The 288358-nt window shown below is 45.6% G+C and overlaps 1 protein-coding gene across 1 annotated transcript; it reads right to left on the minus strand.

Annotated features, from left to right (window-relative positions):
* Positions 1–8875: 8875 nt before the first annotated feature.
* LOC137437988 (disco-interacting protein 2 homolog C) lies at positions 8876–161976 on the minus strand. Its single transcript, XM_078766702.1, has 34 exons — positions 161748–161976; positions 149197–149322; positions 148965–149084; positions 125985–126182; positions 108665–108756; positions 97010–97120; positions 96767–96890; positions 91905–92014; positions 91617–91719; positions 90915–90979; positions 90667–90760; positions 90179–90316; positions 71527–71641; positions 71126–71268; positions 68932–69068; positions 68334–68414; positions 49645–49772; positions 45470–45584; positions 45129–45330; positions 44267–44376; positions 42651–42731; positions 41032–41155; positions 38008–38129; positions 37658–37760; positions 36972–37081; positions 35546–35676; positions 34821–34989; positions 15610–15780; positions 15289–15408; positions 14297–14371; positions 13911–14085; positions 10496–10619; positions 10081–10373; positions 8876–9965 (listed from the first exon to the last, which is right to left on the minus strand). Exons 1-33 carry the CDS (start codon positions 161869–161871, stop codon positions 10121–10123), a joined length of 4194 nt encoding a protein of 1397 aa, XP_078622828.1. The 5' UTR covers positions 161872–161976; the 3' UTR covers positions 8876–9965; positions 10081–10120.
* Between the last annotated feature and the right edge of the window lie 126382 nt (positions 161977–288358).

A 288358-nucleotide genomic window follows, 5' to 3' on the forward strand; every position in this document is an offset into this window, starting at 1 on the left:
TCGTTTGCCGCCGGGAGGGCGCATGCTAGCTCGGTCAGCGCGGAGCTGCTCAACGTGCATGCCAGGGAGCTGAAGGTCTCGGCGTTGACGAGGCGACGCCGTTTGACGTCAACCAGCAGCCCGTGTGCGCAGAGGAAGTCGGCGCCCAGCAAAGCCATGGGCACGCTTGCGGTCACAAAAGTCCAATGAAAGCGCTGGCTGCCGAAGCAGAGGGTGATGTTGCGCGGGCCGAAGGTGCGGATGGCCGATCCGTTGGCCGCCACCAAGGAGGGGCCGCAAACCGCAGACTGCCTGTCCCGATCGGAGGCGGGTATGACGCTCAGTTGGGCGCCGGTGTCACACAGGAAGCGCCGTCTGGACGCTTTGTCCCTGATAAAAAAGTAAGTTGCCCGTGTGGCCGGCGCTCATGGCTGGTAATGAACGCCGGCCCGGCCGTTTCCCGACTTGCCGAAAGTGTACGGGGGTCGGCATGTCCGGGCCTTTTGTCCGAACCTGGCATGGTAGTAACACCACGCCTGGTCAGGTGTAGGGCCCGGTCGTCGTGTTGGAGGCGGTCGGCGCGGCGTAGCGGCCGCCAATCGCGCCGGCAGTTCGGCCGCCGACCGTGCCGGGTGCTCGGGCGCCATGGGCATTGCTTCGGACGGCTGCGGGCTCCAGGTCGCTGCCCCGATGCGTTGGCCTGCCGAGGAGATCTTGTCGGCTTCCCTGGCGAGGGCGCGGGGATCCGTGATCTGCGTGCTTGCCAGGGCGAGGCGTACCCGGCTAGGCAGCTGACGGAGGAACAGGTCTTGAAAAAGAAAATCCGGGGCGTGCTCCCCGAGCAACGAGAGCATGTAATCCATTTGCTCGGACAGGCGCGTGTCGCCGAGCTCGGGCAGGTCGAGCAGGCGCCGTGCGCGTTCCGCCGATGAGAGGGCGAAAGCGTCGAGGAGGAGCTTCTTGATCGCGCCGTACTTGTCAACGGCTGGCGGGTGCTGGAGGAGGCTGAGGGCTCGGGCCACGGTGGCTGAGCCGAGTGCTGCTACCACATGATGGAAGCGGGTGTCGTCGGCGGTGATGCCTCGCAGGGCGAACTGGGAGTCCGCCTGGGTGAACCAAACCGCCACGTGAGCCTCCCAGAAGGTAGGCAGTTTGAGGGCAACTTCCATGTCCATGTCGGTCGGTCACCAATGAAGGAGCTGTGCTCCAACTCGAATCGAAAGAATGGACGCGACAAAAAGCTGGAATTCGTCCGAGTTTCTTTATTGCATCAAATCAACTCGGGTACTCTGAAAAGCCCGTTTATCGGGCAGCATTCTCTACAAGCACTCGAATATCTCATGCCGGAGCGTTTGCCCTTAAAAGGCATGACTGGGCGTGTCCGGGAGACCTGGGCGAGTCTGGACATGCCCGGGAACGGCGAGACTGGGTGTCGCCGGACGGGCCGGGCGAGTCTGGACATGCCCGGGAACGGCGAGACTGGGTGTCGCCGGACGGGCCGGGCGTGCCTGGACATGCCCGGGAACGGCGAGACTGGGTGTCGCCGAACGGGCCGGGCGAGCCCGGGAAAGGCGAGTCCGGGCATGCCCGGGAAAGGCGAGACTGAGCGTCTCCGGGCGGTCTGGGCGAGCCCGGCACAGCAATCGCTCCGTGGTTGCGTCCTCGGCAGGTGTAAAGTGATTGTGTATGTTCAGCGGCAACCGCTACAAGCTCATGATTTGATCAAGGTCTGCAGAAAAGATAGAGGCTATCTGAAGGATGAGGGATGTTACAGTGGGGGGGGGGGGGGGGGATGGTGGGGGGGGGGGGGGGGGGTTTAAGCCATCAGTAAAGATAAAGAAGATTTTCCAGGGAAAGAGAGAGATCATTGATGAATGAATATGACTGGGCCTAAAATTCTGCCCTGGGGCACTGCAGCCTTGACAGGGAGAGGAGGATTCGGTTCAGTTGAGCCATGCGTTGGCCACAATAGTAGAGTAAATCAGTAAGCCATATGAAGTGGCGGCCTTAGATGCCATCTAAAGTTTGGAGAGCAAGGCATGGTTCTTGACTGCATTGAATGCTCAATATATGTCTAGACTCCAGAGAGAAGGCCATGATCTCGTGTCTGACATTGAGGGCCTCCATCCATTGTTGGGAGAGTAGAAGCAGGATGTACAGGGTAGAGTGATGGGGTCTAAATCCAAAATGATGTACGAGATCAGGCCATTGGAGAAAAGGAAGGATTTGATGTCGACTGCATTGATGGATTCCACGACCTTGCTAATGACGGAAGTAAGCTGACAGGTTTGTAGTTGAGGAGATCGGTTTTTGCAACATTTTTATATAATGCAGGATTTATATAATGTTGGCTAACTTCCAAGCAATGGAAGATGACTTAGGACAAATGATAGGGTGAACAGAACAGAAAGAGGATGTGCAAGAGCTGCAGAGCAGGGTTTAGGGAAATTGTATTGATGGTGTCCAGGCTAGTTGCAGAATCAGTCAATGTTTGCCAAAAACTTCAATATCTCCAAAAACGCCAAAAACGACAGTCTCGTAGCAGTTGTGTGTGACTAACGTTACTTTGGGCACAGTTACCTTCCAGGAAGAGAAAGCAACTTGCTTCAAGGCAACTGCCTCACCAAAGGTTTCACTGCACCATGGGCAGGAGGAAGGGTATGATAACTGAAGATGAGATTGGATGAATCTGTGAATATGGGAGAGCAGGTTTCTATGGAAGAATTCCCAGGCTTAGTCAATATCAAGGCAGCAGATATAAGAGACCAGTCCAGAAGTAAGATGGCGGCTTGCATTCCCTGCCAGTCAGCCTGATCAATGAACTGTCAGACTTGCATTCTGAGGCGGCTCTCTTGTAATAGCCAGAGAGAAGGTGACAATTACAAGAGGATGATCAGACCAACTAATTGGGGCAGAGGAACAACAGGAGACATTAACAGCAACGTTGGTTATCACCAAGACCAGAAGGGAAGATTTGCCATTGGTAGAAAATCTGGGACTGAATGTTCACAGATTAAGTCAGGCCCCTGGAGTCAAAGAAGCCCTTTGCTACAGTGCCATGGCTGGTGGGTGGTACCACCACCCAGCCAATTGGCATAGTGACGGATGAAATGATCACATATGAAGAAGAGAGAGTTGGTCCATGTTGGCTGAGAGAGATGTAAAATGGTGTCGTCACCATGAAGAGGATGGTGTAACACAGACAAACAATAGTTAAGAGAGGAGGGGAAGTTGCGTAAAGGTACTCCTGGTGGTTTGGAGGTGCAAGAGCAGAACGCAGACAGTGAGAAATGGAGTTCTTGATATAAAGTGCAACTCCGCAACTGGGATAGGGTTCAGGACTAGCAAACCAGAGGAGGCAATAGCCAGGCAGAGACACTAAGGAGTCAGGAACATGCTCTGCTGGAAGGATTCTGTTTAGCAGTTGTGTCGGGTTTATCAGCTGCGGCCTGGATTGAGAGAGTTCTCAGGTTGTAGCGGAGGCCTCATATATTTGAGATACACACAGTAAGGGACAGGAGAGGTATAATAAAGTATTGTAGCGGCTACCGCTGGGTTTTCACAATCGCCTTGCACCTATCAAGGACGCGGAGCGATCACCATGCCGGGCACGTCCAGGACGCCCGGGCAGGCCCGCGCTCAACTTGCCAGGCCTCGGTCGGGACGCCCGGGCATGCCCGGGCATGCCCGGGCAGGCTCGCCCTCAACTTGCCAGGCCGCAGCCAGGACGCTGGGCCACGCCCCCTCTCGCCTTTCCTGGGCAAACGCTCCGGGATAATATGTATATATATTGCTGCCCGATAAACGGGCTTTTGAGAGTGCCTGAGTGTTTGGTTTGATTAAAGCAACTCGGATGAATTCCAGCTTTTTGTCGCGGCCATTCTTCCGATCGACGTGGGAGCCCCAGCTCCTTCATTGGTGACCTACCGACATGGACACGGCAGTCGCCCTTAAACTGCCTACCTTCTGGGAGGCTCACGCGGCGGTTTGGTTCGCACAGGCGGATTCCCTGTTCGCCCTGCGAGGCATCACGGCCGACGACACCCGCTTCCACCATGTGGTAGCAGCGCTCGGTTCGGCCACCGCGGCCCGCGCCCTGAGCCTCCTCGAGAGCCCGCCAGCCGCTGACAAATACGGCGCGATTAAGAAGCTTCTCCTCGACGCTTTCGCCCTCCCATCGGCGGAACGCACACGGCGCCTGCTCGACCTGCCCGAGCTCGGCGACACGCGCCCTTCCGAGCGAATGGACTACATGCTTTCACTGCTTGGCGAGCACTCTCCGGCATTCCTGTTCCGGGAGCTGTTCCTCCGTCAGCTGCCTAACCCGGTACGCCTCGCCCTGGCAAGCACGACGATCACAGATCCCCAGGCCCTTGCCAGAGAAGCCGACAAGATCTCCGCCGCAGGACAGCGCATCGCAGCGGCGACATGGGACCCACCGCCGTCCGACGCAACACCCATGGCGCCCGAGCACCCGGCACGGTCGACGACCGAACTGCCGACGCAATTGGCGGCCGCTACACCGAGCCGACCACCTCCAGCACGACGACCGGGGCCTCCACCTGACCAAGCGTGGTGTTACTATCATGCCAGGTTCGGACAGAAGGCCCGGACATGCCGACCCCCGTGCACCTTCGGCAGGCCGGGAAACGGCCGGGCCGGCGTTCATTACCAGCCATGAGCGCCGGCCACACGGGCAACTTACTGTTCATCACGGATAAAGCGTCCGGACGGCGCTTCCTGTGCGACACCGGCGCCCAACTGAGCGTCATACCCGCCTCTGACCAGGACAGGCAATCCGCGGTTTGCGGCCCCTCCTTGGTTGCGGCCAACGGATCGACCATCCGCACCTTCGGCCCGCGCAACGTCACCCTCTGCTTCGGCGGCCAACGCTTTGCTTGGACGTTTGTAACCGCAAACGTGCCCATGGCTCTGCTAGGCGCCGACTTCCTCTGCGCACACGGACTGCTGGTGGACGTCCAACGGCGTCGTTTAATCAACGCCGAAACCTTCAGCTCCCTGGTATGCACATTGAGCAGCTCCGCGCCGACCGAGCTGGCATGCGCCGTCCCGGCGGCGAACGAGTTTGCTCGCCTGCTCACGGAGTTCCCGGCCCTCACGCGGCCAACGTTTTCGGCCGTCGCAGTACAGCATGGGATCGAGCACCACATACCAACCACGGGCCCGCCGGTCTACGCCAGGGCCCGCCGCCTCGACCCAGCCAAGCTCGCCGTGGCGAAGGCCGAATTCGACGCGTTGGAGCACCTCGGCATCGTGCGGCGCTCCGATAGCGCGTGGGCCTCGCCACTGCACATCGTGCCAAAGCCGGGGGGTGGATGGCGCCCGTGTGGCGACTACCGCCGTCTCCATGACGCTACCACCCCCGACAGGTACCCGATCCCGCATATCCAAGACTTCTCCTCCCGTTTGGCGGGACGGGTCATTTTTTCGAAAATTGTTCTCATACGGGGATATCACCAGGTACCTGTCAGGGCGGCCGACGTCCCTAAAACGGCAGTCATCACGCCGTTCGGCTTATTCGAATTCTTGCGGATGCCGTTTGGTCTCAAGAACACGGCTCAGGCGTTCCAGCGCTTGATGGACGGCGTGCTGCGTGACCTGCCGTTCCTTTTCGTTTACCTGGACGACATCCTCGTCGCCAGCACGTCCCGGGCTGAGCACCTCCTCCACCTCCGAACACTGTTCGGGGCGCCTCAGCGAGCACGGCCTCATCGTCAACCCGGCCAAATGCCACTTCGGCACGACGGCCGTTGATTTTTTGGGCCACCACATCACCAAGAACGGGGCCGTGCCGCTGCCAACCAAGGTCGAGGCCATCACCACGTTCCCGCGTCCCCGCACCATACAGGCCCTGCAGGAATTCCTGGGAATGGTGAATTTTTATCACCGCTTCGTGCCCCGCGCTGCTCAACTCATGCGGCCCCTCTACAAAGCCCTCTGGGGCAAGCCGGCCAAGCACGACATCGCCTGGTCCGCAGCAATGGATGCGGCCTTCCAAAGCTCAAAGCGGGCCCTCGCCGACGCAACACTGCTCGCTCACCCGGTGCTCAACGCTCCCATCGCACTCACCACGGATGCCTCCGACTACGCGGTGGGCGCCGTACATGAGCAATGGGTGAATGGGGTTTGGCAGCCACTCGCTTTTTTCAGCCGGCAGCTCCGGCCGAACAAGCTCAAATACAGCACGTTTGACCGGGAGCTCCTCGGTCTACACCTGGCCGTCCGCCATTTCCGCCACCTCCTGGAGGGCCGACCTTTCACGGCGTTCGTCGACCACAAGTCGTTGGTTTACGCCATGGCCAAGGTCACGGAGCCGTGGTCGGCCCGCCAACAGCGCCACCTCTCCGCCGTGTCGGAGTTTACCACGGACATCCGGCACGTCGCCGGCAAAAACAACGCCGTGGCCGACTGTCTTTCCCGGGCCAGCGCGAACGCGGTCCACCTGGGCGTGGACTTTGCGCTTATGGCGGCGGACCAAACCACCGACACCACGGTGCAAGCCCTCCGGGCGGCGGACACGGGCCTCCGCCTGGCCGACATCCCCTTCGCGGACACTGTCCTGCTCTGCGACGTCTCCCAAGGCCAGCCTCGCCCCATCGTGCCCGTCACCTGGCAACGCCGCATCTTCGCCTCCCTCCACGGCCTTTCCCACCCGGGCCGGAAAGCTTCCCAAAAGCTGGTGTCGGCGCGATTCGTCTGGCACGGCCTTCGTCGGGACGTCCGCGATTGGACCAGCACCTGCACGGCCTGCCAACGGGCCAAGGTCCACCGACACACCCAGGCCCCGCTGGCACCTTTCACCGTGCCCGAACGACGTTTCGACCACGTCAACGTGGATCTGGTGGGCCCCCTCCCCCCGTCACGGGGGTTCACACACCTGCTCACCATGGTGGACAGGACCACCAGGTGGCCGGAGGCCGTTCCCCTCGTCTCCACCACCACCGCCGACGTGGCGCAGGTTTTCATCGACAACTGGGTCGCCCGCTTCGGCGCACCGGCGGACATCTCGTCAGACCGCGGACCACAGTTCACCTCCAAGCTGTGGGGCGCGGTCGCCCGCAACCTGGGGGTCAAGCTCCACCGTACTACGGCCTACCACCCCCAAGCAAACGGGTTGTGCGAGCGATTCCACCGCTCCATGAAGGCCGCGCTCATGGCCGGCCTTCAAGACGGCGGTTGGGCCGACCGGCTGCCGTGGGTCCTTTTGGGCCTCCGCACGGCCCCCAAGGAGGACCTCCAGGCATCCACCGCCGAGCTTGTCTATGGCCAGGCGCTACGCGTCCCGGGCGAATTCGTGCCCGACGCTACCAGTCCCTGGTCCGCAGTTCACCAGCGCTCGGACCTCCAGGAGGCCGCCCGACGGTTTGCCCCCGTGCCAACATCCCACCACGGTGACCCCCAGTCCTACGTCCCCCCAGCACGTCGCACAGCGGAGTATGTTTTTGTGCGTCACGACGCACATCGGGGGCCACTCCGGCCGCCGTACGACGGGCCCTTCCGGGTGCTGCGACGGGACGACAAGTCGTTCGTCATCGACATCGGCGGCAGGTCGGACCGGATTGCGGTGGACCGCCTCAAGCCGGCGCACGTGGACGTCGACCACCCACCACGGGTGGCCCTTCCGCCGCGGCGAGGCCGCCCCCCGTCCACGGTGCCCCCCACTCGACCGCCCACCACCACACCGGACCCCCTCCCACGACCCACCAGGGGTCACTTCGGCCGGGTCATCAGGACCCCCCTCAAATTGACCCTGCCGGTGCAAGTCGATTCTGGGGGGACGTGTGTAGCGGCTACCGCTGGGTTTTCACAATCGCCTTGCACCTATCAAGGACGCGGAGCGATCACCATGCCGGGCTCATCCAGGACGCCCGGGCAGGCCCGCGCTCAACTTGCCAGGCCTCGGTCGGGACGCTGGGCCACGCCCCCTCTCGCCTTTCCTGGGCAAACGCTCCGGGATAATATGTATATATATTGCTGCCCGATAAACGGGCTTTTGAGAGTGCCTGAGTGTTTGGTTTGATTAAAGCAACTCGGATGAATTCCAGCTTTTTGTCGCGTCCATTCTTCCGATCGACGTGGGAGCCCCAGCTCCTTCAGTATAAAGAAAATGGAATGAGGCATGCAGCATCAGAGCAAAGATACAATTGACACACCCATTAGCTGAGGCCTTGGCGAGTAAGCCAGACACTCACAGCGACACTAACTCAACCACACATCACAACAAGGTATGGGTAAACACAGAAAATTGGATAAAAACACAAACAACAACATAAACGAAACGCCAACAGAAAGGGAAGACATATCTGGTCTGAAAAACAATTTGATGAACTGGATGGAAGCATTGCACGAGCAAATATGATCAATATATAAAATATGATTCAATGATCTTTCGGACTCTCTGGAAAATCCTCTCTATCTCTTTGCTGATGACTCAACTCTTTGCCGCTCCATTCCTCATCCCTCAGATCGGCAGTCTGCAGCCTCCTCACTCTCTGCAGACCTGGACAAAATCACAGACCTGTCAAAGTGGAACATGTCTTTCAATCCTGACAAATCTCATACTCTCACTTTGTCTCTCAGAAAAGACCGACTGGAAAACTCTCCCATCTACAGCCCTCTCCCTTCGAACAGATCTCCCGATGTCCCTGTTCTCTACTGTTGTGCTTGTGTGCTTCCCTCTCTCTCCCCATTTTGTCTTCCCCTCCCTTTATTGTTTTATGTGTCTGTTTATGTTTTTTGTGTTTTATGTGCTAATGTGTGTCTGATGTGCTAGCTCTTAAACGAGCCTTGATCTTGTATAAAAAAAAAAATACTCAAGACCCGGAACGGGAAGTGAATGAAACATCATGGTTCAAGCCATAAAACAACACTAATCTGATCAGACAAACATTTATTTCCACCCAACAGTTCGCAATAGTTCATAGTTCATAGTTGATACCATGGACCGAGGACCAACACTCCTTGCAAACGGTGTGTCTATATGACATGACTTTCCACATTATGTCATCAAAGATGAAGGAGCAGAGAGAAACGAGAATGGGGCTGTTCCTGAAGGATCAACTAAGTTGACAGGCAGACCACGTGACTCTCTGGGTCCATTCTCGAGTGAAAATTCCCTGCTTGTCCAGAGCGGTCTCAAAGGGAAGGCAGCTGAGCAAATATGATACTGCCGAATATCTGGGGCTGTAAGAAACCATGAATCGGATGAGGCCTATCCTTCAAAATGTACAAGCAGATGCATCACATGACCACACTTTTGGTTTAAATTAAAATTGCACAGAAGTTTTGAATGAGCATCATTGTTCATATAAAAACAGTTATTGTGCATCTTATTGCATACACCCGGCCCGTGGTACTCCATGTATGCAATAATAAATAAATAAAAACAGAATTCAACGAAATTCTGACTTTTGATTTGTATAGCAAGTTTCAACAATTAAAAAGAATCTTACTTCTACACCAATGCACACCAATAAGTTTTCCCACCAGGAAACTTCACAACAGCCAGCACGAGGCAATCGGTTCGCCCAAAGTCAGGATGAACCTATCATGCAATTGCAATAATAAATAACACGAAAACATATTGGGTTTTTTTTCTACCTTGTGCCTTTATCAAAGTCCATTTTAAAGTGCTTCAAAAATTACAACAAAAATATTGTCCGAGTTGAGAAATGTTCAGGTTTTCCTTTTTGGGGAAAAGGGAACTTCAGAAAGTTTCTCCATCCACAAGAACAAGACCTTTACCAAAATTGACTCTTGAGTGTATCGATCGTCTGCAATCAAACAGCTGCAATGAATAAGCAAGTGAACTCATCCATGGTCATTCATTCCGCTAGGTAAAATTGTTCCGATTGCATGATCTGTGCCGTCGATGCACCTGGGATGGTGAAAATCACTTCGCAGTGCGAAGCATTGACGATGAGCAAGACTCCAGTATGTCTGTGGAGCAGATGGATGGATTTGTCCTTCAGAACAATAAACAACAAAAATTCCGCATCTCAAAGCCATGCTGTATGAATAGAAATAACTATATGAATGAACAAAATAAATAAATAATGATAATACACACAAAGTCCTCACGTTTGGAGCTCGGAGAGATCAGAAACTTCAACGGAGTCCATCACATGTTGTAAGCAACAAAGATGGGATCCAGTCGGTCAGCAAAGAAGCCATCACGCAGATGAAGTCGCTGCTTCTCTCCACGCGAGTTCACAGGAATGATCCCAAGATCTACGACGACCACGACTCCAACCACCAAATAATGCTCTTCCAGTACTGCTGTGGTGACCTGGGGCACCAAGTCCAGGGCCTGTTGTTCTGAGCCATCCAGCTCTACCACCACAACCAGAAGGTTTGTCCAAGTAAACACAGCACTGGGAGTGAGAAAGAAAAGTAGAACATTGAGAAAGATGTCGTACAGGGAACTCCATCACACAAAGTTATTCCAATTCTACATATATATTCCATAGGTTAACCTGCACAAGCGACTGCTCACCACTCGGCAATGCTCTTGTGCGCACGCAATACAGAGGTCTCAATGTCGATGGGATGGTACCGCAAACCCCTCAGGTCCAAAGCTTCTTCCAGTGCTCCCACAATATAGAGTGCATCATGAGGTTCTGCGGCAGATAGGAGGTGCCCTTATTTCCTTCATTCAGAAAAATTTACTATTGGCTACGGTACTTTCTTATCCAAATAAAATTCACAAGTGGAGTTTATCACCATCTTAAGATAAAAAGTCATTTGGGAGAATCTTCATCGCTGCCTGAGAGTCAGTCTTGTGTGAGATAATGGCTGCAATTAAAATAGTCATAGCCTGATGCTCTTCGCACTACTTGACTTTTTATTTCCAACATGCATTGGTGAACAACATTGAAAAGATAAAATACCATACACCTGTAACATTGGGAATAACGACAAGATATATATGTAATTAGAAGGTTGGAGGTGGGGTGGAGGGGAGGTCACATGTATATGGGATCCTTACTATAATTCACAGGCCGGTGTTTGTTTGTTTGTTTGTCACGCTACTCCTCCTACATGTTTGGGCCATTTACATCCAAACTTGCTACATAGGATAACCATGACCCCAATTAGTGTATAAGGGTGTTTTTGTCTTTTCCGGAGGTCTTGGTGAGTGGGACGAGGGACGCAAACTCTCTATGTAAATGTGTACTGTGTAGCGCCACCTCCAGGTTAGAGAGGGTATTACAAGTCCTACCCTTTACAATACAGTGATCCCGTTGCCATGTTTTCCAGTGCAGTGAGGTGTTTTGAATTATAAGCAGTAGGCATGTTTTTGCTTCATGCATGTAATCCGGGTTATTATTTTTTGGGGAGAGATTGAGGGAGCTGTCAGTTGCCTATGCACTGTACAAATAAAGGTATAAGTCAGAAATACATGTTGCATGCTCAGAAAAATAAATAAATCAATAAAATCGCCCATAGGGGGAGTACTCTGCTAATATGTAAAACAAACACTAACAACACCAGTTTCAGATAAACTGAGTGTTTTGCCTTTTCCTTCCCAGCAGTAGTTAGGGCAGGAATTTATCATTTGTTCAGCATGCAGATGATAACTCACACACTCCTCGTGAAGGACACAGTGGTATCTGCAACGTCCACCAACTAATACTAGCAGACAGGAGTGCGGGCCACTCAGTTTGAAACACCAGAATGGCAATTTATAGCTTGGCCGGGATTTGAACTTAGGCTATATGGTTCAAAGGTAAATGCGCTAGCTCAGCAGCATCATGCTAAACATCGGTCCACAATAGGCAGAAGAATCCTACAAAGGAGGACATTGTTCCATAATAGGTGGGGAAAAATCCCAAAAAATTACACAGCATTCAACCTCCTCACACCACAATGCCAATCACGCAGTGAAGACTGATCTTTCATCAAACTCTTCATTGATCACTCTTTCCCCATTTGCTTTATCATATTTGTGAGTGATCATCTCCCTTAGCACACACATCGAGCTAATGATGGATAATGCATTCACCTTAGCTGATTCTTCCTATTTTTCATTCTTCAAGTTAAATACACATGCTTAAATGACACCTGATTTTTAAAAAGCTTCCCACTTTATAATCACAGATGATATATTTGTTGGAGTCTGACTTGAACATCAAACTTTAACAATGTTATAATAAAAGGTTAACCTTAAGCTTATGACGATATTCCTCTTGATAAAAAAAATTGACAAAACTATGAGTGAGGTGAGTCCATTAATTTAGCAAAACTCGTTCGTAGCACTTCTTCATGAAAGTAGAGCCTTTGAAGGAAGAACACTTCTGAGATGGTTCTGTGGTTTAAACGAATGATGCGATGGTTCATCCGTTTCACAAAGAACCAGACGCAGCAGTCTGTCAGACTCGATTGATATTGAACCAAACCATGGAGACTCTCAGAGATTAATTGTACAATACCTTCAACAACAAGGATGAGGGAGTAGAGTGGACAGAGGTGAAAATATATATATACAGCGTGAGTCAAAAGTAGCGCCCGATTTCTGTTTATATATATAATATATATTTCTGTCAGTTGATTGTTTGTTTGCCATTTGTATTAGTGTACAAGAAGGTAGAAATAAATGATTTCACTAAATGATTCCAGGTAAATTTCTGCAGTGACAGATCCCTCAAAGAAAAAGGGTCCAATTATCCCTAATTGAGATATGGCTGCCCAAACTGTCACGCCAGGTAAATTTACCTCCTTCTCAACTGTCACTCTTGGGTTCTCCGCAAGCCAAGTAGACACAATTGTGTCTGTTAATTGTGCCGTTAAGCTTGTGTCCTCTTCGTCAAGTTTAGCTCAGAACTCTTCGCAAAATTGAAGACGGCGGTCGTCATCTCCATCATGAAGGGCATGCAGTAAGCGTGGAATGTAAGGTTTCCATTTTTTCTGGTGAAGGATACGGATAACACTTGATTGGCTCACTTCCAACTCTGCAGATAAACGGCGAGTTGACTTTTGCGGACTTTGTTCCAGTCTCCTGATGGCTTCTTCAGCCTTAGCTACATTCGTTGCCGTTTTCGGACGACCGGACTTCTTTGCAGTGGCTACCGACCCTGTTGCTTCAAATTTCTCGACAATCAATCGTATGTTTCTTCCCTGGGGTGGGTTAATATCGAATTCCTGTGCCAAACGGCGTGCCGCCATCGTTGGTTGTTCATTACATTTGTAGTAATGGTTCACGGCCGCAATGCGTTGATTCATTGAAAGGTAATTCATGGTTCAATTTGGTGCAAATTCAGTAACTTTCCAAACTCTCAGCAATAACCTGCAAAACAAAAACAAAAATAAATAAACTAAGAAAATTAATAATCTACAAGACAATTATTAACAACATGACATCCCAGAAAGAATCTGGTAGCGGAAAAAACAGAAATCGGGCGCGGGCGCTACTTTTGATTCACCCTGTGCGTGCGCACACACACACACACACACACACACACACACACACACACACACACACACACACACACACACACACACACACACACGTATTGTGTCGCAGGTTGTAATCACAGTGCGGTCATTCTTGTAATTTTCACAATTAGAAGATTCGCAGAGACTTCTTGATAAATTGGTGTAAATACTAATTAATTTTAATAAGATAAATTGACCTTTTTAACCGATGTTAAAAATAGTGTCAGTGGCACCGTGGACGACAATCATGGAGCCACCACAGGGCAGGAGGGTGAAGAAAGGATCATATTTAGCTCAAACTTCCTGGTTAACAATGTAGCTTGGTAACCCTTGCAATATGAAAGTCTTCTAAAGTAAAAATGGAACAATAATAAAATAATATATTACAATGTGTGAGACATTTTATCCCCAGGTGTGTACAAAAAGGTAGAAAGCTGAAATTTACACCAAGAAACAAAGTGATGACAGGGACAAACCTCCACTCGCATCGGTGAGGTGTGTGCGGCGCAGAAAGCCCAAGTAACCAGTCCGTGCCCACACCGACTGAGTGTCCCCAAAACTTAGTCGCGCACAAAAGTGGTCATCGCATGGTGCAGGCTCGCCGTGCACGCTGAAATAGCCACTTGCGTTGTGCACACTCTGCACCCAGATCTGATGAGGTAGGATAGAAAGAAGCCGATGAATGAATGATGAAAGAGAGAAAGGATGAGCCCTGAAGGATTAACCAGAGGTTGCTTTGTTGAGACACTTCTCACAATGCTAATGCCAAAGTGTACAGTTTCCACTTGTCGTGGTATCGAGAGAAATATTTAAAATGAGAATGGTAATCAAGTTGGGCCTAAAAGCACAGGTCTGCTCCTACCTCGCCTAGATCTGAATCTCCAAGTGGACCATGATGCTCAGGACTCGCGATGATCACACGTGCACCGGGTAGGATCTGTTTGCAACACACATGGCAGGGGTGCAACCAGGATTTTCCTTAAGGGGAGGGCTAAGGTTACCTGATAAATGAGTCCCCAAAATATTAGAGTAGAAAAATCAAGGTGACGGGGTGAGAGTGCAAGAGTGTCAATCGCAGTCTCCACCGAGATGCACCTGCTGTGATGCACCGCTAGAAGTGCTAATCCAGTCAAAACAATTTTTTCCCATACTTGAGCCAAGGAGGGGGCTCGAGCCCCATGAGTCCTACTCTCCCCCCTTTCTGATCAAAGTACTGTGCTTTGCACGGCTTGGCAAGAAGTAGTCTCGAGACGCTGGTGATTTGGTGTGCCAGGTAGGCGCGCAGTGATTGGCTCCTGGCAAGTGACATCAGTACAGTCTGTCGTGTCAGCTTTCCCGTTCTTACAATTTCAAAATTGAAAGGTTTGAGCTACTAACAATGCAACGATAAGTGGGGCTGGGCCCAGGGGTTTGCTAAGTGAATAGTGAGTTGCATACTCCCAGTACTCATAGTTGGCCCTGCTGCAAGATCAAGCACACTGGTGCTGTGGGCTGCCCAAAATCAATTGTTCAACACGAGTTACATTTCCTGGAATCACACGACTTGTCAGCAGCAAGTATGTTGATGACCCATTACCGATTAATGTCCTCTTTTAAGATTCTGCTTGGTGCCATCTTGGAAATACCCAGAATATTTAGTGCAGCTGGAGACATTTCTTCACCCAGGAAATGACAGAGGTCATTATTTTACAATAACCTAGGACAAAGGAGGCAGATAAACTATGAAACATCCTCATAATGACAATATTATGATCTGTGATGTCCAGCTTCTTCACACTCAGTTCAGGATGAAAAATTATCACAAGAGGCAAATATTGGGTTGAGGAAGTGAGTCATCATGGGTTGAATGTTTACCTTCCCAGATTCCATGAGAGGCACACTGTGTGGGACTCCCTTCTCCACAATCCGCACCCTGTCATGCCACAATGCCCTCAGGTCGACGTACACTGTGGTAGGATCAGGTCCTGCTGTGCCCTGGAACCATTAAGATCTCACTTATGGCTGTAGTGGTGTTGGGTTCACGTACGTCGTTCAGATGGCATCGCAAAAGTCGATATCAATAATTGGGCATAGACAGTTATTTTTGCCTTAGGTCCTCTCAAGCAGGATAAAATAAGTCCAACACCTGGACGAACAATAAAAATAGAGACAGGAATGTGAAACGACCACACGAACCTGGAGGCAAACCGCAGGATTAACTCTACAGCTGAAGGCTGCACTCACAGCACGTGCACTCAAGCCAAGGTCACGGAAGAGCTTGGTGAAGGAATGAGTCAGAGGGATTCGTGGACGCTCCTCGGCAAGCACCGCACACGTCCGTACACGTGACAGTTCCACACCACGACTCTGGAGGCACAAAGATGGAAAAGGGGGCAGATACACGAGGTAAACTGAAGGCGAGGGATTGGCATTCTTTTCCAAAGCTGCAATGCTAATGCAACTGCAAGGAAGCTTTGGCACAGGAACATATTATTTGACCTATCACAGTATCACATCAATGTTGTTTCCATGTTTCATTGGATGGAAACGAAACCCAAACATCACTAGAGCAATGCAACTGTATCACCAATATGCCTCCGCATCGTCGCACAACGGATAGTTGCCATTACTCTGCATATGTATGGGTAGGGGATCACGTTTGTGAAGTTTCGTGTTGATCGGATGAGGTTCGTTTTCTATCCAAGATGGCTGCCAAACCACGTGACATATGACATCATTATTTTCAAACTATATGCAACAGTGCTGTTAGATATTTGTAAAATTTCGCATCGATAGGGTGATTGGTTTCAGAGATATAATTACCTTCGCAAAAGCGGAAGGTTATGTTTTGATCGCTGTGTATTTATTTGTATGTCTGTGTGTGTGTGTGTATGTTATTCGCATAACTCAAAAAGTATTCAACCGAATTGCATGAAATTTGGTGGGATGATTGGTTATTATACGGGACACATTTGATTAGATTTTGGGAGCAATCGGGTCAAAGGTCAAGGTCAAGGTCACGAAAAGGTCAAAATCGTATTTTTACCAAGTACAGAACAGTAGCTGCGGCGAAGGTATGCGCTCTACCGAGTGCCCGTTCTAGTTATTTAATATTTCCCTTCAATCCAAAATGGCTACCAACCCATGTGACCTATGATGTCATAAATTTAATATGTCAATATACAAATGGGTCATAGATCATGTGCATGCAATTTCAGATTTTTAGGATAAGGAATTCAATTAAAACATTTTTGGCTGGTATACCACTTCACCTACGATATCATTATCATGCTTATGTTCCCCATTGGGAGTACTTGACAATGTGACAAGTTTCAAATTTTTCCATTCAGCGGTTTCCGAGAAATAATCTTTTAATTATTTGCTTTTAATCCAAGATGGCTGCCATACCACGTGACCTATGATGTCACAATTCACATAAAACATTCTGCATGGGCGTCGCGCCGTCGCTCCTATTCTGAAAGCTTCGTCTCAATCGGAAATGTGGTTGCTGAGAAAAACGAGGTTCAACCTGTAAGGACAGACGGACGGACAACTCGAAAACATAATGCCTCCGGCCACCTTGGGGGGGGGGGGGGGGGGGGAGCCAATAAAAAACGGCATGTGAAGTGCTGTATATATATATTTTTTTTTTTCTAATAAAAGTAAAAATGACTCCTCCATTTTAACGTATGTCGGCTGGTATTCTTAAAGATTTTGAATTACATGCACCAAAGACAACTTCGTGCAATTCGAAACACATCATTGAATTTGGCATTTTATCCTATTGGAGTAACTATGGTCATATTGGAGACGTGCAGATGTAATTTTCACTGTGCATATCTACATGTGCGTTTTGCTAAAAGAGCCATATGTTAATTTATTTAAACTAAGTGAATTTAGCCAGAAATGTCAGTGAAGTGGGTGAAGTGAACTGTAAATTGAACAGGTCAGCACTTCTCTTGTGATGATTTAGTGTGTATGAAATGGAAGTTACAGTAAGAGTATGAAATCAAGTGTAATGTGTCAAGCTCGGTCTTTTGGGACTGGGTTACCTGCGCTACCTGCTGGTGGGGAGGGTGACTGACACCCTGCCAGGACTAAAAGCAACACCTGACAAAGGGCGGATGAGCTCCTGAAGGGAGCCAATGGCCATCCAGTAATGTGGATGTAATCCATCCAGTAACAATGGCCATCCAATGGCCATCACGGTCTGCTCATTGATCTCGCGAGATCTCGAGACGACGTCACGAATTTTCGAAGCTCCACACGGTCTCCACGTTTTCAAAGTTAAGTCTGCACACAATTGTATTTTGTCGTAACTGTATTTTATCTTTCGGCGTGTGAACTTGTAGTGTGTCCCTTGGATGTTTCTCGGTGTTTATCTCGGTGTTTATCATAAATTAATCGTTTGTTTGCCGCGCGGCATGTGAGGCCTTGCAGCCTCAGGCTTCCCCCGTCGGGTGTTTGTTTCTTCCTTCGCTGGTTTTGCGAGGTTTTTTATTTTCCCTTCTCCCCCAAACTTCACCGAACATCTACTATTTGTCTAACGTTGTAACCCCCATACCCCCCCCCCCCCCACAAAAAAAAAAAAACAAAAAAAAAAACTTTTATTTCCCTTTCTCCTCGTGTGCTTTTGTCCCATCGTATGCTTTTGCCTCTGCTCACGTGCGCTGTCTCGCCCCGCCACCATTTTCCCCTTACCTTCCACCTTTTGCCCTGTTCAAGTGACTCGTGGTCGTCCATCTAGGCTCCCTCTCCCCATTGGTATTTTTGTGAATATAAGATTGTTCTTCACGGTTCTGTTTAAATATGTTTAAATTTTCCCCTGCAATGTTTTATTCAGTCATATATTACAACACGCTGTTTTTCTTCCGATTTAAAAGGCTCCTTTCAATTTCCTCTTCAACTCATTCCATTTCAAAAAAATATTCAATCTCTTATGATTCCAAATCACTCCATGCTCTAAATTCTCATTCATTCCACCCCTCCTCTATCGTTCCTAAACGGATCGCTAACTTGAAAATCACAACAAACCCAATTTGTTATAAATGTTCATCTTTCATTAATCATCCACTTTCTAAACTCCACCCTTGCCCCTCCCCACCAAATCTCCCCACTTGCCCCTCCCCTCCTACACTCCCCCCTTGCCCCTCCCCTCCTAAACTCCCCCCTTGCCCCTCCCCTCCAAATCTCCCCCCTTGCCTCTCCCCTCCAAATCTCCCCCCTTGCCCCTCCCCTCCTAAACTCCCCCCTTGCCCCTCCCCTCCTAAACTCCCCCCTTGCCCTTCCCCTCCTAAACTCCCCCCTTTCCCCTCCCATTCAACTCTCTCCCCAACCCCTCCCCTTCAAATCTCCCCCCCAACCATCCCTCCCAAATTCTCCCTCCTCCCACCTCCTTCTCAAAGCTGCCTCCTCCCCACTTCGTCTCCCTTCTATCTTATACCTCCACCTCCCCCAACCTTCTACTTTCCTCTGCCCCCCCTCAAACAACTCCTCACTGTGCCTCATCCCATCACCATCAAACCTTTCATCCTCCTCATCCTTCCCTTTCTTGTAACTCTTCTGTAATCTCTGACACACTATCAACTGCTCTTCCTACCTCCCCCTCTCACCCTTCATCTGACCCTACCCCTCCCCTCCCCTGTCCTGCACCCGATGGTCCCCTCTCTCCTCATTAACGGTATGGACCTCAAACATCCGGGGCCTTCGCTCAAACCTGATTGATCTCTCCATTCAGGTTGCTTCTGACAATCCAGACTTGATCTGCTTAACAGAAAGTTTCCTCCTTCAAGATGTCTCTGATTCCTTAATATCTCTTCCTGGTTACTCCCTCCTCCAGTATGATAGACCTGAGCCTCGTCCTGGTGGTGGGGTGGCTATCTTTATCAAAAACTCTCTTCCTCACTCTCCCTGCACTGCCCTCTCTCCACCCCACCCCCAGGAGTACCTCTGGCTACGGCTTCCTCTCCGCTCCCACCTTTTGTTCATATGTGTTCTGTACCATCCTCCAAACAGTGATGACTCCATTTACATTTCGCTGTCGGACAACATGGACCAACTTCTATCAACTCACCCAAACTCTCTCTTCCTCATATGTGGCGACTTCAACTGTCATCATGCCAGATGGCTGGGTGTGGGTTCATCTCTCACCAGCCATGGCACCTCAGCAAAGGACTTCTGCGACTCATTGGGACTGACACAATCTGTCAATTTCCCGACCCGGATCTCAGTCAATGGAGTATCTTCTCTTCTGGACTTGGTTATGACTAATTTCCCTGCAAATGTCTGCTGCTCTTCTTCTGCTCCAATCGGCTCATCTGATCATGTGCTTGTTAAAGTGGACATCTCTCTGGCCATTCTCAGAGAGCCTCCTCAGAGCAGACGAGTCTGGCATTTCACTCAGGCCGACTGGCACGGTCTGCAAGCAGCCATCAATCATCTGGACTGGTCTCCCATCTCTACTGCCTCTGACATCAATTCTTCCTGGGAATTCTTCCAAAGCAAACTGCTCTCTCTCATGCACAGATTTATCCCATCTCGTCTTCAGTTGTCTTACCCTTCCTCCCGTCCATGGTACACTGAATCTTGTGGTGAGGCAGTTGCCCTGAAACAACTTGCCTTTGCCTCTTGGAAGGCAAATCAAACTGAAGGCAATCTCAGTTCCTTCCACCAAGCTCGAAACAAGTGTGTGTCTACCCTCAGGAGTGCCAGGAAGCACTATCTCTCCACACTGAAGATTGAACTCTCAAACCTGTCTCCTTCCTCCAAATCCTGGTGGCATCTGGTCAAATCTGTTTCTGGTGTTTGTTCCCCCTCCATCCCCTCCCTTACCTCAAATGGCTACACAGTTGACACCGCACGTGACAAAGCCGAATGCCTCAACTCTGTGTTTTCCTCAAAATCTTGTGTCCCAATCCCATCTCTCTCTGTTCCCACCTTTCTCAGTCGAACCCAACTGCTCCAGGACTCTGTGTCCTTCTCTCCTGACAAGGTGGAGAAGTTTTTTTTAATCAAACCTCGACTCTGATTCTGCAACTGGACCAGACGGCATCAGCCCACGGGTCCTAAAATCCTGCTCTGCCGCACTATCTCACCCTCTCTCTGTTCTTTTCACCCTCTGTTTTGCTCAAGGTCATCTGCCAGCATCTTGGAAATCAGCAAACATTACCGCTTTACACAAAAAGGTGCAAAAACGGATCCTTGCAACTACAGACCAATCCGCCTGCTTCCAATTATCAGCAAAGTCATGGAATCCATCATTGCTTCGGATATCAAATTCTTCCTCTTCTCCAATGGCTTGATCTCTGATCATCAATTTGGATTCAGACCAGGTCATTCTACTCTGGACATGCTGCTTCTGCTGTCTCAACAATGGATGGAGGTCCTCAATGCCAAACAGGAAATCAGAGCTGTCTCACTTGACATATCACATGCCTTCGATACGGTCTGGCACCCAGCTCTGCTCACCAAACTCTCCTCCTATGGTATCCATGGAAATCTCGACTCATGGCTTGCGGACTTCCTCTCTGGTCGTAGGCAACGTGTGGCCCTGAATAGATTTGTCTCATCTCCCCTTCCTGTTCTGGCTGGAGTTCCCCAAGTTAGTGTTCTGGGCCCTGTGCTATTTCTGGTCTTCATCAATGATCTCTCCGACTCTCTGGAAAATTCTCTCTATCTCTTTGCTGATGACTCCACTATCTGCCGCTCCATTCCTCATCCCTCAGATCGGCAGTCTGCAGCCTCCTCACTCTCTGCAGACCTGGACAAAATCACAGACTGGTCAAACAAGTAGAACATGTCTTTCAATCCTGACAAATCTCACACTCTTACAATGTCTCTCCGAAAGGACCGACTGGAAAACCCTCCCATCTACTTTCTCAACAATCCTCTCCAAGGAGTTCTGTCGCTCAAGCTTTTGGGTCTCACTATCTGCCATGATCTTTCTTGGGAAAACCACATTTCCAAGCTGGCCTCCAAAGCCAGTCGCCGACTGGGCATCCTCCGTCGTGCGAAGTCCTTCCTAGGCACACCTGAGCTCCTCACCACATACAAGGCTTTCATCCGCAGCTCAATGGAATACTGTTCCCCCCCTCTGGGCTGGTGCTCCTGCCTCACACCTAGCTCGGCTTCACGCTGTTGAGGCCAAAGCTTTCAGAATCATTGGAATCTCCTGCGATGAAGTTAACTCCGAGGGCCTTTCACTCACTCACCGGAAGGCAGGTTGGTGGTCTTTTTTTCTTCTACCGCCTCCTCTCCGGCCTTGCTCCCCCAGCTCTCTCTGTGCTCTGTCCCCCCAATATCTATCTATAATTCCAGTAATCTCTGTGTGTGTGTGTGTGTGTATGTGTGTATGTCTGTGTGTTTGTCTGTGACCGCTGTTTCTCGACAACCACGGGTCCGATATACTTGAAACTTGCCAGGTATATTGCTGGGGACCCGAGGATGTGCCTTTTCAAGGTTTCATATTAATCGGACAAGTAGTTACCGAGCTATGTCCAAAAAACGATTCAACCAATCAGAGAGCAGCGAGTTATCACGTGTGCCGAACGTGGCGAACAGACTCTGCCTCGGACGGCACATTTGAGAGCGTATTCATTTATTTCACGTTGGCAAACTATTGTTGCGAATATGGAATTTGGCCTCCATATCCGCTTGTAAATATTCCCCTATCTTCTCCGATACTCCCCAACTCTCCCCTTACCCCATTCCCTAGTCCCATTGTCTGTAAACAACACCCATTAGAGCCGATCTTCCCCTTCATTCCCCCATTAAATGTCGTGCCCAGGTCCCCCGCACCACACGTAGACAATTATAGGACATCTTGCTAGTTATTCTTAATCTATGTCAGTTAAGGACTTGTTTCCATTAATTATGACTCTTCGTTGCACCAGAATGTGATGATATGGCACCAGTAGGAGTTTAGGACCTTCCCATACCTCCCCGCATCTCTTCCCATCATCTCAAGCTCCAACAACAACCACAACAACAGCGGCTTTGCGTCCTCACTCCGGCTCGGTTGGCCGCCATTGAACATGTGCTCGACGGGGTTACCCAGAAGGGGGCTCCCTGTCGGCCCCTCGTCAAGGGCGGAGCCGGTAACCCCCGCACCCAATGAGAAGCCATGGGCCGATGCCATATGGGGCGGAGCTAACGAGCGAGGGCGTGACTCCCCGCCGGATATACGCGGCCCCGCGCCGGACGTGAAGAAAGATGCGCCCCGAGCTTGGAAGGAAAAGACGCCACCCTCCCGAGCGCTGAGCGACCTCCCCAGCTTGAGACCAAAGTCGCGACCCACAAGCGCTGTGATACCTTCACGCATCTCTGGACACCACCGTACGTGATCCTGCCCTGAGCACAGGTGCACCTGGAGCGATCGCTACCCGCTTTCCTGGCCATCAAACCCCGTGTGAGTGAGCCTTGTCCCGCGTTTACCTGTCGTCTGTCCGGGGATAATATAAGTGTGTTTAAGTGCCCACCTTCCTATGTTTCCCTCTTGTCCCTGTAATCTAAACCTTCCGCAATTGTAATAACAACCTTTGAGAACCGTATCCCTGGTGTCGTATTGTGTGATTGTAATCCAGCCGGGTGTCTTCTTTTTCTCATTGAGCCAGCATAGCGCGATTAGTCAACCCCGGGTGCAATCGGGGTAACTTGTACGGATACGGCGGCCATCCCGCTCGGCCCACCATACCATCAAAGTCGTATCTGTAACAATTGGTGTCGAGGAGTGGAATTCGAACCCGGGACTAAATTAGTTAGGCCCAAATTTTGGGAGGGAAAATCGATTCGGAGCGCGTTTCCCGCGCGAAATTATAACGGCGAAATTTCAATTTGTTTTACGAAAATAAAAAAAATAAAAACCGAGTTTTGCAAGTCGCGCTATGGCGGATCAAGACGGCTGGGGTCCGGTAGGGGAGAGTGAAGCAGGGTCGGTCCAGGACCAAATTGAGGGACATGAGGAGAGCGAAGCAGTGAGGGCGGCAGGTTCGCAAAATAGCGCCGTCACGCACGAAGTAGCGGGCGCGCAAAATGGCGCGCTCGCTCACGTGGTTGAAGGGTCCCAAAATAGCGGCGCCGCGGAGGGCGAGCCTGCGGTGGCGGCTGGGGACGCTGGGCAAACCGGGTTTGACCTCAGATTATTCTTGACCCAACTGAATGCAAAAATGGATAGGATGGAGGGCCAAATGAGGGTTGATAGTGGGCGATTAGAGGGCCAAATGGGGGTAATGAGGGACGAAGCGAGGGCTCAGAGTGAGCAAATGGGGGTAATGAGGGACGAAGCGAGGGGTACCAGTGAGGGATTAGACAATAATTTTAAGGGATTAGACAATAATTTTAAGGGATTAGACATGAAATTTGGGAAATTAGACGAGAGATTAGGGGAAATACAGGAGGGGTTAACGGGGGTAGAAAACAGAATGGCCGCTCAAGAGAATCAAATGGAAGGGATGCAAAAAGGGTTAGAGGGGTTAGAAAACAGTATGGAAGGCAAATTGAGGGACATGAGGGACCAAGCGGAAAGGGAAGTTAAACAAATGGAGCAGCAGATAGAGGGGGTCAGAATGGGGGTAGAAACCAAACTGGATGCTCACAGGGAGGAAATGGAGCAGATGAGGGTGGCATCTGGGCAGGAGATGCAAGTGATGGGAGAGGAGATCAGAAGAGGAGTGAGTGAGGAGGTCGGAGGAGTGCGCGAGGAGGTGAGGCACTGTAAGGAGCGCATGGAGAAAGAGGTGAGAAAGGGGACTGTAAAATTGCAAGGGGGCATAGAGGACCTGACGCAGGAGGTGGAGCAGCTGACGGTGGGACAGACGGAGTTAGTGGAGCAGGTTCAAAGGAACACTGCGGTATTAGGAGGTTTAAAGGCGACACAGAAAGAACTAAAAGATGACTTGGTAGCGACGAAGAGGGAATGTCAGATGGTACGTGAGGGACTGACAACGAGGTTGGACGAAGTGATAGAGGTTATGGAGACGAAGGACCGGCAGGTGAGGACGCACATGGAAACGGTCAAGGTAGCCTTAGAGGATGAGCTTGAGGAGACGTACCGGGGAATAAAAGAGGTGAGGCACAAATTAGAAGAAGTGGAAGAAGGGGTGAGCGAAATTAAGAAGCGACGGAGAGGGGATAACAAAGAGATAAAAGAGGAGGTAAAAGAATTGGTCCAGAGTCTGTGTTCGGATCGTGATGATGTGCTCATTAACCGGATGAGGGATTCGCAGGTGATGGAGGAGAAGCGAAGAGGAAGAGGACCCGGTGTAAGTGGTGACCAATATGGTCGTGCGTATGATGCGCCAGGTGATTTAAGAGGCTTGGGGGTCGAGATAGACCCGGGTGTTCGTGAGAGGCCGTTGGTGAAGTGTGCGACAGGTCTGGTGTGCGAAAAAGGAGGTGTGCGAGAAAGTCCGACTCTGGGGTGTGTGAGGAAAAAGTGCGTGCCAAGGAGTGAGGGTGCTGGCGAGAGTGAGTCGGTCGTAGCGCGTGTGCGAGGGGGCACATGGAAGCGCGGTGTGGTGAGTGTTACAGAGGGTGTAACGGGAGAGTGTGCGCGAGGAAGGTGTGTGACGGACAGGTGCATGAGGAAAGAGTGCGCTGTCAGAAGTAAGGAAGAGTGTCCACCTGTGGTGAGTGTTACAGAGGGTGTAACGGGAGAGTGTGCGCGAGAAAGGTGTGTGACGGACAGGTGCATGAGGAAAGAGTGCGCTGTCAAGAATGGAGGTGAAAGTAGTGAGAGTGACAAGGAGCGTGAGTTAGTTGTGACAGGTGAGCGAGGATGTACACCTGGGATGGAAGGATGCACACCTGGAATGGTAGAGCGTGAGTGGGAATGCACGCTGGAATTGGTAGTGAGGCACGTGGTTGGGTGTGCGAATGAGAGCACACCTGTGATTGTCACAGAGGAGGTGACTGAGGAGGGGGCGCGAAGAGGTGTTTTGGTGAGGTGTGCGACCAACGAATGTGTGCCAAAGTGTTCGGTGGTCAGGTGTGTGACCAAGGCTGTGAGTGGAATGAGGGTACCTGGGTGTGTAAGGAAAGGTACGACGAGGAGCATGGAGACGGCTGGATGTGTGAGCAAGGAACGGGCTGCGGGATGTAAGCATGCAGGTGAAGCATCGACGTTAGACGGGGTAGAGTTTAGAACGACTTATAGCCGAGTCAGGCCCTCGGTGCGTGCTGGGCCTCGCTTTGAACGGCCGCGTCCGTGCTCCACTAGGCGGAGCTGGCAGCCCGATAGGAAGGGTCGTTATGGCGACCGCGTTTTGTTGAGACGTGCCGGCAGGTCGAGATCGGGACATTGGATGGCTCCACGCCGAGGTGGTGTGTGGGATCTCGGCACGGGTAAGCCCCCGTCCCTGCACCGAGTGCCGGACGCATCCAGCCGCTGGCACAAAACAACCAGCAGTCATGGCTTGGCTTTACGAAGCCGGGCTTTGGACAGGAATTGGCGCACCGAGAGGTATTAGTGAGTAGACTGGGTGATGAGGTTAGTGTTTTGGACCCAAAATTAGAGAAAAACAAAATTTGATGATTGGCAAAGGATTGGCAGTAGTGATTGGCAGATGATGGGTAGTGATTGGCAAATTTTTGATTTGTTGAAATTTGATGTGCAAAATTGGTAGTGAGAGACCCCCGATGTGGTGGGATGGCAAATCCACCATCCTTCCCATGCGGGGGGGGCAAAGGAGCAATAGCTTATGGGGTGTATGGCAGTGAAAACTAGCCCGGGTGGGTTAGGATATTGTGTGTAGGGATCTAGAGAAGATGACCTTAGGTAACGTTAAGATTAGTTAGTGACTGATACCTGTAGTGGGGACGCAGGTAGATTAGTATGGATGATAATGACGAGGGAGCGCAATAGTTTAAAGGGACGACTGGGAAGCGCAAGTTTCAGAAGGGAGTAGTTAGCTGAGATGATGCTGTGTGTGTGAGAATTGAACAGGTGGGATTGCACAGGTGTGCAACTGGACAGGTGTGTGGAGCAGTGTATGAGTAGTGAGTGTGTGGATCAGCGCGAATGCGCTTGGGGAGAGAAGGGTGCAGGTGGCACCAGGTGTGAGAGCACAGGTGTGCAGGTACAGGTGTGTGGAGAGAGTTGGAGTGAGTGGTACGGAGTGGTGTGCATGGTGCGAAGGTGTGGATGGGGGAAGAGTGGACCCCTTTCACGAGCACCCGGGGCGGGTAGTGTAAGTGTTAGGTAGAGGGTGCAGGTAAATTGTGGTTGGATATTGGCATTTGTGGTGCGGTTGCAGAATGGTGTTGTGAATGGGTGCATTAGTGTTGTGGAAATGGCTGGGCGTGTAGCCTGTTAGTGTGTGTAGTTGGTTGGGCACTCCACCACTGTGAGGATGTCGGCCAGGTGAGGCCGCAGGTGGGCTCTGGGAGCCGGTAGTTGTGAGTGGGTGCCTGAGGATCCCGGGTGTGGATCGGGCAGCCCAGTGCCAGAGAGGGCACGGAGTGGGGAGAGAGCCAGAGGGCCTTCCCCAGGTAGTTAGGTTAGGGTAAGGAGCAGGTAAGCTCGGAGGCAACTGCAGTGGTGGAGGTGTGCAGGTGGGTAGACCCACTGGGAGAGGTACACGCCGCAGCCCAGAAATTGTGCGAGGGCACCGGGAGATGAATCGGGGGAGTGAGACCCCAAATTGAAGAGCACCACAGTTTGGCCAATGGGAATTGGTTTTTAGAACCCATAGTGTAAGAGGGCCAATGGTTTGGCCGGAGAGAGACCCCGGGTAGTGTAAAGTTGTTAAAGTCATTGAGGAGATAGTTAGGATTGATGAACCTGTCGCACCATACGCAGCCACTTACCTGTGGTGATGATGATGACTCCACACCTGTGTTTTCTTTGGTTGTGTTGCAGAAATGAGAATTGCTGTGAGGATTTGTGAGACGCATCACGACGTGGATGAGACATTGGGGTGATTCCATCTCTCCCTCCCTAGGAGGGACTGATGATGAATTGGTAATGGCAAATTTTGATGTTGAGTTGAAAATGGCAAATTTTGATGAGAGTTGAAAATGGCAAATTTGATTGGTTAGGAGGGAGAGAAGACGAATTTGGTATATGGGAGGAACGGGGAAGACAGTAGGGATGTTTGTGGATTTGTAAAGTAGATGTTTATGGGTAGTGTTGTGTTTTGTTGATACAGTAAGGGGTAAGGGAGGGGCCATGTAGGTTACCTGGTGGGGGGGGGCGTACGGTAGGAACGTACCTGTCTCACCTGGTTCCCATGTGCCCCCAGTGTGCATCACCTTGCATTGCGTGCACTTTTGCGCCCTTACCACCTTGCTCACTTGTCTTGTTTTTGTCTCCCACCTCCGAGGATCTGGCTTTGGGGTAGAGAGAGAGGAGAGAGAGGTGCTGGCGACGCAGTTGTGGGCCTGCACTTTCGCTGCTTGCTGCCGGGATCGATACACCATATGGACCGCAATGTTTGTGGCCACCCACGATGGACCGCAGTTCGTTTGCGGCCAAGCACCACCCGTGGAAGGACCTATGGGTCAACGTGGCACCTATGCCATACAGGTGAACCACTTTTAGTTGACACCAAGTGCACCACAAGAAGAGCAAGAGACACCTGCAGGGTTAGGGGTTGTCGCATTTATTTTTAATCATTGAACAATGGTGACTGCACCGATTGGTGGTGGGGTGGTGCTGTTGATGCTCGGAAAGGGTGCTCTGCACGTTATTAAAGGCCGTCGGCCACAGAGCACTCGTGGGTTGGTGTATCGATGTTGGCAAGCGCGCTCTCTCTATGCATAACATCTGCATGTGTTCCTCCAAAAACAGGTCCTGGATCGTAGTGTAAATAGCAGCGTAGTCTTGTAAATAATGCTCCCTACCGGCTGTATGTTTAGTTTGAGAATTCTTTCCGGATTCGGTTATCCTGTGGGTGTGTTTCTGTGAGGAGAAGGGTGCAACGTCGCAGGGGGACATATTTACTCATTTGTGAATATCTGTAAAACTGTCGCACTCAGGGTAGAGTTAATAGTAGAGGGAACTACATTGCGTGCCACACTAAAGTAGGTAAAAATTTATCGGGTCGGGACGCCCCGAGGGTAGAGAAGGGTGCAATGTTGCGAATATGGAATTTGGCCTCCATATCCGCTTGTAAATATTCCCCTATCTTCTCCGATACTCCCCAACTCTCCCCTTACCCCATTCCCTAGTCCCATTGTCTGTAAACAACACCCATTAGAGCCGATCTTCCCCTTCATTCCCCCATTAAATGTCGTGCCCAGGTCCCCCGCACCACACGTAGACAATTATAGGACATCTTGCTAGTTATTCTTAATCTATGTCAGTTAAGGACTTGTTTCCATTAATTATGACTCTTCGTTGCACCAGAATGTGATGATATGGCACCAGTAGGAGTTTAGGACCTTCCCATACCTCCCCGCATCTCTTCCCATCATCTCAAGCTCCAACAACAACCACAACAACAGCGGCTTTGCGTCCTCACTCCGGCTCGGTTGGCCGCCATTGAACATGTGCTCGACGGGGTTACCCAGAAGGGGGCTCCCTGTCGGCCCCTCGTCAAGGGCGGAGCCGGTAACCCCCGCACCCAATGAGAAGCCATGGGCCGATGCCATATGGGGCGGAGCTAACGAGCGAGGGCGTGACTCCCCGCCGGATATACGCGGCCCCGCGCCGGACGTGAAGAAAGATGCGCCCCGAGCTTGGAAGGAAAAGACGCCACCCTCCCGAGCGCTGAGCGACCTCCCCAGCTTGAGACCAAAGTCGCGACCCACAAGCGCTGTGATACCTTCACGCATCTCTGGACACCACCGTACGTGATCCTGCCCTGAGCACAGGTGCACCTGGAGCGATCGCTACCCGCTTTCCTGGCCATCAAACCCCGTGTGAGTGAGCCTTGTCCCGCGTTTACCTGTCGTCTGTCCGGGGATAATATAAGTGTGTTTAAGTGCCCACCTTCCTATGTTTCCCTCTTGTCCCTGTAATCTAAACCTTCCGCAATTGTAATAACAACCTTTGAGAACCGTATCTCTGGTGTCGTATTGTGTGATTGTAATCCAGCCGGGTGTCTTCTTTTTCTCATTGAGCCAGCATAGCGCGATTAGTCAACCCCGGGTGCAATCGGGGTAACTTGTACGGATACGGCGGCCATCCCGCTCGGCCCACCATACCATCAAAGTCGTATCTGTAACACTATGTTGGCGGACGCTCACTTTCCGGTCCGGTCTGGAGAGGACGCTGGCGTTACTTGTTCGCCGCTTCTCCGACTGGGCCATTGTACATAGTTTGCTTTTCTGGTGGTCGTGGCGGATTTTTGACCGTTGGGTCTGCCCTCTGCTCCTGGCTTCGCCTGCCCGGCTCCTCCACTGTTTCCTCAGGCCCGCTCCCGTTGTTTGCGGCGGTGGCTGTTTGCCGCTGTGGTCTTGATTAGCGGCTGCAGTCGTTTGCCGCTGCGTTTGCCGCTTTGCCTCCTCGACCTTGGCCTCGTACTCGTCCCTTCGCTCCTGCCTGGCATGGCTCTGAGGTACTCCGCCGCAGGGCTTCTTCTGCTCGGTACCCGCTCCACCCCATCATGCATCTCTGCCATCAAATCAAATGGACTCCTCCGACGACCCAGGTACATTCACCGTGGCTCCGGTCGTAAGTTTGTTTATTTGCAATCAGGTCACTCCATCCCCGTCCTCTGGTCGGCTCAGCGCACTCTCACTCTTCGTCCCAGCGCACCTGGTCACAGCAACGCACACGATCGCACGTCCTGCCGACGAACCCTGGCTAAATCACCTGAATTCATCCCTGCTGTTCAAAACAACATCAAGCTCACCCTGTTCAACACCCGGTCCCTCAACAACAAATGCCTCATCCTGAACGAATACATCCTGGATAACAAACTGGACTTTCTCTGTCTCACCGAAACCTGGCAACAACCTCTGGACTACTACACACTTAACCTCACCACACCCAATGGATATTCCTACGTCAATAAACCACGCTCGGAGGGCCGAGGTGGTGGAATTGCCGTTATCCACCGTCAAGACATCAAGACCAACCTCATCTCCATCTCATCTGCTCCATCATTTGAACACCTGGCTTTAAAACTCTCTGGTCGTACGCAGTCAGTCATGGCTGTCGTCTACCGCCCTCCCAAACCACACCCATCATTCCTGTCTGACTTCTCCTACTTTCTGACCCAGCTATGTTCCCTCTCCCCCTCAATCCTCCTCCTTGGTGATTTTAATATCCACATGGACTCCACTGACTCCACAATAACCACTGACTTCACTGATTTACTCACCTGCTTTAACCTCACTCAACATGTCGACTTTCCTACCCATATCCGTGGTCACATTTTGGATCTTGTCTGCTCCACTGGATTAAATTTGCACCATCTCTATGGCTCCGACCTCACCCTCTCTGACCACTTAGCCATCACTCTGACCATCAACATCCCCGCCCCAACACCAAGGCATTATCGCACAATCAACTTCCGTAAGCTAAACGCTCTTTCACCTACCTCATTCTCATCCACCCTCTCTGAAAATATGTCCACTTCTCCCTTCATTGACCTCCACACCCCTTCCGACCTCACTGACTACTACAACCACACTCTCTCCTCCTGCCTTGACCAGCTTGCGCCTGTAAAAACCAAAACAGTTTCTTTCACCCATTCTGCTCCCTGGTTTACCCCTGAACTCCACCTGATGAAAACTCGTGCTCGCCAACTTGAAAGACTCCGCAATAAAACAGGTCTCACAGTTCACTCCCAAGCCTACAAGGACCACCTACAACACTACAAAGATGCCCTCTCCCGCGCCCGCTCTGCCTACTACTCTCAAATTATCCACTCTGGCTCCGGAAACCCAAAAGCACTCTTCTCGACAATAAACAAACTCCTCCGCCCCCTGAACACCACCACCCAGTCATTCACAGTGGACAACTGCATCTCCTTCCTCTCTTTCTTCCAACGCAAAATTGACAACATCTACAACAGCTTAACCACCGCCGCACCCGCTCCCCCTCCAACCACCTGCCCCCCCTTGTCCTGCCATCCCCTGTCTCGGTTCTCCCCAATCTCCCCTACTGACCTCTCTGAACTCCTCATAGGAATGAAAACTGCCACCTGCACTCTTGACCCCATCCCCTCCAGCTTTGTCAAAGCCTCCCTCCCTGCTCTCTCTCCACTTATCATTGCAACAATAAACTCCTCCCTGTCTACAGGCATCGTCCCACCTTCCCTCAAAATTGCTGCTGTTACCCCCATTCTAAAAAAACCTGGTCTAAACCCTGACACCCTAAACAACTTCAGACCCATCTCCAACCTACCCTTTCTGTCAAAAGTTTTGGAACGCGCTGTAGCCACTCAACTCAAACATCATCTCTCTGCCAATAACCTGTATGAAACATTCCAATCCGGATTCCGGTCCAACCACAGTACTGAAACTGCTCTCCTCAAAATCACCAACGACCTTCTCCTCTCCTCTGATGCTGGCAACCTCAACATTCTCGTCCTCCTCGACCTCAGCGCCGCCTTTGACACCATCGATCACACTATCCTCCTCACCCGACTTGAATCCACCTTTAACGTTACCGGCACTGCCCTCTCTTGGATTAAATCATACCTCTCTGACAGATGCCAGTTCATCTCCATCAATAACTGCAAATCCCCCACTGCTCCCCTCCCCCAAGGTGTCCCCCAAGGTTCAGTTCTTGGCCCCCTCCTCTTCATCCTTTACCTGTCCCCGCTCGGTCACTTAATCCGCCGTCATGGTCTCCAATTCCACTGCTTCGCCGATGACATCCAGCTTTTCATCTCCACCAAGTCCGTCTCCACCGACACCCACTCTATCCTGACAAACTGCATCACTGAAATAAAATCCTGGCTTCAAATCAACTTCCTCAAGCTTAACTGTGATAAATCTGAAATAATCATCATTGGCCCAAAAACGCTCACAAAATCCACCCATAACTTTGCCCTCAACATCGACGGTATCCCAGTATCCACCTCCCCTCACATCCGGAATCTTGGCGTCATCTTTGACCAAACCCTTTCCTTCGACAAATACACTAAACAGATCACAAAGTCAGCCTTCTTTCACCTGAAAAACATCGCCCGTCTCCGCTCATCCCTCTCCTCCACGGCTGCAGAAACCCTCATCCACGCCTTCATCACCTCCCGTCTGGACTACTGCAATAGCCTCCTCTATGGTTCACCCTCAAAAATCACCAATAAACTCCAATACATTCAGAACTCCGCTGCCCGTCTACTCACCCATTCCCGGACCCGTGACCACATCACCCCCGTCCTTTACAAGCTTCACTGGCTCCCCATCCCCCAGAGAATCCAGTACAAAATCCTCCTCTTGACATACAAAGCCCTCCATAACCTGGCCCCATCCTACCTGGCTGACCTCCTCTCCAGACACACTCCCACCCGCAACCTCCGCTCTGCTGGTACCAACCTCCTGACCCCCTCCATCCGGACCAAATTCAGATCCTGGGGGGACAGGGCCTTCTCCATCGCTGCTCCCACCCTCTGGAACTCACTACCTCACACCATCAGAGACTCCTCCTCACTCACCACATTCAAAACATCACTCAAGACCCACCTGTTCAACACTGCATTCAACATTCAACCCACAGCATTTAACCGCTGACTATCTCTTCTCCTTCTCCCTCCTTTTGCTTTAAATATTTCCCTATTGATTCTTGTCTTTTTGCAATTGTTGTTTTCATGTATTGTTATGCATTATGTTTGCCACTCTGTCAAAGCGCCTTTGGGCTTCTGGAAAAGCGCTATACAAAATAAATGAATTATTATTATTATTATTATTATAATTTGCGATTCTTTCGCTTTCCTGCGCGTTTGTGCACGCTATGGCGATTTCTTTACCAAACTCCGCAAGCCGTTCGCTTTGGACCAAACCATTTCATGTAAATAGAGGGGGGGGATTGTCACCGTACTCGCAAGCCGTTCGCTTTGGACCAAACCATTCCATGTAAATAGAGGGGGGGGATTGTCACCGTACTCGCAAGCCGTTCGCTTTGGACCAAACCATTTCATGTAAATAGAGGGGGGGGGATATAATTGTAGATATATATATAGTACGGGCATGCCCTCGTTCCTTCAGGTCGCACAAGATCTGCGTGCAACCCTCTTATGGTTAAACTGCCAAAATCTAGGCTCTCTGCTCACCTTCACTCTTTCATTTCCCTTTTCTCCCGCCTCTGGAACAAACTTCAATCCCACTCCTCCCTCCAGGTCTTTAAAACAGCTGTTCACCACCATCTCTTATCTTCCCCCATCCAAAACCTTGATCTTTTCTACCCCCGCCAATTTACCCCAGAGTCCTTGCAGTGTTCATATGTTTTATACCTCTCCCACCTCCCCCAAGTCCTCCCGATGTCGCTGGTCTCAAATGTTGTGTTTGTGTCCTTCCCCCTCTCTCCCCATCTTGTCTGCCGCTCCCCTTGTTTTTTGTGTTTTGTCTGTCGGTTTGACTTTTTGTGTGATTAATGTTAGCTCTTTCACGAGCCTCGATCTTGTATACAAAAAAACAAACAAAAAAAAAAAAACCTGATGGTTTCTCCAGAAAAACACCGATCTGGATTGGACTGGTTTGAGTCATACTAAAGACCTTTAAAACGGCACGTGCTGCTTCCTCGCTAGAAAATAATAGAGCACGGACAATCCCCATCGATCGACCATTATGTGGAGGAGGAAATTCCTCTTGAGGAAATGCCCTGCTGAGTATGGTGAGAAAAGCGGCGCCATTGCTATGAGTTCGCTCGTACCCAGAGTATCCCAGGAAGTGATGGCATTGATGGCACTTGCCCCAAGCTATATATGCAAAAGTGAGGATATTACCTTGGCTTAGTAGTACACGGAATAAGAGGGTGAGTACACAACACAACTTCTGCGACGTCAACTTTTCACACGGATTTTGAATTTGTTTTGATAGAACAAAATTAGTATCCATCATGTCCACCCTGCGTCCACCTCAAATGTCAATTTGTATATACTACTACGTATCATGTACAATGGTTGGTATTTCTGGGGTGGTGTGAGGTACCAACTCGTAGCTAGATGGGCTTTAAGGGAGGAGTCTAAAGAACACGCATGGGGTTTAATGGGTCCACCGCAACCTTGCATTTCTGAGTTATGTTGAGTTATCCAGTGACAGAGTGGGGCCTCCATGTCATTAAATTCTGACTGAATTGGAGGAATGCAAGGGTCCGTATTTTGATGGTGGGGTATACTTTTAATGATGCACGAGTGTTATCCATCTTCAAGCTATTCACAGCTGCCATTGTCAGACAAGGTTATTTTTCAAGGTCTCAGCAAAATTATTGGATCTACGGAATCGTCCAATCACTCTCCTGGCATCAAGCATACCATTTCATGAATCATTTTGCCCAAGTTCCACAGGACGATGCTTACCCTGAGTATGTCGGTGTGTGCTCCGAGACCACGGGTGCACAGCTCCATGGCGGAGTACGAGCAGAAAGTGTCCCGGACTCGGTGCTGGCTGACCGCATTCAGCCACAATGCTGGATCGGTCTCCAGTTCCACGGGCGGCACCAGGATTGACTGGTGACCACAGTAAACGCTGCGACAGCATGTCAAGCGATACAAAACCAACAATAGACTATACTTCTGTTCATGTGCTTATGTAATTAAATTTAAAAAATGTAAAAATAAATATGTAAAAAAAAAAAAAGAAGTAAAATATGTAAAATAAAATATGTTTAAAAATATGTAAATTATGTAAAATATGTAAAAAAAATATGTAAAAATATGAATAAAATATGTAAAATATGTGAAAATATGTAATAAAAATATGTAAAAACATGTAAAATATGTGAAAATATGTAATAAAAATATGTAAAATATGTAAAAAAATGGGGAAAAAATTAAGTAAATCACATAAAAAATACGTACAAAAATTTACATATTTACATAAATAGTTACATTAAAAATATGTAAATAAAAATATTTAAAAATAAAATGTGTAAGAAAAAATATGTAAAAAATATTTTTTTAAATGTAAATATGTAAAATAAATATGTAAAAATATGTATAAAAAAAATTAAAAATATGAATAGTAAAAAACATGTATGTGATATGTGCTCTGGCATCACCAACGAACAATGAACATGTCAAACCTGGTGAGGCACCAAAGTACGAATCCCAGTCCACAGTATGGATCGAGGCACAACACAACATCCCGTGATGGGTAGAACTCGCACTGCAGTTTGATAGCACGACACAAGGCACCGGTGGCACCATGGGTCATCTGCACAGCAAGTACATATAACATTACTAGCAGAAGTACCCGGCATTGCCGGGCGGGGGAGGGGAGGGGGAGGGGGAGGGGAGGGGAACGGGGGGCGAGCGAGCCCCTTGGTAAAGCGAGCGATTTTTTTTTCCATAGCGTCATAGCGTCATAGCGTTCATAGCGTTTCATAGCGTCATAGCGATTTTTTTTCTCATAGCGTCATAGCGTTCATGGCGTTCATATCGTTCATAGCGTTTCATAGCGTCATAGCGATTTTATTTTTTCATAGCGTCATAGCGTCATAGCGTCATAGCGTTCATATCGTTCATAGCGTTTCATTGCGTTTCATAGCGTCACAGCGATTTTTTTTTTCATAGCGTCATAGCGTCATATCGTCATATCGTTCATAGCGTTCATAGCGTCATCGCGTCATCGCGTTCATAGCGTTTCATAGCGATTATTTTTTCATAGCGTCAAAGCGTCATATCGTTCATAGCTTCGTAGCGTTTCATAGCGTCATAGCGTTCATAGCGTTCATAGCGTCATCACGTGATCGCTCTGAGCGAATCAGCGCCCACCTGCTTTGATTCCGTTGATTCCGTGCGCTGAAATGCGCTGAGGTAAATATGAATAAAAAATATGGATCGGTCATGTCTATGCCACAAATCACGGGCGCACTGAATTGAAAATACGTATATAGAACGCTCATACTCCGTGAAAAGTGAAGCCGCCGTGTCGCCATCTTGGTCAGCACGACTCGACCAACTCGCTTCGCGGATCTCGTTTTGTGCGGCAATAAACTGCTCCAATCGGTTACGGAAGGGTTGTGGAAAGACGTTTCACAGCTGTTTCAAAGACGTTGAATTCATATCACACAAAATCGATACAAAACACGATCGCATAAAAGGTGAAAAAACGTGTGACGTGTGATGGGATGGAACATCATGTGATCGCTCTGAGCGAATCAGCGAGCTGCTCTGGAACCGGCTGAGATTAGCGGGTACTTCGCTGAAATGCGCTGAGGTAAATATGAATAAAAAATATGGATCGTCAAATATTTTGAGTTCGGCCATGTTCGTCCCACGCTCAATGGCCATGTCTATGTCAAATATCAAGCACGTAAGCCTCTCCGTTTAGGAGTCTATCGGTAACATCACACACACACACACACACACACACACACACACACACACACACACACACAAACTGTGTTTTATATATTTAGATGATAATAACACAACCAAATCATACCAACACCTAGACAGGAGAGATACGGAAGACTTGGGCAAAAGGGTCTTGACAATGGAGCTGACCTTGACTCCAGTGAGAGTGCCTTTTGTGGAAACACTGTAGTCAAGGTAAGCTAGAGCATCTGGTCCAGTTGGTATGCAAATCGGGCATGGGCGTTTCTTGGGCAGGTCGTCTGAAAGGTACGAATCTTGGTCATTCACTTTTTTTTTATATACAAGATCGAGGCTCATGTAAGAGCCAACATTAATGACAAAAAAAAAACGGACACATAAGACATGATAAAGGGAGCGGGAGACAAGATGGGGAAGCACACAAATACAACATTTGAGAGCAGGGACATCGGGAGATCTGTGGGAGGGTGAGGGCTTGGGGAGAGGAGGCGTGGGAAGGGATGTGGGGGGGGGGGGGGTGGGGGTGAGAGGTCAAAAAAAAAAAACACATGGACACTGCTCGGACTTCCAGGAAAAGTCGGAATTTCAGAAATGTGGATCTGGGGTGAATTAACGGAAGTAGAAAAGATCAAGGTTTTGGATGGGGGAAGATTTAACACTTGTGAGTTTGTGAGTGAGTGAGTGTGAGTTTGTGAGTTTTGCACTTGTGAGTTTAAAAAGGCTAGAAATAAGGTCAATAAGAGAAAGCCGGAATCAAGAATTGAATGAAGGAAGGGAAGGAGGTAATAAACGACTTTAGTCAGACTGAATGGTGCAAGAAAGTAAGATCAGCGAAGGGATAGGTCGAACGAGCAGACCGGTATCAATAATAGGTGGCCATTCATGCTTGTCCCCTCCCTCGTGGCGTCGCAGCAGTTTGTTGATCGATGCAGTAGTCAGCACACAAACAGCTTGGCTAACCTGGTGAGGGAAAATGGAATTTCAATGTTGGTCCACCATAAGCTAAAGATGTAGAGGATGAAGGAAGTTTTAGACAAAAGATAAATAATTTGGGAAAGCAAGTGTCCATAGTTCCCACTGTATATCAGCGTTGAATGGAGTGGGCAAGTGGAGAATCCCCATGCAATTCCAAGGTTATAGATGAAGGGCCTTGTTAAAAGGCAACATAAATAACCTGAACTATCCGGGATGCCGAGCTCCATCCTACCTGAATGACCATGTGCACAGTGGGCAACATGCTGGATACGTGCTGGGGGTGCGGAGGGCGGACTGTGATGGGTACACAGCCTGTGTACAGGCATCCGTAGAAGGCCACAATCAGATTAATCCCTGCACACCGGATACATTACTTCAAGAGTGCTTTAAAATTGAAGATCGAGAGTGCATTGCAAGGTACAAGTTCATAATGGGGTACGACACTTGGCTGTGATTGCGTCAGCACAAGTGTCTACATTTCATGGCAGGGAGCACAGCATAATTATATTGTTATGTCGGTGGGGTATTGATATGTAGTCAGGTAGATTTGTGTCGGTAACATGCTCTGACTGTCGTGAAGAAGAAGAACCACCACCATGTAATAAGTAGAGGATCCGTTTAGCCCGGATGTCGGATTAAGGTGTATCTTCGTCCCCATTACGAGGAATGGGGCATGTTAACTAGTTATAGGGATTATGTTAACTACTACCTTGTTCGTCATACCTCAGTAATTTACATCCCTTGTCCCTTATGGCACCGCAATAGACACTAGCAGGAAAATGCCCATTAAAGCACATTAAATAATAATAATAAAACCAACCGGAAGCCAGTTCTGAGCACCGCCGATGGGATACCACCAGCTACATCACCACGAAGGTCAGGCAGGCCGAAAGCCATGCCCAGAAGGGCAGTGATTGTGTGAGAGTTGACCAACAGGAAGGCCGGAGCAAGAAGCAACTCGCTGATTGGAAGAGAAGCGCCAATGATGTCAGAGGTGGGACGCAAAAACCGTGTCCGGCGAGGATTCTCGCTCTTTTCCCTCTTATCTTCGGCCTTCTTGTGCTTCTTGTGCTGGATGTGAAAAGACACGGCTGAGCGCTGACGATTCTCCCCCCCTTGTCTTCACGTTCTGGACCTCAGTGCAGGTGGTAGTGTGCCGAGACCTTGCTGGGGATTGTGAGGAGGCCGAGTTGCAAACGACGAGCTGGGGACGAGGAACGACGCATGGACATATGTTCAGGCCTGCGCACTTGAGGCCTGGTTCTGCGCACGGACTTCGCGCCAAGGCGTGTTCGCGTGCACGGACCCCTGGGGCCGTTCGCGGACTGATGAGACCAGCCAATTGAGTTAAGTGCATAATAAGTCACACATCTTTATTTTCATTCCAGTTCTTCCATCCATTTTGTCTGTGTTTGGTTCTGTGTGTGGGAGCGCTCCATATAGGAAATGTATTTAGCGTCGCGCTTTTCTTTGTCCCGGCTTTCTTTTAATAAATCCTTTTGTTATTTTCCTTGTACATTTTAAACCTGTTTTTCGTTTGAGTTATTTTCTTTGCAGGATTTGGGACTGCCAGCAGACAACAGGTAAGACCCTTCATCTTCCCCTCCCCTTTCCTCCTCCTTTCTTTCGGATATATATATATATATATATATATATATATATATATATATATATATATTTCTTTCGGATATATATTTCGGATGTATATAAAATCCGCTGTTTGAACTGAACGCCCAGGAGTAACGCTCGATTGCCTTCCGTGACTCTCCCGGTGTTAACTGAGAGCAGTCACACGACAATATTGATGTAGAAATAGAAACTAGAGAAGAACGGCACTCGGTGGAGTGCATACCTCCGCCAGGCTGAGCAGTTTATGGTTTGTATCCACCGATAGGCCGGATCTGGATTCGGACCTGAACCTAAATCTAATCGGCTTGTTCTTGTCGACTAACCAACTTGTCCTCCAAGTTTTGTCATAAGTTGTCCATCACTTTTTGAAATATCGTGCTACATATTGTTTTTGGCCATATTACTCAATAGTGACAAATCACCTGAAAAAATTAAAATTCTCAAATTAGGATCCAGATTAGAATCTTCACCAAAATCGAATCGATTTGTCCTTGTTACACACACAGCTTGGTGTTGGCTTAGCGGTTCGGGTGCCGGCTTGGGATCCTAGGTTCCTGGGTTTGAATCCTGGTCGATCGCTGAATTAACGCCAGGGGGGTTGACTCAGCCTGTCATCCTTCCGAGGTCGGCAAATTGAGTACCAGCTCACTGGTAATTCCCCGTGTCGCAAGGGGCGACTAACAGGGTTGGTGGCAGGAAGGGCATCCGGCCATAAAATATTGCTTCAAAAAGGGGACCACGGTGCCCCAAAAAGGCAGTGAAAAATGGCCTCTAAAGGTGGTTCCACACACAACCTGTCCACCAAGTTTCGTCTGAATACGTTCACAACCTTTTGAGATATCATGCAACAGATCGGTGTTTTTCCCCTATCTCTCAATGGTGAAGAATTCCTTTAAACATTCTCCATACAAGGTCGGCGATCCGAATCTTCGCCACAAGCTAATCATTTCGTCCTCGTCGCACACCCGACCTCTCCACCAAAATTCTGCCAAATTCGTCCACAACGTTTTGAGAAATCCTGTCCACAAACTGCCAAACAGACAGGGGTGAAAACATAACCTCCATCTACCTTCGGTGGCGGAGATAATAAATCTTAAGAAATAGGTTAAGGTTCGGGTTAGAGTTAGACATAAAGGTCACAAAATCATAACCAATCTGGCAAATCCACAATTACATCTTAGCATCTTGTAAACATTGGTTCAAGGTGAATGTATTCAAGATTAAATGGTCATTGTTTTGGTGTCCCGTGTTAATCCAGACGGGTCACCACTCCGATACAGGATACTCAACTGAGTGCAGGAATATGTAATTGGTTCAGGGTGCTGGAGATAACTCTCCAACTTTTCGTGAAGGACATTTAATATCCATCAACTAATGTCCACCAACCTATCTGCCAAGATTCAAACCCAGGTTAGACAACTCAGATGCCAGTGTGCATGCCTCTAAGCCCCATTGCCAAATCAAAAGGGAAAGCACGAATCTGTATAACATGTCTGCTCTTCTTCAAATGCTGCAAGAGCTTGGACTGCAGAATACAGATATGATGCGATTCAAGGAAATGGTGGGCCAGATGACCTTTTCCTCGAATTTTCCTTGCACCTTTTAAAGATGAAACATGAACACAGACCTGGTGGGAAGAGCAAAGCCACATGATCCCCAGGATGAGGAGCACTTCGTTCAGCCAGAACCGAGGCCACTCGCTCGGCCCGCCTCTGGAGCTGCGCACAAGTGGCTGAACCAGCCACTCCACCCTGCCATGCACACATGAACAGCACATGAACATGAACACATGAAGGATTTCTTTGTTTGAATGGAGTTATAAAATTTCATACAATTAATTACTTATGATCAGGCATGCAATTTTGATAATTGGATAGACCATGCAGTTTGTAAGGAAAACAATTAAACAGTGAATTCACTCACGATGGAAAAAGCTAAAGAGGTAAACAGGAAGACACACGTACATACAAGGTCGGTGTACCAATGTGAAGTCAACATGTACAAGATCATGCGTTGGTATTTGGGACCACAAGAGGTGATGGGGTACCAAATTGAAAGACGAAAGGAAAGTGCACATTAACAAACTTAAATAGGCTATTATACTACAATGCTGAAAGGAAAGGGGGAAACAATGGAGTGGAGGTGAAAGAAAAGCTTGAGCTGGGGTAGAATAACAAAATAATGGGTTACTAGCTGAATCTATCTGACCCAGTGGGGCTGGAGACATATACTTTTTTTTTTTTTTGTATACAAGATCGAGGCTCGTGAAAGAGCTAACATTAATCACACAAAAACTCAAACCGACACATAAAACACAAAAAATAAGGGGAGCGGCAGACAAGATGGGAAGAGAGGGGGAAGGACACAAACACAACATTTGAGAGCAGGGACATCGGGAGGCCTTGGGGGGAGGTGGGAGAGGTATAAAACATATGAACACTGCAAGGACTCTGGGGTGAATTACCGGGGGTAGAAAAGATCAAGGTTTTGGATGGGGGAAGATAAGAGATGGTGGAAGATAAGATATGAAGGGCTGAAAGGGGGAAAGGCCAGATAAGCCGCAGAAGAGGCCTGGGCGGCTTTTATCCTGCAATTTGGTGAGGGAGGAGAAAACCATGTGTGCCAAACACCTGACCAGCAAAATAAACTGACAAGGCCTCGGATTTTCGTGGATATTGCAAGAAATTGGGTCGACTCACTTGCGCAAACCTATTTGGGTGACATACTTTCAATACTAGGACCCTATACATCTCAAAGAGGTAATTATTACATACAAAACACATTACACATACATGACAATGACCAGACTAAACAGTTTATGTTTTGTATTCCACCGATAGGCCCAATCTGGATTCGGACCATAACCAAAATCGAATCGGCTTGTTCCCGTCGCCTAACCAACTCATCCAGCTAGTTTTGTCATAATCAGTCCACAACTTTTTGCCATATCATGCTAACCTCTTGGTTGTTTGTTTTTGGTCCTATCTCTCAATGGTGAAGAATCACTTTTTAAAGAATCTCAGATACAGATTCGAATATCCACCAAAATCTAATCATTTTGTCCTCGTCATACACCTCTCCACCATATTTCGTCTGAATCCGTCCACAACTTTTTGAGATATCCTGTTCACAGACAGACAGACAACAAACAAACAGACAGACAGGGGTGAAAATATAACCTCCGTCCACATTCGGTGGCGGAGGTAACGGACAAAGACGAGACAGATCAGATACAGACAAATTTACTCGTCCATTTAGCAGCAGAAACAGCATGTGGTCAGGTGTAGTTTGTGAACGCCACTGCAAGATGTCCGAGAGATATAGACTCTGAGGATACAAGGATGTGGGAATAGATGGGTAAAGAGAGGTGGTATGAATCGTCAAACAAAGTAAACAACATGGCTCAAGGTGTGCACGTAAGATCACAGGGTTAGACAAACCGACAAAACAGAAGAAAAGCCGATTATATTGCTGAAATTGTTGTACAAGCAGTTACTGCTGACATGAACAGGCCGAGTGTGGAGCTCAAACAAGAAAGTTCCAGTAGTCATGGCCCGAGATTAAACTCCCAAAATCCAGGCCTTACCATGCACCTCCACTATTTTCTCTTGTATGTGGAAGTGCCTTCAATCGGTTGAATTGCATTCTTTCCTACGGGGCTTAAATTTCTCGGACATGCAATTACCGATCTTATTCAATCTTGGCACACAGATAATAAACTAGAACACCACTCAGTAGAGCGCATACTCCCGCCGTGGGTGGCCGCTGCTGAGCCCAATCTTCCAATGGTAAAAAATCCTTCAAAAAATTCCTGGATCCGGAATAATATCCTGAGTTTCACCAAAAACTAATTAATTCTTCCTTATCCCAAGGGCAATCATCCCACCAACTTTCATCCAAATCCGTTCAGAACTTTTCCAGATATCTTGTTCACAAACACACAAACACACGGACATACGAACACACATACGCACGCACGCACACACACACACACACACACACACACACACACACACACACACACACACACACACACACACACACACATTACTCTCTGGCGGGAGTAATGACGGCTTACATATGCACGTCATTTTCTTTCGAGATCAGATCCAATATGGCTGACTGGCGGCCATTTTGTTACTTAAAAGTGTCCCCAATCATTTATTGAACATGCATGGTCCTATTTTGTTCAAACTTGGCACAAGCACAGCACATGATGGCACACACGTGCACTACTTCACTTTATTTTGTGATATGATCAAAGATGGCTGACTGGTAGAAAGGCGGCCATTTTAGTTGGAAAGAAAAAACTGATATCGACCACGTCCTCAACCATTTCTCGGACATGCATTTACCGATCACGTTCAAACTTGGCACGCAGATAACGAATGACGGGTTACATATGCACTTCATTTTTTTTCCGAGATCAGAACGAAGATGGCCGACTGGTGGCTATTTTGTTACTTAAACGTTTCCCCATCCATTTATTGGACATGCGTTTCCCCATAGACCGATTTTCTTCAAACTTGGCACAAAGACAATACATCACGAGTATAAATATGAAGAAGATTTTGTTTTGTCATCTGACGAAAGATGGCCGACTGCAGCCTTTATCTCCATACAGCAAAATTACTCAAACCATGGCGAGGGCTTTGTGACATTTTATGTCTTTTTCTTCTTGTTCCACAATGTAAAAGTCCACAATGTAAAAGTTCACAATGTAAAGACCATGAATGAATGTGGTTAGGAAAATGGATCATTGCTGTGTCATGGTACAAATCAAAATTACGACATATTGAAATGGAAAATAAACAAAACTGTGCTCCTCAAGCAAACAGCAGGTTATGGGTGAAGAAAATGACCTTCTTGTTTGGGTCGTCGTCTAGGTGACCGAGGTCTCGCCCACTGGCTTGGGCAACACGTTTACCTGCCACCAGGTTACCCAGCATGACAGAGGCCGGTCCGATTTCCACTGAAACGGACGGTGAGAGGTGCAGATGCATGAAAGAGGAAGACAATTAGAACATTAGCAAAATAAAGAACAGACCTTTGAATGAAGAATAGAGTGGGAAGGAATAATGGTTTCTTCATTTTTAGCATTCAAAACTCAAAAGGAAAATCCCTGATTTCACCCCTGATTTCACCCCTGATTTCACCCCTGATTTCACCCCTGTTTATCCATCCACATTTGCATTCCAGGAAATTTCACCGCAGTTCTGTTCATATTGTTCAAGCTTTTTAAACCTGTCGTGTGGCACAACCGAGCAACATGGTGTTCAATATATCATTCAGAATGAACATCCTGGTATCTCATACATCATTCAGAATGAACAACATGCTTGAAGATGAGCAGATTCAGAAACGTGTGGATGGTTCATCACGAAGAAGAATTATATTTGTTCATCTTGAAATACCGACAACTACAATGCTTACGATTACACCAACTTACAAAGGTTATAAAGTAGTTGTTCATCTTGTGTTCATGACGCAAATTTGGGATTTTCCAAGTTTTTGAGGTTTCCAATACATTCAATATTGATAGATGGATTGATCGATGACCCAAAGGTACATTCTGATCTCAACTGTAAAATTATCAGTTCAAAGACAATTACACACCAAATATAATTGCCCATGTATAGCTGACAAAAGTTTGCTCTCAAAAGTATAATTTCAGTTCTCCAGCACTTATAAGTCAGGTGAAAAACGTTCAAGAGCATGGCTCACCTGGCTGCCTCTGCCTCGGCTTGGGTAGGTTCGTGATGCTCGAGTAAGGACACATGAGCAGATTACAAGGATGCAGGGTGCCTTCGAGGAAACGCCGTCGGGCCTCGGGTGCACTGACCCCACCCAGCAGAGAACGAGGAAGGCCATTTGAGGGCAACAGCGCAATACAGTACAATCCGACCTGGTGGATGCTGTCAACTACCTGCAAGAATTGTTTCGTAAAAGGGAAGAAAAAAAACACGGAAAGGCAATGATTAAATCTGACATGGAGCTCAAAAAACACAGAGAGAAAATAGAATAAGCAATGAACGAGACGAGGCCATGTTGGAAATTGAAAAGACCTGAAGGGTACGAGTCATCCAGGCAAAGCTGTCCTCTTCTGAGACCTCGGCTTTCTGCTCTGCCACGACAACCAACCGCTGGTCGTGCAACACCGTAACTGAAAATACCGACAGTCTGCCAAGAAAGAAAAGACTTTGAACAAGAGGAGAGCAAGTTTAAAGAGTCAGAGGTAGAACAGCACACGGCAAGACTCTAGTGATCATATTGTTTAATTTACCTGATGCTGTAAGCAGAAAGCAAGTCAAGGCGAATACCTACAAAAATGCATTTATCTAAATATATATCTGTTATAGTTTGTAAAAAAAGAGGAGTCCATTTATGGAAACCCAGAAGTTTACACATTTATGGAAACCCAGAAGTTTACACATTGATGGAAACCCATCAGAAACCCAGCAGTTTACACATTGATGGAAACCCAGCAGAAACCCAGCAGTTTACACATTGATGGAAACCCAGCAGAAACCCAGCAGTTTACACATTCATGGAAACACACCAGAAACCCACCAGTTTACACATTTATGGAAACACAGCAGAAACCCATCAGAAACCCAGCAGTTTACACATTTATGGAAACCCATCAGAAACCCAGCAGTTTACACATTTATGGAAACCAAGCAGAAACCCAGCAGTTTACACATTTATGGAAACACAGCAGAAACCCAGCAGAAACCCAGCAGTTTACACATTTATGGAAACACAGCAGAAACCCAGCAGTTTACACATTTATGGAAACCCATCAGAAACCCAGCAGTTTACACATTTATGGAAACCCATCAGAAACCAAGCAGTTTACACATTTATGGAAACCCATCAGAAACCCAGCAGTTTACACATTTATGGAAACCCATCAGAAACCCAGCAGTTTACACATTTATGGAAACACAGCAGAAACCCAGCAGTTTACACATTTATGGAAACCCATCAGAAACCCAGCAGTTTACACATTTATGGAAACCCATCAGAAACCCAGCAGTTTACACATTTATGGAAACCAGGCAGAAACCCAGCAGTTTACACATTTATGGATACCCAGCCGAACAAACAGCAGTTTACACATTTATGGAAACTCAGCAGAAACCCAGCAGTTTACACATTCATGGAAACCTAGCAGAAACCCAGCAGTTTACACATTTATAGAAATCCAGCAGAAACACCGCAGTTTACACATTTATGGAAACCCAGCAGTTTACACATTTATGGAAACCCAGCAGAAACCCAGCAGTTTACACATTTATGGAAACCCAGCAGAAACCCAGCAATTTACACATTTATGGAAACTCAGCAGAAACTCAGCAGAAACCCAGCAGATTACACATTGAAGGAAACCCAGCAGAAACCCAGCAGAAACCCAGCAGTTTACACATTTATGGAAACCCAGCAGAAACCCAGCAGTTTACACATTTATGGAAACCAAGCAGAAACCCAGCAGTTTACACATTTATGGAAACACAGCAGAAACCCATCAGAAACCCAGCAGTTTACACATTTATGGAAACACAGCAGAAACCCAGCAGTTTACACATTTATGGAAACCCATCAGAAACCCAGCAGTTTACACATTTATGGAAACCCATCAGAAACCCAGCAGTTTACACATTTATGGAAACCAGGCAGAAACCCAGCAGTTTACACATTTATGGATACCCAGCCGAACAAACAGCAGTTTACACATTTATGGAAACTCAGCAGAAACCCAGCAGTTTACACATTCATGGAAACCTAGCAGAAACCCAGCAGTTTACACATTTATAGAAATCCAGCAGAAACACCGCAGTTTACACATTTATGGAAACCCAGCAGTTTACACATTTATGGAAACCCAGCAGAAACCCAGCAGTTTACACATTTATGGAAACCCAGCAGAAACCCAGCAATTTACACATTTATGGAAACTCAGCAGAAACTCAGCAGAAACCCAGCAGATTACACATTGAAGGAAACCCAGCAGAAACCCAGCAGAAACCCAGCAGTTTACACATTTATGGAAACCCAGCAGAAACCCAGCAGTTTACACATTTATGGAAACCAAGCAGAAACCCAGCAGTTTACACATTTATGGAAACACAGCAGAAACCCAGCAGAAACCCAGCAGTTTACACATTTATGGAAACACAGCAGAAACCCACCAGTTTACACATTTATGGAAACACAGCAGAAACCCAGCAGTTTACACATTTATGAAAACCCATCAGAAACCCAGCAGTTTACACATTTATGGAAACCCATCAGAAACCAAGCAGTTTACACATTTATGGAAACCCATCAGAAACCCAGCAGTTTATACATTTATGGAAACCCATCAGAAACCCAGCAGTTTACACATTTATGGAAACACAGCAGAAACCCAGCAGTTTACACATTTATGGAAACCCATCAGAAACCCAGCAGTTTACACATTTATGGAAACCCATCAGAAACCCAGCAGTTTACACATTTATGGAAGCCCATCAGAAACCCAGCAGTTTACACATTTATGGAAACTCAGCAGAAACCCAGCAGTTTACACATTCATGGAAACCTAGCAGAAACCCAGCAGTTTACACATTTATAGAAACCCAGCAGAAATCCAGCAGAAACACCGCAGTTTACACATTTATGGAAACCCAGCAGTTTACACATTTATGGAAACCCAGCAGAAACCCAGCAGTTTACACATTTATGGAAACCCAGCAGAAACCCAGCAATTTACACATTATGGAAACTCAGCAGAAACTCAGCAGAAACCCAGCAGATTACACATTGAAGGAAACCCAGCAGAAACCCAGCAGAAACCCAGCAGTTTACACATTTATGGAAACCCAGCAGAAACCCAGCAGTTACATTGGCATCAAAGAAAAGACCGACAAAGCAATCGCATTATCAACGATGATTACCTTCGCCATCAAAGAAAGTGGTTATGTTTCCCCCCCTGTCTGTCTCTCTGTCTGTCTGTCTGTCTGTCTGTCTGTCTGTGAACAGGATATCTCAAAAAGTTGTGGACAGATTCAGGTGAAATTTGGTGGAGAGGTTGCGAATGTGACAAGCACGAAATGACTAGATTTTGGTGAAGATCCGGATCTGGATACAAGAATTTTTAAAGTGATTCTTCACCATTGAGTGATAGGGCAAAAAACGATATTTAGTATGATATGTCTATAAAGTTTTAGACGGATTCGGCCGAAACCTGGTGGACTGGTTGGGTGTGCGACCAGGACGAATTCCGGCCACAAAACATTGCTTCAAAAAGGGGACCACTGTGCCCAAAAAAGCTTCAAAAAGGGGACCACGGTGCCCAAAAAAGCTTCAAAAAGGGGGCCACGGTGCCCAAAAAAGCTTCAAAAAGGGGACCACGGTGCCCAAAAAAGCTTCAAAAAGGGGACCACGGTCCCCAAAAAAGCTTCGAAAAGGGGACCACGGTGCCCAAAAAAGCTTCAAGAAGGGGACCACGGTGCCCAAAAAAGCTTCAAAAAGGGGACCACGGTGCCCAAAAAAGCTTCAAAAAGGGGACCACGGTGCCCAAAAAAGCTTCAAAAAGGGGACCACGGTCCCCAAAAAAGCTTCGAAAAGGGGACCACAGTGCCCAAAAAAGCTTCAAGAAGGGGACCACGGTGCCCAAAAAAGCTTCAAAAAGGGGACCACGGTGCCCAAAAAAGCTTCAAAAAGGGGACCACGGTGTCCAAAAAAGCTTCAAAAAGGGGACCACGGTGTCCAAAAAAGCTTCAAAAAGGGGACCACGGTGCCCAAAAAAGCTTCAAAAAGGGGACCACGGTGCCCAAAAAGCTTCAAAAAGGGGACCACGGTGCCCAAAAAAGCTTCAAAAAGTGGACCACGGTGCCCAAAAAAGCTTCAAAAAGGGGACCACGGTGCCCCCAAAAAGCTTCAAAAAGGGGACCACGGTGCCCAAAAAAAGCTTCAAAAAGGGGACCACGGTGCCCAAAAAAAGCTTCAAAAAGGGGACCACGGTGCCCAACAAAAGCTTCAAAAAGGGGACCACAGTGCCCAAAAAAGGCTAACCCCTACTCGGCGGGGAAAATGGTTTCTAAAGGTGGTTCTGGTGAATAGAGGGCACAATCACTACATGCATTCATGATGAGATAACCAAAGACAGCATGGGGCATCATCACTGTTCAAATTGATGGCATTACAATCACTCATCAACACGCACCAAAGAGCTGCAACCGTTTTCTAAACCTACCGACCATGGAAGACAAACTTCGCCGGTTCCATTGCGAGCACGGTCGCAATGATGTCATCGATGCTGTGTCGGCGACCTCCGACTCCCACTGTACCTTCTGTCCGAGCAACCACGTGAACCAGGCTTCCCTGAAAAAGAAAAAGAAAATGGCTGAAGTTTTCTGAGGGCAACAACACTCAGCACTTGCGTGCTGCCTCGGCCCAGTCCCACAGCACCCGACGGTAGTACGCTTCAAAACCTCCATGGATAGGAGCGCAAACTTCCCTCATTCACCTACCGAGTGTGAGAAAGCACTGAACGTTATGTGTACGAGTACAAACACTGGGGAAAGTGTTATTGGAATCTCCTTGTGTGTTCTTGCTGGGTGCATGAATTATTAGCTCACCTGGAACGAAGTTCAGGGGCCGAAACCTGGTGGACAGGTTGGGTGTGTCACCAGGACGAATTGATTTGATTTTGGTGAAGATCCCAATACATATCCAGATACGAGAATTTTATTAATTTTCAATGTGTTTTTTCACTATTGAGTGATTGGGCCTAAAACGATATATAGCACGATATTTCATGGTCGGTTGGACCTTCCATGGTCCTTGCAGCACGATAAGACCTTCCGTGGTCGGTAGGTCCGTAAACACTTGAAACTTCTTCTCCGAAACCGCTGATGGGATTGCGACCAAATTTGGCACAAATGATATTTGTTGTGTTGTGACTAAAGTTTGTTTACGGCATTAAAAAAATCGGGGTCTAAGGGGGTTTACAGGGGGTCAAACGTGGATCCAGGTATGACCCCCCAAAATAGGTATTTTCTTTTTTCTCAGAACCTACACTCACGATTTCGGTGAAACTTTACCACAACCTTCACCACCCGTGATCTACCAATGTTTGTTTATGGCATTAAAAAAATCTGCCCCTATTGGGGTATACGGGGGGCGGGGGGGTTGCCCCCTAAAATCAGTGTTTGCTTTCTTCTCAGAAACTACACATGCAATTCCGATGAAACTTAACCACAACCTTAATCACCCATGATGTACCAACGTTTGTTCACGACATTTAAAAAAAACTGCCCCTTTGGGGATCTATGGGGGAGGGGGAGGGTTGCCCCCCAAAGTATGTATTTGCTTTCTTCTCAGAAAGTATATATGCAATTTTGATGACACGTCACCACAACCTTCATCATCCGTGATGTACCTGTTTGTTCAGGGCATTGGAAAAATTTGGGGTCTGAGGAGGTAAACACGGTGGAAGTGGGGGAGGTTGGGGGGAGGGGATTGCCCCCCCCCCAAAAGTTTTTTTATTTATTGTTTATTTAAAGCCTAAAGGTGTTTTTTTTTTTGTTTTTTTTTAGTCTTACGATTATGTTGGTATGATTCGACATGCTGCCCTGTCTTCTAGCAACCATTGAAATTGGTTTAAAATACCTTTAGTCAGTGCAGTATACTGTTTATTCTACCAGGTGAGCGCCACGGGTATTGCACCTATGTTTTGTTTTTGTATACAGAATCCTAGGCTCACGGAGGAGTTAAAACGAATTTTTTAAGGTTCATAATATTAAAGGAGATTTTCTCATCAGTATACAGTAAGGAGTAAACCCTCGTCCAACAAGGGGGTGAGGTTCCTGGAAAATTGTGCGTTCGGCAAAACTGTGTTGCAAAAGCTTAAGAACTTACGGGATAAATGTGGAAAAAGAACGCGGCCACGGAATGTAACGCACAGACAAATATTATATACGTTTTTATTTATTTATGAAAACCTCAGAGGGAATACCTGTACATATACTGCATATAAATTTGTAGGGTTTGGGGTTAGGTTTGTAGGATAAATTTGTAGGGGGGGGCGGGGGGGGGGGAACACGGCGGGAGACATCATCTATGCGCATAGTGCGGTCACGGTGACACGTTCAAACCCACGTGCAATCAAGTGTTATGTGTGTTCGGGAAATAAGCTTCGCACCAATTCCCACATGGATAAGCGAGTCCGTGGCGGATGAGGGTTTACTGTATGTTGATGCACATCAGCTCTGTGTCATGATGTTTTCCATACGTATGTTTCATTATCACATTGTGCGATACATTATCGTGTGATAATTAATATACTTCATGAATTCAAAGTAAAAAAAATTTTTAAATCACATAATGTAGCTTTATGCAATACTATTAAGGGCCTTGTCAAGCTATTCTACTCCACCCTATTGTCAAGCTTCCACCATCTGTTATTCAACTATTTTGCGAGTCTAGGCCTCATCTATCTATAATTCCATTAATCTCTGTGTGTATGTGTGTATGTGTGTATGTGTGTATGTGTGTATGTGTGTATGTTTGTCTGTGACCGCTGTTTCTCGACAACCACGGGTCCGATATACTTTAAACTTGCCAGGTATATTGCTGGGGACCCGAGGATGTGCCTTTTCAAGGTTTCATATTAATCGGACAAGTACTTACCGAGCTATGTCCAAAAAACGATTCAACCAATCAGAGAGCAGCGAGTTATCGCGTGTGCCGAACGTGGCGAACACACTCTGCCTCGGACGGCACATTTGAGAGCGTATTCATTTATTTCACGTTGGCAAACTATGTTGCCGCTATGTTGGCGTTAAACTATGTTTTAAAACTACTTAAAACTAATTTGCGATTCATCGTAATTGCGAATTGCGAATTGCGATAGATGGCGAATAATCGTAAAGACTGCACTTCCGGCAGCCAATCACAGAACCCGTTGTTGCGTAGCCTATTAATGCTTTTCCTTTTCATTTTTTAAATTGAATTGCTTGATTCCTTGCGATTAAATTGCAAAAAGCCAAAATACGTTGGCGCTAATTGAATTAACACTAAATGGCGAATAATCGTAACTGCGACATGCGAACTTCCGGACAGTGAGGACTTCACTTCCGGCCTTACGAAAGTGCCGACTTACTGTCTCGATTGTATCTTCCCACTGTCTTATTGTTAGATCTATCTATTCTATCATATCTATATTATACTTACCGTCTATATACTTACTGTCTATCTTATAGATAGATTGTAGATAAAGACAATGCCCCAATCGAGTCGTCGTTTACGAGAACGAAGGAACGAAGCTGCACGGCGTGCACGCGCAATGGAATCTGTCGAAGAACGAGCTGCTCGCCTGACACGCGACGTTACGCGCGTGACAAGTCGTCGTGCAGCTGAAACGGATGAAGAACGGACTGCTCGCTTGGCAGACAACACTCGACGCATAACAAGTCGTCGTGCAGAAGAAACGGATGAGGTACGGACTGCTCGCTTGGCAGACAACACTCGACGCATAACAAGTCGTCGTGCAGAAGAAACGGATGAAGAACGGACTGCTCGCTTGGCAGACAACACTGGACGCGAGACAAGGCGTCGTGCAGAAGAAACGGATGAAGAACGGACTGCTCGCTTGGCAGACAACACTGGACGCGAGACAAGGCGTCGTGCAGAAGAAACGGATGAAGAACGGACTGCTCGCTTGGCAGACAACACTCGACGCATAACAAGTCGTCGTGCAGAAGAAACGGATGAAGAACGGACTGCTCGCTTGGCAGACAACACTGGACGCGAGACAAGGCGTCGTGCAGAAGAAACGGATGAAGAACGGACTGCTCGCTTGGCAGACAACACTCGACGCATAACAAGTCGTCGTGCAGAAGAAACGGATGAAGAACGGACTGCTCGCTTGGCAGACAACACTGGACGCGAGACAAGGCGTCGTGCAGAAGAAACGGATGAAGAACGGACTGCTCGCTTGGCAGACAACACTCGACGCATAACAAGTCGTCGTGCAGAAGAAACGGATGAGGAACGGACTGCTCGCTTGGCAGACAACACTGGACGCGAGACAAGGCGTCGTGCAGAAGAAACGGATGAAGAACGGACTGCTCGCTTGGCAGACAACAGTCGACGCATAACAAGTCGTCGTGCAGAAGAAACGGATGAGGAACGGACTGCTCGCTTGGCAGACAACACTGGACGCGAGACAAGGCGTCGTGCAGAAGAAATCCCTCACCAGCGAGAAGACCGGCAAGTAAGGGATGCCCTGCGCCATCAGGATGTACACCGTGTGAGACTAGAGCAGGCTCACCATGACAATCGCAACCTTGCTCGATACGATGATACCGATTTCTTCCGAGAGGTACTTCATGGTGAGTACAGGCACGCGCTGAGCAGGACCTCAATATTTCAATGCACTAAATGCTCGCATTGTGCTGCTTTGGTGTGGAATGAGGAGAGAAGAGGATTTTGCTGCAACCACGGCAAGGTCGATCTTATGCATGATCCTACGAATCCAAAACCCGGTTCAATTCCATCACAACCTCCAGATGCTATTAAAAACCTTTTCCTTAACCAGGCCTTTGTGAAGCACGCGAAACAGTACAACAACGCGCTGGCAATGGCAAGTATCGGTGTCCGAGAGATACGTATGCCTGGCTTCAATCCTGGAGTGCGCATACAAGGTAAGGTTTACCATTACATTGGTGCTCCTCTTGCCGATCTGGGTTGTACCCCACGCTTTGCTCAGATCTACTTTCACGATCCAGCCCATGAGCTGGATTATCCTACCCTGTCCTACCCTGTCGCCTCACCGTGGCGTAGGAGTGGCAATGGTCAATGGCATCGAATGTCATGGCTAGCAAAGACAGGGAGGTAAACTTGATTTTAATTTGGGACTAATCTAATGGTGGTGGATGAGGTTTCAATGATGGATCGTCGAGCATTGGAGGCAGCAGATCGAACATTCCAGTGGCTTCGGGGCTCAGAGGAACCATTTGGCGGCATTACAATGCTTTTCAGTGGTGACTGGAGGCAGATCCTTACTGTTGTGCCACACGGTAGCCGTATTGACATAGTTGGAAGGTGCTTCAAGAGCTCATACCTGTGGAGAAAAGTGCAGATACTTCGTCTCAGAGTAAACATGAGGATCATGCAGGGTGCTGGAGAACAACAGGACGAATCTGCTTTTGCAAAATTCCTGCTGGATCTGGGTGAAGGGAAGATTCCTGTCCATCCAGCAGAGGGTGAATTTGCTATTGAGCTCAGGGAACCGCTCATTCTTCCAGGTGAAAAACTTCAGGATATTGTCACTTGGGTGTACGAAGACTTGCATAACAACATTAGCAACCCCAAGTGGCTATGCGAGCGTGTTATACTATGTCCGACCAATTCCGAAGTCGATCAGGTAAATGCCTACATGACGACCATATTTCCAGGGGAGGAACATGTTTGCTGTAGCGTCGATACAGCGGAATCTGAGGGTGATCATTTGTATCCGCCTGAGTTCCTGAACACCCTCTGTCCATCTGGTATGCCGCCACATCGAATCTCTCTCAAGGTGGGTATGGTAATCATGCTGCTGCGAAACTTCGACCAGCAAAGCGGGCACTGCAATGGCTCAAGGTACATCATACTTCAGATCCTTCCAAATCTGTTGGTTGCACAATCTGTGATGGGTGTCAATTCTGGACGCACATTGCTCATTCCACGCATAACCTTGAGTCCATCTGACAACATGTTCCCGTTCACTCTGCGGCGTCGGCAGTTTCCGGTACGACCCTGCTTTGCCATGACTGTGAATAAATCCCAAGGACAGTCGCTACACCATGTTGGGATCTTCTGCACACGAGACTTCTTCAGCCATGGTCAGTTCTACGTGGCGGCCAGTAGGGTTGGCAGATCCAGCAGCCTCCGCATTCTTGCCCTGGACGAGGAAACAAAGAAGAAGCGCCGTTTCCTCAGCAACGTTGTTTATGAAGAGGTGCTAACGACATAAAGGTGTGTACAATGTACATGTAGACAATTTTTATTATTATTTATTTATTGAAGAACAATTGTTTCGAAAAGAATTCATCAAAAAAAATGCACAACTTTTCTTGGCAGTCGTACACCATGTTAGGATCTCCTGGAGAAGTGCCGTTTCCTCAGCAATGTTGTTTATGAAGAGCTGCTAACGACATACAGGTGTGTACATGTGGACAATTCTTATTATTTATTTATTGATTGAAGAAACATTGTTTCGAAAAGAATTCATCAAAATAAGTGCACAACTTCTTTTGGCAGTCGCTACACCATGTTGGGATCTTCTGCCCAAGACTTCTTCAGCCATTGTCAGTTCTACGTGGCGGCCTGTAGGGTTGGCAGATCCAGCAGCCTCCGCATTCTTGCCCAGGACGAGGAAACAAAGAAGAAGCGCCGTTTCCTCTGCAATGCTGTTTATGAAGAGGTGCTAACGACATAAAGGTGTGTACAATGTACATGTAGACAATTTTTATTATTCTTTGTTTGGGAGGGAGATGGGAGGGTGATGGGGCAGGGTGATGGGGCAGGGTGATGGGGCAGGGTGATGGGAGGGTGATGGCAGAGGGTGATGGCAGAGGGTGATGGCAGAGGGTGATGGCAGAGGGTGATGGTAGAGGGTGATGGTAGAGGGTGATGGCAGAGGGTGATGGCAGGGTGATGGCAGAGGGTGATGGCAGAGGGTGATGGCAGAGGGTGATGGCAGAGGGTGGTGGGAGGGTGATGGGAGGGTGATGGGAGGGTGATGGGGCAGGGTGATGGGAGGGTGATGGCAGGGTGATGGCAGAGGGTGATGGCAGAGGGTGATGGCAGAGGGTGATGGCAGAGGGTGATGGCAGAGGGTGATGGCAGAGGGTGATGGCAGAGGGTGATGGCAGAGGGTGATGGCAGAGGGTGATGGGAGGGTGATGGCAGAGGGTGATGGCAGAGGGTGATGGCAGAGGGTGATGGCAGAGGGTGATGGGAGGGTGATGGGGCAGGGTGATGGCAGGGTGATGGCAGGGTGATGGCAGGGTGATGGCAGAGGGTGATGGCAGGGAATTAACATTAACGAATAAAATTTGTAATGTAATAATTTGTAATAATTTGTTGTAATATAATAATAATAACGAATTTGTAATAATTTGTAGTAATATAATAATAATAACGAATTCTGCTCTGTTTCAATTCTGTTTCAATTTGTTGATATGCTTTGCAAACCTTCTTTTTTTTTTAACTATTTTAAAACTAAAACAATTCGAACATGGAATACATACTGACACTGCACTTTCAGGTCTCCTACAAATCCCACGTCCAAAAAACGATTCAACCAATCAGAGAGCAGCGAGTTATCGCGTGTGCCGAACGTGGCGAACACACTCTGCCTCGGACGGCACATTTGAGAGCGTATTCATTTATTTCACGTTGGCAAACTATGTTGCCGCTATGTTGGCGTTAAACTACGTTTTAAAACTACTTAAAACTAATTTGCGATTCATCGTAATTGCGAATTGCGAATTGCGATAGATGGCGAATAATCGTAAAGACTGCACTTCCGGCAGCCAATCACAGAACCCGTTGTTGCATAGCCTATTAATGCTTTTCCTTTTCATTTTTTAAATTGAATTGCTTGATTCCTTGCGATTAAATTGCAAAAAGCCAAAATACGTTGGCGCTAATTGAATTAACACTAAATGGCGAATAATCGTAACTGCGACATGCGAACTTCCGGACAGTGAGGACTTCACTTCCGGCCTTACGAAAGTGCCGACTTACTGTCTCGATTGTATCTTCCCACTGTCTTATTGTTAGATCTATCTATTCTATCATATCTATATTATACTTACCGTCTATATACTTACTGTCTATCTTATAGATAGATTGTAGATAAAGACAATGCCCCAATCGAGTCGTCGTTTACGAGAACGAAGGAACGAAGCTGCACGGCGTGCACGCGCAATGGAATCTGTCGAAGAACGAGCTGCTCGCCTGACACGCGACGTTACGCGCGTGACAAGTCGTCGTGCAGCTGAAACGGATGAAGAACGGACTTCTCGCTTAGCAGACAACACTCGACGCATAACAAGTCGTCGTGCAGAAGAAACGGATGAGGTACGGACTGCTCGCTTGGCAGACAACACTCGACGCATAACAAGTCGTCGTGCAGAAGAAACGGATGAAGAACGGACTGCTCGCTTGGCAGACAACACTGGACGCGAGACAAGGCGTCGTGCAGAAGAAACGGATGAAGAACGGACTGCTCGCTTGGCAGACAACACTCGACGCATAACAAGTCGTCGTGCAGAAGAAACGGATGAAGAACGGACTGCTCGCTTGGCAGACAACACTGGACGCGAGACAAGGCGTCGTGCAGAAGAAACGGATGAAGAACGGACTGCTCGCTTGGCAGACAACACTCGACGCATAACAAGTCGTCGTGCAGAAGAAACGGATGAAGAACGGACTGCTCGCTTGGCAGACAACACTGGACGCGAGACAAGGCGTCGTGCAGAAGAAACGGATGAAGAACGGACTGCTCGCTTGGCAGACAACACTCGACGCATAACAAGTCGTCGTGCAGAAGAAACGGATGAAGAACGGACTGCTCGCTTGGCAGACAACACTGGACGCGAGACAAGGCGTCGTGCAGAAGAAACGGATGAAGAACGGACTGCTCGCTTGGCAGACAACACTCGACGCATAACAAGTCGTCGTGCAGAAGAAACGGATGAGGAACGGACTGCTCGCTTGGCAGACAACACTGGACGCGAGACAAGGCGTCGTGCAGAAGAAACGGATGAAGAACGGACTGCTCGCTTGGCAGACAACACTCGACGCATAACAAGTCGTCGTGCAGAAGAAACGGATGAGGAACGGACTGCTCGCTTGGCAGACAACACTGGACGCGAGACAAGGCGTCGTGCAGAAGAAATCCCTCACCAGCGAGAAGACCGGCAAGTAAGGGATGCCCTGCGCCATCAGGATGTACACCGTGTGAGACTAGAGCAGGCTCACCATGACAATCGCAACCTTGCTCGATACGATGATACCGATTTCTTCCGAGAGGTACTTCATGGTGAGTACAGGCACGCGCTGAGCAGGACCTCAATATTTCAATGCACTAAATGCTCGCATTGTGCTGCTTTGGTGTGGAATGAGGAGAGAAGAGGATTTTGCTGCAACCACGGCAAGGTCGATCTTATGCATGATCCTACGAATCCAAAACCCGGTTCAATTCCATCACAACCTCCAGATGCTATTAAAAACCTTTTCCTTAACCAGGCCTTTGTGAAGCACGCGAAACAGTACAACAACGCGCTGGCAATGGCAAGTATCGGTGTCCGAGAGATACGTATGCCTGGCTTCAATCCTGGAGTGCGCATACAAGGTAAGGTTTACCATTACATTGGTGCTCCTCTTGCCGATCTGGGTTGTACCCCACGCTTTGCTCAGATCTACTTTCACGATCCAGCCCATGAGCTGGATTATCCTACCCTGTCCTACCCTGTCGCCTCACCGTGGCGTAGGAGTGGCAATGGTCAATGGCATCGAATGTCATGGCTAGCAAAGACAGGGAGGTAAACTTGATTTTAATTTGGGACTAATCTAATGGTGGTGGATGAGGTTTCAATGATGGATCGTCGAGCATTGGAGGCAGCAGATCGAACATTCCAGTGGCTTCGGGGCTCAGAGGAACCATTTGGCGGCATTACAATGCTTTTCAGTGGTGACTGGAGGCAGATCCTTACTGTTGTGCCACACGGTAGCCGTATTGACATAGTTGGAAGGTGCTTCAAGAGCTCATACCTGTGGAGAAAAGTGCAGATACTTCGTCTCAGAGTAAACATGAGGATCATGCAGGGTGCTGGAGAACAACAGGACGAATCTGCTTTTGCAAAATTCCTGCTGGATCTGGGTGAAGGGAAGATTCCTGTCCATCCAGCAGAGGGTGAATTTGCTATTGAGCTCAGGGAACCGCTCATTCTTCCAGGTGAAAAACTTCAGGATATTGTCACTTGGGTGTACGAAGACTTGCATAACAACATTAGCAACCCCAAGTGGCTATGCGAGCGTGTTATACTATGTCCGACCAATTCCGAAGTCGATCAGGTAAATGCCTACATGACGACCATATTTCCAGGGGAGGAACATGTTTGCTGTAGCGTCGATACAGCGGAATCTGAGGGTGATCATTTGTATCCGCCTGAGTTCCTGAACACCCTCTGTCCATCTGGTATGCCGCCACATCGAATCTCTCTCAAGGTGGGTATGGTAATCATGCTGCTGCGAAACTTCGACCAGCAAAGCGGGCACTGCAATGGCTCAAGGTACATCATACTTCAGATCCTTCCAAATCTGTTGGTTGCACAATCTGTGATGGGTGTCAATTCTGGACGCACATTGCTCATTCCACGCATAACCTTGAGTCCATCTGACAACATGTTCCCGTTCACTCTGCGGCGTCGGCAGTTTCCGGTACGACCCTGCTTTGCCATGACTGTGAATAAATCCCAAGGACAGTCGCTACACCATGTTGGGATCTTCTGCACACGAGACTTCTTCAGCCATGGTCAGTTCTACGTGGCGGCCAGTAGGGTTGGCAGATCCAGCAGCCTCCGCATTCTTGCCCTGGACGAGGAAACAAAGAAGAAGCGCCGTTTCCTCAGCAACGTTGTTTATGAAGAGGTGCTAACGACATAAAGGTGTGTACAATGTACATGTAGACAATTTTTATTATTATTTATTTATTGAAGAACAATTGTTTCGAAAAGAATTCATCAAAAAAAATGCACAACTTTTCTTGGCAGTCGTACACCATGTTAGGATCTCCTGGAGAAGTGCCGTTTCCTCAGCAATGTTGTTTATGAAGAGCTGCTAACGACATACAGGTGTGTACATGTGGACAATTCTTATTATTTATTTATTGATTGAAGAAACATTGTTTCGAAAAGAATTCATCAAAATAAGTGCACAACTTCTTTTGGCAGTCGCTACACCATGTTGGGATCTTCTGCCCAAGAGACTTCTTCAGCCATTGTCAGTTCTACGTGGCGGCCTGTAGGGTTGGCAGATCCAGCAGCCTCCGCATTCTTGCCCAGGACGAGGAAACAAAGAAGAAGCGCCGTTTCCTCTGCAATGCTGTTTATGAAGAGGTGCTAACGACATAAAGGTGTGTACAATGTACATGTAGACAATTTTTATTATTCTTTGTTTGGGAGGGAGATGGGAGGGTGATGGGGCAGGGTGATGGGGCAGGGTGATGGGGCAGGGTGATGGGAGGGTGATGGCAGAGGGTGATGGCAGAGGGTGATGGCAGAGGGTGATGGCAGAGGGTGATGGCAGAGGGTGATGGTAGAGGGTGATGGTAGAGGGTGATGGCAGAGGGTGATGGCAGGGTGATGGCAGAGGGTGATGGCAGAGGGTGATGGCAGAGGGTGATGGCAGAGGGTGGTGGGAGGGTGATGGGAGGGTGATGGGAGGGTGATGGGGCAGGGTGATGGGAGGGTGATGGCAGGGTGATGGCAGAGGGTGATGGCAGAGGGTGATGGCAGAGGGTGATGGCAGAGGGTGATGGCAGAGGGTGATGGCAGAGGGTGATGGCAGAGGGTGATGGCAGAGGGTGATGGCAGAGGGTGATGGGAGGGTGATGGCAGAGGGTGATGGCAGAGGGTGATGGCAGAGGGTGATGGCAGAGGGTGATGGGAGGGTGATGGGGCAGGGTGATGGCAGGGTGATGGCAGGGTGATGGCAGGGTGATGGGAGGGTGATGGCAGAGGGTGATGGCAGGGAATTAACATTAACGAATAAAATTTGTAATGTAATAATTTGTAATAATTTGTTGTAATATAATAATAATAACGAATTTGTAATAATTTGTAGTAATATAATAATAATAACGAATTCTGCTCTGTTTCAATTCTGTTTCAATTTGTTGATATGCTTTGCAAACCTTCTTTTTTTTTTAACTATTTTAAAACTAAAACAATTCGAACATGGAATACATACTGACACTGCACTTTCAGGTCTCCTACAAATCCCACGTCCAAAAAACGATTCAACCAATCAGAGAGCAGCGAGTTATCGCGTGTGCCGAACGTGGCGAACACACTCTGCCTCGGACGGCACATTTGAGAGCGTATTCATTTATTTCACGTTGGCAAACTATGTTGCCGCTATGTTGGCGTTAAACTACGTTTTAAAACTACTTAAAACTAATTTGCGATTCATCGTAATTGCGAATTGCGAATTGCGATAGATGGCGAATAATCGTAAAGACTGCACTTCCGGCAGCCAATCACAGAACCCGTTGTTGCATAGCCTATTAATGCTTTTCCTTTTCATTTTTTAAATTGAATTGCTTGATTCCTTGCGATTAAATTGCAAAAAGCCAAAATACGTTGGCGCTAATTGAATTAACACTAAATGGCGAATAATCGTAACTGCGACATGCGAACTTCCGGACAGTGAGGACTTCACTTCCGGCCTTACGAAAGTGCCGACTTACTGTCTCGATTGTATCTTCCCACTGTCTTATTGTTAGATCTATCTATTCTATCATATCTATATTATACTTACCGTCTATATACTTACTGTCTATCTTATAGATAGATTGTAGATAAAGACAATGCCCCAATCGAGTCGTCGTTTACGAGAACGAAGGAACGAAGCTGCACGGCGTGCACGCGCAATGGAATCTGTCGAAGAACGAGCTGCTCGCCTGACACGCGACGTTACGCGCGTGACAAGTCGTCGTGCAGCTGAAACGGATGAAGAACGGACTTCTCGCTTAGCAGACAACACTCGACGCATAACAAGTCGTCGTGCAGAAGAAACGGATGAGGTACGGACTGCTCGCTTGGCAGACAACACTCGACGCATAACAAGTCGTCGTGCAGAAGAAACGGATGAAGAACGGACTGCTCGCTTGGCAGACAACACTGGACGCGAGACAAGGCGTCGTGCAGAAGAAACGGATGAAGAACGGACTGCTCGCTTGGCAGACAACACTCGACGCATAACAAGTCGTCGTGCAGAAGAAACGGATGAAGAACGGACTGCTCGCTTGGCAGACAACACTGGACGCGAGACAAGGCGTCGTGCAGAAGAAACGGATGAAGAACGGACTGCTCGCTTGGCAGACAACACTCGACGCATAACAAGTCGTCGTGCAGAAGAAACGGATGAAGAACGGACTGCTCGCTTGGCAGACAACACTGGACGCGAGACAAGGCGTCGTGCAGAAGAAACGGATGAAGAACGGACTGCTCGCTTGGCAGACAACACTCGACGCATAACAAGTCGTCGTGCAGAAGAAACGGATGAAGAACGGACTGCTCGCTTGGCAGACAACACTGGACGCGAGACAAGGCGTCGTGCAGAAGAAACGGATGAAGAACGGACTGCTCGCTTGGCAGACAACACTCGACGCATAACAAGTCGTCGTGCAGAAGAAACGGATGAGGAACGGACTGCTCGCTTGGCAGACAACACTGGACGCGAGACAAGGCGTCGTGCAGAAGAAACGGATGAAGAACGGACTGCTCGCTTGGCAGACAACACTCGACGCATAACAAGTCGTCGTGCAGAAGAAACGGATGAGGAACGGACTGCTCGCTTGGCAGACAACACTGGACGCGAGACAAGGCGTCGTGCAGAAGAAATCCCTCACCAGCGAGAAGACCGGCAAGTAAGGGATGCCCTGCGCCATCAGGATGTACACCGTGTGAGACTAGAGCAGGCTCACCATGACAATCGCAACCTTGCTCGATACGATGATACCGATTTCTTCCGAGAGGTACTTCATGGTGAGTACAGGCACGCGCTGAGCAGGACCTCAATATTTCAATGCACTAAATGCTCGCATTGTGCTGCTTTGGTGTGGAATGAGGAGAGAAGAGGATTTTGCTGCAACCACGGCAAGGTCGATCTTATGCATGATCCTACGAATCCAAAACCCGGTTCAATTCCATCACAACCTCCAGATGCTATTAAAAACCTTTTCCTTAACCAGGCCTTTGTGAAGCACGCGAAACAGTACAACAACGCGCTGGCAATGGCAAGTATCGGTGTCCGAGAGATACGTATGCCTGGCTTCAATCCTGGAGTGCGCATACAAGGTAAGGTTTACCATTACATTGGTGCTCCTCTTGCCGATCTGGGTTGTACCCCACGCTTTGCTCAGATCTACTTTCACGATCCAGCCCATGAGCTGGATTATCCTACCCTGTCCTACCCTGTCGCCTCACCGTGGCGTAGGAGTGGCAATGGTCAATGGCATCGAATGTCATGGCTAGCAAAGACAGGGAGGTAAACTTGATTTTAATTTGGGACTAATCTAATGGTGGTGGATGAGGTTTCAATGATGGATCGTCGAGCATTGGAGGCAGCAGATCGAACATTCCAGTGGCTTCGGGGCTCAGAGGAACCATTTGGCGGCATTACAATGCTTTTCAGTGGTGACTGGAGGCAGATCCTTACTGTTGTGCCACACGGTAGCCGTATTGACATAGTTGGAAGGTGCTTCAAGAGCTCATACCTGTGGAGAAAAGTGCAGATACTTCGTCTCAGAGTAAACATGAGGATCATGCAGGGTGCTGGAGAACAACAGGACGAATCTGCTTTTGCAAAATTCCTGCTGGATCTGGGTGAAGGGAAGATTCCTGTCCATCCAGCAGAGGGTGAATTTGCTATTGAGCTCAGGGAACCGCTCATTCTTCCAGGTGAAAAACTTCAGGATATTGTCACTTGGGTGTACGAAGACTTGCATAACAACATTAGCAACCCCAAGTGGCTATGCGAGCGTGTTATACTATGTCCGACCAATTCCGAAGTCGATCAGGTAAATGCCTACATGACGACCATATTTCCAGGGGAGGAACATGTTTGCTGTAGCGTCGATACAGCGGAATCTGAGGGTGATCATTTGTATCCGCCTGAGTTCCTGAACACCCTCTGTCCATCTGGTATGCCGCCACATCGAATCTCTCTCAAGGTGGGTATGGTAATCATGCTGCTGCGAAACTTCGACCAGCAAAGCGGGCACTGCAATGGCTCAAGGTACATCATACTTCAGATCCTTCCAAATCTGTTGGTTGCACAATCTGTGATGGGTGTCAATTCTGGACGCACATTGCTCATTCCACGCATAACCTTGAGTCCATCTGACAACATGTTCCCGTTCACTCTGCGGCGTCGGCAGTTTCCGGTACGACCCTGCTTTGCCATGACTGTGAATAAATCCCAAGGACAGTCGCTACACCATGTTGGGATCTTCTGCACACGAGACTTCTTCAGCCATGGTCAGTTCTACGTGGCGGCCAGTAGGGTTGGCAGATCCAGCAGCCTCCGCATTCTTGCCCTGGACGAGGAAACAAAGAAGAAGCGCCGTTTCCTCAGCAACGTTGTTTATGAAGAGGTGCTAACGACATAAAGGTGTGTACAATGTACATGTAGACAATTTTTATTATTATTTATTTATTGAAGAACAATTGTTTCGAAAAGAATTCATCAAAAAAAATGCACAACTTTTCTTGGCAGTCGTACACCATGTTAGGATCTCCTGGAGAAGTGCCGTTTCCTCAGCAATGTTGTTTATGAAGAGCTGCTAACGACATACAGGTGTGTACATGTGGACAATTCTTATTATTTATTTATTGATTGAAGAAACATTGTTTCGAAAAGAATTCATCAAAATAAGTGCACAACTTCTTTTGGCAGTCGCTACACCATGTTGGGATCTTCTGCCCAAGAGACTTCTTCAGCCATTGTCAGTTCTACGTGGCGGCCTGTAGGGTTGGCAGATCCAGCAGCCTCCGCATTCTTGCCCAGGACGAGGAAACAAAGAAGAAGCGCCGTTTCCTCTGCAATGCTGTTTATGAAGAGGTGCTAACGACATAAAGGTGTGTACAATGTACATGTAGACAATTTTTATTATTCTTTGTTTGGGAGGGAGATGGGAGGGTGATGGGGCAGGGTGATGGGGCAGGGTGATGGGGCAGGGTGATGGGAGGGTGATGGCAGGGTGATGGGAGGGTGATGGCAGAGGGTGATGGCAGAGGGTGATGGCAGAGGGTGATGGCAGAGGGTGATGGCAGAGGGTGATGGCAGAGGGTGATGGTAGAGGGTGATGGTAGAGGGTGATGGCAGAGGGTGATGGCAGGGTGATGGCAGAGGGTGATGGCAGAGGGTGATGGCAGAGGGTGGTGGGAGGGTGATGGGAGGGTGATGGGAGGGTGATGGGGCAGGGTGATGGGGCAGGGTGATGGGAGGGTGATGGGAGGGTGATGGCAGGGTGATGGCAGGGTGATGGCAGAGGGTGATGGCAGAGGGTGATGGCAGAGGGTGATGGCAGAGGGTGATGGCAGAGGGTGATGGCAGAGGGTGATGGGAGGGTGATGGCAGAGGGTGATGGCAGAGGGTGATGGCAGAGGGTGATGGCAGAGGGTGATGGCAGAGGGTGATGGGAGGGTGATGGCAGAGTGATGGGAGGGTGATGGCAGGGTGATGGCAGAGGGTGATGGCAGGGAATTAACATTAACGAATAAAATTTGTAATGTAATAATTTGTAATAATTTGTAGTAATATAATAATAATAACGAATTTGTAATAATTTGTAGTAATATAATAATAATAACGAATTCTGCTCTGTTTCAATTCTGTTTCAATTTGTTGATATGCTTTGCAAACCTTTTTTTTTTTTAACTATTTTAAAACTAAAACAATTCGAACATGGAATACATACTGACACTGCACTTTCAGGTCTCCTACAAATCCTACCCTGTCGCCTCACCGTGGCGTAGGAGTGGCAATGGTCAATGGCATCGAATGTCATGGCTAGCAAAGACAGGGAGGTAAACTTGATTTTAATTTGGGAAAAATTTTTTTTATTTTTTTTTGCCAAGGAACGGGCACCCACGTACGGGCACGTCCTAGTCCTTTAAAACATGTAACATTTCGAGTCCATCATTTACGTAATATCATTTCAGAAACTTGGGTGAGTCTCATATGTGTCTAAAAACAAAGGGGCAATACCCCTGGGCGTTCACCTGGTAGAATAAACAGTATATTGCACTGACTATAGGGTTTTTAAACCAATTTCAAAGGTTGCTAGAAGACAGGGCAGCATGTAGAATCACACTAACACAATCACAAGACTTTAAACAAACAAACGAACGAAATACCTATTTTGGGGTACAACCCACCCCGTAGACCCCCTCAGGGCCCAATTTTGTTTTATGCCATAAACAAACTTTGCTACATCATGGGTGGTGAAAGTTGTGGTCAAGTTACATCGAAATTGTGTGCGTAGTTTCAGAGAAGAAAGCAAATATCTATTTTGAGGGGTCAAACCTGGATCCCCGTTGACCCCCAGTAAACCCCCTTCGACCCTGATTTTTTTTAATGCCGTGAACAAACTTTAGTCACAGCACAACAAATATCTTTTCTGCCAAATTTGGTCGCAATCCCATCAGCGGTTTCGGAGAAGATGTTGCAAGTGTTTACGGACTGACGGACCAACGACGCGCCATTGCATAAGCTACCCTGAACTTCGTTCCAGGTGAGCTAGAAAAGGAAAGCTTTACAGGAGATGTTGGATTTAGAGGATGAAGAGAAGATATTTGCCTTCAGTAACTACACACATCATAACACACAGGAATTAATATATCTAAAGAAATAAAATTGATTTCATGTTATTCACTTCCCCCCTTAACCAAAAACTGGGGAAAAAACTTTTTCCGCCACATCGGCAGGACATGACGTCATCAGTCTCTGCATCGCAAATAACAGAAACAAGCGTTTTGCCTAGGTCCCCCATCGTTGAAGTGATGCGAGTTGACAAAGTGGAAGACGCAAGGCGGCCATCTTGGATTTTGACGTGGCGACCCAATTTTCAATAGCGTTCTTCCTTATGCGTAGATACACCCACACACCAGATTAGAAGTTGGTACTTCGCTTATTTTTCAAGATATTCCGCTCAGAAGGTTCAGACGTACATGGCGGTGGCCATCTTGGATTTTGACGTGACGACCCAATTTTCAATAGCGTTCTTCCTTATGCCTGGATACACCCACACACCAGATTAGAAGTTGGTACTTCGCTTATTTTTCAAGATATTCCGCTCAGAAGGTTCAGACTTACATGGCGGTGGCCATCTTGGATTTTGACGTGACGACCCAATTTTCAATAAGGTTCTTCCTTATGTGTAGATACACCTACACACCAGATTAGAAGTTAGTAGTTCGTTTATTTTTCAACATATTTCGCTCACAGGGTTCAGACATATATATATGGTGGCGGCCATCTTGGATTTTGACGTGGCGACCCAATTTTCAATAGGGTTCTTCCATATGCCTAGTTGCACCTACACAGCAGATTAGAAGTTGGTACTTCGCTTATTTTTCAAGACATTCCGCTCACAAGATTCAGACATACATGGCGTCAGACATACATGGCGGCGGCCATCTTGGATTTTGCCGTGGCGACCTAATTTTCAATAGGGTTCTTCCATATGCCTAGTTGCACCCACACACCAAATTAGAATTCGGTCCTTCGCTTACGCACGCACGCACGCACGTCCGCACGGGAAAACCATAGTCCCCCTTTCGCTCTGCGGTGCGACGGGGGACAAAAAGATAGCTATTTTTGGGTACAAAACTTCATAGATTGTCGGAAGCTTGTTCAAGCTTCTTTTAAGCATTAAAAACATTGTTATGGTCAGTTTGGTGTTCAATTTCACTTTTTACCATTATCGTGTCAAACAAGCAAACTGAAGTGGGCCAGGCCTCGTCAGCACGGGGTGACATTTGTTTCACTAAACTCTAGGAAGTTTCATTCATATCTCCAAGACAATTTGATAACCGTGCTCTTTGACTAATAAATGCAGATCTTTAAAACAATCAGGCCATGGCCTACTCGACTTGCATTTGAGATGAAGCCGAGGAGGCCACTTCGTACAAAGGGTCGGTCACACGCTGGCTTGCCCGACTGTGTCAGGGGAAATACCTGCAGCAGCAACAAATCAAAACACTTTTGATGTTCACACTGTTATCTTAGGATTCATTTACAGTACTACGAGCTCAAAATATTATATTATCATCATTTAAAATAAAAAGGTCAAAAAACAAGAATATTACAAAAAAAAAAGTCAATGCCCTGAAATCCATCGTCGTTTTTCACTGAATTCCTTCAAATGCAGTCTGGTCCTTCCTCAAATATGGCGACCAAAACTGAATAAAACTATAGCGGCACTCGGTAGAGCGCATACCTCCACCAGGCCGCGTACTTTACATTTTGTATCACACTGATAGGCCAGAACCAGGTATTCACGAAAATCTAATTACCTCGTCCTTGTCACACACCCAACCTGTCCACCAAGTTTTGTCCCAATCCATCCATAACATTTTTTAAATCTCACCAACAGACAAACACACAGACAGACAGACAGACAGACAGACAGGGGTAAAAACATAACCTCCGTCCACGTTTGGTGGCAGAGGTAACAAGAACTACTTGTAAATACCTCAAACGTGCTCTTTGTCAAGCCTTGCAGGCCATAATAGGAGAGACCAGCGACGTCAGAGAAGACACAAATCTCACCAACCTCATCTTCCCGGCAAAGCTGAGCAACACCATCCGGCCGCACCACACACAACAACGCTGCATACCCAGAAAGAGCACCACTCAAACAAGCAATCGGTGCATGGCAAGCTAGCTCTCCAATCACACGCAATGTACGGCATCGCAAGTTTAAAGCGGGCATACACTGGTCAAAAACTGTATAAAGCATGTCATTTGAGGCTGGGTACAACCTTTGATACAATGGCAAGATACGTCATGGAGAAAATGAGCATTTAAAATTTCACCATGGCACACAACACATGATACATGACATTTTGGGAGATGCCATCAGGCCTGTAACTCAAGTCAGAGACCTGGACTTTAACTCTTATTATTTTATTTTTTTCAAATCACTCACAACACAATTCATATCTAAAGAGAGACGAAATACATTTTATCACTAAAAGAGGGAGAGAGAGACAGAGACGATGAAAAAAAAATCATGATTCACAGCTAAAAGTGTCGATGGCTATTGAGAAGTGAGGGACACGGAGCGCGTAGCGCAAAGGCAATACGCCATGGGCTCCGAGGCCCACCCAAGAGCCAAGGAAAATTTACGATTCCACACGCTCTATAAGTGCATCGGCCTCTTGGCTACGTTTTCTTGCAAAACATGTTGAAGTGGCTATAAGATTTATTTATTTTTGCCATTTTAATTTAAAAAAAATAAATTTGTATGCAATGCCAAAGCTTGTGGAGGACCAAGAAAATAGAATTGATCAGGATATAACAGAACAAAATGAACAGTAGACAAGGGGGGGGGAGCACACCAATAGCTTGGAGGAGGGCGATTTGGGGAATAATCTGATATGGACGTGAAGAGCTGTCTTGAAGACCTGGAGAGAAGAATGAAAGTGAAGAGACTATGGAAATTGGTTCAACATGTTGAAAAAAAATTAAAAGGAACGAATGAGATTGTCCACCAAGTTTCATAGAGTGACCTGGCCTGATGGTCCACCAAGTCCACCAAGCTCATCGGATGACCGAGATTCTGGCTTTTTGGGGTTTCACCAGAAGGGGACTACTGGCAAACCATGTGTGCCCTGCAGGAACTTGGGGAGTAGGGGGGGGGGCGGTAGAGCATGGACATGGGAGAAGGTGAGTTGAGAGGGAAGATGGAAGGAGGTGGGAGGAAGAGGAAGATGGGAGGGGTGAGGTGAGGAGAAAGCTTTCAGGGGGTAATGTGAAGGGTTTCAGAAAAGGGTGTCATGAAGTGGAGAGATGCAGAAGAGGGCGAACACGGGTAAAGTGTGGGGTTGGGAAGACCCAGGCATGTAGGCGATGGATAAAGTGTGGGAGGACACCAACATGGAGGCCTTCAACACCATGGATGTGAAAGGGAATTGATGGTCGTGTGCAGACAGCTTCTGCAAAATGGACTTCTCAAGTTTGTCAATCTGAATATACAGAGACAGAGATCACGAGTGGGATGTAATGAATGGTTGTTGAAGTTACAGAGGAATGTGGTGCTGTCGGTATGAGAGAAGGGTTCATGGACCAATCATTTAAAAGTAAGACAGGTTTGGGAAATAAGTTTTGTGAATAAGAAGAAGAGGAATAGATCATGAAGAAGAAAAGTTACACCTGCGGTGTTCCTGATGGAGAATTAAGGGAAGTGAAGCATTTTAAGATGTTATTAAAAGTTTTTAATGGAAGAAGCAATTCATTCAATGAAGATTCAGTTTTTGGGTATTGAGGAGAAGAAGGGATAAAGAATGACGAAGGAAGGAAATACAGGCAGAACGAGTTAGTGATTTTTTTTTTTGGAGTGAAAAAAAGAAATCTTTTTATTATTATTTGGCGAGTAGAGCAGAACAAGATTTGGTTGAGGAAAGTGAGAATGAGGCACGCGGCGTCAGACCAGAGACAGGACATGCACGTCGACTCGTTGAGGCCTTGGAGAATAGGCCCGACACTCACAGGGACACAAACTCAACAATACACCACGACAATACAATAAATCATAATTTTTATTTATATGCCCAAAATGTGAGGGTGGGGAAGGGAGGGACAATAGATATGCTGTCATCCTCTCGCTAATAGGTGGGATGCCCCTACCTCCCTCTCCTCCCCCACCGATCGACGCCCATACTCACAGCCCGGAAGTGGTGAACCAAGATCTTGCAGATTGATCTGGGCTTGGCCTGGTGCTGTATTTGTACAAACAACACGGTAGCTGAGGTCGTGCAAGGAAAGAGAAAACGGTCCTCCACTTGTAACCACACTGTCTTCCAATGGCCTGATGAAAAGATTGAGATTTTCAATGCCATGACAACAACCTCTACAATAATCGCCATCTTTATTAATTTCTGTCCTTCCCTTCACTCCTCTTACACCACCCTCCACCTATTTTCTTCAAACATTCCTTGTATAATACATGCTTCCTTGTCCCCAGATTAAATTCAGTGATGGCTGCTATTGGCTGTACAGCTCGGGAAATGAGATACCATGCATCTGGCACTCTTCGATTACACCTTACGGTACTTTAAAAGAGTACCTGCGCAGAGCGATGGTAAGGCCTTCTGGAGAGGCTGCACAGGGACAAAGACAATCAGGGCGTAGACCACGAGACTGGAAGGTCGTCATGAAGGCATCGCACGAAGAAAACGACCCTAAACAACATAATGCAACAGATACAACATCATTGTTCAAAAGGTTCTGTTAGGTGATAACACCTGTTTTTAACATACATGATTGTCTAACCCCAGGTTACAAAATGTATGTGTGACCGAGGACAAATATGAAGGAAACATATGATACACTATCAGAGCCTTATAGGTTTTACCCAATGATAAGCAAGCAAATGCATAGATGAGCAAATGAGTAGTAGAGCAATTAGGAGCCGGGAGCATTGCCTCGTAATCCTTGATCATTGACTATCTGAGTTTGGCTTTTCCACAAGGGAATCCCTCCCTTGATATGCGGCTTCACTGCCTAAGCCAGCAATAACCCTCATTCGTTTTGTACAATCTGCCTTTGAGCCCTTCTCATCAAGTTTTCTGGAATCAAACGGCAACTACGTGCATGGCTTGCCAATTTCCTCCACACCAGAAACCCAAGGTGGAACACTTCCACCCTGCCTTTGTCAGGTAGTATACACTGCAGCAATGTATTGTTGCGGAGATGAGGATTGTATTTTTTTGATTGTGTGCTGTACTATTATTATTATTGGTTATTCTGCGCCCCCCTACCTCCGGAGCTGTGTAAAGGTGAAAGGGCATCCCATAATTAGTCCACAAGCATACACGTCAGCCAAGTAATAGAATACCCCTGTTGATAGTTATCTCTTATTCTGTGTTCTAGGGTAAGGCTATGTCTCCCATTAATTGAAGTACTCCATTGCACCAGTGAAAGAGAATAGATCCCCTTTCATTCCCATCCCCAAAACCTCCATTTCCTATCACATCCCCTTTCGTCATTGCTGAGCCCTCGATTCCCAATTACCTCCCCTCCAATAACCGCCATTGACCACGAGGCTCGAGTCGGGGAAGAAAGGCGTGTCTCCACCTCGTCATAGAGGGGAGGAGGGGCGTGCCCGCCCGTCGTCATCCAGGGCGGAGCCCGAGGGTCGCGCGACCAACCAGGGCCGAGGTGAGCACCCCGATGGGCGTGTCCAAAACGCCGGCGGCTTAATCGCTGGAGGCGCTATAAAAGGCGCGCATGGAAGTGAGTCGTGAGTTGGTCTGAGTTGGTTAAGAGTCGGTCGTCAAGTGGAGAGTGGTGAAGAGTCAGTCAGTAGAGTCGGTGGTCAGTTGGTTGCGGTGAGGAGTCGGTGGTGGTGGTCAAGTGGTTGCGTTGGTTGCGGTGAGGAGTCGGTGGTAAAGAGTGAGGGACCAAGAAAGAGTTGAGGGTTTGGAACAACGAGTCAGACAAGTCCTGGGACCGCAGCGGAGGCCGCAGCAGCAAGAACACCCAACAGCCACTTGGGGCCTGAACGGCGGTTTGGAGCAGGGCCGAAAAGGAACGGCGGCTGCTAAACGCGCCGGTTGAGCTGCAGGACCCCCTTGGACCTCCCTCTCCCTCCAGCCATCCACCTCCTGCCTTTCTGTTACATATTTAGGTGAATGTATGTAAATTACCATTCAGGTTGCTTATCCGTGTGTATTATATTAAGGGTTGTTGTGATGGGAGGGTCAGGAGCCCTTCGGAACCAGTGGCCGGAAACGGAAGTGGCCGGAAACGGAAGAAGAAAAGACACGAGGAGAGAAAAGGACGGTGCTTCTTCTTCCTCGCCCCACGACGACGAGAAGGTGGAATCGACCTTACGCTGCGCGGAAAACGCGCCGTTGCGAAACGTCTGGCGAGAGGAGTTACCTGGGCGGTAAATACCTTTGGACACGTCCAGTCACTGTGAGTTCGTGCACGAAACCAAGCGTCCGGGACAGTTTGCCCCGTCTACAAAGACGCGTACGGGTCCGCACGTTGGGCCTCGCTCGCGTCGGAAGCCGCGCTGGGTTTTGCCCCGTCTACAAAGACGCGTACGGGTCCGCACGTTGGGCCTCGCTCGCGTCGGAAGCCGCGCTGGGTTTTTGCCCATCTACAAGGACGCGTAAGAGTCGCACTTGGGGCCTCGCGCACGTTGGACGCCGCGCTGGGTTTGCCCCGTGGCTTGGCAAGGAGGTGCGCTGCAGCCGCGGCCCCAGTCCGAGACGGCACGTTTAGAGCACGTCCGCCCGGGGCTCGTTCAACCGCCCGTGTGCGGAGAGGAGAGACATTGACCACGGAGGGAGTCAGGAGTGGGGCTCACGTGAGGAATGTATAAGATTAAGATGGCCATCTTAGAGTTTGTGTAGATGAGTTCACATGGTTGTAATATTGATTGTGCATTGTTGATGGTTGTTGATTGCTCAGTGAATATATTATTGATTATTCCGGATCCTTGGTGTGGGGTTTCTTCTTGACCGGAATTCATATTGATTGCGTTACGAAAGCGTATAAACCATATATCTTTCTGGCGGGGTCCCTCCCACGGTCCGGGGGTCACCAAGACCAGGTAGTTACCGGGAGGACCACGTAACAGAATTGGGGGCTCGTCCAAATTACGATTTGCGGTTTCGCAATTGGGTCTACGTCCGGGATCTAAAAGTGTATAAAATAATAAAATAATAATATTTTTGGTAATTAAAATTTATTAATTAATTATTAATTGGTAATATTTTTTTTTGAGAAATTGGGGAAAGTCTTGGGGTGAAGGTTAACAGGTGTTAACGATAGGCACCATGGCGTTTGTGGCACAGAACTTTGGGGTAACCCCGAGTGAGGCACAGTTCCGAGCGTTGCTAAAGTCGGATCTCTTGAAATTGGCCAAACATTTTAACTTGGAGGTCCGAACTAATTTGAGGAAGGCAGAGTTGCAGGCCACGGTGATACAATCTATGGTGGGATTAGGAACATGGGACGAGTTAGCCTGGGAGTGGCTACCCGAAGAACCAGAAGACGTGGAGCTCCGGAAACTGGAGCTGCAATTACGGAGCCAGGAACGGATCAAAGAAGAAGAAAGGAAAGCAGAAGAGAGAAGAGAAGAGAAGCAAGCAGAGGAAAGGAGAGTGGAACGAGAACTCCAGGAAAGGTTAAAAGAAGAAGAAAGGAAAGCAGAAGAGAGGAGAGAAGAGAAACAAGCAGAGGAAAGGAGAGTGGAACGAGAACTCCAGGAAAGGTTAGCAGAAGAAGAAAGGAAAGCAGAAAAGGAAAGAGCAGAAGAAGAAAGGAAAGCAGAAAAGGAAAGAGCAGAAGAAGAAAGGAAAGCAGAAAAGGAAAGAGCAGAAGAAGAAAGGAAAGCAGAAAAGGAAAGAGCAGAAGAAGAAAGGAAAGCAGAGGAGAGGAGAGAAGAGAAACAAGCAGAGGAAAGGAGAGTGGAAAGAGAACTCCAGGAAAGAAGAGAAAAGGAACAAGCAGAGGAAAGGAGAGCTGCAAGGGACCTCGAAGCAGAGGAGAGAAAAGCGGAAAGGGAATTAAAGGAACGTGACATGCAGCTTCAGCAAGAAATCAAATTCAAGGAGCTGGAGTTAATGAGAGAACGGGGAGAGGCACCACCCTTGCTGACGGGGTCGACACCTAACCAGAAAACCTGGGATGTGGGCAGACATGTGAGGCTGGTTCCACCGTTCAGTGAAAAAGAAGTCGCGAAATTTTTTCCACACTTTGAGAAAGTGGCTCGACAATTAAACTGGCCGGAGGAGGCATGGACCATACTCGTGCAAAGTGTGCTGGTGGGGAAAGCTCAGGAAATTTATTCGGCGCTACCAATGGACCAATGTGCAGATTATGAGGTACTGAAGAAGCACATCCTCAAAGCCTATGAGTTGGTTCCGGAAGCTTACAGGCAAAAATTCAGGAATGCCAGGAAGAGGGAGAGTGAGACCCATGTGGAGTTTGCCAGAGTGAAAGAAAACATGTTTGATCGGTGGTGTGAGTCAAAAGGAGTCGGGAAAGACTTCGAGACATTGCGGGACTTGATCCTGGTGGAGGAATTCCAGCAGTGTGTCCACGAGGACATCAAAGTGTACCTGCAGGAAAAGAAGGTACCAAAGTTGTGGGACGCAGCCACCATGGCAGATGATTATGCCTTAACCCACCGAATAGGGGTCCACGAACCTAACTCCTCGCCTAGATCTCCGCAGGGGAGGTGGGGAACAGCAGGTGCGGAGAACGACCATACATGGCGGCGGCCTCGAGATGATTATGGGGACAACTATGATACCCCACCGGTTCGAAATCAGAGGGATGCGGGCCCAAGACAAACTTATAGTTCGGGGGGCCCGAGGCAGACCCCGAGTTTTTCCTCCGGGCCTACTTGCGCGTTTTGCAAAAAACCTGGACACTTGATGTCCAGTTGTTACCTCATGAAAAGGGACAACCCAGAGCGGAGTCCGACTATTACAACTCCGAATGCGATGGCTAGCGTAAGAAATCGCCATCAAGAGGGTTACCAACCATTTGTTTCCGAGGGGTTTGTGTCACTGGATGGAGCCTCGACTAACCGGAGACCGGTTAGGATATTGAGAGACACAGGGGCCCATCAATCTTTAATGCTTGAAGGCATTTTGCCATGGTCCGAGGAGACGGCAACGGGGGATAGTGTTCGTTTACAGGGGATCGGGGGCGGTGTTAGTGCTCCCCTTCAGGTCATCCAGTTGGAGTCCGATTTGGTGTCAGGACCGGTCACCGTCGGTTTACAAGCCACGTTTCCTGTAGAGGGTGTATCTGTGGTTCTCGGGAATGATTTGGCCGGGGGTCAAGTTTATGGTAACCTGAGGGTTGATAAAGAGCCCAGCAGGGAAAATAACACCACACCAGCTCGGGATGGTGACAAAAGTGCCAAGTTATTTGTAGGGGGACTGAACTTCAAAACAGAGGAAGAAGTTCTGACCTCTGTCTTCAACAGATATGGGCCGCTGGTGGAAGTGCGGTTGGTAAGAGACTGGGAAACGCAACAGTCAAGAGGGTTCGGCTTTGTCACGTTTGCCAGCACAAAAGACGCCAGAGAGGCAGAGAAGAATTGGAATGGCAAGGATTTGGAGGGTCGGACCATAACAGTAGGGAAGGCATTTCGTAGGCGTCGAGAGGTCTACAGGAGAGGACAACTGGGCGGTAGTTTTGGTGGTGGCCGCAGTCAATATTATTATGGAGGCTCCCTGAGTTACGGCCGCTCCCGAAGGAAGAATTGGCAAAGTAGTGGCCGAGAAGAAGACCGGTATTCAGGGGACTACAGGGACCAGTGGTCCCACCCTAATTATTAGGGACGTTCTGAGAAGTTGAAGCACTGAAGGCGGCGGAGCCGCCGAGCCAAGATTCCTACACGAATTAACCGTGAACGCCGTTCCTAAAGGCGTCCATGTAGTGAACTTTCCTGCACGGACTAACCGTGAACTCCACGTTCCTCAAGGCGCCCATGTAGAGAACTTTCCTGCACGGACTAACCGTGAACTCCGCGTTCCTAAAGGCATCCATGTAGTGAATACTCGGCTTGGCCTCCCGGAAAAGTGCTATCGAGTGGCTTAACTGGCTTTATTTTTAAGTGATAACTGTGCCCGGGGGGAACTGATAATGTGGGGGGGGTTGAGTTATCTGGTTTGTTTCTCCAAATTGGCCGGCAAAGAAAGTTTTCGCTGGGTTCAAACTTTCTTTCTTGAAGGGGGGGAGTGTTACATATTTAGGTGAATGTATGTAAATTACCATTCAGGTTGCTTATCCGTGTGTATTATATTAAGGGTTGTTGTGATGGGAGGGTCAGGAGCCCTTCGGAACCAGTGGCCGGAAACGGAAGTGGCCGGAAACGGAAGAAGAAAAGACACGAGGAGAGAAAAGGACGGTGCTTCTTCTTCCTCGCCCCGCGACGACGAGAAGGTGGAATCGACCTTACGCTGCGCGGAAAACGCGCCGTTGCGAAACGTCTGGCGAGAGGAGTTACCTGGGCGGTAAATACCTTTGGACACGTCCAGTCACTGTGAGTTCGTGCACGAAACCAAGCGTCCGGGACAGTTTGCCCCGTCTACAAAGACGCGTACGGGTCCGCACGTTGGGCCTCGCTCGCGTCGGAAGCCGCGCTGGGTTTTGCCCCGTCTACAAAGACGCGTACGGGTCCGCACGTTGGGCCTCGCTCGCGTCGGAAGCCGCGCTGGGTTTTTGCCCATCTACAAGGACGCGTAAGAGTCGCACTTGGGGCCTCGCGCACGTTGGACGCCGCGCTGGGTTTGCCCCGTGGCTTGGCAAGGAGGTGCGCTGCAGCCGCGGCCCCAGTCCGAGACGGCACGTTTAGAGCACGTCCGCCCGGGGCTCGTTCAACCGCCCGTGTGCGGAGAGGAGAGACATTGACCACGGAGGGAGTCAGGAGTGGGGCTCACGTGAGGAATGTATAAGATTAAGATGGCCATCTTAGAGTTTGTGTAGATGAGTTCACATGGTTGTAATATTGATTGTGCATTGTTGATGGTTGTTGATTGCTCAGTGAATATATTATTGATTATTCCGGATCCTTGGTGTGGGGTTTCTTCTTGACCGGAATTCATATTGATTGCGTTACGAAAGCGTATAAACCATATATCTTTCTGGCGGGGTCCCTCCCACGGTCCGGGGGTCACCAAGACCAGGTAGTTACCGGGAGGACCACGTAACACTTTCCATCCTTCTTGTGTACGTGAGTTTGTTTTGTTTGTTCTGTCCCTGGGTATTTAATTAAGTCTGTAGGTAAGCTAAAATTTGCACTGTGTCACCTGCGTCTTATGTGTTGTAAATAAACCTTGATTGCTCCTTTTTGCTTGTGTAAATAATAAATCCAATTACTCTTCTGTCCGTCTTCTCGTTTTATTCCTTTTCCTCTTTGCATTCGTCGTTTTCGTCTTTTCCCTCATTGAGCAGCTGCGGTGCGATACGGCCAAAGTTCTGGGTGAATCGGGTGAGTCAGGGATCCTGTAACGGTCGCGGCAATACCACCGCTCGGTAAATAACATCTTAATCCGCGATCAGTAACAATTGGTGTCTGGGAGTGAGATTCGGGGCCCGAACCAAATTTTTAAAAAAAACATCTAGAAAAAATTTGGTCAAAATTTGGAGCGGACGAAATTTGTTTTGTTTTAAAGCAAAACCCGAATTTTGAAATCGCGCCATGGCTGGTCAAGGCGACGGGATGCCGGTGGGAGAGATAGACGGGGTAGAATCGACCCAGGACCTAGGGGAAATGTATGTGGATGAAAGGGAGGAGGAGAGCAATGAGGAGGCGGTTGAGGGGGTATCAGGCGCACAAAATGGCGTCCTCGCGCACGTGGGTGTAGCGGCACCAAATTTTGCCGCGCCCGCGACCGCAGCAGCGCCGCTGGTGGATTTGAACCTTTTTATGATGCAAATGAAGGCCCTTATGGAAAAGAATAGTGAGCAATTGGGAGACCAAATTAGAGGTTTGAAAAGCAGTATGGGAGAGATGGGGGGCCAAATGGGGGTAATGAGGGACGAAGCGAGGGGTACCGGTGAGGGGTTAGACAAGAAATTTGGGAAGTTAGACAATAATTTTGAGGGGTTAGACAACGGGATAAAAGAGGTGAGACATGGGTTAACGGGGGTGGAAAATAGAATGGCTGCCCAGGAGAATCAGATAGAGGGGATGAAAAATGGGTTAATGGGACTAGAAAATAGGATGGAGGACAAATTGCGGGAAATAGGGGAACAATCTGCCAGGGAAATCAAACGAATGGGAAACCAGATAGAGGAGGTGCAAATCGGGTTAGAAAGTAAACTGGATGCTCAGAGGGATGAATTGGGACAGATGAGGGTGGCATCTACAAAAGAGATGGGGGAGATGAAAGAGGAGATACGACGAGGTGTGGGTGAGGAGGTCTCGGGGCTACGCGAGGAGGTAAAGCGAGGTGAGAAGCGTATGGAGAAAGAAGTGAGGAATAATACGGCAAAGTTACAAGGGGGAATAGAAGATCTGACGGAGGAGGTGGAACAGCTGACGGAGGGACAAAAAGAACTAGTGGAGCAGGTTCAAAAGAACACTGCGGTACTAGGAGGGTTAAAGGCGACACAAAAAGAAATTAAAAACGAATTAATAGCGACACAGAGGCAATGTCAGAGGGTACGTGAGGAACTGACAATGAGGGTGGACGAGGTGACAGAGATAATGGAGACAAAGGACCGGCAGGTGAGGATGCACATAGAGACGGTCACGGTAGCCTTAGAGGACGAACTTGAGGAGACGCACCGAGAAATAAAAGAGGTTAAACAAAAATTAGAGGAAGTGGAAGAAGAGGTGAGTGAAATTAAGAAGGGACGGACAGAAACTAAAAGAGAAATCCAGGAGGAGGTGATGGAATATGTGCAAGGTCGGTGCTCAACTCATGATGTGATGCTCACTAACCGAATAAAGAGTTTGCAGGTGGCAAAGGAGGTGCGACGACGAGGTACGGAGGTGAGTGGCAATGTATATGACGTGAGGAAAGCTTCAGTCGGCTTGGGGATTGGTTTGGATCCGGGTGTTCGTGAGAGGCCGTTGGTGAAGTGTGCGACAGGTCTGGTGTGCGAAAAAAGAGGTGTGCGAGAATGTCCGACCATGGGGTGTGTGAGAAAAAATTGCACGCCAAGGAGTGAGTGTGCTGTCGAGAGTGAGTCGGTAGTAGCGCGTGTGCGAGGGGGTACATGGAAGCGCGGTGTGGTGAGTGTTACGGAGGAAGTAACGGGAGAGTGTGCGCGAGAAAGGTGTGTAACGGACAGGTGCATGGGGAAAGAGTGTGCTGTCGAGAGTAAGGGTGAGAGCGCGACCGAGAGTGGAGGTGAGAGTAGTGAGAGTGACACGGAGCGTGAGTTGGTTGTGACAGGTGAGCGAGGATGTACACCTGGAATGAAAGGATGCACACCTGGAATGGTAGAGCGTGAGTGGGAATGCACGCTGGAATTGGTAGTGAGGCACGTGGTTGGGTGTGCGGGTGAGAGCACACCTGTGATTGTCACAAAGGAGGTGACCGAGAAAGGGGCGCGAAGAGGTGTGTTGGTGAGGTGTGCGAGCGACGAATGTGTGCCAAGGTGTTCGGTTGTCAGGTGTGTGACCAAGTCGGTGAGCGGAATGAGGGTACCTGGGTATGTAAGGAAAGGTATGAGCAAGCAAGGGGTAGCGTATGCATGTAAGCATCCAGGTGAAGCATCGACGGTAACCGGGTTAGAGGTTAGAACGACTTATAGCCGAATCGGGCCCTCGGTGCGCGTCGGGCAGCTTCGCGTGCCGCGAGAACCAGCGGGGATCCGAACCACGGCGGTTTCGAAAGAACCGCCGTACGCGATCCACGCTGTGCCTCGCTTGGAACGGCCGCGTCCGGGCTCCACTAGGCGGGGCGGGCAGCCCGATAGGAAGGGTCGTCATGGCGACCACTTTCTATTGAGACGTGCCGGCAGGTCGAGATCGGGACATTGGATGGCTCCACGCCGAGGTGGTGCGTGGGATCTCGGCCCGGGTAAGCCCCCGTCCCTGCCACGAATGCGGGACGTGTCCAGCCGCTGGCACAAAACGACCCGCGTTCATTGCTCGGCTGTACGAAGCCGGGCTGTAGACGTGAATTGGCGCACCGAGAGGATGTAATAAGTAGACGGGTGATAGTGATAGTGATCGTGATTTGATACGAAATTTATAATAGTGGGTAGAATTGGCAGTAAATGGAAAATTTTTGAATTGGTTGGAATTTGGACGAGCAAAATTTATAGTGAGAGACCCCCGATGTGGTGGGATGGCAAATCCACCATCCCTCACAGGTGGGGGGCAAATGCGCTATAGTTTATGGGGTGATGGCGGTGAAAAACTAGCCCGGGTGGGTTAGGTTATATTGTAGGGATCTAGAAGAGATTGACATTAGGTAACGTTAAGGTTAGTTAGTGACAAGGATACCTGTAGTGGGGACGCAGGTAGATTAGTGTGGATTATAATGACGAGGGAGCGCAATAGTTAAAGGGACGACTGGGAAGCGCAAGTTTCAGAGGGGAGTAGTTAGCTGAGATGATGCCGTGTGTTTGAGGATTGAACAGGTGTGATTGCACAGGTGTGCAACTGAACAGGTGTGTGGAGCAGTGTATGAGTGAGTAATGGTGATGTGTGTTGTGTTGACCAACTGGTCCAGGAAGAGGAGGAGGGTGCAGGTGGCACCAGGTGATTGCACAGGTGTGCAACAACAGGTGTATGTGGCTGTGTGGAATAAATGGAGTATTGGAATGGATGGTCGTGGAGTGAGTATGGTGGAAATTGTGGAGTGGAGTGGATGGTGCGAAGGTGTGAATGGGGGAAGAGTGGACCCCCATCACGGATACCCGGGGCGGGTAGTGTAAGTGTTAGGTAGAGGGTACAGGTAAATTGTGGTTGGATATTGGCATCTGTGGTGCGGGTGAAAGAATGGTCTTTGGATGGGTGCATTAGTGTTGTGGAAATGGCTGGGCGTGTAGCCTGTTAGTGTGTGTAGTTGGTTTGGGCACTCCACCACTGTGAGGATGTCGGCCAGGTGAGGCCGCAGGTGGGCTCTGGGAGCCGGAAGTTGTGGATGGGGCCCGAGGATCCGGAGGACGGACCCGGGTAGCCCAGTGCCAGAGGGCACCAAGGGGTGACAGAGCCAGGAGAGGGCCTTCCCCAGTTAGTTAGGTTAGGGTGAGGAGCTAGGTAAGCTCGGGTGGCAACTGCAGTGGTGGAGGTGTGCAGGTGGGTAGACCTGCTGGGAGAGCTACACGTCGCAGCCAAAAATTGTGCGAGAGCACCGGGAGATGAATCGGGGGAGTGAGACCCCAAATTGAGAAGCACCACAGTTTGGTCAATGGGAATTGGTTTTTAGAACCCATAGTGTAAGTTGGCCAATGGATTGGCAGGGAGAGACCCCGGGTAGTGTAAAGTGTGTTAATGTCATTTAGGAAGTAGTTAGGATGAAGTCTCCTCGCACCATCTGCATCCACTCACCTGAGATGAGGTAACTCCACACCATGCCATGTTATTATTTTTTATGATGCAAATGTTTGGATTGTGAGACACATCATGACGTGGGTGTGACATTGTGCGTAATTCCATCTCTCCCTCCTTATGAGGATTGATGATAAATTTGGTGATGGCAAATTTTGAAGTAGAGGGATTGTGGAGACGAATTTGGTATAGGGGAAATATGGGGAAGACGTGACAGTAGTGACGAATTTGTAAATGTGTAGATTTTTGTACATATGGGGTAAGGGCAAGTGTAGGGTAGGTGACAGGGGGGTGACGTACGGTAGGGACGAGCTTTCCCACTTCGCCCTCCGTACGCATTTCGCCTTGCATTGCCTTATTGATGTGTACCCTTGTGACCTTACCCCTCGCTCAATTGTCTTTCCCGTTTTGTCTCCCACATGACCTGTGCGCCATTGGGTGCCGAGGGGAGCGTGCGTGGGTCGGCCATTGTGCGCCCGAAATTCCCAGAACCAGCTGTCTGCATCGATGCACCACATTATGGACCACATGTCTGTGGCCGAGCACCACTTATGGACCCCATGGGTTGGGGCATGGCCCCTCTGCTGGAACCGGCCATGAGGGCCCGAAATCTTGCTGGCGGACCTTGGCCACAGGGCACCGATGCCCCACAGGTGAACCACACTAGTCGGCCCTGTGGGCCATAAATAAAATAAATAAAAAGGACACATTGGGTGCAAGTTTTAATACAAATAGGCCGCCAGTAAGCAAAGCAAAAGAATGACAACATCTGGAAGAACAAATAATAATCACCAGCAGAGGGAGCCGAAGAGCAAGAGATCACCTGCAGGGTTAGGGGTTGTTTGGTTATTTTTATTCATGAACAGTGATGACTGTGCACCGATTGGTGCTTGAGGGTGCTTTGGTGCGTTTTTGGGTGCTTTAATGGTGCATTGATGCAGAGCAGACTGTCTCCCCCCCAGAAAGAACAATCACAGGTCCTGGGTTAGTCTTGTAAATAAAAGTAGCGTCAATTGTAAATAATGCTTCCCACCGTCAGTGTATAGTTTGAAGACCATTCCGCGATTCGGTTAACTGGGGGCGTAAGTCTGTTAGGCAGGGTGCAATGGAGCAGCGGGACACATTTATTTATGTTTTAAAACTGTCGCACTCAGGGTCAGGTTAAAAATAGAGGGAACTACACCTACGTGTCACACTAAAAATAAAAGTTGTAGGCCCGGGCCGTGCCTAAGAGGAGGAGGGTGCAGTGTTGCGGAGATGAGGATTGTATTTTTTTGATTGTGTGCTGTACTATTATTATTATTGGTTATTCTGCGCCCCCCTACCTCCGGAGCTGTGTAAAGGTGAAAGGGCATCACATAATTAGTCCACAAGCATACACGTCAGCCAAGTAATAGAATACCCCTGTTGATAGTTATCTCTTATTCTGTGTTCTAGGGTAAGGCTATGTCTCCCATTAATTGAAGTACTCCATTGCACCAGTGAAAGAGAATAGATCCCCTTTCATTCCCATCCCCAAAACCTCCATTTCCTATCACATCCCCTTTCGTCATTGCTGAGCCCTCGATTCCCAATTACCTCCCCTCCAATAACCGCCATTGACCACGAGGCTCGAGTCGGGGAAGAAAGGCGTGTCTCCACCTCGTCATAGAGGGGAGGAGGGGCGTGCCCGCCCGTCGTCATCCAGGGCGGAGCCCGAGGGTCGCGCGACCAACCAGGGCCGAGGTGAGCACCCCGATGGGCGTGTCCAAAACGCCGGCGGCTTAATCGCTGGAGGCGCTATAAAAGGCGCGCACGGAAGTGAGTCGTGAGTTGGTCTGAGTTGGTTAAGAGTCGGTCGTCAAGTGGAGAGTGGTGAAGAGTCAGTCAGTAGAGTCGGTGGTCAGTTGGTTGCGTTGAGGAGTCGGTGGTGGTGGTCAAGTGGTTGCGTTGGTTGCGGTGAGGAGTCGGTGGTAAAGAGTGAGGGACCAAGAAAGAGTTGAGGGTTTGGAACAACGAGTCAGACAAGTCCTGGGACCGCAGCAGAGGCCGCAGCAGCAAGAACACCCAACAGCCACTTGGGGCCTGAACGGCGGTTTGGAGCAGGGCCAAAAAGGAACGGCGGCTGCTAAACGCGCCGGTTGAGCTGCAGGACCCCCTTGGACCTCCCTCTCCCTCCAGCCATCCACCTCCTGCCTTTCCATCCTTCTTGTGTACGTGAGTTTGTTTTGTTTGTTCTGTCCCTGGGTATTTAATTAAGTCTGTAGGTAAGCTAAAATTTGCACTGTGTCACCTGCGTCTTATGTGTTGTAAATAAACCTTGATTGCTCCTTTTTGCTTGTGTAAATAATAAATCCAATTACTCTTCTGTCCGTCTTCTCGTTTTATTCCTTTTCCTCTTTGCATTCGTCGTTTTCGTCTTTTCCCTCATTGAGCAGCTGCGGTGCGATACGGCCAAAGTTCTGGGTGAATCGGGTGAGTCAGGGATCCTGTAACGGTCGCGGCAATACCACCGCTCGGTAAATAACATCTTAATCCGCGATCAGTAACAGTATTTTAGAAACAAATATCCCAGCTGGATAACCCACTCTACCATTTCCCCATGAATCTGCTCTCTACTGTTCAGTACAAAATGTCACCACCAGAACGTAGAGAAATTGTTTACCTCCGATCTGGAAAAAAAGAAGAAAAAAAAAGAATCAATCATGATCAGATGATCAGATAAACCAATTGAAGCAGAGGAAGAGAAGGAGACATTTGTGAGGCAGTTTGTCACCAGCGAATCTAGAAGGGAAGATTTGCCATTGGGAGAAATCCAGGTGAGAAAATTAACCGATTGATTTAGATTTGGCTAACCCCCGCTCTAGCAGGGAAAATGGCCTTAAAATGCATGTTGTTGTTGTGTTGATTTAGTCCGATGGAGTCACAGAAGTCCTTTGGTGAAATGCCATGGCTTGGGAGAGAGGTACCAACCAACACCCCACCTATTTGCAAGGTGACATTGGAAATCACTACATATGAGGAAGAGGGTTGCGATGAGTGGTCAAAAGTTGGTCCATGTTGTCTGATGGAGAGATGTAGATGGAGTAATCACTATTTGGACGATGGTACAACTGTCAGATAACCAAGAGGTGGGAAAACCACAGCCAAAGTACTCCTTGGGGTTGGGAAGTGTAAGATCAGTACATGGACGGTGAAACATTTAGTTATTGATGTAACTGATCCTCATACACATGTTCACTTAACTTTTGTTAGTAAGTTGATCTATAACCATCCAGCTTTTCTGCAAGAGCACACAACATGTGTTATAGATGGTCCAAATTTATGTGCAACTTTTCATTCTACTACACTACTTTTTATTATTGTCGATTTTGTTTGTTTTTGTTTAATAACACACATAATTAGTTCAATTATGTTTGTTATGGTGAAAAACTTATTCAACAAGCAATGAGGAGAAATATCATTCGTAGTTTATGAAGTGGTCAATCCAAGCACCACACTTTTGGATGACAGCTGCCACCCACAGAAAAATGAAGATGTCAATGACTTGCTGAGAACTGGAGCTGGTATGCATCTGATACTCCATCGGATGGTATTTTCAAATCCTGCAGTGTGTGTGTGTGTGTGTGTGTGTCGTTTTTGTAGACCAGCTTTGAGGGACCCCCATAGGTAGGAGTCCTTAGGAGTCAGATCTAGGGAGTAGGGAGGCCATGGGTTTGCCTGTGTCGAGAAAATTTCAAACTTATCACACTCATTTTATTTCGGTCAGGTTCTGCAGTAACTCTGTCTTGTACGGTCGTGTGTGAGGTTCAAATATTTGGGATCAGCTCGACTTTTTTGGATAAGCCTGCAAAGCTTCTCTTACAGTCTCAATCTTGTTGGGTGTTCTCACTGAAGATTTTCAACTATGGTTTCCTTTAATTTGACGTTTCACACTTCCAGTGTCTCTAAACGTTTCACAATGCATTTGATGGTTTTGTATTGAGGAATTATTGCCTTTTGCACATCATTTTGGACCACCTTGTATAAGAAACCTGTTTTTACGGCGTATCCCATAGGACAAAGCCGTCTTGAACAGTGTTTGTCCGTCTGTATGTATGTATGTCCCCTCAAACGTATACCAATCAGAGCCGAGGATTTGGTCACATGACATGGTGATGTGATAACGTCTGACGTCATTATGGTGGTACGGTGGCTGACTCACCATACACCGCCATTTTAATTCCAATTTCGTTCAGGCCGAACATATCGTCGAACCTGTCATATATCACAATCACCATGTTCTACCGAAACGTTTTTCATTCAGTGTGAAACACAAACAAACCGATTGTTAAAATGATCATGAAATATCAAAAGCATCGGCGTTACGGCTCTTGCAAAAATACGGTACGTATAAGCCTTAGGCTTTATGCCTCACCTTCGGACCACTTCGGACAAATTAAGCCCAGGTTTCTTAATACAGTCGTGTATCTCGTTTCAGTAGTATCGTTTTCGTAATAATAATAATAAAAATAATAGAGTAAATATAACCATAACACTTTAATCCCAATGTCGTGAATACAAAGTTAATGGATTGAAGCGGTGTATGGTTCATGTATCGATGATAAGCGGTGTACGGTACTAAATCGCGGAAGCAAGGAATTCGCCTCTGTTTTTTGATAGTGATATTTTCGAAATAATGACAACGTAATGTTAATATTATAGTAAATCTAATCGTAACACCAAGCAGGAAGGGTCAATTCCTCTTTTGGGGTATATGGATTGCAGTCGATCTATGATCGGGTCTAAAGAAAGGTCTAAAGAATTAACACAGGGTGTGTGTTAATTTACCAAGTTTCTTGTGGAAAGATCGCCAAGTGGTTTAAGTATTCGAGCAAGCACTCCATTCAAAACCGTTAATGAATGGATAGCTTGGCAAGCGCTAGCTAGCTGCTTGGTAAATGAGCACATCCCGGGCTTCCTCCCTTTCAGTTTCGTGTTAAGCAGCAGGAAAGGTGGGTTTCATTGGTGGTTTTCAAAACAAAACCTTAATTGGTGGGTTTCAAAAGGCCGCTACGAAAAACGCTACTTTAGCTGCAGGGTCATCTTATTTACCCAACGCTTGTGGGGTATATAGATTACAGAAGATCTTCGCTCAGGTCTGTAAGTAAAACTTACCTCAGGGATGTCGGGATTCCTCAGTTTTTGTTTAATGTTATAAACAGCATTAGCAACTGTTTATTAAAGCTAATTAATATGTGTTTGTGGTTTATAATATTTTACAAGCCCGGCTATGCCACTTAGACTTTCGGTCTTGTTTATTTTTCGGAGATGGCCAAACGGATCTTCGTCAAACTTTCAGTGGTTCGTTCATCACTGAGGGCCGGGAGTGTTCAGACTGAAAAAAAAAAAAAAAACCTGGATTTTTTTTTAATCGCTCTTTCGTGCTCATGCCTTTGGAGATAGGTGAAAGGTAATATGAAGTGATCTCTGACCCCATTCCTTAGTGTAGTGTTTTATGCCCCAACAAGAAAATAGAAAAATAACAAATACATTCAATGTACACCTCCCACATGCCAAATAAATAAATAACATATCCTCCGGCACATGACATCACCGGGGCGCTTTCTGTGCCCAGTGATGGCACAGTGCAGCACATGGAGACGGAATTGGGACGGAGCGGCGCACAATAATTGATTAATTGCATAGTTAAAATAAATAAATAACAATCATAAAATAATTAATTTCTTGATAAATTCGCTAATAGCATACCTAAACCGCCACTGCTTCATCCCAATATGTAAGTTTTTTTAAATTATCTAAGTAATTAATAGAAAAAAATGAATAACTAATCGATTAATTGAGTTATCAATAAATTTAAAATACTCTTTGTAGCCAAATCACTTGGTCGTTGCCGTGACCACTTACTTGGTCACAGTGAGAATCAGCTTCCCAGCTCAAAAGCTGCCTGAGATATTACCCAGATGAGAAAGAAAATAAATGTCATCAATAATGAAAAGAAATAAATTATAATCATAAAATAATTAACATCTTAATCAATTGGCTAATAGCATACCTAAGCCTCCACAGTTTCATCTAAATTTGTAACTTCTTGAAAATTAATTAACTCATTAATCGAATAATTAAAATAATTATCGATTAATTGATTAATCAGTAAATCAATAAATACAAAAATACCCTTTATAGCCAAATCACGTGGTCACTGTCGTGTCCAAATCTCAACTTCCTAGCACAAAAGGTGCCTGATATATTACCCAGATGAGAAAGAAAATAAATAATTAAGACTTAATAAATCCAAAATAATTAATTAATTAATCAATTAAATTATTAATCAAAAAACAAAAATACAGTATTTGCCAAATCACTTGCTTACTATTATTGTGCCCAAAATTTCAGCTTCCAAGCTCAAAGGATGACTGAGATATCGCGCGGACAAACAAACAAACGAGGAAGAAAACAAACAAACGGAGTGAAAACTGAGTACTCCCTTTCGACAGCACCCTTTGGTGCCCGGCAATGACGTCATGCAACGCCTGGAGATGGAATAGGAAAGGAGCGGTATACCAAAATCAATATTTGATTTCTTCAAAATGCCATCAGGATTAGAACAGCAATGGGCCATGTCTGATACCCCAGCTAGTAAAATACATTTCCTTTACAGCTGACCTGGACATAACACTGATATTTTAGGAGATGTTCCAAGGGTTCAAAACACTTGTGCATTTGCCACCTCCGTGCACTTGCCCAGGCCAGAGGCTTAAGAGATAGAAATGGCGAGCCACGTTAGATGGCACCACAATGGGTTTTGTGAGTTGCGTTTGTTGTTGGTGCCTGCTCATCTACCTTATTCCTGCCTGAAACCAAACTACAGCTTCAAAGTGCTGATTTGGATTTCCAAGTTATGATTTACTCACGTACTTGTGTAAAGATAACGAAAGGAAAAATTATTCTCCTTTCAAAGATAATGAAATGAGAAAGACAGTTGTCAAAAAATGTGAATATTGTTAGTTTAAATCGAAGTTAAATTGAAACAAAATCTTTTTGTTGAAGTTATTCAAAATAGATTGTTCAGAATTGTCTGGGACATCCTGTATATAAATTGATATCATACAGTAAAACCAAGCAGGTGTGTGTGTGTGTGTGTGTGTGTGTTTCGTGTGTGTGTGTGTGTGTTTCGTGTGTGTGTGTGTCTGTGTCTGTGTGTGTGTGTGTCTGTGTGTGTGTGTGTCTGTGTGTGTCTGTGTGTGTGTGTCTGTGTGTGTGTTTGTGTGTGTGTCTCTGTGTGTGTCTGTGTGTGTGTGTGTGTGTGTGTGTGTGTGTTTGTCTATGTGTGTGTGTGTGTGTGTGTGTGTTTGTGTGTGTTTGTGTGTGTGTGTCTGTGTGTGTCTCTGTGTGTGTGTGTGTGTGTGTGTGTGTGTGTGTCTGTGTGTGTGTGTGTGTGTGTGTGTGTTTGTGTGTGTTTGTCTGTGTGTGTCTGTGTGTGTCTGTGTGTGTGTGTGTGTCTGTGTGTGTCTGTGTGTGTGTGTCTGTGTGTCTGTGTGTGTGTGTGTGTGTGTGTGTGTGTGTGTGTGTGTGTGTGTGTGTTGGTGTGTGTGTCTCTGTGTGTGTTTGTGTGTTTACGTGTGTGTGTGTGTGTGTGTGTGTGTTTCTATGCGTGTGTGTGTGTGTGTGTGTGTGTGTGTGTGTGTGTGTGTGTGTGTGTGTGTGTGTGTGTGTGTAACATGACCACAAGCGTGAAGGGTGGAGGGCTCACAAGGGTTGGCTGCATCAGCGACGAGTATAAGACGGAGCGAAGACAGATCCAGCTCTTTGTCTTGGTCCAGCTCTAGCTGTTCCTGGAGAGCTACCATAGCCCAATGCATATCTCTCGACTTCACACAAGCAGTTGAAGCTGCAAATATGTTATCATTGCAATGACTTCAGAAAATGGGAGTCGCAACATTTTTTATCAGACTCGGCAGTGCAATGGTTAGAGTGTCCGCTCAGAGTTTGAGGTCTGTGGTTCAAACCCTGGACGAATGATAATGAATATTTTCAAAATTGTACGTGCTGCTTCTCCTCGCTTGATGCTCAGCATTTAAAAAGATAGGGCACGCACAAACAACGTTTTGCAACACAGGCGCAGGCTTTGGGCCTAAGTCCCTCCTCCCGCATTAATGTTCCTTGTAAAGAAACTCATCGTAAATCATCAAGGCACAATCCCCATTATGCAGTTAAGCCTTTGTTTCCCCAATAACTCACCTTTGTACAGGTAGATTTTCTGCAGCCAAGATGATGGATTTACCTTCATGAGAGTATATGGGACAAAGACCACATGCAGCATGTTGAGGACACTCTGAAGCACCGGGAAGTGAGATTTTAGAAAGAAAGAGAATGTGAGAACAGAAGGCAGGGTCAGAAGGGAGATTTATTTAATTTCATCTTAAACACATGGGCCTTCCCTAGCCCGACCATTGAGCTTTGGTTCCCATTGCAGGCCTTGCTCTCACCGTAAGGATTCCATGCCACAGTCCAACATCCTTTTTGAAATCCAGCACGTTCACCATGGTCTCCCCTGCCAATAAAAAAAAAAAAAAAAACAACAACCGGAGCACAACAAAGTTAACATCCATTTCCTACATTCTCCTCTACCCTTCCCAATTTTTTATTTTTTAATTTTTTTTGTATACTGAATCGAGGCTCGTCAAAGAGTTTGTGTTTACTTCACAAACAAATAAACCAGACAAACAAAATATATAAAAAGAGGGAGCGGAAAACAAGATGGGGAGAGAAGGGGAAGCACACAAACACAACAATTGAGAGCAGGGAGATGTGTGGAAGGGAGAGCGCTTGGGGGGAGGAGGCGTGGGAAGGGGGGGTGGGAAATGTGAAGGGGGGGGGGGAATTATTACCATTATCTCTTAATGCACACTTCATACTTTGCTACCCTCATTAACCTACTCAGCTCGTATACGTCTTGACTAACCAGGTAAATAAAAGAGGGTTAGGTGGAAAGCAGATCCATTATATACATATAAAACTGAATTTCTGGAGCCACTGGATCTTCGCTTTACTTTAGCAATAAAACCAACAAACTGAAATAATAAAATTGTTTTCAGCAGAAATAACGACAAATGTTGATGATTCGCTGCCTTTCCATTACCCCTTCCCCATCCCCTCCACCATTTCATCCCTTTCTCAGTGGTTCTAACCCTCGATGTAGCTGCAGGCCTGAGTGAGTGCTCGGCAATGTGTCAGGACAGCCCGTCGCGTTACCGTCACTCCGACCACGCTTCCATCCTCCCCGGTCTTGTACTGAAAATGAAGATGGAGGGAGACCAGGAAACAACACCTTTAGAGCAAACACAAACCGAGCAAGCAAGTTACCATGGCAAACTGCACGGGCTCTCTATGAGCTCGAGTTAGGCCTGAATGGCTCACGCCGAGTAAGGGTCCAGTGATACGCACCACCAGTGCGAGTGAGAACAAAAAACGCAAACCTCAATGTAAGCCGTGTCCAGATCCGCTTCACAAATGAAAGGTGTCCACTCTTTTGGAGCCTTGGGCAAGCTTTTGGCATCGGTCATGTGCCAAATAATCTTTGGCCAACCTGCAGAGATCGTGGGATGAAAGATGGCAGGTTGTCCATAAAAGATCTCGGTTACCCTTAATATTCTTGATATGTACCGATGTGACTAATAATTATATATTCGGATCCACTCATTAATATAGTTATATTAACATTTATATTGGGATACAATGCAGATGCAACAAGAAAAAGCAATCAGAGATTGCAAACTCTCGCCAGGATGTATTTTCAGTGGTTTTTAAGGCTTTTGTGTTAAAACAAATATGGCGGCCGAACCACATGACCGATGACGTCATTTTTTTTTCTAAACTAATTTATTCCTAGATTATGCTCAAGAAATTTCATCTTGATGGGATGAAGTTATGTACTTGTCGAATTATGACGTCATAATGGAGGCACCTATGACATCATCATTAACATATTTTATTCCCCGTGGAGAGTTCTTTACAATGAGCTATGTCTCAATTTTTTTTATTCAGCGCTTTCGGAGATATAGAGGTGCAACGTTTTTCTGTTTTGACAAGATGGCGGCCGAACCACGTGACCTATGACGTCATAATTATCATTAAAAAATACAGGTGGAGTTGCACCTGTGGTGAAAATTTCCTGTCAATCGGACCTACGGTTGCAGAGAAAATCATATTTATTCTGTGCGGACAAACAAACAAAAACAGACAAACAGACAAACAGACAAACAAACAAACAAACAAACAGACAAACAGACGGACTCAAATGCAATACCCTCTCCTCTGGCGAAGGTAACTAGAACGGCACTCTGTAGCATGCATAGTCTCGCCTCACGTGCTCTTTCTGAACAAAAAATACCATCGTTAACTGACCATGCTCCTAATATGGCCCATATACCCGTATCATCCATGTACCCTATTATGTCACATACATTGCCATTAGCAGTAGGTTTTATTATCGATTGATTATTAGGATATTTGACGAACAATTTTGCGCACATTAAGGCAAAAGTGCATCAATGAAGATGAATATGAAAAATAAATTCGAACTGTATTCCCCATGGCTGGTCGATCATATGTATAAAGTTTCGCATAGATATACCAGGAGGTTCTGTAGAAGAAGATATTTTACGTTTCTATTTTCAATCCAATATGGCCGCCAGACTTGCTTGACCGATGACATAATAAATTTAATTCTTCATCACATTGGGTCGTACATTCGAAACCAAAAATATTGGCACACTCGCACTTTTTTCAAATAATACATCATTTCTTCCAGAAGGTTATTGAAATTAAAAATATATTTTGGTATCCACATACGTATGTATTTCTTTGGTTTGCAGTGGAACAAAACAAAAAAGCTGAAAAAATTACTAAATCTTATTTTATTCCACACAGAAATCCTAAAATGCCCGGACAATATTATTGTCACCTTTTAGAAGTTGTTAGAAATAATTCGATTTTAAGCAGGTGATTCTCCTTTACTTTGGAATCGAACTTACCTGTGGTGAGTTGCAGGTGCCTGCAATATAAAAATCACTCATTCTACCAGTTTGAATAGAGAAAAGGAGTCATTATGCAGTTCTGTGTCACTGTGTGTACCCCAATGAGTATGGAGAAAAGAAAGAAAACCAGAGAATTGTCTGAGGAGGTCAGACACAAGATTGTAGCCAAGCATGGACAATTTCAAGGCTACAAGTCCATCTCCAGAGACCTTGATGTGCCTGTGTCCACCCTATGCAATGTTATCAGGAAGTTTAAGGCCCATGGCACTGTGGCCAACCTCCCTGGACGTGACCGCAAGAGAAAACTTGATCGAAGATTGCAGCGAAGGTGGAGATTCTTTGAATGGTGGAGAAAGCACCTCGATCAACTGCCAAACAGAATCAAGATAACCTTCAGACACAAGGTACGACAGTTTCAACTCGCACCATCCATCGCCAACTCAATGACAGGAGGTTCTATGGTAGGAGACCCAGGCGGACCTCACTGCTGAGAGACACCAAAACACACCTGAACAAGCCAAAGTCCTTCCTTGAGAATGTCCTGTGGACAGATGAGACCAAATTAGAGCTTTTTGGCAAAGCACTTCATCTCTATGTTTGCAGAAAACAAAATGAAGCCTTCAAAGAAAAGAACACCTTCCCTACAGTCAAATATGGAGGAGGTTCACTGATGTTTTGGGGTTGCTGTGCTGCCTCTGGCACTGAGTGCCTTGAATGCACCCCGCTCTGCTCACCAAACTCTCCTCCTTTGGTATCCATGGAAATCTCCACGCATGGCTGGCGGACTTCCTCTCTAGTCGTCGTCAACGTGTGGCCCTGAATGGGTTTCTCTCATCTCCTCTTCCTGTTCAGGCTGGAGTTCCCCAAGGCAGTGTTCTGGGCCCCGTGCTTTTTCTGGTCTTCATCAATGATCTCTCTGACTCTCTCGAAAATCCTCTCTATCTCTTTGCTGATGACTCCACTCTCTGCCGCTCCATTCCTCTTCCCTCAGATCGGCAGTCTGCTGCCTCCTCACTCTCTGAAGACCTGGACAAAATCACAGACTGGTCAAACAAGTGGAACATGTCTTTCAATCCTGACAAATCTCACACTCTTACTATGTCTCTCCGAAAAGATCGACTGGACAACCCTCCCATCTACTTTCTCAACAATCCTCTCCAAGAAGTTCTGTCGCTCAAGATTTTGGGTCTCACTATCTGCCATGATCTTTCTTGGGAAAACCACATTTCCAAGCTGGCCTCCAAAGCCAGTCGCCGACTGGGCATCCTCCGTCGTGCGAAGTCCTTCCTCGGCACACCTGAGCTCCTCACCACATACAAGGCTTTCATCCGCAGCTCAATGGAATACTGTTCTCCCCTATGGGCCGGTGCTCCTGCCTCACACCTAGCTCGGCTTCACGCTGTTGAAACCAAAGCTTTCAGAATTATTGGAATCTCCCGCGATGAAGCTATCTCTGAGGGCCTTTCACTCACTCACCGCAGGCAGGTAGGTGGTCTTTCTGTCTTCTACCGACTCCTCTCCGGCCTTGCACCCCCAGCTCTCTCTGTGCTCTGTCCCCCAAATATTCCTACAGGTCGCACAAGATCTGCCAGCAACCCTCTGATGGTTAAACTGCCGAAATCTCGGCTCTCCGCTCACCTTCACTCTTTCATTCCTCTTTTCTCCCGCCTCTGGAACAAACTCCCTCACTCCCTTCAATCCCACTCCTCCCTCCAGGTCTTTAAAACAGCTGTTCACCACCATCTCTTATCTTCCCCCATCCAAAACCTTGATCTTTTCTACCCCCGCTAATTCACCCCAGATCCACCTTGTTTGAAATTCCAACTTCTTTCCTGGAAGTCCTGGCAGTGTCCATATGTTTTATACCTCTCCCACTGCCCCCTTCCCACGCCCCCCCCCCCCCAAAGCTCTCGCCCTCTCTCAGATCTCTCGATGTCTCCATGTCTCTCGGTCCCTGCTCTCAAATGTTGTGTTTGTGTCCTTCCCCCTCTCTCCCCATCTTGTCTACCGCTCCCTATGTTATATGTTTTATGTGTCGGTTTGTCTTTCTGTGTGATTAATGTTCGCTCTTTCACGAGCCTCGATATTGTATACAAAAAAAAAAAAAAAAAAAAAAAATGTGTGGATGGCATCATGAAATCAGGAGATTACCAAAGCATTTTGGAGCGCAATGTTCAACCTGGTGTCAGAAAGCTGGGTCTCTGTCGAAGGTCATGGGTCTTGCAGCAGGACAATGACCCCAAACACACTTCAAAAAGCACCCAGGAATGGTTCAAGACAAAACGCTGGACTGTTCTGAAGTGAACAGCAATGAGTCCAGATCTAAATCCTATTGAACACCTGTGGCGAGATCTGAAAACAGCAGTTGGGAGAAGGAATCCTTCAAATATGGGAGAACTGGAGCAGTTTGCACAAGAAGAATGGGCTAAACTGCCAGTAGAGAGGTGTAGGAAGCTCATTCATGGATATAGGAAGCGCTTGACTGCAGTTATTTTGTCCAAAGGTTGTGCTACCAAATATTAAGTCGAGGGTGTCAATAATTTTGTCAATGCCATTTCTTTTTATTTTCTGATTTTAAAGGATAGCATTTGGTTCATTTGGAAGTGGGGTAAAAGGAATTGAATGTGAGGAGGGGTGGAAGCTGTGGGCAAAAAAATACAGGCTGACCTGGTATTTTGTGAAGAAAGTTAGAAAGTGAAGAAATGTTCACTCGTAAGTTCTGAATCAAAAACAAAGGATCTGTAATATCAACAGTGAAATAAAGAATTGTGGAGACCAAATACTTTTTTGTCAATTTCAACGTATTTTTAGAGAAAATTGTGAGTTATTTGAAAAAGTGCAAGGGTGGCAATATTTTTGACCACGACTGTAGATCAGATGTATGAAGTTTCTGATTTTTCGGATAAGGATTTTGATTTAACCAATTATGGCTGGAATACCACTTCACCGATGAAGTCATTGTCATCACGCTACATACCCCATGGCGATTTGAAGACATATGCCAAGTTTCAATGTTTTTCGTTGAGCTGTTTTGGAGAAGATGTCCACAATGTTTCCTTTGATCAAATATGGCTGCCATACCATGTGACATATGACATCAAAATTATCAATAAAATATTCTCCAGTGGAAGTCACTTCTGTGTTTATAGTTTCGCATCGATCGGACAAGGGTTGGCAGAGAAAAAAAATTTTTTAAGTGAAAATATATAGACGTAGACTCACAAAGAAACAGACAGACGCATTACAATAACCTTGGAACCCCTTAGGGGCGAGACTAATTTGTAAGACAATCATGATCACACCTTTGAACTGCACTACTTCCCCTGTGGAGGACTTTGGCAGACCACGATGACAAGCCTCACTGGTCAGTGCAACTGCTACGCTGCAGCTGCCAAGCAAGAAGCCAAGCTGCTGACTCCAAGCATCCTAAACAAGGAAAAACTTATGTTTCAAGGAAAACATTTCTCCACTCTTCTTCTGGCTTAATGCATAACATTGAACCCAATGCATCCAAATACAAATGAAATGTTGGTGATGGCGCATACCTTTCGGGAAATTGGCACCTCGATGGGCACCGGAACAAGACCAGCAAGCAGGCAGGCATAGAAGGACAAGGCAAACGTGATGGGTTCACTGTTGGGATATACAAGGGCCACCTGCAGACCACCGCATATGCTCAGTTAGCATACGATAAAGGTCACCTCGGTGACCACCCCTCCCCCCCCCACCCCCACCAACGCCCAACCCTCACACACGTTCATTTTTAATTCTGCATTTATTGATGAATAAAAACTGGAACTGGAATTATTCTGTATTTTAACTCAGCAAGAAAGGTGGAGTTAAACCGGTAAGGGTCAAAACTTGCAATAGACCAATTCCAATCGCGCCTGCCTCCAATTCCTCCAAGCAATCCTCCCCCACCACATCAGCCTGTATTACTTGCCCACGGCTTCCAACCCTCCTCACATTCAATTACTCTTTCCCCACCTCCAAATATAAAATAGAACAAGAAGACGTCATGCAGAGCACGATACTTGCAAAAAAATCCACCCCCCCCCCCCCCAAATAAAAAGTTGCCATGGATACATCAAATTGTACATTTCATTAAGGTTAAAATTGATGATCTTGATCAAAGCTCGGGTCAATTGGATGAAAATTTATGGAATTACAAGTTTGACCTTGAGTGGGCCTTTGACCTTTTGACCTCAAAAACAGTTGATTTCCCAATTCCATGATGTACAATGCAATTGCTCTTTAATTTACAGGTTAATCGGATGAAAATTGATTGTTCAGATGGAAATTGATGATTTCGGAAGTTTGACCTTGAGTTGACCTTTGACCTTTTGACAAATAGTTGGTTTCTCAATTTAGTGACTCGATATGCAAATGCTGTTCAATTTTCAAGTCAATCGGATGAAAAATGACGATTTTAGAAATTTGACCTCAAGATGACCTTTGACCTCAAAACAAATAGGCTTCTTCTTTATGACCAACTCTACCAGCTGGTGAAGTATTGTGAAAATCTGTTTAAAATTTTGACCTGTAGGCGATTGACAAACAAACAGACAGATATGGACATACAGACAGAATACCGCACAAGACCAACTAATATACAGTACTTGAAAAATCTTAGATTTTGCAAGTAATAACACCTCAGCGATGTCACTGTACCTACCACAGTGCTACTGTACCTACTGTATCTGCCCGACTCTCTCCCACCACTCCACCAATCCCTCCCCCCCCCCCCCACTCCGTCGCATAATATTGGATTGAAGGTGGCAGGTTTTCGTACTTTGTTCAGGGTTTTTTTTTTTTTTTTTTGTATACAAGATAGAGGCTCATGTAAGAGCTAACATTGATCACAAAAAGACAAACTGATACATAAAACATACAACATGATAAAGGGAGCGGGAGACAAGATGGGGAGAGAGAGGGAAGCACACATGTACAACATTTGAAAGCAGGGACATCGGGAGATCTGTGGGAGGGAGAGAGCTTGGGGAGGAGGCGTGGGAAAGGGGAGGAGGGGGGTTAAAAAAAAAACACATGGACACTGCTAGGACTTCCAGGAAAGAAGTAGATATTTCAAAAAAGTGGATCTGGGGTGAATTAACGGGAGTATAAAAGATCAAGGTTTTCGATGGGGGAAGATAAGAGATGGTGGTGAACAGCTGTTTTAAAGACCTGGAGGGAGGAGTGGGATTGAAGGGAGTGAGGGTGTTTGTTCCAGAGGTGGGAAAAAGAGGAATTAAAGAGTTAAGATGAATAGAGTCTTGATTTTGGCAGTTTAACCCTAAGAGAGTTGCAGGCTAGTTTAACTAGTGCAAAATGCATAACTAGGGTGCCGGTGATAACTCGCCTATTCTTCACAAAAGCCACTATCAGATCTTTAACATCACCCAACGACCAGTGCAGGCGGATCCTTCAGCTTAACGTCCATCCGAGGGACAGCGCACACATTGATGCCTCGCATTCACGTGAACCACCAGGGTAGGTGGTTAGCAGTAGGAAGAATAGTTAGAAGTTTCCTCAATTTAAAATAACTCCAGGAGCAGCTTCGCGAGGATTGATTAATTTTATTCATTCAATTGAAATGCTCTATATATATTTATAAACAATAAAAAGAGCTCTGCTCTGTGAACCCCCATTTTATACCTCTCTGAGGTGCAGGATTCTAACCACAGTATTGCTCGGTAAAGTCTCATATGTTCATGGAGCAGGTAAGTTCCCCATCACATTTTGGACTGGCAAGATAAATAAATAGAGCGAGGAGAGGAGCGCAACCGTCACCTCTTTCATGTTTGAAAATTTGCTCTGAGGTCATGCCAGGAGTGGCCTGATGACCATAGATGCAACTCAAGCCAGGTGAGTTTAAAAGTAACCATATTATTATGTTAGTAAATGCATAACTAGGGCAAGATATATTAGGTCTCAAATGTCTAGGTTTGTCAATTTATAAATAAAGCAACTTTTTCACTTAGTTGTGAGACAGAGTAGAACAGCCACAGTACCAAATGGGTGGTTCATGTGCAGCCACCCGGCTGCTGGTTGCATCATTTTTCTGTGGGCGCGTCTGCCGCTGATGCAGTGCCTCTCTATAACCAGTTACCTGGTACTCATTTAGCCGACCTAGGAAGGATGACAGGCTGAGTCAACCCCACCTGGTGTTAATTCAACGGTATTCCAACTCAGGACCTCAGGATCCCAAGCCTGCCGCCCAAACCATTAGGCCAACACCAGGTATTAGCACCTTTGAAAGCAGTTACCGTGCCCAGAAGGCACATCTACCCTTGGATAACTGGGATACCTGAGTGAGAGGCCCTTGGATAACGGAGTGACAAATTTGCACCATTTTATCTCCCTTAAGTTCGCGGTGGGAAAACGAATTGACATTTTGCCTTTATTGTGACGGATGGAACAACCGAAAGGCTCAATTCGTTTTCAACCTTCCATGTTCCACTCCCCCTGGGGAATGACTTGAGCAGGTGGTAACATAGCTCTCCAGTGATAACAGATGTGCTGCCGCACGTCTGACATTCGTTCAATCGTCTTTCAGATGAGTTTGTTTTGTCTACAAGATGACTTTACATATTGTTTACGATATTAGGCATATTGTCGAAGAGAAATTAGTTATTGGCTACACGTTTCATTATATTGTCTTTGAGATTAATTATATTGTCCATGAAATTACTTATATTGTCTGGGAGATTAGTTATATTGTCGATGAGATTAATTATATTGTCTATGAGATTAGTTATATTGTCCATGAAATTAGTTATATTGTCTATGAAATTAGTTATATTGTCTATGAAATTAGTTATATTGTCTATGAAATTAGTTATATTGTCTATGAAATTAGTTATTGGCTACACGTTTCATTATATTGTCTTTGAGATTAATTATATTGTCCATGAAATTACTTATATTGTCTGGGAGACTAGTTATATTGTCGATGAGATTAATTATATTGTCTATGAGATTAGTTATATTGTCCATGAAATTAGTTATATTGTCTATGAAATTAGTTATATTGTCTATGAAATTAGTTATATTGTCTATGAAATTAGATATATTGTCTATGAAATTAGTTATATTGTCTATGAAATTAGTTATATTGTCCATGAAATTAGTTATATTGTCTATGAAATTAGTTATATTGTCTGGGAGATTAGTTATATTGTCTATGAGATTAATTATATTGTCCATGAAATTAGTTATATTGTCTATGAAATTAGTTATATTGTCTATGAAATTAGTTGTATTGTCTATGAAATTAGTTATATTGTCTATGAAATTGGTTATATTGTCTATGAAATTCGTTATATTGTCTATGAAATTAGTTATATTGTCTATGAAATTCGTTATATTGTCTATGAAATTAGTTATATTGTCTATGAAATTAGTTATATTGTCTATGAAATTAGTTATATTGTCTATGAAATTCGTTATATTGTCTATGAAATTAGTTATTGGCTACATGCTTCATGATATTGTTTTTGAGATAAATTACTGTATATTGTCCATGAAATTAGTTATATTGTCTGGGAGATTAGTTATATTGTCTATGAGATTAATTATATTGTCTATGAAATTAGTTATATTGTCTATGAAATTAGTTATATTGTCTATGAAATTAGTTATATTGTCCATGAAATTAGTTATATTGTCTATGAAATTAGTTATATTGTCTGGGGGATTAGTTATATTGTCTATGAAATTAATTATATTGTCGATGAAATTAGTTATATTGTCTATGAAATTAGTTATATTGTCTATGAAATTAGTTATATTGTCCATGAAATTAGTTATATTGTCTATGAAATTAGTTATATTGTCTATGAAATTAGTTATATTGTCTATGAAATTAGTTATATTGTCTATGAAATTAGTTATATTGTCTATGAAATTAGTTATATTGTCTATGAAATTAGTTATATTGTCTATGAAATTAGTTATATTGTCTATGAAATTAGTTATATTGTCTATGAAATTAGTTATATTGTCTATGAAATTAGTTATATTGTCTATGAAATTAGTTATATTGTCTATGAAATTAGTTATATTGTCTATGAAATTAGTTATATTGTCTATGAAATTAGTCATATTGTCTATGAAATTAGTCATATTGTCTAGGAAATTCGTTATATTGTCTATGAAATTCGTTATGTTGTCTATGAAATTAGTTATTGGCTACATGTTTCATGATATTGTTTTTGAGATAAATTACTGTATATTGTCCATGAAATTAGTTATATTGTCTGGGAGATTAGTTATATTGTCTACGAGATTAATTATATTGTCTATGAAATTAGTTATATTGTCTATGAAATTAGTTACATTGTCTATGAAATTAGTTATATTGTCTGGGAGATTAGTTATATTGTCTATGAGATTAATTATATTGTCTATGAAATTAGTTATATTCTTGATGAAATTAGTTACATTGTCTATGAAATTAGTTATATTGTCTATGAAATTAGTTATATTGTCCATGAAATTAGTTATATTGTCGATGAGATTAATTATATTGTCTATGAAATTAGTTATATTGTCTATGAAATTAGTTATATTGTCTATGAAATTAGTTATTGGCTACATATTTCATGATATTGTCTTTGAGATTAATTACTGTATATTGTCCATGAAATTAGTTATATTGTTTATGAGATTAATTATATTGTCGATGAAATTAGTTATATTCTCTATGAAATCAGTTACATTGTCTATGAAATTAGTTATATTGTCTATGAAATTAGTTATATTGTCTATGAAATTAATTATATTGTCTATGAAATTAATTATATTGTCTATGAAATTAGTTATATTCTCTATGAAATTAATTATATTGTCTATGAAATTAATTATATTGTCTATGAAATTAGTTATATTCTCTATGAAATTAGTTACATTGTCTATGAAATTAGTTATATTGTCTATGAAATTAGTTATATTCTCTATGAAATTAGTTACATTGTCTATGAAATTAGTTATATTGTCTATGAAATTAGTTATATTGTCTATGAAATTAGTTATATTGTCTATGAAATTAGTTATATTCTCTATGAAATTAGTTACATTGTCTATGAAATTAGTTATATTGTCTATGAAATTAGTTATATTGTCTATGAAATTAGTTATATTGTCTATGAAATTAGTTATATTGTCTATGAAATTAGTCATATTGTCTATGAAATTAGTCATATTGTCTAGGAAATTCGTTATATTGTCTATGAAATTCGTTATGTTGTCTATGAAATTAGTTATTGGCTACATGTTTCATGATATTGTTTTTGAGATAAATTACTGTATATTGTCCATGAAATTAGTTATATTGTCTGGGAGATTAGTTATATTGTCTACGAGATTAATTATATTGTCTATGAAATTAGTTATATTGTCTATGAAATTAGTTACATTGTCTATGAAATTAGTTATATTGTCTGGGAGATTAGTTATATTGTCTATGAGATTAATTATATTGTCTATGAAATTAGTTATATTCTTGATGAAATTAGTTACATTGTCTATGAAATTAGTTATATTGTCTATGAAATTAGTTATATTGTATATGAAATTAGTTATATTGTCGATGAGATTAATTATATTGTCTATGAAATTAGTTATATTGTCTATGAAATTAGTTATATTGTCTATGAAATTAGTTATTGGCTACATATTTCATGATATTGTCTTTGAGATTAATTACTGTATATTGTCCATGAAATTAGTTATATTGTTTATGAGATTAATTATATTGTCGATGAAATTAGTTATATTCTCTATGAAATCAGTTACATTGTCTATGAAATTAGTTATATTGTCTATGAAATTAGTTATATTGTCTATGAAATTAATTATATTGTCTATGAAATTAATTATATTGTCTATGAAATTAGTTATATTCTCTATGAAATTAATTATATTGTCTATGAAATTAATTATATTGTCTATGAAATTAGTTATATTCTCTATGAAATTAGTTACATTGTCTATGAAATTAGTTATATTGTCTATGAAATTAGTTATATTCTCTATGAAATTAGTTACATTGTCTATGAAATTAGTTATATTTTCTAGGAAATTAGTTATATTGTCTATGAAATTAGTTATATTCTTTGAAATTAGTTCAATTGTCTACGAAATTAGTTATATTGTCTATGAGATTAGTTATAATTGTCTATGAAATTAGTTGTATCGTCTTTGAAATTAGTTATATCGTCTTTGAAATTAGTTATATTGTCTATGAGATTAGTCATATCGTCTTTGAAATTAGTTGTATTGTCTTTGAAATTAGTTATATCGTCTTTGAAATTAGTTCAATTGTCTACGAAATTAGTTTTATTGTCTATGAGATTAGTTATAATTGTCTATGAGATTAGTCATATCGTCTTTGAAATTAGTTGTATTGTCTTTGAAATTAGTTATATCGTCTTTGAAATTAGTTGAATTGTCTACGAAATTAGTTTTATTGTCTATGAGATTAGTTATAATTGTCTATGAAATTAGTTATATTGTCTATGAGATTAGTTATAATTGTCTATGAAATTAGTTGTTTTGTCTTTGAAATTAGTTATATCGTCTTTGAAATTAGTTGTATTGTCTGAAATTAGTTGTATTGTCTTTGAAATTAGTTATATTGTCCATGAAATTAGTTATATTGTCTTTGAAATTAGTTATATTGTCTTCAAAATTAGTTTTATTGTCTTTGAAATTAGTTATATCGTCTTTGAAATTAGTTGTATTGTCTTTGAAATTAGTTGTATTGTCTTTGAAATTAGTTATACTGTCTATGAAATTAGTTATATTGTCTTTGAAATTAGTTGTATTGTCTTTGAAATTAGTTGTATTGTCTTTGAAATTAGTTATATTGTCTATGAAATTAGTTATATTGTCTTCAAAATTAGTTATATTGTCTTTGAAATTAGTTGTTTTGTCTTTGAAATTAGTTATATCGTCTTTGAAATTAGTTGTATTGTCTGAAATTAGTTGTATTGTCTGAAATTAGTTGTATTGTCTTTGAAATTAGTTATATTGTCCATGAAATTAGTTATATTGTCTTTGAAATTAGTTATATTGTCTTCAAAATTAGTTTTATTGTCTTTGAAATTAGTTATATCGTCTTTGAAATTAGTTGTATTGTCTTTGAAATTAGTTGTATTGTCTTTGAAATTAGTTATACTGTCTATGAAATTAGTTATATTGTCTTTGAAATTAGTTGTATTGTCTTTGAAATTAGTTGTATTGTCTTTGAAATTAGTTATATTGTCTATGAAATTAGTTATATTGTCTTCGAAATTAGTTATATTGTCTTTGAAATTAGTTAAATTGTCTATGAGATTAGTTATATTGTCTGGGAGATTAGTTACATATTGTTTACTACATTAGCTATATTGTCTGTGTGATGAATTATTGTCTAGAAGTTTCATTATGTTGTCTATGAGATGAATTATTGTCTGTAAGACATCAGTTATTTTCCTGAAGAGATTAATTATTGCTACAAATAAGTTAATTGTATTTGTAGCATCTGCTACAATTTGTTCGATATTTTTAATTGTATATTTCAATCGAATGTTCATTTTGCTATTTTTGAGGAAACTTCACATTTATTTTAAGCCCGTGTATTGATCCTAGCAGGATGATATCGTTCTGAGAGGTATACGTCCTCACCTCTGAACTGTCTCACCTGGGTTCGAATCCCAACCCAGATATAAATTGTCATCGGGGTGTTTCGCATGCAGGGCGAGACATCAATGTGCGTGCAGTCCATCGGGTGAATGTTAAGGACCAGTCTACCAGCACCAGATGTTGGTGGACATCAAAGATCCCAAGAGACTCCTTCAACAGCACCAAAGCTCGGAGAGGTTTGGTACATTGACAGTGATCTCTCATACAATTTTACAAAGAGAACTTAGACACAAGAAGATGCCATTCGCAATTCCATGATTGCATGATATCCAATCCTCATTTACATAAACTATCGTTTTATTGGTGTTGTAGATCCTAATCATAAAAAAAAAAAATGGTACAAAACTGATGAGAAAAAAAATCCATGGAAAAATAACTTTTGTGCACCAATCAGATATTTTATCTTCGGACCGGGAATCGAACATTCACCAAACAACTCAAATGTAAGTGCGCTACCTTTACACCACCTGCCAGACATGATACCATCTCCAACATGCGAGATTGTAACTCGAGATTGTGACCAAAATGTCTGCTGCGATATCAAATGGCACAATGTTTCATGTATGTCGACGAACTTATCACCCAGAGCCATCGTTTCCAATGATCCTCAAAATGAAGAACGACATGTCCAGAAGAATGACAGGTGATGTGCAACACAAAATGGAAAACAGCTAAAACAAATGGATGGTAAAGCAAAACTAGGACACTGATCGAGAATCGCAATAAAAACATAGATTAAAGTTATAACATTTTTGGAACAAAGAAGGATGCTCATCACTAATGGGGAAAACGAGATCTCATGTATCATGATCACAGTATTTAACTAGAACGGCACTCGGTAGAGAGCGCACACCTCCACCGAGCTTAACAGTTTACGTTTTGTATCCACCTGGATCAGGATTCGGACCTGATCCAAAATCTAATCAACAAACAAATACTTTTTCAAAATTACACGAGCGTGAAATTTCAAAAATTATATTGCACAAAATATACATGTAAATAATAATTAAAAAAATTGGTATATTGAAAAATAAATAATAAAATGTAAAAATATGTAATAGTAAAAAACTTTTTACATTATAATTTTCTTACATTAAAAACTACAATATAATTTTTTCTCAAATTTACTTCGCATTCAGCAACACAAAAAGTTTCATTGAAAGGCGTAGAACACTAAAACCTTGTGAACCAGCTAAAAACACTATTGACAAACTTTTTTGTGAAATGGCCACACACGGCCATTGGCCAATTTGTTGCCCACACCTGCAGTACATATCGTTTTTGGCCCCATTTCTCAATGTCTCAGAAATTTAAAAAAATTATCGTATCCGGCGGATCTTCACCAAAATTGAATCAATTTGTCCTCGTCACACACCCAACCTGTAGTCTGGTGTTGGCTTAACGGTTCGGGTGCTGGCTTGGGGAAATGTTGAGTTGGAGGAAATGTTGAGTTGGATCTTGGAGACGGCGTAAAACTGGAAGGTGTGAAAACATTTTGCTACCTCGGAGACATGTTGAATGGAGAAGGTGGATCAGACTCGGCAACGGTTGCTTGAGTGAGATGTGCATGGAAGAAGTTTCGGGAACTGAGTGGCGTGCTGACGAGGAGGGGAGTGTCGTTGAAGCTGAAGGGAAAGGTGTATGCTGCATGTGTGAGAAGTGTTATGATTTATGGGAGCGAGACATGGGTAATGAACGTAGAGCAGCAACGAAGGCTGGAAAGGGTGGAAATGCGAATGGTTCGGTGGATGTGCGGAGTATCGTTTAGAGAGAGGAAGACAAATGATGAATTGCGAAAGATGATGGGAATAGAGCCTGTGATTGATGTTGTGAAGAGGAACAGGTTGAGATGGTTTGGTCATGTGTTGAGGAAGGATGAAAGTGACCGGTTGAGAAGAGTGATGGAAATGAATGTAGAAGGAAGTAGAGGACGGGGAAGACCGAGAAAGACTTGGCTAAAGATGGTGGAAGAAGAAATGCGGGCAAGGGGGTTAACAAGGAGAGATGCAGAAAATAGGTCAAGATGGAGAAGATTGTCATGGGGACCGCAAGGCTAACCCCCGCTCTAGCAGGGAAAATGGCCTTAAAATGCCTGTTGTTGTTGTATGTTGTTGTTGTTGTTGTTGTTACACACCAAACCTGTAGCCTGGTGTTGGCTTAGCGGTTAGGTTGCTGGCTTTGGATCAGAGGATTCCTGAGTTTGAATCCAGGTCGATCGTCGAATTAATGCCAGTGGGGTTGACTCATCCTGTCATTCTTCGGAGGTCGGAAAATTGAGTACCAGTTCACTGGTAATTGGGGCACTGCATCAGCGGCACAAACGAGCTCCAGAAAAATGATGCAACCAGCAGACACAGGCTGCATACAAAAACATCAACAACAACCCAACCTACCAAGCTTTGTCCAAATCCGTTTATAACTTTTTGAGATATCGTGCTATATATTGCTTTTGGCCCGATCATTCAATGGTGAAGAATCACTTAAAAAATTCTAGGATTCAGATCTTCACCAAAATCTAACCATTTTGTCCTCGTCACAGACCCAACCTGTGTACCAATTCTCGTCTGAATCTGTCCACAAAGTTTTGAGATATCCTGTTCACAGACATTCTCGTATCAGACAGACAGGGCACGAAAACAACCTCCGTCCACCTTTGGGAGCGGAGGTAATTACGTTTCACAGATACTTTAGAAATGACAAATATGCTCATCAAACAGCTCCCAAGAAGGAATTATTAAATTACATTCTGGTTACGTTCATAGCTCCCTGCCAAGTGACCACGTGCTGTACAATGCGTTTGCCCTTCCTCCATGGATCTCCTTTCCAAATGCAACACGAGAATTAACAAAAACGTATAAACTGCGCTGAACACGAGCCAAGCAATCTCAACCATCTGGTTCTTCAATCAATCCATTTAGCAAATGCACATTTGATGATAATTTGCCCTGTTGGTTGCATCATCACTCATGTGCTCGTGTTACCCTGATGAAATGCATGTTGCTACGGTACAGACACACAGTGGCTTACATTCACCGTCGATTAGACACGATTACTCCTTAATACAAGTTGTTCATGTTAAAGACAAGTGTCACATGGAAGAGCTGAATGACATAAGTCACGTGACTCACACGGATGGAAGAGACCAGTCCGGTAATTGGAGAAAAGTCCAGAATTAGACGGGTTTGAGCGCAAGATGATGACGTCACAGACATGCCAGATTATGCTGCATCCCACCTTTCATTCTTCCATTCCATAAAGGATAGATTTTAAAACTCAATCCTAATTTATAAGATTTTGATGAAATATAAATAGAAAAGAAAAGAACATTTTAAAAAGTTTTTTTTTTAAGCAAAAAAAAAAAAAAAAAAGTTTAAAAAAAACAAAAAAAACGATTTCATGAAGTATAATAGAAAAAAAAGCAAAAAAAAAGCATAGACCACTGAAGCAGGAAGGGAATGAAACTACCCAAGAAAAAAGTAAACTATGAACGAATGAATAAGAGAGGCACTGCGTACTCGGTCTCCAGGTTTGATCAGTGGTTGGTGCTTTGTGCCCAGGCGGTGGAGCAGTGTATACGCCAACCGCACACTACGTCCCCACAGCTTACCTGAGGAGGCAAGGGTGGGAGAGAGACTGAGAAAGATGATGGGACTGGCAGGAGCAAGGGAGAAGGTACATTTCGAGGAAGGAGAATGAAGTGCAGGGTTCAAGAAAAATATTAAAGCAGCAATCGTGTGCTCAAATTGGAGCTTTGGAACTGGAATAAATAATTCCTTTGGAAGTTTTACTCATACGAGACAAAAGCACACGGTTTGTTCACCAAATCTACACAATTAATGTCCTCTGATGCTCTCATATGACAGTCTGGAGACACTGCACAAATGACACATGACAGGTATGGTGGAGGCTGTAAACAAGGATTTCATTCTGTATGGGTTTAGAGTACAAAAAACATGATACCATCGACTCAGATGTAATGTGGAAATTAAGTAGAGTGTTGCGCTTGTGGTTCTATTGTTGTTGCTTTAGAGTCTCTGACACGAGGCCAATTGGGGTGAGTGGGCAAGGTGATGGTACTGCAAGGTATATGACAAGAGGATGACAAAAAAACGAATTAGTGAGATGGAGAGCATGGTTTGGACATAAATAGCTATAAAAGGAGAAAGCATGACTCCAACGGGCTACATTACAGACTCGTATCATGGAAACTCCCACAAGCACGTGCACACAGACACAGATCCAGATCCAGATCCAGATCACCAAAATCGAGTCAATTCGTCCTCGTCGCACACCCAACCTGTCCAACACGTTTAATCAGCATCCATCGATAACTTTTTGAGATAAACTGCTATATAAGGTTTTCGGCCCCCATCTCTCAATGGTAAAGAATCACTTGAAAATTCTCGCATCCAGATCCAGATCTTCACCAAAATCGAAACAATTCGTCCTTGTCACAAACCGAACCTCTCCACCAAATTTCATCCGAATCCATCAATAACTTTGAGATATCCTGCTCACAGACAGACAAACAAACCAAGAAATATGTTATGCATACCATGATACTTTCAGAATCCCTAAAATGTTGACCTTTGGCCTATTTTGACCCTTTGTCCGATGTTGACCTCAAAAATAATCGGGGTTGAATGCAGTGACCTGACATGCAAATCCTCTTCAAATTCCAAGTCAATTGGATAAAAATCGACAATTTTAGAAATTATGTCCATGTTGACCTTTTGACCTTTAGACCTCAAAAATAGTTGGTGGTTGAATTGAATGACCCGACATGCAAATCCTGTTCAATTTCAAGTCAATCGGATGAAAATTGAGGATTTTAGAAATTGTACCTGGCATAAGTTGTTGACCTTCAGTCTACATTGACTTTTTGGCTTATGTCGACCACAAGAATAATTGGTGGTTGTATTCAATGGCCTGATATGCAAATCCTCTACAAATTTAAAGTCAATCGGGTGAAAATTTATGATTTTAGAAATCTGACAAAGTTGGTGACCTTTGACCTTTGTTGACATTTTGACCTTTTGATATCAAAATAAATAGGCTTCTTGCTTATGACAAACTCTATCATTTTGTGAAGTTTCGTGAAGATTGCTTTAAAATTACGATCTGTAGGTGATTGACATACAGACAGACAGACAGACAGATAGACAGAAGAACGCACATAACCAACCAATATATTTGAAAAATCTTCGATTTTCGCAATTCGCAAGAAAGATGTCGTGCATAGCGAAAGAGTCCCTTGTGTGCCACATGCGGAAATGCTTTTCCTGCCGGGCGGCTGAAATGCTTATTCCGCCAGTCCATGGAAGTGAATGTTGCCAATTTCTACCTTTCCCAGGGTTTTATCAAATCAAAGGAGCCTGGTGTTGACTTAGCGGTTAGGGTGCCGGCTTGGGATCCTAGGATCCTGAGTTCGAATCCCGGTCGATCGCTGAATTAATGCCAGGGGGGTTGATTCAGCCTGTCATCCTTCTGAGGTCGGCAAATTGAGTACCAGCTTGCTGGGATGAATGACCCCGGTGTGTACCACGATTTAGAATAGGTACACCGTATCCCTGCGCATCGCAAGAGGCGACTAAGGGTTGGCGTCAGGAATGGCATCCGGCCATTAAAAACATTGCCTCAAACAGGGAACCATGATTGTCATGGGACCCGCCAGGCTAACCCCCGCTCTATCGGGGGAAAATGGCCTTAAAACGATCATTCATTCATATTCCAGGGATTTATCAAAGCCACGCCAAAATGGTTCCTCGTGCACAAGGTCTGCAATAGCAGGTTTCCACACCAAACAAGTTCTTAGAGAATAACATTATTTATTTAAAGAAGGGTACAAAATGACGAAAATGAGGATCGCAAAACAAAAGGTAGAAATGTCTGCTGCTCTTCTTCTGCTCGAATTGGTTCATCTAATCATATGTTTGAGAGTCTACATCTCTCTGGCTGTTCTCAGAGAGTTGCCTTGGGGCCGGCGAGTCCAGCATTTCACTCAAGCAGATTGGCAGGGACTGCAAACAGCCATCTCTCTTCAAGACTAGTATCCCATATTTACTGCCTGTGATGTCAACTCAGCCTGGGAATTCTTCCAAAGAAATCTGCTCTCTCTTCTGTACAAATCCATCCCATCTAGTCTTCAGATAATCTATCTTTCTCCCTGCCCATGGTACATTGAATCCTATGGTGAGGCAATTGCTCTGAAACATCTTGCCTTCTCTTCCTGGAAAGCAAACCCGACTGAAGACTATCTCCGTTCATTTCACAAAGTCCACAAAAAGTGTGTTCCCACTCTCAGGAAAGCCAGAGAACAACATCTGTCCAACTTCAAGAATGAACTTTCAAACTTATCTCTCTCTGTAAGGTATAGTTCCGGCTAACCGCCGACAGCCCTCTTTAATCTATGAATGAGATAATTAGGTGTGTGACAGTAAGTGTTAAGGTGAGAATCTTGTGTTCCTGATGGGGAACCTTGGCAGGATCCTAAGCTTCCGGTGAGGGGGGGGGGGGGCTATGTCACGTGGTAGGGGTGGGGATCCACAGTTAGAATGTGTTAAGAATAGCATGGATGTGGGCTCGAGTAGATTAGATTTACACCTGCAACAGGTATCTGTTAGTGGAAAGTTGTATTGTAAACTGGGCATCGAAGAGGCAGTGATTGTAAACTTTTAGAACAGAATAGGTAACGTATTGCGTAAAACCTCCTGTATAGGTAAGGCCAGGTGGAGGACTTGTGGCATTGAACAAAAAAGTATTTATAATGGGCATCATCATGGGCTGCTTGGGGAGAGAACTACAGGCCAGGGCAGTATAGCGAGCCCCGCAGAGAGAGGGGTGAGATGGCCTGGAGGATAGCACCACCCACTAGCAGCGGGTAGCCAAAGACAGGACAGAGGGAAGTCCTCCTTTGTTTTACCTCATTGGATATAATTATTTATTAATTGCATTGCCTCCCAACGCGCCTTCATATGCCTTTAACGGGTCAATCTTCCCCTGGTTTTGTGTTCGGTAATAAACCCGTTGATTTTAAAAGAAACAAGGTGCTCATGCTTCTCCTCATACCCACGCCCGTATAATTTGGAACGTCTTCACAGGAGTTAAAACCGTTTCGGTACATCGCGGGAATTCAACCTCCCGCCGCAACGTGCTCAACGTTAGTTGAGCCGTTGACGCTACAGTATTATCAGACTTGGTGGCATTGTGGTCAGAACGTCCTCCGCAAGTGTGGGAGATCAGATGTTCAATTCTGACCCTGGTCGTGTCACATGCTTCCTTGCCTGGTGCAAGCAACATTTAGAGGATATGGCATGGACAACCCCCATCCCTGGGGAGGGTGATTTTTCCCTAAAAATTCCATGCTGACTGCGGAAAGAAAAGCGCCGCCACTAGAGGGCACCGGCAGTAACCAGGGTGTTCCAGGAAGTAACTTATGCAAGGTCAAAGGCTGTGTTTATGTGAGGTCAAGTCCGATGTTGTCCGTTTCTTTTTGAGTACGAGTGTGAGTGTGGGACAAATCTTCCATGAACCTTAAAAATCCCAGATAACTGTTGCATTAAAATACTATGCAGTCGAGTTTAAAGCCAGCTTCGGAGCCCCATGACATTCGATTCACAAAGACAGGGTTAACTTCTTTTTTAATTCAGTCACCGATATCTGTCCTTTGTGAGGAAATTCCCTTTTCTTTATTGCTACTGCATCTTCTATTTGCCAAACTGGGCCCGATTCCAAGGCCCAACAATGTTTCATCACCCAGTATGTATTCTTCAAGATGGATAACTTCCCATTAAAACAATTCAACCTCGCTTAGAAACCACAAAAAAAACAAGTACACATACATTCAAAGTACACCGCCCCATGCCAAATAATTAAATATGCTGCAGCGCGGCATTGCCGGGGCGCCTCTGGCGCCCGGCAATACCGCAGTGCAGCTCATTGAGGCTGCATTGGGAGGGAGAGGTGTACACTAATTGATTGATTAATTGTATAATTAAAATCAATAAAAGATTATCACAAAATATTTTCATAATCAATTGGCTAATAGCATACCTAAAGCACTAGTGCTTCATCCGAAGATGTATCTTTTAGAAATTTAATTAAATAAGTCATTTATAAAAAATTAAATAATTAATTGATTACTCAATAAATAATTAATCGATTAATCAATAAATAATTAATAGATGAAATGATTAATCAATAAATCAAAAATATCCTTGATAGCCACATCACTTTGTCACTCATGTCCAAATATTAGCTTCCCAGCTCAAAAGGTGCCTGAGATATTGGCCAAATGAGAAAGAAAATAAATAAATGATTAATAATGAAAATAAATAAATAATAATCATAAAAAAATTAAATTATTAATCAATTTGGTCAGAGAACACATAAACTACCACTATTTCATCAGAATCTTTAACTTTAAAAAAAAAATTTTTTTTGTCATTAATCGAATAATTAAATAATTAATCGATTAATTGATTAATTAATAAATCAAAAATATCCTTTGCAGCCAAATCACCTGGTAATTGGCATGTCCAAATGTCAGCTTCCTAACTCAAAAGGTGCCTGAGTTAATGGTCAGAAGAGAAAGGAAATTTAATTAATTAAATAAGTACTAAATTAATCGCTAATAATTAAATAACTCCTCAATTTATTGATTAATCAAAAAAAAAAAATACTGTTTTTGACAAAGGACTTGCTCACGATTGTGCCGAAATTTCAGCTTCCTAGCTCAAAGGATGGCTGAGATATCGTCCGGACAAACAAACAAGAAAGAAAATAATGAAAATAAATAAATAATAATCATAAAAAAATTAAATTATTAATCAATTTGGTCAGAGAACACATAAACTACCACTATTTCATCAGAATCTGTAACTTTAAAAAAAAAAAAATTTTTGTCATTAATCGAATAATTAAATAATTAATCGATTAATTGATTAATTAATAAATCAAAAATATCCTTTGCAGCCAAATCACCTGGTCATTGGCATGTCCAAATATCAGCTTCCTAACTCAAAAGGTGCCTGAGTTAATAATGGTCAGAAGAGAAATGAAATTTAATTAATTAAATAAGTACTTAATTAAACGCTAATAATTAAATAACTCCTCAATTAATTGATTATTCAAAAAACAAAAAATACCGTATTTGACAAAGGACTTGCTCACTACTGTGCCGAAATTTAAGCTTCCTAGCTCAAAGGATGGCTGAGATATCGTCCGGACAACCAAGAAAACAAACAAACAAGTACACATACATTCAAAGTACACCGCCCCATGCCAAATAATTAAATATGCTGCAGCGCGGCATTGCCGGGGCGCCTCCGGCACCCGGCAATACCGCAGTGCAGCTCATTGAGGCTGCATTGGGAGGGAGAGGTGTACACTAATTGATTGATTAATTGTATAATTAAAATCAATAAAAGATTATCACAAAATATTTTCATAATCAATTGGCTAATCGCATAACTAAACCAGTAGTGCTTCATCCGAAGATGTATCTTTTAGAAATTTAATTAAATAAGTCATTTATAAAAAATTAAATAATTAATTGATTACTCAATAAATAATTAATCGATTAATCAATAAATACTTAATAGATGAAATGATTAATCAATAAATAAAAAATATCCTTGATAGCCACATCACTTGGTCACTCATGTCCAAATATTAGCTTCCCAGCTCAAAAGGTGCCTGAGATATTGGCCAAATGAGAAAGAAAATAAATAAATGATTAATAATGAAAATAAATAAATAATAATCATAAAAAAATTAAATTATTAACCAATTTGGTGAGAGAACACATAAACTACCACTATTTCATCAGAATCTGTAACTTAAAAAAAAAAAATTTTTGTCATTAATCGAATAATTAAATAATTAATCGATTAATTGATTAATTAATAAATCAAAAATATCCTTTGCAGCCAAATCACCTGGTCATTGGCATGTCCAAATATCAGCTTCCTAACTCAAAAGGTGCCTGAGTTAATAATGGTCAGAAGAGAAATGAAATTTAATTAATTAAATAAGTACTTAATTAAACGCTAATAATTAAATAACTCCTCAATTAATTGATTATTCAAAAAACAAAAAATACCGTATTTGACAAAGGACTTGCTCACTACTGTGCCGAAATTTCAGCTTCCTAGCTCAAAGGATGGCTGAGATATCGCCCGGACAAACAAACAAGAAAACAAACAAACAAGAAAGAAACCAGAGTGAAAACTGAGTACTCTCTTTCAGCGTGCGTCACTGCCGAGCCCCCTTTGGTGCCCGTCAATGACGATTTGCAATGCCTGGAGATGGCATAGGAAAGGAGCGGTGTACAACAACTCAAGGTACTTGATAAATCTACATCAGGCCTAGCTGGCTAACAAAGCTCCAGTACCATTAACCTTGTAGATTAAGCTCACTGTCCCACATTCTGTCAGACAATCGATCAAGACGATAGATCTCCAGCTAAAATATTCCAGAATGACAAACAGGAAGCTTCTATCTGAGTGCCGCCCGGCAGCAAAACGGATAGCCAAGCAACTCTTTAATGCAGATCAGGAGTCATCGGATGTGACGCACACCACCTTATTCATTGAACTAGGTATATATGGTTATGGTTGGATCATTTTTGGGCTAAAGGTGATGAGGAAAAAGGAAACTGAGCCCAAAAAGGGAACATGAGACTTTTTATCCAAATAAATGGGACTCAGATCTCCATTGGCAACATGGAGAAAGATTTCTCCAAAATCTTCATATCGCTCCATGATGGCCATTCCCGCAACTGTGTAATCAGCATTTTACAAATACATACACCATACAGTAGGAGAGCACTGGTATTCAGTGCATCATGTTTATATAAATAGATAAAATGATGACCAACCCACTTTGTAACTCTCGTTTTACAAGCAGGTGAGCAACACAACCTGGAGTCTTGGAATGGGACATGCATGTGTGTGTATATATATATATTGGGGTCGGCGAGTCCAGCATTCCATGGGGAGGGTGTTATGGGTAATATATATATGAGTGTATGCAGAATGTTAGAGTAGCATCAAGAGCTGAAATCATCACTACATCGACCACTACAATTTAATCAATGGGCCCAATTATTCCAACAAATTAAAATGTGTTTCATGAACCATCTGATCAAGCTTGACATTTGACTGAAGCCGATATGGGCATAGTCAGGGCCCTTAGGGATATTTTGGTTCAAATTCTTCCAAAAGCATCAAATTTGGCACAGATGTTGCCCATGCCATACTCTTTCGATTTTTGACGGGCGCCAAGGGCGGTATGATCCGGGGACCATACCGGTCCATCCCGCCATGTCACCTGACCTATGACGTCATAATTAGGATACGCATCCAATCACATGGCGTACTATAAGTGGTCAAAGTTCAAAATGAATCGATCGAAAAATGAAGGCAGGGATCCATTTTTAAGGTTTTCATAAAATCCAATATGGCCGCCAGGTCACATGACCTATGACGTCATATTTATGACATGTATACAATCATGTATACATGAACCCGGATCATGATCGCACAAAAATTAAACACAAGGATATGGCATACAGTTCATAAAACATCAAAATCCGTACCTTTGTAATTAGACTGATGAACTGCATATGCCTGAAAATTAGGAAATAGACATGTAAATATTTCCTCTAATTGTCAAAAATAAGGTCAGAGTTCGATTACCCAACCCAGAAACATAAAATGGTGAACCTCGCGTAAATCTTGACAAAAAACTAAAAAACCGACATGTTTGACTCAAAAATGACCTTTAAGATGACCTTGAGGGTTGACCTTGACCTCGAATCATCAAAATAACATCATAATTGGATTCCTCGACCTCGAAACCCCCTGAAAAGTGGTATTATACATGATTCCAACCCTTTTGGTTATTTAACTGATTTTCCTCTAATCCGGGTGGTGGCCATTTAATATTTCGCCAATATGGGGCCCCCGGGGGGGGGGGTGGGAGGGGCGCCCGTCTTGGCACCCATCAAAAACCGAAAGAGTATGGCATGGGCAACATCTGGGCCAAATTTGGTGCTTTTGGAAGAATTTGAAACAAACGGCCCCAAAATATCCCTAAGGGCCCTGACTAGCAGGAAATTATAATTTGTTCACTGTGCCAGAGATGATTCGCCAGCTCTACGGCAAAGACCTGGTGGAGTCCACCAACCAATGCTAACAGAGGGGACACACGGCTTCATGTCCATCCGAGTGATGGTGCACGTATCGATGCCTCACCTTGCATGCAAAACACCAGAATTTGCTCATTTTCACCAGGTCGACATTCCCACCCAGTCTAGACATCTCAGAGGCGGGTGCAAATACCTCGAGGCCTCCTGCCAGCCCACATCGTCAATCAATAAACTGTAATCAACTCTACTATTATGCAATTGAATCATAATCATTCCTAGATTGAATGTTCACCCATTAAGGTAATTAACCTGCAACACTGAACCATGAAGTGACCGATCCTGAGAACAACCGGGTGGAGATGATCATCGATCAGGTTGTTCCTGGGAACAAATGATCAGAAATCAAACACTAATCCGAACTAGAACGGCACTCGGGAGAGCGCATAGTCTCACCTCACGCTCATTCTGAACACCAATACGATTGTTAACTGAACACATTACTATTATTATGTCACATGCATTGCCATTATCCATGTTCCAAATGGATAATGGCAAATTTAAAGTTATATTCCCCATGTCTAGTCAAACATATGTATGAAGTTTCGCATCGATCTGTGAAGCTGTTCTGGAGAAGACGACGGTTTACGTTTCTATTTTCAACCCAATATGGCTACCAAACCACGTGAACTGTTGTTGTAATTTTAATTCTTCACTCACATCGGGTCGTACCTTTGGTATATGAAGTTTCAGATTTTTCCGATACGGATTTTGATTCAACCAATTATTGCTGGAATTCCACTTCACTGAAGTCATTGATATCACCCTATATACATCAGGGGGAATTTATATAATTATGCCAAGTTTCAATTTCCTTCGTTGAGCAGTTTCAGACAAAAAAGATGTCCGATTTTTCTTCCTTTAAAGCAATATGGCTGCCATACCATGTGACCTATAACATAAGAGTTATCAATAACATATTCTCCATGGGGGTCACTCCTGCGTTAAAAGTTTTGCATTGATCAGACAAGCGGTTGCAGAGTAAAAAAATAAATAAATTAAAAAGCGAAAATATAGACACGGACACAGACGTTGCAATAGTCTCGCAACCCCTTCAGGGCAAGACTAATAACCCTAAGCCTTTTCACCCTAAAACATGAACTACCCTAACCCTTTAAAATGTGAGAATGAGATTTTGTGATTGCTTGTGCAGGCACGACCTTTAAAGCCATTCCAATTCAGAATGACAGGTTCTAATTGAGATTGTAGGGTAACTACAATGTGGACACCATGCATGTATTTTCACCAATTAAACATTCGATTTGATGAGTGACACCATCAGCATTTCCTCTCCATTTAATGCTATATATATATATTACATTGATGGAGGAGCCTGTAGGCCTATACAAACTTCATGCTGGACAAGGTCAACCTATAGTAGATATCTGCAGTGTACTATATATTAATACAAGCATATTAGTAAACTACAGTGTACTTTTACATCATTACTGGGACAATAGTAGATTTATAATGTACTTTTACACGAATTACAAGAATATTAGGGTGAGTGACATCAATGTACCTTTGGATGGATTACAAGGCCCTCAGTATACTTTTCATTGATTTACAGGGACATTACTAGACCACAATGTTCTGCTGCACGTATTGCAAGGACCATTAGTAGACAATAGGCAAACACATATGGTAGCGGGATTTGAACCTGGGTTCACTGAATCGTGATCCAGGGGTTCATATGGAAACGCCAACAAAACAACGCACAACAATAAAAGAAAAACCATTTCATTTTAAGTTTTTAAATACAATAAGGCTTGCTGATTACTAAACGCTTTAAATGATATTGCTCACTTGGAGACTGTACCTGGGGAAGGTGGGGTTCGAATTCCGCTGGGAAATTTACCTGCAGCTTTTGAACTACAGAATTAAATTCCACTGCATAATGACAACAGAAGGAGATAACTTGCACCTGCAGGGCTCGATGGCGAACTTAAGTTGGAGATTTTTTTTGCATTGTGATCCAATTAAACGTACATCCTTCGTTCATCGATTCCTTGTCTAATCCTGTCGTTCTGTTCATGTCTGTAAGATCAATAGTTAATTTAAGCAGGCATTTCATTAATATAAAGCATAGCGTGTGTAGATTGGGGTGAAAGAAAACCTTTATGGAGTTTGGAAAAAAAATAAAGTGGATAAATAAACAAGTCATTCACAAAAGAAAAAACATTAACATGATCGATACAATCCCTTCCTCCCCTTTCCCTCCTCTCTGCCCTTGCTCCCTCGACTCCATTCGTCTCCCCTACCACTCCCTCCCCTTTCACTTCCTCTCCCTCTCCTCCTACACTCCTTTCCTCTCCCTCCGCTCCTCTCCTCTCCCCCTCCCCACTTCCCTCCTATTCTACCCTCACTTTCCCCATCCACTTTCCTCCTCTTCCCCTCCCCCCCCCCCCCCCTTCCCTCCACTACACTCACTTCCCTTTCCTTTCCCTCACACTCCCCTTCTTCCTCTCCTCTCCCTGTTTTCGCTGAAAAGGTGAAATTATAAAGCAAAAACAACGCAACAAAAGCAAGAGGATCAAGCGTCGGATGCTTTTAAGGACAGCATGCAGTCAGGCGAAGCCGATTTGAAATTTTATTTTGATTTTCCAAAAAAGGAATACGAGATGTAACTGTGCACATTCAATACAAATGCTTAAAATTAGAACCAAAATGATACAAAATCAAACTAGAAAGAGCAATCAGAGATTGCAAACCCTCGCCAGGATGTATTTTCCATGGTCTTTAAGGCTTTTGTGTTAAAACAAATATGGCGGCCGAACCAGGTGACCGATGACGTCATCATTATTTTTGTTCCCACCAATTTATGCCGACATGACGCTCAAGAAATTTCATCTTGATCGGATGAACTTTTGTACTTGTCGAATTATGACGTCATAATGGAAGCACCTATGACATCATCATTAACATATTTTATTCCGCATGGAGAGTTCTTTACAATGAGCCATATCTCAATTTTTTCTATTCAGTGCTTTCAGAGATATAGAGGTGCAAAGCTTTTAGGTTTTTCCAAGATGGCGGCCGAACCACGTGACCTATGACGTCATAATTATCATAAAAAAGATTCTACAAGAGGAGTTGCACCTATGGTGAAAATTTCCTGTCAATCGGACCAACGGTTGCAGAGAAAATCATATATATTCTGTGCGGACAAACAAACAAACAGACAAACGGACTCAAATGTAATACCCTCTCCTCAGGCCAGGGTAATTCGATTATCAGGAATAACATCAAAGAGGTCTTGAATATGCACTTAGCACTGACTTCATTGATGGGCAAGTGAAGGGACGGTTAAGGTGCCATTTTGATAAAAGATAAAGGTAAGGTTAAGGTGCCATATTTTTTACAGGGGTCTAAAGACACCTTAGTTTGCCATTTTTACAGAGTGATAAAGGTAAAGATATGGTGCCGGTTTCATGGAGGTGTAAAGGTAAGGTTAGGGTAAAATTGATAGAGAGATCAAGGTACAGGTATTGGTGACAGAATAGGTGACAAAAATTCGATTTTTTTTTTCGAATTTAAGAATTGGTGACAGACCAGGTGTAGGTGGAAGAACTCGATTGGTGGAATAGGTGTACTATCATGTCGAATGCTACGAACATGATGTGCCTCAGCACCGGGATCCTTTGTCCCAGGAAATGACCGATCAATTTCATTTCTAATTACCGCCACCACCGAAGGTGGATGGAGGTTATGTTTTCACCCCTGTCTGTCTGTTTGTGAAGAGGATATCTCAAAAAGTTGTGAACGGATTCAGACGAAATATGGTGGTGAGCTTGGGTATGTCACAAGGACAATATGATTAGATTTTGGTGAAGATGCAGATACAAGAATTGTTATGTGATTCTTCACTATTGAGACATAGGAACAAAAACGACATGTAGCACATTATCTCAAAAAGTTAAGGACAGATTTGGACTAAACTTGGTGAACAGGTTGTGTGTTCAACAAGGAAGAAGTCAGTCAATGTTGGTGAAGATCCAGATCTGTGGGATACAAAATGTATGCTCTCTACAGAGTGAAAATCTAACTACTACTGCGTACAGCTTTACCGATCCAAAAGGTCACCCAAAATAACCAAAACTGATGACACACACAGGAAGCAGCTGCATTGAACACATTTCTTACCTTTTAAAAGGTTTTTTATAATCCTCATCGGGGAAAATGTGGATGAGACGAGCAATTCAGAACAAACTAGAACGCCACTCAGTAGAGCGCATACTTCCGCCGTGGCAGTAGAGCGCATACTTCCGCCGTGGGTCAAGTTGGAATAGTACGATTTCATAAAAGTTTGAGGGAGTAGTTCAGTGACAACACAAGACACAAGACAGACACTGCACATATATATATTTAGAATATATAGAAGATAATGTTAAAAAACAAGTACAAAAAGTTTTAATTAAAACAAAAGCCGCGTCGATGTTACACAATGCCTAGATGCAGCTGTGCCTATAACGTCGATGTTATAGGCACAGGACATTCCTATTGATTGGATTACTTGATGTTATTTTTGTGCAAAGTGAAAATATATCTCGGCAATTTCCCGTGTGTGGCGACGAATTTTTAATATATTCCCGTCTGTTATTTCAGGCGGTGTATGACTGACCATCCCGCGATTTAAAATAAATATATCTCGGCAATTTCCCGTGTGTGGCGACACGTGAACGAAGCTATGCTCCTCTCTCCACATTATTGTGACGACGTATAAATTAAATATTTCATCGTGACGATTGTCATCAAATGGACGAATTTTTAATATATCTCGGCATTTTCCCGTCTCTTATTTCGGGCGGTGTATGACTGACCATGCCGCGATTTAAAAAATATATATCTCAATGGACTTGAAGTTACAGGCCTTTGAGAATTCATTTAGTTCTATAAAGGGCAACTTTCATCGGATTTTCTTCCCGTTTTTTTTCAACCGAGTCTAAAACTATGTTAGCGACTGTGAAAAATGAAATGATATATCGAATTTGATTTGAAATAAAACTGTGTGAGAGAGGAAGACACCACGGGCCTACAAAACAGGCCTCAAAGCTATGCGAGTTAATAAAATGGTGGATATTTGTTTATATGAAGGCTCTCCCAGAATGGGTGGAGCTATGGTTCCCAGAATGGGTGGAGCTTTGAGGTTTTGTCTTCTCTGCAAGAACAAGAAGAAGAACAAGAAGAACAACAACAACAGCAGAGGGCACTCTATGAGCAGCGTCTGCGACGCGGCTAAAAATGAACATTGAAAACGACGCTGCTAAAAAAAATACACCGCTCTAATGCATAACCACGAGTTTAAACTACATTTACAACAAATATGAAAACTATTTTCATATCACAATGTTAAATATAGAATATATAGAAGATAATGTTAAAAAAAAAATGAGCCCTATCTACCAATGGTAAACAATCCTTCAAAAAATTCCTGGATCCGGAATAATATCCTGAGCTTCAGCAAAAACTAATCAATTCTTCCTTATCCCAAGGGCAATCATTCCACCAACTTTCATCCAAATCCGTTCAGAACTTTTCCAGATATCTTGTTCACGAACACACACACACACACACACACACACACACACACACACACACACACACACACACACACACACACACACACACACACACACACACACACACACACACACACACGAATGCGTTACTCCCTAGCGGGAGTAACCATGCGAATCAGCAGACACGGAGGGAAATCGGAATATGTAAACTTGTATACAAGGAAATAAATAAAACCTAACCCACTTCTTCTCTGTCTCAATCCTCCCGTTCCTTCTTCCTCCCGGCCATCTTGCCCAGGGGGGCGGCCCCAATAAAAATGAATCCATTGCCTGCTTCTGGTCCCAAAAGCACATTACTCCACCGTGCCTGGCACACAGTGGCCAGACAGATTGTGACGGCCTTTTCACACAGGGAGAAGTCCTCACCTGCCCCCGCCCACAAACAAGGTGTTTTCACAACTTTTTTTTTTACCCTGACTATCCTGTCTATAAATTATATACGCTGCCTCCTCAGCATCACATATAACAAAATGACTTCCTCTGACATGTCCCTGTTAAATGGCAATCTAACCTACTCAAAACACACATACAATATTACACTTACTCCAGTCCAGCTATGGAACCCCCACCCCTTCCACGTAACAATGCAACATTTGGCCAATATGGTACAGCAATAAAACAGGTCAATGGATGAAGGTCAATGGATGAAGGTCAATGGATGAAGGTCAATGGATGAAGGATGAAGAATTGAATTTATCGACACACTTAGATGCGTCAACGGGAACTTGCAAGACAACAAAACATCAATACAATAGATGAGGCTTAAGGGGATATCGACATAGCACATCGGCCTACACAAAAGATGATCTAATTTTGGAACAATCTGTCCCCAATTCCAACTCTGCACCAAGCCATATTACATCGTTTATAGTTTGCCCCTAAACTGACAGTCTAATACACGCAAGAGGGATCCCCACATACTGAACATTATATATTTTGTTTCCCACTGATAGGCTGGATATGCTTCTGGACTTTCGCCAAAATCTAATCGGCTTGTTCTTGTCACCGACCCAACTCATCCATTAAGTTTTGTCGAAGCCAGTCCACAACTTTGTGAAATATCATGCTCGATATCGTTTTTGATCCTATCTCTCAATCACGAAGAAGCACTTCATAGAACCACCTTTCGAGGCCATTTTTCCACGCAAAGCGGGGGTTGGCCTTTTTTTTGGCACCATGGGCCCCTTTTTGAAGCAATGTTTTGTGGCCGGATGCCCTTCCTGCCGCCAATCCCGTCTTGCGACGCACAGGGAATTACCAGTGAGCTGGAACTCAATTTCCGACCTCAGAAGGATGACAGGCTGAGTCAACCCCCCTGGCGTTAATTCAGCAATCGACCGGGATTCGAACACAGGATCGCAGGATCCCAAGCCGGCACCCTAACCGCTAGGCCAACACCAGGCTCGAAGAAGCACTTTACAATTTTAAAAACTCTCGCATCCGGATCCGGATTTTCACGAAAATTGAACCATTTCGTCCTCGTCACACACCCAACCTGTCCACCACCTTTCGTTCAAATCCATCCGTACCTTTTTGAGACATCCTTTTTGAGACAGACAGACAAAAAGACCAGGGTAAAAACATAAACTCCGTCCACCTTCGGTGGCAGAGGCAAATACGTGCACACACAGTTCGTATATGTCTATACAGCTTGCACACATACACCAAACCTGTACATGCAATCCAAATCTCACAGCCGCAGGTAATGCAAACCCAACACAACACAATCTGAAACGACACCTCAGCTGCAATTGAACATAAAACACTAAATTACACAAAGGTCGAAACGTCGAGAAGTAAGAGGTTTCAAACACTAAAGTCAGGTCAAGTGCAGCACACATCAAGGTCGCAAACTGTGAAAGCCCTTCTCGGCCCATTCAGTGATATTTTACAGTCCCATTTGCAACGTTCAAATGTTCTCATCGCCAATAAAACACAATGTACGCACTACGCAACACGTACGATGCATTACATATACACCTTCACATTTGGTAATCAGGTGTACAGATGTAATCTATTACTCTATTACTCCGTTTATGTAGATTACACTTCATTTTCAGCAAGTTAGTCCAGAATTGGGCTCCATCCTGTAGATAAATGCACCATTTGTAAACAGGTCACGCTCACCACTGTGTTGCATGCAATCGAGTTATTAGGAAAGGTGTACAAATCGACCAAGCCATAAGGTTTCAAGAAATCGATGCTTTACTGTCAACAAAGTGGTAAATATTGGCAAGGTGAGTCTTTAAAACTGGCAGCACACGTGTGTACCCACTGAAGTACCAAATGGCTGTGCCGTTTGGCAATAATTTGTATATTATAACAATCAGAAACTTGGAAAAGAAAAGTGAGGCACAGTTTGATATTCGTGGACGAGGAAAGCACGTGTCATGTGATGCACATCAGTATACCGATCTGACGTCCTCCCAACTACCAGAATATTTTTCTTTAGTTTTGGTAGAGACAATTTTTTATGCAAAATAACTGGAAATAATCGGATTGGCTAAAGTTTGGAACATCCGCATATCACGTTACACACAAGATGGAACCACCTTTAGCGGCCATTTCCCCCCGCAGACCGGGGGTTGGCCTTTTTTTGGGAACCTTTTTGAAGCGATGTTTTGTGGCCGGATGCCATTCCTGCCACCAACCCTGTTAGTCGCCTCTTGCGACGGATAATTACCAGTGAACTGGTACTCAATCTTCCGACCTCGGAAGGATGACAGGCTGAGTCAACCCCCCTGGTGTTAATTCAACGATCAACCAGGATTCGAGCCCAGGATCCTAGGAATCCCAAGCCAGCATCCTAACCGATAAGCCAACACCAGGCTCATACACACAAGATGGCTGAATTAATTATTTAACTCTCCTTCATTGTGCGTCACATGATCTTTCTGATGAAATCGGTCCACATTCAAGATTTATTGTTTTCATCTTCCCTTCCTTTTCTCAATTCATCATCCACCCTTTCCTCTTATATACATAAAATGTAGATGTCCCACAAGCTCAATGAGTATGTAGATGTCACCTGTAATCCTGATGCCCTACCGTAAGTCAGAGTGCCAGCAGGCTTGCCATGGGGGTCCAGAGAAGTAAGGCAAGCCATTTTGGAAGCCGTGACACCCCAGCGCTGAAGTGCACCCTCCAAAGAAGTAGGCGAGTCCTCTAGGACCGTCAACGGCTCACCACGGATGATACAGCTTTCGGAACCCTGTGGCGCTGGCTGGTTCAGGTCAACCTGTGGTGCTGGTACACAAATATGCTGGGCCTCAATTAATGCTCATGTATATATATGGTGCTATAGTGACAGAATATGTGCATTAAGGTACCAGGAATACACGCAGGCCTGAAGCATTATTAATCCTGCAATGAGGCAGGTTTGTTGGATGGCTGGGCTCTCCAATACAACGTCAACCCTTTGCTGAGACGTCCTCGTCTCCACCTGCAAGTTGCTTTTCTTTTCAATATGCTGTGATTCACACTTTTCAGAAATATGAATATCTTGTGCCATGAGAGACTAGAATTTAGGGGTAGCATACAGGGGTAAACAAAAGGAACAACATTATATATTGTTATGGTTTTGAGCGACCACCGTTCCCTTACCAAGGGAAGATTAAGCCCCTTGTTCTCCTTGGGTCGTCGCAACCACGAGACTTGAGTCGACACTTCCCGTCAGACGCGGGACAGGGTTTCGGGACAATGTTCGCACGTACCTAAGTACCTACGCCGCCGCGGAAACGGGGATCAAGTCTCGCACGAACCACACGTAATTTGAGTGCACGCGAGCGGATGGCGCACCACGTGGTCCGTGCAATGACCTTGTTATTGGAACCCGATTAGAGCGATATAATTCGTACCACGCTTAGTCAATAGATGGAAATGACGGGAACGATCAAATAGAAGGAAGAACACAGGTTTATTTACAGCTATACAAGGCGAAGAGACACAGCAGGCACTTAACCAGTCTTAGCCCAAATCCCAGACAATGGGCCCATTCACACTCACAGGGGGAAGGAAGGAAGGAATGTTCATGCGCTGAACGGGCCGGCTTTGGTTGTTCAGGAACGGCTCACCCGGCGTGGCCCTCTGCGGTCACAGCACGTCCCTTGACGAAGGCAGGCAGGCAGGCGGGAGGGATCCTTGCGGCACGTATCTCGAACAAAGGCAGGCTGGAAGATATGCGCGTCTCTCGCCCGGCACGGCGGTCCCTCACAGCGCGATTTATATAACGGCGCGCTTTCACCCTCGTAACTCAACAGAGGATCTGCCTCAAGCTCAACCGAGCATTTAACTTGTAACTCAATTCAACACAGCGCTTCGAACTGATAACTCAAGCTCATCACTCAGCGCAGGTCCTCCTCAAAAACTCACTTGTTCAGCGCACCTCTCCTCAGAACTGAGAACTCTGGTGGGGGCTTTTGGGCACAGGGTTATATTGCCACGCCCTGGCCTGCCTCGAATGTTCCAAACCACGCCTTTTGCCGCAGTGCTAAGCCACTCCCCTCGAGCCCTGATTGGCGGCTCGTGCTTACCGGTCACTCCCACTTCTCCTGTTCCGCCTTCCTTCGGCTTGCCTCGACTTGTCAGGCCGGCCTCGTGGTAATTTGCGCCAAAACTCAAAGCATCGAGGCGGCATAAAGCATTGGAAGGAGACCTAACTCTCATTATTCTACTCAATGCAAAACTAACACAAGAAAAGGACTATGCTTACTAACTATGACAACTATGAGGGGGAAAATTAACCTTTATTGCAAAAACACAGAACTGCAACAATATGTATAATTGTATATATCACATGTAAATTTAGTAGTAAATTCCCTTATAAATAACCCCTGTGTACATTTCCCCTTAATTGGCTGTTAATTGAAATAATTGCACCTTAGTTAGTCCACATTGCAACACGTAGGACACCATAGGACCTCTCAATAGTTATGTCATTAGTATGTGTTTCAGTTAAGGACCTGTTCCCAATAGTTGACTCTGCGTTGCATCAAATCAAATAAGATAGTTCCCCTTTTCAATTTCCCCAAAGCGCCTCTGCCAGCCGCAGCCGCCTTAGCGCTCGCTTCATACCTCCATTGCCCACAAGGCCAGGATCGGAGAAGAAGGGCGTGGCCCCACCTCGTCATACAAGGTGGAGCCAGGGAGCCATCGTCATCAAAGGTGGAGTCAGCCAGCCCTTGCCGACCAACCAAGGCTCAGTGGGCATGGCTTGAGAGGGCGTGGTAAGAAAGATCTGGGAGGTTCAAGAAGGTTCCACGGGGGTGGTTATAAAACCCTTGGCGCGGGGCCCCCAAGAGAGGTGCGAAAGGGAGAGGAGAGAGCTTCAGAGACGCATGAGAGAGCTTATTCAGGGACGCGAGAGGGAGCTTCAGAGACGCGCGCGCAGATGAGCCTGAGAGTGCTCGCGATACCAACCAGCACTGACGGCAACTGCCGGAACCATCCTCCAAAGAACAAGTGCGTGCACGCGGACCTCGAGCCGCGAGCCTCGGACCTCCCTGTCGCCCGTTCTGTGGACCAACTGCTCTTTTCTTCCCTCCATTCAATTCCTGCCTGCAATTCCCCATTCGTGTCCGTGAGTTTGTGCTGTCTGTGTTGTCTGGGATTCTATAAGTAAGCCTGTCTAAGAATTGCCCTGTGTATCTTCTTCTTCCTTTTTCTGTAAATTACCTTCGTTTCTTCTTCTTCTTTGGTTTTTGTATAGTAATAATAAATACCTGTTCCTCCGTACTCTTCTGGTTTTCATTCTCGTCCGATCGTCTTCATGATTTCCCCATTGAATATCTGTGGCACGATTTTGGCAGAACCGCTTACAATCGGGTTTAGTCAAATTGCTAACGGCTCGGATTCCAGACTGCTGAACCGCTCGGCAAAATACCACCTTGTCCGTGATTCGAGCAGTACTTGTCTCCATGTTTTGCGGAGGGATTGATAAAGGTATTCGGGCTAATACCTGGACCAATAACCCTGATCAGTCCCACCCCGCAAAAGAGCGTTACAAGTACCAGGACCGTTCGGACGGCCAGCTTAAAAAGACGAGGGGATTAAACCCACCTCGGTAAGGGGAGTGCCGTCCCCCCGATTCCGTAACAATATATAATTATATATATATATAGTTATATAATTATATAGTTATATAATTATATAGGTATATAATTATATAGGTATATAATTATATAGGTATATAATTATATAGGTATATAATTATATAGGTATATAATTATATAGGTATATAATTATATAGGTATATAATAAATAGAAGCTTTATGATTATAGGCAAACCTGCTGCTGGATATCAATTTAGGTTTATTTATTTATTTATGTATGGGTGGGTTTACGGTTTTTATGGCAATTTTCATTGAGAGTTTTATTTCAAAGTTTACAGTTATAGAAATTCCAAGTTTCAAATGCTAGATATTGATTGAAGTTTTTTATTGTTTGTTTTTTTTAGGGACGCGTTTACGGTTTTTTAAGTACATTTTCATTTACTCTTTCTTTTTTTCATTAATGGACATCATTGTCATGTTTATTTTGCAATTTACAGTTATATAAATTACAATTTTCAAATGCTAGATATTGATTCAGGTTTTTTTTTGTTTCGTTTGTTTTACATACATTTACAGTTTAAAGTTTTTAACACATAAAACATAGAATAAAGGGAGCGGGAGACAAGATGAGGAGAGAGAGGGAAGCACACAAGTACAACAGTGGAGAACAGGGACATCGGAAGATCTGTGGGAGGGAGAGGGCTTGTGGGAGGAGGCATGGGAATGGGGTGGTGGGGGGGGGGGGTGGGAGAGGTTTAAAACACATGGACACTGCTAGGACATCCAGAAAAGAAGTCGGAATTTCAAAAAAGTGGATCTGGGGTGAATTAACAGGGGTAGAAAAGATCAAGGTTTTGGATGGGGGAAAATAAGAGATGGTGGTGAACAGCTGTTTTAAAGACCTGGAGGGATGAGTGGGATTGATTCTGTGAATTAATTGGTTCTGTTTAAAATTAAAATAAACAAGTACAGATACATTCAAAGTACACCGCCCCCATGCCAAATAATTAAATATCCTACAGCGCGGCATTGCCGGGGCGCCCACTGTCATGTCCAAATATTAGCTTCCCAGCTCAAAAGGTGTCTGAGATATATTGGCCAAATGAGAAAGAAAATAAATAAATGATTAATAATGAAAATAAATAAATAATAATCGTTAAAAAATTAAATTATTAATCAAAGCGGTCACAGAAAACATAAGCCACCACCATTTCATCAGAATGTGTAACTGAAATTTTTTTTTTTTTGTAATTAATCGAATAATTAAATAATTAAATAATTAATCGATTAATTGATTAATTCATACATCAAAAATAGCGTTTGCAGCCAAATCACCTGGTCATTGGCATGTCCAAATATCAGCTTCCGAACTCAAAAGGTGCCTGAGTTAATGGTCAGAAGAGAAATGAAATTTAATTAATTAAATAAGTACTTAATTAATCGCTAATAATTAAATAACTCCTTAATTAATTGATTATTCAAAAAACAAAAAATAGCGTTTTTGACAAAGGACTTGCTCACTACTGTGCCGAAATTTCAGCTTCCTAGCTCAAAGGATGGCTGAGATATCGTCCGGACAAACAAACAAGAAAACAAGAAAAACAAACAAACAAACAACCAGAGTGAAAACTGAGTACTCCCTTTCAGCGTGCGTCACTGCCGAGCCCCCTTCGGTGCCCAGCAATGACGATTTGCAATGCCTGGAGATGGCATAGGAAAGGTGCGGTGTACAATATCCTTGATAGCCACATCATTTGGTCACTGTCATGTCCAAATATTAGCTTCCCAGCTCAAAAGGTTCCTGAGATATTGGCCAAATGAGCAAGAAAATAAATAAATGATTAATAATGAAAATAAATAAATAATAATCATTAAAAAATTAAATTATTAATCAATTCGGTCAGAGAACACATGAACCACCACCATTTCATCAGAATCTGTAACTTTAAAAAAAAAATTTCAGTCATTAATCGAATAATTAAATAATTAATCGATTAATTGATTACTTGATTAATTAATAAATCAAAAATAGCCTTTGCAGCCAAATCACCTGGTCATTGGCATGTCCAAATATCAGCTTCCTAACTCAAAAGGTGCCTGAGTTAATGGTCAAAAGAGAAAGGAAATTTGATTAATTAAATAAGTACTTCATTAATCGCTAATAATTAAATAACTCCTCAATTAATTGATTATTCAAAAAACAAAAAATACAGTTTTTGACAAAGGACTTGCTCACTACTGTGCCGAAATTTCAGCTTCCTAGCTCAAAGGATGGCTGAGATATCGTCCGGACAAACAAACAAGAAAACAAACAAGTACACATACATTCAAAGTACACCGCCCCATGCCAAATAATTAAATATCCTACAGCGCGGCATTGCCGGGGCGCCTCCGGCGCCCGGCAATACCGCAGTGCAGCTCATTGAGGCTGCATTGGGACGGAGAGGTGTACAATAATTGATTGATTAATTGTATAATTAAAATCAATAAAAGATTATCACAAAATATTTTCATAATCAATTGGCTAATAGCATAACTAAACCACTAGTGCTTCATCCGAAGATGTATCTTTTAGAAATTTAATTAAATAAGTCATTTATAAAAAATTAAATAATTAATTGATTACTCAATAAATAATTAATCGATTAATCAATAAATAATTAATGGATGAAATGATTAATCAATAAATCAAAAATATCCTTGATAGCCACATCACTTGGTCACTCATGTCCAAATATTAGCTTCCCAGCTCAAAAGGTGCCTGAGATATTGGCAAAATGAGAAAGAAAATAAATAAATGATTAATAATGAAAATAAATAAATAGTAATCATAAAAATATTAAATTATTAATCAATTTGGTCAGAGCACACATAAACTACCACTATTTCATCATAATCTGTAACTTGAAAAAAAAAAAATTTTTTGTCATTAATCGAATAATTAAATAATTAATCGATTAATTGATTAATTAATAAATCAAAAATATCCTTTGCAGCCAAATCACCTGGTCATTGGCATGTCCAAATATCAGCTTCCGAACTCAAAAGGTGCCTGAGTTAATGGTCAGAAGAGAAAGGAAATTTGATTAATTAAATAAGTACTTAATTAATCGCTAATAATTAAATAACTCCTCAATTTATTGATTAATCCAAAAAAAAAATAACGTTTTTGACAAAGGACTTGCTCACTATTGTGCCGAAATTTCAGCTTCCTAGCTCAAAGGATGGCTGAGATATCGTCCGGACAAACAAACAAGAAAGAAAACAAGAAAGCAAGAAAACAAGAAAGAAAACAAGAAACCAGTGAAAACTGAGTACTCTCTTTCAGCGTGCGTCACTGCCGAGCCCCCTTTGGTGCCCGGCAATGACGATTTGCAATGCCTGGAGATGGCATATGAAAGGAGCGGTGTACAATACATTCAAAGTACACCGCCCCATGCCAAATAATTAAATATGCTGCAGCGCGGCATTGCCGGGGCGCCTCCGGCGCCCGGCAATACCGCAGTGCAGCTCATTGAGGCTGCATTGGGAGGGAGAGGTGTACACTAATTGATTGATTAATTGTATAATTAAAATCAATAAAAGATTATCACAAAATATTTTCATAATCAATTGGCTAATAGCATACCTAAAACACTAGTGCTTCATCCGAAGATGTATCTTTTAGAAATTTAATTAAATAAGTCATTTATAAAAAATTAAATAATTAATTGATTACTCAATAAATAATTAATCGATTAATCAATAAATAATTAATAGATGAAATGATTAATCAATAAATCAAAAATATCCTTGATAGCCACATCACTTGGTCACTCATGTCCAAATATTAGCTTCCCAGCTCAAAAGGTGCCTGAGATATTGGCCAAATGAGAAAGAAAATAAACAAATGATTAATAATGAAAATAAATAAATAATAATCATAAAAAAATTAAATTATTAATCAATTTGGTCAGAGAACACATAAACTACTACTATTTCATCAGAATCTGTAACTTAAAAAAAAAATTTTTTTGTCATTAATCGAATAATTAAATAATTAATCGATTAATTGATTAATTGATAAATCAAAAATATCCTTTGCAGCCAAATCACCTGGTCATTGGCATGTCCAAATATCAGCTTCCTAACTCAAAAGGTGCATGAGTTAATGGTCAGAAGAGAAAGGAAATTTGATGAATTAAATAAGTACTTAATTTTTTTTTTTTTTTTTTTTTTTTTTTTGTATACTGAATCGAGGCTCGTGAAAGAGCTAACATTTACTTCACAAACAAATCAACCAGACAAACAAAACACACAAAAAGAGGGAGCGGAAAACAAGATGGGGAGAGAAGGGGAAGCACACAAACACAACATTTGAGAGCAGGGAGATGTGTGGAAGGGAGAGGGCTTGGGGGGAGGGAGAAGTATAAAACACAAGGACACCAAGGACTTCCAGGACAGAAGTTGGTATTTCAAAAAAGTGGAATTGGGGTGAAATTAGCGGGGGTAGAAAAGATCAAGGTTTTGGATGGGGGAAGATAAGAGATGGTGGTGAACAGCAGTTTTAAAGACCTGGAGGGTGGAGTGGGATTGAAGAGAGTGAGGGAGTTTGTTCCAGAGGCGGGAGAAAAGAGGAATGAAGGAGTGAAGGTGAGCAGAGAGTCTTGATTTTGGCAGTTTGACCATAAGAGGGTTGCAGGCAGATCTTGTGCGACCTGTAGGAATATTTGCGGGACAGAGCCCAGAGAGAGCTGGGGGGCAAGGCCAGAGAGGAGTCGGTAGAAGATGGAAAGACCACCAACCTGCCTGCGGTGAGTGAGTGAGAGACCCTTGGAGTTAGCTTCATCGCGGGAGATTCCAATGATTCTGAATGCTTTGGTTTCAACAGCGTGAAGACGAGCTAGGTGTGAGGCAGGAGCACCAGCCCAGAGGGGAGAGCAGTATTCCATTGAGCTGCGGATGAAAGACTTGTATGTGGTGAGGAGCTCAGGTGTGCCAATGAAGGACTTTGCACGACGGAGGATGCCCAGTCGGCGACTGGCTTTGGGGGCCAGATTTGAAATGTGGTTTTCCCAGGAAAGATCATGGCAGATAGTGAGACCCAAAAGCTTGAGTGACAGAACTTCTTGGAGAGGATTAATCGCTAATTGAGTTCAAATTTAAGTTCAAATTGAAAAATTAATCGCTAATAATTAAATAACTCCTCAATTCATTGATTAATCAAAAAATATATATACCGTTTTTGAGAAAGGACTTACTCACTATTGTGCCGAAATTTCAGCTTCCTAGCTCAAAGGATGGCTGAGATATCGCCCGGACAAACAAACAAGAAAGAAAACAAGAAAGAAAACAAGTACAAACAAGTACACATACATTCAAAGTACACCGCCCCATGCCAAATAATTAAATATGCTGCAGTGCGGCATTGCCGGAGCGCCTCCGGCGCCCGGCAATACCGCAGTGCAGCTCATTGAGGCTGCATTGGGAGGGAGAGATGTACACTAATTGATTGATTAATTGTATAATTAAAATCAATAAAAGATTATCACAAAATATTTTCATAACCAATTGGCTAATAGCATACCTAAAGCACTAGTGCTTCATCCGAAGATGTATCTTTTAGAAATTTAATTAAATAAGTCATTTATAAAAAATTAAATAATTAATTGATTACTCAATAAATAATTAATCGATTAATCAATAAATAATTAATAGATGAAATGATTAATCAATAAATCAAAAATATCCTTGATAGCCACATCACTTGGTCACTCATGTCCAAATATTAGCTTCCCAGCTCAAAAGGTGCCTGAGATATTGGCCAAATGAGAAAGAAAATAAATAAATGATTAATAATGAAAATAAATAAATAGTAATCATAAAAATATTAAATTATTAATCAATTTGGTCAGAGAACACATAAACTACCACTATTTCATCAGAATCTGTAACTTAAAAAAAAAATTTTTTTTGTCATTAATTGAATAATTAAATAATTAATCGATTAATTGATTAATTAATCAATCAAAAATATACTTTGCAGCCAAATCACCTGGTCATTGGCATGTCCAAATATCAGCTTCCTAACTCAAAAGGTGCCTGAGTTAATGGTCAGAAGAGAAGGAAATTTGATTAATTAAATAAGTACTTAATTAATCGCTAATAATTAAATAACTCCTCAATTTATTGATTAATCAAAAAAAAAATACAGTTTTTGACAAAGGACTTGCTCACTATTGTGCCGAAATTTCAGCTTCCTAGCTCAAAGGATGGCTGAGATATCGTCCGGACAAACAAACAAGAAAGAAAACAAGAAAGCAAGAAAACAAGAAAGAAAACAAGAAACCAGACTGAAAACTGAGTACTCTCTTTCAGCGTGCGTCACTGCCGAGCCCCCTTTGGTGCCCGGCAATGACGATTTGCAATGCCTGGAGATGGCATATGAAAGGAGCGGTGTACAATACATTCAAAGTACACCGCCCCATGCCAAATAATTAAATATGCTGCAGCGCGGCATTGCCGGGGCGCCTCCGGCGCCCGGCAATACCGCAGTGCAGCTAATTGAGGCTGCATTGGGAGGGAGAGGTGTACACTAATTGATTGATTAATTGTATAATTAAAATCAATAAAAGATTATCACAAAATATTTTCATAATCAATTGGCTAATCGCATAACTAAACCACTAGTGCTTCATCCGAAGATGTATCTTTTAGAAATTTAATTAAATAAGTCATTTATAAAAAATTAAATAATTAATTGATTACTCAATAAATAATTAATCGATTCATCAATAAATAATTAATAGATGAAATGATTAATCAATAAATCAAAAATATCCTTGATAGCCACATCACTTGGTCACTCATGTCCAAATATTAGCTTCCCAGCTCAAAAGGTGCCTGAGATATTGGCCAAATGAGAAAGAAAATAAATAAATGATTAATAATGAAAATAAATAAATAATAATCATAAAAAAATTAAATTATTAATCAATTTGGTCAGAGAACACATAAACTACCACTATTTCATCAGAATCTGTAACTTAAAAAAAAAAAAAAAATTGTCATTAATTGAATAATTAAATAATTAATCGATTAATTGATTAATTAATAAATCAAAAATATCCTTTGCAGCCAAATCACCTGGTCATTGGCATGTCCAAATATCAGCTTCCTAACTCAAAAGGTGCCTGAGTTAATGGTCAGAAGAGAAAGGAAATTTGATTAATTAAATAAGTACTTAATTAATCGATAATAATTAAATAACTCATCAATTTATTGATTAATCAAAAAACAAAAAATACAGTTTTTGACAAAGGACTTGCTCACTACTGTGCCGAAATTTCAGCTTCCTCGCTCAAAGGATGGCTGAGATATCGCCCGGACAAACAAGCAAGAAAACAAGAAAACAACCAAGAAAACAAACAAACAAACAACCAGAGTGAAAACTGAGTACAGTACTCCCTTTCAGCGTGCGTCACTGCCGAGCCCCCTTCGGTGCCCAGCAATGACGATTTGCAATGCCTGGAGATGGCATAGGAAAGGTGCGGTGTACAACAAACAAGAAAACAAACAAACAAACAACCAGAGTGAAAACTGAGTACTCTCTTTCAGCGTGCGTCACTGCCGAGCCCCCTTCGGTGCCCGGCAATGACGATTTGCAATGCCTGGAGATGGCATAGGAAAGGAGTGGTGTACAACAAGTACAGATACATTCAAAGTACACCGCCCCCATGCCAAATAATTAAATATCCTACAGCGCGGCATTGCCGGGGCGCCTTTGGCGCCCGGCAATACAGCAGTGCAGCTCATAGAGGCTGCATTGGGAGGAAGAGGTGTACACTAATTGATTGATTAATTGTATAATTAAAATCAATAAAAGATTACAACAAAAGATTTTCTTAATCAATTGGCTAATAGCATAACGAAACCACTTGTGCTTCATCCGAAGATGTATCTTTTAGAAATTTAATTAAATAACTCATTAATAAAAAATTAAATAATTGATTGATTAATCAATAAATAATTAATCGATTAATCATTAAATAATTAATCGATTAAATGATTAATCAATAAATCAAAAATATCCTTGATAGCCACATCACTTGGTCACTGTCATGTCCAAATATTAGCTTCCCAGCTCAAAAGGTGCCTGAGATATTGGCCAAATGAGAAAGTTATTAAACAATTCAGTCACAGAACACATAAACCACCACCATTTCATCAGCATCTGTAACTGAATTTTTTTTTTTTTTTTTTAGTAATTAATCGAATAATTAAATAATTAATCTATTAATTGATTAATTGATTAATCAATAAATCAAAAATATCCTTGATAGCCACATCACTTGGTCACTCCTGTCCAAATATTAGCTTCCGAGCTCAAAAGGTGCCTGAGATATTGGCCAAATGAGAAAGAAAATAAATAAATGATTAATAATGAAAATAAATAAATAATAATCATAAAAAAATTAAATAATTAATCAATTCGGTCAGAGAACACATAAACCACCACCATTTCATCAGAATCTGTAACTAAAAAAAAAAAAAATTTTTAGTCATTAATTGAATAATTAAATAATTAATCGATTAATTGATTAATTATTAATCAAAAATAGCCTTTGCAGCCAAATCACCTGGTCATTGGCATGTCTAAATATCAGCTTCCTAACTCAAAAGGTGCCTGAGTTAATGGTCAGAAGAGAAATGAAATTTAATTAATTAAATAAGTACTTAATTAATCACTAATAATTAAATAACTCCTTAATTAATTGATTATTCAAAAAACAAAAAATAGCGTTTTTGACAAAGGACTTGCTCACTACTGTGCCGAAATTTCAGCTTCCTAGCTCAAAGGATGGCTGAGATATCGCCCGGACAAACAAACAAGAAAGCAAGAAAGCAAGAAAAACAAACAAATAATGAGAGTGAAAACTGAGTACTCCCTTTCAGCGTGCGTCACTGCCGAGCCCCCTTCGGTGCCCAGCAATGACGTTTCGCAATGCCTGGAGATGGCATAGGAAAGGTGCGGTGTACAATTATCACAAAATATTTTCTTCATCAATTGGCTAATAGCATAATTAAACCACTAGTGCTTCATCCGAAGATGTATCTTTTAAAAATTTAATTAAACAACTCATCAATAAAAAATTAAATAATTAATTGATTAATCAATAAATAATTAATCGATTAAATGATTAATCAATAAATCAAAAATATCCTTGATAGCCACATCACTTGGTCACTGTCATGTCCAAATATTAGCTTCCCAGCTCAAAAGGTGCCTGAGATATTGGCCAAATGAGAAAGAAAATAAATAAATGATTAATAATGAAAATAAATAAATAATAATCATTAAAAAATTAAATTATTAATCAATTCGGTCAGAGAACACATAAACCACCACCATTTCATCAGAATCTGTAACTTAAAAAAAAAGAAATTGTCATCAATCGAATAATTAAATAATTATCGATTAATTGATTAATTGATTAATTAATCAATCAAAAATATCCTTTGCAGCCAAATCACCTGGTCATTGGCATGTCCAAATATCAGCTTCCTAACTCAAAAGGTGCCTGAGTTGATGGTCAGAAGAAAAAGGAAATTTGATTAATTAAATAAGTACTTAATTAATCGCTAATAATTAAATAACTCCTTAATTAATTGATTATTCAAAAAACAAAAAATACAGTTTTTGACAAAGGACTTGCTCACTACTGTGCCGAAATTTCAGCTTCCTAGCTCAAAGGATGCCTGAGATATCGCCCGGACAAACAAACAAGAAAGCAAGAAAACAACGAGAGTGAAAACTGAGTACTCCCTTTCAGCGTGCGTCACTGCCGAGCCCCCTTCGGTGCTCGGCAGTGACGATTTGCAATGCCTGGAGATGGCATAGGAAAGGAGCGGTGTACAACAACCAGAGTGAAAATTGAGTACTTCCTTTCAGCGTGCGTCACTGCCGAGACCCCTTCGGTGCCCGGCAATGACGATTTGCAATGCCTGGAGATGGCATAGGAAAGGTGCGGTGTACAACAAACAACCAGAGTGAAAACTGAGTACTCCCTTTCAGCGTGCGTCACTGCCGAGCCCCCTTCGGTGCCCGGCAATGACGATTTGCAATGCCTGGAGATGGCATAGGAAAGGTGCGGTGTACAACAAACAACCAGAGTGAAAATTGAGTACTTCCTTTCAGCGTGCGTCACTGCCGAGCCCCCTTCGGTGCCCGGCAATGACGATTTGCAATGCCTGGAGATGGCATAGGAAAGGTGCGGTGTACAATTAAAATTAATTGGTTTAAATTGATTGTGAATAAGTGGTAATTGGTTCTGTGATTTTTCAGGGTGTACCGGCTTTGGTGGCACCCAATTTCACTTTTTAACGACACCCGGAAGGTACCGAATATTAATATCAATCAGTCAGTGGTTAGAAAGAGCTTTATATATCAGATATACTAGCTGAAGTACCTGACATTGCCCGGGTAGGGAAGGGGGGAGAGTGGTATGGGGGGAGGGTCGAGGGAAGGGAGGAGGAAGGGGAGTGAAGGAGGAAAGAGGTAAAGGGGGAGGGAGGTGAGAGAGGGTGGGAAGGTGGAAGGGGGAAGAGAAAGGGGAAAGGGGGAGAGAGGGTAGGAGGGGAGTGGAATGGCAGAAGGGGGAGGGAGGCGGGAAGGACGGGGTAAGGGGAGAGTAGGAAGACAAATTTACCTGTGCAAAGAGTGCTTTAACCTCAGCGTTGCTCAGGTAAAAAAGGAAGACAGTGGCCACATAGCCTATGCTACCCCCTACACAAGTTGTATTTGTATCTTGAATTTGGAGTTTGGAACTTAAAAGATGTGGCCGTGCATATAACGCATACAAACACAGAGAGAGAGAGTGAGACATTTTTCGCCTTTTATAGGTATAGATATAACAATAATTACTGCACTGTAGGGTCAATCTACAAATGTGGGTGGGGTTCGGCAGTTGTCAGACCAATGGGTGTACATTTCAAAAATCGACCACCAACAAGAACCACAACCATTATAACAACAACAACAACCATGCAGAGCTCTTGTAGACCTGCGACATGTAGCAGGTAAAAACGAAAAACATCGTGAAGCCGTCCGTCCGGTGAAGCTGCCGTCCGTGACTATATGTCTATTAATTACGTACGATTGGAATGTACCTTTTAAACCTTTCGACCCTTCAGACTCCTTCAGACTTGGACTTTTGAACACCCTTTAAAACACCAAAAAAACTCTAAAGGCCCCCTCGACCCTTAAGACCCCTAATACCTCCCAGAACCCTTTAAGACCCAGAAGACCCCTAAGACCCTCAATACCCCTAAGACTCCTAAGACCCCTAAGATCCCCAAGACCCTTTAGACCCTCAAGACCCTTTAAGACCCTATTAGACCCCTAAGGCTCATTCAGACCCCCAACGTATTGTTACGTGGTCCCCTCGGTGACTACCTGGTCTCGGTGACCCCCGGACCGCGAGAGGACCTTCGCCAGAAAGTAGTATTATATATGCGCTTTCGCAACGCAATCCCTATGAATTCCACCCAAGAGAAACTGATGTTCAATGATATATTTCCAGGGTAAGGATATCATACAATTTCACTGATACAATCACGGATATATTCCCCGAGCAATCAACAACAAACCACCATCAACAATTCCCAATCCACAATCAATTCCCTATATGATTAAGATGGCCATCTTATATATGTGTGTCCCCGTTGGTACTCACGACCCCCTTTTGGTCTCTATCCCGCACAATGTCTCTGGGCCCCTCCTGACCAAGATGATGGTCGGCGTCGCTGCCCTCGGGCGGTTGAACGAACCCCGGGTGGACGTGTTTCCACCGGGCAGGTATCGTACCAGGCACTCGGGCGGTTGAACGGCGTCGCTGCCCTCGGGCGGTTGAACGAACCCCGGGTGGACTTGTTTCCACCGGGCAGGTATCGTACCAGGCACCCCGGCTGTAGCCCCTCGTGGCCACGCGAAGCGGGTACAGTAAAGCACGCCAAAAGCCCCACGCCGCTTGCAACGCGTGTTAGGCCCCAACGTGCGACCCGTACGCGTCTTTTTAGACGGTGTCGCGAACGGTGCCAGACGCTGGGTCGGTGCACGGCCACACGACAGTTTGACGTCCACCGGGCAGGTATCCGTCCCGGTAACTCCTCTCGCCAGACGGGCTCGGGAACGCCGCTTTTCCACACGGCTCAATATCAATCCCACCTTTCGTCGGAGCGGGGCGAGGAAGAAGAATACCCGTCGCTTTTCTTCCTCGTGTCTTTTCCTCTTCCGTTTCCGGTCACTTCCGTTTCCGGACACTTTTTCAGAAGGGCTCCTGACCCTCCAACCACAACAACCCTTAATCTACTACACATGGATAAGCAAAGACCCGTATAGGAATTCACATACATTCCCATAAATATGTAACACTCCCCCCCTTCAAGAAAGAAAGTTTGAACCCAGCGAAAACTTTCTTTGCCGGCCAACTTGGATAAACCAACCAGATAACTCAACCCCCCCCCCACATTATCAGTTCCCCCCGGGCACAGTTATCACTTAAAAATAAAGCAACCAAAATTTCACCACAACCCCCCCCCCCAGATTACTCACTCTGGACTAAGCACCAGCAACGACATTGTCCCTGCCCTTTACATGTTCAATTTCCCGTTGGACTCCTGTCAAGCCAAACTCCATCTCATGACCCTCTGACTTTGCCCGTCAGTTTCTTGTGAATGAAGGTTAAGGGGTTGATCAAAGATCCAAAGTTAAGCAACTCGATAGCACTTTTTCCGGGAGGCCAAGCCGAGTATTCACTACATGGATGCCTTTAGGAACGTGGAGTTCACGGTTAGTCCGTGCAGGAAAGTTCTCTACATGGGCGCCTTGAGGAACGTGGAGTTCACGGTTAGTCCGTGCATGAAAGTTCACTACCTGGACGCCTTTAGGAACGGCGTTCACGGTTAATCCGTGTAGGAATCTTGGCTCGGCGGCTCCGCCGCATTCAGTGCTTCAACTTCTCAGAACTTCCCTAATAATTATGGTGGGACCACTTGTCCCTGTAGTCCCATGAATAGCAGTCTCCTTCTCGGCCACTACTTTGACAATCCTTCCTTCGGGAGCTGCCGTAACTCAGGGAGCCTCCATAATAATATTGATTGCGGCCACCACCAAAACTACCGCCCAGTTGTCCTCTCCTGTAGACCTCTCGACGCCTACGAAATGCCTTCCCTACTGTTATGGTCCAACCCTCCAAATCCTTGCCATTCCACTTCTTCTCTGCCTCTCTGGCGTCTTTTGTGCTGGCAAACGTGACAAAGCCGAACCCTCTTGACTGTTGCGTTTCCCTGTCTCTTACCAACCGCACTTCCACCAGCGGCCCATATCTGTTGAAGACAGAGGTCAGAACTTCTTCCTCTGTTTTGAAGTTCAGTCCCCCTACAAATAACTTGGCACTTTTGTCGTCATCCCGAGCTGGTGTGGTGTTATTTTCCCTGCTGGGCTCTTTACCAACCCTCAGGTTACCATAAACTTGACCCCCGGCCAAATCATTCCCGATAACCACAGATACACCCTCTACAGGAAGCGTGGCTTGTAAACCGACGGTGACCGGTCCTGACACCAAATCGGACTCCAAATGGATGACATGAAGTGGAGCACTAACACCGCCCCCGATCCCCTGTAAACGAACACTATCCCCCGTTGCCGTCTCCTCGGACCATGGCAAAATGCCTTCAAGCATTAAAGATTGATGTGCTCCTGTGTCCCTCAATATCCTAACCGGTCTCCGGTTAGTCGAGGCTCCATCCAGTGACACAAACCCCTCTGAAATAAATGGTTGGTAACCCTTTTGATGGCGATTTCTCACAATGGCCATTGCATTTGGAGTCGTAATAGTCGGACTCCGCTCTGGGTCTTCCCTTTTCATGCGGTAACAACTGGACATCAAGTGTCCAGGTTTCTTGCAAAAAGCGCAAGTAGGCCCGGAGGAAAAACTCGTGGTCTGCCTCGGGCCCCCCGAACTATAGGTTTGTCTTGGGCCCGCATCCCTCTGATTTCGAACAGGTGGGGTATCCGCGTTGTCCCCATAATCCTCTCGAGGCCGCCGCCATGTATGGTCGTTCTCCGCACCTGCTGTTCCCCACCTCCCCTGCGGAGATCTAGGCGAGGAGTTAGGTTCGTGGACCCCTATTCGGTGGGTTAAGGCATAATCATCTGCCATGGTGGCTGCGTCCCACAACTTTGGTACTTTCTTTTCCTGCAGGTACACTTTGATGTCCTCGTGGACACACTGCTGAAATTCCTCCACCAGGATCAAGTCACGCAATGTTTCGAAGTCTTTCCCGACTCCTTTTGACGCACACCACCGATCAAACATGTTTTCTTTCACTCTGGCAAATTCCACATGGGTCTCACTCTCCCTCTTCCTGGCATTCCTGAATTTTTGCCTGTAAGCTTCCGGAACCAACTCATAGGCTTTGAGGATGTGCTTCTTCAGTACCTCATAATCTGCACATTGGTCCATTGGTAGCGCCGAATAAATCTCTTGAGCTTTTCCCACCAGCACACTTTGCACGAGTATGGTCCAGGCCTCCTCCGGCCAGTTTAATTGTCGAGCCACTTTCTCAAAGTGTGGAAAAAATTTCGCGACTTCCTTTTCACTGAACGGTGGAACCAGCCTCACATGTCTGCCCACATCCCAGGTTTTCTGGTTAGGTGTCGACCCCGTCAGCAAGGGTGGTGCCTCTCCCCGTTCTCTCATTAACTCCAGCTCCTTGAATTTAATTTCCTGCCGAAGCTCCATGTCACGTTCCTTTAATTCCCTTTCTGCTTTTCTCTCCTCTGCTTCGAGTTCCCTTGCAGCTCTCCTCTCCTCTGCTTGTTTCTCTTCTCTCCTCTCTTCTGCTTTCCTTTCTTCTTCTGCTCTTTCCTTTTCTGCTTTCCTTTCTTCTTCTGCTCTTTCCTTTTCTGCTTTCCTTTCTTCTTCTGCTCTTTCCTTTTCTGCTTTCCTTTCTTCTTCTGCTCTTTCCTTTTCTGCTTTCCTTTCTTCTTCTGCTCTTTCCTTTTCTGCTTTCCTTTCTTCTTCTTTAATCCGTTCCTGGCTCCGTAATTGCAACTCCAGTTTCCGGAGCTCCACATCTTCTGGTTCTTCGGGTAGCCACTCCCAGGCTAACTCGTCCCATGTTCCTAATCCCACCATAGATTGTATCACCGTGGCCTGCAACTCTGCCTTCCTCAAATTAGTTCGGACCTCCAAGTTAAAATGTTTGGCCAATTTCAAGAGGTCCGACTTTAGTAACGCTCGGAACTGTGCCTCACTCGGTGTTACCGCAAAGTTCTGTGCCACAAACGCCATGGTGACTATCGTTAACACCTGTTAACCTTCACCCAAGACTTTACCCCAATTTCCCCAAAAATTTTCCAATTAATACTTAATTAATAAATTTTAATTAATAAAAATATTATTTTATTATTTTATACAATTTTAGATCCCGGACGTAGACCCAATTGCGAATCCGCAAATCGTAATTTGGACGAGCCCCCAATTCTGTTACGTGGTCCCCTCGGTGACTACCTGGTCTCGGTGACCCCCGGACCGTGAGAGGACCTTCGCCAGAAAGTAATATTATATATGCGCTTTCGCAACGCAATCCCTATGAATTCCACCCAAGAGAAACTGATGTTCAATGATATATTTCCAGGGTAAGGATATCATACAATTTCACTGATACAATCACGGATATATTCCCCGAGCAATCAACAACAAACCACCATCAACAATTCCCAATCCACAATCAATTCCCTATATGATTAAGATGGCCATCTTATATATGTGTGTCCCCGTTGGTACTCACGACCCCCTTTTGGTCTCTATCCCGCACAATGTCTCTGGGCCCCTCCTGACCAAGATGATGGTCGGCGTCGCCGCCCTCGGGCGGTTGAACGAACCCCGGGTGGACGTGTTTCCACCGGGCAGGTATCGTACCAGGCACCCCGGCTGTAGCCCCTCGTGGCCACGCGAAGCGGGTACGGTAAAGCACGCCAAAAGCCCCACGCCGCTTGCAACGCGTGTTAGGTCCCAACGTGCGACCCGTACGCGTCTTTTTAGACGGTGTCACGAACGGTGCCAGACGCTGGGTCGGTGCACGGCCACACGACAGTTTGACGTCCACCGGGCAGGTATCCGTCCCGGTAACTCCTCTCGCCAGACGGGCTCGGGAACGCCGCTTTTCCACACAGCTCAATATCAATCCCACCTTTCGTCGGAGCGGGGCGAGGAAGAAGAATACCCGTCGCTTTTCTTCCTCGTGTCTTTTCCTCTTCCGTTTCCGGTCACTTCCGTTTCCGGACACTTTTTCAGAAGGGCTCCTGACCCTCCAACCACAACAACCCTTAATCTACTACACATGGATAAGCAAAGACCTGAATAGGAATTCACATACATTCCCATAAATATGTAACAGTATCTAGACGTTTTATAACCTTAAGACCCTTAAGACACCTACAATCCTTTAGACCACTTGGACTTAAGATCCCCCTCCCCATGTAAATAGTGTGTCTTCACCACGCTCCACGTAAATTACCTCATCAGAATCAAACCTCGGAGCATATTTATATGTCAGAGGTGAACAGACGTTACCAAATGGACTTATTTTACTGCCTCCAATGTATCAAACATATTCCGATACCAAACGTAGGTCTGGATTTAACTTCCAGATGCAGCAGACGTGGAAAGCAAAAGTTAACCAAGGGTAACCATGACGCCACAGGATGATTTAATGTAGCGGAAGGAAAATAGATGTCCACCGTTTACTCCCAGTCTCGCAGACAAAGGACAAACGAATGGCATCGCAACTAGAGGGTGTCGTGTTTATAATGGAATCTCAATATGGCACAGGTTCCCACTCAGAAGCACAGCAATCTATCATGCCTGTCTCCCCCGAACTGGAAAAGGTCACGGGAGGGACTCCGGCGACTGTGACGTGAACTACCGGAGCGTTTATCAAGACTGTAGGTGATGGTCCTGTTTGCTGATATCAAATGTGACATTCAGGACAATCTGGCATTCCTCTTTTAACCTATTTGCAAATTTCCCAAAGAATGGCCAATTGCTTTATATTGTAGGTGTGGTCCGCTTGCGTCTCCCGTAAATCCCACAGCATCTTATGAACAAGACCAGATGGTATGCAGTTTTTGTACATTGTGTGCAACATTTTGGGAGCCACACGGAAATCACAAATAATTGGGCATGCTCATTTCCGAACGACTTTATCCTGGCAGAGATCCAATGGGATGTGCTGCATTAATAACAAGCCACACCGCTCCAGCAAGATGGCGCATGACAGTACGTCACACATTGTCCAATGGTCTACACGTTTTGTGCACATCGTTACTGCACCAACATTTCATCTCACCCCGTCTCAGAAAAGAAAATAATATGCCATGTGTGGCCCGGCTAAACGATGCAGGATTGGTTTCTATCCCAATGATGATACGACCAACAGGTGTCTGTGGTTACCTTGAAAATTAATTGCATTTTACCCACAAAAAGTGCAATTTTCACCGATTATGAAGTGACATTCTGCAAGGTGTGAAAATGCTTCAACTTCAGATGCTGGCACAGAGTGAAACAAGTACTTCCAGTCCAGATGCTGGCACAGAGTGAAACAAGTACTTCCAGTCCAGATGCTGGCACAGAGTGAAACAAGTACTTCCAGTCCAGATGCTGGCACAGAGTGAAACAAGTACTTCCCGTCCAGATGTTCGCACAGAGTGAAACAAGTACTTCCCGTCCAGATGTTCGCACAGAGTGAAACAAGTACTTCCAGTCCAGATGCTGGCACAGAGTGAAACAAATACTTCTGGTCCAGATGCTGGCACAGAGTGAAACAAGTACTTCTGGTCCAGATGCTGGCACAGAGTGAAACAAGTACTTCCAGTCCAGATGCTGGCACAGAGTGAAACAAGTACTTCCCGTCCAGATGTTCGCACAGAGTGAAACAAGTACTTCCAGTCCAGATGCTGGCACAGAGTGAAACAAGTACTTCACGTCCAGATGCTGGCACAGAGTGAAACAAGTACTTCCAGTCCAGATGCTGGCACAGAGTGAAACAAGTACTTCCCGTCCAGATGTTCGCACAGAGTGAAACAAGTACTTCCCGTCCAGATGTTCGCACAGAGTGAAACAAGTACTTCCAGTCCAGATGCTGGCACAGAGTGAAACAAGTACTTCCAGTCCAGATGCTGGCACAGAGTGAAACAAGTACTTCCAGTCCAAATACTGGCACAGAGTAATTTATCCAAGTAGCTCCAGTACAGATAATGGCACAGAGTGATTGATCCAAGTAATTCCAGTACAGTTGATGGCACAGAGTTATTGATCCAAGTAATTCCAGTTCAGATGATGGCACACAGTGATTGATCCAAGTAGTTCCAATCCAGATGATGGCACAGAGTGATTGATCCAAGTAATTCCAGTGCAGATGATGGCACAGAGTGATTGATCTAGGTTCGTCCAGTTCAGATGATGGCACAGAGTGATTGATCAAGGTTCGTCCAGTGCAGATGATGGCACAGAGTGATTGATCTAGGTTCGTCCAGTGCAGATGATGGCACAGAGTGATTGATCTAGGTTCGTCCAGTTCAGATGATGGCACAGAGTGATTGATCTAGGTTCGTCCAGTGCAGATGATGGCACAGAGTGATTGATCTAGGTTCGTCCAGTGCAGATAATGGCACAGAGTGATTGATCTAGGTTCGTCCAGTGCAGATGATGGCACAGAGTGATTGATCCAGGTTCGTCCAGTGCAGATGATGGCACAGAATGATTGATCTAGGTTCGTCCAGTGCAGATGATGGCACAGAATGATTGATCTAGGTTCGTCCAGTGCAGATGATGGCACAGAATGATTGATCCAGGTTCGTCCAGTGCAGATGATGGCACAGAGTGATTGATCTAGGTTCGTCCAGTGCAGATGATGGCACAGAGTGATTGATCCAGGTTCGTCCAGTGCAGATGATGGCACAGAATGATTGATCTAGGTTCGTCCAGTGCAGATGATGGCACAGATTGATTGATCCAGGTTCGTCCAGTGCAGATGATGGCACAGAATGATTGATATAGGTTCGTCCAGTGCAGATGATGGCACAGAGTGATTGATATAGGTTCGTCTAGTGCAGATGATGGCACAGAGTGATTGATATAGGTTCGTCCAGTGCAGATGATGGCACAGGGTGATTGATATAGGTTCGTCCAGTGCAGATGATGGCACAGAGTGATTGATCTAGGTTCGTCCAGTGCAGATGATGGCACAGAGTGATTGATCTAGGTTCGTCCAGTGCAGATGATGGCACAGAGTGATTGATCTAGGTTCGTCCAGTGCAGATGATGGCACAGGGTGATTGATCTAGGTTCGTCCAGTGCAGATGATGGCACAGGGTGATTGATCTAGGTTCGTCCAGTGCAGATGATGGCACAGAGTGATTGATCTAGGTTCGTCCAGTGCAGATGATGGCACAGGGTGATTGATCTAGGTTCGTCCAGTGCAGATGATGGCACAGAGTGATTGATCTAGGTTCGTCCAGTGCAGATGATGGCACAGATTGATTAATCCAAGTTGTTCCAGTTCAGACGTTGGTAACAAACAATCCAATTGCACATTGAAAACCATCTATTGACCGTGATCTTCGAAAACGTTTGATCGTCTGAAGCTTGAATCTTTCACTTTCTAACAACCTCAAGTGGCCTACTTCCTTCATGCAGAATCGACGGCTAACCCCTCCCCAAGTGTCAACCACTAATCAACCCTTGATTTCACATAAATGATGAAGCAAAGCAAAAACAATTTTTTCCCCCTTACCTGCCTAATAATGGCATTGTTATGGCAACCAAACATACCGAGTATTTTTCTAGGCCTTCGAACCACTGCCCACTGAAATCTGATATCATCATTCACAATCCTTGGTGTTTAGTCTTTCACTTGCACGCCATGAACATACCGTCTAGCAACTCCTCAAAGTCGTCGACAAAGAATTCCTTGAGCGGGGGTCGTCTAGGCATTCGCAGAGTCTCCAAGAGTTGTTGTATCTTTGCCGAAACACGTCCATTAACTGGCACACCTGCATGGCACCAAGAGCGCAATCAAAAGCACGGCTTTTCACGACAACAAGGTCCCCATGCTCACAAAAAATGCCTCATGCTCTCAACCCATCTGCTTCTCGGGTAGCTCACCATCTGCAGTGTCCATGAGCTCTGGGTTTCCTAACAAGTGAGGTAGGCCACGAACAGATGCTGCATGGGACCGCTTAGATCTCTCCCCCATGGTCCCACCCATCACATCTGGAGGGATCCGGGACTCTGCTGACACAAGACACATCAGCCATTGCTTGGACTATCTCACCAATTATAAATAAGCACAATGTTCGACATCACATTGAAATCAGAGCAATATCAGAGTTGGGATCAATACGCAGATTCGAAGGTGTGTGCATTTGTTTATTTATTACCAGCAAAAGCGAAGATTTTAAAAGTATATTTGGTTGTACTTGTGCATTATTCTGTCTGTCTGTCAATCGCCTACAGGACACAATTTCAAACCAATCATCACGAAACTTCACCAGATGGTAGATTTGGTCATAAGGAAGAAGGCAATTGATTTTGAGGTCAAAGGTCAATTTGAGGTCCAATTTCTAAAATTGACATTTTTTATCTGATCGATTTGAAAATTAAACAACAATTGCAGAATACCTCACTGAATTGGGAAACGAACTTTTTTAGGATCAAAAGGTCAAAGGTCAACTAGAGGTCAAACGTATAAAATCATCAATGTTCATCTGAAAAATCATCAATTTTCATCCGATTAACTTGAAAATCAAACAGCAATTGCAGAATACCTCACTGAATTGGAAAACGAACGTTTTAAGGTCAAAAGGTCAAAGGTCAACTAGAGGTCAAACTTATAAAATCATCAATGTTCATCTGAAAAATCATCAATTTTCATCCGATTAACTTGAAAATCAAACGGCAATTGCAGAATACCTCACTGAATTGGAAAACGAACGTTTTAGGGTCAAAAGGTCAAAGGTCAACTGGAGGTCAAACTTATAAAATCATCAATTTTCATCCGATTAACTTGAAAATCAAACAGCAATTACATGGTGCATCACTGAATTTGCAAACCAACATTGATGCCAAAAGGTCAAAGGTCAACTCAAGGTCAAACTTCTAATATCAATTTTCATCTGAAAAATCATCAATTTTAATCCGATTGACCTGAGCTTTGATCAAGATTGTCAATTATAATGTTAACTACATTTAGAAAGGCACTCAGTAGAGAGCATACCTCCGCCTGGTTGGCCATATCACTCAATGGTGAAGAATCACATAAAAAATTCTACTGGCTGGATCCGGATCCAGATCTTCACCAAAATCGAATCTATTTGTCCTTGTCAGACACCCAACTGGTCCACCAAGTTTCGTTCAAATCCGTCCACAGCTTTTTGAGATATCCTGCTATGTATCGTTTTTGGCCCGATCTCCCAATGGTGAAGAATCACTTTAAAAATTCTAGTAGCCGGATCCAAATCTGGATCTTCATCAAAATAGAATCATTTTGTCCTTGTCAAATTCCGCTACATCTCTGCCAAATGTAGTCCGAATCCGTCCACAACTTTTTGAGATATTTTTTCAACAAACGGAAAGAAAAACCGACAGACAGACAGGGGTGAAAACATAACATCCATCCACCTTTGGTGGCGGAGGTAATGAAATGGACAATTTGATGTATCAATGGCAACTTTTTGTTTTGGAGAGCGGTGGATTTGGTAAGTATCTTGCTCTGCATGACATCTTCCTGAATGTTCCTTTGCATGACCTTTTGGGGTTTTAATACAAGCGATATCTTTTTTTTACTTATGAAGGTTGAGGCTCCCAAAAGGGCTGGATGGCAAAACTGGCAGGGGTACAGACCAGAGTAGGATTGGAGGGAGGAGAGCACAGAAGGACAAGGGACACACTGACCAAACAATAGGATGGTAAAAGAAAGACATTGGGGGCAGGATCTGTGATAAGTGGCCTAGTTTACACTCTTCCTGCTTATGCCACAAAAATTGCTTTGTCACATGGCAAGTTTTAGATTGCATAGCCAACTAGAACGCCACTCAGTAGAGCGCATACTCCCGCCGTGGGTCAAGTTGGAATAGTACGATTTCACAAAGGTTTGAGGGAGTAGTTCAGTGACAACACAACACAAGACAGACACTGCACAGAGATATATATATATTTAGAATATATAGAAGATAATGTAAAAAAAGACAAGGCAATTTCACTTACATTTTCGGATTCAGCGTTCAATTCTATATAAGTGAGTGTATTTTGAGGCATGTGTTACATATTTAGGTGAATGTATGTAAATTACCATGCAGGTCTTTGCTTCCGTGTGTAGTATATTAAGTTGTTGTGTAGTTGTTGTGGTTGGAGGGTCAGGAGCCCTTCTGAAAGAGTGGCAGGAAACGGAAGTGGCCGGAAGCGGAAGTGACGAAAAGGGAGAAAAAAGACACGAGGAGAGAAAAGGACGGGGCTTCTTCTTCCTCGCCCCGCGACGACGAGAAGGTGGAATCGACCTTACGCTGCGCGGAAAACGCGCCGTGGCGAAACGTCTGGCGAGAGGAGTTACCTGGGCGGTAAATACCTTTGGACACGTCCAGTCACTGTGAGTCGTGCACGAAACCAAGCGTCCGGGACAGTTTGCCCCGTCTACAAAGACGCGTACGGGTCCCCACGTTGGGCCTCGCTCGCGTCGGAAGCCGCGCTGGGTTTTGCCCCGTCTACAAAGACGCGTACGGGTCCGCACGTTGGGCCTCGCTCGCGTCGGAAGCCGCGCTGGGTTTTTGCCCATCTACAAGGACGCGTAAGGGTCGCACTGGGGGCCTCGCGCACGTTGGACGCCGCGCTGGGTTTGCCCCGTGGCTTGGCAAGGAGGTGCGCTGCAGCCGCGGCCCCAGTCCGAGACGGCACGTTTAGAGCACGTCCGCCCGGGGCTCGTTCAACCGCCCGTGTGCGGAGAGGAGAGACATTGACCACGGAGGGAGTCAGGAGTGGGGCTCACGTGAGGAATGTATAAGGTTAAGATGGCCATCTTAGAGTTTGTGTAGATGAGTTCACATGGTTGTAATATTGATTGTGCATTGTTGATGGTTGTTGATTGCTCAGTGAATATATTATTGATTATTCCGGATCCTTGGTGTGAGGTTTCTTCTTGACCGGAATTCATATTGATTGCGTTACGAAAGCGTATAAACCATATATCTTTCTGGCGGGGTCCCTCCCACGGTCCGGGGGTCACCAAGACCAGGTAGTTACCGGGAGGACCACGTAACAGAATTGGGGGCTCGTCCAAATTACGATTTGCGGTTTCGCAATTGGGTCTACGTCCGGGATCTAAAAGTGTATAAAATAATAAAATAATAATATTTTTGGTAATTAAAATTTATTAATTAATTATTAATTGGTAATATTTTTTTTTGAGAAATTGGGGAAAGTCTTGGGGTGAAGGTTAACAGGTGTTAACGATAGGCACCATGGCGTTTGTGGCACAGAACTTTGGGGTAACCCCGAGTGAGGCACAGTTCCGAGCGTTGCTAAAGTCGGATCTCTTGAAATTGGCCAAACATTTTAACTTGGAGGTCCGAACTAATTTGAGGAAGGCAGAGTTGCAGGCCACGGTGATACAATCTATGGTGGGATTAGGAACATGGGACGAGTTAGCCTGGGAGTGGCTACCCGAAGAACCAGAAGACGTGGAGCTCCGGAAACTGGAGTTGCAATTACGGAGCCAGGAACGGATCAAAGAAGAAGAAAGGAAAGCAGAAGAGAGAAGAGAAGAGAAGCAGGCAGAGGAAAGGAGAGTGGAAAGAGAACTCCAGGAAAGAAGAGAAAAGGAACAAGCAGAGGAAAGGAGAGCTGCAAGGGACCTCGAAGCAGAGGAGAGAAAAGCGGAAAGGGAATTAAAGGAACGTGACATGCAGCTTCAGCAAGAAATCAAATTCAAGGAGCTGGAGTTAATGAGAGAACGGGGAGAGGCACCACCCTTGCTGACGGGGTCGACACCTAACCAGAAAACCTGGGATGTGGGCAGACATGTGAGGCTGGTTCCACCGTTCAGTGAAAAAGAAGTCGCGAAATTTTTTCCACACTTTGAGAAAGTGGCTCGACAATTAAACTGGCCGGAGGAGGCATGGACCATACTCGTGCAAAGTGTGCTGGTGGGGAAAGCTCAGGAAATTTATTCGGCGCTACCAATGGACCAATGTGCAGATTATGAGGTACTGAAGAAGCACATCCTCAAAGCCTATGAGTTGGTTCCGGAAGCTTACAGGCAAAAATTCAGGAATGCCAGGAAGAGGGAGAGTGAGACCCATGTGGAGTTTGCCAGAGTGAAAGAAAACATGTTTGATCGGTGGTGTGAGTCAAAGGGAGTCGGGAAAGACTTCGAGACATTGCGGGACTTGATCCTGGTGGAGGAATTCCAGCAGTGTGTCCACGAGGACATCAAAGTGTACCTGCAGGAAAAGAAGGTACCAAAGTTGTGGGACGCAGCCACCATGGCAGATGATTATGCCTTAACCCACCGAATAGGGGTCCACGAACCTAACTCCTCGCCTAGATCTCCGCAGGGGAGGTGGGGAACAGCAGGTGCGGAAAACGACCATACATGGCGGCGGCCTCGAGATGATTATGGGGACAACTATGATACCCCACCGGTTCGAAATCAGAGGGATGCGGGCCCAAGACAAACTTATAGTTCGGGGGGCCCGAGGCAGACCCCGAGTTTTTCCTCCGGGCCTACTTGCGCGTTTTGCAAAAAACCTGGACACTTGATGTCCAGTTGTTACCTCATGAAAAGGGACAACCCAGAGCGGAGTCCGACTATTACAACTCCGAATGCGATGGCTAGCGTAAGAAATCGCCATCAAGAGGGTTACCAACCATTTATTTCCGAGGGGTTTGTGTCACTGGATGGAGCCTCGACTAACCGGAGACCGGTTAGGATATTGAGAGACACAGGGGCCCATCAATCTTTAATGCTTGAAGGGATTTTGCCATGGTCCGAGGAGACGGCAACGAGGGATAGTGTTCGTTTACAGGGGATCGGGGGCGGTGTTAGTGCTCCCCTTCAGGTCATCCAGTTGGAGTCCGATTTGGTGTCAGGACCGGTCACCGTCGGTTTACAAGCCACGTTTCCTGTAGAGGGTGTATCTGTGGTTCTCGGGAATGATTTGGCCGGGGGTCAAGTTTATGGTAACCTGAGGGTTGATAAAGAGCCCAGCAGGGAAAATAACACCACACCAGCTCGGGATGGTGACAAAAGTGCCAAGTTATTTGTAGGGGGACTGAACTTCAAAACAGAGGAAGAAGTTCTGACCTCTGTCTTCAACAGATATGGGCCGCTGGTGGAAGTGCGGTTGGTAAGAGACTGGGAAACGCAACAGTCAAGAGGGTTCGGCTTTGTCACGTTTGCCAGCACAAAAGACGCCAGAGAGGCAGAGAAGAATTGGAATGGCAAGGATTTGGAGGGTCGGACCATAACAGTAGGGAAGGCATTTCGTAGGCGTCGAGAGGTCTACAGGAGAGGACAACTGGGCGGTAGTTTTGGTGGTGGCCGCAGTCAATATTATTATGGAGGCTCCCTGAGTTACGGCCGCTCCCGAAGGAAGAATTGGCAAAGTAGTGGCCGAGAAGAAGACCGGTATTCAGGGGACTACAGGGACCAGTGGTCCCACCCTAATTATTAGGGACGTTCTGAGAAGTTGAAGCACTGAAGGCGGCGGAGCCGCCGAGCCAAGATTCCTACACGAATTAACCGTGAACGCCGTTCCTAAAGGCGTCCATGTAGTGAACTTTCCTGCACGGACTAACCGTGAACTCCACGTTCCTCAAGGCGCCCATGTAGAGAACTTTCCTGCACGGACTAACCGTGAACTCCACGTTCCTCAAGGCGCCCATGTAGAGAACTTTCCTGCACGGACTAACCGTGAACTCCGCGTTCCTAAAGGCATCCATGTAGTGAATACTCGGCTTGGCCTCCCGGAAAAGTGCTATCGAGTGGCTTAACTGGCTTTATTTTTAAGTGATAACTGTGCCCGGGGGGAACTGATAATGTGGGGGGGTTGAGTTATCTGGTTGTTTCTCCAAATTGGCCGGCAAAGAAAGTTTTCGCTGGGTTCAAACTTTCTTTCTTGAAGGGGGGGAGTGTTACATATTTAGGTGAATGTATGTAAATTACCATGCAGGTCTTTGCTTCCGTGTGTAGTATATTAAGTTGTTGTGTAGTTGTTGTGGTTGGAGGGTCAGGAGCCCTTCTGAAAGAGTGGCAGGAAACGGAAGTGGCCGGAAGCGGAAGTGACGAAAAGGGAGAAAAAAGACACGAGGAGAGAAAAGGACGGGGCTTCTTCTTCCTCGCCCCGCGACGACGAGAAGGTGGAATCGACCTTACGCTGCGCGGAAAACGCGCCGTGGCGAAACGTCTGGCGAGAGGAGTTACCTGGGCGGTAAATACCTTTGGACACGTCCAGTCACTGTGAGTCGTGCACGAAACCAAGCGTCCGGGACAGTTTGCCCCGTCTACAAAGACGCGTACGGGTCCCCACGTTGGGCCTCGCTCGCGTCGGAAGCCGCGCTGGGTTTTGCCCCGTCTACAAAGACGCGTACGGGTCCGCACGTTGGGCCTCGCTCGCGTCGGAAGCCGCGCTGGGTTTTTGCCCATCTACAAGGACGCGTAAGGGTCGCACTGGGGGCCTCGCGCACGTTGGACGCCGCGCTGGGTTTGCCCCGTGGCTTGGCAAGGAGGTGCGCTGCAGCCGCGGCCCCAGTCCGAGACGGCACGTTTAGAGCACGTCCGCCCGGGGCTCGTTCAACCGCCCGTGTGCGGAGAGGAGAGACATTGACCACGGAGGGAGTCAGGAGTGGGGCTCACGTGAGGAATGTATAAGGTTAAGATGGCCATCTTAGAGTTTGTGTAGATGAGTTCACATGGTTGTAATATTGATTGTGCATTGTTGATGGTTGTTGATTGCTCAGTGAATATATTATTGATTATTCCGGATCCTTGGTGTGAGGTTTCTTCTTGACCGGAATTCATATTGATTGCGTTACGAAAGCGTATAAACCATATATCTTTCTGGCGGGGTCCCTCCCACGGTCCGGGGGTCACCAAGACCAGGTAGTTACCGGGAGGACCACGTAACACATGTGTGACTTCAAATAAAATTGTAAGCCACGAAAAACGTTCGTTTCATTCCTTAGGGATACAACAGGTAAAACTGGGCCAAACGTCAAAACTTAACTCGCTCATTTTGAGTCGTACAAGCTAATGCGACCACTCATTCTTTTGGGAAGAATCCAGTGCACATGCTTGTCACACTTATAAGTCACCTAAGTCTTTATAAGTTCATCAAATACTGACACCGCGATTGACATTCGCTGAGGTAAATGTTGATATCTCTTCTGAGGTAAAAACAAAAAAAACAAAAAAAAAACAGTTTAAAAGTATTATACGTATCAAACGATACATTTTATAAAACGGGGAAACCTAATACACAATTTGGTGGTTTTAAAATGACAGAATATGTCTTTATTATAATTTTAAAATTAACATTGAAGATAATGCTGCTAAAGCGCGGCGTTACGCGCGCTGCTTGCGAGCAAGGAGGAAGCGGACAAGCGGTAACTTATAAGCGTCTTTATTTCAGGAGCTCACTGTAACACTGGCGCGCTCCGGGCTGCGCGCCCGGTGTATATCATGAGGCCACGCCTACCCCTCGGGCGTGGCCACCGCCCACTTGGTGCGCGGAATGATGTCACCACGCCAGTGGGCTTTTGTGTCCGCCACACGCGCCCCCCCAGAATTCCCACGCACCTGGAGGGCCAGTTTGCGGGGCAGACGAATGACCCGGCTGAAACGCCCCATGGCGATCGGCGGCGTCCGGGGTGCAGGGATGCCAGGTGGGATGCCCCTGGCTGCCCCTGGGATGGGTGCAGGACCGGGGGGCGGCGTGGCGGCGGGGCTGGGCGGTGCCGGGGGTCCGCCCGCAGGGGGGCGGCCCCGACGTGGGGGTCGGGCCACTGGCGGTGGATGGTCCACGTCAAGGTGGGCCGGCTTGAGGCGGTCTACCGAAACGCGGTCAGGAGTACAGCCGATGTCCAGGGTGAAGTGCTTCGCCCCGGTCTCCAGCACGCAGAAAGGCCCGTCGTACGGGGGCCGCAGTGGTGTCCGGTGGGCATCGTGGCGGACGAAGACGTACTCCGCCGTGCGAAGCTCCGGGGCGACGTGCGTCGGTGGGTGCCCGTGGCATGCCGTTGGCACCGGGGCGAACCTCTGGGCGGTCTCTTGCAGAGCGGAGCGCTGCTGTGCGGAGCGGAGCGGACCATGGTGCCGTGGAGTCGGGGAGGAACTCGCCCGGCACCCGCAGCAGTTGCCCAAAGATCAACTCAGCCGCGGATGCGCGCAGGTCCTCCTTGGGCGCCGTCCGGAGGCCCAGCAGGACCCAGGGGAGCCTGTCGACCCAGCCGCCGTCGTGGAGGGTGGCCCGGAGCGCGGCCTTCAATGAGCGGTGAAATCGCTCACACAGGCCGTTAGCCTGGGGGTGGTAGGCCGTGGTTCGGTGCAGCCGGACCCCGAGCCCCTGCGCGACCGCCCCCCAGAGCTCCGAGGTGAACTGGGGGCCGCGGTCGGACGAGATGTCTGAGGGGGCGCCGAACCGGGCGACCCAGGTGCTGATGAAAGCCTGCGCGACATCGGCCGCCGTTGTCGACGCCAAGGGCACGGCCTCCGGCCACCGGGTGGTGCGGTCCACCATGGTGAGGACGTAGGTGAAACCCCGCGAGGGGGGGCAGAGGTCCCACCAGGTCCACGTGGACGTGGTCGTGGTCAAACCGGCGTTCCGACACCGTGTACGGGGCCAACGGGGCCTGGGTGTGCCGGTGCACCTTGGCGCGCTGGCACGCGAGGCACGTCCTGGCCCAGCCGCGGACGGCCTTCCGGAGGCCATGCCAGACGAACTTGTCGGCGATCAGCCTTTGGGAGGCCCTCGCGCCCGGGTGGGACAGGCCGTGGATGGCGTCAAACACCTGGCGCTGCCAGCCCGTGGGCACGATGGGGCGAGGACGCCCGAGGGAGACGTCGCACAAGAGGGCCGCGCCCGCGCCGTCGAACGCCACCTCGGTGACGCGGAGGCCCGTGATGGCGGTCCGCAAGGCCTGGATGTTGGGGTCAGCGGCCTGGTCCGCTGCCATCCGGGCATAGTCGATGCCGAGGTGGACTGCGTGGGCGACGGCCCGGGAAAGGCAATCCGCCACCGGGTTGTCCTTCCCCGCGACGTGCTGGATGTCCGTCGTGTACTCGGACACGGCCGAGAGGTGACGCTGCTGCCGGGCCGACCACGGCTCGGTGACCTTGCCCATCGCGAAGATCAGCGGCTTGTGGTCGACGAAGGCAGTGAACACACGGCCCTCGAGCAGATGGCGGAAGTGCCTGACCGCCAAGTGAAGCCCGAGCAACTCGCAGTCGAAGGTACTGTAACGGCGTTCGGGCGGGCGAAGCTGCCGGCTAAAGAACGCCAGCGGTTGCCAAGCTCCACGCACCCATTGCTCGTGCACCGCGCCCACCGCGTAGTCCGAGGCATCGGTGGTGAGGGCGATCGGTGCATCGGGCGCCGGGTGCGCGAGCATGGTGGCGTTAGCCAAGGCGAGCTTCGCGCCCGTGAACGCCGTGTCCATCTGCTCGGTCCAGGTAACGTCGCCTTTGCCCGGCTTACCTCGGAGAGCTTCGTGCAGGTGGCGCAGGAGCTGGGCGATACGGGGCAGGAACCGATGCTAAAAGTTCACCATGCCCAGGAACTCCTGCAGCCCTCTGATCGTGCGGGGGCGCGGAAACCCCTTCACCGCCTCCACCTTGGCCGGCAGGGGGACGGCTCCGTGCCTGGTGACACGGTGCCCCAGAAAATCGATTATGGTGGCGCCGAACTGGCACTTTGCGGGGTTCACAATCAGGCCATGCTGGCCCAGGCATTCGAAGAGCGTGCGGAGGTGGCGTAGGTGCTCTTCGCGGGACGCGCTGGCGACGAGGATATCGTCCAGGTAAACGTAGACAAAATCCAAGTCACGCAGGATGCTGTCCATCAGTCGCTGGAACGCCTGAGCCGCATTCTTCAGACCGAAGGGCATGCACAGGAACTCGAAGAGTCCGAATGGCGTGATGACCGCCGTCTTCGGGACGTCCTCCGGCCTGACGGGGACCTGATGGTAGCCACGTATGAGGTCCACCTTCGAGAAGAAGGACATGCCCGCCAAACGGGCGGAAAAGTCCTGAATGTGGGGGACGGGGTAGCGGTCGGGAGTCGTGGCGTCATTGAGACGGCGATAGTCCCCGCACGGTCGCCATCCCCCGCCGGGCTTCGGCACGATGTGCAGCGGCGACGCCCAAGCGCTCTCTGAGCGCCGAACGATGCCGAGTCGCTCCAGGGTAGCGAACCCCGCTTTTGCCACCGCCAGCTTCGTCGGCTCGAGGCGGCGTGCCCGGGCGTAGACCGGTGGCCCGACGGTGGGGATGTGATGGGCCACCCCGTGCTTGACGGCCCCCGCCGAGAAGGTGGGCCGCGTGAGGGCCGGGAAGCCGGCGAGGAGGCGGGTGAATGCGTCCGCTGCCGTAAGCGTACAGACCAACGTGGCCGGAACCGAACCGTTCGGCAAGCCGCTTGGCAAGCCGCTCGTTGAGCTGGGCAACGCACAAGCGAGCGAGCTGAACATCTCGGCCTGGACAAGACGTCTGCGCTTGACGTCGACCAGGAGCCCATTAGCGCACAGGAAGTCCGCGCCAAGCAGTGCCATGGGCACGTCGGCGGTGACGAACGTCCATCGGAAAACCTGCCCTCCGAACCGCAGAGAGAGGCAGCGTTTTCCGTACGTACGGATGGGCGTCCCGTTCGCAGCAAGCAGCGCGGGGCCCCCACCCGCGGCGTGCTTGTCTGACGTGCCGGCGGGAACGACACTCACCTGCGCTCCCGTGTCGCAAAGGTAACGGCGCCCGGAGAAGGTGGCCGTTATGAACAGCAGGCTGCTCGAACGGCCGGCGCTCATCGCCACTATTGAGCGCCGGCCCAGGCGTTTCCCGACCTGTTGAAGGAGCATGGCGGATGACACTGCCGAGCTTCATGGCCGAACTTGGCGTGGAACCAGCACCAGGTGGTGGAGCTGGAGGAGCGCGGCTGGCTCCGCCAGGCCGGTGGAGTTGGCGGGTTTCCCCGCGGTGGCGGTTTTCGCCGCGGCGGTGGGCGGGGCGTGGCGGCGGTCACGAGGTGCGTATCAGCATGCTGCGTATGCTGTATAAGCTGATGCTGTGGATCAGCAGCATCAGCAGCAGCATCAGCAGCATCAGCCACGAGGGCCGTGACGGCCACGCCGACTCTCGCCCGCGTGTCCGAAGCGGCGAAGTACTTGTCCGCCTCGGCGGCCAATGCTCGGGGTTCCGTTAGCCCGGTCCCGGCCAACGCGAGGCGAACCTGCGCTGGAAGTTGGCGACGGAAAAGCGCCCGGAATAGAGAACCGGGGGCTTCGTCGCCCAACAGTGACAGCATATGGTCCATTCGGACCGACGGGCGCGTGTCACCGAGCTCGGGGAGATCCAGGAGGCGGTCGGCCCATGCGTCGTCCGTGAGGCCGAACGTGGCTAGGAGTAGCCGCTTGAGTGCCTCGTACTTGTGGCCGTCCGGTGGGTGGCGAAGGACGGACACAACTCGAGCGGCCGTGCCGGGCCCGAGGGAGGCGACGACGTGGCAATAGCGCGTGTCATCGCCGGTGAGGCGCCGAAGCTGAAATTGGGCTTCGGCCTGGACGAACCAGACTTCGGCCTGAGCCTCCCAAAATTCGGGAAGTTTGATGAAGTTGGCCATGGCAATGGCGTCGCGTGTGGAAGGATCGCTCCGGCAGATCCATCGTCAAGGGGGTCACCAGTAGAGCGCGGCATTACGCGCGCTGCTTGCGAGCAAGGAGGAAGCGGACAAGCTGTAACTTATATGCGTCTTTATTTCAGGAGCTCACTGTAACACTGGCGCGCTCCGGGCTGCGCGCCCGGTGTATATCATGAGGCCACGCCTACCCCTCGGGCGTGGCCACCGCCCACTTGGTGCGCGGAATGATATCACCACGCCAGTGGGCTTTTGTGTCCGCCACACTGCTAACAAAATACACCGCTCTAACGCATAACCACGAGTTTAAACGACATTTACAACAAATATGAAAACTATTTGAATGTCACAATGTTAAATATAGAATATATAGGAGATAATGTTTTAAAAAATTAGCCCTATCTTCCAATGGTAGAAAATCCTTCAAAAAATTCCTGGATCCGGAATAATATCCTGAGCTGCACCAAAAACTAATCAATTCTTCCTTATCCCAAGGGCAATCATCCCACCAACTTTCATCGAAATCCGTTCAGAACTTTTCCAGATATCTTGTTCACAAACACACGAACACGAACGCATGCACGCACACACACACACACACACACACACACACACACACACACACACACACACACACACACACACACACACACACACACACGAACACACACACACACACACACACGATCGAATGCATTACTCCCTGGCGGGAGTAATTAGTAACCTTGTTGAGTAACCCCATGACATTTTGGTAACTTCAGCTCACTGGTCAGATGCATTTAGCTAAATGTGGCGAAAGTTCACCAAGGATGTCTGTCTTACCAAGTCGACTGTGCTCAAGGCTCTCTGTTAGGCTCACAAGGCTGCTGGCTGAGCCTGTAGCTGAGCGCTCAAATTCAGCTGGCGGTTTCCTTTTGTGCAACGATTCACGTGGTGGTGAAAGCATCGAATACGTTGGTGAGGATCCTGACGGGGTGTCAGAGGCGGCGGAGCAGGGTTGGTGCACCGAGGGAGTTTGGGACGGGAAGGAAATGGCCTGTTGCTGGTAGTGCCGACTATGTGAATAGTGGTGGTGATGAGGAGGAGAAAGAGCAGAATATGGGAATGAAAGCAAAGAGTGCGATGGTGAGAGGACGGACTGTGAGGTGCAGCTGGCTGCATGGTCATGCCCAAACGAAGGAGAGAATGGCGAGTTGTGTGAAGCCGAGATGGCTGCAGAAGAGTGAGATGGAGAAAATGATGGGAGCGCATGATACGGAGGGGTGCGAGGTCCGTGACAGGAAGAAATATGCGTCGAGAGTGAGGCGATGCAATCACTAGGCCCAGGTCCTTCTGAAGATGCAGAAGACGATGTTGAAGAGAAACGCAATGGACGAGTAGCCCAGTTGTCTCCTGGAGCAAGGAGCAAGTTGCTAGGACTAGGAGGCGAGGCCCTTGCAATTCTTCGCAATGAACCATCGTCTTCAGAGGTTGATGAGGTGTCTAAAGGGGAAAGATAAACAGGATTTTAAAAATCACACCAAAGACCCAAAAAGTCATTTGTACTTACTGATGGCCTAGTTCAATTATAAGCTCACTGTTGGAATAAGGCCTTGTATGTTCAAGCACCTTTGGTAGGACCTTTCTAGTTTGCAACCAACCACCTTCTGTCGCAACTTTAGTAAACCCAAGGGGTTCACAGTTTAATGTCTTGTAGATGACTAAATGACATGAGAATAATTTACGTAATGGCAGAGATTGATCATCAACCTGCAATGACGAGGTGTCACATACCCGGTGGGGTGTACGTCTCCACAGACATCTGCGCTAGCAGAGAGTGTCGCTTCGATGGCATTGGTACCGCATAGGGTGTCTGTGCCAAGCAGGGCACTGGAACACGCATCCACTCCGACAAGGCATCTGTGCGGGCATGCACATCAGAAACTCGATTTCAACAAGACAATTAGCTTCACAAGGATCATGTTAATGCCTTATTGCCACATCCAACAACAAAAAAGGAAAATACAGTTATCAGCTAAAACCCATTCCCTCACAGCTACAGAATAGCTCAGTTGTAGCACGCTTGCCTTTGAGCTGCCTAATTCAGGTTCAATTCCCCACCGCACTGTAAACCGTCATTTTCGTGCTCCGTTAGGCATGGTGTTGGATCAATGAGTTTGCCATAATTTGGCAGGATTGTTAAGCCGGATCTCGCCCAATGTGCTTGCATTCACTTGGAGATATTGAAAGGTCCCTTGGAATCTTTAACGAGTATCCAGTCATGTGCAGACTCTCTGTTAGGCTCACACGACTGCTGGCTGAACCTGTAGCCGAGCGCTCAGATGGCGATTCGCCCGCAGGAAAATTCCTGCCTGTGTTGAGGGTTCCATTGGCACCATTATATGACAAAGGAGCGACCTGTTCAGGGTCACTAAAACACAAACATATATCTATATATACAGATTTGGCATTTAATATGGAATAATCTTTTTTTTCTTGACTTGGGTTTACTTTCTTAACTCAGTATATCAATCTGGTGAGTTTCTTTTACACTTTGGTGATTTATTTGTTAAAAGAACCATGTCACTGATTGTCTGTCGCAGCAAGAAGTCAACAACAGGATTATATCACAGGTGGCGTGGCAAAATGTACGGACAGGTGCATTTGATGATTGGCTTCACAGTCGGGTATACAAGGGTTGTTGCGTTCTGTATTAGGGGAAAACAACTGCTGCACGTCTCCAAAAGTTATTGCCGCTTCCTCTGGAGATGGTCCGTCAACTCGACAATGCTGTTTGTCATGGAGTGGTGGCTTTACGAAATTACGGCATGAAACAGCGTGCTATTGCTCGGCAGTATGGCATCACTCAAGGTCAGGTGTCAAAGATCCTGAAACGAAATGCTCAGAGTGGTGTCCCTACTCCAATACCGAGGCCAGGACGTCCCCGCAGAACCACAAGGAGGGATTATCGCCAGCTGCACTGGTTAGTCCGCATTGGCCGTACCAAGTCAGCTAATTGGCTTTGGGCTGAGTGGCAGCAACTGACAAATGTGCCTGTATCCAGAAGGCTAGTCAACCAACGACTGGTTCAAGCAGGCTATCGTGCCAGGCGCCCCCTGAGAAAGCCATGCCTGACCAGACAACACCACCAGCGCCGATCGCAGTGGGCCAGAGAGCACCGTCAATGGCAGCCAGGACACTGGAATCACGTGATCTTCAGTGACGAGTCTAGATTTCTGGTCTATCGTCAAGATGGCTGTGTCCGAGTGTGCAGACAAGTGCATGAAGCCTACAACAAAGATTGTATAGTGCCAAGAGTCCAAGCTGGAGGTGGTGGGGTGACCGTTTGGGCTGCTTTTCATGCAGGGGGCAAAACTGACCTGGTTGTTCTGAATGGAAACCTGAACCAGTTCAAGTACAGGGTCATTCTGGAAGAAACATTGCTTCCATTTGCTCGTGCAGCCTTTCGAGGAAACTTTGTTTTCCAAGATGACAATGCACGGCCTTATCGTGCTCGCATGATCCAACACTTTCTTGCTGACCGTGGTGTAGAGCATATGGAGTGGCCTGCCATGTCCCCGGATATGAATCCGATAGAGAACTTGTGGGCAGAATTAACGCGTCAAATCGACCACTTGGACCAGCAGCCGACCTCTGTGCGTGAATTGCAGCAGGCTATTGTCACTGCATGGCAAGCGATTCCTGTCCAAACCTTGGCAAATCTCGTGAACAGCATGTCTCAACGTGTACGTGCTCTCCTGAATGCTCGTGGGGGTTACACGAAGTACTGAACTGTAATTTTACTGTCCGTAATCCCAGTCGTAATTTAACATTTGTTTTTGTGAAAAAAATTTTTGGCTAATGTGCAAAATAAAGAGATACTTCTGGAAAACGTACAGAAGTTTAACACAGTACTGTCCATGAATTGAGTTCGATATCAGTTTACATCACTTTCAAGGATCAATTTATTTGTTTCGAAATGTCAAATGTGGTTTTTGTTTCTTTTAAAGGTCACAATAACAAAATCTAAAATAATTTCAACATAATTCCAATGAACTTTTGGTTCTAAGACATCTTGAAAAGTAAGTTGGTTTCCGGTCTTGCTGGCGAGGGTTCGTTTATTCTCAGCTCTCCACGCTCTCCATCGAAATCGAAGTTAAGTAATTGTTCCCATTTGTATTTTCGTTAGAACTGTATTTATTTTATGGTGTATATATTGTCTCCCGACGAAGATTTTCGGTGCAAATCTTTCATACCTGTGTTGAAAATCGTGTTAATTCGTGTCGTGTCTTGAGGCCTTGTACAGTGTACACTGTACAACCTTGAGGCTTTGTTTTTCTCTCAGCGGTCCGTCGTTTGTGATCCAATAACTTTCGTTCTCTGTTTTCCCAGTCTTTTCACCCCATAGCCTACTTCCTTATGTAAATCTCAACTAAAAAAAAACAAACAAAAAAATATTTCCTTCTCTGTTCTCATTCGTTTATTCATTCTTATTCGTTCGTTCGTTCTTCGACCACGTGTTTCTCCCCCATTTCCCCAGATAGATTGTCAAATTTCAACTCGTTATTTTATCGTCCATGCGTTATTGTTTGATTAATTATAGTTAGTTTTGGTTTCAATTTCCTGTAACTCGTAATTAATTAATCGTGTTCTGCTCCTCGTGTGCGGCCTTGTAGTTGTACCCCCGTCAGTGTTTGTTAACTTAAGCGTGTTTTGCTTGGCTCTTAGTTTTTTCCCTTCTACCCTGAACATAATACTCTGTCTAACGTTCTAAATCCCCACCCCCTCCCCCCACCCCCCAAAAAAAAAAAAAAATTTTTTTTTCCCCCTTTCTCCACGTGTACTGTTGTCTCATCCTGTATTTTCTGTCCAGGTGTGCTGTTCGCCCCGCCCCCATTATCTCCTTGCCATCCACTGTTTGCCCTGTTCACGTGACTCGTGGTGGTCCCTCTCGGCTCTCCCCCCGTTGGTATTTTGTGCATATAAGATTGTTCACGGTTCTGTTTAAATATTATTTAAATATGTTTAACCTTTCCCCTTCAGTGTTTTACTCAGTGGTATTTTACAACACGCTGTTTTTCTTCCTATTTAAAAGGCTTTTCTCAATTTCCTCTCCAACTCATTCCATTTCAAAAAAAAGAAATTCAATATCTTATACGTCTCCCTCACTCCATGGTCTAAATTCACATTCATTCCATCCCTCCTCCATCGTTCTGAATCGGATTGCTAACTGGAAAATCACAACAAACCCAATTTGTTTTCAATGTTCGTCTTTCATTAATCATCCACTTTCTAAACTCCCCTCTTGCCCCTCCCATCCAAATCCCCCCCCCCCCTTGCACCTACACTCCTAAACTCCCCCCTTGCCCCTCCACTCCTGAACTCCCCCCTTGCCCTTCCCCTCCTAAACTCCCCCCTTGCCCCTCACCTCCAAATCCCCCCCTTGCCCCTCCACTCCTGAACTCCCCCCTTGCCCTTCCCCTCCTAAACTCCCCCCTTGCCCCTCCCCTCCAAATCCCCCCCTCGCCCCTACACTCCTAAACTCCCCCCTTGCCCCTCCCCTCCTAAACTCCCCCCTCACTCCTCCCCTTCAAAACTCCCCCCCAACCCCTCCATTCAAATCTCCCCCCATACCATTCCTCTCCAATTCTCCCTCCTCCCCCCTCCTCCTCAAAGCAGCCTCCTCCCCACTTCGTCTCTCTTCTATCTCATACCTCCACCCCCCCCCCAACCTTCTACTTTCCTCTGCCCCCCCTCAAACAACCCCTCACTGTGCCTCATCCCTTCACCATCAAACCTTTCATCCTCCTCATCCTTCCCTTTCTTGGAACTCTTCTGCAATCTCTGACACACTATCAACTGCTCTCCCTACCTCCCCCTCTCATCCTTCATCTTACCCGACTCCTCCCCTCCCCTGTCCTGTACCCGATGCTCCCCCTCTCTCTTCATTAACGGTATGGACCTCAAACATCCGGGGCCTTCACTCAAACCTGACTGATCTCTCCATACAGGTTGCTTCTGACAATCCAGACTTGATCTGCTTAACAGAGACTTTCCTCCTTCAAGATGTCTCCGATTCCTTAATATCTCTTCCTGGTTACTCCCTCCTCCGGTATGATAGACCTGAGCCTCGGCCTGGTGGTGGCATGGCTATCTTTATCAAAAACTCTCTTCCTCACTCTCCTTGCACTGCCCTCTCTCCTCCTCACCCCCAGGAGTACCTCTGGCTACGGCTTCCTCTCCGCTCCCACCTTTTGTTCATATGTGTTCTGTACCGTTCCCCAAACAGTGATGACTCCATCTACATTTCACTGTCTGACAACATGGACCAACTTCTATCCACTCATCCCAACTCTCTCTTCCTCATATGTGGTGACTTCAACTGTCATCATGCCACCTGGTTGGGTGTGGGTTCCTCTCTCACCAGTCATGGCACCTCAGCAAAGGACTTCTGTGACTCACTGGGATTGACACAATCTGTCAATTTCCCGACCCGGATCTCAGCCAATGGAGTATCTTCTCTTCTAGACTTGGTTATGACAAACTTCCCTGCTAATGTCTGCTGCTCTTCTTCTGCTCCAATCGGTTCTTCTGATCATGTGCTTGTCAAAGTGGACATCTCCCTGGCCATTCTCAGAGAGCCTCCTCAGCGTCGACGAGTCTGGCATTTCACTCAGGCCGACTGGGACGGCCTTCAAGCAGCCATCAATCGTCTGGATTGGTCTCCCATCTCCACTGCCTCTGACATCAATTCTTCCTGGGAATTCTTCCAAAGCAAACTGATCTCTCTCATGCACAGATTTATCCCATCTCGCCTTCAGTTGTCTTACCCTTCCTCCCGTCCATGGTACACTGAATCTTGTGGTGAGGCAGTTGCCCTGAAACAACTTGCCTTTGCCTCTTGGAAGGCTAATCCAACTGAAGGCAATCTCAGTTCCTTCCACCAAGCTCGGAACAAGTGTGTGTCTACCCTCAGGAGTGCCAGGAAGCACTATCTCTCCTCACTCAAGAATGAACTCTCAAACCTGTCTCCTTCCTCCAAATCTTGGTGGCGTCTGGTCAAATCCGTTTCTGGTGTTTGTTCCCACTCCATCCCCTCCCTTACCTCAAATGGCCACACAGTTGACATCGCACGTGACAAAGCCGAATGCCTCAACTCTGTGTTTGCCTCAAAATCCTTCGTCCCAAACCCATCTCTCTCTGTTCCCACCTTTCCCAGTCGAACCCAACTGCTCCTGGACTCTGTGTCCTTCTCTCCTGACAAGGTGGAGTAGTTTTTGTCAAACCTCGACTCTGATTCTGCAACTGGACCAGACGGCATCAGCCCACGGGTCCTAAAATCCTGCTCTGCCGCTCTATCTCACCCTCTCTCTGTTCTTTTCACCCTATCTTTTGCTCAAGGTCACCTGCCAGCATCCTGGAAATCAGCAAACATTACCGCTTTACACAAAAAAGGTGCAAAAACAGATCCTTGCAACTACAGACCAATCAGCCTGCTCCCAATTATCAGCAAAGTCATGGATTCCATCATTGCTTCGGATATGAAATCTTTCCTCTTCTCCAATGGCTTGATCTCTGATCATCAATTTGGTTTCAGACCAGGTCACTCTACTCTGGACATGCTGCTTCTGCTGTCTCAACAATGGATGGAGGTTCTCAATGCCAAACAGGAAATCAGAGCTGTCTCCCTTGACATATCACGTGCCTTCGATACGGTCTGGCACCCAGCTCTGCTCACCAAACTCTCCTCCTATGGTATCCATGGAAATCTCCATGCATGGCTTGCGGACTTCCTCTCTGGTCGTAGTCAACGTGTGGCCCTGAATGGATTTCTCTCATCTCCCCTTCCTGTTCAGGCTGGAGTTCCCCAAGGCAGTGTGCTGGGCCCTGTGCTTTTTCTGGGCTTTATCAATGATCTCTCTGACTCTCTGGAAAATCCTCTCTATCTCTTTGCTGATGACTCCACTCTCTGCCGCTCCATTCCTCTTCCCTCAGATCGGCAGTCTGCAGCCTCCTCACTCTCTGAAGACCTGGACAAAATCACAGACTGGTCAAACAAGTGGAACATGTCTTTCAATCCTGACAAATCTCACACTCTCACTATATCTCTCCGAAAAGATCGACTGGACAACCCTCCCATCTACTTTCTCAACAATCCTCTCCAAGAAGTTCTGTCGCTCAAGCTTTTGGGTCTCACTATCTGCCATGATCTTTCTTGGGAAAACCACATTTCCAAGCTGGCCTCCAAAGCCAGTCGCCGACTGGGCATCCTCCGTCGTGCGAAGTCCTTCCTTGGCACACCTGAGCTCCTCACCACATACAAGGCTTTCATCCGCAGCTCAATGGAATACTGTTCTCCCCTATGGGCTGGTGCTCCTGCCTCACACCTGGCTCGGCTTCACGCTGTTGAATCCAAAGCTTTCAGAATCATTGGAATCTCCCGCGATTAAGCTATCTCTGAGGGCCTTTCACTCACTCACCGCAGGCAGGTAGGTGGTCTTTCTGTCTTCTACCGACTCCTCTCCGGCCTTGCTCCCCCAGCTCTCTCTGTGCTCTGTCCCCCAAATATTCCTACAGGTCGCACAAGATCTGCCAGCCACCCTCTGATGGTTAAACTGCCGAAATCTCGGCTCTCTGCTCACCTTCACTCTTTCATTCCTCTTTTCTCCCGCTTCTGGAACAAACTCCCACACTCACTTCAATCACACTCCTCCTTCCAGGTCTTTAAAACACCTGTTCACCACCATCTCTTATCTTCCCCCATCCAAAACCTTGATCTTTTCTACCCCCACTAATTCACCCCAGATCCACCTTGTTTGAAATTCCAACTTCTTTCCTGGAAGTCCTGGCAGTGTCCATATGTTTTATACCTCTCCCACCCCCCCCCCCCCCTTCCCATGCCTCGCCCCCAAAGCCCTCTCCCTCCCACAGTTCTCTCGATGTCTCCATGTCTCTCGGTCCCTGCTCTCAAATGTTGTGTTTGTGTCCTTCCCCCTCTCTCCCCATCTTGTCTACCGCTCCCGATGTTATATGTTTTATGTGTCTGTTTGTCTTTCTGTGTGATTAATGTTCGCTCTTTCACGAGCCTCGATCTTGTATACAAAAAAAAAAAAAAAAAAAGTTCACCCCCACAAAAAAAAACATTCCATATTAAATGCCAAGTCTGTATATATCTGTGCAGCGTCTGTCCTGTGTTGTCCTGTGTTGTGTTGTGTTGTGTTGTCACTGAACTACTTTCTCAAACTTATGTGAAATCGTACCAAACTTCTGGTATGCACATATCTCTCCCGTCGGTATGTCTTAAGGGTATTGTTTTAGAAAAATTTTCCATTTTTTATTTTTTGGGGAATTTTTTTTTCCAACTTCAATTGTTTATAAAATGTGATATCACGTATATTACAAATACATTTGTGCAAAATAATTGTTTGAATTATGATTGGTTTAAACCATGACAAAACGGCAACTCGGGTACAGTCATTTATCTATACTAGGGCATGCCCGTACTATATATATATCTAAAATTATATCCCCCCCCTCTATTTACATGAAATGGTTTGGTCCAAAGCGAACGGCTTGCGAGTACGGTGACAATCCCCCCCCTCTATTTACATGAAATGGTTTGGTCCAAAGCGAACGGCTTGCGAGTACGGTGACAATCCCCCCCCTCTATTTACATGAAATGGTTTGGTCCAAAGCGAACGGCTTGCGGAGTTTGGTAAAGAAATCGCCATAGCGTGCACAAACGCGCAGGAAAGCGAAAGAATCGCAAATTAGTTTTAATTAGTTTTAAAACATAGTTTAACGCCAACATAGTTTGCCAACGTGAAATAAATGAATACGCTCTCAAATGTGCCGTCCGAGGCAGAGTCTGTTCGCCACGTTCGGCACACGTGATAGCTCGCTGCTCTCTGATTGGTTGAATCGTTTTTTGGACATAGCTCGGTAACTACTTGTCCGATTAATATGAAACCTTGAAAAGGCACATCCTCGGGTCCCCAGCAATATACCTGGCAAGTTTCAAGTATATCGGACCCGTGGTTGTCGAGAAACAGCGGTCACAGACATACAGACATAGAGATTACTGGAATTATAGATAGATATCTGCACATCTGGGCAGTGTCTGTGTTGTCACTTAACGACTCCCTCAAACTTTTGTTTCCGTGGTTGTGAAGTGTTTTTAATAACGTTGTGGTGGTTTTGAATCACGTGGTGGTGAGGTATTTTGAATTATGTGGTGGTGAGGTGTTTTTAAATGACGTGGTGAGGTGTTTTTAAATCACATGGTGGTGAGGTGTTTTGATTTACGTGGTGGTGAGGTGTTTTTAAATCACATGGTGGTGAGGTGTTTTGATTTACGTGGTGGTGAGGTATTTATAATTACGTGGTGGTGAGGTGTCTTGAATTACGTGGTGGTGAGGTGTTTTTAATTTCGTGGCTGTGAGGTGTTTTTTTTACGTGTTTTATGGCTGTGAGGTATTTTTATTACGTGTTTTATGGCTGTGAGGTGTTTTTATTATGTGTTTTATGGCTGTGAGGTGTTTTTAATTTTGTGGTGGTGAGGTGTTTTAATTGCGTGTTTTATGGCTGCGAGGTGTTTTTATTACGTGTTTTATGGCTGTGAGGTGTTTTTATTACGTGTTTTATGGCTGTGAGGTGTTTTTAATTTTGTGGTGGTGAGGTGTTTTAATTGCGTGTTTTATGGCTGCGAGGTGTTTTTATTACGTGTTTTATGGCTGTGAGGTGTTTTTATTACGTGTTTTATGGCTGTGAGGTGTTTTTAATTTTGTGGTGGTGAGGTATTTTTATTGCGTGTTTTAAGGCTGTGAGGTGTTTTTATTACGTGTTTTATGGCTGTGAGGTGTTTTTATTACGTGTTTTATGGCTGTGAGGTGTTTTTATTACGTGTTTTATGGCTGTGAGGTGTTTTTAATTTTGTGGTGGTGAGGTATTTTTATTGCGTGTTTTATGGCTGCGAGGTGTTTTTATTACGTGTTTTTATTACGTGTTTTATGGCTGTGAGGTGTTTTGAATTACGTGGTGGTGAGGTGTTTTGAATTACGTGGTGGTGAGGTGTTTTGAATTACGTGGTGGTGAGGTGTAATCGTCCCAAACTTCCAGTCTGCACCTACCCCTCCCCAATGTGTGTGCTGAGGGGTTCTTTCTTGAAAAAAAACATTCAACCTAAATTGCCTATAAAAATGTAATATCACAAACACAACAAATACATTTGTGCAAAGTAATTGTTTGTATTGTAGCGGTTACCGCTGGATGCACACAATCGCCTTGCACCGGCCAGAACACGGCCGGACGCGCCTCTCCCGGGCATGCCCGGACTCACTGTTCCCGGGCACGCCCGAACCTCCCGGGCATGCCCGGTCTCGTCTTTCCCGGGCTCGCCCAGAGCGTCCGGGCATGCCCGCTATCGCCTTTTCAGGGCTCGCCCAGAGCGTCCGGGCATGCCCGCTCTCGCCTTTCCAGGGCTCGCCTAGAGCGTCCGGGCATGCCCGCTCTCGCCTTTCCAGGGCTCGCCCAGAGCGTCCGGGCACGCCCAGCCTCGACTTGCCAGGCCGCAGCCAAACACGCCCGGGCAGGTCCAGACTCGCCTTTCCAAGGCTCGCCCTTGACACCCGGGCATGCCCGGTATAGCTTTTGCCAGGCAAACTTCCCGACATAAATGTGTATATATATTGCTGCCCGATAAACGGGCTTGTCAGAATACCTGAGCTGTTTTGTTTCAACTAGGGCATGCCCGTACTATATATCTATCTAAAATTATATCCCCCCCCTCTATTTACATGAAATGGTTTGGTCCAAAGCGAACGGCTTGCGAGTGGTGACAATCCCCCCCCTCTATTTACATGAAATGGTTCGGTCCAAAGCGAACGGCTTCCGGAGTTTGGTAAAGAAATCGCCATCGCGTACACAAACGCGCAGGAAAGCGAATGAATCGCAAATTCGTTTTTATTAGTTGTAAAACATAGTTTAACGCCAACATAGTTTGCAAACGTGAAATAAATGAATACGCTCTCAAATGTGCCATCCGAGGCAGAGTGTGCCCGCCACGTTCGGCACACGCGATCGTTCGCTGCTCTCTGATTGGTTGAATCGTTTTTTGGACATAGCTCGGTAAGTAATTGTCCGATTAATATGAAACCTTGAAAAGGCACATCCTCGGGTCCCCAGCAATATACCTGGCAAGTTAAAAGTATATCGGACCCGTGGTTGTCGAGAAACAGCGGTCACAGACAAACGTACAAACGTACAGACAGAGATTACTGGAATTATAGATAGACTAGGGCATTGCCCGTACTATATCTATATCTAAAATTATATCCCCCCCCCTCTATTTACATGAAATGGTTTGGTCCAAAGCGAACGGCTTGTGAGTACAGTGACAATCCCCCCCCTCTATTTACATGAAATGGTTTGGTCCAAAGCGAACGGCTTCCGGAGTTTGGTAAAGAAATCGCCATCGCGTGCACAAACGCGCAGGAAAGCGAATGAATCGCAAATTCGTTTTTATTAGTTTTAAAACATAGTTTAACGCCAACATAGTTTGCAAACGTGAAATAAATGAATACGCTCTCAAATGTGCCATCCGAGGCAGAGTGTGCCCGCCACGTTCGGCACACGCGATAGTTCGCTGCTCTCTGATTGGTTGAATCGTTTTTTGGACATAGCTCGGTAAGTAATTGTCCGATTAATATGAAACCTTGAAAAGGCACATCCTCGGGTCCCCAGCAATATACCTGGCAAGTTAAAAGTATATCGGACCCGTGGTTGTCGAGAAACAGCGGTCACAGACAAACAGACGTACAGACGTACAAACGTACAAACGTACAGACAGAGATTACTGGAATTATAGATAGATAAAGCAACTCGGACGAATTCCGTCTTTGGTCGCGTCAATTCTTTCGACTCGCGTTGGAGCGCAGTTCCTTCAGTATTATGATTGGTGTAAATCATGACAACACAGCAACTTAGGTACAGTCATTAGCCTCAGTTAAAATAAGCCCGTTCCTCAGTAACGACGCTTGGTGAGGCGAGCGCAGCGAGCCGAGCCAAGCTAGTATATATATATATATATACATATACATACATATACATATACATATATACATATATATACATATATATATACAGTGCATTCAGAAAGTATTCAGACCCCTTCACTTTTTTCACATTTTGTTATGTTCCAGCCTTCTGCTGAAACCGTTTAAATTCATTTTTTCCCTCATCAATCTACACTCAATACTCCATAATGACAAAGAGAAAATAGGATTTTAGAAAGTTTTGCAAATTTATTAAAAACAAAAAACTGAAATAGCACATTTACATAAGTATTCAGACCCTTTGCTATGACACTTGAAATTTAGCTCAGGTGCCTCCCATTTCTCTTGATCATCTTTGAGATGTCTCGACACCTTGATTGGGGTCCACCTGTGGTAAATTCAATTGATTGGACATGATTTGGCTAAGGCACACACCTGTCTATATAAGGTCTCACAGCTGACAATGCATATCAGAGCAAAAACCAAGCCATGAGGTCGAAGGAACTGCCTGCAGAGCTCAGAGACAGGATTGTGTCAAGGCACAGATCTGGGGAAGCCTACAAAAAAAGTCTGTGTTAGATTGATGGTTCCCAAGAGCACAGTGGCCTCCATAATTCTTAAATGGAAGAAGTTTGGAACAACCAGGACTCTTCCTAGAGCTGGCCGCCCGGCCAAACTGAGCAATCGGGGGAGAAGGGCCTTGGTAAGAGAGGTGACCAAGAACCGGATGGTCACTCTGGCTGAGCATCAGAGATCGTGTGTGGCGATGGGAGAAACTTCCAGAAGGACAACCATCACTGCAACACTCCACCGATCTGGGCTTTACGGCAGAGTGGCCAAACGGAACAGGGCCAGTACATGACTTCACGAGCACGCTGTGTGCACTTGGACATTCCCAAGTGCGATTCATGAACCAGCTTAAGCATTTTGCAGCTGAGGCTTCGTGGGATTACAAGGCAAATGCCTTTCTAGACAATACCGTCTGAGATTGCCAACTGCATTTTGGAATCATAGGATGGATCGTTTCTGGAACTTCCTTTCTGGAGTCAATCCATCCACTCCGACTTACATTGCAGAGAAGGCCCAATTATCTTAGAGTAGCTTCTTGGAATTTGAGGTATTTCTCACTCGTGAATGCGATGAACTGGAACATGTTGACAGACTCAAGGTCCTTGCCAGCTTCCGAGCCGGTGTCTGGGAGAAGTGCACGGGATGAAAGGTCTGGAAGCACTAGCTTTTCAAATGTTTTTCAAATGATCACTCCTGAGCTAACTGCCAGGTGAACTCCACATCAGTTTCGCAGAGATCGCGGAGAGGGATAAACCTCCCTAAATACTGTACAAACCCAAGGAAACGCTTCACGCTTTATCTGTTGGACGTGGCATTTTCTCAACTGCTTCTGCCTTAGCGGATCCAGCCCCACATCTTCTACTGTGAGCAGTTGGTCTACATAAGGGACTGAAGATTTCCAGTTCAGGCACTTCCTCAAGTTTAGCTGCAGGTTATAACTTGCAGCCAGTTGCATAACTTGCTTCAAGACATAGTTATGGTGTCTGATGTCACAACTGGAGACTAGGATGTCATCCATCACTGCTGTTGCCCATTCAATCCCTTCCAGCATCTGGTCCATAATTCGCTGGAATATCTCAGGAGAGCAGTTCAAACCATAGGGAAGATGCAACTAGCGGTATCTGCCCACCGGTGTAATGAATGTGGTCAAGAATGAGGATGACTCATCAGGACAGATTTGCATAAATCCGCTGCGGGCATCAAGCAACTATAAAACCTTAACTATTCAGGAAGTCTTGGCTCAAATCCCGACTGCTCTCATCGGGTAGTGCTCACGCATTATGCAATTGTTCAAGTCCTTGGGGTCTATACAGATAAGGACTTTGCCATTGCGAAGAACTACTACCATGGAACTCACCCACTCGATCGTGCATTCTACCTTTGTGATGTGACCTTCGGTGACCATCTCTTTTAGCTTGTCAACTATATTTTCCTTCAATGCTGCAGGTTGTCTGTGAGGAGGATGAACTACTCCCTTTGACCCTTCGACAAGCTTGATCCGATAAGTTCCAGGAAGCATTCCAGTCGTCTTACCAATTTCTGGAAACTCAGAAACCACTGCTTGCTGAGGCCCATCAACTGGAGGCTGAACTATCGACAACTTGTTCAGCTTAATAATGAGGCCGAGGCTTCAGAAGTAGCACCTGATATTACATTCTCATAATCAAGGTCTTCGACCTCAAAACTGGCCTCCGTAGTCTTGCCTTTGTGAAAGAGAGGAAGTGTCACCATACCTAGGCTGAATAATGCGATTAAAGTACGTTTTCAGAACTTTCTGCGACATTTGTAGATCGCCTGCTAGGTGCTAAACTGACTACTGACTGATAGTTGCTGAGTGTTAGCGTACAAACGCTGAGTGTTAGCGTACAAACGCTGAGTGTTAGCGTACATCCAGCACCTGTGTTGATCCGGAACCGAGTCGGCTGACCCAGCACCCAGACCGTCTGTGCCCACTTGTCACAAGTGGCGATATTGCTGCTTAAATGAAGAGCGTAGATCCTTAGAACGTCAGATTCCTGGACTCGTTTTTGAGGAAGATCCACATGGTCTGGATCAGTCTCTACATCAAGGAACTTTAGGTTGTGAAGTCTCTTCCAACACACTGCTAGCCAGTGACCAGGCTTCTTACAGTAGGAGCAGTCAGAGTTAATTACTGGACACTTGGCTTGACTGTGCACTGGCTAGGGTTACTCCTAGAACGTTCAGTCTGGTGCTGGCCTTGCTCGTTTCCAGATTTGAGAGCTTAGATGAGTCTCCTCGTCTGCTCTGCGAAAGGTCAAGCTGTTGGCCTATTTATATGGCTTTGGCAAGTGAGACCACCTCTCCCCGATCGAGGAGTTTTTCCTGGACCCTCTTATCATGACTGCCATCAATGATACAATCGATGAGGATGTCGTCTGCGTCTCGGTAATCACAATCCATAAGAATTATCCTCAGATCTTTTACGAAATGGTCAAAAGACTCATCACTCCGCTGGCGCCTTTGCTTCAGTAGGTGTCTGGCAAGCATCTTGTTTTTCCTGGGCCGCACATAGTTCTGAAATTTGTCGAGCACTTTCTCCGGGTCTTCTTTGCCTCCTTCCTCTCAAGCGAGAGTTTGGTGTATTTGATGACCATGTTCGCCGATCCACGTTCCGAGCCATCCTGCTTGACGAGGCTTTGGTATATCTGCGAGTGGCCCAGACAAAACAAAACTGATGCGATTTCTGAAACTGAAACTCCTGATAGAGATCGAGACTATCCCAGTCAATCGACGGATGTTCAAAGTTCAGCGATGAATTTATATCCCACTTCTCACACCAGGTAACATAATCAAACAGACTCCATCGTGCTGGAAACGAGTGCGTATATTCACGCGATTGCATCATCACGTACGCAATCCGCAACCCCCAAAAAACAACAACAACAATAATAATACAACAGCAGCAGCACTGGCATAGCCCAACGCAAATGTTACACATACAGAAATAACAACCAACAACATGCGACACACACACACACACACACACACACACACACACACACACACACACACACACACACACACACACACACACACGATGGTGGCTCGTGTTTTTACTTTACACAAATACATCCTATCGTAGGTCAGTATCACAGACTACAACTGAAAATGCACTGCGTTTACATCAAGTGAGCTTAACTGAGATGAAGCTCAGTCCATCCAACTTAAATCAAACAAGCAATTATTGCAGACTATTTAAATTGCCTTTCAGAGAAAGGATACTTCCAACTGCTACTTTAAATGCAACCATAACCTCCAGGTGATACTGCATCTCTAAAAATGGTCCTGTACAGTCAACCCATTGGAGGCATGTGTAGTTACACTGGATCACATGATTACTCAGGTAGTGTACAATCAACCCATTGGAGGCATGTGTAGTTATAGCTACACATGCCTCCAATGGGTTGATTGTACACTACCTGGGAAATCACGTGATCTAGTGTAACTACACAAGCCTCCAATGGGTTGATTGTACACTACCTGGGAAATCATGTGATCCAGTGTAACTACACATGCCTCCAATGGGTTGATTGTACACTACCTGAGTAATCATGTGATCCAGTGCACTAGATCACATGATTTCCCAGGTAGTGTACAATCAACCCATTGGAGGCATGTGTAGTTACACTAGATCACATGATTTCCCCATGAGCAGGTAAAACCTATTGGTTTATGGATAAGATCTTTTCAAATCCTCCAGTAGAACTGTGATAGAATAAGACGTTTGTTTTTGCAAAGTGGATATTCCAGTTACACATTTACCTTAAATGAACATCAACAGCAATCCAAGAAGAGCATTTCGAGCTGTGCAAGCGAGTGACAATGACCGGTTAACATATAACCAAGGTGTTCCAAGGTAACCAGTGTATGATGTGTGGTATTGGGAGTCACTTGAATGTTAATGAACGCATGATGACCCGGAAAGGAGGAAGCGTAACCGGTAGTGAAGTGGATGACCTGTGGTGAGGAGTGGGAAAGGAGACGCCATTAAACGATTGAGCTGAAGAACCTCATGTGGGCTGCCATTGCTATACGACATGATGACGGAGTATTAAACAAACTATTCCTGGCAAACGAAAAGGAGCAAAGAATTGATGGAGTAAAGGGAGTTTGAGTGAAATTTAAGAGGAAAATGAAAGCCGTTCACCAGACCCATCATGTCGTGGACAAATCACTGAATGAACGAATAACAAAGAACTGTGATGAACGACTCAGGCTTGAGGAAGCTCTGGCCACACCAAACGGCAATGGATTGGAATGAATGGTTCATTAATAAAAGTAAATAATTATGTTAAGGTTAACTGGCACGAGATGTTACGATGCACTAGTTTTATTGCCTTTTCAATAATCGCAATCGCTTTAATTAATTGTATTTTCCAACATGATCGATCACGTTTACACAACGATGTTTTTTCACGTTAACATGAAAATTCAAAATTGATTTGGAATGTTTACTTAAGAACAGGTATTACTTAATCAATGCTGTGCAATTTATTTTACTTATTTAATGATCTTGAGACATCAAAAAAGAGCATTAATAAGCTGTTTTGGACGTTAACATTTGGTAGGTTCGTGTTACCCAACATGTTAACTGGCATGATACCTAACACCGGAGTGCACACCTAATCCCCAACCTCCTCAGAACACACCTAACCCCTCATTGACCCCCAACAATGGAGCCACATCCTCCCCCCCATCCCTCTACCCAAGTACATACTTAACCCTTCTCTGCCCCCCACCACCATGACCACACCCTCCCCCATACCCTTACCATCCCCCAGTGCACACCTAATCCCCAACCTCCTCAGTACACACCTAACGCCTCATTGACCCCCAACAATGGAGCCACATCCTCCCCCCCATCCCTCTACCCAAGTACACACTTAACCCTTCTCTGCCCCCCCCCCCCCACCACCATGACCACACCCTCCCCCATACCCTTACCATCCCCCAGTGCACACCTAATCCCCAACCTCCTCAGTACACACCTAACGCCTCATTGACCCCCAACAATGGAGCCACATCCTCCCCCCCATCCCTCTACCCAAGTACACACTTAACCCTTCTCTGCCCCCCCCCCCCCCCCACCACCATGACCACACCCTCCCCCATACCCTTACCATCCCCCAGTGCACACCTAATCCATCAACCACCTCCAAGATCACAGCCACACCCTTCCCCTATCCCTCCATCCCTTTACACACTTAGCCCCTCAATGACCCCCAACACCACATCCACACCCTTCCCCCATGCCCCTCCCTCCCAGTGCACATCTAATCCCTCACCCACCCCCAACCACCACCATCTACACCATCTACACCATCTACACCATCCCCTCCCCCCAGTGCACAACTGAACCCCTGAGTGCACACCCAACACCCAAACCCCCCTCATCCCCATGCTGGAGGTCGTCATATTCTCCGTGATCACACATTGTGCTATTGGTAAGCCTGGTGTTGGCTCAAAAGTTAAGGTGGCTGGCTGAAGGTCTCACGGTCTAGACTCTAGAGTTTGCATGGTCACAATATGTCTGTGAAAAAGAAAAGAAAGTCTGCAAAAGAAAAATGAACTAGAGCTTCCAGGGAAGCAGAACTCAACTGAACTGACTGGACAACTTTAAAGTAGGTCGGGTCTCACATGCCAAGTTTGATGAAAATTCGTCAATATATGTGGACACTAGATTGTTAACGTCGTTTCAGAGCTGAAAAAATATGCCGGCCTAAGGCGGCCATTTTGTGACAGATTGGGTTGACATGCGACAGCAATCTACCTTGTGTGGTCAGAGTCTCACACACCAAGTTTGATCAAAATCCATAAATATTTGTGGACGTTAAAGTCTTAACGTCGTTTCGGAGCTGAAAACAATATGGCGGCCTATGACGGCCATTTTGTGACAGATCGGGTTGACATGCGACAGCAACCTACCTTGTGTGGTAACGGTTAAACATTCTAAGTTTGATCAAAATTTGTTAATATTTGTGGACGCCAGAGTGTTAACATCGTTTTCATGACCAAAAACAAAATGGTCGCCTCAGTCCGCCATTTTTCAACGGATCGGGCTGAAATGTAATACCAACCTGGTCCTTGGGGTACGGATGCGCACGTCAGGTTTGATCAGAATCGGTTGATATTTGTGGCCGCTGGAGTGTTAACGTCGAAAAGTTAACGGACGACAGACGACAGACGACGACGACGACAGACGACGAACGCCGGAGGGTTTAGTATGTGATGAACTCAACTGGATCTCAACTGGTCCAGTTGAGTTAAAAAATAAAAATCTGCAAAATGCAAAAGAGAAGTCTGCTGTGCAATGCACTTGAATTTTATAAATGGGGCCTTTGCTTTGCGCAGAGCATCACATCGCGTTACAATTGTGCAATATCAGTCCCGATATCCTGTATTACTGCCCGTAATTTACCATCTAGTTTAGTCAGAGTTTGACCTTCGTGGTTTATATGCAAAAGCCCATGCACCCTCAACAATGTTCATATCCAAAATGGACGCAGCAATAGCCGAGGTTGTGTTTCTTGGTTACTTTTACCATATTCACTGCATGCTTGGATTCCATCACCTTGAAGGGAGATTAATCCTTCCTTACCTGACAAATTGTGTTCGTAAGGTAATGGGATTATTGATCAGAATCTCACTGTGTTGGACAGAAAGCCAGGATGCCAGCATTTTGGAGATAACGGACACTGTTGGTCGAGATGCAGCCAAATCTTCACTGCAGGTGATGTGTATCATTTATGATGCCGGGCTTCTCTCCTCCATCAAACAAGCCGCCATTAATTTTTATTTTAGTTTACCGGTATTATTTACGGGATCTCAGGCTCGTCGTGGAGCTGCCACACCATACGCATGAACATACAGACAAACATACACGACACGACACAGGAGTTGGACAAGACAACACAGGACTGTCAGACGTGACAAATACAGCTGCTGAGCTTAGTTGAAGTGCCGTCACTTCCGGGGATATTCTGGGTACCAGCGACATCCTAGCAATGGCGCCATCTTCCCTCGTTTCCACTCTCCTGACTTTTAGCGATATTGGCTGACAATAAAAAGACCAATGATGCTTTGCACAACAATTTTGCAAAATATGTCACATGACTAGTTAGCGGACATTCGTTTTGCCTCAAAATAAATCCAAGATGGCCACTGACAAACCGAAACCGTGCCTGGTCATCAATAGGAGGGAAATGTGGGTTTGCTTTATCACAATTAGATTTGAGTGGAATACTTTTCTCACATTCAGTGTGTGTTCCTGTGCAGTCACTCCAGGCATTGTGGAACTAAATACTAAAGTAGACATTCGGTAGAATGCGTAGTCTCGTCTCGCGAGCTCATTCTGAACAAAAATACCATTGTTAACTGAACACGCTACTATTATGGCCCACTGCTATTATGGCCCATATACCTGTATCATCCATGCATCCGATTATGTCACATACATTGCCATTATCCACAACTTTATTGAGTACTGATAAATTAGAAGGATATTCAACCACTTTTGTGCACATTAATTTAAAAAAATTAAAGCAAACTTCTCCATGGCTAGTTGATCATATGTATGAAGGAAGTTTCGCATTGATCTGTTTCGTGGTTCGAGAGGATTTTTTACATTCTTCCTTTCAATCCAATATGGGCACATGACCATATGACCACCAGACCATGTGACCAACGACATCATAAATTGAATTCTGTACTCAAATCGGGTCGTAAACCTGGTGTTGGGCTAGCGGCTAGGGTGCCAGCTTAGGATCTTAGGATCCTGGGTTCGAATCCCGGTCGATCGCTGAATTAACGCCAGGGGGGTTCACTCAGCCTGTTCATCCTTCCGAGGTCGGCTAATTTGAGTACCAGTTCACTGGTAATTCCCTGCTTTCGTAAAAGGCGACAAAAAGGGTTGGCGGCAGGAAGGGCATCCGGCCGTAAAACATTGCTTCAAAAAGGGGACCAAAAAACAACAACCACGGTGCCCGAAAAAGGCCAACCCCCGCCTTGCGGGGAAAAATGGCCTCTAAACGGTGTTTTTTTTGTTTGTTTTTTTGTTTTTACTCAAATCGGGTCGTAGATCAGATATATGAAGTTTCAGATTTTTTCAGATAAGGATTTCGATTCAACCAATTATGGCTGGAATACCATTTCACCGATGACATCATTGTTATCACCCTATATACCCCATGGGGAGTTGATGACATATGTCTCGTTTCAAAAAAAAAATCATTGACCAGTTTCGACAAAAAAGCTGTACAAATTTTTCCCTTTAATCCAATATGGCTGCTACACCATGTGACCTATAACTTCAAAGTTATCAATATAATATTCTCCACTAGCAAAAGTACCCGGCTTTGCCAGGCAACGTAGAGTCACTTTTTGCCGAGAATATGAAGAGAGGGGGGAGAGAGAGGAGGACGGGGGAAGGAAGGGGAGGGAAAGGAATAGAGGGAAAGAGAAGGGGAGGGGAATGGGAGAGGAGGAGAACGGGAATGGGGAAGGAGAGGGAAGGGGGAGGATGAGGGGAAGGGAAGAAGAGGGGAGGAGAGAACAGGGAGGCAGAGGGAGAGGGAGGGAGTGGGGAGGATAGGAGAGGTGGAGGGTTCTGAAAACGTGTTGGTTAAAACACTATACCATCTATTTATCACGTGAGCAATAATGGCAGAATTTCCCTCTTCGTTTTCTGATTCACTGGCCAAACCATCTGACCCACGGGGATCTCAATTAGTATCAGGTGTGACGATTCCTCCAGAATGGTTTTGCACTTTGACTTTCCCTCACCCCAACACCCCCTCGCCCCTCTCAACCCCACCCCCAAACTCAGGTTCACCTGGGCGACCAGGTTTCTCCCTCACTTCCTCACTCCTTGACACCAGCGAGGCCTCAAAATTATAAGATTCTCTGAAATTCTACGATATCATCAAGGTGTGTAATCCCTCAAAATTTTTCGATTTCCTCCAAACTTGTTTTAGCGCAAGTGTAAATCTCAGGTGCATCCATTAGAACAATCTGTAACATAGATAAACCATGCGGGAAACATGTCATCTTGCCTGCATATCCGTGCCTGTAATCACTTGTTACATTCGCCTGCAGAAGGCACAGAACGATGCGATTTCATTTTTAAACATCCGTGTTTTTTCAACAGATTTGTTATAATTTCATGTGGAGCACCTCGAGAGATCTCTACAAATGTAAATACAAGTTGAGTGGACCCCACAAATAAGCAGTCCCCAAAGAGGATAGTCAAATTGTTTACAAATTTCACATTTCAACGCAGTACAAAAATTGCAACCACAAATATTTACCTTTAAATAGTTTTTTTTATAAAATATGAAAAATCAAGCAGGAAATCAGCAAAATACGCAAACCAGAACGAGCAAACCAAATGTCAAACTTTCACTTGTGAAGCCACAGTTCAACATGGCGGAGATCCAAATACGATGTTTGCATGGATGCCAACATGCCAACATGGCGGAGATGCCAACATGGCGGAGATCCAAATACGATGTTTGATTCGATGTCGTTTTTTAATGACTGACATGTATTTTTATTTAATTTGAATTTAACATGTATTTTAATAGATATATAAATATAACTTGTATTGATATAATTAAAGTAGATCGCACAAAAATGTGAAGCAATGTGATCTTCTGTAATAACAAACTGTGCACATAAAAAATAGTGCTGTCTCCTGTATCGCCACAACTTTCAGAAGAAGCCTGAAGAGCGCTCCCCAAGCAGCTTAAGCACACGAAGCAAACACTCCAACAATACTGTTGAGATGACAGGAATATCTCACAATGTCCTAGTTAGACAAATTAACACTTTTTTAACAGTCGGAACTGCTGCTGATGTCAATTCTGCAGTTGAAATTTTGAAATTAGGTTCAGCTGAAGAGATTCTCGAGCTTTGCGGAAAGTGTTTGCGTGCTTCCCATTCTCTTGTCTTCCGCTCCCTCTTTTTATATATTTTGTTTGTCTGGTTGATTTGTTTGTGAAGTAAATGTCAGCTCTTTCACGAGCCTCGATTCAGTATACAAAAAAAAATATTTAAATAAAGGTACAAACACTGGTGTTTATAAGCATTGCGATGTCTCCAGGAATACAGGGATTCGTAGGTATGAAGATCAGCTATATTACCATTTATAGGTATGAAGCTTTATTGTACAGAAACCGACCTGTTCTGAGGCAAGGCATTCAAAAAAATTTGAGTTGAGCGGATAAAATGGCGGAATTAAGACCCCAAGATGAGCGACCTGAATGCAGGCTGACCAAAGATAAGCAAGTCTGTTAGTGTAACTGTAAATGATCTTCACAAACACACACAAACACCCAGATATTACGATATTACGACCCAGATATTTAGAAAGACCATGTCAAGCCCAACACGAGGAAGGTGGTGAGATGGTGAGGTATTTGTAGAAACTGCATCGAAACAGGAAGGTGGTGAGATATTGGGACCAAGTCAAGAAGAAAAGCCTGGTGGTAGTTTCAAAATTATGGTGCCTGGCTTAAGATCTTAAGGTGTCAATTAGGGCTAGGGTTACCTGGAGGGGTGGCACACACCTGGGTTACCTGGAACGCACGGCTGGACCCGGAGCAGGGCACGGGCAGCGGGATTAAAGCGTGGAAGCCATTGACTCACACCGAGATGCTCTCTCTGGGTCCATTGTGGTTCTAGGGGTGACGTAAAGAGTTGAATTTAAGGATTGAAGCAGCTGGTGGAACATTTAAAAAATCACAAACCACAATATTCTGCCCTGGCTTTAAAGCAATTATACAAAGATCATTGAGGATCTGCCTAGACCCACACCCAGGGCCAACGTTGCTGTTCCAAAAAATGCAATCAAACTAAATGAAGTAAAACGAGAGACGAGGAGAAGGATGAAAACCGAGTTCTAATGTTGCAAAACACAAGGAAACAGAGCAGCAGTTGCCCAAGTTAATGAGGTTCGCAATGTCCCATGCCAAATCCATCTTAGATCATGGTGTTCCCCATTAAAGAGAAACGTGCAACTGCAGCACCGATTACACTTGTACAGGAATCCTACAAAGTTTGTATAAATAACGATTCCTGGATAAGAAAGAAAAGAAAAAGCTTCAATTTTTTTTTTTTCCTTAGGGAAACAAATCTTGAGATATTTGGGAAAGTTTGCACAATGTGTTATTATATTGTAGGCCTTGCAACCTGCCAGACAATGTGCTTCTACAAGTCGGAGCTTTTGCCAGGAAAAGTGTGATGTCTCGCTTTACAGCTACGCAAGTTAATATAAAGTGTTTTTGCGGATTAAATGATAAACCAGAGATAAATGTACATATCGCTATGTCAGGGTCATTGAGAGTCATGGAGTTACAAGTTGGTTTGGTTAGCCTTTGGAATGGTCTTCCTGAGGGTGGCGTTAGTGCTCTCAGATGTGGTCGAGATATTGCCTCCAGAGCGTGAAGTTCGCTGCTCACAGTCACCTGATCATCTCTCCCGTTACCACACCCGCCAAGAGCCATAACCACACCAGCCGAGAGCCATAACCACACCAGCCGAGAGCCATAACCACACCAGCCAAAAGCCATAACCACACCCACCAAAAGCCATAACCACACCCACCGAAAGCCATAACCACACCCGCCGACAGCCATAACCACACCCGCCGAGAGCCATAACCACACCTGCCGAGAGCCATACCACACCTGCCGAGAGCCATAACCACACCAGCCAAAAGCAATTACCACACCCGTCGAGAGCACTTAACACACCCAACGAGAACCCTGGTTATATCAAACCGGTTAAAGAAGCCATTGTGTCTGTCCCTTACTACACCTGCCGAAAGCCCTTACCACACCCACTGAGAATCCTTAACACATCCACCGAGAACCCTTAACACACCCACCGAGAACCCTTAACACACCCACCGAGAACCCTTAACACACCCACCGATAACCATTAACACACCCACCGATAACCCTTAACACACCCACCGGGAACCCTTAACACACCCACCGAGAACCCTTAACACACCCACCGAGGACGCTTACCACACCCACCGAGAACCCTTACCACACCCACCGAGAACCCTTACCACACCCACCGAGAACCCTTACCACACCCACCGAGAACCCTTACCACACCCACCGAGAACCCTTACCACATCCACCGAGAACCCTTACCACACCCACCGAGAACCCTTACCACACCCACCGATAACCCTTACGACACACACCGAGAACCCTTACCACACACACCGAGAACCCTTACCACACACACCGCGAACCCTTACCACACCCACCGAGAACCCTTACCACTCCCACCAATAACCCTAACCACTCCCACCAAGAACCCTTACCACTCCCACCGAGAACCCTTAACACACCCACCGAGAACCCTTGACACACCCACCGAGAACCCTTAACACACCCACCGAGAACCCTTAACACACCCACCGAGGACACTTACCACTCCCACCGAGAACCCTTACCACACCCACCGAGAACCCTTACCACACACACCGAGAACCCTTACCACACCCACCGAGAACCCTTACCACTCCCGCCAATAACCCTTACCACTCCCACCAAGAACCCTTACCACTCCCACCAAGAAACATTACCACACCAGCCAAAAACCCTTACCACTCCCACCAAGAAACATTACCACACCCGCCAATAACCCTTACCACTCCCACCAAGAACCCTTACCACTCCCAAGAAACATGACCACACCCACCAATAAGCCTTACCACTCCCACCAAGAACCCTTACCACTCCCACCAAGAACCCTTACCACTCCCACCAAGAAACATTACCACTCCCACCAAGAAACATGACCACACCCACCAATAAACCTTACCACTCCCACCAATAACCCTTACCAGTCCCACCAAGAAACATTACCACTCCCACCAATAACCCTTACCACTCCCACCAAGAAACATTACCACTCCCACCAATAACCCTTACCACTCCCAACAAGAACCCTTACCACTCCCACCAAGAAACATTACCACACCCGCCAATAACCCTTACCACTCCCACCAAGAACCCTTACCACTCCCACCAAGAACCCTTACCACTCCCACAAAGAAACATTACCACACCCACCAATAAACCTAACCACTCCCACCAAGAACCCTTACCACTCCCACCAAGAACCCTTACCACTCCCACCAAGAACCATTATCACACCTGCCACACCTGCCTGGAACCCTTACCACACCTGCCGAGAGCCCTTAGCCCACCCATCATTCCCCTTGTGCTGTGATCCATTCGTTTGTCCTGTCCCATTGTTTTCCATTCACCTGGTTTTTATCTGTTGACCCTTTGCCCTTTGTTGCGAACCTCTATAATCCTATTTACCTCATAGAAGTCTTATGTCGACAAAGACAGTGAGTGGGTGACAGACAAATGTTCACCGATACACAGAAAATGAGAAATTGAACTTTCGTGATTAACAAAACACAGGTAGCTGGCTTGTGACCACCGGGGGTTACGTTCATCACCTTTGATACAGCCGAGAGGTGCAGCAAAGGTAACATCAAATGTAAGTTACATGTGGATATAACTTTAGCAGCACAAGTGGAGATTTTAAGGCTGTTTGGAATTTTAAAGCAATAGATGGATGGACGGACATGTTTGACATACCAACAAGTGCTATGTAAGGTGACAGCAGACGAAAGCGTTTCTTCTCAAAGCCTTGGCGGGTCAGATCACCTTGAGACAGCACAGGACAGGACAAGATGACCTTTCACATGATGGAATAGCACCTGACTCAGAAACACACAAAAAGGTATTCTGATTGTCAATAAAAATGAAAAAGTCAAACACATTACATAGGAGGCCAATAAACGTCATTGGAAACGAGATGTGTTCTTTCTTTATCTAATATTCTAATACGTCACGCAACGTGAATCGTAAACGGAAGCAAAATGGAATATTTTAATTTACTGTAATATACTTTACTTTACTGTAATATACTTTACTTTACTGTAATATACTTTACTTTACTGTAATATACTTTACTTTACTGTAATATACTTTACTTTACTGTAATATACTTTACTTTACTTTAATTGAAGAAAACAAATTAGGAAATGAGAAACGGACACGACAAGAGGGAATGAAAAATGTTGAGATGGATTGGGGATAGACCCTCATGACAAAATTAATAACCAGGGGGACTGCGGGTGATGGGGAGGGTGACTGGGGGGAATGCGGGTGATGGGGAGGGTGACTGGGGGGAATGCGGGTGATGGGGAGGGTGACTGGGGGGAATGCGGGTGATGGGGAGGGTGACTGGGGGGAATGCGGGTGATGGGGAGGGTGACTGGGGGGGAATGCGGGTGATGGGGAGGGTGACTGGGGGGAATGCGGGTGATGGGGAGGGTGACTGGGGGGAATGCGGGTGATGGGGAGGGTGACTGGGGGGAATGCGGGTGATGGGGAGGGTGACTGGGGGGAATGCGGATGATGGGGAGGGTGACTGGGGGGAATGCGGGTGATGGGGAGGGTGACTGGGGGGAATGCGGGTGATGGGGAGGGTGACTGGGGGGAATGCGGGTGATGGGGAGGGTGACTGGGGGGAATGCGGGTGATGGGGAGGGTGACTGGGGGGAATGCGGGTGATGGGGAGGGTGACTGGGGGGAATGCGGATGATGGGGAGGGTGACTGGGGGGAATGCGGGTGATGGGGAGGGTGACTGGGGGGAATGCGGGTGATGGGGAGGGTGACTGGGGGGAATGCGGGTGATGGGGAGGGTGACTGGGGGGAATGCGGATGATGGGGAGGGTGACTGGGGGGAATGCGGGTGATGGGGAGGGTGACTGGGGGGAATGCGGGTGATGGGGAGGGTGACTGGGGGGAATGCGGGTGATGGGGAGGGTGACTGGGGGGAATGCGGGTGATGGGGAGGGTGACTGGGGGGAAATGCGGGTGATGGGGGGGGTGACTGGGGGGAATGCGGGTGATGGGGAGGGTGACTGGGGGGAATGCGGGTGATGGGGAGGGTGACTGGGGGGAATGCGGGTGATGGGGAGGGTGACTGGGGGGAATGCGGGTGATGGGGAGGGTGACTGGAGGGAATGCGGGTGATGGGGAGGGTGACTGGGGGGAATGCGGGTGATGGGGAGGGTGACTGGGGGGAATGCGGGTGATGGGGACGGTGACTGGGGGGAATGCGGGTGATGGGGAGGGTGACTGGGGGGAATGCGGGTGATGGGGAGGGTGACTGGGGGGAATTCCGGGTAATGGGGAGGGTGACTGGTGAGACTGTGGGTGATGGGGAGAGGGACTGGGGGACTGCGGGTGACGCAGAGGGCACTGCGGGTGATGGAGATGGGGGCCTGGGGGGCTGTGGTTGACAAAAAGGAGGAATGGCAGGAATACAGGTGACGGGAGGGGTGGGGAGAGGATGGTAGATGATGAGGGGGAAGAGGACCGCAGGTGATGAGGCGGAAAGCGGACCGCGGGAGACAGGGGGCAAGAGGACCGTGGGTGATTGGGGGGGGGGGGGCAAGAGGACCGCAGGTGATGGGGATGTGGGCGAGTGGACCATAGGTGACGGGGGAGAGGACCGCGGCTGACGACGGAGGTGGTCAGGTGATGGTGGGTGACAGGGGAAAGACCAACCTCCACACATTATATAACCACCACTTTAATACATGTCTATCACCACGTTTTGCACATCCATACATTGTGTCTGTCCATCTTGGTGGTAAGGTCTTAACTTGCGTGGATCTCACAGTTCCAAAACTACTGAACAGTCTCTTCTATCAAAATACAGTCGTTTCACACACTCTTTTTCCATCTCAACGATCCTCTTTCACATTCACCAACTTAATTCAAATGTTCCTCGCATTCCAACAATTACACTAAATGTCATGCACGCCTATTTATGTTTTTACAGATTCAAATATGGCAGAGTTATAAACTCCACTCCCAAAGTATGAACAACACTCTTCCTTCTCTCAATTTCCAAACTTCTATCCACACTCCTCTATCCTCGTCCTCTCAATTATACAACATTTGCTCGCTTTCGGGCACGTGCTTGGGTCCAACTCGATCGACCAGAGGCCAAAATGGAGTTTTATCGACAACATGACATATTTCAAAATGATCGTCAGCTCTTCAGATAGATGGTGAACAAAGGATGTTCTATTGTCCAAATGCATACACGGGAAGAATCGTGCAAGTTTCCTCTCACTGCTCCGTAAAACAGACAAAACACAAATAAAATTGCGGCGAGGGTGGAGGAGCAGAAGAATGATGTCCAGGCATTTGCAGAACTCGATCGACAAGCAACACACAAGGATACAGAAGGAACTTCGACACGGGAGGACGGAGTTTGGCCGATGAAGCCTACACGACCTTGCAGAGAGCGATCATGACACGACCTGTAAATTACTTAATCATCACACGACCTGTAAATCGCGTGATCATCACGACCTGTAAATCGCGTGATCATGACATGACCTGTAAATCGCGTGATCATGACACGACCTGTAAATCGCGTGATCATGACACGACCAGTAAATCGCGTGATCATGACACGACCAGTAAATCGCGTGATCATGACACGATCTGTAAATTACTTAATCATCACACGACCTGTAAATCGCGTGATCATGACACGACCTGTAAATCGCCTGATCATCACACGACCTGTAAATCGCGTGATCATGACACGATCTGTAAATCGCGTGATCCTGACACGATCTGTAAATTACACGATCATCACATGATCTGTAAATCGCGTGATCATCACACGACCAGGAAATCGCGTGATCATGATGACCTGTAAATTACTTAATCATCACACGACCTGTAAATCGCGTGATCATCACACGACCAGTAAATCGCATGATCATGACACGATCTGTAAATTACACGATCATCACACGACCTGTAAATCGCGTGATCATGACACGACCAGTAAATCGCGTGATCATCACATGACCTGTAAATAGCGTGATCATCACACGACCTGTAAATCGCGTGATCATCACACGACCAGTAAATCGCATGATCATGACACGATCTGTAAATCGCGTGATCATCACACGACCAGGAAATCGCGTGATCATGACGACCTGTAAATTACTTAATCATCACACGACCTGTAAATCGCGTGATCATCACACGACCAGTAAATCGCATGATCATGACACGATCTGTAAATTACACGATCATCACACGACCTGTAAATCGCGTGATCATGACACGACCAGTAAATCGCGTGATCATCACACGACCTGTAAATCGCGTGATCATGACACGATCTGTAAATTACACGATCATCACATGACCTGTAAATCGCATGATCATGACACGACCAGTAAATCGCGTGATCATCACATGACCTGTAAATAGCGTGATCATCACACGACCTGTAAATCGCGTGATCATCACACGACCAGTAAATCGCATGATCATGACACGATCTGTAAATTACACGATCATCACATGATCTGTAAATCGCGTGATCATGACACGACCAGTAAATCGCGTGATCATCACATGACCTGTAAATCGCGTGATCATCACACGACCTGTAAATCGCGTGATCATGACACGACCAGTAAATCGCATGATCATGACCCGATCTGTAAATTACACGATCATCACATGACCTGTAAATCGCGTGATCATGACACGACCAGTAAATCGCGTGATCATGACACGACCTGTAAATCGCGTGATCATGACACGACCAGTAAATCGCATGATCATGACACGATCTGTAAATTACACAATCATCACATGACCTGTAAATCGCGTGATCATGACATGACCTGTAAATCGCGTGATCATCACACGACCAGTAAATCGCGTGATCATGACACGACCTGTAAATCGCGTGATCATGACACGACCAGTAAATCGCGTGATCATGACACGACCTGTAAATCGCGTGATCATGACACGACCAGTAAATCGCATGATCATGAGACGATCTGTAAATTACACAATCATCACATGACCTGTAAATCGCGTGATCATGACATGACCTGTAAATCGCGTGATCATCACACGACCTGTAAATCGCGTGATCATGACACGACCAGTAAATCGCGTGATCATGACACGACCTGTAAATTACTTAATCATCACACGACCTGTAAATCGCGTGATCATCACACGACCTGTAAATCGCGTGATCATGACACGACCAGTAAATCGCGTGATCATGACACGACCTGTAAATCGCGTGATCATCACATGACCTGTAAATTACACAATAATCACACGACCTGTAAATCGCGTGATCATCACACGACCTGTAAATCGCGTGATCATGACACGACCAGTAAATCGCGTGATCATCACACGACCTCTAAATCGCGTGATCATCACACGACCTGTAAAAATCACGTGATCATCACACGACCTGTAAAAATCACGTGATCATCACACGACCTGTAAATCGCGTGATCATGACACGACCTGTAAATCGCGTGATCATGACACGACCTGTAAATCGCGTGATCATGACACGACCTGTAAATCGCGTAATCATGACATGACCTGTAAATCGCGTGATCATGACACTACCTGTAAATCGCGTGATCATGACACGACCTGTAAATCGCGTGATCATCACACGACCTGTAAATCGCGTGACCATGACACGACCTGTAAATCGCGTGATCATGACACGACCTATAAATCGCGTGATCATGACACGACCTGTAAATCGCGTGATCATCACACGACCTGTAAATCGCGTGATCATCACACGACATTAAAATCGTGTGATCATCACACGACCTGTAAATTACACGATCATGACACGACCTGTAAATCGCGTGATCATGACACGACCTGTAAATCGCGTGATCATGACACGACCTGTAAATCGCGTGATCATGACACGACCTGTAAATCGCGTGATCATGACACGACCTGTAAATCGCGTGATCATCACTCGACCAGTAAATCGCGTGATCATGACACGACCTGTAAATCGCGTGATCATGACACGACCTGTAAATTACTTAATCATCACACGACCTGTAAATCGCGTGATCATCACACGACCTGTAAATCGCGTGATCATGACACGACCAGTAAATCGCGTGATCATGACACGACCTGTAAATTACTTAATCATCACACGACCTGTAAATCGCGTGATCATCACACGACCTGTAAATCGCGTGATCATGACACGACCAGTAAATCGCGTGATCATGACACGACCTGTAAATCGCGTGATCATCACATGACCTGTAAATTACACAATAATCACACGACCTGTAAATCGCGTGATCATCACACGACCTGTAAATCGCGTGATCATGACACGACCAGTAAATCGCGTGATCATCACACGACCTCTAAATCGCGTGATCATCACATGACCTGTAAAAATCACGTGATCATCACACGACCTGTAAAAATCACGTGATCATCACACGACCTGTAAATCGCGTGATCATGACACGACCTGTAAATCGCGTGATCATGACACGACCTGTAAATCGCGTGATCATGACACGACCTGTAAATCGCGTAATCATGACATGACCTGTAAATCGCGTGATCATGACACTACCTGTAAATCGCGTGATCATGACACGACCTGTAAATCGCGTGATCATCACACGACCTGTAAATCGCGTGATCATGACACGACCTGTAAATCGCGTGATCATCACATGACCTGTAAATTACACAATAATCACACGACCTGTAAATCGCGTGATCATGACACGACCTGTAAATCGCGTGATCATGACACGACCTGTAAATCGCGTGATCATCACACGACCTGTAAATCGCGTGATCATCACACGACCTTTAAATCGCGTGATCACACGACCTGTAAATTAAACGATCATCACACGACCTGTAAATGACACGATCATCACACGACCTGTAAATCGCGTAATCATGACACGACCTGTAAATCGCGTGATCATCACACGACCTGTAAATCGCGTGATCATCACACGACCTGTAAATCGCGTGATCATGACACGACCTGTAAATCGCGTGATCAAGACACGACCTATAAATTACTTCATCATCACACGACCTGTAAATCGCGTGATCATGGCACGACCTGTAAATTACTTAATCATCACACGATCTGTAAATCGCGTGATCATGACACGACCTGTAAATTACTTAATCATGACACGACCTGTAAATCGCGTGATCATCAAACGACCTGTAAATCGCGTGATCATGACATGACCTGTAAATCGCGTGATCATCATATGACCTGTAAATTACTTAATCATGACACGACCTGTAAATCACGTGATCATCAAACGACCTGTAAATCGCGTGATCATGACACAACCTCTAAATCGCGTGATCATCACACGACCTGTAAAAATCACGTGATCATCACACGACCTGTAAAAATCACGTGATCATCACACGACCTGTAAAAATCACGTGATCATCACACGACCTGTAAATCGCGTGATCATGACACGACCTGTAAATCGCGTGATCATGACACGACCTGTAAATCGCGTGATCATGACACGACCTGTAAATCGCGTAATCATGACATGACCTGTAAATCGCGTGATCATGACACTACCTGTAAATCGCGTGATCATGACACGACCTGTAAATCGCGTGATCATCACACGACCTGTAAATCGCGTGACCATGACACGACCTGTAAATCGCGTGATCATGACACGACCTATAAATCGCGTGATCATGACACGACCTGCAAATCGCGTGATCATCACACGACCTGTAAATCGCGTGATCATCACACGACATTAAAATCGTGTGATCATCACACGACCTGTAAATTACACGATCATGACACGACCTGTAAATCGCGTGATCATGACACGACCTGTAAATCGCGTGATCATGACACGACCTGTAAATCGCGTGATCATGACACGACCTGTAAATCGCGTGATCATGACACGACCTGTAAATCGCGTGATCATCACTCGACCAGTAAATCGCGTGATCATGACACGACCTGTAAATCGCGTGATCATGACACGACCTGTAAATTACTTAATCATCACACGACCTGTAAATCGCGTGATCATCACACGACCTGTAAATCGCGTGATCATGACACGACCAGTAAATCGCGTGATCATGACACGACCTGTAAATTACTTAATCATCACACGACCTGTAAATCGCGTGATCATCACACGACCTGTAAATCGCGTGATCATGACACGACCAGTAAATCGCGTGATCATGACACGACCTGTAAATCGCGTGATCATCACATGACCTGTAAATTACACAATAATCACACGACCTGTAAATCGCGTGATCATCACACGACCTGTAAATCGCGTGATCATGACACGACCAGTAAATCGCGTGATCATCACACGACCTCTAAATCGCGTGATCATCACATGACCTGTAAAAATCACGTGATCATCACACGACCTGTAAAAATCACGTGATCATCACACGACCTGTAAATCGCGTGATCATGACACGACCTGTAAATCGCGTGATCATGACACGACCTGTAAATCGCGTGATCATGACACGACCTGTAAATCGCGTAATCATGACATGACCTGTAAATCGCGTGATCATGACACTACCTGTAAATCGCGTGATCATGACACGACCTGTAAATCGCGTGATCATCACACGACCTGTAAATCGCGTGATCATGACACGACCTGTAAATCGCGTGATCATCACATGACCTGTAAATTACACAATAATCACACGACCTGTAAATCGCGTGATCATCACACGACCTGTAAATCGCGTGATCATGACACGACCTGTAAATCGCGTGATCATCACACGACCTGTAAATCGCGTGATCATCACACGACCTTTAAATCGCGTGATCACACGACCTGTAAATTAAACGATCATCACACGACCTGTAAATGACACGATCATCACACGACCTGTAAATCGCGTAATCATGACACGACCTGTAAATCGCGTGATCATGACACGACCTGTAAATCGCGTGATCATGACACGACCTGTAAATCGCGTGATCATGACACGACCTGTAAATCGCGTGATCATGACACGACCTGTAAATCGCGTGATCATCACTCGACCAGTAAATCGCGTGATCATGACACGACCTGTAAATCGCGTGATCATGACACGACCTGTAAATTACTTAATCATCACACGACCTGTAAATCGCGTGATCATCACACGACCTGTAAATCGCGTGATCATGACACGACCAGTAAATCGCGTGATCATGACACGACCTGTAAATTACTTAATCATCACACGACCTGTAAATCGCGTGATCATCACACGACCTGTAAATCGCGTGATCATGACACGACCAGTAAATCGCGTGATCATGACACGACCTGTAAATCGCGTGATCATCACATGACCTGTAAATTACACAATAATCACACGACCTGTAAATCGCGTGATCATCACACGACCTGTAAATCGCGTGATCATGACACGACCAGTAAATCGCGTGATCATCACACGACCTCTAAATCGCGTGATCATCACATGACCTGTAAAAATCACGTGATCATCACACGACCTGTAAAAATCACGTGATCATCACACGACCTGTAAATCGCGTGATCATGACACGACCTGTAAATCGCGTGATCATGACACGACCTGTAAATCGCGTGATCATGACACGACCTGTAAATCGCGTAATCATGACATGACCTGTAAATCGCGTGATCATGACACTACCTGTAAATCGCGTGATCATGACACGACCTGTAAATCGCGTGATCATCACACGACCTGTAAATCGCGTGATCATGACACGACCTGTAAATCGCGTGATCATCACATGACCTGTAAATTACACAATAATCACACGACCTGTAAATCGCGTGATCATGACACGACCTGTAAATCGCGTGATCATGACACGACCTGTAAATCGCGTGATCATCACACGACCTGTAAATCGCGTGATCATCACACGACCTTTAAATCGCGTGATCACACGACCTGTAAATTAAACGATCATCACACGACCTGTAAATGACACGATCATCACACGACCTGTAAATCGCGTAATCATGACACGACCTGTAAATCGCGTGATCATCACACGACCTGTAAATCGCGTGATCATCACACGACCTGTAAATCGCGTGATCATGACACGACCTGTAAATCGCGTGATCAAGACACGACCTATAAATTACTTCATCATCACACGACCTGTAAATCGCGTGATCATGGCACGACCTGTAAATTACTTAATCATCACACGATCTGTAAATCGCGTGATCATGACACGACCTGTAAATTACTTAATCATGACACGACCTGTAAATCGCGTGATCATCAAACGACCTGTAAATCGCGTGATCATGACATGACCTGTAAATCGCGTGATCATCATATGACCTGTAAATTACTTAATCATGACACGACCTGTAAATCACGTGATCATCAAACGACCTGTAAATCGCGTGATCATGACACAACCTCTAAATCGCGTGATCATCACACGACCTGTAAAAATCACGTGATCATCACACGACCTGTAAAAATCACGTGATCATCACACGACCTGTAAATCGCGTGATCATGACACGACCTGTAAATCGCGTGATCATGACACGACCTGTAAATCGCGTGATCATGACACGACCTGTAAATCGCGTAATCATGACATGACCTGTAAATCGCGTGATCATGACACTACCTGTAAATCGCGTGATCATGACACGACCTGTAAATCGCGTGATCATCACACGACCTGTAAATCGCGTGACCATGACACGACCTGTAAATCGCGTGATCATGACACGACCTATAAATCGCGTGATCATGACACGACCTGTAAATCGCGTGATCATCACACGACCTGTAAATCGCGTGATCATCACACGACATTAAAATCGTGTGATCATCACACGACCTGTAAATTACACGATCATGACACGACCTGTAAATCGCGTGATCATGACACGACCTGTAAATCGCGTGATCATGACACGACCTGTAAATCGCGTGATCATGACACGACCTGTAAATCGCGTGATCATGACACGACCTGTAAATCGCGTGATCATCACTCGACCAGTAAATCGCGTGATCATGACACGACCTGTAAATCGCGTGATCATGACACGACCTGTAAATTACTTAATCATCACACGACCTGTAAATCGCGTGATCATCACACGACCTGTAAATCGCGTGATCATGACACGACCAGTAAATCGCGTGATCATGACACGACCTGTAAATTACTTAATCATCACACGACCTGTAAATCGCGTGATCATCACACGACCTGTAAATCGCGTGATCATGACACGACCAGTAAATCGCGTGATCATGACACGACCTGTAAATCGCGTGATCATCACATGACCTGTAAATTACACAATAATCACACGACCTGTAAATCGCGTGATCATCACACGACCTGTAAATCGCGTGATCATGACACGACCAGTAAATCGCGTGATCATCACACGACCTCTAAATCGCGTGATCATCACATGACCTGTAAAAATCACGTGATCATCACACGACCTGTAAAAATCACGTGATCATCACACGACCTGTAAATCGCGTGATCATGACACGACCTGTAAATCGCGTGATCATGACACGACCTGTAAATCGCGTGATCATGACACGACCTGTAAATCGCGTAATCATGACATGACCTGTAAATCGCGTGATCATGACACTACCTGTAAATCGCGTGATCATGACACGACCTGTAAATCGCGTGATCATCACACGACCTGTAAATCGCGTGATCATGACACGACCTGTAAATCGCGTGATCATCACATGACCTGTAAATTACACAATAATCACACGACCTGTAAATCGCGTGATCATCACACGACCTGTAAATCGCGTGATCATGACACGACCTGTAAATCGCGTGATCATCACACGACCTGTAAATCGCGTGATCATCACACGACCTTTAAATCGCGTGATCACACGACCTGTAAATTAAACGATCATCACACGACCTGTAAATGACACGATCATCACACGACCTGTAAATCGCGTAATCATGACACGACCTGTAAATCGCGTGATCATCACACGACCTGTAAATCGCGTGATCATCACACGACCTGTAAATCGCGTGATCATGACACGACCTGTAAATCGCGTGATCAAGACACGACCTATAAATTACTTCATCATCACACGACCTGTAAATCGCGTGATCATGGCACGACCTGTAAATTACTTAATCATCACACGATCTGTAAATCGCGTGATCATGACACGACCTGTAAATTACTTAATCATGACACGACCTGTAAATCGCGTGATCATCAAACGACCTGTAAATCGCGTGATCATGACATGACCTGTAAATCGCGTGATCATCATATGACCTGTAAATTACTTAATCATGACACGACCTGTAAATCACGTGATCATCAAACGACCTGTAAATCGCGTGATCATGACACAACCTGTAAATCGCGTGACAATCACACGACCTGTAAATTACTTAATCATGACACGACGTGCAAATAGTGTGATCATCATGAGATCTGTAAATCGCGTGATCATCACACGACCTGTAAATCGCGTGATCATCACACGACCTGTAAATAGCGTGAACAGGACACGACCTGTAAATCGCGTGATCATGGTACGACCTGTAAATCGTGTGATCATCACAAGATCTATAAATAGCGTGATCAGTACACGACCTGTAAATCGCGTGATCATCACACGACCTGGAAATTACTTAATCATCACACGACCTGTAAATCGCGTGATCATCACACAACCTGTAAATCGCGTGATCATCACACAACCTGTAAATCACGTGATCATCACCCAACCTGTAAATCGCGTGATCATCACACGACCTGTAAATCGCGTGATTATGACACGACCTGTAAATTACACGATCATGACACGACCTGTAAATCGCGTGATCATCACACGACCTGTAAATCGCGTGATCATCACACGACCTGCAAAGCGCCTGATCATCACACGACCTGTAAATCGAGTGATCATCACATGACCTGTAAATCGAGTGATCATCACACGACCTGTAAATCGCGTGATCATGACACGACCTGTAAATCGCGTGATCATGACACGACCTGTAAATCACGTGATCAAGACACGACGTGTAAATCACGTGATCAAGACACGACGTGTAAATCACGTGATCATGACACGACGTGTAAATCGCGTGATCATCACACGACCTGTAAATCGCGTGATCATCACACGACCTGTAAATCGCGTGATCATGACACGATTTGTGAATTACACGATCATGACACGACCTGTAAATTACACGATCATGACACGACCTGTAAATCGCGTGATCATCACACGACCTGTAAATCGCGTGATCATGACACGACCTGTAAATCGCGTGATCATCACACGACCTGTAAAGCGCGTGATCATGACACGACCTGTAAAGCGCGTGATCATCACACGACCTGTAAATTGCGTTATCACACGACATGTAAATTACTTAATCAACACACGACCTGTAAATCGCGTGATCATCACACGACCTGTAAATCGCGTGATCATGACATGACCTGTAAATCGCGTGATCATGACACGACCTGTAAATCGCGTGATCATGACACGACCTGTAAATCGCGTGATCATGACACGACCTGTAAATCGCGTTATCAAGACTTGACCTCTAAATCGCGTGATCATGACACGACCTGTAAATCGCGTGATCATCACACGACCTGTAAATCGCGTGATCATCACACGACCTGTAAAAATCACGTGATCATCACACGACCTGTAAATCGCGTGATCATGACACGACCTGTAAATCGCGTGATCATGACACGACCTGTAAATCGCGTGATCATGACACGACCTGTAAAGCGCGTGATCATGACACGACCTGTAAATCGCGTAATCATGACATGACCTGTAAATCGCGTGATCATGACACTACCTGTAAATCGCGTGATCATGACACGACCTGTAAATCGCGTGATCATCACACGACCTGTAAATCGCGTGACCATGACACGACCTGTAAATCGCGTGATCATGACACGACCTATAAATCACGTGATCATGACACGACCTGTAAATCGCGTGATCATCACACGACCTGTAAATCGCGTGATCATCACACGACCTTAAAATCGTGTGATCATCACACGACCTGTAAATTACACGATCATGACACGACCTGTAAATCGCGTGATCATGACACGACCTGTAAATCGCGTGATCATCACACGACCTGTAAATTGCGTGATCATGACACGACCTGTAAATCGCGTGATCATGACACGAACTATAAATCGCGTGATCATGACACGACCTATAAATTACTTAATCATCACATGACCTGTAAATCACGTGATCATGACACGACCTGTAAATTACTTAATCATGACACGACCTGTAAATCGCGTGATCATCACACGACCTGTAAATCGCGTGATCATCACATGACCTGTAAATCGAGTGATCACACGACCTGTAAATCGCGTGATCATCACACGACCTGTAAATCGCGTGATCATGACACGACCTGTAAATCGAGTGATCATCACACGACCTGTAAATCAAATGATCATCACACGACCTGTAAATCCCGTGATCATCACACGACCTGAAAATCGCGTGATCATGACACGACCTGTAAATTACTTAATCAACACACGACCTGCAAATCGCGTGATCATGACACGAACTGTAAATCGTGTGATCATGACACGACCTGTAAATCACGAGATCATCACACGACCTGTAAATCGCGTGATCATCACACGACCTTGTAGAGAGCGATCATGACCCGAACTGTAAATCGCGTGATCATCACACGACATTTAAATCGCGTGATCACACGACCTGTAAATTAAACGATCATCACACGACCTGTAAATGACACGATCATCACACGACCTGTAAATCGCGTAATCATGACACGACCTGTAAATCGCGTGATCATCACACGACCTGTAAATCGCGTGATCATCACACGACCTGTAAATCGCGTGATCATGACACGACCTGTAAATCGCGTGATCAAGACACGACCTATAAATTACTTCATCATCACACGACCTGTAAATCGCGTGATCATGGCACGACCTGTAAATTACTTAATCATCACACGATCTGTAAATCGCGTGATCATGACACGACCTGTAAATTACTTAATCATGACACGACCTGTAAATCGCGTGATCATCAAAAGACCTGTAAATCGCGTGATCATGACATGAGCTGTAAATCGCGTGATCATCATACGACCTGTAAATTACTTAATCATGACACGACCTGTAAATCACGTGATCATCAAACGACCTGTAAATCGCGTGATCATGACACAACCTGTAAATCGCGTGACAATCACACGACCTGTAAATTACTTAATCATGACACGACCTGCAAATAGTGTGATCATCATGAGATCTGTAAATCGCGTGATCATCACACGACCTGTAAATCGCGTGATCATCACACGACCTGTAAATAGCGTGAACAGGACACGACCTGTAAATCGCGTGATCATGGTACGACCTGTAAATCGTGTGATCATCACACGACCTGTAAATAGCGTGATCAGTACACGACCTGTAAATCGCGTGATCATCACACGACCTGGAAATTACTTAATCATCACACGACCTGTAAATCGCGTGATCATCACACAACCTGTAAATCGCGTGATCATCACACAACCTGTAAATCACGTGATCATCACACAACCTGTAAATCGCGTGATCATCACACGACCTGTAAATCGCGTGATCATGACACGACCTGTAAATTACACGATCATGACACGACCTGTAAATCGCGTGATCATCATACGACCTGTAAATTACTTAATCATGACACGACCTGTAAATCACGTGATCATCAAACGACCTGTAAATCGCGTGATCATGACACAACCTGTAAATCGCGTGACAATCACACGACCTGTAAATTACTTAATCATGACACGACCTGCAAATAGTGTGATCATCATGAGATCTGTAAATCGCGTGATCATCACACGACCTGTAAATCGCGTGATCATCACACGACCTGTAAATAGCGTGAACAGGACACGACCTGTAAATCGCGTGATCATGGTACGACCTGTAAATCGTGTGATCATCACACGACCTGTAAATAGCGTGATCAGTACACGACCTGTAAATCGCGTGATCATCACACGACCTGGAAATTACTTAATCATCACACGACCTGTAAATCGCGTGATCATCACACAACCTGTAAATCGCGTGATCATCACACAACCTGTAAATCACGTGATCATCACACAACCTGTAAATCGCGTGATCATCACACGACCTGTAAATCGCGTGATCATGACACGACCTGTAAATTACACGATCATCACACAACCTGTAAATCGCGTGATCATCACACAACCTGTAAATCACGTGATCATCACACAACCTGTAAATCGCGTGATCATCACACGACCTGTAAATCGCGTGATCATGACACGACCTGTAAATTACACGATCATGACACGACCTGTAAATCGCGTGATCATCACACGACCTGTAAATCGCGTGATCATCACACGACCTGCAAAGCGCGTGAACATCACACGACCTGTAAATCGAGTGATCATCACACGACCTGTAAATCGAGTGATCATCACACGACCTGTAAATCGCGTGATCATGACACGACCTGTAAATCGCGTGATCATGACACGACCTGTAAATCGCGTGATCAAGACACGACGTGTAAATCACGTGATCATGACACGACGTGTAAATCGCGTGATCATCACACCACCTGTAAATCGCGTGATCATCACACGACCTGTAAATCGCGTGATCATCACACGACCTGTAAATCGCGTGATCATCACACGACTTGTAAATTGCGTTATCACACGACCTGTAAATTACTTAATCAACACACGACCTGTAAATCGCGTGATCATCACACGACCTGTAAATCGCGTGATCATGACATGACCTGTAAATCGCGTGATCATGACACGACCTGTAAATCGCGTGATCATGACATGACCTGTAAATCACACGATCATCACACAACCTGCAGGGTGAGATCATCACACGATCATCACACGATCTGCAGTGCGTGATCATCACACAACCCGTAAATCGCGTGATCATGACATGATCTGTAAATCACACGATCATCACACAACCTGTAGGGTGAGATCATCACACGATCTTCACACGATCTGCAGGGCGTGATCATCACACGACCTGTAAGTCGCGTGATCATGACACGTCCTGTAAATCGCGTGATCAAGACACGACCTGTAAATCGCGTGATCAAGACACGACCTGTAAATTGCGTGATCATAACATCACCTGTAAATCACACGGTCATCACACAACCTGTTGGGTGAGATCATCACACGATCTTCACACGATCTGCAGGGCGTGATCATCACACGACCTGTAAATCGCGTGATCATGACACGACCTGTAAATCGCGTGATCATGACACGACCTGTAAATCGCGTTATCAAGACTTGACCTCTAAATCGCGTGATCATGACACGACCTGTAAATCACGTGACCATGACACGACCTGTAAATCGCGTGATCGTGACACGACCTGTAAATCGCGTGATCAAGACACGACCTGTAAGTTGCGTGATCATGACATGACCTGTAAATCACACGATCATCACACAACCTGTAGGGTGAGATCATGAAACGATCTTCACACGATCTGCAGGGCGTGATCATCACACGACCTGTAAGTCGCGTGATCATGACACGTCCTGTAAATCGCGTGATCAAGACACGACCTGTAAATCGCGTGATCATGACACGACCTGTAAATCGCGTGATCATGACACGACCTGTAAATCGCGTTATCAAGACTTGACCTCTAAATCGCGTGATCATGACACGACCTGTAAATCGCGTGATCATGACACGACCTGTAAATCGCGTGATCGTGACACGACCTGTAAATCGCGTGATCAAGACACGACCTGTAAGTTGCGTGATCATGACATGACCTGTAAATCACACGATCATCACACAACCTGTAGGGTGAGATCATCACACGATCTTCACACGATCTGCAGGGCGTGATCATCACACGACCTGTAAGTCGCGTGATCATGACACGACCTGTAAATCGCGTGATCGTGACACGACCTGTAAATCGCGTGATCAAGACACGACCTGTAAATTGCGTGATCATGACATCACCTGTAAATCACACGGTCATCACACAACCTGTTGGGTGAGATCATCACACGATCTTCACACGATCTGCAGGGCGTGATCATCACACGACCTGTAAGTCGCGTGGTCATGACACGTCCTGTAAATCGCGTGATCATGACACGACCTGTAAATCGCGTGATCATGACACGACCTGTAAATCGCGTAATCATGACATGACCTGTAAATCGCGTGATCATGACACTACCTGTAAATCGCGTGATCATGACACGACCTGTAAATCGCGTGATCATCACACGACCTGTAAATCGCGTGACCATGACACGACCTGTAAATCGCGTGATCATGACACGACCTATAAATCGCGTGATCATGACACGACCTGTAAATCGCGTGATCATCACACGACCTGTAAATCGCGTGATCATCACACGACCTTAAAATCGTGTGATCATCACACGACCTGTAAATTACACGATCATGACACGACCTGTAAATCGCGTGATCATGACACGACCTGTAAATCGCGTGATCATGACACGACCTGTAAATCGCGTGATCATGACACGACCTGTAAATCGCGTGATCATCACACGACCTGTAAATTGCGTGATCATGACACGACCTGTAAATCGCGTGATCATGACACGAACTATAAATCGCGTGATCATGACACGACCTGTAAATTACTTAATCATGACACGACCTGTAAATCGCGTGATCATCACACGACCTGTAAATCGCGTGATCATCACACGACCTGTAAATCGCGTGATCATCACACGACCTGTAAATCGCGTGATCATGACACGAACTGTAAATCGAGTGATCATCACACGACCTGTAAATCGCGTGATCATGACACGACCTGTAAATTACTTAATCATGACACGACCTGTAAATCGCGTGATCATCACACGACCTGTAAATCGAGTGATCATCACACGACCTGTAAATCGCGTGATCATCACACGACCTGTAAATCGCGTGATCATGACACGACCTGTAAATCGAGTGATCATCACACGACCTGTAAATCGCGTGATCATGACACGACCTGTAAATTACTTAATCAACACACGACCTGCAAATCGCGTGATCATGACACGAACTGTAAATCGTGTGATCATGACACGACCTGTAAATCACGAGATCATCACACGACCTGTAAATCGCGTGATCATCACACGACCTTGTAGAGAGCGATCATGACCCGACCTGTAAATCGCGTGATCATCACACGACCTTTAAATCGCGTGATCACACGACCTGTAAATTAAACGATCATCACACGACCTGTAAATGACACGATCATCACACGACCTGTAAATCGCGTAATCATGACACGACCTGTAAATCGCGTGATCATCACACGACCTGTAAATCGCGTGATCATCACACGACCTGTAAATCGCGTGATCATGACACGACCTGTAAATCGCGTGATCAAGACACGACCTATAAATTACTTCATCATCACACGACCTGTAAATCGCGTGATCATGGCACGACCTGTAAATTACTTAATCATCACACGATCTGTAAATCGCGTGATCATGACACGACCTGTAAATTACTTAATCATGACACGACCTGTAAATCGCGTGATCATCAAACGACCTGTAAATCGCGTGATCATGACATGACCTGTAAATCGCGTGATCATACGACCTGTAAATTACTTAATCATGACACGACCTGTAAATCACGTGATCATCAAACGACCTGTAAATCGCGTGATCATGACACAACCTGTAAATCGCGTGACAATCACACGACCTGTAAATTACTTAATCATGACACGACCTGCAAATAGTGTGATCATCATGAGATCTGTAAATCGCGTGATCATCACACGACCTGTAAATCGCGTGATCATCACACGACCTGTAAATAGCGTGAACAGGACACGACCTGTAAATCGCGTGATCATGGTACGACCTGTAAATCGTGTGATCATCACAAGACCTGTAAATAGCGTGATCAGTACACGACCTGTAAATCGCGTGATCATCACACGACCTGGAAATTACTTAATCATCACACGACCTGTAAATCGCGTGATCATCACACAACCTGTAAATCGCGTGATCATCACACAACCTGTAAATCACGTGATCATCACCCAACCTGTAAATCGCGTGATCATCACACGACCTGTAAATCGCGTGATTATGACACGACCTGTAAATTACACGATCATGACACGACCTGTAAATCGCGTGATCATCACACGACCTGTAAATCGCGTGATCATCACACGACCTGCAAAGCGCGTGATCATCACACGACCTGTAAATCGAGTGATCATCACATGACCTGTAAATCGAGTGATCATCACACGACCTGTAAATCGCGTGATCATGACACGACCAGTAAATCGCATGATCATGACACGATCTGTAAATTACACAATCATCACATGACCTGTAAATCGCGTGATCATGACATGACCTGTAAATCGCGTGATCATCACACGACCTGTAAATCGCGTGATCATGACACGACCAGTAAATCGCGTGATCATGACACGACCTGTAAATTACTTAATCATCACACGACCTGTAAATCGCGTGATCATCACACGACCTGTAAATCGCGTGATCATGACACGACCAGTAAATCGCGTGATCATGACACGACCTGTAAATCGCGTGATCATCACATGACCTGTAAATTACACAATAATCACACGACCTGTAAATCGCGTGATCATCACACGACCTGTAAATCGCGTGATCATGACACGACCAGTAAATCGCGTGATCATCACACGACCTCTAAATCGCGTGATCATCACACGACCTGTAAAAATCACGTGATCATCACACGACCTGTAAAAATCACGTGATCATCACACGACCTGTAAATCGCGTGATCATGACACGACCTGTAAATCACGAGATCATCACACGACCTGTAAATCGCGTGATCATCACACGACCTTGTAGAGAGCGATCATGACCCGACCTGTAAATCGCGTGATCATCACACGACCTTTAAATCGCGTGATCACACGACCTGTAAATTAAACGATCATCACACGACCTGTAAATGACACGATCATCACACGACCTGTAAATCGCGTAATCATGACACGACCTGTAAATCGCGTGATCATCACACGACCTGTAAATCGCGTGATCATCACACGACCTGTAAATCGCGTGATCATGACACGACCTGTAAATCGCGTGATCAAGACACGACCTATAAATTACTTCATCATCACACGACCTGTAAATCGCGTGATCATGGCACGACCTGTAAATTACTTAATCATCACACGATCTGTAAATCGCGTGATCATGACACGACCTGTAAATTACTTAATCATGACACGACCTGTAAATCGCGTGATCATCAAACGACCTGTAAATCGCGTGATCATGACATGACCTGTAAATCGCGTGATCATACGACCTGTAAATTACTTAATCATGACACGACCTGTAAATCACGTGATCATCAAACGACCTGTAAATCGCGTGATCATGACACAACCTGTAAATCGCGTGACAATCACACGACCTGTAAATTACTTAATCATGACACGACCTGCAAATAGTGTGATCATCATGAGATCTGTAAATCGCGTGATCATCACACGACCTGTAAATCGCGTGATCATCACACGACCTGTAAATAGCGTGAACAGGACACGACCTGTAAATCGCGTGATCATGGTACGACCTGTAAATCGTGTGATCATCACAAGACCTGTAAATAGCGTGATCAGTACACGACCTGTAAATCGCGTGATCATCACACGACCTGGAAATTACTTAATCATCACACGACCTGTAAATCGCGTGATCATCACACAACCTGTAAATCGCGTGATCATCACACAACCTGTAAATCACGTGATCATCACCCAACCTGTAAATCGCGTGATCATCACACGACCTGTAAATCGCGTGATTATGACACGACCTGTAAATTACACGATCATGACACGACCTGTAAATCGCGTGATCATCACACGACCTGTAAATCGCGTGATCATCACACGACCTGCAAAGCGCGTGATCATCACACGACCTGTAAATCGAGTGATCATCACATGACCTGTAAATCGAGTGATCATCACACGACCTGTAAATCGCGTGATCATGACACGACCAGTAAATCGCATGATCATGACACGATCTGTAAATTACACAATCATCACATGACCTGTAAATCGCGTGATCATGACATGACCTGTAAATCGCGTGATCATCACACGACCTGTAAATCGCGTGATCATGACACGACCAGTAAATCGCGTGATCATGACACGACCTGTAAATTACTTAATCATCACACGACCTGTAAATCGCGTGATCATCACACGACCTGTAAATCGCGTGATCATGACACGACCAGTAAATCGCGTGATCATGACACGACCTGTAAATCGCGTGATCATCACATGACCTGTAAATTACACAATAATCACACGACCTGTAAATCGCGTGATCATCACACGACCTGTAAATCGCGTGATCATGACACGACCAGTAAATCGCGTGATCATCACACGACCTCTAAATCGCGTGATCATCACACGACCTGTAAAAATCACGTGATCATCACACGACCTGTAAAAATCACGTGATCATCACACGACCTGTAAATCGCGTGATCATGACACGACCTGTAAATCGCGTGATCATGACACGACCTGTAAATCGCGTGATCATGACACGACCTGTAAATCGCGTGATCATCACACGACCTGTAAATCGCGTGATCATCACACGACCTGTAAATCGCGTGATCATCACACGACCTGTAAATCGCGTGATCATGACACGACCTGTAAATCGAGTGATCATCACACGACCTGTAAATCGCGTGATCATGACACGACCTGTAAATTACTTAATCATGACACGACCTGTAAATCGCGTGATCATCACACGACCTGTAAATCGAGTGATCATCACACGACCTGTAAATCGCGTGATCATCACACGACCTGTAAATCGCGTGATCATGACACGACCTGTAAATCGAGTGATCATCACACGACCTGTAAATCGCGTGATCATGACACGACCTGTAAATTACTTAATCAACACACGACCTGCAAATCGCGTGATCATGACACGAACTGTAAATCGTGTGATCATGACACGACCTGTAAATCACGAGATCATCACACGACCTGTAAATCGCGTGATCATCACACGACCTTGTAGAGAGCGATCATGACCCGACCTGTAAATCGCGTGATCATCACACGACCTTTAAATCGCGTGATCACACGACCTGTAAATTAAACGATCATCACACGACCTGTAAATGACACGATCATCACACGACCTGTAAATCGCGTAATCATGACACGACCTGTAAATCGCGTGATCATCACACGACCTGTAAATCGCGTGATCATCACACGACCTGTAAATCGCGTGATCATGACACGACCTGTAAATCCCGTGATCAAGACACGACCTATAAATTACTTCATCATCACACGACCTGTAAATCGCGTGATCATGGCACGACCTGTAAATTACTTAATCATCACACGATCTGTAAATCGCGTGATCATGACACGACCTGTAACTTACTTAATCATGACACGACCTGTAAATCGCGTGATCATCAAACGACCTGTAAATCGCGTGATCATGACATGACCTGTAAATCGCGTGATCATCATACGACCTGTAAATTACTTAATCATGACACGACCTGTAAATCACGTGATCATCAAACGACCTGTAAATCGCGTGATCATGACACAACCTGTAAATCGCGTGACAATCACACGACCTGTAAATTACTTAATCATGACACGACCTGCAAATAGTGTGATCATCATGAGATCTGTAAATCGCGTGATCATCACACGACCTGTAAATCGCGTGATCATCACACGACCTGTAAATAGCGTGAACAGGACACGACCTGTAAATCGCGTGATCATGGTACGACCTGTAAATCGTGTGATCATCACAAGACCTGTAAATAGCGTGATCAGTACACGACCTGTAAATCGCGTGATCATCACACGACCTGGAAATTACTTAATCATCACACGACCTGTAAATCGCGTGATCATCACACAACCTGTAAATCGCGTGATCATCACACAACCTGTAAATCACGTGATCATCACCCAACCTGTAAATCGCGTGATCATCACACGACCTGTAAATCGCGTGATTATGACACGACCTGTAAATTACACGATCATGACACGACCTGTAAATCGCGTGATCATCACACGACCTGTAAATCGCGTGATCATGACACGACCAGTAAATCGCGTGATCATGACACGACCTGTAAATCGCGTGATCATCACATGACCTGTAAATTACACAATAATCACACGACCTGTAAATCGCGTGATCATCACACGACCTGTAAATCGCGTGATCATGACACGACCAGTAAATCGCGTGATCATCACACGACCTCTAAATCGCGTGATCATCACACGACCTGTAAAAATCACGTGATCATCACACGACCTGTAAAAATCACGTGATCATCACACGACCTGTAAATCGCGTGATCATGACACGACCTGTAAATCGCGTGATCATGACAAGACCTGTAAATCGCGTGATCATGACACGACCTGTAAATCGCGTAATCATGACATGACCTGTAAATCGCGTGATCATGACACTACCTGTAAATCGCGTGATCATGACACGACCTGTAAATCGCGTGATCATCACACGACCTGTAAATCACGTGACCATGACACGACCTGTAAATCGCGTGATCATGACACGACCTATAAATCGCGTGATCATGACACGACCTGTAAATCGCGTGATCATCACACGACCTGTAAATCGCGTGATCATCACACGACCTTAAAATCGTGTGATCATCACACGACCTGTAAATTACACGATCATGACACGACCTGTAAATCGCGTGATCATGACACGACCTGTAAATCGCGTGATCATGACACGACCTGTAAATCGCGTGATCATGACACGACCTGTAAATCGCGTGATCATCACTCGACCAGTAAATCGCGTGATCATGACACGACCTGTAAATCGCGTGATCATGACACGACCTGTAAATTACTTAATCATCACACGACCTGTAAATCGCGTGATCATCACACGACCTGTAAATCGCGTGATCATGACACGACCAGTAAATCGCGTGATCATGACACGACCTGTAAATTACTTAATCATCACACGACCTGTAAATCGCGTGATCATGACACGACCAGTAAATCGCGTGATCATGACACGACCTGTAAATCGCGTGATCATCACATGACCTGTAAATTACACAATAATCACACGACCTGTAAATCGCGTGATCATCACACGACCTGTAAATCGCGTGATCATGACACGACCAGTAAATCGCGTGATCATCACACGACCTCTAAATCGCGTGATCATCACATGACCTGTAAAAATCACGTGATCATCACACGACCTGTAAAAATCACGTGATCATCACACGACCTGTAAATCGCGTGATCATGACACGACCTGTAAATCGCGTGATCATGACACGACCTGTAAATCGCGTGATCATGACACGACCTGTAAATCGCGTAATCATGACATGACCTGTAAATCGCGTGATCATGACACTACCTGTAAATCGCGTGATCATGACACGACCTGTAAATCGCGTGATCATCACACGACCTGTAAATCGCGTGACCATGACACGACCTGTAAATCGCGTGATCATGACACGACCTATAAATCGCGTGATCATGACACGACCTGTAAATCGCGTGATCATCACACGACCTGTAAATCGCGTGATCATCACACGACCTTTAAATCGCGTGATCACACGACCTGTAAATTAAACGATCATCACACGACCTGTAAATGACACGATCATCACACGACCTGTAAATCGCGTAATCATGACACGACCTGTAAATCGCGTGATCATCACACGACCTGTAAATCGCGTGATCATCACACGACCTGTAAATCGCGTGATCATGACACGACCTGTAAATCGCGTGATCAAGACACGACCTATAAATTACTTCATCATCACACGACCTGTAAATCGCGTGATCATGGCACGACCTGTAAATTACTTAATCATCACACGATCTGTAAATCGCGTGATCATGACACGACCTGTAAATTACTTAATCATGACACGACCTGTAAATCGCGTGATCATCAAACGACCTGTAAATCGCGTGATCATGACATGACCTGTAAATCGCGTGATCATCATATGACCTGTAAATTACTTAATCATGACACGACCTGTAAATCACGTGATCATCAAACGACCTGTAAATCGCGTGATCATGACACAACCTGTAAATCGCGTGACAATCACACGACCTGTAAATTACTTAATCATGACACGACCTGCAAATAGTGTGATCATCATGAGATCTGTAAATCGCGTGATCATCACACGACCTGTAAATCGCGTGATCATCACACGACCTGTAAATAGCGTGAACAGGACACGACCTGTAAATCGCGTGATCATGGTACGACCTGTAAATCGTGTGATCATCACAAGACCTATAAATAGCGTGATCAGTACACGACCTGTAAATCGCGTGATCATCACACGACCTGGAAATTACTTAATCATCACACGACCTGTAAATCGCGTGATCATCACACAACCTGTAAATCGCGTGATCATCACACAACCTGTAAATCACGTGATCATCACCCAACCTGTAAATCGCGTGATCATGACACGACCTGTAAATTACACGATCATGACACGACCTGTAAATCGCGTGATCATCACACGACCTGTAAATCGCGTGATCATCACACGACCTGCAAAGCGCGTGATCATCACACGACCTGTAAATCGAGTGATCATCACATGACCTGTAAATCGAGTGATCATCACACGACCTGTAAATCGCGTGATCATGACACGACCTGTAAATCGCGTGATCATGACACGACCTGTAAATCACGTGATCAAGACACGACGTGTAAATCACGTGATCAAGACACGACGTGTAAATCACGTGATCATGACACGACGTGTAAATCGCGTGATCATCACACGACCTGTAAATCGCGTGATCATCACACGACCTGTAAATCGCGTGATCATGACACGATTTGTGAATTACACGATCATGACACGACCTGTAAATTACACGATCATGACACGACCTGTAAATCGCGTGATCATCACACGACCTGTAAATCGCGTGATCATGACACGACCTGTAAATCGCGTGATCATCACACGACCTGTAAAGCGCGTGATCATCACACGACCTGTAAAGCGCGTGATCATCACACGACCTGTAAATTGCGTTATCACACGACATGTAAATTACTTAATCAACACACGACCTGTAAATCGCGTGATCATCACACGACCTGTAAATCGCGTGACCATGACACGACCTGTAAATCGCGTGATCATGACACGACCTATAAATCGCGTGATCATGACACGACCTGTAAATCGCGTGATCATCACACGACCTGTAAATCGCGTGATCATCACACGACCTTTAAATCGCGTGATCACACGACCTGTAAATTAAACGATCATCACACGACCTGTAAATGACACGATCATCACACGACCTGTAAATCGCGTAATCATGACACGACCTGTAAATCGCGTGATCATCACACGACCTGTAAATCGCGTGATCATCACACGACCTGTAAATCGCGTGATCATGACACGACCTGTAAATCGCGTGATCAAGACACGACCTATAAATTACTTCATCATCACACGACCTGTAAATCGCGTGATCATGGCACGACCTGTAAATTACTTAATCATCACACGATCTGTAAATCGCGTGATCATGACACGACCTGTAAATTACTTAATCATGACACGACCTGTAAATCGCGTGATCATCAAACGACCTGTAAATCGCGTGATCATGACATGACCTGTAAATCGCGTGATCATCATATGACCTGTAAATTACTTAATCATGACATGACCTGTAAATCACGTGATCATCAAACGACCTGTAAATCGCGTGATCATGACACAACCTGTAAATCGCGTGACAATCACACGACCTGTAAATTACTTAATCATGACACGACCTGCAAATAGTGTGATCATCATGAGATCTGTAAATCGCGTGATCATCACACGACCTGTAAATCGCGTGATCATCACACGACCTGTAAATCGCGTGATCATGACACGACCTGTAAATCGCGTTATCAAGACTTGACCTCTAAATCGCGTGATCATGACACGACCTGTAAATCACGTGACCATGACACGACCTGTAAATCGCGTGATCGTGACACGACCTGTAAATCGCGTGATCAAGACACGACCTGTAAGTTGCGTGATCATGACATGACCTGTAAATCACACGATCATCACACAACCTGTAGGGTGAGATCATGAAACGATCTTCACACGATCTGCAGGGCGTGATCATCACACGACCTGTAAGTCGCGTGATCATGACACGTCCTGTAAATCGCGTGATCAAGACACGACCTGTAAATCGCGTGATCATGACACGACCTGTAAATCGCGTGATCATGACACGACCTGTAAATCGCGTTATCAAGACTTGACCTCTAAATCGCGTGATCATGACACGACCTGTAAATCGCGTGATCATGACACGACCTGTAAATCGCGTGATCGTGACACGACCTGTAAATCGCGTGATCAAGACACGACCTGTAAGTTGCGTGATCATGACATGACCTGTAAATCACACGATCATCACACAACCTGTAGGGTGAGATCATGAAACGATCTTCACACGATCTGCAGGGCGTGATCATCACACGACCTGTAAGTCGCGTGATCATGACACGTCCTGTAAATCGCGTGATCAAGACACGACCTGTAAATTGCGTGATCATGACATCACCTGTAAATCACACGGTCATCACACAACCTGTTGGGTGAGATCATCACACGATCTTCACACGATCTGCAGGGCGTGATCATCACACGACCTGTAAATCGCGTGATCATGACACGACCTGTAAATTACTTAATCATGACACGACCTGTAAATCGCGTGATCATCACACGACCTGTAAATCGAGTGATCATCACACGACCTGTAAATCGCGTGATCATCACACGACCTGTAAATCGCGTGATCATGACACGACCTGTAAATCGAGTGATCATCACACGACCTGTAAATCGCGTGATCATGACACGACCTGTAAATTACTTAATCAACACACGACCTGCAAATCGCGTGATCATGACACGAACTGTAAATCGTGTGATCATGACACGACCTGTAAATCACGAGATCATCACACGACCTGTAAATCGCGTGATCATCACACGACCTTGTAGAGAGCGATCATGACCCGACCTGTAAATCGCGTGATCATCACACGACCTTTAAATCGCGTGATCACACGACCTGTAAATTAAACGATCATCACACGACCTGTAAATGACACGATCATCACACGACCTGTAAATCGCGTAATCATGACACGACCTGTAAATCGCGTGATCATCACACGACCTGTAAATCGCGTGATCATCACACGACCTGTAAATCGCGTGATCATGACACGACCTGTAAATCGCGTGATCAAGACACGACCTATAAATTACTTCATCATCACACGACCTGTAAATCGCGTGATCATGGCACGACCTGTAAATTACTTAATCATCACACGATCTGTAAATCGCGTGATCATGACACGACCTGTAAATTACTTAATCATGACACGACCTGTAAATCGCGTGATCATCAAACGACCTGTAAATCGCGTGATCATGACATGACCTGTAAATCGCGTGATCATACGACCTGTAAATTACTTAATCATGACACGACCTGTAAATCACGTGATCATCAAACGACCTGTAAATCGCGTGATCATGACACAACCTGTAAATCGCGTGACAATCACACGACCTGTAAATTACTTAATCATGACACGACCTGCAAATAGTGTGATCATCATGAGATCTGTAAATCGCGTGATCATCACACGACCTGTAAATCGCGTGATCATCACACGACCTGTAAATAGCGTGAACAGGACACGACCTGTAAATCGCGTGATCATGGTACGACCTGTAAATCGTGTGATCATCACAAGACCTGTAAATAGCGTGATCAGTACACGACCTGTAAATCGCGTGATCATCACACGACCTGGAAATTACTTAATCATCACACGACCTGTAAATCGCGTGATCATCACACAACCTGTAAATCGCGTGATCATCACACAACCTGTAAATCACGTGATCATCACACGACCTGTAAATCGCGTTATCAAGACTTGACCTCTAAATCGCGTGATCATGACACGACCTGTAAATCGCGTGATCATGACACGACCTGTAAATCGCGTGATCGTGACACGACCTGTAAATCGCGTGATCAAGACACGACCTGTAAGTTGCGTGATCATGACATGACCTGTAAATCACACGATCATCACACAACCTGTAGGGTGAGATCATGAAATGATCTTCACACGATCTGCAGGGCGTGATCATCACACGACCTGTAAGTCGCGTGATCATGACACGTCCTGTAAATCGCGTGATCAAGACACGAACTGTAAATCGCGTGATCAAGACACGACCTGTAAATTGCGTGATCATGACATCACCTGTAAATCACACGGTCATCACACAACCTGTTGGGTGAGATCATCACACGATCTTCACACGATCTGCAGGGCGTGATCATCACACGACCTGTAAGTCGCGTGGTCATGACACGTCCTGTAAATCGCGTGATCATGACACGACCTGTAAATCGCGTGATCATGACACGACCTGTAAATCGCGTAATCATGACATGACCTGTAAATCGCGTGATCATGACACTACCTGTAAATCGCGTGATCATGACACGACCTGTAAATCGCGTGATCATCACACGACCTGTAAATCGCGTGACCATGACACGACCTGTAAATCGCGTGATCATGACACGACCTATAAATCGCGTGATCATGACACGACCTGTAAATCGCGTGATCATCACACGACCTGTAAATCGCGTGATCATCACACGACCTTAAAATCGTGTGATCATCACACGACCTGTAAATTACACGATCATGACACGACCTGTAAATCGCGTGATCATGACACGACCTGTAAATCGCGTGATCATGACACGACCTGTAAATCGCGTGATCATGACACGACCTGTAAATCGCGTGATCATCACACGACCTGTAAATTGCGTGATCATGACACGACCTGTAAATCGCGTGATCATGACACGAACTATAAATCGCGTGATCATGACACGACCTGTAAATTACTTAATCATGACACGACCTGTAAATCGCGTGATCATCACACGACCTGTAAATCGCGTGATCATCACACGACCTGTAAATCGCGTGATCATCACACGACCTGTAAATCGCGTGATCATGACACGACCTGTAAATCGAGTGATCATCACACGACCTGTAAATCGCGTGATCATGACACGACCTGTAAATTACTTAATCATGACACGACCTGTAAATCGCGTGATCATCACACGACCTGTAAATCGAGTGATCATCACACGACCTGTAAATCGCGTGATCATCACACGACCTGTAAATCGCGTGATCATGACACGACCTGTAAATCGAGTGATCATCACACGACCTGTAAATCGCGTGATCATGACACGACCTGTAAATTACTTAATCAACACACGACCTGCAAATCGCGTGATCATGACACGAACTGTAAATCGTGTGATCATGACACGACCTGTAAATCACGAGATCATCACACGACCTGTAAATCGCGTGATCATCACACGACCTTGTAGAGAGCGATCATGACCCGACCTGTAAATCGCGTGATCATCACACGACCTTTAAATCGCGTGATCACACGACCTGTAAATTAAACGATCATCACACGACCTGTAAATGACACGATCATCACACGACCTGTAAATCGCGTAATCATGACACGACCTGTAAATCGCGTGATCATCACACGACCTGTAAATCGCGTGATCATCACACGACCTGTAAATCGCGTGATCATGACACGACCTGTAAATCGCGTGATCAAGACACGACCTATAAATTACTTCATCATCACACGACCTGTAAATCGCGTGATCATGGCACGACCTGTAAATTACTTAATCATCACACGATCTGTAAATCGCGTGATCATGACACGACCTGTAAATTACTTAATCATGACACGACCTGTAAATCGCGTGATCATCAAACGACCTGTAAATCGCGTGATCATGACATGACCTGTAAATCGCGTGATCATACGACCTGTAAATTACTTAATCATGACACGACCTGTAAATCACGTGATCATCAAACGACCTGTAAATCGCGTGATCATGACACAACCTGTAAATCGCGTGACAATCACACGACCTGTAAATTACTTAATCATGACACGACCTGCAAATAGTGTGATCATCATGAGATCTGTAAATCGCGTGATCATCACACGACCTGTAAATCGCGTGATCATCACACGACCTGTAAATAGCGTGAACAGGACACGACCTGTAAATCGCGTGATCATGGTACGACCTGTAAATCGTGTGATCATCACAAGACCTGTAAATAGCGTGATCAGTACACGACCTGTAAATCGCGTGATCATCACACGACCTGGAAATTACTTAATCATCACACGACCTGTAAATCGCGTGATCATCACACAACCTGTAAATCGCGTGATCATCACACAACCTGTAAATCACGTGATCATCACCCAACCTGTAAATCGCGTGATCATCACACGACCTGTAAATCGCGTGATTATGACACGACCTGTAAATTACACGATCATGACACGACATGTAAATCGCGTGATCATCACACGACCTGTAAATCGCGTGATCATCACACGACCTGCAAAGCGCGTGATCATCACACGACCTGTAAATCGAGTGATCATCACATGACCTGTAAATCGAGTGATCATCACACGACCTGTAAATCGCGTGATCATGACACGACCAGTAAATCGCATGATCATGACACGATCTGTAAATTACACAATCATCACATGACCTGTAAATCGCGTGATCATGACATGACCTGTAAATCGCGTGATCATCACACGACCTGTAAATCGCGTGATCATGACACGACCAGTAAATCGCGTGATCATGACACGACCTGTAAATTACTTAATCATCACACGACCTGTAAATCGCGTGATCATCACACGACCTGTAAATCGCGTGATCATCACACGACCTGTAAATCGCGTGATCATGACACGACCAGTAAATCGCGTGATCATGACACGACCTGTAAATCGCGTGATCATCACACGACCTGTAAATCGCGTGATCATGACACGACCAGTAAATCGCGTGATCATCACACGACCTCTAAATCGCGTGATCATCACACGACCTGTAAAAATCACGTGATCATCACACGACCTGTAAAAATCACGTGATCATCACACGACCTGTAAATCGCGTGATCATGACACGACCTGTAAATCGCGTGATCATGACACGACCTGTAAATCGCGTGATCATGACACGACCTGTAAATCGCGTGATCATCACACGACCTGTAAATCGCGTGATCATCACACGACCTGTAAATCGCGTGATCATCACACGACCTGTAAATCGCGTGATCATGACACGACCTGTAAATCGAGTGATCATCACACGACCTGTAAATCGCGTGATCATGACACGACCTGTAAATTACTTAATCATGACACGACCTGTAAATCGCGTGATCATCACACGACCTGTAAATCGAGTGATCATCACACGACCTGTAAATCGCGTGATCATCACACGACCTGTAAATCGCGTGATCATGACACGACCTGTAAATCGAGTGATCATCACACGACCTGTAAATCGCGTGATCATGACACGACCTGTAAATTACTTAATCAACACACGACCTGCAAATCGCGTGATCATGACACGAACTGTAAATCGTGTGATCATGACACGACCTGTAAATCACGAGATCATCACACGACCTGTAAATCGCGTGATCATCACACGACCTTGTAGAGAGCGATCATGACCCGACCTGTAAATCGCGTGATCATCACACGACCTTTAAATCGCGTGATCACACGACCTGTAAATTAAACGATCATCACACGACCTGTAAATGACACGATCATCACACGACCTGTAAATCGCGTAATCATGACACGACCTGTAAATCGCGTGATCATCACACGACCTGTAAATCGCGTGATCATCACACGACCTGTAAATCGCGTGATCATGACACGACCTGTAAATCCCGTGATCAAGACACGACCTATAAATTACTTCATCATCACACGACCTGTAAATCGCGTGATCATGGCACGACCTGTAAATTACTTAATCATCACACGATCTGTAAATCGCGTGATCATGACACGACCTGTAAATTACTTAATCATGACACGACCTGTAAATCGCGTGATCATCAAACGACCTGTAAATCGCGTGATCATGACATGACCTGTAAATCGCGTGATCATCATACGACCTGTAAATTACTTAATCATGACACGACCTGTAAATCACGTGATCATCAAACGACCTGTAAATCGCGTGATCATGACACAACCTGTAAATCGCGTGACAATCACACGACCTGTAAATTACTTAATCATGACACGACCTGCAAATAGTGTGATCATCATGAGATCTGTAAATCGCGTGATCATCACACGACCTGTAAATCGCGTGATCATCACACGACCTGTAAATAGCGTGAACAGGACACGACCTGTAAATCGCGTGATCATGGTACGACCTGTAAATCGTGTGATCATCACAAGACCTGTAAATAGCGTGATCAGTACACGACCTGTAAATCGCGTGATCATCACACGACCTGGAAATTACTTAATCATCACACGACCTGTAAATCGCGTGATCATCACACAACCTGTAAATCGCGTGATCATCACACAACCTGTAAATCACGTGATCATCACCCAACCTGTAAATCGCGTGATCATCACACGACCTGTAAATCGCGTGATTATGACACGACCTGTAAATTACACGATCATGACACGACCTGTAAATCGCGTGATCATCACACGACCTGTAAATCGCGTGATCATGACACGACCAGTAAATCGCGTGATCATGACACGACCTGTAAATCGCGTGATCATCACATGACCTGTAAATTACACAATAATCACACGACCTGTAAATCGCGTGATCATCACACGACCTGTAAATCGCGTGATCATGACACGACCAGTAAATCGCGTGATCATCACACGACCTCTAAATCGCGTGATCATCACACGACCTGTAAAAATCACGTGATCATCACACGACCTGTAAAAATCACGTGATCATCACACGACCTGTAAATCGCGTGATCATGACACGACCTGTAAATCGCGTGATCATGACACGACCTGTAAATCGCGTGATCATGACACGACCTGTAAATCGCGTAATCATGACATGACCTGTAAATCGCGTGATCATGACACTACCTGTAAATCGCGTGATCATGACACGACCTGTAAATCGCGTGATCATCACACGACCTGTAAATCACGTGACCATGACACGACCTGTAAATCGCGTGATCATGACACGACCTATAAATCGCGTGATCATGACACGACCTGTAAATCGCGTGATCATCACACGACCTGTAAATCGCGTGATCATCACACGACCTTAAAATCGTGTGATCATCACACGACCTGTAAATTACACGATCATGACACGACCTGTAAATCGCGTGATCATGACACGACCTGTAAATCGCGTGATCATGACACGACCTGTAAATCGCGTGATCATGACACGACCTGTAAATCGCGTGATCATCACTCGACCAGTAAATCGCGTGATCATGACACGACCTGTAAATCGCGTGATCATGACACGACCTGTAAATTACTTAATCATCACACGACCTGTAAATCGCGTGATCATCACACGACCTGTAAATCGCGTGATCATGACACGACCAGTAAATCGCGTGATCATGACACGACCTGTAAATTACTTAATCATCACACGACCTGTAAATCGCGTGATCATGACACGACCAGTAAATCGCGTGATCATGACACGACCTGTAAATCGCGTGATCATCACATGACCTGTAAATTACACAATAATCACACGACCTGTAAATCGCGTGATCATCACACGACCTGTAAATCGCGTGATCATGACACGACCAGTAAATCGCGTGATCATCACACGACCTCTAAATCGCGTGATCATCACATGACCTGTAAAAATCACGTGATCATCACACGACCTGTAAAAATCACGTGATCATCACACGACCTGTAAATCGCGTGATCATGACACGACCTGTAAATCGCGTGATCATGACACGACCTGTAAATCGCGTGATCATGACACGACCTGTAAATCGCGTAATCATGACATGACCTGTAAATCGCGTGATCATGACACTACCTGTAAATCGCGTGATCATGACACGACCTGTAAATCGCGTGATCATCACACGACCTGTAAATCGCGTGACCATGACACGACCTGTAAATCGCGTGATCATGACACGACCTATAAATCGCGTGATCATGACACGACCTGTAAATCGCGTGATCATCACACGACCTGTAAATCGCGTGATCATCACACGACCTTTAAATCGCGTGATCACACGACCTGTAAATTAAACGATCATCACACGACCTGTAAATGACACGATCATCACACGACCTGTAAATCGCGTAATCATGACACGACCTGTAAATCGCGTGATCATCACACGACCTGTAAATCGCGTGATCATCACACGACCTGTAAATCGCGTGATCATGACACGACCTGTAAATCGCGTGATCAAGACACGACCTATAAATTACTTCATCATCACACGACCTGTAAATCGCGTGATCATGGCACGACCTGTAAATTACTTAATCATCACACGATCTGTAAATCGCGTGATCATGACACGACCTGTAAATTACTTAATCATGACACGACCTGTAAATCGCGTGATCATCAAACGACCTGTAAATCGCGTGATCATGACATGACCTGTAAATCGCGTGATCATCATATGACCTGTAAATTACTTAATCATGACACGACCTGTAAATCACGTGATCATCAAACGACCTGTAAATCGCGTGATCATGACACAACCTGTAAATCGCGTGACAATCACACGACCTGTAAATTACTTAATCATGACACGACCTGCAAATAGTGTGATCATCATGAGATCTGTAAATCGCGTGATCATCACACGACCTGTAAATCGCGTGATCATCACACGACCTGTAAATAGCGTGAACAGGACACGACCTGTAAATCGCGTGATCATGGTACGACCTGTAAATCGTGTGATCATCACAAGACCTATAAATAGCGTGATCAGTACACGACCTGTAAATCGCGTGATCATCACACGACCTGGAAATTACTTAATCATCACACGACCTGTAAATCGCGTGATCATCACACAACCTGTAAATCGCGTGATCATCACACAACCTGTAAATCACGTGATCATCACCCAACCTGTAAATCGCGTGATCATGACACGACCTGTAAATTACACGATCATGACACGACCTGTAAATCGCGTGATCATCACACGACCTGTAAATCGCGTGATCATCACACGACCTGCAAAGCGCGTGATCATCACACGACCTGTAAATCGAGTGATCATCACATGACCTGTAAATCGAGTGATCATCACACGACCTGTAAATCGCGTGATCATGACACGACCTGTAAATCGCGTGATCATGACACGACCTGTAAATCACGTGATCAAGACACGACGTGTAAATCACGTGATCAAGACACGACGTGTAAATCACGTGATCATGACACGACGTGTAAATCGCGTGATCATCACACGACCTGTAAATCGCGTGATCATCACACGACCTGTAAATCGCGTGATCATGACACGATTTGTGAATTACACGATCATGACACGACCTGTAAATTACACGATCATGACACGACCTGTAAATCGCGTGATCATCACACGACCTGTAAATCGCGTGATCATGACACGACCTGTAAATCGCGTGATCATCACACGACCTGTAAAGCGCGTGATCATCACACGACCTGTAAAGCGCGTGATCATCACACGACCTGTAAATTGCGTTATCACACGACATGTAAATTACTTAATCAACACACGACCTGTAAATCGCGTGATCATCACACGACCTGTAAATCGCGTGACCATGACACGACCTGTAAATCGCGTGATCATGACACGACCTATAAATCGCGTGATCATGACACGACCTGTAAATCGCGTGATCATCACACGACCTGTAAATCGCGTGATCATCACACGACCTTTAAATCGCGTGATCACACGACCTGTAAATTAAACGATCATCACACGACCTGTAAATGACACGATCATCACACGACCTGTAAATCGCGTAATCATGACACGACCTGTAAATCGCGTGATCATCACACGACCTGTAAATCGCGTGATCATCACACGACCTGTAAATCGCGTGATCATGACACGACCTGTAAATCGCGTGATCAAGACACGACCTATAAATTACTTCATCATCACACGACCTGTAAATCGCGTGATCATGGCACGACCTGTAAATTACTTAATCATCACACGATCTGTAAATCGCGTGATCATGACACGACCTGTAAATTACTTAATCATGACACGACCTGTAAATCGCGTGATCATCAAACGACCTGTAAATCGCGTGATCATGACATGACCTGTAAATCGCGTGATCATCATATGACCTGTAAATTACTTAATCATGACACGACCTGTAAATCACGTGATCATCAAACGACCTGTAAATCGCGTGATCATGACACAACCTGTAAATCGCGTGACAATCACACGACCTGTAAATTACTTAATCATGACACGACCTGCAAATAGTGTGATCATCATGAGATCTGTAAATCGCGTGATCATCACACGACCTGTAAATCGCGTGATCATCACACGACCTGTAAATAGCGTGAACAGGACACGACCTGTAAATCGCGTGATCATGGTACGACCTGTAAATCGTGTGATCATCACAAGACCTATAAATAGCGTGATCAGTACACGACCTGTAAATCGCGTGATCATCACACGACCTGGAAATTACTTAATCATCACACGACCTGTAAATCGCGTGATCATCACACAACCTGTAAATCGCGTGATCATCACACAACCTGTAAATCACGTGATCATCACCCAACCTGTAAATCGCGTGATCATGACACGACCTGTAAATTACACGATCATGACACGACCTGTAAATCGCGTGATCATCACACGACCTGTAAATCGCGTGATCATCACACGACCTGCAAAGCGCGTGATCATCACACGACCTGTAAATCGAGTGATCATCACATGACCTGTAAATCGAGTGATCATCACACGACCTGTAAATCGCGTGATCATGACACGACCTGTAAATCGCGTGATCATGACACGACCTGTAAATCACGTGATCAAGACACGACGTGTAAATCACGTGATCAAGACACGACGTGTAAATCACGTGATCATGACACGACGTGTAAATCGCGTGATCATCACACGACCTGTAAATCGCGTGATCATCACACGACCTGTAAATCGCGTGATCATGACACGATTTGTGAATTACACGATCATGACACGACCTGTAAATTACACGATCATGACACGACCTGTAAATCGCGTGATCATCACACGACCTGTAAATCGCGTGATCATGACACGACCTGTAAATCGCGTGATCATCACACGACCTGTAAATCGCGTGATCATCACACGACCTGTAAATCGCGTGATCATGACACGACCTGTAAATCGCGTGATCAAGACACGACCTATAAATTACTTCATCATCACACGACCTGTAAATCGCGTGATCATGGCACGACCTGTAAATTACTTAATCATCACACGATCTGTAAATCGCGTGATCATGACACGACCTGTAAATTACTTAATCATGACACGACCTGTAAATCGCGTGATCATCAAACGACCTGTAAATCGCGTGATCATGACATGACCTGTAAATCGCGTGATCATCATATGACCTGTAAATTACTTAATCATGACACGACCTGTAAATCACGTGATCATCAAACGACCTGTAAATCGCGTGATCATGACACAACCTGTAAATCGCGTGACAATCACACGACCTGTAAATTACTTAATCATGACACGACCTGCAAATAGTGTGATCATCATGAGATCTGTAAATCGCGTGATCATCACACGACCTGTAAATCGCGTGATCATCACACGACCTGTAAATAGCGTGAACAGGACACGACCTGTAAATCGCGTGATCATGGTACGACCTGTAAATCGTGTGATCATCACAAGACCTATAAATAGCGTGATCAGTACACGACCTGTAAATCGCGTGATCATCACACGACCTGGAAATTACTTAATCATCACACGACCTGTAAATCGCGTGATCATCACACAACCTGTAAATCGCGTGATCATCACACAACCTGTAAATCACGTGATCATCACCCAACCTGTAAATCGCGTGATCATGACACGACCTGTAAATTACACGATCATGACACGACCTGTAAATCGCGTGATCATCACACGACCTGTAAATCGCGTGATCATCACACGACCTGCAAAGCGCGTGATCATCACACGACCTGTAAATCGAGTGATCATCACATGACCTGTAAATCGAGTGATCATCACACGACCTGTAAATCGCGTGATCATGACACGACCTGTAAATCGCGTGATCATGACACGACCTGTAAATCACGTGATCAAGACACGACGTGTAAATCACGTGATCAAGACACGACGTGTAAATCACGTGATCATGACACGACGTGTAAATCGCGTGATCATCACACGACCTGTAAATCGCGTGATCATCACACGACCTGTAAATCGCGTGATCATGACACGATTTGTGAATTACACGATCATGACACGACCTGTAAATTACACGATCATGACACGACCTGTAAATCGCGTGATCATCACACGACCTGTAAATCGCGTGATCATGACACGACCTGTAAATCGCGTGATCATCACACGACCTGTAAAGCGCGTGATCATCACACGACCTGTAAAGCGCGTGATCATCACACGACCTGTAAATTGCGTTATCACACGACATGTAAATCGCGTGATCATGACATGACCTGTAAATCGCGTGATCATGACACGACCTGTAAATCGCGTGATCATGACACGACCTGTAAATCGCGTGATCATGACACGACCTGTAAATCGCGTGATCATGACACGACCTGTAAATCGCGTTATCAAGACTTGACCTCTAAATCGCGTGATCATGACACGACCTGTAAATCGCGTGATCATCACACGACCTGTAAATCGCGTGATCATCACACGACCTGTAAATCGCGTGATCATCACACGACCTGTAAATCGCGTGATCATGACACGATTTGTGAATTACACGATCATGACACGACCTGTAAATTACACGATCATGACACGACCTGTAAATCGCGTGATCATCACACGACCTGTAAATCGCGTGATCATGACACGACCTGTAAATCGCGTGATCATCACACGACCTGTAAAGCGCGTGATCATCACACGACCTGTAAAGCGCGTGATCATCACACGACCTGTAAATTGCGTTATCACACGACATGTAAATTACTTAATCAACACACGACCTGTAAATCGCGTGATCATCACACGACCTGTAAATCGCGTGACCATGACACGACCTGTAAATCGCGTGATCATGACACGACCTATAAATCGCGTGATCATGACACGACCTGTAAATCGCGTGATCATCACACGACCTGTAAATCGCGTGATCATCACACGACCTTTAAATCGCGTGATCACACGACCTGTAAATTAAACGATCATCACACGACCTGTAAATGACACGATCATCACACGACCTGTAAATCGCGTAATCATGACACGACCTGTAAATCGCGTGATCATCACACGACCTGTAAATCGCGTGATCATCACACGACCTGTAAATCGCGTGATCATGACACGACCTGTAAATCGCGTGATCAAGACACGACCTATAAATTACTTCATCATCACACGACCTGTAAATCGCGTGATCATGGCACGACCTGTAAATTACTTAATCATCACACGATCTGTAAATCGCGTGATCATGACACGACCTGTAAATTACTTAATCATGACACGACCTGTAAATCGCGTGATCATCAAACGACCTGTAAATCGCGTGATCATGACATGACCTGTAAATCGCGTGATCATCATATGACCTGTAAATTACTTAATCATGACATGACCTGTAAATCACGTGATCATCAAACGACCTGTAAATCGCGTGATCATGACACAACCTGTAAATCGCGTGACAATCACACGACCTGTAAATTACTTAATCATGACACGACCTGCAAATAGTGTGATCATCATGAGATCTGTAAATCGCGTGATCATCACACGACCTGTAAATCGCGTGATCATCACACGACCTGTAAATCGCGTGATCATGACACGACCTGTAAATCGCGTTATCAAGACTTGACCTCTAAATCGCGTGATCATGACACGACCTGTAAATCACGTGACCATGACACGACCTGTAAATCGCGTGATCGTGACACGACCTGTAAATCGCGTGATCAAGACACGACCTGTAAGTTGCGTGATCATGACATGACCTGTAAATCACACGATCATCACACAACCTGTAGGGTGAGATCATGAAACGATCTTCACACGATCTGCAGGGCGTGATCATCACACGACCTGTAAGTCGCGTGATCATGACACGTCCTGTAAATCGCGTGATCAAGACACGACCTGTAAATCGCGTGATCATGACACGACCTGTAAATCGCGTGATCATGACACGACCTGTAAATCGCGTTATCAAGACTTGACCTCTAAATCGCGTGATCATGACACGACCTGTAAATCGCGTGATCATGACACGACCTGTAAATCGCGTGATCGTGACACGACCTGTAAATCGCGTGATCAAGACACGACCTGTAAGTTGCGTGATCATGACATGACCTGTAAATCACACGATCATCACACAACCTGTAGGGTGAGATCATGAAACGATCTTCACACGATCTGCAGGGCGTGATCATCACACGACCTGTAAGTCGCGTGATCATGACACGTCCTGTAAATCGCGTGATCAAGACACGAACTGTAAATCGCGTGATCAAGACACGACCTGTAAATTGCGTGATCATGACATCACCTGTAAATCACACGGTCATCACACAACCTGTTGGGTGAGATCATCACACGATCTTCACACGATCTGCAGGGCGTGATCATCACACGACCTGTAAGTCGCGTGGTCATGACACGTCCTGTAAATCGCGTGATCATGACACGACCTGTAAATCGCGTGATCATGACACGACCTGTAAATCGCGTAATCATGACATGACCTGTAAATCGCGTGATCATGACACTACCTGTAAATCGCGTGATCATGACACGACCTGTAAATCGCGTGATCATCACACGACCTGTAAATCGCGTGACCATGACACGACCTGTAAATCGCGTGATCATGACACGACCTATAAATCGCGTGATCATGACACGACCTGTAAATCGCGTGATCATCACACGACCTGTAAATCGCGTGATCATCACACGACCTTAAAATCGTGTGATCATCACACGACCTGTAAATTACACGATCATGACACGACCTGTAAATCGTGTGATCATGACACGACCTGTAAATCGCGTGATCATGACACGACCTGTAAATCGCGTGATCATGACACGACCTGTAAATCGCGTGATCATCACACGACCTGTAAATTGCGTGATCATGACACGACCTGTAAATCGCGTGATCATGACACGAACTATAAATCGCGTGATCATGACACGACCTGTAAATTACTTAATCATGACACGACCTGTAAATCGCGTGATCATCACACGACCTGTAAATCGCGTGATCATCACACGACCTGTAAATCGCGTGATCATCACACGACCTGTAAATCGCGTGATCATGACACGACCTGTAAATCGAGTGATCATCACACGACCTGTAAATCGCGTGATCATGACACGACCTGTAAATTACTTAATCATGACACGACCTGTAAATCGCGTGATCATCACACGACCTGTAAATCGAGTGATCATCACACGACCTGTAAATCGCGTGATCATCACACGACCTGTAAATCGCGTGATCATGACACGACCTGTAAATCGAGTGATCATCACACGACCTGTAAATCGCGTGATCATGACACGACCTGTAAATTACTTAATCAACACACGACCTGCAAATCGCGTGATCATGACACGAACTGTAAATCGTGTGATCATGACACGACCTGTAAATCACGAGATCATCACACGACCTGTAAATCGCGTGATCATCACACGACCTTGTAGAGAGCGATCATGACCCGACCTGTAAATCGCGTGATCATCACACGACCTTTAAATCGCGTGATCACACGACCTGTAAATTAAACGATCATCACACGACCTGTAAATGACACGATCATCACACGACCTGTAAATCGCGTAATCATGACACGACCTGTAAATCGCGTGATCATCACATGACCTGTAAATCGCGTGATCATCACACGACCTGTAAATCGCGTGATCATGACACGACCTGTAAATCGCGTGATCAAGACACGACCTATAAATTACTTCATCATCACACGACCTGTAAATCGCGTGATCATGGCACGACCTGTAAATTACTTAATCATCACACGATCTGTAAATCGCGTGATCATGACACGACCTGTAAATTACTTAATCATGACACGACCTGTAAATCGCGTGATCATCAAACGACCTGTAAATCGCGTGATCATGACATGACCTGTAAATCGCGTGATCATACGACCTGTAAATTACTTAATCATGACACGACCTGTAAATCACGTGATCATCAAACGACCTGTAAATCGCGTGATCATGACACAACCTGTAAATCGCGTGACAATCACACGACCTGTAAATTACTTAATCATGACACGACCTGCAAATAGTGTGATCATCATGAGATCTGTAAATCGCGTGATCATCACACGACCTGTAAATCGCGTGATCATCACACGACCTGTAAATAGCGTGAACAGGACACGACCTGTAAATCGCGTGATCATGGTACGACCTGTAAATCGTGTGATCATCACAAGACCTGTAAATAGCGTGATCAGTACACGACCTGTAAATCGCGTGATCATCACACGACCTGGAAATTACTTAATCATCACACGACCTGTAAATCGCGTGATCATCACACAACCTGTAAATCGCGTGATCATCACACAACCTGTAAATCACGTGATCATCACACGACCTGTAAATCGCGTTATCAAGACTTGACCTCTAAATCGCGTGATCATGACACGACCTGTAAATCGCGTGATCATGACACGACCTGTAAATCGCGTGATCGTGACACGACCTGTAAATCGCGTGATCAAGACACGACCTGTAAGTTGCGTGATCATGACATGACCTGTAAATCACACGATCATCACACAACCTGTAGGGTGAGATCATGAAACGATCTTCACACGATCTGCAGGGCGTGATCATCACACGACCTGTAAGTCGCGTGATCATGACACGTCCTGTAAATCGCGTGATCAAGACACGAACTGTAAATCGCGTGATCAAGACACGACCTGTAAATTGCGTGATCATGACATCACCTGTAAATCACACGGTCATCACACAACCTGTTGGGTGAGATCATCACACGATCTTCACACGATCTGCAGGGCGTGATCATCACACGACCTGTAAGTCGCGTGGTCATGACACGTCCTGTAAATCGCGTGATCATGACACGACCTGTAAATCGCGTGATCATGACACGACCTGTAAATCGCGTAATCATGACATGACCTGTAAATCGCGTGATCATGACACTACCTGTAAATCGCGTGATCATGACACGACCTGTAAATCGCGTGATCATCACACGACCTGTAAATCGCGTGACCATGACACGACCTGTAAATCGCGTGATCATGACACGACCTATAAATCGCGTGATCATGACACGACCTGTAAATCGCGTGATCATCACACGACCTGTAAATCGCGTGATCATCACACGACCTTAAAATCGTGTGATCATCACACGACCTGTAAATTACACGATCATGACACGACCTGTAAATCGCGTGATCATGACACGACCTGTAAATCGCGTGATCATGACACGACCTGTAAATCGCGTGATCATGACACGACCTGTAAATTGCGTGATCATGACACGACCTGTAAATCGCGTGATCATGACACGAACTATAAATCGCGTGATCATGACACGACCTGTAAATTACTTAATCATGACACGACCTGTAAATCGCGTGATCATCACACGACCTGTAAATCGCGTGATCATCACACGACCTGTAAATCGCGTGATCATCACACGACCTGTAAATCGCGTGATCATGACACGACCTGTAAATCGAGTGATCATCACACGACCTGTAAATCGCGTGATCATGACACGACCTGTAAATTACTTAATCATGACACGACCTGTAAATCGCGTGATCATCACACGACCTGTAAATCGAGTGATCATCACACGACCTGTAAATCGCGTGATCATCACACGACCTGTAAATCGCGTGATCATGACACGACCTGTAAATCGAGTGATCATCACACGACCTGTAAATCGCGTGATCATGACACGACCTGTAAATTACTTAATCAACACACGACCTGCAAATCGCGTGATCATGACACGAACTGTAAATCGTGTGATCATGACACGACCTGTAAATCACGAGATCATCACACGACCTGTAAATCGCGTGATCATCACACGACCTTGTAGAGAGCGATCATGACCCGACCTGTAAATCGCGTGATCATCACACGACCTTTAAATCGCGTGATCACACGACCTGTAAATTAAACGATCATCACACGACCTGTAAATGACACGATCATCACACGACCTGTAAATCGCGTAATCATGACACGACCTGTAAATCGCGTGATCATCACACGACCTGTAAATCGCGTGATCATCACACGACCTGTAAATCGCGTGATCATGACACGACCTGTAAATCGCGTGATCAAGACACGACCTATAAATTACTTCATCATCACACGACCTGTAAATCGCGTGATCATGGCACGACCTGTAAATTACTTAATCATCACACGATCTGTAAATCGCGTGATCATGACACGACCTGTAAATTACTTAATCATGACACGACCTGTAAATCGCGTGATCATCAAACGACCTGTAAATCGCGTGATCATGACATGACCTGTAAATCGCGTGATCATACGACCTGTAAATTACTTAATCATGACACGACCTGTAAATCACGTGATCATCAAACGACCTGTAAATCGCGTGATCATGACACAACCTGTAAATCGCGTGACAATCACACGACCTGTAAATTACTTAATCATGACACGACCTGCAAATAGTGTGATCATCATGAGATCTGTAAATCGCGTGATCATCACACGACCTGTAAATCGCGTGATCATCACACGACCTGTAAATAGCGTGAACAGGACACGACCTGTAAATCGCGTGATCATGGTACGACCTGTAAATCGTGTGATCATCACAAGACCTGTAAATAGCGTGATCAGTACACGACCTGTAAATCGCGTGATCATCACACGACCTGGAAATTACTTAATCATCACACGACCTGTAAATCGCGTGATCATCACACAACCTGTAAATCGCGTGATCATCACACAACCTGTAAATCACGTGATCATCACCCAACCTGTAAATCGCGTGATCATCACACGACCTGTAAATCGCGTGATTATGACACGACCTGTAAATTACACGATCATGACACGACCTGTAAATCGCGTGATCATCACACGACCTGTAAATCGCGTGATCATCACACGACCTGCAAAGCGCGTGATCATCACACGACCTGTAAATCGAGTGATCATCACATGACCTGTAAATCGAGTGATCATCACACGACCTGTAAATCGCGTGATCATGACACGACCAGTAAATCGCATGATCATGACACGATCTGTAAATTACACAATCATCACATGACCTGTAAATCGCGTGATCATGACATGACCTGTAAATCGCGTGATCATCACACGACCTGTAAATCGCGTGATCATGACACGACCAGTAAATCGCGTGATCATGACACGACCTGTAAATTACTTAATCATCACACGACCTGTAAATCGCGTGATCATCACACGACCTGTAAATCGCGTGATCATCACACGACCTGTAAATCGCGTGATCATGACACGACCAGTAAATCGCGTGATCATGACACGACCTGTAAATCGCGTGATCATCACACGACCTGTAAATCGCGTGATCATGACACGACCAGTAAATCGCGTGATCATCACACGACCTCTAAATCGCGTGATCATCACACGACCTGTAAAAATCACGTGATCATCACACGACCTGTTAAAATCACGTGATCATCACACGACCTGTAAATCGCGTGATCATGACACGACCTGTAAATCGCGTGATCATGACACGACCTGTAAATCGCGTGATCATGACACGACCTGTAAATCGCGTGATCATCACACGACCTGTAAATCGCGTGATCATCACACGACCTGTAAATCGCGTGATCATCACACGACCTGTAAATCGCGTGATCATGACACGACCTGTAAATCGAGTGATCATCACACGACCTGTAAATCGCGTGATCATGACACGACCTGTAAATTACTTAATCATGACACGACCTGTAAATCGCGTGATCATCACACGACCTGTAAATCGAGTGATCATCACACGACCTGTAAATCGCGTGATCATCACACGACCTGTAAATCGCGTGATCATGACACGACCTGTAAATCGAGTGATCATCACACGACCTGTAAATCGCGTGATCATGACACGACCTGTAAATTACTTAATCAACACACGACCTGCAAATCGCGTGATCATGACACGAACTGTAAATCGTGTGATCATGACACGACCTGTAAATCACGAGATCATCACATGACCTGTAAATCGCGTGATCATCACACGACCTTGTAGAGAGCGATCATGACCCGACCTGTAAATCGCGTGATCATCACACGACCTTTAAATCGCGTGATCACACGACCTGTAAATTAAACGATCATCACACGACCTGTAAATGACACGATCATCACACGACCTGTAAATCGCGTAATCATGACACGACCTGTAAATCGCGTGATCATCACACGACCTGTAAATCGCGTGATCATCACACGACCTGTAAATCGCGTGATCATGACACGACCTGTAAATCCCGTGATCAAGACACGACCTATAAATTACTTCATCATCACACGACCTGTAAATCGCGTGATCATGGCACGACCTGTAAATTACTTAATCATCACACGATCTGTAAATCGCGTGATCATGACACGACCTGTAAATTACTTAATCATGACACGACCTGTAAATCGCGTGATCATCAAACGACCTGTAAATCGCGTGATCATGACATGACCTGTAAATCGCGTGATCATCATACGACCTGTAAATTACTTAATCATGACACGACCTGTAAATCACGTGATCATCAAACGACCTGTAAATCGCGTGATCATGACACAACCTGTAAATCGCGTGACAATCACACGACCTGTAAATTACTTAATCATGACACGACCTGCAAATAGTGTGATCATCATGAGATCTGTAAATCGCGTGATCATCACACGACCTGTAAATCGCGTGATCATCACACGACCTGTAAATAGCGTGAACAGGACACGACCTGTAAATCGCGTGATCATGGTACGACCTGTAAATCGTGTGATCATCACAAGACCTGTAAATAGCGTGATCAGTACACGACCTGTAAATCGCGTGATCATCACACGACCTGGAAATTACTTAATCATCACACGACCTGTAAATCGCGTGATCATCACACAACCTGTAAATCGCGTGATCATCACACAACCTGTAAATCACGTGATCATCACCCAACCTGTAAATCGCGTGATCATCACACGACCTGTAAATCGCGTGATTATGACACGACCTGTAAATTACACGATCATGACACGACCTGTAAATCGCGTGATCATCACACGACCTGTAAATCGCGTGATCATGACACGACCAGTAAATCGCGTGATCATGACATGACCTGTAAATCGCGTGATCATCACATGACCTGTAAATTACACAATAATCACACGACCTGTAAATCGCGTGATCATCACACGACCTGTAAATCGCGTGATCATGACACGACCAGTAAATCGCGTGATCATCACACGACCTCTAAATCGCGTGATCATCACACGACCTGTAAAAATCACGTGATCATCACACGACCTGTAAAAATCACGTGATCATCACACGACCTGTAAATCGCGTGATCATGACACGACCTGTAAATCGCGTGATCATGACACGACCTGTAAATCGCGTGATCATGACACGACCTGTAAATCGCGTAATCATGACATGACCTGTAAATCGCGTGATCATGACACTACCTGTAAATCGCGTGATCATGACACGACCTGTAAATCGCGTGATCATCACACGACCTGTAAATCACGTGACCATGACACGACCTGTAAATCGCGTGATCATGACACGACCTATAAATCGCGTGATCATGACACGACCTGTAAATCGCGTGATCATCACACGACCTGTAAATCGCGTGATCATCACACGACCTTAAAATCGTGTGATCATCACACGACCTGTAAATTACACGATCATGACACGACCTGTAAATCGCGTGATCATGACACGACCTGTAAATCGCGTGATCATGACACGACCTGTAAATCGCGTGATCATGACACGACCTGTAAATCGCGTGATCATCACTCGACCAGTAAATCGCGTGATCATGACACGACCTGTAAATCGCGTGATCATGACACGACCTGTAAATTACTTAATCATCACACGACCTGTAAATCGCGTGATCATCACACGACCTGTAAATCGCGTGATCATGACACGACCAGTAAATCGCGTGATCATGACACGACCTGTAAATTACTTAATCATCACACGACCTGTAAATCGCGTGATCATGACACGACCAGTAAATCGCGTGATCATGACACGACCTGTAAATCGCGTGATCATCACATGACCTGTAAATTACACAATAATCACACGACCTGTAAATCGCGTGATCATCACACGACCTGTAAATCGCGTGATCATGACACGACCAGTAAATCGCGTGATCATCACACGACCTCTAAATCGCGTGATCATCACATGACCTGTAAAAATCACGTGATCATCACACGACCTGTAAAAATCACGTGATCATCACACGACCTGTAAATCGCGTGATCATGACACGACCTGTAAATCGCGTGATCATGACACGACCTGTAAATCGCGTGATCATGACACGACCTGTAAATCGCGTAATCATGACATGACCTGTAAATCGCGTGATCATGACACTACCTGTAAATCGCGTGATCATGACACGACCTGTAAATCGCGTGATCATCACACGACCTGTAAATCGCGTGACCATGACACGACCTGTAAATCGCGTGATCATGACACGACCTATAAATCGCGTGATCATGACACGACCTGTAAATCGCGTGATCATCACACGACCTGTAAATCGCGTGATCATCACACGACCTTTAAATCGCGTGATCACACGACCTGTAAATTAAACGATCATCACACGACCTGTAAATGACACGATCATCACACGACCTGTAAATCGCGTAATCATGACACGACCTGTAAATCGCGTGATCATCACACGACCTGTAAATCGCGTGATCATCACACGACCTGTAAATCGCGTGATCATGACACGACCTGTAAATCGCGTGATCAAGACACGACCTATAAATTACTTCATCATCACACGACCTGTAAATCGCGTGATCATGGCACGACCTGTAAATTACTTAATCATCACACGATCTGTAAATCGCGTGATCATGACACGACCTGTAAATTACTTAATCATGACACGACCTGTAAATCGCGTGATCATCAAACGACCTGTAAATCGCGTGATCATGACATGACCTGTAAATCGCGTGATCATCATATGACCTGTAAATTACTTAATCATGACACGACCTGTAAATCACGTGATCATCAAACGACCTGTAAATCGCGTGATCATGACACAACCTGTAAATCGCGTGACAATCACACGACCTGTAAATTACTTAATCATGACACGACCTGCAAATAGTGTGATCATCATGAGATCTGTAAATCGCGTGATCATCACACGACCTGTAAATCGCGTGATCATCACACGACCTGTAAATAGCGTGAACAGGACACGACCTGTAAATCGCGTGATCATGGTACGACCTGTAAATCGTGTGATCATCACAAGACCTATAAATAGCGTGATCAGTACACGACCTGTAAATCGCGTGATCATCACACGACCTGGAAATTACTTAATCATCACACGACCTGTAAATCGCGTGATCATCACACAACCTGTAAATCGCGTGATCATCACACAACCTGTAAATCACGTGATCATCACCCAACCTGTAAATCGCGTGATCATGACACGACCTGTAAATTACACGATCATGACACGACCTGTAAATCGCGTGATCATCACACGACCTGTAAATCGCGTGATCATCACACGACCTGCAAAGCGCGTGATCATCACACGACCTGTAAATCGAGTGATCATCACATGACCTGTAAATCGAGTGATCATCACACGACCTGTAAATCGCGTGATCATGACACGACCTGTAAATCGCGTGATCATGACACGACCTGTAAATCACGTGATCAAGACACGACGTGTAAATCACGTGATCAAGACACGACGTGTAAATCACGTGATCATGACACGACGTGTAAATCGCGTGATCATCACACGACCTGTAAATCGCGTGATCATCACACGACCTGTAAATCGCGTGATCATGACACGTTTTGTGAATTACACGATCATGACACGACCTGTAAATTACACGATCATGACACGACCTGTAAATCGCGTGATCATCACACGACCTGTAAATCGCGTGATCATGACACGACCTGTAAATCGCGTGATCATCACACGACCTGTAAAGCGCGTGATCATCACACGACCTGTAAAGCGCGTGATCATCACACGACCTGTAAATTGCGTTATCACACGACATGTAAATTACTTAATCAACACACGACCTGTAAATCGCGTGATCATCACACGACCTGTAAATCGCGTGACCATGACACGACCTGTAAATCGCGTGATCATGACACGACCTATAAATCGCGTGATCATGACACGACCTGTAAATCGCGTGATCATCACACGACCTGTAAATCGCGTGATCATCACACGACCTTTAAATCGCGTGATCACACGACCTGTAAATTAAACGATCATCACACGACCTGTAAATGACACGATCATCACACGACCTGTAAATCGCGTAATCATGACACGACCTGTAAATCGCGTGATCATCACACGACCTGTAAATCGCGTGATCATCACACGACCTGTAAATCGCGTGATCATGACACGACCTGTAAATCGCGTGATCAAGACACGACCTATAAATTACTTCATCATCACACGACCTGTAAATCGCGTGATCATGGCACGACCTGTAAATTACTTAATCATCACACGATCTGTAAATCGCGTGATCATGACACGACCTGTAAATTACTTAATCATGACACGACCTGTAAATCGCGTGATCATCAAACGACCTGTAAATCGCGTGATCATGACATGACCTGTAAATCGCGTGATCATCATATGACCTGTAAATTACTTAATCATGACACGACCTGTAAATCACGTGATCATCAAACGACCTGTAAATCGCGTGATCATGACACAACCTGTAAATCGCGTGACAATCACACGACCTGTAAATTACTTAATCATGACACGACCTGCAAATAGTGTGATCATCATGAGATCTGTAAATCGCGTGATCATCACACGACCTGTAAATCGCGTGATCATCACACGACCTGTAAATAGCGTGAACAGGACACGACCTGTAAATCGCGTGATCATGGTACGACCTGTAAATCGTGTGATCATCACAAGACCTATAAATAGCGTGATCAGTACACGACCTGTAAATCGCGTGATCATCACACGACCTGGAAATTACTTAATCATCACACGACCTGTAAATCGCGTGATCATCACACAACCTGTAAATCGCGTGATCATCACACAACCTGTAAATCACGTGATCATCACCCAACCTGTAAATCGCGTGATCATGACACGACCTGTAAATTACACGATCATGACACGACCTGTAAATCGCGTGATCATCACACGACCTGTAAATCGCGTGATCATCACACGACCTGCAAAGCGCGTGATCATCACACGACCTGTAAATCGAGTGATCATCACATGACCTGTAAATCGAGTGATCATCACACGACCTGTAAATCGCGTGATCATGACACGACCTGTAAATCGCGTGATCATGACACGACCTGTAAATCACGTGATCAAGACACGACGTGTAAATCACGTGATCAAGACACGACGTGTAAATCACGTGATCATGACACGACGTGTAAATCGCGTGATCATCACACGACCTGTAAATCGCGTGATCATGACACGATTTGTGAATTACACGATCATGACACGACCTGTAAATTACACGATCATGACACGACCTGTAAATCGCGTGATCATCACACGACCTGTAAATCGCGTGATCATGACACGACCTGTAAATCGCGTGATCATCACACGACCTGTAAAGCGCGTGATCATCACACGACCTGTAAAGCGCGTGATCATCACACGACCTGTAAATTGCGTTATCACACGACATGTAAATCGCGTGATCATGACATGACCTGTAAATCGCGTGATCATGACACGACCTGTAAATCGCGTGATCATGACACGACCTGTAAATCGCGTGATCATGACACGACCTGTAAATCGCGTGATCATGACACGACCTGTAAATCGCGTTATCAAGACTTGACCTCTAAATCGCGTGATCATGACACGACCTGTAAATCGCGTGATCATCACACGACCTGTAAATCGCGTGATCATCACACGACCTGTAAAAATCACGTGATCATCACACGACCTGTAAATCGCGTGATCATGACACGACCTGTAAATCGCGTGATCATGACACGACCTGTAAATCGCGTGATCATGACACGACCTGTAAAGCGCGTGATCATGACACGACCTGTAAATCGCGTAATCATGACATGACCTGTAAATCGCGTGATCATGACACTACCTGTAAATCGCGTGATCATGACACGACCTGTAAATCGCGTGATCATCACACGACCTGTAAATCGCGTGACCATGACACGACCTGTAAATCGCGTGATCATGACACGACCTATAAATCACGTGATCATGACACGACCTGTAAATCGCGTGATCATCACACGACCTGTAAATCGCGTGATCATCACACGACCTTAAAATCGTGTGATCATCACACGACCTGTAAATTACACGATCATGACACGACCTGTAAATCGCGTGATCATGACACGACCTGTAAATCGCGTGATCATCACACGACCTGTAAATTGCGTGATCATGACACGACCTGTAAATCGCGTGATCATGACACGAACTATAAATCGCGTGATCATGACACGACCTATAAATTACTTAATCATCACATGACCTGTAAATCACGTGATCATGACACGACCTGTAAATTACTTAATCATGACACGACCTGTAAATCGCGTGATCATCACACGACCTGTAAATCGCGTGATCATCACATGACCTGTAAATCGAGTGATCACACGACCTGTAAATCGCGTGATCATCACACGACCTGTAAATCGCGTGATCATGACACGACCTGTAAATCGAGTGATCATCACACGACCTGTAAATCAAATGATCATCACACGACCTGTAAATCCCGTGATCATCACACGACCTGAAAATCGCGTGATCATGACACGACCTGTAAATTACTTAATCAACACACGACCTGCAAATCGCGTGATCATGACACGAACTGTAAATCGTGTGATCATGACACGACCTGTAAATCACGAGATCATCACACGACCTGTAAATCGCGTGATCATCACACGACCTTGTAGAGAGCGATCATGACCCGAACTGTAAATCGCGTGATCATCACACGACATTTAAATCGCGTGATCACACGACCTGTAAATTAAACGATCATCACACGACCTGTAAATGACACGATCATCACACGACCTGTAAATCGCGTAATCATGACACGACCTGTAAATCGCGTGATCATCACACGACCTGTAAATCGCGTGATCATCACACGACCTGTAAATCGCGTGATCATCACACGACCTGTAAATCGCGTGATCAAGACACGACCTATAAATTACTTCATCATCACACGACCTGTAAATCGCGTGATCATGGCACGACCTGTAAATTACTTAATCATCACACGATCTGTAAATCGCGTGATCATGACACGACCTGTAAATTACTTAATCATGACACGACCTGTAAATCGCGTGATCATCAAACGACCTGTAAATCGCGTGATCATGACATGAGCTGTAAATCGCGTGATCATCATACGACCTGTAAATTACTTAATCATGACACGACCTGTAAATCACGTGATCATCAAACGACCTGTAAATCGCGTGATCATGACACAACCTGTAAATCGCGTGACAATCACACGACCTGTAAATTACTTAATCATGACACGACCTGCAAATAGTGTGATCATCATGAGATCTGTAAATCGCGTGATCATCACACGACCTGTAAATCGCGTGATCATCACACGACCTGTAAATAGCGTGAACAGGACACGACCTGTAAATCGCGTGATCATGGTACGACCTGTAAATCGTGTGATCATCACACGACCTGTAAATAGCGTGATCAGTACACGACCTGTAAATCGCGTGATCATCACACGACCTGGAAATTACTTAATCATCACACGACCTGTAAATCGCGTGATCATCACACAACCTGTAAATCGCGTGATCATCACACAACCTGTAAATCACGTGATCATCACACAACCTGTAAATCGCGTGATCATCACACGACCTGTAAATCGCGTGATCATGACACGACCTGTAAATTACACGATCATGACACGACCTGTAAATCGCGTGATCATCACACGACCTGTAAATCGCGTGATCATCACACGACCTGCAAAGCGCGTGAACATCACACGACCTGTAAATCGAGTGATCATCACATGACCTGTAAATCGAGTGATCATCACACGACCTATAAATCGCGTGATCATGACACGACCTGTAAATCGCGTGATCATGACACGACCTGTAAATCGCGTGATCAAGACACGACGTGTAAATCACGTGATCATGACACGACGTGTAAATCGCGTGATCATCACACCACCTGTAAATCGCGTGATCATCACACGACCTGTAAATTACTTAATCAACACACGACCTGTAAATCGCGTGATCATCACACGACCTGTAAATCGCGTGATCATGACATGACCTGTAAATCGCGTGATCATGACACGACCTGTAAATCGCGTGATCATGACATGACCTGTAAATCACACGATCATCACACAACCTGCAGGGTGAGATCATCACACGATCATCACACGATCTGCAGTGCGTGATCATCACACAACCCGTAAATCGCGTGATCATGACATGATCTGTAAATCACACGATCATCACACAACCTGTAGGGTGAGATCATCACACGATCTTCACACGATCTGCAGGGCGTGATCATCACACGACCTGTAAGTCGCGTGATCATGACACGTCCTGTAAATCGCGTGATCAAGACACGACCTGTAAATCGCGTGATCAAGACACGACCTGTAAATTGCGTGATCATGACATCACCTGTAAATCACACGGTCATCACACAACCTGTTGGGTGAGATCATCACACGATCTTCACACGATCTGCAGGGCGTGATCATCACACGACCTGTAAATCGCGTGATCATGACACGACCTGTAAATCGCGTGATCATGACACGACCTGTAAATCGCGTTATCAAGACTTGACCTCTAAATCGCGTGATCATGACACGACCTGTAAATCACGTGACCATGACACGACCTGTAAATCGCGTGATCATGACACGGCCTGTAAATCGCGTGATCATGACACGACCTGTAAATCGCGTGATCGTGACACGACCTGTAAATCGCGTGATCAAGACACGACCTGTAAGTTGCGTGATCATGACATGACCTGTAAATCACACGATCATCACACAACCTGTAGGGTGAGATCATGAAACGATCTTCACACGATCTGCAGGGCGTGATCATCACACGACCTGTAAGTCGCGTGATCATGACACGTCCTGTAAATCGCGTGATCAAGACACGAACTGTAAATCGCGTGATCAAGACACGACCTGTAAATTGCGTGATCATGACATCACCTGTAAATCACACGGTCATCACACAACCTGTTGGGTGAGATCATCACACGATCTTCACACGATCTGCAGGGCGTGATCATCACACGACCTGTAAGTCGCGTGGTCATGACACGTCCTGTAAATCGCGTGATCATGACACGACCTGTAAATCGCGTGATCATGACACGACCTGTAAATCGCGTAATCATGACATGACCTGTAAATCGCGTGATCATGACACTACCTGTAAATCGCGTGATCATGACACGACCTGTAAATCGCGTGATCATCACATGACCTGTAAATCGCGTGACCATGACACGACCTGTAAATCGCGTGATCATGACACGACCTATAAATCGCGTGATCATGACACGACCTGTAAATCGCGTGATCATCACACGACCTGTAAATCGCGTGATCATCACACGACCTTAAAATCGTGTGATCATCACACGACCTGTAAATTACACGATCATGACACGACCTGTAAATCGCGTGATCATGACACGACCTGTAAATCGCGTGATCATGACACGACCTGTAAATCGCGTGATCATGACACGACCTGTAAATCGCGTGATCATCACACGACCTGTAAATTGCGTGATCATGACACGACCTGTAAATCGCGTGATCATGACACGAACTATAAATCGCGTGATCATGACACGACCTGTAAATTACTTAATCATGACACGACCTGTAAATCGCGTGATCATCACACGACCTGTAAATCGCGTGATCATCACACGACCTGTAAATCGCGTGATCATCACACGACCTGTAAATCGCGTGATCATGACACGACCTGTAAATCGAGTGATCATCACACGACCTGTAAATCGCGTGATCATGACACGACCTGTAAATTACTTAATCATGACACGACCTGTAAATCGCGTGATCATAACACGACCTGTAAATCGAGTGATCATCACACGACCTGTAAATCGCGTGATCATCACACGACCTGTAAATCGCGTGATCATGACACGACCTGTAAATCGAGTGATCATCACACGACCTGTAAATCGCGTGATCATGACACGACCTGTAAATTACTTAATCAACACACGACCTGCAAATCGCGTGATCATGACACGAACTGTAAATCGTGTGATCATGACACGACCTGTAAATCACGAGATCATCACACGACCTGTAAATCGCGTGATCATCACACGACCTTGTAGAGAGCGATCATGACCCGACCTGTAAATCGCGTGATCATCACACGACCTTTAAATCGCGTGATCACACGACCTGTAAATTAAACGATCATCACACGACCTGTAAATGACACGATCATCACACGACCTGTAAATCGCGTAATCATGACACGACCTGTAAATCGCGTGATCATCACACGACCTGTAAATCGCGTGATCATCACACGACCTGTAAATCGCGTGATCATGACACGACCTGTAAATCGCGTGATCAAGACACGACCTATAAATTACTTCATCATCACACGACCTGTAAATCGCGTGATCATGGCACGACCTGTAAATTACTTAATCATCACACGATCTGTAAATCGCGTGATCATGACACGACCTGTAAATTACTTAATCATGACACGACCTGTAAATCGCGTGATCATCAAACGACCTGTAAATCGCGTGATCATGACATGACCTGTAAATCGCGTGATCATCATACGACCTGTAAATTACTTAATCATGACACGACCTGTAAATCACGTGATCATCAAACGACCTGTAAATCGCGTGATCATGACACAACCTGTAAATCGCGTGACAATCACACGACCCGTAAATTACTTAATCATGACACGACCTGCAAATAGTGTGATCATCATGAGATCTGTAAATCGCGTGATCATCACACGACCTGTAAATCGCGTGATCATCACACGACCTGTAAATAGCGTGAACAGGACACGACCTGTAAATCGCGTGATCATGGTACGACCTGTAAATCGTGTGATCATCACAAGACCTGTAAATAGCGTGATCAGTACACGACCTGTAAATCGCGTGATCATCACACGACCTGGAAATTACTTAATCATCACACGACCTGTAAATCGCGTGATCATCACACAACCTGTAAATCGCGTGATCATCACACAACCTGTAAATCACGTGATCATCACCCAACCTGTAAATCGCGTGATCATCACACGACCTGTAAATCGCGTGATTATGACACGACCTGTAAATTACACGATCATGACACGACCTGTAAATCGCGTGATCATCACACGACCTGTAAATCGCGTGATCATCACACGACCTGCAAAGCGCGTGATCATCACACGACCTGTAAATCGAGTGATCATCACATGACCTGTAAATCGAGTGATCATCACACGACCTGTAAATCGCGTGATCATGACACGACCTGTAAATCGCGTGATCATGACGCGACCTGTAAATCACGTGATCAAGACACGACGTGTAAATCACGTGATCAAGACACGACGTGTAAATCACGTGATCATGACACGACGTGTAAATCGCGTGATCATCACACGACCTGTAAATCGCGTGATCATCACACGACCTGTAAATCGCGTGATCATGACACGATTTGTGAATTACACGATCATGACACGACCTGTAAATTACACGATCATGACACGACCTGTAAATCGCGTGATCATCACACGACCTGTAAATCGCGTGATCATGACACGACCTGTAAATCGCGTGATCATCACACGACCTGTAAAGCGCGTGATCATCACACGACCTGTAAAGCGCGTGATCATCACACGACCTGTAAATTGCGTTATCACACGACCTGTAAATTACTTAATCAACACACGACCTGTAAATCGCGTGATCATCACACGACCTGTAAATCGCGTGATCATGACATGACCTGTAAATCGCGTGATCATGACACGACCTGTAAATCGCGTGATCATGACACGACCTGTAAATCGCGTGATCATGACACGACCTGTAAATCGCGTTATCAAGACTTGACCTCTAAATCGCGTGATCATGACACGACCTGTAAATCGCGTGATCATCACACGAACTGTAAATCGCGTGATCATCACACGACCTGTAAAAATCACGTGATCATCACACGACCTGTAAATCGCGTGATCATGACACGACCTGTAAATCGCGTGATCATGACACGACCTGTAAATCGCGTGATCATGACACGACCTGTAAAGCGCGTGATCATGACACGACCTGTAAATCGCGTAATCATGACATGACCTGTAAATCGCGTGATCATGACACTACCTGTAAATCGCGTGATCATGACACGACCTGTAAATCGCGTGATCATCACACGACCTGTAAATCGCGTGACCATGACATGACCTGTAAATCGCGTGATCATGACACGACCTATAAATCACGTGATCATGACACGACCTGTAAATCGCGTGATCATCACACGACCTGTAAATCGCGTGATCATCACACGACCTTAAAATCGTGTGATCATCACACGACCTTAAAATCGTGTGATCATCACACGACCTGTAAATTACACGATCATGACACGACCTGTAAATCGCGTGATCATGACACGACCTGTAAATCGCGTGATCATCACACGACCTGTAAATTGCGTGATCATGACACGACCTGTAAATCGCGTGATCATGACACGAACTATAAATCGCGTGATCATGACACGACTAATAAATTACTTAATCATCACATGACCTGTAAATCACGTGATCATGACACGACCTGTAAATTACTTAATCATGACACGACCTGTAAATCGCGTGATCATGACACGACCTGTAAATCGCGTGATCATCACATGACCTGTAAATCGAGTGATCACACGACCTGTAAATCGCGTGATCATCACACGACCTGTAAATCGCGTGATCATGACACGACCTGTAAATCGAGTGATCATCACACGACCTGTAAATCAAATGATCATCACACGACCTGTAAATCCCGTGATCATCACACGACCTGAAAATCGCGTGATCATGACACGACCTGTAAATCGTGTGATCATGACACGAACTGTAAATCGTGTGATCATGACACGACCTGTAAATCACGAGATCATCACACGACCTGTAAATCGCGTGATCATCACACGACCTTGTAGAGAGCGATCATGACCCGAACTGTAAATCGCGTGATCATCACACGACATTTAAATCGCGTGATCACACGACCTGTAAATTAAACGATCATCACACGACCTGTAAATGACACGATCATCACACGACCTGTAAATCGCGTAATCATGACACGACCTGTAAATCGCGTGATCATCACACGACCTGTAAATCGCGTGATCATCACACGACCTGTAAATCGCGTGATCATGACACGACCTGTAAATCGCGTGATCAAGACACGACCTATAAATTACTTCATCATCACACGACCTGTAAATCGCGTGATCATGGCACGACCTGTAAATTACTTAATCATCACACGATCTGTAAATCGCGTGATCATGACACGACCTGTAAATTACTTAATCATGACACGACCTGTAAATCGCGTGATCATCAAACGACCTGTAAATCGCGTGATCATGACATGAGCTGTAAATCGCGTGATCATCATACGACCTGTAAATTACTTAATCATGACACGACCTGTAAATCACGTGATCATCAAACGACCTGTAAATCGCGTGATCATGACACAACCTGTAAATCGCGTGACAATCACACGACCTGTAAATTACTTAATCATGACACGACCTGCAAATAGTGTGATCATCATGAGATCTGTAAATCGCGTGATCATCACACGACCTGTAAATCGCGTGATCATCACACGACCTGTAAATAGCGTGAACAGGACACGACCTGTAAATCGCGTGATCATGGTACGACCTGTAAATCGTGTGATCATCACACGACCTGTAAATAGCGTGATCAGTACACGACCTGTAAATCGCGTGATCATCACACGACCTGGAAATTACTTAATCATCACACGACCTGTAAATCGCGTGATCATCACACAACCTGTAAATCGCGTGATCATCACACAACCTGTAAATCACGTGATCATCACACAACCTGTAAATCGCGTGATCATCACACGACCTGTAAATCGCGTGATCATGACACGACCTGTAAATTACACGATCATGACACGACCTGTAAATCGCGTGATCATCACACGACCTGTAAATCGCGTGATCATCACACGACCTGCAAAGCGCGTGAACATCACACGACCTGTAAATCGAGTGATCATCACATGACCTGTAAATCGAGTGATCATCACACGACGTGTAAATCGCGTGATCATGACACGACCTGTAAATCGCGTGATCATGACACGACCTGTAAATCGCGTGATCAAGACACGACGTGTAAATCACGTGATCATGACACGACGTGTAAATCGCGTGATCATCACACCACCTGTAAATCGCGTGATCATCACACGACCTGTAAATCGCGTGATCATCACACGACCTGTAAATCGCGTGATCATCACACGACTTGTAAATTGCGTTATCACACGACCTGTAAATTACTTAATCAACACACGACCTGTAAATCGCGTGATCATCACACGACCTGTAAATCGCGTGATCATGACATGACCTGTAAATCGCGTGATCATGACACGACCTGTAAATCGCGTGATCATGACATGACCTGTAAATCACACGATCATCACACAACCTGCAGGGTGAGATCATCACACGATCATCACACGATCTGCAGTGCGTGATCATCACACAACCCGTAAATCGCGTGATCATGACATGATCTGTAAATCACACGATCATCACACAACCTGTAGGGTGAGATCATCACACGATCTTCACACGATCTGCAGGGCGTGATCATCACACGACCTGTAAGTCGCGTGATCATGACACGTCCTGTAAATCGCGTGATCAAGACACGACCTGTAAATCGCGTGATCAAGACACGACCTGTAAATTGCGTGATCATGACATCACCTGTAAATCACACGGTCATCACACAACCTGTTGGGTGAGATCATCACACGATCTTCACACGATCTGCAGGGCGTGATCATCACACGACCTGTAAATCGCGTGATCATGACACGACCTGTAAATCGCGTGATCATGACACGACCTGTAAATCGCGTTATCAAGACTTGACCTCTAAATCGCGTGATCATGACACGTCCTGTAAATCGCGTGATCAAGACACGAACTGTAAATCGCGTGATCAAGACACGACCTGTAAATTGCGTGATCATGACATCACCTGTAAATCACACGGTCATCACACAACCTGTTGGGTGAGATCATCACACGATCTTCACACGATCTGCAGGGCGTGATCATCACACGACCTGTAAGTCGCGTGGTCATGACACGTCCTGTAAATCGCGTGATCATGACACGACCTGTAAATCGCGTGATCATGACACGACCTGTAAATCGCGTAATCATGACATGACCTGTAAATCGCGTGATCATGACACTACCTGTAAATCGCGTGATCATGACACGACCTGTAAATCGCGTGATCATCACATGACCTGTAAATCGCGTGACCATGACACGACCTGTAAATCGCGTGATCATGACACGACCTATAAATCGCGTGATCATGACACGACCTGTAAATCGCGTGATCATCACACGACCTGTAAATCGCGTGATCATCACACGACCTTAAAATCGTGTGATCATCACACGACCTGTAAATTACACGATCATGACACGACCTGTAAATCGCGTGATCATGACACGACCTGTAAATCGCGTGATCATGACACGACCTGTAAATCGCGTGATCATGACATGACCTGTAAATCGCGTGATCATCACACGACCTGTAAATTGCGTGATCATGACACGACCTGTAAATCGCGTGATCATGACACGAACTATAAATCGCGTGATCATGACACGACCTGTAAATTACTTAATCATGACACGACCTGTAAATCGCGTGATCATCACACGACCTGTAAATCGCGTGATCATCACACGACCTGTAAATCGCGTGATCATCACACGACCTGTAAATCGCGTGATCATGACACGACCTGTAAATCGAGTGATCATCACACGACCTGTAAATCGCGTGATCATGACACGACCTGTAAATTACTTAATCATGACACGACCTGTAAATCGCGTGATCATAACACGACCTGTAAATCGAGTGATCATCACACGACCTGTAAATCGCGTGATCATCACACGACCTGTAAATCGCGTGATCATGACACGACCTGTAAATCGAGTGATCATCACACGACCTGTAAATCGCGTGATCATGACACGACCTGTAAATTACTTAATCAACACACGACCTGCAAATCGCGTGATCATGACACGAACTGTAAATCGTGTGATCATGACACGACCTGTAAATCACGAGATCATCACACGACCTGTAAATCGCGTGATCATCACACGACCTTGTAGAGAGCGATCATGACCCGACCTGTAAATCGCGTGATCATCACACGACCTTTAAATCGCGTGATCACACGACCTGTAAATTAAACGATCATCACACGACCTGTAAATGACACGATCATCACACGACCTGTAAATCGCGTAATCATGACACGACCTGTAAATCGCGTGATCATCACACGACCTGTAAATCGCGTGATCATCACACGACCTGTAAATCGCGTGATCATGACACGACCTGTAAATCGCGTGATCAAGACACGACCTATAAATTACTTCATCATCACACGACCTGTAAATCGCGTGATCATGGCACGACCTGTAAATTACTTAATCATCACACGATCTGTAAATCGCGTGATCATGACACGACCTGTAAATTACTTAATCATGACACGACCTGTAAATCGCGTGATCATCAAACGACCTGTAAATCGCGTGATCATGACATGACCTGTAAATCGCGTGATCATCATACGACCTGTAAATTACTTAATCATGACACGACCTGTAAATCACGTGATCATCAAACGACCTGTAAATCGCGTGATCATGACACAACCTGTAAATCGCGTGACAATCACACGACCCGTAAATTACTTAATCATGACACGACCTGCAAATAGTGTGATCATCATGAGATCTGTAAATCGCGTGATCATCACACGACCTGTAAATCGCGTGATCATCACACGACCTGTAAATAGCGTGAACAGGACACGACCTGTAAATCGCGTGATCATGGTACGACCTGTAAATCGTGTGATCATCACAAGACCTGTAAATAGCGTGATCAGTACACGACCTGTAAATCGCGTGATCATCACACGACCTGGAAATTACTTAATCATCACACGACCTGTAAATCGCGTGATCATCACACAACCTGTAAATCGCGTGATCATCACACAACCTGTAAATCACGTGATCATCACCCAACCTGTAAATCGCGTGATCATCACACGACCTGTAAATCGCGTGATTATGACACGACCTGTAAATTACACGATCATGACACGACCTGTAAATCGCGTGATCATCACACGACCTGTAAATCGCGTGATCATCACACGACCTGCAAAGCGCGTGATCATCACACGACCTGTAAATCGAGTGATCATCACATGACCTGTAAATCGAGTGATCATCACACGACCTGTAAATCGCGTGATCATGACACGACCTGTAAATCGCGTGATCATGACGCGACCTGTAAATCACGTGATCAAGACACGACGTGTAAATCACGTGATCAAGACACGACGTGTAAATCACGTGATCATGACACGACGTGTAAATCGCGTGATCATCACACGACCTGTAAATCGCGTGATCATCACACGACCTGTAAATCGCGTGATCATGACACGATTTGTGAATTACACGATCATGACACGACCTGTAAATTACACGATCATGACACGACCTGTAAATCGCGTGATCATCACACGACCTGTAAATCGCGTGATCATGACACGACCTGTAAATCGCGTGATCATCACACGACCTGTAAAGCGCGTGATCATCACACGACCTGTAAAGCGCGTGATCATCACACGACCTGTAAATTGCGTTATCACACGACCTGTAAATTACTTAATCAACACACGACCTGTAAATCGCGTGATCATCACACGACCTGTAAATCGCGTGATCATGACATGACCTGTAAATCGCGTGATCATGACACGACCTGTAAATCGCGTGATCATGACACGACCTGTAAATCGCGTGATCATGACACGACCTGTAAATCGCGTTATCAAGACTTGACCTCTAAATCGCGTGATCATGACACGACCTGTAAATCGCGTGATCATCACACGAACTGTAAATCGCGTGATCATCACACGACCTGTAAAAATCACGTGATCATCACACGACCTGTAAATCGCGTGATCATGACACGACCTGTAAATCGCGTGATCATGACACGACCTGTAAATCGCGTGATCATGACACGACCTGTAAAGCGCGTGATCATGACACGACCTGTAAATCGCGTAATCATGACATGACCTGTAAATCGCGTGATCATGACACTACCTGTAAATCGCGTGATCATGACACGACCTGTAAATCGCGTGATCATCACACGACCTGTAAATCGCGTGACCATGACATGACCTGTAAATCGCGTGATCATGACACGACCTATAAATCACGTGATCATGACACGACCTGTAAATCGCGTGATCATCACACGACCTGTAAATCGCGTGATCATCACACGACCTTAAAATCGTGTGATCATCACACGACCTTAAAATCGTGTGATCATCACACGACCTGTAAATTACACGATCATGACACGACCTGTAAATCGCGTGATCATGACACGACCTGTAAATCGCGTGATCATCACACGACCTGTAAATTGCGTGATCATGACACGACCTGTAAATCGCGTGATCATGACACGAACTATAAATCGCGTGATCATGACACGACTAATAAATTACTTAATCATCACATGACCTGTAAATCACGTGATCATGACACGACCTGTAAATTACTTAATCATGACACGACCTGTAAATCGCGTGATCATGACACGACCTGTAAATCGCGTGATCATCACATGACCTGTAAATCGAGTGATCACACGACCTGTAAATCGCGTGATCATCACACGACCTGTAAATCGCGTGATCATGACACGACCTGTAAATCGAGTGATCATCACACGACCTGTAAATCAAATGATCATCACACGACCTGTAAATCCCGTGATCATCACACGACCTGAAAATCGCGTGATCATGACACGACCTGTAAATCGTGTGATCATGACACGAACTGTAAATCGTGTGATCATGACACGACCTGTAAATCACGAGATCATCACACGACCTGTAAATCGCGTGATCATCACACGACCTTGTAGAGAGCGATCATGACCCGAACTGTAAATCGCGTGATCATCACACGACATTTAAATCGCGTGATCACACGACCTGTAAATTAAACGATCATCACACGACCTGTAAATGACACGATCATCACACGACCTGTAAATCGCGTAATCATGACACGACCTGTAAATCGCGTGATCATCACACGACCTGTAAATCGCGTGATCATCACACGACCTGTAAATCGCGTGATCATGACACGACCTGTAAATCGCGTGATCAAGACACGACCTATAAATTACTTCATCATCACACGACCTGTAAATCGCGTGATCATGGCACGACCTGTAAATTACTTAATCATCACACGATCTGTAAATCGCGTGATCATGACACGACCTGTAAATTACTTAATCATGACACGACCTGTAAATCGCGTGATCATCAAACGACCTGTAAATCGCGTGATCATGACATGAGCTGTAAATCGCGTGATCATCATACGACCTGTAAATTACTTAATCATGACACGACCTGTAAATCACGTGATCATCAAACGACCTGTAAATCGCGTGATCATGACACAACCTGTAAATCGCGTGACAATCACACGACCTGTAAATTACTTAATCATGACACGACCTGCAAATAGTGTGATCATCATGAGATCTGTAAATCGCGTGATCATCACACGACCTGTAAATCGCGTGATCATCACACGACCTGTAAATAGCGTGAACAGGACACGACCTGTAAATCGCGTGATCATGGTACGACCTGTAAATCGTGTGATCATCACACGACCTGTAAATAGCGTGATCAGTACACGACCTGTAAATCGCGTGATCATCACACGACCTGGAAATTACTTAATCATCACACGACCTGTAAATCGCGTGATCATCACACAACCTGTAAATCGCGTGATCATCACACAACCTGTAAATCACGTGATCATCACACAACCTGTAAATCGCGTGATCATCACACGACCTGTAAATCGCGTGATCATGACACGACCTGTAAATTACACGATCATGACACGACCTGTAAATCGCGTGATCATCACACGACCTGTAAATCGCGTGATCATCACACGACCTGCAAAGCGCGTGAACATCACACGACCTGTAAATCGAGTGATCATCACATGACCTGTAAATCGAGTGATCATCACACGACGTGTAAATCGCGTGATCATGACACGACCTGTAAATCGCGTGATCATGACACGACCTGTAAATCGCGTGATCAAGACACGACGTGTAAATCACGTGATCATGACACGACGTGTAAATCGCGTGATCATCACACCACCTGTAAATCGCGTGATCATCACACGACCTGTAAATCGCGTGATCATCACACGACCTGTAAATCGCGTGATCATCACACGACTTGTAAATTGCGTTATCACACGACCTGTAAATTACTTAATCAACACACGACCTGTAAATCGCGTGATCATCACACGACCTGTAAATCGCGTGATCATGACACGACCTGTAAATCGCGTGATCATGACATGACCTGTAAATCACACGATCATCACACAACCTGCAGGGTGAGATCATCACACGATCATCACACGATCTGCAGTGCGTGATCATCACACAACCCGTAAATCGCGTGATCATGACATGATCTGTAAATCACACGATCATCACACAACCTGTAGGGTGAGATCATCACACGATCTTCACACGATCTGCAGGGCGTGATCATCACACGACCTGTAAGTCGCGTGATCATGACACGTCCTGTAAATCGCGTGATCAAGACACGACCTGTAAATCGCGTGATCAAGACACGACCTGTAAATTGCGTGATCATGACATCACCTGTAAATCACACGGTCATCACACAACCTGTTGGGTGAGATCATCACACGATCTTCACACGATCTGCAGGGCGTGATCATCACACGACCTGTAAATCGCGTGATCATGACACGACCTGTAAATCGCGTGATCATGACACGACCTGTAAATCGCGTTATCAAGACTTGACCTCTAAATCGCGTGATCATGACACGACCTGTAAATCACGTGACCATGACACGACCTGTAAATCGCGTGATCATGACACGACCTGTAAATCGCGTGATCATGACACGACCTGTAAATCGCGTGATCGTGACACGACCTGTAAATCGCGTGATCAAGACACGACCTGTAAGTTGCGTGATCATGACATGACCTGTAAATCACACGATCATCACACAACCTGTAGGGTGAGATCATGAAACGATCTTCACACGATCTGCAGGGCGTGATCATCACACGACCTGTAAGTCGCGTGATCATGACACGTCCTGTAAATCGCGTGATCAAGACACGAACTGTAAATCGCGTGATCAAGACACGACCTGTAAATTGCGTGATCATGACATCACCTGTAAATCACACGGTCATCACACAACCTGTTGGGTGAGATCATCACACGATCTTCACACGATCTGCAGGGCGTGATCATCACACGACCTGTAAATCGCGTGATCATGACACGACCTGTAAATCGCGTTATCAAGACTTGACCTCTAAATCGCGTGATCATGACACGACCTGTAAATCACGTGACCATGACACGACCTGTAAATCGCGTGATCATGACACGACCTGTAAATCGCGTGATCATGACACGACCTGTAAATCGCGTGATCGTGACACGACCTGTAAATCGCGTGATCAAGACACGACCTGTAAGTTGCGTGATCATGACATGACCTGTAAATCACACGATCATCACACAACCTGTAGGGTGAGATCATCAAACGATCTTCACACGATCTGCAAGGCGTGATCATCACACGACCTGTAAATCACCCGATCATCACACGACCTGTGAATCACCCGATCATCACACAACCTGTAAGGCATGATCATCACATGACCTGTAAATCACGCGATCACACGACTTGTAGGGCACGATCATCACACAACCTGTAAATCACGCGATTATGACATACCTGTAGGGTGCAATCATGTAACCTGTAAATCACATGATCAGCACACAACCTGTAAGGCATGATAATCACACGACCTGTAAATCACGCAATCACACTACCTGCAGGGCGCGATCATCACACAACCTGTAAATCACGCGATTATTACATACCTGTAGGGCGCAATCACATAACCTGTAAATCACATGATCAGCACACAACCTGTAAATCACGCAATAATCACACAACCTGTTGGACGCGATCAAGTAACCTGTAAATCACAATCACACGACTGGCAAAATCATGCGACCATCACACAGCCAGTAAATCACGCGATCACCACACCACCTGCAGGGAGCTATCATCACATGACAATTATGTGCCAGGCAAGGCACGATCATCACGCGACCTGTAAATAAAGTGTGATCATCACGCAATCATGATGTGACCAGTCGAGCGCAATCATCATGCAACCTGTAGAGCAGGGATCATCAAAACACGTGACCATCGCATAATCTATAGGGACTAGAAAGCGATAAATCGCGTGTCCTGTAAATTACACAGCAATCACGTGATCTTTAGAGCACGATCATTACGTGACCCGTAAATCAAATGACCATCAAGAGATCTGTAGATCGATAATTATCAAGTGACCTGTAAACCACATGACCATCACGCGATCTTTAGAGAGCGATAATCATGTGATCTGTAAATCACACGACCATCATGCGATCTGTAGCGAGCGACAATCACACGACCTGTAAATGACACCACCACCATGCAATCATCACGTGACCTGTAAATCACACGACCATCAAGCAATTTATAGAGCGTGATCATCACACGATCTCTAGAGAGCAATAATCACACAACCTCTAAATCACACAACCATCACGCGACCTCAAACCGCATGACCATCACACGATCTGTCGAAAGCCATAAGCAAGCGCCCTCTAAATCACATGACCATCATGCGATCTGTATAGCGCAATAATCATGCGAACATCACGCAATCTGTAGAGCATGACAATCACTATCTGTAAAGAGCTATCATCACGCGATCTGTATAATCACATGACCATCACACGTCCATCACGCGATCTGTATAGCGCGATAATCATGCAAACGTCACGCGATCTGTAGAGCATGATAATCACTGTCTGTAAAGAGCTATCATCACGCGATCTGTATAATCACATGACCATCACACGTCCATCACGCGATCTATAGAGCACAAAAATCACGTGATCTGTAAAGCGCAATCATCACGCGATCTGTCGAGTGCAATCATGTGATCTGTTGAGTGTGATCATCACACAATCTGTAGAGCGTGATCATCACGCGATCTGTAGAGTGCGATCATCATGCAATCTGTAGAGCGTGATCATCACGCAATCTCTGAAGTGCGATCACACAATCTGTGGAGCACGATCATCACACAATCATCACACAATCTGTGGAGCACGATCGTCACACAATCATCATACAATCTGTGGAGCACGATCGTCACACAATCATCACACAATCTGTGGAGCACGATCGTCACACAATCTGTGGAGCACGATCGTCACACAATCTGTGGAGCACGATAGTCACACAATCTGTGGAGCACGATCGTGACACAATCTGTGGAGCACGATCGTCACACAATATGTGGAGCACGATCGTCACACAATCTGTGGAGCACGATCGTCACACAATCTGTGGAGCACGATCGTCACACAATCTGTGGAGCACGATCGTCACACAATCTGTGGAGCACGATCGTCACACAATCTGTGGAGCACGATCGTCACACAATCTGTGGAGCACGATTGTCACACAATCTGTGGAGCACGATCGTCACACAATCTGTGGAGCACGATCGTCACACAATCTGTGGAGCTCGATCGTCACACAATCTGTGGAGCACGATCGTCACACAATCTGTGGAGCACGATCGTCACACAATCTGTGGAGCACGATCGTCACACAATCTGTGGAGCACGATCGTCACACAATCTGTGGAGCACGATCGTCACACAATCTGTGGAGCACGATCGTCACACAATCTGTGGAGAGCTATCGCCACACAATCTGTGGAGCGCTATCGTCACACAATCTGTGGAGCGCTATCGTCACACAATCTGTGGAGCGCTATCGTCACACAAACTGTGGAGTGCTGTCGTCACACAATCTGTGGAGCACTATCGTCACACAATCTGTGGAGCACGATCGTCACACAATCTGTGGAGCACGATCGTCACACAATCTGTGGAGCACGATCGTCACACAATCTGTGGAGCACGATCATCACACAATCTGTGGAGCGCGAACCACGCAATCTCTAGAGGGCGATCATCACGCAATCTGTAGAGCAAGCTCATCACGCAATCTGTAGAGCGCGATCATCACACAATCTATAGAAAGAGAGATCATCACGCAATCTGCAGAGCACGATCATCACGCGATCTGTACAATCACATGACCATCACGCGATCTGTAGAGCACGATCATCACGCGATCTGTACAATCACATGACCATCACGCGATCTGTAGAGCACAATCATCACGCGATCTGTAAAGCACGATCATCACGTTATCTGTAAAGCACGATCATCACGCGATCTGCATAATCACATGACCATCACGCAATCTGTAGAGCACGATTATCACGCGATCTGCATAATCACATGACCATCACGCGATCTGTAAAGCACGATCATCACGCGATCTGTAAAGCACGATCATCACGCGATCTGTAAAGCACGATCATCACGCGATCTGTAAAGCACGATCATCACGCGATCTGTAAAGCACGATCATCACGCGATCTGTAGTGTGCAATCATCACACGATCTGTAGAGCACAATAATCAAGCAATCTGAAAATCAAACGATCACAACGCAATATGTAGAGCGCGACAATCATGCGATCTGTATAGCGCGATCATCACGCAATCTCTAAAGTGCGATCACACAATCTGTGGAGCACGATCGTCACACAATCTGTGGAGCACGATCGTCACACAATCATCACACAATCTGTGGAGCACGATCGTCACACAATCTGTGGAGCACGATCGTCACACAATCTGTGGAGCACGATCGTCACACAATCTGTGGAGCACGATCGTGACACAATCTGTGGAGCACGATCGTCACACAATCTGTGGAGCACGATCGTCACACAATCTGTGGAGCGCTATCGCCACACAATCTGTGGAGCGCTATCGTCACACAATCTGTGGAGCACGATCGTCACACAATCTGTGGAGCACGATCGTGACACAATCTGTGGAGCACGATCGTGACACAATCTGTGGAGCACGATCGTCACACAATCTGTGGAGCACGATCGTGACACAATCTGTGGAGCACGATCGTCACACAATCTGTGGAGCGCTATCGTCACACAATCTGTGGAGCACGATCGTCACACAATCTGTGGAGCGCTATCGTCACACAATCTGTGGAGCGTTATCGTCACACAATCTGTGGAGCACGATCGTCACACAATCTGTGGAGCACGATCGTCACACAATCTGTGGAGCACGATCGTCACACAATCTGTGGAGCACGATCGTCACACAATCTGTGGAGCGCTATCGCCACACAATCTGTGGAGCGCTATCATCACACAATCTGTGGAGCGCTATCGTCACACAATCTGTGGAGCGCTATCGTCACACAATCTGTGGAGCGCTATCGTCACACAATCTGTGGAGCGCTATCGTCACACAATCTGTGGAGCGCTATCGTCACACAATCTGTGGAGCGCTATCGTCACACAATCTGTGGAGCACTATCGTCACACAATCTGTGGAGCGCTATCGTCACACAATCTGTGGAGCGTTATCGTCACACAATCTGTGGAGCGCTATCGTCACACAATCTGTGGAGCGCTATCGTCACACAATCTGTGGAGCGTTATCGTCACACAATCTGTGGAGCGCTATCGTCACACAATCTGTGGAGCGCTATCGTCACACAATCTGTGGAGCGCTATCGTCACACAATCTGTGGAGCACGATCGTCACACAATCTGTGGAGTGCTATCATCACACAATCTGTGGAGCGCTATCGTCACACAATCTGTGGAGCGCTATCATCACACAATCTGTGGAGCGCTATCGTCACACAATCTGTGGAGCGCTATCGTCACACAATCTCTAAAGCACGATCATCACGCGATCTGTAAAGCAAGGTCATCACGCGATCTGTAAAGGAAGGTCATCACGTGATCTGTAAAGCACGATAATCACGCGATATGTAGTGTGGAATCATCACGCGATATGTAGTGTGGAATCATCACGCGATATGTAGTGTGGAATCATCACGCGATATGTAGTGTGGAATCATCACGCGATATGTAGTGTGGAATCATCACGCGATATGTAGTGTGGAATCATCACGCGATATGTAGTGTGGAATCATCACGCGATATGTAGTGTGGAATCATCACGCGATATGTAGTGTGGAATCATCACGCGATATGTAGTGTGGAATCATCACGCGATATGTAGTGTGGAATCATCACGCGATATGTAGTGTGGAATCATCACGCGATATGTAGTGTGGAATCATCACGCGATATGTAGTGTGGAATCATCACGCGATCTGTAGTGTGGAATCATCACGCGATATGTAGTGTGGAATCATTACGCGATATGTAGTGTGGAATCATCACGCGATATGTAGTGTGGAATCATCACGCGATATGTAGTGTGGAATCATCACGCGATATGTAGTGTGGAATCATCACGCGATATGTAGTGTGGAATCATCACGCTATATGTAGTGTGGAATCATCACGCGATCTGTCGGAACAATAATCAAGCGATCTGAAAATCACACGATCACCATGCAATTTGTAGAGCCCGATCATCACGCGACCTGTAGAGCGCGATCATCAATTGACATTAAAAGAGCCATGGAGTGAATTTGTGAGAGGCTGGAGGACTTGGAGGACATGGACATGAAATAAAAACTTGGAAAAAAAAAATCTTGATTAAATCAAGACTTGGAAGAACGATATCCTAAAACCAATAGCATCGGTATGGGGAAAGTCGAGGACAAAGGGATAAGCGCACAGACAAAGCAAACAATCGTATAGTGTCATGCTAATATCATGTTGTGTTATCACACATGGTTTGTTACCTTGCGTTTACAATCTAGTGATGGAAAGATAAATTTTAACGGATGTTCCAAACACACAACCCTTTATACTCCCCATTTACACGACAAGCTTCGCATCAGAAGCTTCAGAACGAAGATAATTAGAATCATCATCCATATTTTTCCTATTCTCTGCACCTCGTCACTCAAATATTCCCTCCAAATGCTTACCCGGCAAGATGAGATCGGACGTGTGGTTGAGGAGCAAAGAGATGTGAGAGAAATTGGAGGGGGGGGGGGGGGGACTAGAAATGTGGGAGAAATTGGAGGGGGGGGGGCTAGAGATGTGGGAGAAAGTGGGGGTTGCAAAGATGTAGGAGAATGTGGAGGAGGCCAGATATGTGAGTTGGGGGACTAGAAATGTGGGAGAAAGTGGGGGGGGGGAGGGGGGGTGCCAGAGATGAAGGAGAAAATGGTGGGGGACCAGAGATGTGTGAGAAAGGGGGACGAGGACAGAGATGTGGGATAAATGGAGGGGACAGAGGTGTAGGAGAAATGGAGAGGACAGAGATGTGGGATAAATGGAGGGGACAGAGGTGTAAGAGAAATGGAGGGGACAGAGATGTGGGATAAATGGAGGGGGCAGAGGTGTGGGAGAAATGGAGGGGACAGAGATGTTGGAGAAATGGAGGGAACAGAGGTGTGGAAGAAATGGAGGGGACAGAGGTGTGGGAGAAATGGAGGGGACACAGGTGTGGGAGAAATGGAGGGGACAGAGGTGTGGGAGAAATGGAGGGGACACAGGTGTGGGCGAAATGGAGGGGACAGAGGTGTGGGAGAAATGGAGGGGACACAGGTGTGGGAGAAATGGAGGGGACACAGGTGTGGGAGAAATGGAGGGGACACAGGTGTGGGAGAAATGGAGGGGACAGAGGTGTGGGAGAAATGGAGGGGACAGAGGTGTGGGAGAAAGGGAGGGGACAGAGGTGTGGGAGAAATGGAGGGGACAGAGGTGTGGGAGAAATGGAGTGGTCAGAGGTGTGGGAGAAATGGAGGGGACAGAGATGTGGGAGAAATGGAGGGGACAAAGGTGTGGGAGAAAGGAAGGGGACAGAGATGTGGGAGAAAGGGGGGACAGAGATGTGGGAGGGGGAGGAGAGGACCAGAGATGCAGGAGGGGAGGAAGAGGAGCAGAGATAGGGGAGGGGAAGAAGAGGACCAGAGATGAGGGAGGGAGAAGAGAGCACCAGAGATGGGGAAAAGGAGGGAAGGAGACCGAGATGGGGGAGACAGGAATGCGGGAGCCAGAGAGGAAGTGGGAATGCAAGGATAGTATGTATGGGTCAAGAAATAGAGGGAAGGAGCATCTCTCCCCTCCTTTCCCTAGACCCAATGCTCTCTCCACGACTCGAATACTGATGTGTGACAATGGACCAAGCCCTCTGTCGGAGGTGATCCGGGAATGAGATATCCTGCTTGTGTCTCTGCGTTTGCTCATTCTCGCTTTCTACACATGGATGCAATCTGCGCAGCTGCTTCGTTTGTCATTTCGTGTGTCTTTCAGGGCAACCCGACCCCCATTCTAATAATTGGTTAGAATCCCAACACCATAAACCATCCTATAACTGACAGAATACCGGGGAGAAAATGCTTAACGGTATAATGCCATCACAGTTATAGGATGGTCATGAGCACCTGGCAGGTACATTTGTTAGGAACATCAACAGATACAAAAAACAGCAGGACAACCATGCAAACAAAGAATCCAACAAAGCCACACTGTATATATATACATACATATATACATATATACATACATATATACATACATATATACATACATATATACATATATACATATATACATATATACATATATACATACATATATACATACATATATACATACATACATACATATATACATACATATATACATATATACATACATATATACATACATATATACATACATATATACATACATATATACATATATACATATATACATATATACATATATACATACATATATACATACATATATACATACATACATACATATATACACACATACATACATATATACACACACACACACACACACACACACAGCTAAATGGAAGATTTTTGAAAGTGCCAATAAGTTGATTTGTATAAATACAGTGTTCAAGTATATAATTCAATTGAAAAAAAATAAAGGTTTTGAAAGGTTGGAGGAAAAAAAAAAAAAACTTTTTTTTTTCCAAAAGTTTCCCACCGTGGATGCACTGTCTTTTACACCACCTTATTTAACGCGTGAAAATAGTTCTTCATGCCCGTTTTTGTGTATTTTATGACGTCCTTAATAACAGTTAGTTCTCTGTTTGGAATCATTTAAAATTTTGTCTGACTGCTAGACAGAGACAGAGTAAAAAAAAAAAACATCTCACTCCTCTCTGTGCAATTGGAACAAATTCAGAGCCACATGGTACAGTTAACAGTTAACAGCTAAAGTTAACACTTTAGCCAGCAGCAGCAGAGCAGCAGACCAGACTGCAGATTAATTTTCCAATTCATGTGCGGATTCGTGTTCAAAATACGAGTACAACATTCAATTGAAATCAAGTTGTTCCTCGGCCATAAACTGGCATTTGTAGACAGAAGGACTGACAGACAGAAGTGAACAAATTGCTTAACCCCACTTTTCGTTTTGTGTGAACGGGGTAATAAAAGGTGCCCCAAAACAAACTTGCTTAAAAACATGAAATAAATATTCACGATTAACAGAGGAAAAGACTCTTTGTTGATCAATAAAAAGAGACCAGTATTTTGTTGTTGAATCACACACACACACACACACACACACACACACACACACACACACACACACACACACACACACACACACACACCCCATAAGTCTCATACTAAACATATGTTATCGTGCATATATCTACATATAATAGTACGATTGGTCATGATGTACAACAGTGTTTAAAATAATGTTCATAGGAATAGCAAGCACTTTAGTCTAGTAGGAAGACTAGGTCCCCCTGCACCCCCCGGAGATATACTTCTAATCAGTGTTTCTAGATTGGAAAAAATGTGTAGAAAATGACTAGCTATGGCCCCAAGCTGAAAAAATGTCCCACATACCATTTTTATGCAAATTACTGCTGCAAATTTTATGCAAAATTATGCAAATTTTATGCAAATTTTTGATGAGGAGTAGAGTTGAGGGGTCTTTGAGGGCTTCATCGAGGTGCTCTCGGTTGCAAGACTGGGTCATTCTGAGAAGCACAGCAGGGTCAGAGATCATGATGTTCTCCTCCTCAGTGAATCTCTCCATCAACAGCCTCTCCATTGCCTCACACACTGTTTTGAGGCAAAAGAGGGACTTTGCGTAGGCCTTTCCACTGAGAACACCTTTGAGAGATCCACTTGTTACTAGTTGTGCCTCAAAGAGAATCTCTGCATATCCAGAACCACGCATCTTGTGTCCAGTGAGCATCCCGATGTAGTTCATGGATGTGTGGAAGGGTCCAATCGTTACTACATGACTAGCAAATTCATTTGGCCAGCGCCAGATGATGGGAAGGGCTTTCATGCAGACACCCAGATCAAATGTATTCAGGACCCATCTCTGACCCACCTCAGCAGTTGCTGCCTCGGAACGCTTCAGTAGCTCACGAACAACTGCGTTGTCTGTGATCGGTTGGTGGATAGGCGTGCAGTAGTCGACTGTTGATTTGCTGGGTGGGGGAGAACCAGTTGCAGAGGTGAAACCCCCTAGCCCAGGCACAGGCTGCAGGCCACAGCTTCCGATGTATCTGATGAAGAGCCAGATGTAGTACAACCGATCACAGACAACGCAGTTGTTCGTGAGCTACTGAAGCGTTCCGAGGCAGCAACTGCTGAGGTGGGTCAGAGATGGGTCCTGAATACATTTGATCTGGGTGTCTGCATGAAAGCCCTTCCCATCATCTGGCGCTGGCCAAATGAATTTGCTAGTCATGTAGTAACGATTGGACCCTTCCACACATCCATGAACTACATCGGGATGCTCACTGGACACAAGATGCGTGGTTCTGGATATGCAGAGATTCTCTTTGAGGCACAACTAGTAACAAGTGGATCTCTCAAAGGTGTTCTCAGTGGAAAGGCCTACGCAAAGTCCCTCTTTTGCCTCAAAACAGTGTGTGAGGCAATGGAGAGGCTGTTGATGGAGAGATTCACTGAGGAGGAGAACATCATGATCTCTGACCCTGCTGTGCTTCTCAGAATGACCCAGTCTTGCAACCGAGAGCACCTCGATGAAGCCCTCAAAGACCCCTCAACTCTACTCCTCATCAAAAATTTGCATAAAATTTGCATAATTTTGCATAAAATTTGCAGCAGTAATTTGCATAAAAATGGTATGTGGGACATTTTTTCAGCTTGGGGCCATAGCTAGTCATTTTCTACACATTTTTTCCAATCTAGAAACACTGATTAGAAGTATATCTCCGGGGGGTGCAGGGGGACCTAGTCTTCCTACTAGACTACTTTGGTTAAAAAAAAATAAATAATTGGAATCTGTGCAGAGTCAAGAAATGGGGCACCAGTTCTGTATCAATTGCAAATCCATTTTCTTGGGGATAAGATATGTGACTGCACATCGACAACTAAACGGTAGTAAGCTCTTGTGGAGGCTGTATAAAAAAAACTGAAATCAAAGCAGGTCCTATCATGTCCCACAAGGTTTTTTCTAAAATTCAGCTGGTAACCTATCAAAGCCAGGAGCCTTACGATCTGTAAGGTCATCCAGCACAGTATTTGAGTTCACTGACAGTGATGTCCTCATCCAAAAAGTGTCGCTGATGCTCACCTATCTGTGATAAATTGGTTCTAATATTCTGCAATGTGGCATAGCATTAGACTCAAAGGAAAATACATTCTCAAAATAAGATCCAACAAAATTAACAATTTCAGTACTATCATCAAGAATATGCCCATTACTAGAGTGAAGACCAAGCTTTTTCTGACTCGCCTTCTCAAACTTAAAATATTTACGAGGACAGCAAGCCATTGACTCTCGGCCTAAGGCACCGATACCATTTTCTCGAGTTAATTCCAATCATGGCTTGTTTCTCAAAGCAATTGACAGTTTAGCATCGCAAAGAACCTCAGCACCTCCCTGTAATCGAAGAATCTCTGGTTTCAAAGCTTCAATACTTAATTTTTACATCTCGAGCAATTCCTTTTGTATTGCTGACAGAAAAAAACGGATCTGCACTTCACTATAATCCACCACTGACAGGTTTAAAAGTTACATTGCAAGTAAACAATCACGACCAGGTTTGGTGAATTTTTGTTTACTATTTAGGAGATAGCGTGACGGACAGACAGACAGACAGATGGAGCTCATTACAATATCCCCCCATTTTTTTTTAAAGCGTGGAGATAATAATGAAAAATCACTTATGGAGAGCGACACTTGGCAAAAGAGAAAAAAAATAGAATGGCACTCAATAAAGCATCCATTTGACCTATAAAATAATTGGTGGTCGAATTCAGTGACCTGATATGCAAATCGTCTTCAAAGTTTAAGTTAATTGGATTAAAATTTACAATTTTAGAAATTTGGCCTATGTTGATCTCAAAAATAGTTGGTTGTAGAATTCAGTTCGCTGATATGCAAATAGTCTTCAGTTTTCAAGTCAATCAGATGAAAATTGAGGATTTTAGAAATTCGAAATTGTTCACCTTTGGCCGACGCTGATCTCAAAAATAGTTGGTGGTTGAATTCAGTTAGCCGATATGAAAATCCTATTCAAATTTCAAGTCAATCAGATGAAAATTGAGGATTTTAGAAATTCGAGAAAAGTGGTTGACCTTTGGCATATGTTGACCTTGTGACCGATGTTGACCTCAAAAAATAGTTGTTGGTTGAATTCAGTTAGCCGATATGTAAATCCTCTTCAAATTTCAAGTCAATCGGATGAAAATTAAGGATTTTAGAAATTTTAAAAAGTGGTTGACCTTTGACCTTGTTGACGTTTTCACCTCAAAAATATATAGGATTTGTCGGACCACGACCTCTACCATTTGATGATGTTTTGTGAAGATCGGTTTAAAATTGTGACCTGCATGCAAGTATAAGTGAGCGGACAGGCAAAAAAACACACAAACCGGAGTGGTCAAGATACTTGTCAAAAATTTTTTATTTTGCCAAGTAACAAACACACACCGGAGTGATCAACATACTTGTCCAAAATTTTTTTTGACAGGTAACAAGATGTGGTGTTTGAAAAAACGAAATGAGAAACACTGGAGAGTGGTCAGAAAACCCAGAAAGGCACAATAACCGCATTATACCCACAGGCACAATATCCACATGTCGCAAGATTTATGGAAGAGTTAGAAATATAAAGTGTATAAAGCAGAGCAAGTGAAAGATGATCTAGTAAAACCCGACACCGGTTAAAACGTTGCAGGTTTGGGTGTTGTCGTCGCCATACATCACTGAGATCATGATGTCAGATAATATCAGAGAGTGGCCAACTTGAGACTGGATGTGGTTCTGCACTGTTCCTATCTAAGGTTGGGTTCAAAGTGCAATTAAAATCCCCACCGAAGAATAACACCGTGTCAGAAGATTATGTTCAAATTCTACAGAAGCTAGACAGCCTGGTACAATTTATTATTAAATAGGGGGAGAGAGACAAACATGTATACTGATATAATTAAAGAAAGCAATGCCAGCACTCACCAAAGGTGTATACTACTAAAAATAAATAAATGAAATATCACTCATAGGGCAACACTTGGCAAAAGAGAACAAAGTAGAATGGCACTCAGTAGAGGATCCTTTTGACCCCAAAAATAATTAGTGGTTGAATTCAGTGACTTGATATGCAAATCGTATTCAAATTTTGAGTTAATTAGATGAAAATAGACAATTTTAGAAATGTCGCCTATATTGACCTTTTGGCCTATGTTGACCTCAAAGATAGTTGGTGGTTGGTTTCAGTAAGCCGACATGCAAATTCTATCCAGATTTCAAGTCAATCGGATGAAAATTGAGGATTTTAGAAATTAGAAATGGTTATTGACCAGTTGGCCTATGTTGACCTTGTGACCTATGTTGATCTCAAAAATAGTTGGTGGTTGAATTCACTTCGCCGATATGTAAATCCTATTTAAATTTCAAGTCAATCGGATGAAAATTGAGGATTTGAGAAATCTGAAAAAGGTTGTCGACCTTTGGCCTATGTTAATCTTGTGACCTATGTTGATCAAAAAAATAGTTGGTTGTTGAATTCAGTTAACTGATATGTAAATCATATTCAAATTTCAAGTGAATCTGATGAAAATTTGGGGATTTTCGAAATTTGAAAAAAAAAGTGGTTGACCTTTGGCCTATGTTGACCTTTTGACGTTTTGACCTCAAAAATATATAGGATTTTATCGGAACACGAACTCTACCATTTGGTGAAGTTTCGTGAAGATCGGTTTAAAATTGAGACCTGTAGGCAATTATAAATGAGCGGACAAACAAACACACACAAACAAACAAACAAACTGGAGTGATCAACATACTTGTCAATTTGGTAACAAGTGCCATTCAACTGTTGCCAAGTAACAACTGTAACATTTGGCCAAGTAACAAGTGCCATTCAACTGTTGCTGCCAAATAGGAGAGGCTCAGATTGCCAAATAGGAGAGGCTCAGTGCCAAATAGGAGGGGCCTCAGATTGTTGAGCAATGCCCTGAGCGTGTAAATATCAGAGAAAAAAAAAAATCTGGAATTTTCCCACTCTTTTTTCGAGTTCTTTGTAAGAACTCCATTTCATTACAAGGGACGGAGTCACCAGAGACATGCTCTGATGGGAAGTCAGCCCACATATCATGTACTGAGGCGACAGAAGAACCTCCATCAGTCGTAATCAATGCATTGACAATACATTAAAGAAGTAATGGGCTCATCGATGCAACGATCTGAAATTTTAGCACAAGCACCCTGCTGCCCATAATCTTGGCATGGCTCAGTTGTTTCATTGGACGATTCGATCGCCGATGGATGGTTTGTTTCTATACACCTGTTACTCCCTACAGAGGCGTGGGGGAGTAACACAGTCATCACAAGTTTTAGTGAGGGACAAACATGGAAGTTCAACCTCTGAACACTTGAGAGACTTGGGTGCAGTTTGTACACCACAGTAATCCTCAGCATTTATCAAACTATCCTCAATCGATCCTGAAAGTAGAGGATGTTGAGGTATTTCCTCAACACGAGGCAACTGCTGAAGAAGAGTTTGTGCTCCACCTCTACCCTCAGTAACGATTTTAGCAAAAGTAGGACTATCCAATATCTTAATATTTCGCTCGTTAAGGGCACAAGAAGTTGAGAAAGTTATTTTCCATTTTTTTTTGTTTTTTCCACAATGGGGTCTCTATCAGTACCCACACTACTTACACAGTCACCAATAACCTTATTAGACACCGACTGTTCATTACCGACTGATAGTGACTCCATCGGTGGACTTGTTCAGGTAGGAGTCCTTTAAAATGACCACACTCGAAACAAGATGGAGCACGAGTCCGTGCTCGACTATTTGAGCAAATACAGGTTCTGTGGACAGAAAGATCACCACGCTTTTATTAATGCAGGAAATCGCTTTCAGATTCTCCAAACCGATTATCTCCGATGGCATGGATATAAGGTCCTCAAGGTGGACTTCCTACAGAGGAGTACAAACCAACCCATGTTTCCGAGTTATCCCTTCAAGAGTTGTGGAACGAGAGCTATCCGCTATCGTTTACACGTTTGAAGAAAGGATAATGGTATAAAGTATTAATGAAGCCTAAAGGCTCCAATAAACAAGGAAAAAACAAACTAGAACTGCCACTTTATAGATGCTGGCAGTGATGACCGGTTTCCTCCGCTTTCCCACTTTCATATCATTATTTACACACACACACACACACACACACACACACACACACACACACTTGGGAGTGTTCCATATAAAATGCGAGTGTCATATTTTCGTCAAGAATTGTCGGAATTTTGCCAAATTTGTTTTGGTCGAGTGTGAGTATACCCCAGTGACTGCCAAAGCTGAAATCAGAATTTAATTTAAGGTTGAAATGAGCCCATGAGGTCGCTCCGTGCGCAGCCTGCACGTCCTGTACAGTGTTAATTAATTAATTCCCACTCTCAATCTGAGGTAACTCGACCATATTTATCCAATTTTCGCTGGGTTTGCAGTGGTCGAGTATTCAACTACCTTAGCTACTACCAAATCCGAAGGCCGAATTCAATTTCGAGTTGAAACGAGCCCATGGGGGCCGCCTGCACGAATCGCGCCAAGTGAAAATTAAAGCACAGCCCTCGGCAAAGACGCAATTTCTTTGTACGACGATAACTTTAAAACTACAAATTCCACAAACTTCCAACTTACCTTATTCTTCTCGTCGTGTTCTTGTCTCTCAAAATCACCAAGAGTATGCGAAGCTACGATGTAGGAAACCAATCAGTTACATGGACTGAGAAAAAAAGGTGTTGCGTTTCTTCTTCTTCCATCAATAACGACTTCTCGCTTCCAGACTGTACAACCAATCATGTTGAAAACACTTATTCCCTTTGATGAGAGATACATTACATTAAAATTCCAAGTCAATCAATGCAGCGGTTCAAGAAATAGAAGCATTTTAAGATTTTCGTGCAATTAATTATTTATTGCGGCCAAACCATGTGACTTATCGAAACTTCTCAAGTAACAGTTTAGCTTTCCCACATGGGGAACATTTGTGTAATGTTTCCACTCGATATCTTCAAATATTAGGGAGGAGATAGGATTTTAAGTTTATGCTTAAAAACTTCATAACTCCGAAACAATGCCATGTACGATTTCGTCATGGGCATGCGATTCTGCAGGCAAAGTTTGGGCTCGATCTGTTCAGCCGTTGCAGAAAAAGGTGTTTGTGTTTTTCGTGAAAACAATACGGCGGCTGAATCATGTGACGTATGACGTCGAAATTTTTTGCATTCTGAATTTTTTTCATTAAGGTCATGTAAAAATATATATTCGTGGCACCAAGGGGTCTATTTGTCGAATTCTAACTTCGTAACGTTAGCACTTTTAATATCCTAAATAAACATGTTTTTTGGCCCCATGGCAGAGTTCTTTAGAATGAGCCATGACTCCATTTTTTTTCCATTGAGCCGTTTGAGTTGATGAGGGGCAAAGTTGAAGGTGTTTTCTAAGATGGCGCCCATACCACGTCACATATGACGTCATAATTAGCATTAAAAACTTCTACATGTCCAGCCGATCACTTGGTGAAAATTTTGTGTCAATCGGACTAAAGGTTGCTGAGAACATTAATTTTAAAGTTTTCCGATGTGAATAATAGGGTGGAAGAATAATAATAAGAAAAAAAAGGAGAAAAACTCTAGTGAAAACAATAGGTATTCCTCTACATTGTAAATGTAGAGGAAACCTAATAAGAAAAACTCTAGGAAAAACAAAAGGTAATGCAGAGGAAACCTAATTATGAAAATAAAAAGGCAAGTATAGATTTATGAATCGTAACGCGAAGTGAAAAATCTAAGAGGGTACGGTTCCGTCCCAGCAGCAAAAGCCTTTAATACCAGCACTATCACATGTGATCTCCCTTTGTCTTGACATGGGAAATGGAGATGAAAAGGGCGAAGGGGGAGAAGGATAGAATAGCACACGCAGAAAGGTGAGGTGAAAAGGAGTGGGGGGGGGGGGGGTGTAAGGAGACAAGGGAAACACCGAAAACATGGAGCTACCACACATGCGTCCACCATGACACCTCACCCAATCTGACTTTGGCCAGAGAGACAGAGAAAAGAGAATGGATAGAACTGCAAGGAAGAATGGAGAGAAAAGAGAGAATGAAGAGTGAATGACAAAGGACGAAGAGAACCGAGAGAGCAGAGAAAGAGAGAGGCAAGACTAGTTCATTCTATCACTGGAGTACGGTACTTTTTTCAGATATGTTCTACTTGCTTCCATCGTGTAACAAATGAGAGGTACCACAACAACAACCCAGTAGCCAAATCATGTTTATAATGCTGTGCTCTGATTAATCAAATATGGCGAAAGTTAGATTTATAGCATTTAAACATTTGGTTTGCTATGTGAAACAGGTGTACTCAAAGCTCACACCTCTTCACAGACCTTCACCAAGAGCCTTTCTTATAGCTGTCACCCCCCTGCTCACTCTACATTGCTACCCCATATTTCCTATTCGTACCATGCGAGCTCTACTTGTAAAATATCATAGAACGTCAGTACTTGTTAAAGAGATGCCATACGGTCAGGCTCAGATACAATCAGGTTTATTGCGGACACAGCAAACAGCACTTGGAACCGGGTGATCATCACCCAGCCCACACAGCGAATGGTACATCAGTCTGGCGTGACCGTATCTTTCCATCCTACATGTTACACACGTCCTTACAAACGGAACACAACACCAACCAACTTGCTAGAAAAGTAGTAAGTCGAGGACCAGCTGAAAACTCACCATGGGATAGCTTGCAGTAAGCCTCAAAATAGGGTTTGTTGTCGGTCAGAACATAGGCATGTTGGCTTGTTTGGATAATGTATGGGGAGAAGTGTTTGCCGGAAGTAGCAGCACTGAGGGCTTCAACTTCACTGGGGAGCCAGAACACTTGGTGTTTCTTCATTCATGTGTCGAGTCTCCTCGGGCAATGATGGCATTTGCCATCATATTACCTTTCTATGGCTGGTACGCACGAGTAAGTGTGTGGTATAGACGAGGGGTCACCACTCCTCTCCGTCTCTCTGCTGGCCGTTGGGGAATTCACCCTCTTCTGCCACCATGCTGTTGGAGTAGACTGGACTCTCATCCACCGGATGTGCAGAGCCATCTGCCATTTAAACCACATGGCTGCAGACCGTTACCCTGGTAAGAGGGGCTGACAGGTACTACACCTTGCCCACGGGTGACCTGGGGTTATGCAAGGCAGGGGCATCCATCTCCCTGGGGTATCAGAAGACACCCACATACCCGTTTCTTCAGTTTGGCACTAAAGAAACCAACGGGCCAAGGTTTTCCATTGCAAAAAACATACAATGTGGTGCCAATGCTGGCATGTGTGGTAGATCCATAAGTGACATTCCACAACTGATCCGACACTTTAACGAAGATTATTGTGTGATGTTACTGAAGGGCCATCTGGGAATTTGCGAAAGCGGTGGATAATTTGTCGTTTAAGACGCACAGTCCAGTGAGGGCCGGCTGGCCCAAGTGTCATCCAAGGGGGATAACAACCCAGCTGTATTCCGTAAAACATGCGCAAGGACCTTGTAAGCACCAATACAGAATTGAAGACCCTTCACAATGGTAGGTGGATGGCAGGAGCTAAAAAGTGGCAATTTGGTGAGGGACTAGCGCTCAAATGACCCGAAGACCACACCCATCCCGGAATGGAATGAGGGGTTAACATACTCCACACAGATGCCAAAGTCCTCGCGTTTAACAAATATGCCGACAACTTCCAACTCGTCAAACTTGGCTTCCAGTCTAATGAGACGTGATCGATCATACTGGGAAAGATGACCCTTGCATTGGGGGGGCTGAGTCAGACAGATATTAACAACAGCATGGTCTGACATCGCCATTGTAATTGATGATTTTAGTGTCGAAAATGGTTGAGAACTCATGATTGAGGGCGGCGAATTTCGCTCTAATATCTGAAGGCAGGATGTTGTTGGAATCGATGTGGATAGTGTCAATGCAAGCGAGAGGTGCAAGTGGTTGTGTGTAAGTAGGCACAAGAGGAGGAGGTTCGTGACTTCAGGGACCAGAGTAGCATTGTAGAGGTCACATGAGAGGCATGGGTAGAGCCAGAGTAGCCTGACTAGAGGATGAGGTCACAATGGAAATACCGCTCAATAGTGAGGAGGCTTGTAGTACAACTAGGAATGCGAACACGACTGCATACAGTGCATATATTGTCGAGTTGAGGCCACACCTGCGTGGCAGACAAATTGCGTGGACAAGAGGATCCTGGAATGGGCTCGATGGCAATGTACAGAACAGATCATGGTAGCGGGGACATCAGGAAAAGGGGATTTTAAGGAACTCTCCAGGCCCTATCATGGTAGTAGTTGCTGGGGAGTTCAGGGCAACTTGTGCATGGCAGATTGACATATGTCGTGAGTCTTAAGGGACGGATCACTGTATCGATTGTGGTCGCCGATGCAAATGAAAGGCCGTGCGAGACCAATAGCAATGTCTCTTTGAGACGGGAACAGAGTCCCTGCAAGGACGAAGACATCTATATCCAAAACAAGCATGTCATCAAGTGCCAACATGTAATCACCCCTGTTGAGAACATGGGTTTCACCAACGACATCTAGCAGAGTGAGGGGGTAACACCCTCCACTTGGTAAGCCATTTGTGAACGTTTTGAGACAGGAAGACCAATATGGTCCCCAAATCCACCTCTTTCAATCATCAACTTCCTTCCTGAAATTCCTCGTAGTGTTAATTTGGTTTACACCATGTATCCCTCCTCCCTTCCACAGATCTACCGACGTCCCTGTTCTCTACTGTTGTTGTTCTTGTATGCTTTTCTTTCTTTTTCTTTCTTTTTTTTTCTCTCTCTCTCTCTCGCGCCCCCTTCTGGATGGTTGTGAGTCGTGCGTGGGTGTGGTAATCATGGCGGCTGTGGGTGTTGAGCTGTGAGTACGGTGCTGTGTTGGTGGTCTTTCCTATCCTCCTTTCACTCCATTTGTGTCCTTGTACGAGGTTGTGAAGTTTTCTCCGTGTTTCCCTTCTGCTCTTGAGACAAGAGAGGGAGAGAGAGACAGCACGGTAACGGTTAGCCACCTGTATTAATTTATAACGTGGGCTGGTTATACCGTGCCGATTATTTATTTATTTATTTAACTAATTTTGATTTGTTTGGTTAGTTTATTGCATTGTTACTGTTTAGTTTGTTTAGTTTGTTTAGTTTATTGCTGATAAATGGCTAATAGGAATAGTCAAAGGACTGCTGATCGTGTTAGTGATGACGTAGACTACGGATTTTTATGTTAAGAAAATAGGCCTTTTATGTTTTGAAAAGCGGGAATTTTTTTTTTTTTATGTGAAAAAATCCCGAAATATTTTTTTCCCCCGTTTTATTCATTTTTTATTATAACCAAGTTTTTCAGAAATCAGTCAAAATAAGAACAAAAAATGGTAAGCTTTTTCCTGCACAACATTAAGCACTCTGGGCTAGTAAACAGGTAAAAAATGACGTTCAGGTACCTTTATTGCAACCGCATTGTTTGATAAGTAGAGGACTAGAAGAAATTGACAAGACCCTTTTAGGAACGGTTAAAGTAGGTGTTTGAAATCATTATCTTGGTAATGTTCTCCTTGGTGAGGCGGTGTCGGCGGTCGGTGAGGATGTTTCTGTCGACGGAGAAGGACCTTTCCACGTCGACGCTGACGATGGGGCAGTACCTCAAGAGGGGGATGTCGGCAAGCTTGACTCCAGCCGGCACACCAACCTCAGATCCGTGCTGATCTCCATCCAGGATCAAAGCCACTGTCCTCAGCACACCAATGTCGGGATTGCACTGCAGCACCGCCTTGAACTTGGTGAGCAGGATCTCCTTACGGCAGGCTCGGATCTTTTCGAGCTCCTCCTTGGCCTGATCAAGGAGCTGGAAGGCCTTGGCCAGCTCCATGCCGGCCTCCTCCAGCTGCTTAAGGATCTTCGGGATGAACGACACATGGGCATTTAAGAAGACCAAACTGAGCTTGATGTCCGCCTTTCCGAACAGGTCCTTGGCACTCCGGATTGCCATCGCGTCGTCATCGTTCAGCTGGTCCACAATGTCCTTGACGGCCTCGAAGTGCTCGGCGTAAAACACCGCGGCGTCGATCCACGTCCCCCACCGAGTCAGAATGGGCTCCGGGGGGAGAGAAAGATTGGGCTGCTGCTCCTTCCAAAGGACAACACGCGACGGGGCTTTGACGAACACCTTCTCCGTCGTGGCAATCAGGTCGTTGACGTCCTTGAACATTTCTCGGACTGTCTCGCAGACACGGTGGAGCGCGTGGGCAACGCAAGTCACATGCAGCAAGTCCGGGAAGAGTTTCTTCAGGGCATGGCCGGCCTTGATCATATAGGTCGCGGCGTCGCTGACGAGGACCTTGAGGCACTCCGGCGTGAAATCAGGCCAAAGATAGCGCAGCGTGTCATTGACTGCGCGCACGATCTCCCCGGAGTTGGTCTTCTCCAGAAACATGCACTGGACGAGGTGGGGATGAAAGTACCCCTCCTTGGACAAGCGTCCCGCGATGATGTTGGCCACATATTGACCTGTCGAATCGGTCGTCTCGTCGACGGACAGCCAGATGGGCTGCTGTCCGAGGTCGGCACGAATCCCCGCCAAGGCCTCGTCGTAGCACTTGTCGAGGTAGTGCTTTCGAATCCAGCTTTCATCGGGGATCTGGCGAGTGATGTGCTTCTCCAGGAACGACCGGAGGGCAGGGTTTTCCAATTTCGACCATGGGATGCCAGCGGCCAGCATGGCCTGGCACAGCTCCTGAGCCACGACGTCGCACTTGTGCCTCTTTCTGCCACCAAAGTCCTCCATGGTGGCTTGTGTGACCGTCCTCTTCTTCTTCAAGGCCAAGTTGCTCTTGTGGCGGTCTCCTCGGACATGTTGGGCCAGCTCAGACTTCTGCTTCGCCCGGAAAGTCTTTTCACAAGCTCGACAGAAAGCCGTGTCACTCGACATGTACTTGAAGGTGGCCCCATCGCCGCCAGCGTTGAATTCCTTCAGCCACTTGTCACGAAGAGCAGCACTCATCTTGATAGGAGACTTGTTCACACTTTGTACACTCTCTCTGTAGTACACCGCCTCACTGCTGTACACGCTGGGGACGCAACGCACGCAAGTGGATGCAACGTTTTGTTTTTGAGATCGATCAGTTAAAAATTTCGATCGCAGTTTAAAATTTCGAAAAATTCCCTACTTTTTTTTTAGCGTTGCCAGACATTTTCGACCACAAAGGGCTTTTTTTTTTTTTTTTCCCGAAAAAGGGCGAAATATTTTTTTTCTCCGAAAATAGCAAAATAATTTTTTTGTGCGCAGAAAAGCCGTTTTATGTGAAAAAATATTTTTTGTTTTTTCACATAAAAATCCGATGTGCAGCCACTGATGAGTGATGAGGTGTTATCGCGTAAGCACGGGCTGTGCCTTGTTCCGCCGGAAGACGTGCAAATGGACGATGTTCTACTTGCAATCGGGGATTTGATCGGGGTAAATAACATTCGTGCTGCGTCTCGAATGAACCACAAAGTGGTGGTTTTCGTGTCACAAGTTAGCCTTGCAGACATCGTGGTGCAAAACGGGTTAACGTTGGGGAATGTCCGAATGACCAATTTGTCCCGGTATCGTCCATGGACACGCCGGCGGTTAAAGTTATTTTAAGTAACGTTCCGCCCTTTCTGAGGAATGAAGAAATCCTACGTAAATTAGGGGAGCATGGGACTGTCGTCTCTCGAATTATCACGGTCCCCCTGCGAACCAGGAACGGAAGGCTGAAGCATGTAGAGTCGTTTAGACGTTTTTGTTTCGTCGTACTAAAGGATGAGGCAAAACAGCTGAACATATCTATAAATTTTAAAATAGGAGATCATGATTACCGGATCTTTGCAGCTACTGAGACCTTGATTTGCTATACATGTGGGGCATACGGACACACTCGGCAGTATTGTCCTGATGTGAGGAAGAGTTATGCCACAGCAGCTGGGCAGCCCCCCCCCCCCCTTGTAAATGACTTGAACGACCCTGTAGATGAGCCAGGTGTCGAAAAAAGGTCAACACCGGAATACGAGGGTGCGGGTGACGGTGGTGCTGGTGGAGAAGCCCATACGGTAGTGGAGCAACCATATGTGGAGGAGAGGCTGCAACCTCAAGAACAAAGGGACTTGGAGGAGGTGAAGCTGATGGAGACCGAGTCGAGGAGAAACTTGAAACGCTCTCTTGCGAGCGATGAGAATGGAGGAAAAGGAAACAAAATGGGTCTCGTGCAGACAGATGGAAATACAGACCAACCTGATGACCATGACCAAAATGGTAATGCAATAGGTAGAGATGCGAATCTGGCCATTTCACAGGATGAAGAGAATCGAAGCATTACCGAGCGTGTCACCGTGTGTGATGGTGGACACCCTGCACCATGCGACGAGCAGTTAAGGACCCTCATCTCAACGGAAGATGATGAGAAAGAGATTGATAAGTCGGTGGCAGACAACAACGATGGGGTAGTTGGTGCCATGCAGACGCAACAAAAATACCATGGTGACAATGACACAGATGAGGTGCCAGTACCTGACACACCACTAGGTGAGAGTGGGGTCGAGGCTGATGAGGAAGGATGCAGTCTTGCTGCCCTGAATGAGTCTCGGAAGGAGCAGGTGAGGCAAGCAGAGGTGACAAAAGGGAAGGTCATTGATTTCTTAAACGAAACGTTTAGACAACGTCATGTTGTAATTAGAGATCATTTCCCTGATGTTCAAGCTTTCATTAAGGTCTCGAAACCTCTTTTACAGAAAAATGACCCCATGCTCTCGGAGCCTCAATTTCAACGTCTTCGTAAAGCAGTAACAAAGGCGAATAAGGAATTGCAGGCGGAGGGTGAGCTACCACCTTAGAATGACAATGCGAGAAATACATATTGCCTCCCTGAACATCAATGGGGGATGTGCCCCCTTACGAAAAATTCAAGCAATCCAGGCAATGGAGAGGGTAAAAGCAGATGCATTCTATTGCAAGAGACCCATGCCACAAACAATTTGGCAGCTGAATGGTGTAAACTTTTTAAAGGGCAATGGTGGCTGAGTGGGGTTTCCACACCCAAGGCTGGTGTTGCCATCGCCTTAAGTCCCAGGCTTCCCACTCAGAGTGTTATTTATAGGGAGGTCTATAAGGCACATTTGATTGCGGTGGAGTTCTACTGCAATACACAAAAGCTTATTATCGTAAATGTGTATGCACCAAGTGAACCTATAGAAAGAAGAACATTCTTTCCCAGATTGCGGGACTTTGTAGAGGGACTGGATCCAGCTGCTCTCACCTGTATCGCAGGGGACTTTAACTGTACAATTGATCCTTCAGTTGACAGGAATGGACATGAACCCCACGGCGCTTCTGCAAAGGTGTTAGCGAGCCTCATCAAGAACTATTGTTTTGAGGATGTGTGGAGGTTGCAGCATCCAACTTCACGGGCCTACACATGGTGCAGATGTCATGATGGCGTCATATCAAGGGCAAGGCTGGACAGGATCTATATCAATAAGCCAATGCTGAATGTGGTGTCCACTACCCAAATACTCCCAACAGGGTTTTCAGATCATAATTTAGTGGCAATGTCCTTTAAATTACCCCTGACATCAGGAGGTAGCGCGTACTGGTCACTCAATACTCGGTTGTTAAGTGATAAGAAATTTGAAGATGCCTTCCGAACCGTGTGGGGGAAAATCCGGTCCTCTAAGCTTGAGCATGCCAACCTTCGCATATGGTGGGACCTTGCAAAGTGTCAAGTTAAAACGTTTTGTCAACAGTATAGTCTGTTTACTACTAAAATGCAAAGTCTCTCAGTTGACTCATTAAAGGCCGAAATTGCAGAATTGGAACAGAATCGTAATGGGGCTGGGAAAGATTTGGGATATGATCAGTTACTATGGACAAAAAGGTCGTTACTGACCGAAATGGTGAGGCAGCGGGCAATGGGTACCTTGGTGCGTATGAGGATGAGTTACTTGACTTTGGATATGCCAAATAAGGACTTCTTTAGCTTGGAGAACTCTGTCAAAAAATCACAACAGAATTCACAGGCTACGTACTGCTAATGGGTCAATAGTGACCTCCCAACAGGAGATCAAGTATGTTTTGAAGGGTTTTTATACAAACTTGTACTCCCCCCAGAGCATAAGTAATGAGACCTTGCAGGAGCTGACTACTGGGCTTCCAAGACTTGAGGAGGACCAGCAACGCACATTGAACATGTCAGTTTCGGCTGCTGAACTTGAAACTGCTATGCGGAGCTTGAAGGATGGTAAAGCCTCTGGGATTGATGGTTTGCCTGGAGAGTTCTATAAGTCTTTTTGGAAACTTGTGGGACCTGACCTGCTTGAGGTATTTGATGAATGCCTTCATGTTGGAGAGCTTCCCCTGTCCTGCAGAAGAGCAGTCATGTGTCTGTTGCCAAAGGCTGGGGACACTCAACTAGTCGAGAACTGGCGGCCTGTCTCATTGCTGTGTACGGATTACAAGCTTTTGTCAAAGGCTTTAGCAAACCGTTTGGGAACTGTGATCAGCTCTATTGTGCACCCTGACCAGACCTACTGTGTACCAGGAAGGTCAATTTATGACAATATTTTTTTGATAAGGGATATTATTTCTTGTAATAAGTACTTGCGTGCCAGTTTTGTGTTGTTGTTTCTTGACCAAACAAAGGCTTTTGATCGTGTTGATCATACATATTTGTTTTCTGTTCTGGAGCGGATGGGTTTTGGCAAAACTTTCATTTCCTATGTTAAGCTGTTATACACTAACACCTTCTGCATGATGAAAGTAAACAACAGTTTATGTCCCCCTTTTCCTTTCCGACGGGGTATCCGTCAAGGTTGTCCCCTTTCTGGACTTCTGTCTATAATTTCCCTTGAACCACTCTTAGCATCCATCAGGCAGCGAATAACTCAGGATGTGGGAGCCGTTTTTGGTTCAAGATTTGTGGTCACAGCTTATGCTGATGATGTATGTGTTCTGATTAAAGGCCCAAGTAGTGTTGCTGCGGTGCAGCGTTGCCTTAAAGACTACTCTGCGGCCTCTTCTGCCAAAGTAAATTGGGGCAAGAGTGTAGCCTTATGGTGCGGTTCAGATAACCTTTCTTTAACACTGCCACCATCACTCCCACATAATTTAGAGTGGAAAACAGATGGGGTCAAATATCTTGGTGTCTATCTCGGCAACCAGGAAGTAGAAATGAAGAACTGGGAAGGAATGATTGAACAAATTACACACCGGTTGAAACGATGGGAAGGACTGCTGCGATCTCTTTCTTACAAAGGCCGCATTCTTGTTATAAATAACTTGATAGCAGCAAGATTATTCAATAAACTAATTGCCTTGCAGCCACCTAAGGAGTTGATACCAGCCATCCAGCGGGTCTTGGTTAATTTCTTTTGGAATGGATACCACTGGCTTCGGCCGCAAATACTATACCATCCTCGGAAGGAGGGTGGACATGGAATTGTGGATGTGTCTGTAGTGAAATTATACCAAGGTGAACCCAGGGATGCTCGCCACGAAAAAGGGGGGGGGGGCGTCTATAAGACCCGGGACACTCGGGGCGTGCGGACACTCCGGCGGGACTCACTGTGACATTATCCAGTAGTTGAATGGTATGTACGCCCCAAAGGCTGCGCTGCGCGAACCATTGTTATATCGAAGCTACCTTTGCTGTGCTTGAAATGCTCTGATTTAATGCCTATTGTTGCATGTATTGTTACAGGAGATATTATCGATCTAAATGATATTAAAGCCTACACTGAGGAAAGTCGTGTCTGCGCTTGATTTTCACGACATTTAATATCATTTATTTCGCCATGGCTGACCACAAGATGATCGTGGTTCCGATTCTCGGTGCCGACCCTCTGGCTGAAGGATCTGCATCGGAGTTTGCTCACTGGCTCAACACGCTGCAGAACTACTTCGCTGCTCACGAGACGGAGCCAACCGCTGAGATACGGCTGTCCGTCTTACAGTCCAAGGTCCATCACACTGTGTACAAGACCATTTCTCGATTTGTGACGTATGATACGGCCCTGGCCGAGCTGAAGCGCCTTTACATAAAGAAACGGAGCGCTGTGCACGGCCGGCATCAACTCTCTCAGCGACGGCAGCAACCGTCTGAATCGATCGATCGCTATGCGCAGGAGTTGCGCTATTTATTGGCAGATTGTGTGCAGGACGTCCGGACTCATGAGCAAGTTCAAGACGATTTGCTCCGAGATGCATTCATATCCGGAATTAGTTCTGGAGTCTTGCGGCTGCGTCTCTTGGAGGTCGCGGAGCTGACATTTACAGAGGCACTACGGCTGGCGCGCGTTTATGCAGATGCTCGACAACAATTGACCGCCTATGATAACCCACGAGTCGTGGCGGGGACCTCGCAACTCGCGCGACCCGAGAGGGCCATCGCCGAGGATACGGAGGAGGACCCAACCACCACGATGGCCGAGTCCCTGGGTGCTCCGGAAGCGGACTCCGCATCCGGCCTCACTGCAGCTGCCGCTGCCCGGCCACGGCTTGCCCGGTATGCAAAATGTTATTTTTGTGGCAATCGGCAGCATCCCCGGACTGAATGCCCGGCCGAGAGGCGACCTGTCACCTCTGCTCCACTAAAGGCCATTTTGCAAAAGTCTGCAGAAAGGCCGCCCGGGGCACGCATTCCCGAGCGACCTTGAATGTGCTCATCGCTGAACCAATGGATCGAGCACCGGACGGGGCGCCTTGCACAGCTTTGATGAGCCGCTCTCCTCCTCGCGGGCCTCTGGCTTCTCGCCCGACCTTGGTGAGATACGTCGGGCCGCCGAAACAAATGGCGCAAACGCGACCGGTCACAAAGCATCTAACCTTGACTGGCTTGCAAACGCCTCCTTCAAACAAGCGACATGCGCCCACTTTGGAATTGCCTCTCGAGGTGCGGCAAACGCAGCACGTGACTCGAGCGCCATCTGATGACAGCTCTTGCGAATTACATGCACCCGCTTTGGCATATGACTCTGCAGATGGCAGAATTCTTTCTCACGTGGCTCGAGCGCCATCTGGCGGTAGCTCTTGCGAATTACATGCACCCGCTTTGGCATATGACTCTGCAGATGGCAGTGAACTTTCTCCCGTGGCTCGAGCGCCGTCTGGAGGCTTCTCTCACGACTACTCCACACCCACTCTGGCAAATGAAACTACCGAAGAGCCAACCGACTTCAATGCTCCTGCTGAGGCCCGAAGGATTGCAGCCGGCGTGGGATCCACCCGCGAGGCGCGATCTTCTCGCCCGGCCGGAACTATACCTGCCGGGTCTGCCGGCCTAGCGCAGGCCTTCATTCCGCTCACGGTCGCGGGCGTTGTTGCGCAAGCTTTAATTGATACGGGATCCACGGATAGTTTTATTGATCAGCGTCTCGTGCGACAACATGGGTGGCCGGTTCTCGGGACAACCCGCCGGATCTTCATGGCATCTCAGGGACTTCGGTTGAGCACAAAAGGGGCGTGTCGATTGAAACTTGTGATAAATGGACGCACGTTCCCGGACGTGTATCTCATGGTATTACCGGCCTTATGCGCTGACGTTCTGTTAGGACTTGATTTCCTTAAGCGGCATGGTCGTTTAGAGATGGACTTCGGAGGGCCGGACACGCTCGCTGTGTGTGCCCTCGCTCAAATGGACATGGAGCCACTCTCACTGTTCCCCAACCTGACCACTGATTGTACCCCTGTGGCCATCAAATCGCGGCGCTACTCTCGCGCGGACGCGCAATTCATTGCGGAAGAAACGGCCCTGCTCTTGAAGGACGGTATCATAGAACACAGTAGGTCTCCGTGGAGGGCCCAAGTCTTAGTGGTGCGGAGTGAGGCTCACCGCAGGCGAATGGTAATCGACTATTCGCAAACGATTAATCGCTTTACACAGCTGGATGCCTACCCATTACCGGGGATGGACGCCCTGGTACGCCAGGTGGCCCTGTATTCCGTTTATAGCACTCTCGATCTACGTAGTGCGTATCATCAAGTCCCCATCTCTAGGGCTGATCGCGTCTTTACGGCCTTTGAATCGGGTCAGCGGTTGTACCAGTTCACGAGACTTCCTTTTGGGGTAACGAACGGCGTCGCTTGTTTTCAGAGAGCTATGGATGACCTCGTTGCGAAGGAGCATTTGACGGATGTCTTTGTCTATCTGGACAATCTTACGGTTTGTGGGTACGACCAGGCGCATCACGACGCTAATCTAAAACGCTTCCTCGAGGTTGCGCGGAAATATCGCTTAACCATGAATGAGGCGAAGTGTCAATACTCTCTACGCACGGTAGACCTTCTGGGGTACACCGTGACCCATGGCTCCGTCTCTCCAGATAAGGAGCGTCTGCGCCCTTTGCTCGATATGGCTCCGCCTAGCGATCGGGCTTCGCTGAAACGCGCTCTAGGGCTGTTCGCCCACTACTCGAAGTGGGTGCAAAATTTCTCTGCTAAGCTCCGCCCCCTCGTGGCCTGCGACACTTTCCCCATGGGCCCGGCCGCCCTGGCGGCCTTCGAGGGCCTTAAAGTCGACATTGCTGGCGCCGCTGTCGCAACGATTGACGAGAGTGCCTCTTTCGTTTTGGAGAGTGATGCCTCGGACCATGCGATAGCGGCGACCCTCTCCCAAGGAGGCCGCCCTGTGGCTTTCTTCTCGCGGACTCTCACCTCCGCCGAGCGGAGGCATTCGTCCGTCGAAAAGGAAGCGTACGCGATCGTCGAATCTATTCGGCGATGGCGGCCGTATCTGCTTGGGCGGAGTTTCCAAATTATCACGGACCAACAGAGTGTTGCGTTTATGTACGACACCTTACATGCTCAGCGCATTAAGAATGAGAAAATCACCCGCTGGCGTATCGAACTCGCCGACTTCTGCTACACCATCAAATACCGCCCGGGGAAGGATAACCTGGTCGCTGACGCCTTATCGAGGCCGGCCACTTGCGCGGGGGTCGTAACTTTGGAGGGGCTGCGCACTTTGCACAGCACTATGTGTCATCCCGGGGTGACGCGCTTCGCGCATTTTGTGCGCGCGGGCAATCTGCCGTACTCGATGGAGGACATCCGCCGCATCTGCCGTGATTGCGCGGTCTGTGCGGAACTCAAACCGCGTTTTTATAGCCCTCCCCTGGGGACACTCGTTAGGGCTACTAGACCGTGGGAGCGCTTGGCGATGGACTTCAAAGGGCCGCTGCCGATGTCGAGCAACTCTCGCTATCTGCTCACTATCGTCGATGAGTATTCCCGATTCCCCTTTGCTTACACGTGCGGGGATATGTCGGCTGCCACGGTTATTCGGTGCCTTCAGAATTTGTTTTCTATGTTCGGATATCCGGCCTACGTGCATACCGATCGGGGTGCGGTG

Source organism: Myxine glutinosa, chromosome 12, assembly GCF_964187855.1.
Source record: "Myxine glutinosa chromosome 12, kmMyxGlut1.1, whole genome shotgun sequence".
NCBI lineage: Eukaryota > Metazoa > Chordata > Myxini > Myxiniformes > Myxinidae > Myxine > Myxine glutinosa.

Bases quoted from the DNA above. Each gene is read 5' to 3' on its own strand.
- LOC137437988 (XM_078766702.1), bottom strand. From the start codon at position 161,871: ATGCTTTCACCACCACGTGAATCGTTGCACAAAAGGAAACCGCCAGCT. The intron at 126,183-148,964 runs GTATGTTCATGG...TTTGTGTACCAG, and splicing joins CTTTGAGGAGTTGCTAGACG to CACCACAGGTTGACCTGAAC. The intron at 34,990-35,545 runs GTTTGACATGTT...ATGCTGTCGCAG, and splicing joins GTACTTTGGTGCCTCACCAG to CGTTTACTGTGGTCACCAGT.